The sequence below is a fragment of the Chrysemys picta genome, chromosome 19 (genome assembly GCF_011386835.1).
Source record: "Chrysemys picta bellii isolate R12L10 chromosome 19, ASM1138683v2, whole genome shotgun sequence".
Classification (NCBI taxonomy): Eukaryota; Metazoa; Chordata; order Testudines; family Emydidae; genus Chrysemys; species Chrysemys picta.
In genome coordinates, this window is record NC_088809.1 from 21856779 (window position 1) to 22139319 (window position 282541).

The 282541-nt window shown below is 52.7% G+C and overlaps 8 protein-coding genes and 1 long non-coding RNA gene across 13 annotated transcripts; 6 read left to right on the forward strand and 3 right to left on the reverse strand.

Annotated features, from left to right (window-relative positions):
* The first annotated feature begins 1044 nt into the window (after positions 1-1044).
* On the forward strand, positions 1045-2668 carry LOC135976640 (protein FAM170B-like). Its single transcript, XM_065573508.1, has 2 exons — positions 1045-1114; positions 1866-2668. The coding sequence occupies exons 1-2, from the start codon at positions 1045-1047 to the stop codon at positions 2666-2668; spliced, it is 873 nt and encodes a 290-aa protein (XP_065429580.1).
* A 32857-nt stretch (positions 2669-35525) lies between these two features.
* Positions 35526-37151, forward strand: LOC135976641 (protein FAM170B-like). The gene is made up of 2 exons (XM_065573509.1): positions 35526-35595; positions 36349-37151. The coding sequence occupies exons 1-2, from the start codon at positions 35526-35528 to the stop codon at positions 37149-37151; spliced, it is 873 nt and encodes a 290-aa protein (XP_065429581.1).
* A 19134-nt stretch (positions 37152-56285) lies between these two features.
* On the reverse strand, positions 56286-66987 carry LOC135976568 (uncharacterized protein C2orf72 homolog). 3 transcript variants are annotated; one of them, XM_065573057.1, is made up of 3 exons: positions 64429-66977; positions 60212-60347; positions 56286-58827 (listed from the first exon to the last, which is right to left on the reverse strand). In XM_065573057.1, exons 1-2 carry the CDS (start codon positions 65012-65014, stop codon positions 60244-60246), a joined length of 690 nt encoding a protein of 229 aa, XP_065429129.1. In that variant the 5' UTR covers positions 65015-66977; the 3' UTR covers positions 56286-58827; positions 60212-60243. The 3 variants fall into 3 exon arrangements, with proteins under 3 accessions (XP_065429129.1, XP_065429128.1, XP_065429130.1); XM_065573056.1 differs by having other exon boundaries at positions 60212-60350; positions 64429-66969; XM_065573058.1 differs by lacking the exon at positions 56286-58827 and having other exon boundaries at positions 60220-60350; positions 64469-66987.
* Positions 66988-67401: 414 nt separating this feature from the next.
* On the forward strand, positions 67402-84597 carry LOC101939361 (uncharacterized protein C2orf72 homolog). 3 transcript variants are annotated; one of them, XM_065573055.1, is made up of 3 exons: positions 67402-68040; positions 81690-81831; positions 83745-84597. In XM_065573055.1, exons 1-2 carry the CDS (start codon positions 67486-67488, stop codon positions 81780-81782), a joined length of 648 nt encoding a protein of 215 aa, XP_065429127.1. In that variant the 5' UTR covers positions 67402-67485; the 3' UTR covers positions 81783-81831; positions 83745-84597. The 3 variants fall into 3 exon arrangements, with proteins under 3 accessions (XP_065429127.1, XP_065429125.1, XP_023967009.1); XM_065573053.1 differs by having other exon boundaries at positions 67403-68080; positions 81693-81831; XM_024111241.3 differs by having other exon boundaries at positions 67405-68080.
* Positions 84598-96407: 11810 nt separating this feature from the next.
* BAZ1B (bromodomain adjacent to zinc finger domain 1B) lies at positions 96408-180766 on the forward strand. The gene is made up of 19 exons (XM_005294327.5): positions 96408-96738; positions 110523-110639; positions 114964-115108; positions 116435-116633; positions 126344-126465; positions 127791-127988; positions 133259-134954; positions 141185-141323; positions 142161-142306; positions 152230-152341; positions 161058-161156; positions 161598-161775; positions 162704-162889; positions 168083-168230; positions 170119-170266; positions 172436-172554; positions 175579-175730; positions 177750-177853; positions 178497-180766. Exons 1-19 carry the CDS (start codon positions 96626-96628, stop codon positions 178861-178863), a joined length of 4488 nt encoding a protein of 1495 aa, XP_005294384.2. The 5' UTR covers positions 96408-96625; the 3' UTR covers positions 178864-180766.
* On the reverse strand, positions 106655-109111 carry LOC135976577 (uncharacterized). The gene is made up of 2 exons (XM_065573120.1): positions 108191-109111; positions 106655-107196 (listed from the first exon to the last, which is right to left on the reverse strand). Exons 1-2 carry the CDS (start codon positions 108765-108767, stop codon positions 106721-106723), a joined length of 1053 nt encoding a protein of 350 aa, XP_065429192.1. The 5' UTR covers positions 108768-109111; the 3' UTR covers positions 106655-106720.
* Positions 180767-196601: 15835 nt separating the features above from the next.
* On the forward strand, positions 196602-198398 carry LOC135976642 (mucin-1-like). Its single transcript, XM_065573510.1, has one exon. The coding sequence runs from the start codon at positions 196602-196604 to the stop codon at positions 198396-198398; it is 1797 nt and encodes a 598-aa protein (XP_065429582.1).
* Positions 198399-221343: 22945 nt separating this feature from the next.
* Positions 221344-223971, reverse strand: FZD9 (frizzled class receptor 9). Its single transcript, XM_008174700.4, has one exon. The coding sequence runs from the start codon at positions 223558-223560 to the stop codon at positions 221812-221814; it is 1749 nt and encodes a 582-aa protein (XP_008172922.1). The 5' UTR covers positions 223561-223971; the 3' UTR covers positions 221344-221811.
* Positions 223972-224825: 854 nt separating this feature from the next.
* LOC122174445 (uncharacterized) lies at positions 224826-232113 on the forward strand. The gene is made up of 3 exons (XR_006176239.2): positions 224826-224946; positions 229365-230126; positions 231745-232113. It is a non-coding gene; the product is annotated as an uncharacterized LOC122174445 (long non-coding RNA).
* The last annotated feature ends 50428 nt before the right edge of the window (positions 232114-282541 follow it).

A 282541-nucleotide genomic window follows, 5' to 3' on the forward strand; every position in this document is an offset into this window, starting at 1 on the left:
AGTTACGCGGCATTGGCTGGGGTTGGCATGAGTTAAGCCTTGAGAGGCTTTTGTTGATTTGGTGTCTCTTTAGGGGACAGCTATATCCTGGTGGGGCCTCAGAGACCTCCAGGGGGAGGAAGAAAAGCAGCCAGGAGCCACCATTAGACACTCCTGACCGGGGTACACTTGCCCCCCATCTCTTCCTCCCCACATGGAGCCTGCAGCTCTATTTGTGGGGTCAGGGTGGGGTGAATGGCGGCACAGCAAGGAGGCCTGCCTGGGGCACGTGGGCAGCGGGGTGTGGTGTTTTGGAGGATTAAAACGGGCTGGGGAAGGCATCTCAAAGGAGCTCTGTGCTGGGGCCGGGCTGTGTACGGTGTGCTGGGTCAGACTCGCTGTCTATTTCTGTTTGTCTGTTTAGACTGGCAGCCCTTCTGGTGTGGGCAGCACCCAGCAATGGCCCTGGTCCCGACTGGGCCTCTTGGCGCTACCGTAACCCAAATCAACAGGAATATGAATGGTCCTGCTCGTCAGTCTGTGCCAGCACAAAGCCAGAGGCTATGGCTCCACCCTCCCTGATCGGACCCCGGATGGGCCCGCCCGGGCCTTGTGCAGCATAGACCCAGCTGAGTGGTTTGGCTGGGACCTCATGAACTCGGCCCTCCCTGGACGGGACACAAGGAGGGTCGGCTGGACCCGAGAGCAGCTCGCACAGAACTGAGCAGTGTCATCCCAGCTGGCAATGACCTCACCCAGCTCAGAACTTCTGAGCCGTTTGGATCCAAACAGCCTGATGCCGTTGGGACCAGAACATTCCAGGACGATTTAAACCACAACCGTCTGGTGCCCCTTGGATCAAACCCTTGGCTCAGGTCAATCGTGATCCTGTCTCTGCTGCCTGCACTGTGAGATCCGGGGATTTAGCTGAGAATTGGACCAGAACCGCCATCCCTTCCCCAGCAGAGACCCAGACCTTCTGGCTGGTGCTGGGACAGAGAATCCAGGAGGTTTCGAGGACTGTGACAGGCACCAGCCTTGGCCCGAGTCCCCAGAGCCAGGACCATGGCGCACAGCCAGGGGCTTCCTGCTGACGCCCCAGAGACGAATCCTGGAGCTGCCCAGGAGGGGTCAGGTGAGCAGGACGTTCCCTGGGCCCACAGGACACTCGCGGGAGAGGCTGGCAGGGGTCCTAGGTCAAGGATGAACTCGAATTCTCTCTCTGCCTGGCTCAGGGAGGTCTCAGAGGGGGAGGGGGAGAGAAACAGAGACTCCACCAGGGCACAGTGGGGGAAACAGACTCCAAGTGGGGAGAGACAGAGCCCTCTAAATGGTTAAATGGAAAAGAGGAAGGGGGAGACACAGACACCCACCCCCCCAGGGGTGAAGGAGACACCAGGAAGAGGAGATATCTGGGGGCACAAAATGGCTCTTCCATGTAGAGACGCCAGTGCAGAGTCCTGGGCCCTTGGGGTAACGAGCCTAAGCCAGGGGCCTTGGAGATGGGCACAGCCAGGTCTCAGGCTGCTCCTGGTAACCATGCCAGGGTCATAGATGTCAGGGCTGGGGCAGACCAATGGGGCAGAGTGTCCATTTCCCCCCCAGAGCCAGGGCAGCATCGGCACCGACAAGACGTTGTCTAGGGCTCTGTCCAACCTAGTTGCCAGTGTGTCAAGCGAGGGGGCTCTGGCCCTTCCCTGGGCACAGCGTGTCAGATCCCTGACTGGTCGCTCCCCTGATATTCGTATTCACAGAGTTCCCTTCCCCACCCCTTCCCCCTGCCCATGGGGGGCACCTTTGGGCCTGGGACAAAGGGCTGGGAGCCGGAGGGGGATGCGCCGCTGGGGGCGATGGCCGCAGGAGTTGGGCTTTCATTCTGCTTTCAGAGTCGCAGAGATCAGGGGAGTCGCCCCCTCGTCAGGGGGTCTCTGCTGGGAGCCCCGTTCCTGGGGAAACGGCGGAGGAGAGGGTCTCTACCTCTGCAGGCCCCAGGGACCCAAGCCAGAAGACCTCCACGGCCACATCTGTCACCAGCCACTCCTCCGCCCGCGGTGTGCAGCCTCCGGCCTCCAACCGCCTATGTGCGCAGCCTCCAGATCCACCCGGCGCCGGCATGAAGAGAAAGCGCTCGGCACGTGTCAGAGAGGCTGAGGGTGAGGGAGAAGAAAAGACCCTTTTTTACATGCAGGTCAGGGTCGTGAACGGCGTCTCGGTGGCCTGGGAGACAGGGGCCGGCTTTGAAGCCATTAGGAAGCGCCCCCGCATTTTTAAGGCCAATTACATCGGAGGAGAAAGTTTTGCTGGCTCGGACCGGAGCAGCTCCCACACCAGGTCCGACCTGGGGGACGTGGACCCCGAGGCGGGGGACGTGGACCCCGAGGCAGAGAGCGACGCTGGGGGACCAGCAGAGGAGGCTCCGCAGCAGCCGATGGGAGCGCCCCCTGAGTGGCTCCTCACCCCCGAGCAGGGCCTGCGCTGCCTGGCCTGCTGCCGAGTCTTCCCCAGCCTGGAGGCCCTGACCCAGCATGTGAAGCAGGGGCTGCGCGAAGGCTTCAGCTGCCGCGTCTACTACCGGGTGCTGGGGCAGCTCAGGGCGGGAGAGCCGCCCCGGAAGAGACGGCGACGTGGGGCCCGGGAGTGCAGCAAGTGTGGGGGAGAGATACGGCGCCCACGCAAGGCTGCCAGATAGGCCTGGCAAGGACACGCCGGGGGAGCCCAGCTGCTGGCTGAGTCCAGAGACGACTCTGCCAGCGGGTTCGGGCACACGCCAGTCGCTGCACCCGGCTAGGAAGCCCTGCGCGCTGCCAGCTTGCCAGCCAGACCCGATCTCCACGTGAGGCCAGGACAACGAGCTCTGGGACTCGCCGTGATACGCCCGGGCCCCTGCTTGGGAACTGCCAGCGCTACGAGCATCAGGGCTGAGAACTGGCAGCTCCAGCAGTGCCAAGCCAACAGCATCCCAGCCCAGCGCGCCAGATCCACACCAGGCTCCCCCCCGGGGCCAACAGGCCGAACCGGAGCTGCCAGGCTCCCTCCCCTCCCCCAGCCCGGCCGGAGGAGCAACCTGCAGCTCCCGCAGCAAGGCCCTGCCGGATGCCAGCAGAGCCCCAGACAGCAACGCCGAGCCCCACCCCTCCATAGGGCCGTGGCCGCACCCCACCCAGCCACCAGGGACGGGGAAAGAACTGATGACATCAGCCACCTTCTCCCTGCCGGGACCCAGCCTAAAGCCTTGGCCACCACCCAGAGGGCTGGAGGGTCGGTAGCAGAGCCACATCCTTAGAGACGCACACGGACTCCGGCCCATCGACGGGAGCCAGGTGGTGAGAAGTCGTCTCTCTGCAGCATCCCCAGAGACGGACGCACGGGGCGGTTACGACCAACAGCCCCTGAAGGCTGAGCCGTGGCCTCTGCCGCCACAGAGCAAGGAGCTGGGAGCGCGCCCCACCGGCACAGACATCAGCTAAGTGACTTACTGCAGGGTTCTCGTCGGGGGGGGGTGGGCCTAGGCTCCCGCAGCGACTCAGGGGCTTGAGAGCTAGGGCAGGTAGCTAAAGGGTCTGGGCAGGGGGCTGGAGGTCAGGAAGGCAGTTGGGGGCAAGGGCTGGGTGAGAAAAAGCGGGGGTGGGCGGGGGGCAAGGATGGGAGGAAGGGGGGGTGGGCGGGGGCCACACCTCGACCAGCCACAAGGGAGCTAAAGCTCTTACCTGCATCTTCACTAGGAGCAGGTTTAGCTGACCCACAGTAGATCCACCTGACCTAAACCCCAGCCCGTGTCTTAGTCCAGGCAAAGGGCCAGTGTCCTCCACAGCGCCTGGCCCAGCTCGGTCAGGTGCTAAATTGAGCGAGAGGGACATAAAAATCTGCTAGGCGGCTTTGACATGCTCAGGCTGGCGCTCAGATCCCAGCTGTAAAGCAGGGGAAACATTCTGTGCTCCCAAGTGCACCAAACGCCACAGCCGCCCGCCCGCCCTTCAGCTGAGGGGACGAAAGGCTTTCACCAACATTCATTAATGGAGCTTCACGCCCCTTGGCAGGAGTGGTAGCATCCAGAGCCTTGTGCTGCTGACCGGGAAACTGAGGCACAAAGAGGCAAAATGACTCAACCGAGATCACACAGTGACTCTGGGAATCTGACATTTCTTTGTGCCAGACAAAGGCAGAACCCCTTCCATGCAAAACAGCGACTAACCTGGGAAGGGAAGCAGCGTGTGTGACCATCAGAGCATCCCCGTTTAGTTTGGCTACTAAGGAGCACAGCCCTAAAGTCACCATATAACCCTCTGTTCATACGTTACATTCCATGCAGCGTCCATTCTTATCAAGGGCACGAAGCCCTGTCGGAGGCAGTGGGGGCTGCCCGGCAAACCCTGAAGCCGGTAGCGCTTTGGCAGCTGTTTCGTGTGGCTGGGAGGGAGGAGGGGGAATGCGGGGCGCTCAAGGGAGGGGGCGGAGTTGGGGGCGGGGACTTTGCGTTAGGGGCGGAGTTGGGGCAGGGCCGGGGCAGGGAAGGGGCAGAGTTGGGGCGGGGACTTTGGGGGAGGGGCGGAGTTGGGGCAGGGCCGGGGCAGGGAAGGGGCGGAGTTGGGGCGGGGACTTTGGGGGAGGGGCGGAGTTGGGGCAGGGCCGGGGCAGGGAAGGGGCGGAGTTGGGGCGGGGACTTTGGGGGAGGGGTGGAGTTTGTGCAAAGGGGACACTGACCTGCACTGTGAAGCGCTTAGCGATCTATGGAGGAAAAGTGCTATATCACAGCGAGGGATTAGTATTAATTCCTTTTCTCTTCCTCCCCGTTGTGAGCCCCAGCTACTGCCATGAAGACCCCTGTGTTCCAGAAAGAACGTCAACCAGATGCTTCCCGAGTGACCTACTCAGGGTGCCACTTGCCCCCATCCGGCCAGGAGGTAAATATCAGAGTGTGGCCGACCTACCGGGTTGACCAAAACAATCGCTTGCCCTTTATCCACAAACCTGATGATTCTCAGACCCAGTTTTTGGTCTCCACCAACCGTCCCGCTTGGTAGCAGAGTTTTAGTAGCAGAGGCTGTAGTGAGGACTCGCAGGGCTAAGATCATGCTAAAAACACTGTGGAACATTCATAGATCAACCTAAAGGAACAGAATGCATTGTGGGATATGTTGGCCTTGCCTATCTTTATCATGTGTGCAACTTCCTGGGGGATAGGGTGACCAGACAGCAAATGTGAAACATCGGGACTGTCCCTATAAACCTACGTAAGAAAAAGACCCCAAAATTGGGACTGTCCCTATAAAATCGGGACATCTGGTCACCCTACTGGGGGAGGAAGCGGGGGTTGTTTGCAAATTAGCAAATAACCAAACAACAATAGTCACTCCCCGAATTAACGAGGTTTGGCTAGACAGTGACTAAGGGGCAGCTGGCGCTAGGTGCCGCTGTTGGCTAATGGTGATATCTGTAGCAGTGAGACGTTTCTGTACTTCCACAGCGCTGGGCTAGCAGGGACTTGGCCCTGCAGGCAGCAGGCAGGTGCTTTGGCAGAGCTGGGGCAGGGAGGAGGGAGCAGAATTGGACTGGCAGGGGATACTCCAACCTCGGACAGCAGTGCATTGGCAGAGCGGGTGGGAGCTGTGCTGGAGTGGCTGGGAGCGTGGCAGGCCATGCTCATGGTGTATGGACCGGTCCGTGTGGGGGGACCACAGATTGCAATAGCACAAGATGTTGCAGGTCCGATTGAGATGTGTTGTCAGAGCTGGGGGAGGCAAGTGCCCACAGCAGCAGCCCCGCAGCATCGTGCCTGGGCCCAGGCAGCTCTGTCAGCCTGCTGCGTTCAAGAGACCCGATTTCACTCCAAAGAGGAGAGCATTTCCGGAACAAGCGCCTTCGTTCCCAGCCCGCTCACAGTAACTGCCCCGGCCGCATGGCTGCCTGCCATGAGCAGAGTCTGGGTGTGACGCTGCATTTCTTAAGGGAACCTGCCTCACAGCTCTCTCTCTGTTCACAGAGTGACACTCGCACAGGGGAAGGGCCCGGAAGGAAGTCTGCCTTGATACGGTTTGCGTCCCGGTTGCGGGGCAGACACAGCAGGAGCTGACCACATCCCCAGCTTAACACTCCCCATTCTTATAGCACCGCCGGGTCCTTTGTTAAGGTCAGACGTCGGCAGCCGAAAAGGAGCTTTACATCTTCTATCACCAGAATCTCATTCGAACAGGAAAACAACGAAAGGCAGAAGGCAAACTTTGAGCCCTCTTTGAATTCCTCCTGGTGCTTTGACGCAAAGCAGTCACACTGAAGGCAACAATTCTCCATTCTTCAGTAGGGGACCAATCCTGTGACGTGCTGAGGGCACTTAACGGCACTCAGGAACCTTTCAGGATCAGGCCCCATAATTCCATATGCCAGGATGTTATTATCCTGTAACATTTATACTGCATTGGTGCCTAGAGGCCAGCCAGGCCTGGGGCCAGTTGTGCTGGGGACTCCAACAGACAGAGCTAGTGTCTTCCTAGATGCAAACCACACATGCCCATGGGCTGAAATCAGAGCACATGGAAAAAGCTGACGTTAGCGTGGTATCAAAGCATCACTCCAACTAGTAGAGACATTGTCTACACCCAGTGGTCTCTGGTACCCATTTGTGATACGCTGCATGCACAAAAGGGAAGAAGGGAGGTTAGTTCTGTGGGACAGTGAAGAACAGAGGAGATATGTGGATTTTTTTCATGAATTGTCTATTTGATTGCAATCATGAAATCTGCCACATGGATGCAAGGAGTTAACTCAGTCCTAGGTGGCTTTGTTGTGCGGGGGCCCTCACAGTGTTTTTGTTTTGTTTTCTTGTTCGGCTGGGCAGCGCTCAAGGGTTTGGGTTTTTTTGTTTTTATGTTGTTGTTGTTGTTTCGGCCGGGCAGCGGGGGGGGGGGGGGCGGTTTCGGCGGCACGAAACTGGGGGGGGGTTGGGGCTTTGGGTGACCCGGCCCGGCCCAGTGCTCCGGAGGTTTGGGCGGCCTGGCCCGGCCCGGCGCCCCAGGGGTTTGGGCAGCCTGGCGCAACGGTAGGGGGCGGGGGTTTGGGCGGCCCGGCATGGTGCTCAGGGGCGGGCGGTGGTTTGGGCGGCGTGGCGCTGGGGGTGGGTGCGGGGGTTTGAGCGGCCTGGTGCAGCGCCTGAGGGGGGGGGGGGCGCAAGTTTTTGGGCGGCACGGCGCTGGGGGGGGGGGGAGCGGGGGTTTGGGCGGCCCGGCGCGGCGCTTGGGGTGGGGCACGGGGGTTTGGGCAACCCAGCGAGGTGCTTGGGGTGGGCAGGGGTTTGGGCGGCCCGGCGCAACGCTCGGGGGGGCGGGGGTTTGTGCGGCGAGCTGCTCGGGGGGGGCAGGGGTTGAGCGGCCCAGTGCAGCGGCTGGGGGGGGGGGGCACGGGGGTTTAGGCGGCCCGGCGCGGCGCTTGGGGTGGGGCACGGGGGTTTGGGCAACCCAGCGAGGTGCTTGGGGGGGGCAGGGGTTTGGGCGGCCCGGCGCAACGCTCGGGGGGAGCGGGGGTTTGTGTGGCGAGCTGCTCGGGTGGGGTGAGGGTTTGGGGGACCCGGCCCAGCGCTCGGGGGAGGGAGCGTGGGTTTCGGCGGCCTGGCGCTCGGGGGGGGCGGGGGTTTCTGCAGCCCGGCGCGGCACAGTGCTGGGGGGGGGTGTTACGGCAGGGCGGCGCTCTTCTTTTTTGCCTGGGGCAGCAAAAAAGTTCGAGCCGGCCCTGCTTGAAGCTCACAGAGAAGCAGGGCCTGCAGAGAAAGAGACTGTTAGTGGCCCCAGAAGAGCTGGGGTATGAGGGCTCAGTCGGGCCTACCTAATTCTGGAGGGAAATTGTCTACATGGTAAGTTAGAGCGCAGCAAGTTAGCGTACTCTAGATTCACACCCTGGCTTGCTGTGCACTAACTCTGCCTCTGGGTCTCCCCTCTCTTGGGAACCCCCATCCCTCTAATCCCCACCCTGCCTCACTCTGGGCTACTGCCAGTCACCGACTAGCCCCCGCGCCCTGGGGCGGGCTGCAGTGTCAGCCACTCATCATAGGCAAGGTCAGGTCTGGACCTGCTGCCACTCTCTGCAACCCAGTGCCTCTATGGGGCCTTGGATAGGGTTACCATACGTCCGGTTTTTCCCGGACATGTCCGGCTTTTTAGTAATAAAACCCCCGACCGGGGGGAATTTCCAAAAAGCCGAACGTGTCCGGGAAAAATACTCCCAGCTTTGCCGGCATCCCCGGCTTACCCTAGAGCAGGCTCCGGCGACTGCTGCTGCTCCCTGACTCCTCAGCTCTGTGCAGCTGAAGAGCGGAGTTGTCCGAGTGCTACCGGCTTCACGGTTTGCCGGGCAGCCCCCAGACCTCCAGACCCTGCCCCCGGCCGGGCGCTTCCCCTCCCGGACTCCGGCTGCGCTGGGGAAGTGCCCGGCCGGGGGCGCAGTGGGTCTGGAGGTCTGGGGGCGGCCCGGCAAACCGTGAAGCCAGTAGCGCTCGGGCAGCTGTTTCGTGTGGCTGGGAGGGAGGAGGGGGAATGCGGGGCGCTCAAGGGAGGGGGCGGAGTTGGGGCGGGGACTTTGCGGGAGGGGCGGAGTTGGGGCAGGGCTGGGGCAGGGAAGGGGCGGAGTTGGGGCGGGGACTTTGGGGGAGGGGTGGAGTTGGGAAGGGGAAGGAGCGGGGCCAGGGCCCCGTGGAGTATCCTCTTTTTTAAAACCTTAAGTATGGTAACCCTAGCCTTGGACAAGGCCCTGCAGCCTGGGGAGTTGTCAGCCTGGAGCTCCCCAGCCCCTCTGGCCTTTCCCCAGCACTGCCTCACTCTAGGCACCTCTAGCTAGGCCCCCCCCGGCCCGGCCCGGCCCGGCCCGGCCTCCCTGGAGGCAGAGAGAGTCTGTCTGCTCCTGGCCCACTGTCCTCTTATAAGGGCAGGCTGTCTCTGCTACGGTCCTGCATACGTTTTCTCATCCGAGCTCTGGCTTCTCTTGAGAGCCTGCTGCTCTCGGCAGGTGCCGCGTGAGATTATGACGCTAGCAGACCAGGTGCCAGCTCATGCCAAGGTCCCCCTGTCTCCGCTGAACACAGCCAAATACAGACTGGAAACAGTCTTGCTCCCCTGTGTATTAGTGTTGTTAAAACAGTTATTTGAATTATAAGAATGTGTTTAGCCTTTAGACTGCATTAAATGCATGTGAGTTGCTGCAGCTTTAATCTAATGTATAACATCTGTATCCTATATGGCAAGGTAGTATTTGAGCAGTTATATTGTAAGCCTCTGTAACTGTTTAAATCACTCGACTGGAGAGAGAGATTAACTCGTGTGATGGACGGATCTGCAACTGAAGGTGTTACATCCTGCTTAGCAAGAAAGACCCATGGACACCAGATGGACTATTGTGGAACATTAAAAAGGACAAAAGACTTTGTTGCTCTGCTCTTCCCCGCCCCACACCCAATGAAGATGAGTCATGCAATTGGATTCCTCACATCAGTTGAGGTTGCAGCTCAGAGCACATGAGAGGAGGGGGATAAAACCCCTAACAAGGAGGCGCTGATTATCTTTGTGCTGCTTGGAGTCTGGGGGCAAGGTTTGTTAGGCATAAGCAAGAGATCCCCAGTTGCTTAGTCTTAAAGGACATATAGAGCTTGCTTATTATAGACTTCTGTTACCTTTTGAAACTTAAGATTGTAACTCATTTGTGTGTGTATGTTTACCTGCTTTAACCTTGTAAATAACCCTCTAGTTTCCTTTTCCTATTAATAAATCCCTATATAGTTTATTATAGGATTGTCTACAAACCTTGTCTTTGGTATGAGATTTAAGGTACAATTGACCTGGGGTAAGTGACTGATCCTTTGGGACTGGGATTAGCCTGAATATTGCTGCGTCTGACGAAGTGGGTATTCACCCACGAAAGCTTATGCTCCAATACATCTGTTAGTCATAAAGGTACTACAGGACTCTCTGTTGCTTTATACGGAATATTGCTGTGATTCTTGGTGTAAGGGACCATCTATCGCAAGGGTAGCTCACCTGCGTGGCAAGACAGACTGGAGTACTCACGGGGACTGTCTGTGACTCCATGGTTAGGCTTTTTTAGCGCCTGAGGAGTTTGCACTTGATGATTGGTTGGTGAAATCTAAGTGGAGACCTCACAGCCAGTTTGGGGTTTGTGCCCTGGGGTTGGTACGCACGCTCTTGGGGCCCGGCAGGCAGCATGACAGAGATTAGCTGTAGGAGTAACAGTTGACAGAGGTGCTGAGACAGGTTTTCTAACCTTAGCAGTAGATGGGGCTGTGACCGCAGCATGGCTCAGCCCAGGCATTCCAGCACCACTAGTCAGCCTGGCTTCAAAACCATGAGATTTTTTTCCTAAAGTTACACCTGTCTCCCATCCCTGTACTGTTGGAGCATCCCCCAGTCTCTACAGTATTTACCCTCACAGCACCTCGTGCGGCAGTGCTGGTATCCCCATTGGACAGCTGGGGAGCTGAGGCTCAGAGAGACTAAGGCCCAGACGCTCAAAGGTGTTTAGACTCAATGGAAATTAGGTCCCACAGGGAGTCTGCGGCAGTGCAGGGGCCTGAAGCCGGTCTCCCTGTGTCCCAGGCTGGAGCGCTGACCTAGGCCCACCGCTGCTGTCTTTTATTTGCCTTCTGCTTTTTGAACCTCGAGGGGTCACGTTTCAAAGAAAAACGACAGCCGAGAGTCCCCTGGGATCACAGGAGTCTGGGTCCTGGGTCTTTAAGCAAAAACACCAAAATCATGAGCTGCCCGTGCTGTGACACTGGTTTTGTAAACGAATAGACCCTCTGGTGACGTCTTCAGTTGGATTCTCACCTAAGCTTTCCCCTGTTATGATCCCGCATCCCAGCGATTTTCTTACACTACGTCATTGCACGGCTGCCCCGGGGATCTTCTTTAAAGGGTTAAAAAAGCCATTGCCACTTTGAGCTGAACCGCCCCCTTCATTGCTTGGCTGCAGGGCTGTGCGCCACAAACCCTGCCGGTGCCCGTCCCGCTGCAGCCTTGTCTGCACTATTGCTACCGTAACCCACGGTCACATGGTGTCTCTGTCCCCCTTTAGTGGCCAGGCCATAGACAGCGGTTTGCGTCCCCTCCAGCGCTTGGGTTCACACAGCTGGGTCCTTTAACATGAGCAGCGGCCGATCCTGCTTTAAGATCCAGAGTCTCAAGTCCCTACCAATGGTGCCCCGTCCATTACATTGGCCCTGCTCTGATCTACCTCTCTCGGACGTCAGCTGCGGACGCTGTTTTAAGCGCCCGATCCATGATACCTACTCTGAGCAGGGACAGCTAACACGGTGTCTAAAAAAAGCCAGCAGCCCACCTACCCTCAAGCTCCCGCGGCCGCTATGACCCATGGGGCTGGCCCGGTGCTGGTGCTGGTGGGAAGTGTTTGCAAACTTTCCCTGGCTTAGACAGAGTTAAGGAAGTTCAGAAACCAGGATCCTGACATGAACGTAAATCCCGACCCATTGCGACTTAAACACACTCCTTGCAAAAACGTATTGGTGACTGGGGGAGCGGAAAAGCCCCCGACAGCTCGTGCCCTCACGGCTAACGGCTGCTGCATACGGACCACAAAGGCAGCAGGCCCGGAAAGAATTTGTACCACCAGTGTCAGAGGTCATTGCCTCTGGGAGGCAGCAATGCCAGCAGACGCGCTGTATTTACACAGGCAGTCACTAGAGGGCGCTGGCGCCATTGTATTGTTGCCTTGAACCTGTTGCCCAAAGCACCTTGCGCTTAGGCTGAGATTCATTTTTACCATTGCCACAGGCTGGGTCCTGCCATTTGGGCCCTGTGCTGCGTCGGGGCTGTGCGGGGCTGTGCGGGGCTGTGATGCCGGAAGCAAACCCCTCCCACACAGCCTGGCACGCAGCACGCTCCCTGCACCATCCAGTGCCCACAGTGCCCCTCTGCAGACCAGTGGGTACAGCCAGGACCCTGTCCCTGCCCCACACTGGGTGGGGGCCGTCTACTACGTCCATGTGCCCCTAGGGGAACAATCTGCTGCCCTAAGCCATTGTTCCTGGCAGCCTCCTCCTCTCCCACCCCCCCGGGGGCGGACCCCAATCCAGCCCCTAATTAGCAGCCATGAATCAGTCCCCTTTCTAGCAGACAACTCCACTGGTGCTCCCGGGGGGATCTGCGGCACACTGAGGTGATCACCTGAGCGGGCGACACCGTTCTCCCAGAGCTTGTCTGCAGGGGGAGATTCACTGGCATTATCATACCAGTATACTTATAGTGGATCAGGATGTGAACTGAACTAAACTTGAATTAAGGCCAATTTTATTCCAAATTAGAGTGTGAACATAGGGGATTAATCCAGTTTAACTAATCCAGTTTTAATTCACACCTTTACTGGATCCAGATTAATGTTTCTGTGTAGACGAGGCCCAAGATAGAAGCAAATGAGCTGCCAGGCTTCAAATACAGTAATAAGAGATCCTTAAAGTCCCTCCTGGAAAATCTAGCTTTGATTTAGAGTAAGATAATGGCAGAAATAATGCGTGGAGGCGTCAAGGAGGATGGGACCATGAGCAAACGACAGCGCTGGGGTTAGGTGAGACAGGCCGTGGTCACAGCTGAGGAGGCGAGAAGATTTCATCCAGTGACATGATTTTGAGGGCCCATCTTCAGACACATGCAAGAGGCCTTATTTTCAGTGCTTATTTTCACCCTCTGAAAATCGGGCCTCTTTAAACTGTGTCCAGTTGGGGCCCAAAAATCAAGGGACCCAATATCACTGGGCACTTTTAAAAGTCTTGGCTGGGAGTCTGAGCCAATCGTGCCCAGGTGCTAAGAGGTGGCACAGCAGGCTGATGGGACTCAGAGGTGGCATCGCGGGAACCTCTGAACCGCGGGGAAGTGCCGCATGGTGTCTTGCTCTCCCTCTCAGATACCACTGGCAACATTAGCCATCCCGAGCGAGTTCATAGTGTTCTACAGGGATGTGTATTGTACAGCGTTGGGGCCCATCTCTGTCACCTCCGCTAGTGACATAGGGCAGGGGATAAACGGCAGGACACCACAGCAGCAGCGGGGGCCAAGCTGGGAGGGGTGGGTAGCCCCAGGGAGGAGAGAGAGCGGAAGGAGAGCTGGAGCCATGGGCAGAGAACTGAGATCCCGCCTCAGACAGTGAGGGAACGCAGGGCGCGCTCTCAGGAGTTGCCCTGTCTCTCGAGGGATATCCACGCCTTGGCAGTTGTAGATCTACCTTCTGTGAAAGCAGGTGAGCCCATGGGTGCCAGGGAGAGCCCAGACGCAAGAGGTGGGAGAGGAGAGCGCTGGTGGAGGGGGTGGGGGGGTTGCATTGCAATAAACCACCAGGGAATGACAAGCTCACAGACCTGTAGGTAGCAGAGCCAGGGACCGGGACAGCGAAGGGTCCTCACTTGCGGGGACGGGAGAGTCTGGCTCTCGGGGTGAGTGTGGTGGGTCCTGGCCTCCTGCCTCTGGGAGATGCACCGGAGCCGCCCCTGGTTCCACGCGCAGCCTGGCTGGTTGCTGATCTCCCTGGGGCGGGGAGCTGGCGGGATGCTGGAATCAGAGGCAGATGGGTGACCGTCACCGCCCGGCAGCCCCCTGCAGAACCCCAGGAAAGCCAGCAGTGCCCGGCCCTAGGGCAGGAGAGGCCAGTGGGCAGCTAGTGACCCTGTGCTGGAGGAGCTGAGCTGGCCAGTGGCGGCAATGCTGCGGAGAGGCAGGGATGGGGCTCTCAGAGTCTGCTGCTCTGCTGGTCAGTCTCTCCAGGGGAGCAGAGCCGTGGACTCGTGGCAGGGGCGTAGCCAGGTTCTAGGAGCAGGGGGAGCGAACACACACAAAACGGCGCCACCCGCTGCCAAATGCTTCAAGATGCTCAGAGAGAAGCATACGTACAAAGTACTATCAGGAAGGACCCGTGTCATGTCCTTGTAAGTGCCCCCTGCAGGCCACCCGCTAACATTGCTGTGAGGGGCATTCCAGCCCATGAGCGCTTTATCCCTGGGATAAAGAACAGAATCCAGCCGCTGCTCCAATCTCGGGGTCCCTGGGCCCACCCTTAGGGCACAGACTTCGGTGCATGTTGGAAGCTGCTATCCAGCTACCTAGTCCCTCTGGTTGCATCCCTGACCCCTCTGAGTTCCTGATATTTAAACACACCTCTCTCCCAGAACTCCAAAAAGTGTGATGCGTCAGTTTTAGCATTGAACCCCTCAGGGGCATGCAGTAGTGGTGAAGAGCGAGACACTTTCCTGAGACTCTAACACATTAATGCACTTTTATACTTCATCACGTAGAGCACAGGAGAGCGCAGATCATACAAAACAATCAACACTAAACTCATGTTCCTCACCGCTCCAGGGCATTCTCTGGGCTGGGGTCCAAGTCCCTCGGGTTGTCTGCAGGCCTTGGACTCAGGAACGTGGGTAACAGTAACTGGTTGCTCCCAAAGGTGCTGAAGACACAATGGAAGAGAAAATCCTTTGGCCTGGATTGAAATTATTCTGACTGAAAGTGAAAATAGGTCCAGAGTCCTCTTCCTAGCAGCAGAAAATGTAGCGATTGATAGAGGTTCAGGTCAGAAAGGACCATTATGTGCATCTAGTCGCCCCTCCTGTATAACTCAGGGCCTAGAATGTCACCAAGTGGTTCCTTCAGCCAACCATAGCATGGGACTGAGCCAGAGCACGTCTTTTGGAACGACATCCACATGCAGGAGAGCCAGCTGGCTACCAGAAAATCTCTCTTCTGCAGTGACGTGGGGTTAAGGGACATGGCGGAAAAGACATGGAGGCTGTGACTAAACTTAGAGCAGGGTGGGAAACAGAGACGCAGTTGGGACCTGTCTACACTACAGGGCTGTCGTGCGTTTGTAATCTGCTGACCCCCACATCTTGTTCAGAGCCTATGGACAACACAGCTCCTAAAGGTACGTTTGTTCTGTGCTTATCCCCTATGTACCAGCAGGGCTGGACGGCATTTCTCACTGTGATGTGGGGAGCAGGTACTAAGGGTCTGAAGAAGCTCTCAAGGACTAATTTTTTAAAATAATTGTTATCAATGACTTGGGAGAAAACATACAATCACTGCGGATAAGATTGGGGGGTGACAAAATACAGGCAGAGTGGTAATTCCTGATGGGGAGAGGGCAGTGATACAGAGCGATCTGGCTCATTCGGCCAGCTGGACCCATTCAAAGAAAACAAGTTTGAGCAGAGCCCAATGCAAGGTCCTATACGTAGCCACAAGGCACGCCGGCCACACCTCCAGAATGGGTACGTGGATCCAGGAAAGCAGTGACTCTGAAAAGGATTTAGGGGCCAGAGTGGAGAAGCCACTCAACATGAGCTCCCAGTGTGATGCTGTGGTGAACAGGGCTAAAGCCATCATTAGACGTAGGAGCAGAGCCGTGAGTAGGATAGGGAGGTGACAAAGAAGCAGTGAGACTGCTATTGGAATACTGCCTCCAGTGTTGGTGTCCTCCTTTGAAAAAGATGGTCCTAGAAATTGGAGCTGGGGCAGCAAAGAGCCACCAAATGTTCTGAGAGCTGGAGAAAAATGCCTTCTAGTGAGCTATTGAAAGAGCTCAACCTGTTTAGCTTATCAAAAGAAGATTGAAAGGGACTTCACTGAAGTGTTGAAGTGCCTTAATGGAGAGAAAATATTGGGTATTAAAGGGCTCTCTAGTCTAGCAGAGAAAGTCAGAACGAGACCCAATGGCTGGAAGGTGAAAAGAGACAAATTCCTATGACAAATAAGGCACAAATACTCAACAGCGAGGATGATTGACCACAGGAAGAAGCTACCAAGGAAAGTGGTGGATTCTCCATCTCTTGATGTCATTAATCAAGACTAGATGCCTTTCCGGAATGTGTTTGCCCCAAAAGTAGCTATTGTGGTAGACAGGAGGCCTGTGATATGCAGGGGGTCAGATTAGATGCTCTAACTGTCTCTTCTGGCCATAAAGTCTACTCATTTCTGAGAAACCGAGTGTAGCATTGGGAGCAGCTTGTGATGTTTTACGGTCTAGCCGGCTTGCTTCCTAGAATGAACACTCATTGAGTGGGGTGATCCACAGGGAGTAGCTCAAACCTCCAAAGTGTCTGGCCTGTGGCAGGACATTAGCACTGCAGGGGAGGGGTGGGTGTGGCAGTGACATCACAAAGGCTTTTTGCAGGACCTCAGCCTATTGGCCAAAGGTGCAGGGGAGGTGGTGACCTCACAGAGGGATGCTGACATCAGCCAGGCAGGACAGGGGCGCAGGGCCAGGGAAACCTCAGAGACCCCTGTGGCTTTGCTTCAGCAAGTCTCCTTCTCGAGGTCTCTCTTTGAGGTCTGAGAGAGTATTTGGGCTCATGTATGTGAGCACCAGGAGGAACCTCTTTTGAGTTTTCTCCTTTCTTTTTCCTGATTTCACTAGAAAACTGACGTCCCTGTTTAGAAGGTAAGAGCCTCCGAGAGGTTTGGAACCTGTTCAGTCTGCTGCATCTGGCGCCAGCTGAATTTTAGGCATGGAAAACACTAGCTTAAGGTGGTCAAATTTTATTCCCCACCTGGGATTTTGTCCCTTAGAATCTCTGAGGACATTAAGGTTTGTCCTTTTTCTTTTACCTTTTCCTCCATCCCTCCCTCCTTTCTTTTCATCTCTTACTTCTTTCGTCCTTTCCCCGTTCCCCTCCCACCACCAGGAGGGGGGTGTGTGTGTTGTGGGGGGTGCTCTACAACTCCCATTGTGGGAGGTCCACCGAAAAATGTGGGGCTGAAATAGTGCTCAGACAGTGATCCCCAGCGATGACCTGGGCCATCCTTTGGGCTCTCTTGTGAGAACCCTCATCCTCCCGCCCCTCGGTCTCTACCCTGATTGGCTGAGCAGGGGGTTATTGACAGTGAGGAGACTCAGGTCCCTGCTGTTTTCTTTTAAGACCAAGTAAATAGTCATAACCAGTCATATGTTCGACAAATTTTACTGCTTCTCTGCAGTTCATTATTTTCTCTACCATTCCAGTTCTCCTAAAATACTTGCTGAATAATTACTATGAACTCTTGCTGGTCTGGAACTCACTTGAGAGCACTTTATTCAGGTCATTCAATGTCTGAAATTCAAGATCCGATGGTTAGTTTGAAAATCAGGGCTCTTGGGTCCTATTCCCAACTCTGCCACGGACTGGCTGTGTGACCTAAGACAAGTCAATTCTCCTTTCTCAGCCTTAGCTTCTCCCTCTTTCAAGTAGGGATAACAATCCGCCCCTACCTACCTCCCGGCGGGTGGAGGATGGGGATCTATTGGAGAGTGTCACTAGGAGCAGTGCATAAGATGAGGTGTCCTATCATGTTTACGCAGATCAGATATGACATAATAGAATGGCTGAAATAGTCTATTTTATTTGTATTTTATTATGTTGCAATTGTTAAGAGCAGCAACTACTTAGCTCAGACTGAAACATCTCATCTAATTTTTGAGATCTGAGTGTCTCCTCTTTGTGTAGCTCAAACCTCCAAAGTGTCTGCCCTGTGGCAGAACATTAGCACTGCAGGGGAGGAGTGGGTGTGGCAGTGACATCACAAAGGCCTTTTTCAGGACCTCAGCCTATTGGTCAAAGGTGCTGGGGAGGTGGTGACCTCACAGAGAGATGCTGACATCAGCCAGGCAGCACAGGGGCGCAGGGCAAGGGAAACCTCAGAGTTCCCTGTACCTTTGCTTCAGCAAGTCTCCTTCTCGAGGTCTCTCTTTGAGGACTGAGAGAGTATTTAGGTTCACGTACATGAGCGCCAGGAGGAACCTCTTTTGAGTTTTCTCTTTTCTTTTTCCTGATTTTACTAGAAAACAGACGTCCCTGTTTAGAAGGTAAGACATTAGGGTTTGTCCTTTTTGTTGTGCTGGCTGTGTGGGGCCCTGGCTGTGTAATCTCCTCACTGGGAAGTGTCAGTGTGGCCCGAATCTCACACGCTCCTTTGTCTCTTTTGGGTCTCACAGGAGCTCATTGAGGAGCTGCCTGATAACTCTCCACCCGGCGCCGTCCTCGCTAACTCCCTGATTGCTGTGGGCAACCTCAGGTACCGAGACCCTCCGGCCCGGTTCCCCTAACCCCAGCGCTGCTCAGGCCCAGGGCGGGGAGTCACTGCCCCTCCCACTCCCAGGTCACCGCCCAAGGGTGGCTCCTCTGGCAGAGGTGCGGGGAAGGGTCACTCTCTCCTGGCTGGGCTGTTCTTTTCACTCCAGTAACATTGCAACGGCTTTGGGAGAGGCTCACTCCCAGGATCAGATACAGGAGGGGCAGCAGGGTGCAGGGAACAGGGGCTATTCCTGCCCTGCCACTGTCTGTCTGAGAAACCTTGGCCTTGTCATTCCCTGGCTCGGTGCCTCAGTTTCCATTCTTGCCAGCCTGTGCCCATTTCGCTGCAGTTTCACCTGCGTGTTGGTGCCAGTCCCATCCCCGCACTGCACAGTCTAATACCGGATCCTCTCTCTTGCCAGCACCATGACGCCTGCCCTGGAGCCAGAGCTGGAGACCCACCTCCTCCGAGCTGCCCTGCACGCCGTCTTCACCCTGGGCATGGAGAAGGACACCACCCAAGTGCAGGTAGATCATGCTGAAGTCATGGATTGAAGAGCCAGCTGTCATCCTGCCATGAATCCTTGCTAATTGCCTGCAGTGGGATGTGAATGAGAGAGGCCAGGATATGTGTTTGGGGTCTCACCAGTGCTTCCCAGAGACCCCACTTCCCATCCTGTGGCAGATGTAGCCCCAGTTTCCCTAACTCTGACCCATGGCTCTCCCTTGCTTTCAGGATCTGCCTAGTGTCTTGCCAGACCTCCTGGACGCCATGCTGGGGAACCTGCTGGCAGAGTCCCCAGACACCGACAGGCTCCAGTACATCTTGAAGGTGAGCCCGATGAGAGGGGTGGGGGCAATTTTACCTTCACTCTTAGATCCATTTTCCAGTCTGTCCTCCTAGCCGGGCCCCCAGTGGGCATCCTTGGTCAGGGCAGTCAGTGCAATGCCTCCTTTCCCCACAGCACATTAACTACTGGATCGTGTCCAGGGTGCCGCGAGAGAGAGCCAGGGCCGTTAAGAGCAGCACGGCCCTGCTCAGATCCACCATCACCCTCCCTGAGTTTGACGTAAGTGACCTCTGACCCCAGCTTCCTGACTCCAGGGGTAGGTGGGCTGGCTCCGACGGGCTGTAGGATCTGCTGCTGCAGGGGCTGTGGGTTAGGAGTGTTCCTCTTGGGGAGGCAGAGTCAGAGCAGAGAGTGAGCCTGGCTTGAGTCAAGTTCTTCTTGTCCTAGTTAAGTGGTGACTCTGGACTTTTAAGGGGACTGTGCTCCAGGTTCATGCCTCCCTGTCATCCTGGAGCAGCTGGGGAAGCAAGTCCTCATGGAGGGCCCTGCCCACAGCCCTGTGCTCCAGGCTTCCTTGGGGGCAGAGGAAATTAAGGGTCTGGCTCTAGCTCCTATCCTCTAGCATCTCCTGCAGAGGGGCTGAGGGGAAGGAGAGTCCTGGCCCGGGGGGGACTGGGAGCTGACAGGAAAATGCTGATGGAGTCCCCTCTCTCTCTCCCGTCCATTAGAACTCAGCGGAATTCCCCAGGATGGGTCACCACATGGCACAGCTGGCTCTGTCCGTCAGTGACCCAGCCAAGGACATCAGCCGGCAGGCCAGGGAGGGGGTTTACCGGCTCTACCAGCTGCTGCTGCACCAGAGGGGTAAGGAACCCAGCTGGGAAATGGCACCCGCTAGAAGAGTGAGACTGGGACCCCAGCCAATTTCTCTCAGACTGACCCCGGCTGGAGGATGAGTCTCTCTATCTCTTTCTGTGTTCCACACCACGCCCTGCAATTCTGTTGGGCCGGGCACGCAGCGAGGACTCTGCCCACTGTGCAGCCACCAATGGGATTGGAAGGACACAAGCCCTGCAACCAGAAGGACAAATGTGTGTGTGTCTCTCTCCCTGTCACCTACTCCCTCCTGGGGGAAACCCAGCAACTGATGGGGGAAAAGGTGAGCAGCTGCATCAGACTCAGGAGATTGGGGCGGGGCCCAGGCCTCATTCCCATCCTGTGGCCATTCGCTGGCCTGGCACAAGGAGCCTGGTGGGGAATGAAAGGGAGAGCAGGTGCTCCTGGGAAGGGAGATGAATTCACCTCCATGAACAGGAGCGAACCAGCTTGTCCCCGGAGCAGCTCCACCCAGCTCTTTAGCCAGGCTAATTAATGACAAGCTTTGCCTCATCCCAGACTTATGTTCTCAGGACACGGTGCTATCGCTCTTGGGAAAGGCAGGAGAGTCCCCCAAGTGCCCTCTGCGAGACTCTCCTGTCCCACAGGGTCGCACCCAATTCCTAGTGGTCTGGTGTCTGTGTCACCCGAGCTACCACCCAGAGTTGCTCCCATCACTGGCAGCCTGGGAGGCCAAGGACTGACGGGTGATGGCGTCTGACCAGGCAGGGCTGAGGCACATGGGCAGGGGATGCTTGTCCTGCTGCTGGCAAGGCTGGACCCGTTCTGGAGAGAACAGGAGGATTCAGTCAGCAGTAGGGTTACCATGTCTAATAAATAAAAAAAGAGGACCCTCCACGGGCCCTGGCCCCGCCCATTTCCCCCACCCTTAGACCCGCCCCAACTCCGCTCCTTCCCCGCCCTAACTCCGCCCCCTCCTCCCTCCCACTCCCAGCCATGGGGAAAGGGCTGCCCCAGCGCTACCGGCTTCACGGTTTGCCAGGCAGCCCCCAGACCCTGCGCCCCCGGCCGGCGCTTCCCCAGCGCAGTTGGAACCTTAAAGTCTGAGAGGGGAGGAGCGGAGCAGCTCAGCTGGAGCCGGGTACGAGAAGTGCCTGGCCCGTGGCTCGGGGTCCGGAGGCAGGGGGGGCTGCCCGAAGCCAGTAGCGCTGGCTCGGGCAGCTCGGCTCTTAAAGTCTGAGAGGGGAGGAGCGGAGCAGAGCAGCCGCGGGAGGGGAAGTGCCCGGCCGGCATTTTCCCGGACATGTTTGGCTTTTCGGCAATTCCCCCCGGACCGGGGTTTGATTGCCGAAAAGCAGGACATGTCCGGGAAAAACCAGAAATATGGTAACCCTAGTCAGCAGGGGCTGCCGATCCGTCCCATTCACCAGGGCTGCCATCCTGCGGCTTCCGCATTAGTGGCTGGGGAAAGGGAAATGGGATGGGGGTGACTTGGGGAAAGGTCTCAACCTCCCCACATCCCACTTCACTGCTGCCAGAATCCCTCCTGCCCCCCCGCTACAGTCCCCTCCCTACCCAACCTGGGTGGGGCTGGAGGAGAGGGGTCTGAGAACTTGAGCTGTGGATTGGAGGTGGAACAGCTGTCAGGGGCACTGAGGGGGAAGTGGCAGGAGTTCCCCGTACAAGGAGGGGGGTTGCCACTGGAGGTCACTAGGAAGGACAACAAGACTCCATCCTGGGGGTCAGGAGGGGGAATCCATCCCTCAGAGGTGGGCAGGGGCTGGGTAGAAATGCTGCTGGTTCCAGGGGCCGTTAATCCCCCCGATTCCTCTGAGGCGTCTGAGTCTCAGACAAGTTCTCGTTCCTTGCAGCAGGAGGACGTCACGGCCAATGTGATGCGCCAGCTCCGTATCATGCGGCACTTGCGCCAGGTGCCCGAGGCGCTGCAGGGCCTGTGCCTCTGAGGCCACCAGCAACTCCCGCTCCCTGCTGCAGGTACTGCTCTGGCTCTCTGTAAATGGGGAGCTAGTGGAGGGGAAATGGAGCCCCCTGGCACTCACAGAAACCCTCTCCCCTCTCTGTGGAGCAGGGTCCTTTCCTCTGCCCCCAAATTCCTTCATCTGGGACAGGAGCTCTTTCCCTCACATCCATTCCCCTCCCCCCTTTCCTTGATCTACCCCCATCCCATTCCCCCTGCGCCCAGGCAGAGCTCTGCCTGCCCCATATGGTGCAGAAAGGCCTGTGATATGCAGGGGGTCAGATTAGATGCTCTAACTGTCTCTTCTGCCCATAAAGTCTACTCATTTCTGAGAAACCGAGTGTAGCATTGGGAGCAGCTTGTGATGTTTTACTGTCTAGCCGGCTTGCTTCCTAGAATGAACACTCATTGAGCGGGGTGATCCACAGGGAGTAGCTCAAACCTCCAAAGGGTCTGGCCTGCGGCAGGACATTAGCACTGCAGGGGAGGGGTGGGTGTGACAGTGACATCACAAAGGCCTTTTTCAGGACCTCAGCCTATTGGCCAAAGGTGCTGGGGAGGTGGTGACCTCACAGAGAGATGCTGACATCAGCCAGGCAGGACAGGGGCGCAGGGCCAGGGAAACCTCTGAGTCCCCTGTAGCTTTCCTTCAGCAAGTCTCCTTCTCGAGGTCTCTCTTTGAGGACTGAGAGAGTATTAGGGGTCACGTACGTGAGCGCCAGGAGGAACCTCTTTTGAGTTTTCTCCTTTCTTTTTCCTGATTTTACTAGAAAACAGAGGTCCCTGTTTAGAAGGTAAGAGCCTCCGAGAGGTTTGGAACCTGTTCAGTCTGATCCATCTGTTCCACAAGTTCTTCAGTCCAATCCACTTCCCTAACTAATTTCCTTAATTTTTTAAAGTTAGGCCTTTTGAAAAAAAAAACCCTAGTCACAGATCTATTTTTGTTTACCCTTCCATTTAGTTTAAACTGAATTAGCTCATGATCGCTCAAACCAAGGCTGTCCCCTACAACCATTTCTTCTAAGAGATTCTCACTACTCACCAAAACCAAATCGAAAATGGCATCCCCTCTTGTTGGTTCAGCAACTACTTGGTGAAGGAATCCATCAGCTATCACATCTAGGAAAATCTGAGCCCTATTATATTACTAGCACTTGTCCTCCAGTCTATATCTGGGAAGTTAAAGTCTCCCATGATCACACAATTCCCATTAGTATTTACTTCATTAAAAACATTGAAGAGGTCTCTATCCCTATCCAAATCAGACTCCTGTTCTAACAGACAGCAACCGCCCCCCCACACACACCCCGAAAGGCAGAGATAGACCGAAAATGCTATTCAAACTAAACCAGTTTGTTTCTTGAAATCATAACAAGTGGCAATGAAAATTCTTTGTCACAATATGTTAAATTGTCTCGTGGCACTCAAAGAGGAGACACTTAGATCTCAAAAATTAGATAAGATGCTTCAGTCTGAGCTAAGTAGTTGCTGCTCTTAACAATTGCAAAATAATACAATACAAATAAAATAAACTATTTCAGCCATTCTATTATGTCCTAATCTGATCTGAGTAAACATGATAGGACACCTCATCTTATGCACTGCTCCTAGTGACACTCTCCAATAGACCCAGCAGTCCTTATTTCCAGGCCCCTTCACTAACCACTGCCGCACACTCCCTCCCACAGCTGGCAATTACAACCAGGCCCTCATGTCCGGTCCCCCTGCTTTGAGAGGGAGTGTGCTCCGCTGGAGTGATTGGAGCAGGGAACTGGGAGTCAGGACTCCTGGGTTCCATTGCTGGTTTCCTATTGACCTGTGGGACTTGGGGTAAGTTGCTGCCCCCTCTGGGCTCTGTCCCCAGCAGTCAAATGGGGATTTCATACTTTCCCACTATTGGAAAGTGCTGGGAGAATCCCCCAGCAAAAGCTGCTCTGACAGTGCTAAGCAGCATCTGTTTGCTTGTGAGAATGTCCTATGGGACTGTGTCAAAAGCCTTATTAACACCAAGATAGATCACATCTACTGTTTACCCACCTCCACTAGGCCCGTAACCCTGCCAAAGAAGGAGCTAGGATTGGTCTGGAATGATTTGTTCTTGACAAGTCCATGCTCACTAGTCCTAAGAACCAAATTGTCCTGCAGGTGCTGACAAACTGATTGTTTAAAAAACAGAGGCTGCTCCGAATGCTACACTCGGTTTGAGCTACTCCCTGTGGATCACCCCGCTCAATGAGTGTTCATTCTAGGAAGCAAGCCGGCTAGAAAGTAAAACATCACAAGCTGCTCCCAATGCTACACTCGGTTTCTCAGAAATGAGTAGACTTTATGGGCAGAAGAGACAGTTAGAGCATCTAATCTGACCCCCTGCATATCACAGGCCTCCTGTCTACCACAATAGCTACCCAATATTTTCTCTCCATTAAGGCATTTCAACACTTCAATGAAGTCCCCTTCAATCTTCTTTTGATAAGCTAAACAGGTTGAGCTCTTTCAATAGTTCACTAGAAGGCATTTTTCTCAAGCCCTCAGAACATTTGGTGGCTCTAGGACCATCTTTTTCAAAGGAGGACACCAAGACTGGAGGCAGTATTCCAATAGCAGTCTCACTGCTGCTGTGTCACCTCCCTATCCTACTCACGGCTCTGCTCCTACGTCTAATGATGGCTTTAGTCCTGTTCACCACAGCATCACACTGGGAGCTCATGTTCAGTGGCTTCTCCACTCTGGCCCCTAAATCCTTTTCAGAGTCACTGCTTTCCTGGATACACGTCCCCATTCTGGAGGTGTGGCCGGCGTGCCTTGTGGCTACGTATAGGACCTTGCATTGGGCTCTGCTCAAACTTGTTTTCTTTGAATGGGTCCAGCTGGCCGAATGAGCCAGATCGCTCTGTATCACTGCCCTCTCCCCATCGGGAATTACCACTCTGCCTGTATTTTGTCACCCCCCAATCTTATCCACAGTGATTGTATGTTTTCTCCCAATTCATTGATAACAATTATTTTAAAAAATTAGTCCTTGAGAGCTTCTTCAGGCCCTTAGTACCCAGGACCTGCTCCCCACAGCACAGTGAGAAATGCCGTCCAGCCCTGCTGGTACATAGGGGATAAGCACAGAACAAACGTACCTTTAGGAGCTGTGTTGTCCATAGGCTCTGAACAACATGTGGGGGTCAGCAGATTACAAACGCACGACAGACCTGTAGTGTAGACAGGTCCCAACTGTGTCTCGGTTTCCCACCCTGTAAAATGGGGAGAAGAAACAAAACCTTGATTAGCTCCATTTGATAGCTGGGGAAACCGAGGCACCCAGCGGTGCAGATATTCGCTCATGGTCCCAAAGCCAGGAATAGAAAACAGCAGATCTGATAGCCAGGCCTGGGACCTAACCCTGGTTTTCCTGGCCTTGCTGCTCTAAGTTTAGTCACAGCCTCCATGTCTTTTCCGCCGTGTCCCTTAACCCCACGTCACTGCAGAAGAGAGATTTTCTGGTAGCCAGCTGGCTCTCCTGCATGTGGATGTCGTTCCAAAAGACGTGCTCTGGCTCAGTCCCATGCTATGGTTGGCTGAAGGAACCACTTGGTCACATTCTAGGCCCTGAGTTATACAGGACGGGCGACTAGATGCACATAATGGTCCTTTCTGACCTGAACCTCTATCAATCGCTACATTTTCTGCTGCCAGGAAGAGAACTCTGGACCTATTTTCTCTCATTCACTTTCAGTCGGAATAATTTCAATGCAGGCCAAAGGATTTCCTCTTCCATTGTGTCTTCAGCACCTTTGGGAGCAACCAGTTACTGTTACCCACAGGTTTCCAGTTTCAACCTGTCCCAGGGTGAGATGGCCAGGAAAGGGGTTGGAGCTCAACTGCACCTGGCCCAGGTGATGCAGCTCCCTAGGGTGAAGGGAATAAGTGTGGGGGTAACGTGACAAGACGCAGCCATGTGAACGAGACTACCTGATGCTCTCTTTATGCCCGAGGGGCCGGAGCCTCCTACTGGAAACACTCTCAGGAGTCCAGGTTCGAGGACGTCTCTGGGGAGCCTCTTCTTAGGAACAAAACCAGGGTGGCACGATGATGGAGGCGTCTCTCTCCCAGAGCTGGGAGCCAGGGACAGGGGAAGCTCTCAGCCAGGCTGTGCATCGAGGATCCCATTTCTCCCCCAAGAGACCCACACGCCCCAAGCAGTAAATGGCTCTTACCTCCATGAGAGAGCAGGGTCTCCCATCTAAGCCTCTCTGACACCCAGCATTGCTTGCTTGGATGGGACGAGGTGACCTGTCCCCACTGCTCCCTGACGGGGCTCAGCTGCAGGCTGTGCCCGTCTGGGAGGCTGTGCCAGATCCCAGGGCCTGGCAGACAGCTGGGAATGAGGCTCCGATTCATTTCACACCCAGAGACCCCATAGAAGGGCCAAGGGGAGAATAAAGGGCAGGAGGTGAAACTAGCCCTGAGCCTCTGTCCCACCCCCACCTCCTCAAAAGTGGAGCTTTCCGAGCTTCAGTGGGGCTAGGGGTGGGGCCCTGACACAACGGCCTTTCTGCACCATATGGGGCAGGCAGGGCTCTGCCTGGGCGCAGGGGGAATGGGATGGGGGTAGATCAAGGAAAGGGGGGAGGGGAATGGGTGTGAGGGAAAGAGCTCGTGTCCCAGATGAAGGAATTTGGGGGCAGAGGAAAGGACCCTGCTCCACAGAGAGGGGAGAGGGTTTCTGTGAGTGCCAGGGGGCTCCATTTCCCCTTCCACTAGCTCCCCATCTACAGAGAGCCAGAGCAGTACCTGCAGCAGGGAGCGGGAGCTGCTGGTGGCCTCAGAGGCACAGGCCCTGCAGCGCCTCGGGCACCTGGCGCAAGTGCCGCATGATACGGAGCTGGCGCATCACATTGGCCGTGACGTCCTCCTGCTGCAAGGGAACGAGAACCTGTCTGAGACTCAGACGCCTCCGAGGAATCAGGGGGGATTAATGGCCCCTGGAAACAGCAGCATTTCCACCCAGCCCCTGCCCACCTCTGAGGGATGGATTCCCCCTCCTGACCCCCAGTTTGGAGTCTTGTTGTCCTTTCTAGTGACCTCCAGTGGCAACCCCCCTCCTTGTACGGGGAGCTCCTGCCACGTCCCCCTCAGTGCCCCTGACAGCTGATCCACCTCCAATCCACAGCTCAAGTTCTCAGACCCCTCTCCTGCAGCCCCACCCAGGTTGGGTAGGGAGGGGACTGTAGCGGGGGGGGAGGAGGGATTCTGGCAGCAGTGAAGTGGGATGTGGGGAGGTTGAGACCTTTCCCCAAGTCACCCCAGCCACTAATGCTGAAGCCGCAGGATGGCAGCCCTGGTGAATGGGACGGATCGGCAGCCCCTGCTGACTGAATCCTCCTGTTCTCTCCAGCAGGGCCGGCTTTAGGAAGGGCGGGGCCCAATTCGAACATTTTTGGCGGGGCCCCGGCAGGGATGACTAACAAAAAAAATAATGTAAAAAAAAGCCTTTCATTTCTTCCATGTATTATTTACTTTCCATAACTATATAAATAATAAAATTATATATTATGTACATTGCATCATATATGCTGTTGATTGGTTATTAATGAGCTCCGTTTCACGTGTGTGGGTCCCCGCCACTCCCTGGGGGTGTCCTGATTTTATAGGGACAGTCCCGATTTTGGGGTCTTTTTCTTATAGGATCCTAATATCCCCCACCCCCTGTCCCGATTTTTCACACTTGCTGTCTGGTCACCCTAGTGGTGTGCACATGTGTGGGTCCCAGCTGCTCCCTGGCCCCTTCATTGAAGCAGGTGTGCAGGGTTACTGCCCTGGGAACTGCAGGGCACCAGTGGAAATGGGGCTGGCTGGAGGCAGGGCAGGGGCTCACTGGAGGTAGGGTCTGGCTGCAGGCAGGGCAAGGGGTGCGGGGCTGGCTGGAGACAGGGGTGTGTGGGGCTGGCTGGCTTTGGGCAGGGCCGCAGGGGGGTGCGGCAGGGGTTGCCTGGAGACAGGGCAGGGGGTGCGGCAGAGGCTGGCTGTGGGCAGGGGGTGCAGGGCTGGCTGCAGGCAGGGCAGGGGGGCGGGGCTGGTGCGTGCAGAACAGGGGGGGCGGGGCTGGAGGTAGGGCAGGGGTGCAGCAGGGGCTGGCTGCGGACAGGGGGTGCAGGGCTGGCTGGAGACGGGACTGGCTGCGGGCAGGGCAGGGGGTGCGGTGCTGGTGCGAGGACGGGGTGCAGCATAGGCAGCTGGAGCCCCGGTCCTTTAAATAGCCCCCGAGTCCCCCGCTAACCCAGGGCTCTGGGGGCTATTTAAAGGGCCCAGGGCTCCCCTGCTTCTACCGCCCCGGCCCTTTAAATAGCCGTGGGAGCCCTGGGGAAGCAGCGGGGCTCCAATGGCTATTTAAAGGGCCGGGGTGGTAGAGGCAGCGGGAGCCCCGGACTTTTTAAATAGCCCCCAGAGCCCCGCAGCCCTACCCCAGGGCTCCAGCAGTGGGGGTCTGGTGGCAATTTAAAGGGTCTGGGGCTCCGGCCCCTCCTGGGAGCCCTAGGTCCTTTAAATTGCCCCCTGGGGAAGCCGGGCCACCCTGGTACAGCGCACCGGCTCTTGCCGGTACACCGTACCGGGGCTTGGGCCCGGGGCCTGATTCAGGGGAATTGGTTGAATTGGCCTAAAGCCAGCCCTGGTGGGGGGATGGCCACGGAGCCACAGGGAGGGGAACCCTGAGGTGTGGGGGCTGGGTGGGTACTGGGAGTTCCTCCTGAAGGGACGGGGGTTGGCCAAGGTCACTCAGCCCCGGGGTGTGGGAGGAGGACTGGCCAGGGGCACTCAGAGCCCCAGGAAGTGGCGGGGGCTGAGGGGAGGGACTGGCCAGGGGCACTCAGAGCTCGGGGGGGCTGTCCGGGGGGGCACTCACAGCCCCAGGAGGTGGGTGGGGGAGGGGCACACAGGATTTCAGGAATTCCCTGGCAGTGAAGAGCTGCTGGCGGCAGGGAGGAGCCAGCCGTGACAATCCCCACTTGGGATCCCTGGCTGGGCTAGTGGCTATGGGGGCCCGTGGCCAAGCTGCAGCGGAAGGTGACCTGAAGGAAATGCCTCGGCCTCCGGCTAGGAAGGGCTTGGGCCAGACAATGACCCACCGCGCAGTGTCCCAGCTCCCTGCCCCACACCTGCGGGGCACGGCCCCTCCTCTGTAGGGAGGTTGGCATGTACCTTAGTGCTGCTTCCTCCATCCCCAAAGGCCTCTCCCAGCCAGTCTCTGGCAACCCCTGCCGTTCAATACGCACATTACCCTGCTGTGACATACCGGGGGGGGGGAACCCCTCGGGGATGGGGGGGCTGTCACACAGCTGGGCAATTTAAGCCGGCTGGGCCGGGGTGACTGTCTCCCTGGAGCTGGGGTCTCAGCCCAGGTGTCTCTTTGCCCTTAACCACAGTCGCCCCCGGGCGAGGTGGGAGCGCCCCACGTTGAGTTCCAGCCCCACATTCACACCCACAAGTGCTGGTGGGTTCCAATCCCAGCTGAACACGCCCACCCGGCCCTAGTGCGGAGCAGAAGGGCCCAGCGCTGCCCCACAGACCCTCTGGCTCTCCGAGCCCGCTCTTACCCATCACCGCAGCACGTCTGGCCCAGGCCGAACGCTGCTGCTCTGTGCAGAGAGGCTGGCACTTCTCGCTCCTGCCGTACGAGGGGCAGGTGCTGCTACCGACTGCTCCCCCTAACCCCGCCCTGCTGCGCTCTGGGGATGCTGCCCTGCTGTGGAGCTCTCAGGTGTCTTGAACTGGAATTTGTTTGGAGAAAAACTGCTAAGGAGCCTTATCAGCCCCGAGCAGAGAGTACCTGGGAGCCTGCCTGGGTCGGGCGGGTCTGGTACAGCCTCCCCCCAGATAAGGCTCTTCCCTGGACCTGCCACCCATTGGAATCTGGAACGATTCCCTCCGAGGTAACACCCGGGGCAGCCAGGGCAGGGCAGAACTTGGGGCTGGTAGTGCCTGGGCCAGGCCAAGGCCCTACCACTCAACCATTATTCCTGCCAATGTGTGACACGAACAGGCCAAATGGGTGACACACGCCTGCAAACAGCTGGGCTTTGGTGCTCCCCCTGCCGTAGCTGACGGGTTCTAACGGGCTGAAGGATGTTCTCTTGCTGGGTGCTTTAAATAAACAAAACTAGAGCTGCACATTCCAGCCCACAGAGGTGCCACTGCCCATCCCCTATGGCCTGCAGACCCCAGAAGTTGTGTTACAAGCCCTACGCAGTCAGGCCCCAGCGGGAGCCACGGGCTCCCAGCACCCTGCATGCTTTGGGCCAGGTCCCTACTGCAGATGCACCCTGCCACCGCCAGCTTCCCCGGGCCCCCGTTTCTCTGCCTGGCCCACAGCTGACCCCCACATGGTCAGGAAAAGCCATCAAGTGCCCCAGACACATTCAGGCTTCTTCTCACCAATGAGTCCCAGAGATGGGGCACCGGCTGATTCATCACCTGCCTGAGAGCAGGCAAACGTGTGAGATTTGTGTGTCCTGGTGACATTAAAGCTCACAGTGTAACGTGCCTCTGCTTGGCAACTCCCTCCCCTCTCGGTCAGAGATGGGTCGCCCTTCCCGGCCCTTTGCGAAGCCCCTCTATATGCGCAGCGTTCGGGGAGGGCTGAGGCAGGAGAGGGGGTGCTTGGCGGAGTCTATTTTGGGAGATTAGGGGTGGCAGAGTTGTGCTTTATTTGCAGTTTTCTTTCTTTCTTCCACTGCCTGGGGCCTGTAGCAGGGAAGGCAGTATCAGATACTAGGGTGGTGGGCACCCTGATCAAAGCCTGGACAGACAGACAGACAGATGGGCTGCAGTTCCGTATTTACCTGGGTTTGGTGTTGGAGTTGAAGGCCAGAGCGCCTAGAGTCTGGGATTGACGTCCTAGCCTGGCTCACGGTTGCAGTCCAGATAACCACAGCAGCCGGTCCTTGGACCGTTCATCTGAGCCTCTCCTGGCATTTGTGCAGAACTCCTCACCCCCAGGAGCCGCTGAGGCCAGGAACACCGCCAGGCTCAATAAGGGATCGGATATTTGTGTGCCCAGCCAGAACCTCCAGGGTTGGACGTGTTACTGCTGCACGTCCTGGAAGGGACATTGACCCTCCAGCTCCGGGGCGTTAGCTGGTCTCTGGCTAGGACCTCCCTGTACCTTCCTATGCAGCATCCGGCCGTTGTCAGACACCAGAAGGATCCCAGCTCAGCTGTGGTCTGGCGCTTCCCCTGCTCCTCCTGGGTCAGGGCATTACCCAGCACTAACTAAAGGGCCTGAGATGGGGCAGATCATCCCACATCTGTTCCTGTGGGGTTCTCACCCCTTCCGGTGCAGAAGGTCACCGGCCCAGGTGGACTTTGGGTCACAGCCAGGCTGGCAATTGCCACATCTCTACATGTGCTTTTCTGGGAAAACCCCTTTCCTTGTACGCTTGGGATGCGGTGCCCGATGGGGGAGGTGGCATGTGGGAGGGAAAGTAGCCTGGGCCCAGATGCTGCCAGGAGCTCAGGGTGGGCACTGGGGATCCCGTACTGCTGCCTGCAGTGACAGCCTGACCCCTAGTGGCTGCAGTTCATTGCTGCAGCGTGTGCTGAGAGTGGGAGACAGGCGCACCCAAAGCATGAGGCAGGAGAGGAGAGGAGTCGGGGAAGGGGCAGCCTTTCCCAGCTCTGGTTCTGCTGATCGCTGTGGCTATCATCCCAGCAGAGGACAAAGTGGCCAATTTAGTCCCTTTGGGACTTGGTTCATTGCTTACTGGTAAGGGACTTGCGTGAGTCTCACTGCTCCAGCCCAAATTTGAGCTTCTGTTTGCATTGCTCCTTTGTGTCTGTGGCATAATTCTATTCTTTCTTTGCTCTTGTGTTCTCATTAGCTCACGGGCTGAACTCTGGTGCTGTTGACGGGACCAGTATCATTTATCTGAAATATTTATCAGCTACTTCTCTCACTGTTGGAAATTGTCATTGGAATCAACAACACTGGAATTTGTTTTTTCTGTTCTGAAAATGAAACAAGTTATGTTTAAACAAATTTTAAAATATCCAAATATCAGTAAATCATTTCCCATAGTACAGCTGTTGGCTATGAAGTGGTTTTAAATTCAATGTTTAAGACGCAGGACATTTTAACACAGGACATATCAGTATGCAATATTTAAAGAGTGAAAGCTGCATATGGTCAATCATTTAATTTTGCCATAACAAGAAATAACAACTGTTTTGTTACCACAGATATACACAAAAATATAGACTGAATCTTGAATATGTTCCTTTTTTATTTTCCAGAATTTAGACCTTGGGTGCAGAATTGGTAGAATGAAAAGAGATGCAAAAAAATTATGTTAAGAGGAAACAGACACAGTTTAATGAAAGTTAATCATAAAAAGACCCTGCTTGCCCATGTCAAAGTTAGAATCAGGACTCCCAATTTTGTCAAGACCACTCTGTTTATTAGCACAGCGCTCTGCTAATACATTCAGATAATGTGAGCCCCCATGCAAGACCCAAACGGTCTTATTTATACAGATAAAAGGGTGTGAACTAAACAAAGGGACAGAGAGAGCAAAATTGTAAAATTTGTATGGGGCACAATATGCATATCCTGCTTCCTTATTAACTCTTATCGATCTAAGGCTAATGCTTCACCAATTGCCCTTACGTGGGGCAATTCATTAAGCAGTTAATGTCTGCTTTCCTGCCCCCTGGCTTGCAGCATTTCTCATTTCTACTTAAAGGTACATACAGCATTCTTTAATTCTATTTCTTTAATAGAATTCATTTCACTTTCACAATCCCTCCTTTTGGTCAAGTTTACGCAAAGACCAACAATTACTGGGTTCCACATATTAATCATTCTTTATCTCTTCGTTCATCAGTGATATTTAACATCATCATATTAGCACTCTAGTTTGGGGCCATCACCTGGGTGGCATACCTTACACAATTCTGGATGCAAACAGGAGATTCACTGAAAACATACAAAAATCATTAGGATTCCAAACAGGATAGTCAGGGCTCCCTGAAACAACCAGTTTCCTATGCCAGAGACATTGAACAGGTTACTTAGCCACTTCCATAAAGAACTCGGCTCTTCATGGGGAAGATATGCGATTTGTTCTAAGTGACTAGCGCGATCTATTACCTCATTGGTGTCATCAGGTATGAATCATAGAATCATAGAATATCAGGGTTGGAAGGGACCTCAGGAGGTCATCTAGTCCAACCCCCTGCTCAAAGCAGGACCAATTCCCAGCTAAATCATCCCAGCCAGGGCTTTGTCAAGCCTTACCTTAAAAACCTCTAAGGAAGGAGCAACAGAGGGTCCTGTGGCACCTTTGAGATTAACAGAAGTATTGGGAGCATAAGCTTTCGTGGGTAAGAACCTCACTTCTTCAGATGCAAGTAATGGAAATCTCCAGAGGCAGGTATAAATCAGTGTGGAGATAACGAGGTTAGTTCAATCAGGGAGGGTGAGGTGCTCTGCTAGCAGTTGAGGTGTGAACACCAAGGGAGGAGAAACTGCTTCTGTAGTTGGATAGCCATTCACAGGCTTTGTTTAATCCTGATCTGATGGTGTCAAATTTGCAAATGAACTGGAGCTCAGCAGTTTCTCTTTGGAGTCTGGTCCTGAAGTTTTTTTGCTGTAAGATGGCTACCTTTACATCTGCTATTGTGTGGCCAGGGAGGTTGAAGTGTTCTCCTACAGGTTTTTGGCGTACGTCAGCAGCAGATGCCAACACCTGACGGTATGCAATCAGTTCAGAGAGAACTAGGAGTTTTATGGATCTGTCAACATTTCTTCCACGCCTCGGATATGTACGTGAGCCCGAGACGACTACGGGACAAAGCTGCAGGCTGGACATGGGCGCTTTAGCATGATGCAGCCTGCAACGTATCAAGGAGCAGGTGACCAACTATCCGACCCTGAAATACTAGGATGTGAATGGAGAGACAGCCTGGCAGTGGGATGGGGCTGAAGGCTGAGAGTTTACACAAATCCCCTTTTGCCAGCAGCCGGCTCTCCTGCCAGCAGCTCCCACCCTGCCCCAGCTCAGGGCTCCTGTCCTGCAGCTTCTCTGTTTTCTTTCCAAATTTCCCAGGCTGCCCCACACCATTCGTTCAACCTCCCAGGGTCAGAGTTAATGCTGTGTGTTTGAGTGGCACTCCCCCAGCCAATCAGGTTTTTTCAGTGTAGCCTGGGGGCGGGAGCGCTCTCCCAGCTTCACACCAGAAAGTGTCTACACACCAGCTGGTGGCCCCCAAGGGCCTGCCCTACATGCGGCTGATACCGCGATGCCACAGCTCTTAGCCATCAGCTACGAGAAAGGGGCTGGGATGTGCATCACTGACTTCTTATCCAGAGCATTTATTCTGGCACTTTCCGCTCAGAACCACCTCCATTCCCTGCAGCCTGGCGGGGGGGGGGGGGGGGGGGGGAGGGAAGGAGAACAGCTGCACTGCACTGCACAGCTGGAAAGGCACCCCCTGGTGGGTGCCCGGGGCAAGGCCCCTCCAGCTAGAAGACCTGCTCTTCACCAGAGGAAGCTGGGTTGGGATCCCTCCCACAGCTCTGCCCCAGGGCCCTTGGCAGGTCTCTGACTTACAACAGGGCTGGATGGGAACTGCAAGGAGACAATCTCCCCAGAGGAAAAGATTCAGTGTTAACGTCCCAGAGACTGGGGAGACTTTGGTGCCTGTGTCGGCGATGGGGCCATCCATGGGCCAGAGTGCCCGGGGCTGGGGAGCTCAGGGACAGGGGGGCAGGTGTATCGGGCTGCGAGGACCCACTGGTGGACATCACACTTCTGAACAGGGGTTCGGGTCCCTTGGGACCGGAATTGGAGGTGGAGTTGGGTGCAGGTGGCACAGTTACGCGGCATTGGCTGGGGTTGGCATGAGTTACGCCTTGAGAGGCTTTTGTTGATTTGGTGTCTCTTTAGGGGACAGCTAGATCCTGGTGGGGCCTCAGAGGCCTCCGGGGGGAGGAAGAAAAGCAGCCAGGAGCCACCATTAGACACTCCTGACCAGGGTACGCTTGCCCCCATCTCTTCCTCCCCACATGGAGCCTGCAGCTCTATTTGTGGGGTCAGGGTGGGGTGAATGGCGGCACAGCAAGGAGGCCTGCCTGGGGCACGTGGGCAGCGGGGAGTGGTGGTTTGGAGGATTAAAATGGGCATCTCAAAGGAGCTCTGTGCTGGGGCCGGGCTGTGTATGGTGTGCTGGGTTCAGACTCGCTGTCTATTTCAGTTTGTCTGTTTAGACTGGCAGCCCTTCTGGTGTGGGCAGCACCCAGCAATGGCCCTGGTCCCGACTGGGCCTCTTGGCGCTACCGTAACCCAAATCAACAGGAATATGAATGGTCCTGCTCGTCAGTCTGTGCCAGCACAAAGCCAGAGGCTATGGCTCCACCCTCCCTGATCGGACCCCGGATGGGCCCGCCCGGGCCTTGTGCAGCATAGACCCAGGTGAGTGGTTTGGCTGGGACCTCATGAACTCGGCCCTCCCTGGACGGGACACGAGGAGGGTCGGCTGGACCCGAGAGCAGCTCGCACAGAACTGAGCAGTGTCATCCCAGCTGGCAATGACCTCACCCAGCTCAGAACTTCTGAGCCGTTTGGATCCAAACAGCCTGATGCCGTTGGGACCAGAACATTCCAGGACGATTTAAACCACAACCGTCTGGTGCCCCTTGGATCAAACCCTTGGCTCAGGTCAATCGTGATCCTGTCTCTGCTGCCTGCACTGTGAGATCTGGAGATTTAGCTGGAGAATTGGACCAGAACCGCCATCCCTTCCCCAGCAGAGACCCGGACCTTCTGGCTGGTGCTGAGACAGAGAATCCAGGAGGTTTCGAGGACTGTGACAGGCACCAGCCTTGGCCCGAGTCCCCAGAGCCAGGACCATGGCGCACAGCCAGGGGCTTCCTGCTGACGCCCCAGAGACGAATCCTGGAGCTGCCCAGGAGGGGTCAGGTGAGCAGGACGTTCCCTGGGCCCACAGGACACTCGGGGGAGAGGCTGGCAGGGGTCCTAGGTCAAGGATGAACTCTAATTCTCTCTCTGCCTGGCCCAGGGAGGTCTCAGAGGGGGAGGGGGAGAGAAAGAGACTCCACCAGGGCACAGTGGGGGAAACAGACTCCAAGTGGGGAGAGACAGAGCCCTCTAAATGGTTAAATGGAAAAGAGGAAGGGGGAGACACAGACACCCGCCCCCCCACCCCAGGGGTGAAGGAGACACCAGGAAGAGGAGATATCTGGGGGCACGAAATGGCTCTTCCATGTAGAGACGCCAGTGCAGAGTCCTGGGCCCTTGGGGTAACGAGCCTAAGCCAGGGGCCTTGGAGATGGGCACAGCCAGGTCTCGGGCTGCTCCTGGTAACCATGCCAGGGTCAGATGTCAGGGCTGGGGCAGACCAATGGGGCAGAGTGTCCATTCCCCCCCCAGAGCCAGGGCAGCATCGGCACCAACAAGACGTTGTCTAGGGCTCTGTCCAACCTAGTTGCCAGTGTGCCAAGCGAGGGGGCTCTGGCCCTTCCCTGGGCACAGCGTGTCAGATCCCTGACTGGTCGCTCCCCTGATATTCGTACTCAGGGAGTTCCCTTACCCACCCCTTTCCCTTACCCATGGGGGGCACCCTTTGGGCCTGGGACACAGGGCTGGGAGCCGGAGGGGGATGCGCCGCTGGGGGCGATGGCCGCAGGAGTTGGGCTTTCATTCTGCTTTCAGAGTCGCAGAGATCAGGGGAGTCGCCCCCTCGTCAGGGGGTCTCTGCTGGGAGCCCCGTTCCTGGGGAAACGGCGGAGGAGAGGGTCTCTGCCTCTGCAGGCCCCAGGGACCCAAGCCAGAAGACCTCCCCGGCCACATCCGTCACCAGCCACTCCTCCGCCCGCGGTGTGCAGCCTGCGGCCTCCAACTGCCTATGTGCGCAGCCTCCAGATCCACCCGGCGCCGGCATGAAGAGAAAGCGCTCGGCACGTGTCAGAGAGGCCAAGGGGGAGGGAGAAGAGAAGACCCTTTTTTACATGCAGGTCAGGGTCGTGAACGGCGTCTCGGTGGCCTGGGAGACAGGGGCCGGCTTTGAAGCCATTAGGAAGCGCCCCCGCATTTTTAAGGCCAATTACATCGGAGGAGAAAGTTTTGCTGGCTCGGACCGGAGCAGCTCCCACACCAGGTCCGACCTGGGGGACGTGGACCCCGAGGCGGGAGACGTGGACCCCGAGGCAGAGAGCGACGCTGGGGGACCAGCAGAGGAGGCTCCGCAGCAGCCGATGGGAGCGCCCCCTGAGTGGCTCCTCACCCCCGAGCAGGGCCTGCGCTGCCTGGCCTGCTGCCGAGTCTTCCCCAGCCTGGAGGCCCTGACCCAGCATGTCAAGCAGGGGCTGCGCGAAGGCTTCAGCTGCCGCGTCTACTACCGGGTGCTGGGGCAGCTCAGGGCGGGAGAGCCGCCCCGGAAGAGACGGCGACGTGGGGCCCGGGAGTGCAGCAAGTGTGGGGGAGAGATACGGCGCCCACGCAAGGCTGCCAGATAGGCCTGGCAAGGACACGCCGGGGGAGCCCAGCTGCTGGCTGAGACCGGAGACGACTCTGCCAGCGGGTCCGGGCACACATGCCAATCCCTGCCCCCGGCTAGGAAGCCCTGCCCGCTGCCGGCTTGCCAGCCGGACCCAATCTCCACGTGAGGCCAGGACAACGAGCTCTGGGACTCGCCGTGATACACCCGGGCCCCTGCTTGGGAAACGCCAGCGCTACGAGCATCAGGGCTGAGAACTGGCAGCTCCAGCAGTGCCAGGCCAACGGCATCCCAGCCCAGCGCGCCAGATCCACACCAGGCTCCCCCCCCGGGGCCAACAGGTCGAACCGGAGCTGCCAGGCTCCCTCCCCTCCCCCAGCCCGGCCGGAGGAGCAACCTGCAGCTCCCGCAGCAAGGCCCTGCCGGATGCCAGCAGAGCCCCAGACAGCAACGCCGAGCCCCACCCCTCCATAGTGCCGTGGCCGCACCCGACCCAGCCACCAGGGACGGGGAAAGAACTGACGACATCAGCCAGCCTTCTCCCTGCCGGGACCCAGCCTAAAGCCTTGGCCACCGCCCAGAGGGCTGGAGGGTCGGTAGCAGAGCCACATCCTTAGAGACACACACGGACTCCGGCCCATCGACGGGAGGCAGGTGATGAGAAGACGTCTCTCTGCAGCATCCCCAGAGACGGACGCACAGGGCGGCTACGACCAACAGCCCCTGAAGGCTGAGCCGTGGCCTCTGCCCCCACGGAGCAAGGAGCTGGGAGCGCGCCCCGCTGGCACAGACATCAGCTAAGTGACTTACTGCAGGGTTCTCGTCGGGGAGGGGGGGGGGCCTAGGCTCCGGCAGCGACTCAGGGGCTTGTGAGCTAGGGCAGGTAGCTAAAGGGTCTGGGCAGGGGGTGGAGGTTAGGAAGGCAGATGGGGACAAGGGCAGGGTGAGAAAAAGGGGGGTGTGGGCGGGGGCAAGGATGGGAGGAAGGGGGTGTGGGCGGGGGCCACACCTCGACCAGCCACAACGGAGCTAAAGCTCTTACCTGCATCTTCACTAGGAGCAGGTTTAGCTGACCCACAGTAGATCCACCTGACCTAAACCCCAGCCCGTGTCTTAGTCCAGGCAAAGGGCCGGTGTCCTCCTCAGCGCCTGGCCCAGCTCGGTCAGGTGCTAAATTGACAGCTCAGGCTGGCGCTCAGATCCCAGCTGTAAAGCAGGGGAAACATTCTGTGCTCCCAAGTGCACCAAACGCCACAGCCGCCCGCCCGCCCTTCAGCTGAGGGGACGAAAGGCTTTCACCAACATTCATTAATGAAGCTTCACGGCCCTTGGCAGGAGTGGTAGCATCCAGAGCCTTGTGCGGCTGACCGGGAAACTGAGGCACAAAGAGGCAAAATGACTCAACCGAGATCACACAGTGACTCTGGGAATCTGACATTTCTTTGTGCCAGACAAAGGCAGAACCCCTTCCATGCAAAACAGCAACTAACCTGGGAAGGGAAGCAGCGTGTGTGACCATCAGAGCATCCCCCGTTTAGTTTGGCTACTAAGGAGCACAGCCCTAAAGTCACCATATAACCCCCTGTTCATACGTTACATTCCATGCAGCGTCCATTCTTACCAAGGGCACGAAGCCCTGTCGGAGGCAGTGGGGGCTGCCCGGCAAACCCTGAAGCCGGTAGCGCTCGGGCAGCTGTTTTGTGTGGCTGGGAGGGAGGAGGGGGAATGCGGGGCGCTCAAGGGAGGGGGCGGAGTTGGGGCGGGGACTTTGGGGGAGGGGCGGGGTTGGAGCAGGGCCGGGGCAGGGCAGGGGAGGGGCGGAGTTGGGGCGGGGACTTTGGGGGAGGGGCGGGGTTGGAGCAGGGCCGGGGCGGGGCAGGGAAGGGGCGGAGTTGGGGCGGGGACTTTCGGGGAGGGGTGGAGTTTGTACAAAGGGGACACTGACCTGCACTGTGAAGCGCTTAGCGATCTATGGAGGAAAAGTGCTATATCACAGCGAGGGATTAGTATTAATTCCTTTTCTCTTCCTCCCCGTTGTGAGCCCCAGCTACTGCCATGAAGACCCCTGTGTTCCAGAAAGAACGTCAACCAGATGCTTCCCGAGTGACCTACTCAGGGTGCCACTTGCCCCCATCCGGCCAGGAGGTAAATATCAGAGTGTGGCCGACCTACCGGGTTGACCAAAACAATCGCTTGCCCTTTATCCACAAACCTGATGATTCTCAGACCCAGTTTTTGGTCTCCACCAACCGTCCCGCTTGGTAGCAGAGTTTTAGTAGCAGAGGCTGTAGTGAGGACTCGCAGGGCTAAGATCATGCTAAAAACACTGTGGAACATTCATATATCAACCTAAAGGAACAGAGTGCATTGTGGGATATGTTGGTCTTGCCTATCTTTATCATGTGTGCAACTTCCTGGGGGATAGGGTGACCAGACAGCAAATGTGAAACATCGGGACTGTCCCTATAAACCTACGTAAGAAAAAGGCCCAAAAATTGGGACTGTCCCTATAAAATCGGGACAACTGGTCACCCTACTGGGGGAGGGAGCGGGGGTTGTTTGCAAATTAGCAAATAACCAAACAACAATAGTCACTCCCCGAATTAACGAGGTTTGGCTAGACAGTCACTAAGGGGCACCTGGCGCTAGGTGCTGCTGTTGGCTAATGGTGATATCTGTAGCAGTGAGACCTTTCTGTACTTCCACAGGGCTGGGCTAGCAAGGACTTGGCCCTGCAGGCAGCAGGTAGGTGGTTTGGCAGAGATGGGGCAGGGAGGAGGGAGCAGAATTGGACTGGCAGGGGATACTCCAACCTCGGACAGCAGTGCATTGGCAGAGCGGGTGGGAGCTGTGCTGGAGTGGCTGGGAGCGTGGCAGGCCATGCTCATGGTGTATGGACCGGTCCGTGTGGGGGGACCACAGATTGCAATAGCACAAGATGTTGCAGGTCCGATTGAGATGTGTTGTCAGAGCTGGGGGAGGCAAGTGCCCACAGCAGCAGCCCCGCAGCATCGTGCCTGGGCCCAGGCAGCTCTGTCAGCCTCCTGCGTTCAAGAGACCCGATTTCACTCCAAAGAGGAGAGCATTTCCGGAACAAGCGCCTTCGTTCCCAGCCCGCTCACAGTAACTGCCCTGGCCGCATGGCTGCCTGCCATGAGCAGAGTCTGGGTGTGACGCTGCATTTCTTAAGGGAACCTGCCTCACAGCTCTCTCTCTGTTCACAGAGTGACACTCGCACAGGGGAAGGGCCCGGAAGGAAGTCTGCCTTGATACGGTTTGCGTCCAGGTTGCGGGGCAGACACAGCAGGAGCTGACCACATCCCCAGCTTCACACTCCCCATTCTTATAGCACCGCCGGGTCCTTTGTTAAGGTCAGACGTCGGCAGCCGAAAAGGAGCTTCACATCTTCTATCACCAGAATCTCATTCAAACAGGAAAACAACAAAAGGCAGAAGGCAAACTTTGAGCCCTCTTTGAATTCCTCCTGGTGGTTTGACGCAAAGCAGTCACACTGAAGGCAACAATTCTCCATTCTTCAGTAGGGGCCCAATCCTGTGACGTGCTGAGGGCACTTAACGGCACTCAGGAACCTTTCAGCACCAGGCCCCATAATTCCATATGCCAGGCTGTTATTATCCTGTAACATTTATACTGCATTGGTGCCTAGGGGCCAGCCAGGCCTGGGGCCAGTTGTGCTGGGGACTCCAACAGACAGAGCTAGTGTCTTCCTAGATGCAAACCACACATGCCCATGGGCTGAAATCAGAGCACATGGAAAAAGCTAACGTTAGCGTGATATCAAAGCATCACTCCAACTGGTAGAGACATTGTCTACACCCAGTGGTCTCTGGTACCCATTTGTGATACACTGCATGCACAGAAGGGAAAAAAGGGAGGTTAGTTCTGTGGGACAGTGAAGAACAGAGGAGATATGTGGATTTTTTTCATGAATTGTCTATTTGATTGCAATCATGAAATCTGCCACATGGATGCAAGGAGTTAACTCAGTCCTAGGTGGCTTTGTTGTGCGGGGGGTCCTCACAGTGTTTTTATTTTGTTTTCTTGTTCGGCTGGGCAGCGCTCGAGGGTTTGGGTTTTTTTGTTTTTATGTTGTTGTTGTTGTTGTTTCGGCCAGGCAGCGCGGGGGCGGGGGGCGGGGGGTTTCGGCGGCACGACACTGGGGGAGTTGGGTCTTTGGGTGGCCCGGCCCGGCCCAGTGCTCCGGAGGTTTGGGCGGCCTGGCCCGGCCCGGCGCTCCAGGGGTTTGGGCAGCCTGTCGCAACGGTAGGGGGCAGGGGTTTGGGCAGCCCAGCATGGCGCTCAGGGGCGGGCGGGGGTTTGAGCAGCTCGGTGCGGCGCCTGGGGGGGGCGCAATTGTTTGGGGAAACCAGCGAGGTGCCTGAGGGGGGCGGGGGTTTGGGTGGCCCGGTGCAACGCTCGGGGGGGCGGGAGTTTGTGCGGCGAGCTGCTCGGGGGGGGCGGGGGGGTTGAGTGGCCCGGTGTAGCGGCTGGGGGGGGGGGCCACGGGAGTTTGGGCGGCCCGGCGCGGCGCTGGGGGTGGGGCACGGGGGTTTGGGCAACCCAGCGAGCCGCTCGGGGGGGGGGGGGGGGCGGGGGTTTGGCCGGCCCGGCACAACGCTCGGAGGGGGCGGGGGTTTGAGCGGCCCGGTGCGGCGGCTGGGGGCGGGGGGCACGGGGGTTTGGGGGGCCCAGCACTCGGGGGGGGAGCGGGGGTTTCGGCGGCCTGGCGCTCGGGGGGGCGGGGGTTTCGGCGGCCCGGCACTCGGGGGGGGGGGGGGAGCGGGGGTTTCGGCGACCTGGCGCGGCGCAGTGCTGGGGGTGGGAGGGTGTTACGGCATGGTGGCGCTCTTCTTTTTTGCCTGGGGCGGCAAAAAAGTTCGAGCCGGCCCTGCCTGAAGCTCACAGAGAAGCAGGGCCTGCAGAGAAAGAGACTGTTAGTGGCCCCAGAAGAGCTGGGGTACGAGGGCTAAGTCGGGCCTACCTAATTCTGGAGGGAAATTGTCTACATGGTAAGTTAGTGCGCAGCAAGTTAGCGTGCTCTAGATTCACACCGGGCTTGCTGTGCACTAACTCGCCCTGTGGACAAGCCCTGAGAGAGGTGCAGCTCATCCCTGAACCGGGACAGGAACAAACCATCAACTTCCACCCTTTCAGTTTACGGACACTGGGCCAAAATTTTCCATTGCAAGATTTTTTCTGTTGAGAGAAAATGGCCTTTTTGTAGCAAAAAAATCCATTTTCACCTGCACTGTTTGGGGGGTGTAGCAATGTGGGACTCACCCCTGCGGCACCTCCTGCTGGTCATCTCAGGGAATTACCTCGACAGCCTCCGGAGCGCCCTCTGCAGGCCAGTGATCCGCCTTACCGCTGGCCCCGTGTCCCTCCCAGACCCCGGTGCCCTTTTATCTGGGGTGCTGCCCCCTGGCAATGCCCCCACACTCTGCCTCTGGGTCTCCCCTCTCTGGGGAACCCCCAACCCTCTAATCCCCACCTTGCCTCACTCTGGGCTACTGCCAGTCACCGACTAGCCCCCGCGCCCTGGGGCGGGCTGCAGTGTCAGCCACTCATCATAGGCAAGGTCAGGTCTGGACCTGCTGCCTCTCTCTGCCACCCAGTGCCTCTATGGGGCCTTGGATAGGGTTACCATACGTCCGGTTTTTCCCGGACATGTCCAGCGTTTTGGTAATCAAACCCCCGTCCGGGGGGAATTTCCAAAAAGCCGAACGTGTCCGGGAAAAATACTCCCAGCTTTGCCGGCATCCCTGGCTTACCTTAGAGCAGGCTCCGGCGACTGCTGCTGCTCCCTGACTCCTCAGCTCTGTGCAGCTGAAGAGCGGAGTTGTCCGAGTGCTACCGGCTTCACGGTTTGCCGGGCAGCCCCCAGACCTCCAGACCCTGCCCCCGGCCGGGCGCTTCCCCTCCCGGACTCCGGCTGCGCTGGGGAAGTGCCCGGCCGGGGGCGCAGTGGGTCTGGAGGTCTGGGGGCTGCCCGGCAAACCGTGAAGCCGGTAGCGCTCGGGCAGCTGTTTTGTGTGGCTGGGAGGGAGGAAGGGGAATGTGGGGCGCTCAAGGGAGGGGGCGGAGTTGGGGCGGGGACTTTGGGGGAGGGGTGGAGTTGGGGAGGGGAAGGAGCGGGGCCAGGGCCCCATGGAGTATCCTCTTTTTTAAAACATTAAGTATGGTAACCCTAGCCTTGGACAAGGCCCTGCAGCCTGGGGAGTTGTCAGCCTGGAGCTCCCCAGCCCCTCTGGCCTTTCCCCAGCCCTGCCTCACTCTAGGCACCTCTAGGTAGGCCCCCCCAGGCCCGGCCCGGCCCGGCCTCCCTGGAGGCAGAGAGAGTCTGCCTGCTCCTGGCCCACTGTCCTCTTATAAGGGCAGGCTGTCTCTGCTACACTCCTGCATTTCTCATCCGAGCTCTGGCTTCTCTTGAGAGCCTGCTGCTCTCGGCAGGTGCCGCGTGAGATTATGACGCTAGCAGACCAGGTGCCATCTCATTCCAAGGTCCCCCCTGTCTCCGCTGAGGACAGCCAAATACAGAGCTGGAAACAGTCTTGCTCCCCTGTGTATTAGTGTTGTTAAAACAGTTATTCGAATTATAAGAATGTGTTTAGCATTTAGACTGCATTAAATGCATGTGAGTTGCTGCAGCTTTAATCTAATGTGTAACATCTGTATCCTATATGGCAAGGTAGTATTTGAGCAGTTATATTGTAAGCCTCTGTAACTGTATAAATCACCTGACTGGAGAGAGAGATTAACTCGTGTGATGGACGGATCTGCAACTGAAGGTGTTACATCCTGCTTAGCAAGAAAGGCCCATGGACACCAGATGGACTATTGTGGACAAAGGACAAAAGACTTTGTTGCTCTGCTCTTCCGCCCCCCCACCCAATGAAGATGAGTCATGCAATTGGATTCCTCACATCAGTTGAGTTTGCAGCTCAGAGCACATGAGAGGAGGGGGATAAAACCCCTAACAAGGAGGCGCTGATTATCTTTGTGCTGCTTGGAGTCTGGGGGGGCAAGGTTTGTTAGGCATAAGCAAGAGATCCCCAGTTGCTTAGTCTTAAAGGACATATAGAGCTTGCTTATTATAGACTTCTCTTACCTTTTGAAACTTAAGATTGTAACTCATTTGTGTGTGTATGTTTACCTGCTTTAACCTTGTAAATAACCCTCTAGTTTCCTTTTCCTATTAATAAATCCCTATATAGTTTATTATAGGATTGTCTACAAACGTTGTCTTTGGTATGAGATTTAAGGTACAATTGACATGGGGTAAGTGACTGATCCTTTGGGACTGGGATTAGCCTGAATATTGCTGCGTCTGACGAAGTGAGTATTCACCCAGGAAAGCTTATGCTCCAATACATCTGTTAGTCTTAAAGGTACTACAGGACTCTCTGTTGCTTTTTATGGAATATTGCTGTGATTCTTGGTGTAAGGGACCATCTATCACAAGCGTGGCTCACCTGGGTGGCAAGACAGACTGGAGTACCCACGGGGACTGTCTGTGACTCCATGGTTAGGCTTTTTTAGCGCCTGAGGAGTTTGCACTTGATGATTGGTTGGTGAAATCTAAGTGGAGACCTCACAGCCAGTTTGGGGTTTGTGCCCTGGGGTTGGTACGCAGGCTCTTGGGGCCCGGCAGGCAGCATGACAGAGCTTAGCTGTAGGGGTAACAGTTTACAGAGGTGCTGAGACAGGTTTTCTAACCTTAGCAGTAGATGGGGCTGTGACCGCAGCATGGCTCAGCCCAGGCATTCGAGCACCACTAGTCAGCCTGGCTTCAAAACCATGAGATTTTTTTCCTAAAGTTACACCTGTCTCCCAATAGCAATCCACGTGAGGCTAACGCGGCTAAGCCACTGGGCCACTCTTCAACCTCAAAGATTTGAAAAGGACGTCCCGAAGCCTTGAAAACCGCCGCCGGGACTGGGTCGCGTTAACCAACGGCTGGCAAAAGGCCAGTGAGAGGAATCACGTGGAAGCTGGATTACATATGAATCAGCATGTCTGGCCAGGGCAGCGTGGCATGTTTAGAGATTAGCTACTGACTTTACCAACCCAATGGCACGTGGCTTTGAAAAGCCACAGGGGGACTAAAGTCCCAGAGCTTGTCTGCAGGGGGAGATTCACTGGCATTATCATACCAGTATACTTATAGTGGATCAGGATGTGAACTGAACTAAACTTGAATTAAGGGCAGTTTTATTCCAAATTAGAGTGTGAACATAGGGGATTAATCCAGTTTAACTAATCCAGTTTTAATTCACACCTTTACTGGATCCAGATTAATGTTCCTGTGTAGACGAGGCCCAAGATAGAACCAAATGAGCTGCCAGGCTTCAAATACAGTAATTAGAGATCCTTAAAGTCCCTCCTGGAAAATCTAGCTTTGATTTTGAGTAAGATAATGGCAGAAATAATGCGTGGAGGCATCAAGGATGATGGGATCATGAGCAAACGACAGCGCTGGGGTTAGGTGAGACAGGCCGTGGTCACAGCTGAGGAGGCGGTCAAGATTTCATACAGTGACGTGATTTTGAGGGCCCATCTTCAGACACATGCAAGAGGCCTTATTTTCAGTGCTTATTTTCACCCTCTGAAAATCGGGCCTCTTTAAACTGTGTCCAGTTGGGGCCCAAAAATCAAGGGACCCAAAATCGCTGGGCACTTTTAAAAGTCTTGGCTGGGAGTCTGAGCCAATCGTGCCCAGGGATTAAAAATGGCGCTGGTCCCTGTGCTAAGAGCTGCCACAGCAGGCTGATGGGACTCAGAGGTGGCATCGCGGGAACCTCTGAACCGCGGGGAAGTGCCGCATGGTGACTTGCTCTCTCTCTCAGATACCACTGGCAACATTAGCCATCCCGAGTGAGTTCATAGTGTTCTACAGGGATGTGTATTCTACAGCATTGGGGCCCATCTCTGTCACCTCCTCTAGTGACATAGGGCAGGGGATAAACGGCAGGACACCACAGCAGCAGCGGGGGCCAAGCTGGGAGGGGTGGGTAGCCCCAGGGAGGAGAGAGAGCGGAAGGAGAGCTGGAGCCATGGGCAGAGAACTGAGATCCCGCCTCAGACAGTGAGGGAACGCAGGGCGCGCTCTCAGGAGTTGCCCTGTCTCTCGAGGGATATCCACGCCTTGGCAGCTGTAGATCTACCTTCTGTGAAAGCAGGTGAGCCTGTGGGTGCCAGGGAGAGCCCAGACGCAAGAGGTGGGAGAGGAGAGCGCTGGCGGGCGGAGAGGGGGGTTGCATTGCAATAAACCACCAGGGAATGACTTGCTCCCAGACCTGTAGGTAGCAAAGCCAGGGACCGGGGATGGGAGAGTCTGGCTGTTGGGGTGAGTGTGGTGGGTCCTGGCCTCCTGCCTCTGGGAGATGCACCGGAGCCGCCCCTGGTTCCACGCACAGCCTGGCTGGTTGCTGGTCTCCCTGGGGCGGGGAGCTGGCGGGATGCTGGAATCAGAGGCAGATGGGTGACCGTCACCGCCCGGCAGCCCCCTGCACAGCCCCAGGAAAGCCCGCAGTGCCCGGCCCTAGGGCAGGAGAGGCCAGTGGGCAGCTAGTGACCCTGTTCTGGAGGAGCTGAGCTGGCCGGTGGCGGCAATGCTGCGGAGAGGCAGGGATGGGGCTCTCAGAGTCTGCTGCTCTGCTGGTCAGTCTCTCCAGGGGAGCAGAGCCGTGGACTGGGGACCTGGCTAGTAGGGGCGTAGCCAGGTTCTAGGAGCAGGGGGAGCGAACACACACAAAACGGTGCCACCCGCTGCCAAATGCTTCAAGATGCTCAGAGAGAAGCATACGTACAAAGTACTATCAGGAAGGACCCGTGTCATGTCCTTGTAAGTGCCCCCTGCTGGCCACCCGCTAACATTGCTGTGAGGGGCATTCCAGCCCATGAGCGCTTTATCCCTGGGATAAAGAACAGAATCCAGCCACTGCCCCAATCTCGGGATCCCTGGGCCCACACTTAGGGCACAGACTTTGGTGCACGTTGGAAGCTGCTATCCAGCTACCTAGTCCCTCTGGTTGCATCCCTGACCCCCCTGAGTTCCTGATATTTAAACACACCTCTCTCCCAGAACTCCAAACGGTGTGATGCGTCAGTTTTAGCATTGAACCCCTCGGGGGCATGCAGTAGTGGTGAAGAGTGAGACACTTTCCTGAGACTCTAACACATTAATGCACTTTTATACTTCATCACGTAGAGCACAGGAGAGCGCAGATCATACAGAACAATCAACACTAAACGCATGTTCCTCACCGCTCCAGGGCATTCTCTGGGCTGGGGTCCAAGTCCCTCGGGTTGTCTGCAGGCCTTGGGCTCAGGAACGTGGGCATGAGGCTGCTACATACTGAGGAGTGCTCCAGTCCTTTCAAAAAAAAAAAAAAAAAAGTACTGGAACATGCTCCAAGTCCACCGCTAAGTGATACTGGCAGCACCCAACTGCCATTGCAGCTCCTCCAGAAGGTGCTAGAATGGCGTTCCGGAGTGTTCCGGCACAATTCCAGCCCCGGTGCTGAGTGAGCTCTCTGGCTGGAGCCCCGTTACCGAGCTTCTGTACCCTGGCTCGTTCCTGCCCAGGGCTTTCTCCTCCTGTAGGACTCCTATTTGTTCTGCTCCTGGTACAGTTTTCCAGTGCTCCCAGTTACCCCCAGGCCTCCCCAGTCTCACGTTGGGGAATATGGAAGAATAAGCAGTTCAGTGTTACAGCCCCCTCCCTGCCCCTATTGGATCCCTTCCCAAATCCTCGCCCCATGCCCCGCCCCGACTCCGCCCGCTCCCTGCCCCATTGGACCCCGCCCCAAATCCTCGCCCTGGCCCCACCTCTTCCCCAGCATGCCCCGTTCCCCCCGCTCCCTCCCAGGCTTGTCGCGAATCAGCTGCTCCAGCGCTGGGAGCCAGGGGGAGAAGCAGAGCGCGGCAGCGCCCTCAGGGGAGGAGGCGGAGGGGAGCTAGGGGGCAGGGTGGGGGCTGGGGAGCTGGGCTGCCCGTGGGTGCTCCAGCCCTGGAGCGCCCAGGGAGTCGGCGCCTAAGGCACCACTTTGGGAGAATGTGCAGTGGGGGCGCGGCCGCTCCCTCTGCTCCCCCCTATCTACACTCCTGTGGCTAGCACTTCCTGGCCAACATTGGGTCAGTCATGCCCCCCACTTCTCCACAGGGGCAGGCACCTCTGTGTATGGGGTTCACCCCTCCCCTATGCAGCACTATCTTCACAAACCCCTTGAAAGGGGTGCTGAAGACAGGCTTCTGTGGAAGTGGGGGTGCTGGTGCCCCAGAGCCGGTGCCCGGGCGCAGAGCCCAATGCAGATGACCCCAGTGTCCCACAGGACCCCATGACCTGCTGGGACTGTCCCATGGAGGGCGCTAACCCCACCCCGACAGAGCAGGTCAGGAGTTGTTCCTCATGGGTGTGGTGCTGGGCTTTCTCCCAGCGGGGAGGGGGTGCTCTGGCCCAACGCCGCCCCCTCCCCATGGCAGGCATTTCTAACTGGACCCCTCAGGCGCGCAGCCGGACACACGTGTGACCAGCTCTGGGCACATGCCATCTCCAGGCTGGCCGACAGCAATCGGCAGAACAGCCAACGGGCCCCCTGGAAAGGGATGGCTGAGGTTTTTGGGCGGTGCTGCCGGCTGCGCTGCTGGGCATGCGCTTCCGGCTCGGCCACGGCGTCCACGTGCCCACCCGGCTGCCTTCGCCGCAGCCAGTACCACCCGGTGCGTGCCTGGGAGCCCGGCGGCTCACCCACGCCATTTAAAAGGGCCCAGGGCCATGGTCGGTGGGTATCAAAGGCAGGGGGAGGACGTACCTCCCCAACAGCCTTGCGTGGCCCTGCCCACACTCAATCCCCTTCCTGCTTCCTGGGCTGTGGTGCTGGGGGCTCTTCGCCCCGTGGCCGGGGCCCCAAGCTGGGGGGCTAAGAGGGACTGGCCTGTGCTGCGGGGATGGGGGTGGGGCGCGTCTCCTGCTCACCCTCCCTCCCGGCACTCCGGGGCTGCCGGCACTCAGGTGGCCTGGGAGTGTGTAACGGGGGGCTGGCTGCCACGCTAGGAGGGGGGGCGCACAGCTTCCCTCATGACACCCAGGGAACCCCCTGCTGGTGCCGTCCTGCAGCGGCGCGGAGATCCCCATTGTTATTGCACATACCCCTTGCTGGGACAGGTTGGCGTGAGGAGCTTTGCACCCAGCATTCAGAGCTGTGGGCAAAGTGCCACCGTGAGCAGCCAGCAGTGGGGAGTCCACAGAGGAGGGACAGGCTGAGGAGCTGGGGCCTTCTGAAGTCTGAGCAGTTCTTGGTGGAAGGCACACTGCAGGCAGAGGCTGTCCGGGCCTTGTGGGAAGCTGCATTCTGCGCTGAGCCCTGCACTTTGGGCAGGACACCGGGATGGGGAGAGTTAGAGAACAGCCCCCGGGATCAAATGCCTGGGCAGTAAAACCTCTCAGGAAAGGACAAGGCCGGGGGGTGGCCGGTCTGCAGCAGAGGGCCCAGGGGAATTGCAGCCATCTGCAGATCTGCAGGGAGGTCTTGTGAAAAGGACGGGGGCTGATCCTGCAGCAAGGATAATGGAGGTTAAATATCAGGAAAACCTGCAGGACTCCAGGAGCAGAGCAGGGCACTGGACAGGACAAGCACCTGGGGGAGGCTGCAGACTCCCCCCCTCCACCCCCCGGGGCCCAATCCCCATTGCCCTGTGCCATCACTGGCACTGAGCCGCTCGGGACAAGTGTGAAAGCCGGTGACTCACTGGGCTCAATCATTTGTTGTCAGATATCAGCTCTTGTTACAGATTATTAATGCAGACAAGAGCGGGGGGAAGTGGAAGAATAGGTGTACTGTCACTTTAAATCTATGGCAGGGAGCCAGGTCCAGCGGGCTGGGAAGGGTCAAAGAAGCGGAGAGAGACAGAGCAGCCGTGGGGTTAATCCTGCTCCCCCTCACTCTAATAAAGTCCCTTGTTCAGCATTGGAAGAAAGCGACACTTCTCCTTTGTCCCCTAGGGCATCTGGAACCCGCTGTGCCGACAGGAAGGGCCTGTCGCCAAACCAAGTGAGATGTGGGACGTCTCCGATCCCGGTGCGGAGATGAGAGCGTCATGTACGTAAGTCACTCAAATCCCACGGGAAGCTCCCCCGCGGCGACCATCAGTTTCAGAGCTCACGAGTGCTTTCCACGGCGGGGCTGGCTCTGCTCTCCCCTCTGTAGCATGGTCTGTTTGTACAATGCCTGACGGGGGGGGCCAGGCACCTGAGCCGCCCAGAGCAAAGTGCAGACAAACCCCGCCCCAAAGATGACATCAGAGACACACAAGCATGGGTGGCATGTGAACCTCCACTTCAGGGACACGCGAGCCCCAGCCCCACCCCTTCCGCCCGAGGCCCCGCTCCACCCGGCATCTTCCACCCCGCTCACCTTCCGGAGCCCTGTGGCCTGTCAAAGTCAGACTCGGGACTCACAATTTGTCAGAGCACTCTGTTTTATTAGCACAGCGCTCTGCTAATACATTCAGTTAATGTGAGCCCCCATGCATTTCTCATTTCTACTTAAAGGTACATACGGCATTCTTTAATTCTATTTCTTTAATAGAATTCATTTCATTTTCACACCCATGACCAGAACACCTACACCAGGGGTGGCCAACCTGTGGCTCCAGAAGCACATGCAGCTCTTCAGAAGTTAATATGCGGCTCCTTTTATAGGCACCGACTCCAGGGCTGTAGCTACAGGCGCCAACTTTCCAATGTGCCAGGGGGGTGCTCACTGCTCAACCCCTGGCTCTGCCACAGGCCCTGCCCCCACTCCACCCCTTCCCGCAGCCATCGCTCCTCCCCCTCCATCCCAGAGCCTCCTGCACGCCACAAAACAGTTGATCGGGAGGTGCAGGGAGGGTGCGGGAGACGATTCGTTGGGGCTGCTGGTGGGTGGAAGGCGCTGGAAGCCGGGGCGGGGGAGCTGATGTGGGGCTGCTGACGTATTACTGTGGCTCTTTGGCAATGTACATTGGTAAATTCTGGCTTCTCCTCAGGCTCAGGTTGGCCACCCCTGACTTAGACTCGATGGTTTGGCTCCTATCAATAGCCTCAGATATCCATGCAAATTGCAGTATAAAAAACAAATAGACCTGCGCTTCAGATACATCTGCTAGTTCATGATCAAAGTGTAAGTGTCTGCTTTGTTTGAAAGAGGCACTATGAAATGATAATTAGCCTTTTTAAAAGCCTGTTTATTCTGTTGCATATACAGCCTTTGGATGCTTGAAAATATCCCCCGTCTCTTTCGATGATGGCAAGCCGCATCTCACTAGCTTGTACAGAGCCAGCTGCAATGTGAAACTGGCCAGAGGGATCGATGCAGCAGGACATGGGCTGAGCCTAATTGAATTCCTTCTGTATGAAGGGCAGAAGGGATTTACATGTGGAAGGGGTTGCAGTGGAGAACAGACAATGATCAAGCATGAAATGTATGCAGAAAATACAGCCTACTAACCCTACGTGAAAAGGTCATCTGGCCCTCATCGGTGAATGAGTTTGATCCCCCTGCTTTAATGATGATGATGCAGATGGGTTATGGAAACAGTTCAGGTCAAATTCTGAAGGGCACAAGAGCAAACTATTCCACTGCGTAGGAAAGAGAGGAAGTCTGGCAAGAGAGCACAAGGAGATCTTCAATGATTTAAAGCTCAAAAAAGAGTCCTACAGAAAGGGGGAACTGGGTCAAATTATGAAGGATGAATATAAACAAACTACACAAGCATGTAGGGACAGAATTAGAAAGGCCCAGGCACAAGATGAGATGAAGCTAAGGATAACAAGACAACATTCTACACGTACATTAGAAGCAAGCGGAAGACTAAGGACAGGGTGGCCCATTACTCAATGAGCGGGAGAAACAGTAACAGAAAATACGGAAATGGCAGAGGTGCTAAATGACGTTTTTGTTTCAATTTTCACCAAAAAGTTTAGCAGCGATCAGACACCTAACAGTGAATACCAGTGAAAATGAGGTAGGATCTGAGGCTAAAAGAGGGAAAGAACAAGTTAAAAGTTACTTAGACAAGTTAGATGTCTTCAAGTCACCAGGGCCTGATGAAATGCATCCTAGAGTACTCAAGGAGCTGACTGAGGAGATATCTGAGCCATTAGCAATTATCTTTGAAAACTCACAGAAGATGGGAGAGATTCCAAGGGAATGGAAGAGGGCAAATATAGTGCCCATATATAAAAAGGGGAATAAGGACAACCTCGGGAATTACAGACCAATCAGTTTAACTTCAGTGCCCGGAAAGATAATGGAGCAAATAATCAATCAATTTGCAAACTCCTAGAAGATAATAAGGTGATAAGTAATCATCAGCATGGATTTGTCAAGAACAAATCATGTCAAACCAACCTAATAGCTTTCTGTGACAGGGTAACAAGCCTCCTGAATAAGGGGGAAGCGATAGGTGTGGTATATCTTGACTTTAGTAAGGCTTTTGTTACTGTCTTGCATGCCCTTCTCATAAATAAACTAGGGAAATACAACCTAGATGGAGCTACTATAATATGGGTGTAGAACCGGTTAGAAAACTGTTCCCAGAGAGTGGTTCACAGACAAGTTGGAAGGGAATATTGAGAGGGGTCCTGCAGGGACTGGTCCTGGGTCAGGTTCTGATCAATATCTTCAATGATTTGGATAATGGCATAGAAAGTGCACTTATAAAGTTTGCAGATGATACCATGCTGGGAGAGGTTGCAAGTGCTTTGGAGGACAGGACTAAAATTCAAAATGATCTGGGCAAACTGGAGAAATGGTCTGAAGTAAATAGGATGAAATCAATAAGGACAAATGCAAAGTACTCCACTGAGGAAGGACCAATCAGTTGCACACATACAAAATGGGAAATGACAGTCTAGGAAAGAGTACTGAGGAAAGGGATCTGGGGGTCATAGCGGATCAAGGCTAAATATGAGCCAACAGTGTAACACTGTGGCAAAAAAAGCAAACATCATTCTGGGCTATATTAGCAGGAGTGTTGTAAGCAAGACACGAGAAGTAATTTTTCCGCTCTACTCCACGCTGATTAGGCCTCAACTGGAATATTGTATCCAGTTCTGGGCATCACATTTCAGGAAAGATGTGGACAAACCTGAGAAAGTCCAGAGAAGAGCAACAAAAATGATTAAAGGTCTAGAAAACATGACCTAGGAGGGAAGATTGAAAGAAAATGGATTTGTTTAGCAGGGCCGGCTCCAGGCACCAGCCCACCAAGCTTGTGCTTGGGGCGGCACCTGGAGGGGGGCGGCGCGGCACGGTGCTCCGGCCGCCGGGGAGAGCGGAGCCCCGGCCAGGCTCTGGCCGCTGGGGAGAGCGGCCCGCGGCCAGGCTCTGCACCCTCCCCTGCCGCCCTCTGGGGGATGGGGGAGGGGGCGGCGGGAGGCTTTTTTGCCTGGGGCGGCAAAAAAGCCAGAGCCGTCCCTGTTGTTTAGTCTGGAGAAGAGAAGACTGAGCGGGGGACACGATAAATTTCAAGTACATAAAATGTTGTTACAAGGAGGAAGGAGAAAAATTGTTCTTCTTAACCTCTGAGGATAAAAGTAATGGTCTTAAATTACAGCAAGGGCAGTTTAGGTTGGATATCAGGAAAACTTCCTGTCAGGGTGGTTAAGCACTGGAATAAATTGCCTAGGGAGGTTGTGGGATCTCCATCATTGTCTAACCTGCTCTCAAAATCTCCAAACACCTGCCAGGGACGGTTTAGTTATTACTTAGTCCTGCCTTGACTGCAGGGGACTGGACTGGATGACCTCTCTAGATCCCTTCCAGTCCTACGATTCTATGACTAATAAATCCTACTCGGTTTTGAAAATGGGCAGCACTACAAATACAGGCTGCATTAGTCCCTGACGAGTGGACAAGTCTCTACCAGGGGTCTGTCTCAGTTGGACTCACTAGACAGAGCTCACCGTGTGAAGCAGGCGTGCTGAAGCCCCATGGCTCAGTCTAGGAGGCAGTGAGGCTGCAGGGCCTTCCCTGAAGGAAGAGTGAGATCCTTGGGAGTCTGGCCCACTGAAGGAGTTTCTCCAGGAGACTTCAAAAGCTGGGGGCATAGTACTGATCTTGTGGCTCCATGACAAGTACGTACACACAAGGGGACCAAATGCAAGTTGCACTGGCAATCTTAATTCTGGCCTTTCCTAACTTTTGAGTGCATGACTTTGTGACCTTAATGTGCTTTTAATGTAGTTTTTGATGGTGATTTCCTAGGTTTTTAAAAAAAGCAGTCTGAAAAAATAGAAATTCCACCATATGCCATCATACCAGCCCCCACATGGGTTATCAGCAGGGACCTCTAGATCCACTGCACAGACTTCTGCCACTTGAGATAACAGAGTAACTTGTAGCAGTAGTAGGCTGTCATCCTCTATGTGGACCAGCACTAGAGGGGGATGGGATTTTGGCAGTGGGTTTCACAGATACTGCTGACAGCAGAGGAATGGTGGGTTCCACTTCAGCCTCTGGATGAGTGTCCTTGTGCTAACAGACCCCTCAAGCTTGACCCCTTCTGCCCCATGCCTCCAACCTGTCCCTGGGCTAGCCCTGTCTCCTGCTCACCTCCTGTGTCTTCATTCCAGTTCCATTCTTCTCGCCTACACCATCCCAGTCTTCACTCCTTAGGCTTCTCATCCCAGTCCCAGTCTCCTTGCCCAGCCAGTTTTAGTCTCCCCATCCCTGGCTCCTTGTTCCCAGTCTTCTTTCCCTTTCACCCCCATTTCCACACCACACTGGCTTCCAATTCCAGGGTCCTGCCGGGGCGCCTCATCCAATCTCAGACTCCATCCTCCCTACCCCTTGTCCCAGTCTCTTTGCCCAGCCTCCCAAAACCCCTCCCCTACCACACAGTACCCCCCATTTCCCAGTTTCCTTGGACTGCCCGTCCCAGACGTCCCCTCCCGCAACTCCCAGTTGCAGTTTCTGTCCTTTTCCCATCCCCCAGAGGCTCCTTGTCCCAATCCACTCCCCGATACCCTCCCTAGATCCAGCTTTTGTCCCCTCTGCATTTAAGTACAGTGGCTTCCTTCTCCATGCCTGGGCCCGGCAGTCACCTGCTCTCAGTTCCAGTGTTTGCAGCAACCAGGAGCAGCAGCCATTGCAGGGTCCCTCCCCAAAGGCTCTTAAGCAAAGGAAGCTGCCATGGGATAAGAGGGAAGGTTCTCTCATGGATCGGTAACTGGTTAAAAGATAGGAAACAAAGGGTAGGAATAAATGGTCAGTTTTCAGAATGGAGAGAGGTAACTAGTGGTGTGCCCCAGGGGTCTGTACTGGGCCCAGTCCTCTTCAACACATTCAGAAATGATCTGGAAAAAGGGGTAAACAGTGAGGTGGCAACATTTGCAGATGATACAAAACTACTCAAGATAGTTAAGTCCCAGGCAGATTGCGAAGAGCTACAAAGGGATCTCTCAAAACTGGGTGACTGGGCAACAAAATGGCAGATGAAATTCAACGTTAAATGCACGTTGCAAAATATAATCCCAACTATACATACAAATGATGGGTCCTAAATTAGCTGTTACCCATCAAGAAAGGGATCTTGGAGTCACTTGCAGGACTCTGGAAGTGTAGAAAAATCCTTCTCACTGCCTGTATCATCCTGAACTGCGGACTGCTCATTCTCCAGCTTCAGGAGTCTTAAAAATGATCTCAATCATCAATGGGACAGACACAACTGAATAGTGTAGCTGTCCTTAATGTGCGTCAAGACCCCACCAGGGAACTAGATGTGAATAAGATTGCTGACTGCTTCATCCAGAAAGCTACAGTGAGACTATCAGGGTTCCTTTCCCACTCTAAACTCTGGGGTACAGATGTGGGGACCCACATGAAAGACCCCCTAAGCTTATTTTTACCAGCTTAGGTTAAAAACTTTTCCAAGGCACAAATTCCACCTTGCCTTGAACAGTACGCTGCCACCACCAAGTGATTTAGACAAAGAATCAGGGAAAGGACCACTTGGAGTCCTATTCCCTCAAGCCCTGCACCCCCTTCCCTGGGGAAGGCTTGAGAATAACATCCTCACCACTTGGTACAGGTGAACACAGACCCAAACCCTCGGCTCTTAAGAATAATGAAAAAAATCAATCGGGTTCTTAAAAGAAGAATTTTAATTAAAGAAAAGGTAAAAGAATCGCCTCTGTAAAATCAGGATGGTAAGTACTTTACAGAATAACAAAAGATTCAAAAACACAGAGGATTTCCCCTCTAGGCAAAACTTTAAAGTTACAAAAACAGGGATAAACCTCCCTCTTAGCACAGGGAAAATTCACAAGCTAAAACAAAAGATAACCTAACACATTTCTTTGCTATTACTTACTATTTCTGCAATATTAGATGCTTAGCTTAGATATGGCTTAGGGAGACGTATTTTCCCTGCCCTGGTTCCTTGTTGACTCCGGGAGACAATAACCTTCCCCCACAGATTTGAAAGTATCTTCTCCCCTTATTGATCCTTTTGGTCAGGTGCCACCCAGGTTATCTGAGCTTCTTAACCCTTTACAGGTAAAAGAGAAATGAACCCTTTACAGGGTAAAGAGAGATTTTATGCTACCCTTAGCTGTATGTTTATGACAGAGACATAATGTTATTAAACTGGGAAGTTAGTGAAGATAGCTTGTAGATGATTGCAATTATTTTAATATACTGTAATTCAAATTTTTGAATTGCTCCACTCCAGCTCCAGACAAAAACCTACTGGTCCGCGCTCCAGCTCTGGGCTCCGCTGCAAAGCCCTGTTCATAATGTAATTATGCCGTTCATAACAATTTAATCATTATTAAAATAGTAAAGGTCCCAATGACAGACACATTCAATAACTAGAATATGAAAGAAGTGTATAAAACTGCCCCAAACTGGCAGAGCGCTCCCTCCCCTCCCCCCCCAGACACACACACCTCTTCAAAAGTACCCACAGGCAAAAACAAAAGTCAGTGTCTATGTTGCATGCTATCCTCCTGTTAATACAACCCAAGATTGCATTTGCTTTTTTTGCTACCAGCACTGCACTGTTGTCTCATGTTGAGATGGCTGATGAAGGAATAACAGATGGAGGAGTCTGAACAGAGGTAGAAAGGTCAACTAGATAAAATAATATGATCTCAGAAGTGATGGACTGATGTTAATAAATGTTAAGACTCGTGTGTTATTTACCTGTACAATTCAACTGGACCTTTAAACATGAGCAGAAATCACACTTCATTTTTGCACTAACTACTCTTCACAGGAGAAAGCTGTCCTTCCGTCAGTGACGCATTCACACTAACCCCAGTCCTGAGCCACAGTGACAATACGATGATCACTTAGTGAACCAGTCTAGTTGATCTGCTCTGTTTTATGTTGAAGTCAGTAACGGCATTTATCAAGATTGGCTAGTGTGATCGGAGAAAACCAGGGGACTGAAAATTGACATTTAAAAAGTGAAAAATTGTGGAAAGATCAGAAGAATCTCAAACACGTTCCCATTTTTCCTAGAGCAGAGACATTTGTTCCGAGGAGTAAGACCTAAAATGTGACTGCTGCCTATTCACGTTTTAAAGTGTGATAAATATGCGCACAGGAGAGTTGATGACCACTGAATGTGACAAGTATCCCACAGGGCCTGGAGAGTCAGTCTGTCCCTCAAGCAGAAGTGGGTACATTTCTTGTTTAACTCTGTGGCAAAGGAGTCTTCCGGAGGGGTGTCCCCATTGACAGAACACATGGTGTAATTTACTGGGGTCTATTTCCCACTCGTGGTCTTCGAAGATGTGCCTGTTGAATGCATCTGCGGTCACATTCTGACCCCTGGGAGACAGGCTGCTGTGATGACAATCCGGTTGCATATGCACCAATTCCAAAGCTTGACAGCCTTGGCGCAGAAGGAGGGGGATCTTGCCCCTCCTTGGCGACTGCTGTAAAACATGCATGATGTATTGTCCATCATGATCTTTGTGTGTTCGCTCTGGGCAGTGGTAGGAAATGAAGACAGGCATCTCTGACCAATCTGAGTTCCAGGAGGTTGATGTGCAGCATCACCTCTTGTGATGTCCACTGGCCTTGGGTCATGTGAGTGTCTAGATGCATTCCCCACCATAACAGAGAGATGACCATCATTATGACGACCGTTGGGGAAGGATTTGCAAACAGAACTCCTGTGCACACACTGTGATGGTCTTTCCACCAGTTGAGGGATTGTTTTACAGAGGTAGGTAAGGAAAGAGGCATATTTAAACTGTGTCTGTTTGGTGAATAAACAGTTTTGAGCCACCCTTGAAGGCAGCGCATTCAAAGTCTTGTGTGTTCTGTGACGAAGGTGGTGGCTGCTATGTGCTAAAGTAATCTGCTCTGTTTTATGTTGAAGTCAATAACGGCATTTATCAAGATTGGCTAGTGTGATCGGAGAAAACCACGGGACTGAAAATTGACATTTAAAAAGTGAAAAATAGTGGAAATATCAGAAGAATCTCAAACATGTTCCCATTTTTCCTAGAGCAAAGACATTCGTTCCGAGGAGTAAGACCTAAAATGTGACTGCTGCCTATTCATGTTTTAAAGTGTGATAAATATTTTAATTTTAAATGTAAAGGTACGGACACAAATATTACATGATGATGTTTTTTATTTTGGATGGTAGTTAAGATCCAGATGGACAGCGGCCTGAAGAAAAAAGAAGGGGGGTGGGACACAAACATCAAGTTAGGAGACAGCAGCAGTGAGCTGTAGGTAACATGAATATATTAGTAACCATATGGTTATACACTCCCTACAGGACAGCGATTCAGACCACACCATTAAAGAAAAACACATCACATGTTTACAGAGGAGCAGCTGCCTAGTCACTAATGTTAATACTTATGTTTTGCTTGAAGGGAAAAAGCACTTCAGTACGTGTTTGATTTTGGTTATAACTGATTTACTCTCCACTCCATGGAAAACCCTCGCCGTAGCTTGAGCACCAGAGTCGTTTCTCTCTTGGCTTTGGTGAGCAGGGGTGAGTGTTTCCATCCAGCACAAACAATCCCCCCGTCCCAAACTTTGGACAGAGGCTGGAGAACGTCAGCCCAGCTCCAGCAATAGCGGTCGGGGCACCCGTTGGAGAGACAGCAGAGTGAACCCAAAACAAGGCTGCTTCTACAAGCCACAGATGTGAGGACTCGCGTGTTGGGCAATGACTATGTGGATTTAAGACCTTCCCTCCCTCGAAATCCGGTGACAAATTTTCTCTTGTAGCAAGAGACACTTGGCACTGCTAAAGGGCGCAAACTGCACCTCCATGAATCTCATGATTCACATGGGCTGCTCTAGCTTGGACCCACCGGCCAGGTGTGATTTGTAAGGTCTTTGGGGCAGGGACTGTCATGTACTGTATGTTTGTGCAGTGAAGAGCACAATGGGGCCCCGACCCAACTGGACTCTAGCCCTTAGAGCAATATAAATGGACATTTCACCAGCTGGGTATCGCATGGGCATGCTCCACCCTGGGCACCATCCCTGTGCAGGGCAGGGTGGGGGGTATTTGGTGTCTGGGTTGGCTATGCTATGCCGAGGGAATCCCGAGGGCCAGATTCAGCTTCTCTGTGCCACCTGGGTGGTGCAAAGAGGCTTGAACTAGGGCAGAAAAATCAGGCCCAAGGTACTTAGAACAGGAAGAGAGACATCCTCTATCTGATGGGAACAAAGTTTTACTGCGATTGCCCCACAGATGTGGTGAAGGGCTTGGTGATCCACAGATAAAAGGCACTGGCCACAGACCATGAACAGCACCTGCACTGGGGCAGTGTCCCTGTGACGCTAGCATATTGCCGTGTAAGAGTCACGGCCTTACAAGTGATGCTACAAATGTAATTGGTTATGGATGCCAAAGTCTAATGAACTGCTAAGCATATTTTACTTAGAATACAGCGTGAGTCACTTAACCAGCTTCCATCTGGCATACAGACTATGTTAGACAAATGGCTTTGCAAATGGGATACTGGTGTGGACAGATTCGTTTGCTGATGGCTAAATGTAACGTGGCAGAGTAGAGTCAAAGGACACCCACCTGTAGGCGGGAGCAGGCCCGATGGGACCGTCTCAGGTGCGAATGTTCATGTACTGGCTTCCGATAATACCAGCGCACACCACGCAGAGCGCCCCCAGGACTTTGAAGAGGGTGGCTCGTGAAACCCAAACAGCGTCTTCTGGCAAAGAAAATGTTATGAAAAATTGTAAAAAAAAAATTCTATACCTATATTTTTCAGTGTAGAAGAACAGGCCCCCCCTCAAGTCCACTGTACCTTTACAGTCAATTCCCATTCTCAAATATCATCAACAAACAGAACCACACAGACTGCCCCTCTAACTAATAGCCTGCCCAAAGTCACAGTCCCAGGAGCTCTCGGCTCCCCCATTCTCCTCGCGGCCTGGGGAAAGAGACGGGCTTGGCAACCTGTGGGGAAGGTTAACAAAGATCTGGTGCAGCAAAGGAGAAGCAAGCCCCAGAGTCAAGGGGCCCTCGCTGAGCATGCCCTGCCAGCCACCTCCCCGCATCGAAAGCCAGGGAACTCCTGCTGCAGCTTGGCTGTCGATAGCAATGCCACCGTGATCACATGAGGAAAGTCTCAGGTAACCGAGTCCAAAACCACTCCGAGCTTTAGAGTCGAAAACCCGCTCCTCGATCTGCAGGTGTAAAGCATCGAGCGGCCTGTTGAGACCCAGAGCTTCGTGTTCTATCCCCTTGTACGAAGCTCCACTCCAAACCATCTGGCAGCAATGTTAAGCACCAGTTTCCACATTTCCTTAGGAGGCAGCCCCACAAAGAGCCTGTTACAGCAGCCTAATGTAGAGCTCAAAAGGTACGGACAATGGCAGTGGTCTCTTCATCCAAAAGAAATGGTCACCTCATCTTGCCAGGCGTAGCTGGAAGAAACACTCTTAGCACAGCTACTCCCCGGGAATCCATTGGCAGCCAAAGCTCTAACCCGGCCTCTAAGTTATGACCCCACTTCACAAATGACAGACACACTCCCCCAATCAGCAGGGCTGACATAAGCCTCTCCACTTCCTCCTATTGCTTCCCCAACCCTTCAACAGAGCTTCAGGGGACCACAGTACTCCTCTGGCCCAATGGAGCTCTCTACAATAAGGGTAAAGCTCGCCTGAGCGGGAGACGGAGCTTTCTCAGGGGCTGGTCCGAGGCGGTGGAATTAACTTCTCCAGGAACTAAGGACTGTCCCAGCCCTCCCCACCTTCCGCTCACAGTACAAGGAGAATGGTTTTGGCTTTGCCTTCTCTAATGTCAACGTCTAGCCACACGGGTATATATTTAGTAAGACAAAAACTCCAAACTAAAGCCCACTACCGCACACCCTTCTCCCTCTCAGGGGATGAGAGAAGGGACATGTGATAGATGCATGTCATGTGGTTTAACGTGCAACTGGAAGGTGCTCAGATACTACTGTGATAAGTGACTAGCCCTCATCCCAAACCCCAACCTCCTGCACACACTGGGCCTTTTGTTCTACCGCTCCACTGGGATTCGAAGTTACATCCAATTTATCAACTGGTCAGCGCACCTTGCTATGAACACTTACGGTGTCAAACACAAGACAGCAGAAATGCTTCCCACTCTACGAGGCTTGGCATGATTAGTATTTGTACTGCGATAATACCTAGGGGCTAGAATTAAAGACCCAGGTCCCAGACCCAGAACAGAACGACAGGCCTGCACCAAGGAGTGAACCCTTTATAAACCCACGTGAACGCAAAGATGACACTGTAGAACGCCAGGCAGTTCGCTCGTGTCAATCAGCCACAAAACGTTAAAGCCAGCAACGTTTCCGTGGCTCAGGGCTCGTGGGGCAGCTCCTCCTCCTTGCTGCAGTCAGGCAGGTTATGAAGAGAGCAGCCTTCATTGGTACTATCAGCTCTGCCCCTTCCTGCCTCTGCAGCAGGAGGTCGCTGTCTGTACTGCACCGAACGCTCTCCTAGTCACAGGTAGGGTTGCCAACTTTCTAATTGCAGAAAACCAAACACCCTAGCCCTGCCCCCTGTCCCACTCCCCTTCTCCAAGGCCCCGCCCTGCTGACTCCATGCCCCCTCCCTCCATCACTCGCGGTTCCCAGCCAATGCTCGGGGCAGGGGCAGCGTGCAAAGCCCCCATGGTTCCCTCTCCACCAAGGAGCTGGACATGCTGGCCGCTTCCGGGAGCCTCACGGAGCTGGGCAGGAAGCCTGCCAGCTCTCCTGCGCTGCCAACCGGACATTTAACAGCCTGGTCAGCAGTGCTGACCAGAGCCACCAGGGTCCCTTTTTGACCAGGTGTTCCAATTGAAAATTGGACACGTGGCAACCCTATTCTCAGGTCCTTTCCTTGTGATCGGTTTGTGCAGCACTTTCATACCTACGAATACACACTAGGATCGAGGGCGATGGCCAACAGCATGGACCATGGGCGCACTGCTTGTGGACCCACAAAAGCCTCTGTTGCGGGTACTAGATCACTATCCTGCATCCCCAGTGCAGTGGCATCTGCCCCTTTCGGGCCTCGTGGTGATTTGGGGGGGCAGTCACAGCCCTTTAAGACCCCTCAGCCATGTCCTGACACAAGCTGGCAGAACAAGATCAGAGGTAACATTTTCAGCAACACCTGAGTAACTTAGGAATGTTAACACCACAATCTCATCACTGTCTGGCAATCAAACCAAACACTTCCGGAAGGATCGTGGACAAAGCGTGACAATAAAAGGGACAGTATTGAGTTAGGAGTTGTTGTTTATGGCAGTGGAGGAGGCGTAGGTGTTTTGCCCTATTTATTTCCCATCTTCATTAATGACCTAGGGAAAGGGGTAAACGCTCCGTTAATTAAACATGCAGAGCACATTAAACAGGGAGCTGGTGAAGCTGGGACCACCCAGTGGTGATATTCCTACACGAAGGACACAGCCTGAGTAAAATATTGCTCAGCCATATTCTCATGGGTCTGCGAGAGGCAAAGGAGGGTAAGGGAATAGCTTTTAATTGACCAACTTCTGCTAGGGAGCGAGAGAAGCTTTGAAACTTATACCGAGCCCTTCTTCAGGTCTGAGGAACAGAATCCTTATTCATCCTCTGAGTAGTCACTACATCAGGGTATGGGGCAGGAGTAGAGGCCAAGGACCTGCTTCCCCTCATGGGCCAATAGATACATGCAGGCCAGGGACCCTCTGGCCACATCCTTCTCCTCTTCCCATCACGCTCCCTCAGGGTTTGTCATCACTCGGTTCACACACTATAGGTAGCAATTGAACTAGGTAAAATGCTGAGCGTGGCAGTGGGCAGCACAGACAAGGCCACGTTGTGTTCAGCGGCTTGTCAGTTGGTGGGGCGTTAACCGAGCTCTTAGTGGAGTGCAGCCACGGCACGATGACAGGACACTGATTCTAGTCCCGCTGATCACAGCATCACCTCAGCTAACTCGGCGCATCAGACTCAAGCTGAAATCCGATTCGATTTCCCAATGAAAACCGGCCCTTGTTCCAGGAATCGCAGCATCCCAGAGATCCAGCCTGGCCGAGCTCTTGGCTGCTACACGCCGGGGAAAGAACCGAACAGCAGATCCTGCCAGGCAGCCCTGCTGAGAGACGACGGGGTGCTGCAGAGAGCAGTGCTGGGGCAGAAAGTCCAGTGGGATTTTCAGTTCCGTGTCCAGGTTCCACTGGCACAAGCCGCGAGCACGTCCCTCCGCCCGGGATCACACTCACTCTATGCGCTAAGGAAGAGAGGTCTTGGGGGAATCAGTGCTTTTTTTGAAGATGAAATTGGCTGCAGTGATAATACTCTGCCCTTCCCAGCCCCTTCCATCTAAGGGCCTCTCTACACTTCAGCGGCTCCAGGGACACAGCTACCACCCTGGAGCTGGGCCACGGCGGCACCATAGTGTAGATGCTTCCTACGTCCCCTAAGGGTTTGTTCCAGGGATGTAGATAATCCATCTCTCTAGGCTGTAGGTAGGGCCATGGGAAAACTCTTCCCTCCACCTAGCCCTGGCTACGCTGGGGCTTGGGCTGACCTGAGCACGGCTCAGGGCCTCTCACTTTTCTTAGCCCTGAGCAGTGCCCGGCTCTGCTGGTCTAGTCTCTATGTGCAGAGCGGCCTGAGAGCGCGTCCCAAAGGGGCCTAAGATCCGGGGCATTACCAGGGAGCCCCCCAGCCCCGGGCCCACCTCTGCGCCCCAGGCCAGGCCCAGCCCCAGGCAGCCCCCAGCGCCCCGGAGCCACAGCCCCGCCAGCTCCCGCCGCACCTGGCTCTTCCCGCACGGCCTCGCAAGCGGCTTTCTTCACCTCCAGGGCCCCCTCGGGCCGGCCGGGGCGGAACACGGCCGTGTGCACCTCGACCCGCGGCGCGGCGCCCGGCCCCGGCGGCTGGAAGACCTCGAGGAGCAGCTCCTCCAGGCGGCGGCGGGCCTCCGCCTCCTCCTCGGGCCGGGGCTGCACGATCACCCCCAGCAGGGCGGCGGGCGCGCCGCGGCTCTGCTCCCGCACGCCCCGCAGCACCTCCCGCAGCCGCTCGGCCCGGCCCCGCAGCGACGGGGCGCGGCACAGGAAGAAGATGAGCTGCCCGGCCGGGGGCGCGCTGGGCGGCGCGGGGCTGGGCGGCCGGCGGGCCACGGGCAGCACCTCGTGGGCGAAGGAGCTGAGCGCGGCCTGGGCGCGGTCCGGCTCCCACGTCTCCCCGGCCAGCAGCAGCACCTGCGTCCGCTGCACCACGGCCTGGAACTCCCCGTCCGGGCTCGCCCCGGGCTCGGCGGCGTCCGCCCGCCCCGACGGCTCCATGGCCGCCCGCCGCTGAGCTGGGCCCGCGGGGCCACGACCTGCGCCCCCGCCCATGTCACAATCCCACCCGGAGGGGCGCGCCCCCCGCCTGCAGGCTGGCTCCGGGCGCGCTGCCTCCTGCCATCCCTCCGGCGGGCGAGCCCCGGGCGGCCGGCTCCTGCGGTGCCTCCTGCCGGAAGGGTTGTTCCCCCCGTGCCCAGGGTAGAGTCTGCACCGCAGGTGGACTGGGGGCGCCCGAGAACAGGCGGATGCCCATTCGGAGGTGGGGACATGAAGGTGAGTGTGCAGGGATAGATGAAGCTAAGTTTGTGTCTCCTGGTTGATGAATGTGTGTCATGGTCTCTAGATAATTGCAGACACACGCACCTCTGTGTGTTGAATTGTAGAGCAGCAGCCCCCTTGGATGTAAGATGCACAAGACTTTTCTGGTGGCGTTTGGCCAGTTACCCGTTCAGAGGCTGTGGAGACTCTGAAGAAGGAATGTCTGGCGAAGTCCGGCAAAGGACACTTGGCTGGTCCTCTTCATAATTGAGATCCATGTCCCTCAAAGGAGTTACCAGATACCAAGAATGCGGTCCTAGAAGCCTACACACCTCAAAGATCTTTCTTACTGCTCCAGGTCTAAACCTGGCTTTCTCCATGGTTAGAGGGACAATGGTGTCCTCTGCCAACATTCTAGACTCATCACCAGGCCTCCGGCCAGGACACAGCACACAACTGGCCTCGCTGATGGACAACCTTATTCTGGCTACCGACAGCAAACCTACCTCTCAGCCTATTCTGCTAGACTCCACTGCAGGCATTGATACTGAGGGGGCCACACTCCCTACCACGCGACTCCGTGCTCTCTCCCATCCTAGCTAAGATCCACATAAGAGACTGGAGAGATTGTGACACGTATGTGAATGACAGATTGTGACACCTCTTCTCTGCTGATACAGTCTCCACCAATGCAGGCTATCCCAGTGCGGGGAAGAAAGCAGCTAATGGATAAAACACAGTGGCCAGCTCCATCTGGGAAAGGCAGCAGTGGTGCTGATAGAAAAGGGGAAACATTTTGAGGAAATTGGCAATGACTGAGGGCATCAGACCACAGATGGTAAAGGTGGTGCAAAACCTTGGGGTCTTGCTAGACTAAGGCCCCCCTACTCCTGGATATGCAGATTGCCATAGCAGTGGGGAACACATAATCTTCACCTGGCCGAGAGGCTTCACCCAATCCTTTCACAGGATGATTTAGCTCGGTGGTTCTCAACCAGAGGTCTGGGGACCCCCTGGGGGGGGACATGGGCAGGTTTCAGGGGGTCCACCAAGCATGGCTGGCATTAGATTTGCTAGGGTCCAGGGCAGAAAGCCAAAGCCCCAATGCACAGGACTGCAGCGCATGCCCTGAGCACCACCCAAGGTTGAAGCTGAAGTCTGAATAACTTAGCTTTGTGGTGGGCTCTGTGGCATGAGGCTTCGGGCAACTGCCCTGCTTGCTATCCCTTAACACTGGCCCTGGCTTTTATATGCAGAAAAACAGGTGTTGTGGTACAGCTGGGCCTGGAATTTTTATGGGCTGGGGAGGGCTGGGTAAGAACAAAGTTGAGAACCCTGATTTAGCTGCTCTTTTGTTGTGTGTTCACACAGCCCCTAGCACAGTGGGGCCTGCTCCTTGCCTAGGGCTCTTAGGCTCTATGGTAATACCAATAATATTGTAGCTCGCCTACCTGTACAACAAGGCTGCTGGTAGCATTAGCAATAAAGGTTGAGGTGAACACTTGGTTGGACTCCACTGACTCGCTGTTCATTTCAGAGCAGAGCTCAACTCCTGCTCCCGCTCCTAGTGAACTGGGACTTGACTAGGTCAGAGATCACCTCAGTCTTCACAACCCCCAGGACAGCTATGCTGCCCAAGGTCAGGCTTGGGGAACAAAGTATTCTCAGTGACAGGAGCTCATTATCCAAAGATCAGACTGAGCCCAAGCTAAGGTAGAAAGCTGCAGCACCTTTGTGGTAGTACCAGGGGGAGAGAGGAAAATCTCCCTTTCATTTGGGTTTTTGTCCACTTTAGTTTTGTGCAGCGCCTAGGCTCCACGTGCGACAGAAAACCTCCAGCGTGGAAAGTTTTCCTTTTTAACACATGTAATAATCTGGTCACGGCCCCTTGCCCAAATGTGCCTTCTCCGGGGAACCTGTCCGGTCCGGAGCGTAGGGGACAGGTGGGTTGGTGTTAAATCACACCTAGGGTAGGGAAGGGAAGATAGAAGGGGCTGCTCTAGTGATAGTCCCTTGCTGATGGGACGGGGAGGGACCTGTCCTATGTGGCTCCCTAGCAGCACGGACTGGCTAACTGGCCACGCCGCGGGCTCCAAAGGCAGGTGACTGGCCCAGGGGACTATGGCCTGGTCGCGGGGGGAAAGGGGGTGTGGGGGGGCTCTGTTCCAATGGGACTGTCTTCCGGACCCGGGGAAGGGAGGGACCCCAGGGGAAAGGTCTGAGCCCTTGGCAAGCGGCTGCGCCCCTCCGGGTGGGATTGTGACATGGGCGGGGGCGCAGGTCGTGGCCCCGCGGGCCCAGCTCAGCGGCGGGCGGCCATGGAGCCGCAGGAGCAGTCGGGGCGGGCGGACGCCGCCGAGCCCGGGGCGAGCCCGGACGGGGAGTTCCAGGCCGTGGTGCAGCGGACGCAGGTGCTGCTGCTGGCCGGGGAGACGTGGGAGCCGGACCGCGCCCAGGCCGCGCTCAGCTCCTTCGCCCACGAGGTGCTGCCCGTGGCCCGCCGGCCGCCCAGCCCCGCGCCGCCCAGCGCGCCCCCGGCCGGGCAGCTCATCTTCTTCCTGTGCCGCGCCCCGTCGCTGCGGGGCCGGGCCGAGCGGCTGCGGGAGGTGCTGCGGGGCGTGCGGGAGCAGAGCCGCGGCGCGCCCGCCGCCCTGCTGGGGGTGATCGTGCAGCCCCGGCCCGAGGAGGAGGCGGAGGCCCGCCGCCGCCTGGAGGAGCTGCTCCTCGAGGTCTTCCAGCCGCCGGGGCCGGGCGCCGCGCCGCGGGTCGAGGTGCACACGGCCGTGTTCCGCCCCGGCCGGCCCGAGGGGGCCCTGGAGGTGAAGAAAGCCGCTTGCGAGGCCGTGCGGGAAGAGCCAGGTGCGGCGGGAGCTCGGCGGGGCTGTGGCTCCGGGGCGCTGGGGGCTGCCTGGGGCTGGGCCTGGCCTGGGGCGCAGAGGTGGGCCCGGGGCTGGGGGGCTCCCTGGTAATGCCCCGAGCCCGGATCTTAGGCCCCTTTGGGACTCGCTCTCAGGCCGCTCTGCACATAGAGACTAGACCAGCAGAGCCGGGCGCTGCTCAGGGCTGCGAAAAGTGAGAGGCCCTGAGCCGTGCTCAGGTCAGCCCAAGCCCCAGCGTAGCCAGGGCTAGGTGGAGGGAAGAGTTCTCCCATGGACCTACCCACAGCCTAGAGAGATGGATTATCTACATCCCTGGAACAAACCCTTAGGGGACGTAGGAAGCATCTACACTATGGTGCCTCGGTGGCCCAGCTGCAGGGTGGTAGCTGTGTCCCTGGAGTCGCTGAAGTGTAGAGAGGCCCTTAGATGGAAGGTGCTGGGAAGGGCAGAGTATTATCACTGCAGCCAATGTCATCTTCAAAAAAAGCACTGATTCCCCCAAGACCTCTCTTCCTTAGCGCATAGAGTGAGTGTGATCCCGGGCGGAGGGACGTGCTCGAGGCTTGTGCCAGTGGAACCTGGACACGGAACTGAAAATCCCACTGGACTTTCTGCCCCAGCACTGCTCTCTGCAGCACCCCGTCGTCTCTCAGCAGGGCTGCCTGGCAGGATCTGCTGTTCGGTTCTTTCCCCGGCGTGTAGCAGCCAAGAGCTAGGCCAGGCTGAATCTCTGGGATGCTGCGATTCCTGGAACAAGGGCCGGTTTTCATTGGGAAATCGAATCGGATTTCAGCTTGAGTCTGATGCGCCGAGTTAGCTGAGGTGATGCTGTGATCAGCGGGACTAGAATCAGTGTCCTGTCATCGTGCCGTGGCTGCACTCCACTAAGAGCTCGGTTAACGCCCCACCAACTGACAAGCCTCTGAACACAACGTGGCCTTGTCTGTGCTGCCCACTGCCACGCTCAGCATTTTACCTAGTTCAATTGCTACCTATAGTGTGTGAACCGAGTGAAGCGTCCTAGCGATGACAAACCCTGAGGGAGCGTGATGGGAAGAGGAGAAGGATGTGGCCAGTGGGTCCCTGGCCTGCATGTATCTATTGGCCCATGAGGAGAAGCAGGTCCTTGGCCTCTACTCCTGCCCCATACCCTGATGTAGTGACTACTCAGGAGATGTGTTCTGGCTGCTGTGAACTGGGGTGTGAGGATTCTGTTCCTCGGACCCATGAGAATATGGCTGAGCAAAAGCCCGTTTACTCAAGCTGTGTCCTTTGTGTAGGAATATCACCATTGGGACGTAGTCCTGGCCTCACCAGCTCCCCATGTATTATGCTCTGCCCCTTTCCCCATGTCATTAATGAAGCAGTTAAACACCCAAGCCTCTGGCACCACCATAAACCCCAACTCCTAACTGAATACTGTCACTTTTATCATCACTCTTTGTTCATGGTCTTTCAGGCAGTGTTTGGTTTGATTTCAAGATAGTGAGGGCGAGTCTGAGATTGTGACAATAGACGTCACTCAGCTAGTAAGGTTGGAGCGAGGTCATAGGAATACTGTCAAAAGCTTGATTGCTAGGCTAGGGGCAAGCCTTGATTTTCCAGACTCCAAATATATATATTATTCCAAATTATTATGTAGTCCTGTGCCCGAAATTCACAGTGAAACTGAAATGTCTCTTTGCAGCCCCCTAATTGTATTGAGTTTTATTTCTAATTTTCCCACAAGACCTTTTATATTGGGGTTTACCACTATTGTGACCAACTCTCATTCTTACTGCGACTGGGGTAAGTCAGACATCCCAGATTTGGCTGTAGTTAATTTGCACACAGCTTAAAGGGGTGTCACAACTGGTAGGAAAAGCATGTTGGCACCAGAGGAATTTAGACTCCTTTGTTGACAGCATAGCTGTGAATCAGGGCCTTCTTCTGTCTAGTTGGCAGTGGCTTTTTAATCATATATGCTTTGTGGTACATATGCTTGCCAGTTGTTGGTGTATTTGTATTACAGCTGAGTGCTGAACCATCCACTGAATAGATGTATAATCCCTTACAATATAAAGGGCTGTGTCCCAGCTCTAGGCCATGGAGGGGGGCTGTGCCCCAGGGTGAGGTGAGGCAAGGTGGTGCATTGTGACATAGCAAGAAAGTGTAATTTGTGATTCCTTCAGTATTAGGCGAGCAGAGGGCAGGAGAGTTCATGTTAACAGGACATGGACAGTGCGGGGCAGGTGTCAGAGAAACCCCCTGCTGCTGCCACTGGCGAGCAGATCCTAAAGGATTTCCAGGTTCTGATAGAGAAGGTTGGGGGGAAGCCAGAGGTGCTGCTGGTTGGAGAGTCTCAGGAGGGAAAAGACACTCGGGCTCTGATGGCGGCTTTTGTCCAGGAATTGTTCCCGGATGCTTGCAAACCAGGGATTAGTCCAGCAATGGCTGTGACCCAGACACAGCCAGGGGCCAAGCCTGGTGCTAGCAACAGTCAATCCCAACTCATCTTCTTCCTGTGCCGAGCTTCCTCCCTGCGGGGCAAGCAGGCCGAGATCCAGAAGATCTTGAAGGAAGTGAAGAAGTTTAGCCGCAGAGCCCCAGCTGCCCTGGTGGGAGTCATCGTGCAGCCCAAGAAGGAAGAGGAGACAGAGGCCCGGAAGCTGATGGAGAACATGCTCCAGGGTGCCTTCCCTAGACAGCCGCGTAAACGGGACAAGCGGAGTAGGAAGCAGGGCCAGGCGCTGGAGCTGGAGGAGGTGCAGGTGGAGGTGGAAGTCTTCATTCCAGGCCGGCCACGGGGGAAACTGGCCATCATGAAAGCCGCCTGCCGAGCTTCTGAGGCCCTGCAGCAGCGCACATCTGCAGATGTGAAGCAGGATGGTACGGACGGATTGGGGGGAGAGGGAAGCCAGGGAGCACATGGGGGCAGTGGATGGAGGAGTGAAGTACAAAGTCTAGAAGTCAAAATAATAAGATGGGTGAACTAGAGTGCCTCGAGATAAAGGAGGATATTGATATAATAGGCATCACAGAAACCTGGTGGACTGAGGACGATCAATGGGACACAATCATTCCCGGGTACAAAATATATCGGAAGGACAGAACAGGGAGTGGGAGTGGCACAAATTTGTGAAAGAAAATGTAGAATCAAATGAAGTAAAAATCTTAAGTGAATCCACATGTTCTATAGAATCTCTATGGATAGTAATTTCATGCTCTGATAAGAATATAACATTAGGGGTCTATTATCGACCACCTGACCAGGACAGTGATAGTGATGATGAAATGCTAAGGGAAATTAGAGAGGCTACCCAAATAAAGAACTCAATAATAGTGGGGGATTTCAATTATCCTCATATTGACTGGGAACATGTCACCTCAGGATGAAATGCAGAGACAAAATTTCTCGATACACCTCTACCCCGATATAACACGACCCGATATAACATGATTTCGGATATAACGCGGTAAAGCAGTGTTCGGGGGGGCAGGGCTGTGCACTCCGGCGGATCAAAGCAAGTTCAATATAACGCCTTTTCACCTATAACGCGGTAAGATTTTTTGGCTCCCGAGGACAGCGTTGTATCGGAGTAGAGGTGTACTTTAAATGACTGCTTCTTGGAGCAGCTGGTACAGCAACCCACAAGGGGAGAGGCAACTCTCGATTTAGTCCTGAGTGGAGCGCAGGAGCTGGTCCAAGAGGTAACTATAACAGGACTGCTTGGAAATAGTGACCATAATATAATAACATTTAACATCCCTGTGGTGGGAAGAACATCTCAATAGCCCAACACTGTGGCATTTAATTTCAAAAATTTCAAAAAACTATGCAAAAATGAGGGGGTTAGTTAAACAGAAATTAAAAGGTACAGTGACTAAAGTGAAATCCCTGTGAGCTGCATTGACGCTTTTTAAAGACACCATAATAGAGGCCCAACTTCAATGTATACCCCAAATTAAGAAACACAGTAAAAGAACTAAAAAAGAGCCACTGTGGCTTAACAACCATGTAAAAGAAGCAGTGAGAGATAAAAAGGCATCTTTTAAAAAGTGGAAGTCAAATCCTAGTGAGGCAAATAGAAAGGAGCATAAACGCTGCCAAATTAAGTGCAAGAATGTAATAAGAAAAGCCAAAGAGGAGTTTGAAGAATGGCTAGCCAAAAACTCCAAAGGTAATAACAAAATGTTTTTTAAGTACATCAGAAGCAGGAAGCCTGCTAAACAACCAGTGGGGCCCCTGGATGATCGAGATACAAAAGGGGCGCTTAAAGACGATAAAGTCATTGCGGAGAAACTAAATGGATTCTTTGCTTCAGGCTTCACAGCTGAGGATGTTAGGGAGATTCCCAAACCTGAGCCAGCTTTTGTAGGTGACAAATCTGAGGAACTGTCACAGATTGAGGTGTCACTAGAGGAGGTTTTGGATTTAATTGATAAACTCAACATTAACAAGTCACCGGGACCAGATGGCATTCACCCAAGAGTTCTGAAAGAACTCAAATGTGAAATTGCGGAACTGTTAACTATGGTTTGTAACCTGTCCTTTAAATTGGCTTCTGTATCCAATGACTGGAAGATAGCTAATGTAACACCAATATTTAAAAAGGGCTCTAGAGGTGATCCCGGCAATTACAGACTGGTAAGTCTAACGTCAGTACCGGGCAAATTAGTTGAAACAATCGTAAAGAATAAAATTGTCAGACACATAGAAGAACATAAATTGTTGGGCAAAAGTCAACATGGTTTCTGTAAAGGGAAATCGTGTCCTACTAATCTATTAGAGTTCAACAAACATGTGAACAAGGGGGATCCAGTGGACATAGTGTACTTAGATTTCCAGAAAGCCTTTGACAAAGTCCCTCACCAAAGGGTCTTACGTAAATTAAGTTGTCATGGGATAAAAGGGAAGATCCTTTCATGGATTGAGAACTGGTTAAAAGACAGGGAACAAAGGGTAGGAATAAATGGTAAATTCTCAGAATAGAGAGGGGTAACTAGTGGTGTTCCACAAGGGTCAGTCCTAGGACCAATCCTATTCAACTTATTCATAAATGATATGGAGAAAGCGGTAAAAAGTGAGGTGGCGAAGTTTGCAGATGATACTAAGTTGCTAAAGGTAGTTAAGACCAAAGCAGACTGTGAAGAACTTAAAAAAGATCTCACAAAACTAATTGATTGGGCAACAAAATGGCAAATGAAATTTAATGTGGATAAATGTAAAGTAATGCACATTGGAAAAAACAACCCCAACTATACATACAATATGCTGGGGGCTAATTTAGCTACAACAAGTCAGGAAAAAGATCTTGGAGTCATCGTGGATAGTTCTCTGAAAATGTCCACGCAGTTTGCAGAGGCGGTCAAAAAAGCAAACAGGATGTTAGGAATCATTAAAAAGGGGATAGAGAATAGGACGGAGAATATATTATTGCCCTTATATAAATCGATGGTACGCCCTCATCTCGAATACTGCGTACAGATGTGGTCTCCTCATCTCAAAAAAGATATACTGGCACTAGAAAAGGTTCAGAAAAGGGCAACTAAAATGATTACGGGTTTGGAACGGGTCCCATATGAGGAGAGTTTAAAGAGGCTAGGACTTCTCAGCTTGGAAAAGAGGAGACTAAGGGGGGATATGATAGAGGTATATAAAATCATGAGTGATGTGGAGAAAGTGGATAAGGAAAGGTTATTTACTTATTCCCATAATACAAGAACTAGGGGTCATCAAATGAAATTAATAGGCAGCAGGTTTAAAACAAATAAAAGGAAGTTCTTCTTCACGCAGCACACAGTCAACTTGTGGAACTCCTTGCCTGAGGAGGTTGTGAAGGTTAGGACTATAACAGGGTTTAAAAGAGAACTGGATAAATTCATGGAGGTTAAGTCCATTAATGGCTATTAGCCAGGACGGGTAAGGAATGGTGTCCCTAGCCTCTGTTTGTCAGAGGGTGGTGATGGATGGCAGGAGAGAGATCACTTGATCATTACCTGTTAGGTTCACTCCCTCTGGGGGACCTGGCATTGGCCACTGTCAGTAGACAGGATACTGGGCTAGATGGACCTTTGGTCTGACCCAGTACAGCCTTTCTTATGTTATGAGGCTGAAAATGTGTCCTCATGGCTTGAAGAAAGCCCAGGGACTTCATCATGTTCTTTCTTCCCTCTTGGCTTTGCCCCCTCCCCCCCCCCCCCCCCCAGTCAGGTGAGCATTACCTCATCACAATCCCAAACTGACCAAAGGAAGGGGGGGTGACTCACTCGAGAGTCCAATAGACCCTTTTGTCGCTGCCTAGGCCAGTGTCCTTTGTTCCTGTGAGGCTGGGGGAGGGTGGGGGGGTTGTCCCATACATGCCTCAATGAGGTGTGAACTGCCCCTCTGCTTTTCCTGACTTGTTGTAGCTAAATTAGCCCCCATCATATTGTATGTATAGTTGGGGTTGTTTTTTCCAATGTGCATTACTTTACATTTATCCACATTAAATTTCATTTGCCATTTTGTTGCCCAATCACTTAGTTTTGTGAGATCTTTTTTAAGTTCTTCACAGTCTGCTTTGGACTTAACTATCTTTAGCAGTTTAGTATCATCTGCAAACTTTGCCACCTCGCTGTTTACCCCTTTCTCCAGATCATTTATGAATAAGTTGAATAGGATCGGTCCGAGGACTGACCCTTGGGGAACACCACTAGTTACCCCTCTCCATTCTGAGAATTTACCATTAATTCCTACCCTTTGTTCCCTGTCTTTTAACCAGTTCTCAATCCATGAAAGGACCTTCCCTTTTATCCCATGGCAGCTTAATTTACATAAGAGCCTTTGGTGAGGGACCTTGTCAAAGGCTTTCTGGAAATCTAAGTACACTATGTCCACTGGATCCCCCTTGTCCACATGTTTGTTGACCCCTTCAAAGAATTCTAATAGATTAGTAAGACACGATTTCCCTTTACAGAAACCATGTTGACTATTGCTCAACAGTTTATGTTTTTCTATGTGTCGGACAATTTTATTCTTAAGTATTGTTTCGACTAATTTGCCTGGTACAGACATTAGACTTACCGGTCTGTAATTTCCGGGATCACCTCTAGAGCCCTTTTTAAATATTGGCGTTACATTAGCTATCTTCCAGTCATTGGGTACAGAAGCCGATTTAAAGGACAGGTTACAAACCTTAGTTAACAGTTCCACAACTTCACATTTGAGTTCTTTCAGAACTCTTGGGTGAATGCCATCTGGTCCCGGTGACTTGTTAATCTTAAGTTTATCAATTAATTCCAAAATCTCCTCTCGTGACACTTCAATTCGTGACAGTTCCTCAGATTTGTCACCTACAAAAGCCAGCTCAGGTTTGGGAATCTCCCTAACATCCTCAGCCTTGAAGACTGAAGCAAAGAATCCATTTAGTTTCTCCGCAATGACTTTATCGTCTTTAAGCACTCCTTTTGTATCTCGATCATCAAGGGACCCCACTGGTTGTTTAGCAGGCTTCCTGCTTCTGATGTACTTAAAAAACATTTTGTTATTACCTTTGGAGTTTTTGGCTAGCCGTTCTTCAAACTCCTCTTTGGCTTTTCTTATTACATTCTTGCACTTAATTTGGCAGCGTTTATGCTCCTTTCTATTTGCCTCACTAGGATTTGACTTCCACTTTTTAAAGGAAGTCTTTTTATCTCTCACTGCTTCTTTTACATGGTTGTTAAGCCACGGTGGCTCTTTTTTAGTTCTTTTACTGTGTTTCTTAATTTGGGGTATACATTGAAGTTGGGCCTCTATTATGGTGTCTTTAAAAAGTGCCCATGCAGCTTGCAGGGATTTCACTTAATCACTTATCAGGGGGTAGCCGTGTTAGTCTGTATCTACAAAAACAACAAGGAGTCTGGTGGCACCTTAAAGACTAACAGATTTATTTGGGCATAAGCTTTCGTGAGTAAAAACCTCACTTCTTCGGATGCATTCTGTTTAACTAACCCCCTCATTTTTGCATAGTTCCCCCTTTTGAAATTAAATGCCACAGTGTTGGGCTGTTGAGATGTTCTTCCCGCCACAGGGATGTTGAACACTATTGTATTATGGTCACTATTTCCAAGCGGTCCTGCTATAGTTACCTCTTGGACCAGCTCCTGCGCTCCACTCAGGACTAAATCTAGAGTTGCCTCTCCCCTTGTGGGTTCCCGTGCCAGCTGCTCCATGAAGCAGTCATTTAAAGTATTGAGAAATTTTATCTCTGCATTTCGTCCTGAAGTGAAATGTTCCCAGTCAATATGGGGATAATTGAAATCCCCCACTATTATTGAGTTCTTAATTTTGATAGCCTCTCTAATTTCCCTTAGCATTTCATCATCACTATCACCGTCCTGGTCAGGTGGTCGAGAATAGATCCCTAATGTTATATTCTTATTAGAGCATGAAATTTCTATCCATAGAGATTGTATGGAACACATGGATTTGCTTAAGATTTTTACTTCATTTGATTGTACATTTTCTTTCACATATAGTGCCACTCCTCCCCCCTCCACTCCCCGCACGACCTGTTCTGTCCTTCCGATATATTTTGTACCCGGGAATGATTGTGTCCCATTGATTGCTCTCAGTCCACCAGGTTTCTGTGATGTCTATTATATCAATATCCTCCTTTATCACAAGGCACTCTAGTTCACCCATCTTATTATTTAGACTTCTAGCATTTGTGTACAAGCACTTTAAAAACTTGTCACTGTTTATTTGTCTGCCCTTTTCTGATGTATCAGATTCTTTATGTGAATGTTTATCATCTGATCTGGCCCCTACTTTATCCTCCTCCATCCTCTGCTCCTGACTATAACCTGGAGATTTTCTATCATTAGACTCTCCCCTAAGAGAAGTCTCTGTCCGAGCCACATGTTCCTCTGCAGCAGTCGGCTTTCCCCCATCTCCTAGTTTAAAAACTGCTCTACAACCTTTTTAATGTTTAGTGCCAGCAGTCTGGCTCCACTTTGGTTTAGGTGGAGCCCATCTCTCCTGTATAGGCTCCCCCCATTCCAGAAGTTTCCCCAGTTCCTAATGAATGTAAACCCCTCCTCTCTACACCATCGTCTCATCCACACATTGAGACTCTGAAGCTCTTCCTGCCTACCTGGCCCTGCGCGTGAGAACCCTGCCTGAGGAGCAGTTTGAGGGGTGGGCTGACTGACAGAGCTGTCCGGGGTTTGGATGGGAGATGGCGTGTTGCGCTCAGAAGGCCTGGAAACACAAGCAACCTGATTGGACATGCCAGAGCAAACTGGAGCTGGTTTGTAGCAGGACCTTCTGAGGCCGCTTCCGGGCTGCAGGACCACCTTCGCTCTGCCCTCCCTTTTTTAGAACTTGTCTGTGGTGAGGTATTGGAGGGGCATTGAAGACACATTGGGGGAAGTTCCCTTGGACTCGTGCGCCCAGGCCTGGTGGGTTGAGGGTAACAGTTGCAGATTTTACACACTGACTTTGAATTTGTGAGGAGGTCAGCGTGCTGGATGGAGCCCACGCTGGCAAAGTACGAGGCTGAGTGACTCCTCCCCAACGACCTGCTTAGCTAGCCTGCCTTTGGATTGTGGGATGAAAAAGGTTCCTTCAGCCCACAAAGTGCATTCTACCCACTCAGAACATTTTGTGGCTTCTTTGAGGTTTGCGCCAGTTGAGATCCAGCACTACAGCTGGATTGTCTGATCTTACCAGGATGTGTTGACCTTGTATTTGAGGGGACCTTTGGCTTGATGGCTTCAGAGAGGCTGTCCACAGACAATCACATTGCTTGAGCTGTAGCTTGTGCATAGGAATCCCCAGTGATTCCTTAGTGATATTAAGCCATCCGGGGATAACTCTTCAGCATGTTCTTTCTGCCTTATGCATTTGGATGCCTGGAGGAGGGGACAGCTCCACTTCTGGATGGTTGGGAGAGCTTCAAGTTTCTAATAGGAACCGCTGCAGGGAAACAGCCACTACCACCATCACCATCGCCTTCCGAAGGCTGGAGAGCCATAACCAGATCGGGTAAAAAAGGATGGAGCTGTAGGATGGCAGGGATATGTAAACAGGCCTCTTTTAAATTTGTCCAGGATGAAAGGTCACCCAGACTGCTCGCTGCTAGACATGCTACCAGATTCTGAGCTCTGCATCAGCACATGTCCAATACACTGAATTAGCTAAAGAAGTTGGCGTTTTAGGTCTAGTGCTGAATGCACCCCGCTGGCTACATGGCCCCTGAGAATTCTCTTGAATATGTTCCTGTATGCAGCCGCTGCCCTGGCACATGGCCTATGGCCTTTACTGCAGCTGAGAAAGCTGCTTCTCAACATTGGGAGAAAGGGAAGAAAATATTAGTTTGGGAGAAGGAGGAGGAGCAAGAGTCCGTGAGACAGTTGAGTAACCCATTTGCCCTGTGTCATGGCTGCCCACTTTTGCTGAAAAAGGAAACTCTTGGTCCTCTGAGTGCCCTGCTTAGAATTGGGAGAGGCTGGTTCAGAAGTGGAAAACGTGGGAGACAGGGATGTTTCTGTCAGACTGATGGGCCTGAGGAAGGAAACGAATGAGGAATCTCTCTCTGTGTGGCTTGTGCTTTCAGGGAGATTAGCAGATGGAGGAGGGAAGGTCAGGGGCTGGACCTGAAAAGTTTTTGAGAACAACTCCTGTCGTTAATCTGAGGTAACATTTTCAAAAGTATCCGTGACTCAGGAGCCCAAGTCCAATTTTCAGCAATGATTTAGGTGCTAGGAGCCTAATGCTCCTAGGACAACGTTCACTGCAGTACAGACAGCCACCTCCTGCTGCAGAGACAGGAAGGAAACTGACTGGAGGCAGGCAGGGGCGGAGCTGATAGTACCAATGAAGGCTGCTCTCTTCATAACCTGCCTGACTGCAGCAAGGAGGAGGAGCTGCCCCACAAGCCCTGAGCCACGGAAACGTTGCTGGCTTTAACGTTTTGTGGCGACTGACACGAGCGAACTGCCTGGCGTTCTACAGTGTCATCTTTGCGTTCACGTGGGTTTATAAAGGGTTCACTCCTTGGGGCAGGCCTGTCGTTCTGTTCTGGGTCTGGCAGCTACCAGCCCAGTGGGACCTGGGTCTTTAATTCTAGCCCCTAGGTGTTATCGCAGTACAAATAACTAACAATGCCAAGCCTCGTAGAGTGGGAAGCATTTCTGCTGTCTTGTGTTTGACACCGTAAGTGTTCATAGCAAGATGTGCTGACCAGTTGATAAATTGGATGTAACTTCGAATCCCAGTGGAGCCATAGAACAAAAGTGTGCAGAAGATTGGGGTTTAGGATGAGGGCTAGTCACTTATCACAGTAGTATCTGAGCACCTTCCAGTTGCACATTAAACCACATGACATGCATCTATCACATGTCCATTCTCTCATCCCCTGAGAGGGAGAAGGGTGTGCGGTAGTGGGCTTTAGTTTGGAGTTTTTGTCTTACTAAATATATACCCGTGTGGCTAGACGTTGACATTAGAGAAGGCAAAGCCAAAACCATTCTCCTTGTACTGTGAGCGGAAGGTGGGGAGGGCTGGGACAGTCCTTAGTTCCTGGAGAAGTTAATTCCGCCGCCTCGGACCAGCCCCTGAGAAAGCTCCGTCTCCCGCTCAGGCGAGCTTTACCCTTATTGTAGAGAGCTCCATTGGGCCAGAGGAGTACTGTGGTCCCCTGAAGCTCTGTTGAAGGGTTGGGGAAGCAATAGGAGGAAGTGGAGAGGCTTATGTCAGCCCTGCTGATTGGGGGGAGTGTGTCTGTCATTTGTGAAGTGGGGTCATAACTTAGAGGCCGGGTTAGAGCTTTGGCTGCCAATGGATTCCCGGGGAGTAGCTGTGCTAAGAGTGTTTCTTCCAGCTACGCCTGGCAAGATGAGGGTGACCATTTCTTTTGGATGAAGGGAACTTGCTACTTGCATCTGCACCTTTGTGTCCTCTGCACTAGGCTGCTGTAACGTGGTCTTCTTGGGGCTATCGCCTAAGAAAACCTGGAAAGTGAAACTGGTGCTGAATTTGGCTGCCTGAATTTTTGGTGGAGCTTCATATCAGGAGTCCTGGCTCTACACTGGGTGTTTTATTCTTTACTTGTGGAGTTTGGGGAGTTGGTTTTAAACTATAACGCTCTAGGGCAGTAGTTCTCAAACGTTTGTACTGGTGACCCCTTTCACATAGCAAGCCTCTGAGTGCGACCCCCTCCCCCCACGGTATAAATTTAAAAACACTTTTTTATATATTTAACACCATTATAAATGCTGGATGCAAAGCGGGGTTTGGGGTGGAGGCTGACAGCTCGCGACCCCCCCATGTAATAACCTCGCGACCCCCTCAGGGGTCCCAACCCCCACTATGAGAACCTCTGCTCTAGGGCCTGGCTCCACAAAGGACTTAAGCACCTAGAAAATCACAGGAATACAGAGATCCACAGAGTCTGAATTAGGCACCTAGCCTCCCTATGCAGTGAGTGGGGAGGGTTAGACACCTATGACTGGGCTCCCCAAAAGCTGGCACACTCTGCAGGGACCGGCACAAGCTAGCTAGTGGGAGAGCCTGAGGAGAGGGTGTGTTCTAAGCCCTCTCAGGGAGCACCTAGAGTCCAGGCTGTAGGGAACTACCTATCTCTGCTTGTGATCCACCACTGGGAACCCCTCTCTGGAGTCAGGCGACTCAAGGACACAAGTTGTTTCATGTGAGAATTAATTACTCCCCTGCCTGACTCCACACACAATGGCCAGAGAAGGAGGAAGCAGGGGGGATACTGCCCTTCTCACCTTTAGCCCAGTGGTAAGAGCACACACCTGGGACATGGGAGACCTGGGTTCAGTTCCCCCCGTGCTTGATGTGGAGAAAAGATTTGAACAAGTGTCTCCCACCTCTCAGGGGATGCGCTAACTACTGGGCTTTGGGATATTCTGATGTGGGGCTCCCTGAATCTCTCTTGTTGAAGCCTCTTCCTCTGGCCAGCTTTCGAGTGGGACATGATCCAGTAAGTGGTCTCTGAGTATGCCTGCCGGATTGGGCCCCACAGGTGAGTTAGGTGCTCATACGCCTGTCTTCTGCCAGGTTGGAGGTTGCTGTGGGGAATCAGGTGGGAGATAGGTACCTGGACACCCAAAGGGAGACAGAAGTGTTCATGCCCGGAGCCAGGAATTTAGGTTCCTAGGGAACTAGTACAGAGGAAATGTAGGCACTGAGGCACGTCCTCACTACGGGGTGGGGTGGGGGGTCAATTTAAGATATGCAAATTCAGCTACGCGAATAGCATAGCTGAATTCGACGTATCCGAGCCGACTTACCCCACTCTGAGGACAGCAGCAAATCGACCTCTGCAGCTCCCCCGTCGACAGCGCTTACTCCTACCTGCGCTGGTGGAGTACAAACGTCAATTCGGGGATTGATTGTTGCATCCCGACGAGACGCAATAATTCGATCCCTGAGAGATCGATTTCTACCCGCCGATTCAGGCGGGTAGTGTAGACATAACCTGAGTGATTTTAGACACCTATGGGGTTAGGCGGCAACCGAGTGGGGGTTTTGTGGATTGCCGTGGCACCTAAAACTGGAACTTAGGCTCCTAAATATATAACCTTTTTACAGTTTTTCATAACATTTTCTTTGCCAGAAGATGCTGTTTGGGTTTCACGAGCCACCCTCTTCAAAGTCCTGGGGGCGCTCTGTGTGGCGTGCGCTGGTATTATCGGAAGCCAGTACATGAACATTCGCACCTGAGACTGGTTCCCATCAGGCCTGCTCCCTGCCTACAGGTGGGTGTCCTTTGACTCTACTCTGCCAAGTTACATTTAGCCATTAGCAAAAGAATCTGTCCACAGCGATGTCCCATTAGCAAACCTATTTGTCTGACATAGTCTGTACGCCAGATGGAAGCTGGTTAAGTGACTCACGCTGTATTCTAAGTACACCTCTACCCGATATAACGTGACCCGATATAACACGAATTCGGATATAACGCCGTAAAGCAGCGCTCCAGGGGGATGGGGCTGCGCACTCTGGCGGATCAAAGCAAGTTTGATATAACGCGGTTTCACCTATAACGCGGTAAGATTTTTTGGCTCCCGAGGACAGCGTTCTATCGAGGTAGGGGTGTAAAATGTGCTTAGCAGTTCATTAGACTTTGGCATCCTTAACTAATTACATTTGTAGCATCACTCATAGGCGCCGACTTTTTGGTTCCCAGGGGGTGCTTCTCCACCCCTTCCCACAAGCCCCCACCTCCGCCTTGGCTCTTCCCGCCACTGCCTCCTCCGCCCCGCCTTTTCCTGCTCCCTCTGCCCCAGAGCTTCCTGCACGCCATGGAACAGCTGATCGCAGTGGGTGGGAGGCACTGGAAGAGAGGGGGAGGAGCTGATCAATGGTGCTGCCAGCTGGGTGGGAGGCGCGGAGGGGGAGGGGGAGGCGGGGCTGCCAGTGCATGCTCAGCACCCACTATTTTTTTTCCGTGGGTGCTCCAGTCCTGGAGCACCCACAGAGTCGGCGCCTATGGCATCGCTCATAAGGCAGGGGCTCTTACACGGCAATATGCTAACGTCACAGGGTCTCTGCCCCAGTTCAGGGCCCGCTCATGGCGATAATATTTTATATGGTCTCTGCCCCGTGCCTTTTATCTGTGGATCTCCAAACCCTTCAGGAGGCGCTCTAAGTAAAACTTTGTTCCAGTCAGATAGAGGATGTCCCTTCTTCCTGTTCTAAGTACCTTGGGCCTGATTTTTCTGACCCGGTTCAAGTCCCTTTGCACCACCCAGGTGGCACAGAGGAGCTGAATCTGGCTCTGAGGATTCCCCCAGCATAGCATAGTCAACTCAGACACCAAATACTCCCCACTCTGCCCTGGTGTAGGGGTGGTGCCCAGGGTGGAGCATGTCCATGCTACACTGATTCACAGCAGGCTCAAGGTATATCGGGACCCTATATTGCTATAGCGCCTAGAGGCCAACCAGGTCAGGACCTTGACGTGCTGGGTGCTGTGTAAACCTAGTAAATGACAGCCCCTGTCCCAAAGAGCTTGCATTGCACGTAGCCAACTGGTCTAAAATAGAGTAGCACCTAAGCTGCTCTTGCTCGTGCTGATAGGCTGGGGCAGGTATCATGGGATTCACGGAGACTGTTTGGTCCCTCCTTCACTTATCCCAAGGGTTATCTATGTTCTGAGGGTTGGAGTGTCTTAAATCTGCATCATCGCCCCTCTCACACTATATCCCCCACAGTTACGGCTTACATTAGCCGCCATCTTTTGTGCTCCCTCTGTTGCATCTACTACAGAAGCTATTCCTGGAGCTGGGCTGAAATTCTCCAGGATTCTCTACAAAGTTTTGGGGAGCGGGAAGATGCAAACATTCACCCCTGCTTCCCAAAGCCAAGAGAGCAACAACTTTTATACTCACGCTACTGAGTTATCCATACAATGGAGAGGAAACCAATTATAACCAAATAAAACTTACCAAAGTGTGTTTTCTCTCTAAGCAAAACATAAGTATTAACATTAGTCACTAGGCAGCTAACTTGCCTGTATATCTGTGGTTTGTTTTTCATTAATAGTGTAATCTACAGAGGTGTTAATCAGGCCATGAACAACCATATGTTGTAGCATTCTATGCATATTACCTAGAACACACTGCTACTATCTCCTAACCTGACGTATGTGTTTTCATTTTTTTTCCAGATCCTCTGTCCACCTGGATCTCACCTGTCATCCAAAATAAAAAACATCAGCACCCGTTACTGTTTTGTGTTTGTGTTAATACAGAACTCCAAAATTACAGTTGTTGCAACAAGCTTCTGTTATAAAGTCCTATGTTAATCCACCAAGAATTTTGGCTTAGAAAATTGATTTGGTGTGAAAGTTACCAGATTTGCTCTGAAGGCAAAGGAAAAAATTTCTGCAAAGTTTGAAGAAAATGAATCAAACAGTTTGAGTTACAGATCATTTAAAAAAATACCCCATGTGAAAGTTGGCATGTCTAACATTTTCGTTGGGTCCCTCTAGCTCACAAAAATATTTGTTTGTTATCCTTCAAATTTTCATAGAGTTAAATTTCCTGGAAAACTCATGCCTTGGCTCTATTTGGAGAAAATAGATTGTAATTAAGCAAACTTTATTAATGTTTTTTGTTGGGAGCCAATTCTGTTCCCATTGCTAAGTGTGTGATGCATGGGGTTTTAGTTCTGTTTTGATTTTTTTTTGGTTATTGACCAGATACTATAGGTGTGTGTGTGTGAGTATCTTGATTTCCATTGGTGGGGTACAATTTAGAAAGGACATAAGGGTCCTTCTAGATCTGAGAACTAAGCATAGCTTTCTTTTACTTCAAGTTTGGACTGAGTTTGGAGCTTCAAGATCAGGGTTCTGGACCCACCTTCTGCACCCTGTGTGATTTGTAACTGTAAGGATTGCCCCAGGGTTGGGCAAACTTTTTGGCCCGAGGGCCACATCTGGGTATGGAAATTTGTATGGTGGGCCATGAATGCTCATGAAATTGGGGGTGTGGGCTCTGGAGTGGGGCCAGAAATGAGAATTTCAGGGTGTGGGAGGGGGCTGAGGCAGGGGGCTGGGGGAGGGCTCCGGCTGGGGGTGCGGGCTCTGGGGTGGGGTTGGGGATGAGGAGTTGGGGGTGCAGTTTGCTCCGAGCTGGGACAGAGGGGTTTGGAGGGTGGGAGGGGGATCAGGGCTGGGGCAGGGGGGTTGGGGCGCACGAGGGGGCCAGGGGTGCAGGCTCCGGGCAGCACCTACCTCAAGCAGCTCCCAGAAGCAGCGGCCTATCCCCCCTCTGGCTCCTCCACCCCTGCAGCTCCCATTGGACACGGCTCCCATGTGGAACTCCCTGGCTGCCCCTACGTGTAGGAGCTGGAGGGGGGACATGCCGCTGCTTCTGGGAGCCGCGCGGAGCGGGGCAAGACCCGGATCCCGCTCCCCGGCAGGAATTTGAGGGCCGGATTAAAACGTCTGGAGAGCTGGATGCGGCCCCCAGGCCGTAGTTTGCCCACCTGTGATATAGCCTCTTCAACGCATTAGAAAGCTGACTTTGATCCCCTTTGTTAGACAAGAAAGAAGGGGGTTAAAAAGACAAACCGTCTTGTTTTCACATTTTTGGACGGAATGTCAGTGACAATAGAATATTGTCTGATGTTTTTGAGTAAACTGAGTAAGGGCTTTTTGAGATTTAAATCATTCAAAGTGCCTCCTTTTCGTAATGTGTGGAGCGTGTTTGTTGTTTCTGTGTGTGATCATGCTGGGCCAAGAGAGGGATAGTGTACCACGAGTGTGAAACATACGTAGATCTTGACGGGCTGAAGCAAGAGGCAGTTTTCAATGATAGGAATAGTAAAATGTTTACAAAATTGCCATTATTTGAAAACTAGACATTAGTCTCTGTCAGTGAAGCCAAGGAGAAAAAACTTGGTGAGGGAGAATTTTCACTGTCAACCTCTGAACTAGCCCAGGTTACTCCTCAAAAGTGAGATGATTATGGGGAAATTCTGGCCCTTTTGAGAGCAATAGAGATTTTGCCCTTGACTACAGAGGGGCCAGGACTGCACCCTAGGACAACTCTCCCTTCCTTTCTCGCCAAAGTGCCTCCTTCACCTGGGGCAATACGTACTGGGGTAACTGGGGAAAAGAACAGGAGTACTTGTGGCACCTTAGAGACTAACAAATTTATTAGAGCATAAGCTTTCGTGGACTACAGCCCACTTCTTCGGATGCATACAGAGTGGAATAAATATTGGGAAAATATTTATAAATACTGGGGAAAAGAAAATATAGATGCCCTGGAAAAGGTCACATAAGAAATTTTGGATAAGGCTGGGGACAGAATCCTGCTACAGATTTAAGGCTAGAAAGGAACATTCTGATCATCAAACAGGCCTTGTGCATAGTACAGGCCAGAGACTTTCACCCAATATTCCTACAGCAGGTGAATAACTTGCTAGGAGACCTATCTTGTATCCACTACACCGGGGTTCTCAAACTGGGGGGTGGGACCCCTAAGGGAGTTGTGAGGATATTACATGGGGGATCGTAAACTTTCAGCCTCCACCCCAAACCCTGCTTTGCCTCCAGCATTTATAATGGTGTTAAATATATTAAAAAGTGTTTTTAATTTATATGGGGGGTCGCACTCAGAGGCTTGCTCTGTGAAAGGGGTCACCAGAACAAAAGTTTGAGAACCACTGCAGTACACCACACTGCCTGTCACTGTATCAAATCCATGCACTTAGGTCAACGGTCAATTTCAGCTAATAAATCCTCGCCACCCTTTTAAGAGGATTTGAGAACTACATGTAATAAAGCAATAGAAATGCAAAGCATGAAAACACAGGTTCAGTAGCTTAACAGGAATGTGGCCTAGGGCGTTAGACACTAGCTGTGGAACCAGGAGAGCAAAGTTCTAGTCTCGGTCTGATGCTTAATCTGCTAAAATGTATGGTTTGTGTTCGGAGTGGTGAAGGCCAGCTGTACGGTGCATGCGGGGATCACTTAGCTACATTTGTGTAGCTTGTCAGCTGTGTTTTGAATGAGGCAGGGTTCTGCAGGAGCCAAAATGAGCTTAGCCGGCACCACCCACCTCTTTAATTCAATAATTTGGTGACACAGCCCATTAATTTAACCCTTTAAAAGCTTCCTTCATTTACTTTACAAAATATGAGAAAATTGTGTGTGCTTACATAGGCAGTGTAGGATTTGTTACCCAGACCTAAAACGTATGATCTAAGATCTAAAACTGAGGCCTGGTCTACACTACGGGTTTAGGTCGACTTTAGCAGCGTTAAACCGAATTAAGCCTGGACACGTCCACATAACGAAGCCCTTTCTTTCGACTTAAAGGGTCCTTTAAACCGGTTTCTTTACACCACCTCTGACGAGGGGATTAGCGATAAAACCGGTCTTTGCGGGTCGGAATTGGGGTAGTGTGGACGGAATTCGACGTTATTGGCCTCCGGGAGCTATCCCACAGTGCTTCATTGTGACCGCTCTGGACAGCACTCTCAACTCAGATGCACTGACCAGGTAGACAGGAAAAGACCCGCGAAGGTTTGAATTTCATTTCCTGTTTGCCCAGCGTGGAGAGCACAGGTGACCCCGCAGAGCTCATCAGCACAGGTAACCGTGATGGAGTCCTCCCAGGATCGCAAAAGAGCTCCAGCATGGACCGAACGGGAGGTACGAGATCTGCTCGCCATATGGGGAGATGAAGCAGTGATAGCTGAACTCCGTAGCAGTAAAAGAAATGGAAAAGTATTAGAAAAGATCTCCAAGGCCATGAAGGACCGAGGCCATAACAGGGACACACAGCAGTGCCGCGTGAAAATTAAGGAGCTACGGCAAGCTTACCACAAAGCCAGAGAAGCAAACGGAAGGTCCGGGGCAGAGCCGCAAACTTGCCGCTACTACGCGGAGCTGCATGCGATCCTAGGGGGTGCAGCCACCACTACCCCAACCGTGTGCTATGACTCTCTCACTGGAGAAACACACAGGGAAGACGGTTCGGGGAACGAGGAAGATGACGATGGAGGTACTGTAGGTAGCTCACAGCAGCAAGGAAGCGGAGAAACCGGTTTCCCCAACAGCCAGGATATGTTTGTGACCCTGGACCTGGAACCAGTAACCCCCGAACTCACCCAAGACCCTCAGGGCACACAGGAGACCTCTGGTGAGTGTAACTTTGTAACTATTTGTAAACATTACAAAAAAAAAGCAAGCGTGTTTAATGATTACTTTGTCCTGGCAATCGCGGCCAGTACATCTACTGGAAAAGTCTGTTAACGTGTATGGGGATGGAGCGGAAATCCTCCAGGGACATCTCCAGAAAGCTCTCCTGGTTGAAATGGGGTGATTTTATTAAGGGGACATTCAGAGGCGCCCGTTCCTGCTCTTCTGACCAGAAATGTTCCCCGCTGTTAACCACGCGGTGGGGGGAGGGGTGAAGTGATCATCCCAGAGAATCGTGTGTGTGTGTGGGGGGGGGGTGGTTTACTTGTGTTTGTGCCGCATGTTAACCGGGAAACCGCAGCCCCTCCTTTTACATTGAAACCCCATTTTAAATGGACAACCCAATTCATCCTTGATATGGGAAATGCGCTGCTGTTTGCAACCTTTCCCGCATGTTAAGAAGGTTAAAAAAGCCAAAACACTGTGGCCTACGATGGCTGCCTGCAAGCCGAAATATGCGACCTTGTAATGAAAGAGTGTACCCATTGTTCTCTAAAATGTGTCTTTTTTAACCACCTCTCCCTTCTCCTCCGCCAGCTGCAAATGTTTCTCCTTCGCAGAGGCTCGTGAACATTAGAAAGAGAAAACTTAGGACGAGGGACGAGATGTTCACGGAGCTGCAGATGTCCGCCCAGGCTGATAGAGCACAGCAGAATGCGTGGAGGCAGTCAATGACGGAGATGAGAAAAGCCCAATATGAACGAGAGGAGAGGTGGCGGGCTGAATCGCGGGAAGAACAGAGCAAGTGGCGGGCTGAAGACGATAGGTGGCGTCAGCTTGCAGACAGACGGCAAGAGGCAATGCTCCGTCTGCTGGAGCATCAAACTGATATGCTCGAGCGTATGGTTGAGTTGCAGGAAAGGCAGCAGGAGCAGAGACCGCCGCTACAGCCCCTGTGTAACCAACAGCCCTCCTCCCCAAGTTCCATAGCCTCCTCACCCAGACGCCCAAGAACACGGTGGGGGGGCCTCTGTCCACCCAGTCACTCCACCCCAGATGATCGCCCAAGCATCAGAAGGCTGGCCTTCAATAAGAGTTAAAGTTTTAAAATGCAGTGTGTCCTTTTCCATCCCTCCTCCCCCACCCATCCCAGGCTACCTTGGCAATTATCCCCCTACCTCTGTAAGGAACTAATAAAGAATGCATGAATGTTAAAAAAAAAATGACTTTATTGCCTCTGCAAGCGGGAGGGGAGGGTGGGGTGGGGTGGTTGGTTTACAGGGAAGTAGAGTGAACCGGGTCGGGGGGGGGTTTGGAGGGTTCATCAAGGAGAAACAAACAGAAGTTTCACACAGTAGCCTGGCCAGTCACAAAACTCGTTTTCAAAGCTTCTCTGATGCGCACCGCGCCCTGCTGTGCTCCTCTAACCGCCCTGGTGTCTGGCTGCGCGTAATCAGCAGCCAGGCGAGTTGCCTCAACCTCCCACCCCGCCATAAAGGTCTCCCCCTTACTCTCACAGATATTGTGGAGCGCACAGCAAGTAGCAATAACAATGGGGATATTCTTTTCGCTGAGGTCTGAGCGAGTCAGTAAGCTGCGCCAGCGCGCTTTTAAACGTCCAAATGCACATTCCACCACCATTCGGCACTTGCTCAGCCTGTAGTTGAACAGGTCCTGACTCCTGTCCAGGCTGCCTGTGTACGGCTTCATGAGCCATGGCATTAAGGGGTAGGCTGGGTCCCCAAGGATCACGATAGGCATTTCAACATCCCCAATGGTCACTTTCTGGTCCGGGAAGAAAGTCCCTTCCTCCAGCTTTCGAAACAGAGCAGAGTTCCTGAAGACGCGAGCATCATGTACCTTTCCCGGCCATCCCACGTTGATGTTGGTGAAACGTCCCTTGTGATCCACCAGGGCTTGCAGCAGCATTGAAAAGTACCCCTTGCGGTTTACGTAGTCGGTGGCTTGGTGCTCCGGTGACAAGATAGGGATATGGGTTCCGTCTATGGCCCCGCCACAGTTTGGGAATCCCATTTCAGCAAAACCATCCACTATTGACTGCACGTTGCCCAGAGTCACTACCCTTGCTATCACCAGGTCTTTCATTGCCCTGGCAAATTGGATCACAGCAGCCCCCACCATAGATTTGCCCACTCCAAATTGATTCCCGACTGACCGGTAGCTGTCTGGCGTTGCAAGCTTCCACAGGGCTATCGCCACTCGCTTCTCAACTGTGAGGGCTGCTCTCATCTTGGTATCCTGGCGTTTCAGGGCAGGGGACAGCAAGTCACAAAGTTCCATGAAAGTGCCCTTACGCATGCGAAAGTTTCGCAGCCACTGGGAATCTTCCCATACCTGCAGCACGATGCGGTCCCACCAGTCTGTGCTTGTTTCCCGGGCCCAGAATCGGCGTTCCACGGCATCAACCTGCCCCAGTGACACCATGATTTCCACATTGCTGGTGCCTGTGCCTTGTGAGAGGTCTATGTCCATGTCAATTTCCTCATCACTCTCGTCGCCGCGCTGCAATCGCCTCCTCGCCTGGTCCGGGTTTCGCCTTGGCATGTCCTGGCTCTGCATATACTCCAGGACAATGCGCGTGGTGTTCATAGTGCTCATAATTGCCGCGGTGATCTGAGCGGGCTCCATGATCCCAGTGCTAGCTATGGCGCCTGGTCAGAAAAAAGGCGCGAAAGTAGTATCTGATGGACCAGGAGAAGGAGGGAGGGCGGGAGGGAGGGAGGGCCGAGTGACGACATGGCGTACAGGTACAGGAACAGGGAGAAACACAAACAACTGTCACACAGAATGGTCCCCCCAAAGATTAAAATGAAAACCCTGGGCTTAGCAGGCCATTGATTTCACGGAGGAAGGGGAAGCATATGAATACAGAACAAATCTATTTTTTACATCTTAAGGTGGCAGCCGACGGTGCAGCATGAGTGACAGCCATACCAGTATGACGATGACGGTTACCAATCATAAAATACCATCATCTGCCAAAAGGCAAGGGGCTGCTGCTGTGTAGCAATGCAGCCCCACGTCTGCCAGCCCCACGTCCGCCAGCACCCAGCATCGCCCTCGGCCTCTTCTGGGTGCTTAGCAGACAATACTGGGCAATTGGCAGAAAATAGTATATTACGACTGGTAGCCATCATCATCGAAACAGTAGCATGTCTGCCCAGGTGGCCATGATTGACAGCCATACCAGTACGACGATGATGGGTACCAGTCATAATATACCATCGCCTGGCAAGGGGCTGGTGCAATGCAGCCCTACGGCTGCCAGCCCCATGGCTATCACTCATGCTACACCGTCTACCGCCAAAAGGCAGTTAGCAGCTGCTGCTGTGTAGCAATGCAGTCCCACGTCTGCCAGCACCCAGAGGACATATGGTGACGGTGAGCTCAGCTGAGCTGAGCGGGCTCCATGCTTGCCGTGATATGTTGTCTGCACAGGTAACCCAGGTAAAAAGGCGCGAATCTATTGTCTGCGTTGCTGTGACGAGGGGGGAGGGGCCTGACGACATGTACCCAGAACCGCCCGCGACACTGTTTTGCATCATCCGGGCATTGGGATCTCAACCCAGAATTCAAAGAAAAGGCGCGAACCGCTTCTCGGCTCTCTGAGCTGTGGCGCAAACGTAGTATCTGACGGACTAGGGGAAGGAGGGAGGGGGGCCGAGTGACGACATGGCGTACAGGCACAGGGAATTAAAATCAAGAACGGTGGCTGTGCATCAGGGAGAAACACAAACAACTGTCACACAGAATGTTCCCCCCAAAGATTAAACTGAAAACCCTGGGCTTAGCAGGCCGTTGATTTGACGGAGGGAGGGGGAAGCAAATGAATACAGAGCAAATCTATTTTTTACATCTTAAGACGACGGTGCAGCGTGACTGATAGCCCTCGGCATCTTTCTGGGTGCTTGGCAGCAAATACGGGGCGGCGTATGACGATGGTCTTCAGGCCTATTGCACAATCGGCTGCTCGGGGAAGAATCTGCTAACGTGCGATGACCCGACTTGTAATAGGACGGCTAATAGTCGTAATACACCATTTACTGCCAAAAGGCAAGCCCCACGGCTGCCAGCACCCAGATCGCCGATGAAGGCTACCAGTCTACTGCACCGTCTACCGCCAAAAGGCAGTTAGCAGCTGCTGCTGTGTAGCAATGCAGTCCCACGTCTGCCGACACCCAGAGGACATATGGTGACGGTGAGCTGAGCTGAGCGGGCTCCATGTTGTCTGCACAGGTAACCCAGGTAACCCAGGTAAAAAGGCGCGAATCTATTGTCTGCCGTTGCTGTGACGGGGGAGGGAGGGGCCTGACGACATGTACCCAGAACCGCCCGCGACACTGTTTTGCATCATCCGGGCATTGGGATCTCAACCCAGAATTCAAAGGGGCGGCGGAGACTGCGGGAACTGTGGGATAGCTGTGGGATAGCTACCCATAGTGCAATGCTCTGGAAGTCGACGCTAGCCTTGTACTGTGGACGCGGTCCGCCGACTAGAGCACCTAGAGCATTTTATTGTGTGGACACACACAATCGGCTGTATACAACCGATTTCAATAAAACCGGCTTCTATAAATTCGAACTAATTTCGTAGTGTAGACGTACCCTAAGACTTTGTAATTAAATTAGGCCAGAATTTGATCCCCTTCTTAGCCTTAGTGTCTTACTCTATATGAAATCCTTTGGGTATGAATGAGTCTCCTCTGGAGTAAGGTGCTACTCAGAGCATGTAGGGCTTCATGGTCTACCCCATAGTGGTTTTCTTCAGTGGTAGAGCTCAAGGTTATTATGCCTGTTTTCCTGCTGGCCTGACTACAGAGATTTGAAACGGCATAAGATACACCTCTGCCCCGATAGAACGCTGTCCTCGGGAGCCAAAAAATCTCACCGTGTTATAGGTGAAACCGCGTTATATCGAACTTGCTTTGATCCGCCGGAGTGCGCAGCCCTGCTTTACCGCATTATATCCAAATTCGTGTTATATCAGGCCGCGTTCTATCGGGGTAGAGGTGTACTGTGGGCTAGTGGATAAGATGTGGGTCGACCACCTTAAAGGTCAGGGCGGTCACAAACTGTACCTCAAATCTCCTCTGTAGCTTTCAGCAAGTCATTAAAATGTTGGTTTTCTTACTATCCCAACTGATAAATGCCCATTCCTTTGAGACGAGGGCTGTGCTGGCAGGGCACGGAGGAAGAAGTCATTTTGCCACATCTTAGCATTTAATTTCACTTTTGAAACGTAACCCTGGCTGATCTTTGCAGATTAACAAAAATATTCTCTCATCACTTGTGTCCCCTGCGCATCAGTTCCATTGACAGAGACTCCTATTTAGTATTCAAATAATAGCAATTTCTTAAACATGTTTATTCTTCTTGCCTTTAAAAATTGCCTTTGTCTTGAACCATATTCAGAATCTGCCTGTGTTTTAGATGTAATGGCACACTATGATTTTATAGGGCACAGTGAGGGAGACAGAAATATTTGATACTTTGATACTACATGATTTAGGAGCACAAGTCCCATTGACTTTCATTAGTTGTGCTCCTAAGTCACTTGGGCACTATTGAAAATTTCATCCAAAAATACTAGTGTACATTTTAGTTGTAAACTCTTAAGGGCAGGGACTTTCAGACTGTGGTCTGTATAAGGCACAGCGCAATGGGGCCCCGATCTCATGAGGCCTTTAGACTTTACTGTAACCACTAATTAATAACACTTTTATCAGATTTTTCAGAATTTTTTTGAGTGAGAGACTTAACTCCTCCTGCTTCCACATGTTGAGGGTATTCTTTTTAGGGGTGCCAGGATAGGTCAAAATTGGTCTGATAACGGGATAGGGGTTGCAATGTAAATAATAAAATAACACACAACTGCAGAGTCAGAACCCTGTTGTTCTAGCTCCAACCACTTAAGAGCATAAGAACAGCCATACAGGGCAGACCAAAGGTCCATCTAACCCAGTGTCCTGTCTTCCGAGAGTGGCCAATGCCAGGTGCCCCAGACGGAATGAACGGAACAGGCAATCATCAAGTGATCCATCCCCTGTTGCCCATTCCCAACTTCTGGCAAACAGAGGCTAGGCCTAGGGATATCATCCCTGCCAATCCTGGTTAATAACCATTGATGGACCTATCCTCCATGAATTTATCTAGTTCTTTTTTGAACCCTGTTATAGTCTTGGCCTTCATAACATCCTGTGGCAAAGAGTTCCACAGGTTAACTGTGCTGTGTGTGTGTGAAGAAATACTTCCTTATGTTTGTTTTAAACCTGCTGCCTATTAATTTCATTTGGTGGCCTCTAGTTCTTGTGTTATGAGAAGGAGTAAATAACACTTCCTTATTTACTTTCTCCACACTAATCATGATTTTATAGACCTCTATCACATCCCCCCTTAGTCATCTCTTTTCAAGCTGAAAAGTCCCAGTCTTATTAATCTCTCCTCATATGGAAACTGTTCCATACCGCTAATAATTTTTGTTGCCCTTTTCTGAACCTTTTCCAATTCTAATTGAGCTAAAGGAAGATCTCTTTAGCTGTTGCCTATAGGAATATCCTTACGTTCAATCTAATCTGTGACTAGCCAATAAAGGGCAACAGGATCCCAAATATACAGTGCCCAATCTTGTAATCATATAAACCAATGGCAAAAAAAGCTTCAGCTAATACCAGCAAAAGCAAGATTGAGATGAAAATTATCCACAACAAAAATCATTAATAACTTTGGTTAATTACAACCTATTTTAATCAAATTTAGTAACTGAACAAGTTCAAAAGGTGATTTAACAATACGGACAATTTGAAGGGCCAAAAACCAACCCATTTCTGAGCTAGAGGGAGACGAGCATTAATCCAGTTATATTTAAAACAATGGAATGGTTTAAGTGACTAATTGTTTTCAAAACTTGCAGAAACATTTTCCTTTGCCTTCAGAGTAAGGCTATGTCTACACTAGCACTTTTGTCCGTCAGGAGTGTGAAAAAAGCACCCCTCATAGCATGACCAAATGTCCCCATTTTATAGAGAGAGTCCCGATTTTTGGGTCTTTTTCTTATATAGGTTCCTATTACCCCCCACTCCCTGTCCTGATTTTTCACGTTTGCTGTCTGGTCATCCTAGCCCCTCAGAGTGACATAAGTTTCACTGACAAAAGCACCGGTGTGGACAGTGGTATGTTGGTGAGAGATGCTTTCCTGACGACATAGCTACCATGGCACAGAGCAGCTACGTGGGAGACAGTTACAGCAGCGCAGCTGAGCTGCTGTAAGGTCTGTAGTGTAGACATAGCCTAAATGTGGCAATTTTCAAGCCAAATCCAATTTCCAAACAAAAGGAGCCTAGGATCACAACAAAAATGACAAGATCATGGAAGGGAAGAAGCCCAGGTGAAGTGCTTGCTGGTTGTGGGAAGTGCAGTTCGTCCATGGTGAAGAGATCTGCCTATTGTTTGGCTCAGTTTTTCCTATGTTGGAATCGATTTTTTTTTTAAATACAATGTTGCTACATATCCTAGACTATCAGGGTTGAAAGGGGCCTTAGGAGGTTATCTAGTCCAACCCCCTGCTCAAAGCAGGACTAATCCCCAGACAGATTTTTGCCCTAGATTCCCTAACTGGTCCCCTCAAGGCTTGAACTCATAACCCTGGGTTTAGCAGAACCAATGCTCAAACCACTGCACTATCCCTCTGGCAATAACAGTACCCCCATTTTGCAGAGGATGAAACAACAGCAGAGAAAGGGGCAATTGACTCACCTGAGGGCACCCAGCAGGCCAGGGACTAGAACCCAGATCTTTATGTCTCCATCCAGTGCACTTAGCCCCCCTTGACCAAGAACCAGAGAAGTCTACATTTATGAGTCCGGCACCAAGAGTTTGGTTTAAAAACCATGAATTGAAAGATAGATAAATAAACACACCTTGCTTTTTTGTTTTGTGTTTTTTTTTATTTGCCTTTGGCTTCTGCACAGTGTGGGGTCCCGCTCTCGGGCTTCTCTCTGCAAGAGCGTCTCATGGAATCACCTGACTCCAGGCGCTGGTGCCTGGAGAAAACCAGCAGGAGACTGGCAGTCTCAGGCCAGTGCCTGGGGTGGGCAAGGCGTGCAGCTTGGGCACCATGGCTGGGCGTGGGGGCCCAGCAGAGCCAGGGCCGCGGGTGCCCGACTCAGTGGGGGGCCATCCTGGCTCAGCCCCCCCAGGGCCAAGGAGCTGCCGGGCTGGGACCAGCACCGCCGGGGGCGGGGCCTGGTGCGGGGGGGCGGGGCTAGCCGGCTGCGCTGCGCAGGGGGCTGGCGAAGGCGAGGCGGTCCCGGGGAGGGGGGGTCAGGCCCCCTAGAGCCAGCAGCGCCCTCTACAGCCTCGGCGCATCTCAGCCCCCCGGGCCAGGCGCTACCCCTTTAAGGGGGGGAGGGGGCGGGTTCCGTTTGTGGAGACAAAGCCGGGCGCGCGGCCTCTCCGTGGTACCCGGATGGATATGAAGGGGACGCGCTCCCATTGGCCGGCGAGGGAAGGAGGCGGGGCTAGTAACGGGGCCACAAAATGGAGTCTCGCTCCCTCCGCTTATATAACGTGACCTTTCACCCTACGCGCTCTGCAGCCTAAATTGTCCGCTAAGTGGGCGGGGCTAGCCGAGTAGACAGGCGCGCCACATGGCCACTAGAATGTGCCTGTCCCAGAGGGCGACCAATCGGGCGGTGCCGTAGGCGGGAAGGGCCGGCCTGGCGGTAATAGCAGGTTAGGGTGCGCGCGCAGCGCTTCTGCCGGCCGCTCGCTCGGGAGGGGGGAGGGGAATCTCCCGCCATTTTTCAATCCTCCCGCCCGGGTCCTACCGCTGCCGGGAGCCGCCAGGCCCAGCCGGGGCCACTTCGCTTCCCGTGATGGCGCCGCTACTGGGCCGCAAGCCCTTCCCGCTGGCCAAGCCGCTGCCGCCGGGGGAGGCGGGCGAGAGGTTCATCGTCCCTCACACGCAGGAGGCCTTCCGCACCCGCGAGTATCCGCCCGGCCCGTGGGGCCTGAGGGACGGGGCCGGTGCGGGGCCTGAGGGAGGGGCGGTTCCGAGGGGACCGTGGCCGTGCCGGCTCCGTCCGGCTGCCGGCCCCTTCCGCTGGCCCCGGTACCGGGCGGGGTGGGACCGAGCGGCCGCTGCCCGGGCTGGGCGTAGGGCTGCTGGCGCTGGCCCGCGGCTGCCAGGCGCTCCCGGTTGGGCCGGGGCAGGAGCGGGCGCCAAAGCGCCCCGGGTGCCGGCCGCTGCCCCGCGTGGCTCCGCGCCCCTCTGGGGGAGGGGCAGCGCCCGGGCCCGCGGCTGCGTCGGGGCCCCCTTGGCTCGCTGAGCCGGTGACAGCGCTCCGAGGCCTGGCGCTGTCACTCCCCGTGGAGCCCGCGGCCGGCGAGAGCTGCTGGTGGGGAAACATGGGCCGGGGGGGCCCGGGAGGTGGGGGGGCTCCCGGCCGGCATTGGCCGCCTCGCAGGTTACTGCTGTCCAGCTCCTGCCCCGGCCGTGCAGCCTCGCACCGAAAGTAAACTAGTCCGTTCCCGGTTGGGTTCTAGCCGATTTCTGGTCCCCGATGCTGCGTGATTGGTGTGGCAGATGCTTTGCACGAGAGTTTAACTCCTAACTTACACGTCCGATGAGAAACCCCAAACGTTTGTTAGTTTGTCACTTCTTCCGAGTTCCACCGAAGCGGCTTTATAACTCCATCTTTCCTAGATTATTGACTGTGTGGCTTCCTGGGCAAGACATAGGGCTTCAGGCTCCAAAATCTGATGGAGTGACTGAATACTTAAATTCATATGCGTAGTCTAGTAGTAAATGCTGATGGTTTGCGAAAACGTGCTTGTGTCTCAGGATATTCTTGTAAAATTCAGTTCTCGTCTTATGATTTTTAATTTTGTAAAATAAAGGGAATTGGGGGGGGGGGAGAAAGAACCCAAGTGTAAGGGTTAGTTTGATAAAGGATAGTTTAAGAATCTCTGACATACATGCTTGCTGCTTAAACACTTGAAAGGGTGAATATGTTAAGAAAACTAGTCTTGCTAAAGCTTAGGCCCGAGAACATTGCACATTGTTTTGTAGCCTACATTGTAGGAACTTGTGACTATAACTCTTTTTGAGGACAGATAGCTATTAGATTTAACCCATTTTAATTCTTCTTGAGTATTGGCCCTCCCTTGCATATAAGGGCAGGTCTACACTTAAAATGCTGCTGTGGCACTTAAGTGAAGATACTCCTACATTGAGGGGAGAGCTTCTCCCATCAGTGTAGTTTAATCCATGTCTGTGAGAAGCAGTAGCTAGGTTGATGAGAGAAGATCTCCCGCTGACATAGCATTGTCTACACCGGGAGCAAGATGGATATAACTACAGAGGTGTAGATTTTTCACATCCCTGAGTGATGTGGACTTGGCCTAAGTGTTTGTAGGATCAGAGCCAGAGTAGAAGGTTAGTGGCCCCTGCTTGACAAACTTATACCCCAACTTAAGCCGTGGCAAAATAGTTTGTGTAACAAGAGAATGAGGCAGACAAGAACACCTAAGCCAGGAGTGTATACAGGTATAAAGGTTTGAGTGTCTTAGTATAAATATTAATGAGATAAATATCAGAAGCTCCAAGTGACCATATATGTAATAGTTGTCAATAGGCCTCAGTTTACTCTAGGCATTGGAGCAGAATTGGGAAGGGATTTAAAGGACCAACTTATGCAAGAAATACATTTGCTAAATAAGTGGTGGTGTGGAAAACATAGCTGTTTTGGGGAAAAATTAAGAAACAGGCAACGGAAGTTGCTTGTCTGCAGTGGATTCTTTTCTCTCTATATATACAATTTGAAAGCCCTCTGGGATTCTCCTGTATGAAAGGTAGGTTATAAGTTCGTGGTATTGTAGCATAATAATCAGTGTTCATCGCTTCTTGGAGGGATGAAGTGGGTTGTAGGCAAATTAAATACAATCATAGGAGATGGACCAGTAATTCTGTGCAGAGGACTTAATGTCTACGTAGATAGGTGTGTGGGTGGGTTTTTTTTTTTTTTTTTTTTTTTTTTAATGGGCTGTAACTCTGCAAACTACTGGCCCTGGAGTACAACAAGTGGGATGGAAACCGCAAGGAGAACTTAGATTGTGGAGGAAATGTATAAATGTCTATAATGTGCGAGAGATCTTGGCAGCCTGTGAGACAAAGGGTCTCCAGAACTTATAAAGACTCTTGCATTAGAAAATGTTCTGTTACTGCACTAGGAAGTGCAACCAGGTAATGCCCATAGGAAGGATTATGTAGCCCAGGGGTAGGCAACCTATGGCACACGTGCCAAAGGCGGCACGCGAGCTAATTTTCAGTGGCACTCAGGCTGCCCGGATCCTGGCCACCGGTCCAGGGGCTCTGCATTTTAATTTAATTTTAAATGAAGCTTCTTAAACATTTTAAAAACCTTATTTACCTTACATACAAGAATAGTTTAGTTATATATTATAGACTTATAGAGAGAGAGAGCTTCTAAAAACGTTAAAGTGTATTACTGGCATGCGAAACCTTAAATCAGTGAATAAATGAAGACTCGGCACACCGCTTCTGAAAGATTGCTGACCCCTGATGTAGCCTTTGAGAAGGAAGTGTAAGTCTGAGATTCAGACAGGTATTACTAATGCATTCAATACAATGAAATGGTGTTGGGGTGCCTTAATTCACTGTGAATGTTCATTTTAAATCATTTAAGTCTGAATAAACCTACAGTTCATGTGACTGACATCTTAGATGTTGTGGGATATGAAATATTGAAAGGAGCTTAGAAAAGCAGCAAGATTGGGGCTTGGAGGCTTTAATGACTATTACAATTTCAATATACAGCAGGGTGGATTGACTTTAATTTCTGGTTTTAATCATGTTTTAAATCAGTAAGCAGTAAACCTTGAGTTAAACCGTTTGATTTTAATTTTTAGGCATTTGTACTTATTTATTTTCCTAAAAAAAGTTGCTTTTTATTAGTTGGTTACTATTAAAACATGTCGATTTGCAACTAAATATAGTCTTTACACTAAATTTGGTCCTTCCTTTTTTGCAAGGAGGATATACTAAATTGATGCACATTTATTTAAGCAGTTCTATAACATAAGGTACATTTATTCAGATTCTTAATTTTTACATTTTTTATATTAGAAAATGGTGAATAATGTATTTTACTAGATTAATTTTTTACTTGTGGTTTATATCAAACTCTATTTGGTTGGGAATTCCAAAGCAATTAAAAGTACTGAAAAACAAAAAACCTACCTTAAATGTGCTGGATACATAAGAAAAATTTTACTCAAAACATGTTTTCTGTTTGAAACTGATTCTTTAAGAAAAGAAAGTATTATCTGCAGTTAGTGAATTAAACTTACTGTTTCTTGTCAGCATGCCCTTCAGATTTTAGAACTAGTAGATCTCACTCTCTTACACCTAGTTTTCATTCATAGTTTGGAAGTGTGCATTTTCAGTGTACTATTGTTTTTTAAGAACTAATCATTTAATTGAACTAGCTGAATAAACTGCAGTGATGAAAATATTCTCTGCTCCTGCAGAACCAGCTACTGCTGTCAAAAGTTGGTTTAGTACTTCAACAAACTTTGGTTCCAGGTGCTTAGCCAGTGGCCTTCACCAGTTCAGTGGTTTGACTTTCATTAAGTTGTTGGAAGTAAACGTACACTACTACTTGTTTGTTTAATTTAAATTATTTTAACAGATTATAATACATTTATGCTTTAACACTGGTTGTCATAATTTGAAATTTTAAATAGGTTTAATTTTAAAAATAAGCCTCTATTAAATTTTAAATAAAAAATCTGATTTAAATGCAATCATTTTTAATTATATTTTTATGCACCTTGATATGTATGTGTTAGTTAATTAGTAAGGGGATGTGAGGTATATGTCTTCAAATGGTTGAAGGGTGTAATTGCCAAGGAAAAAGAGGAATTGTTTACTGTCAAGAGAGGCGAGGGGAGTCGCCGGGTGAAGAGTCTCTGGGTTTTCATCCTAAAGTTGCTTTCAAGGCAATCAGGCTCCAAGACATTTAGACCTTCTCTTCCCTAGGAAAAAAGGTGTGTAAGGGCATGTCTTCACTGGCAACATTAAAACGTTGCCACAACAGTGCTTTAATGTGGCTGCGAGAAAGTTGCAGCGCTGTAAAGTGGCAGTGTAGACAAGGCCTTAGTTAAGAACAAAGGTGTCAGTTAAGAACCCACCGTTTTCCCTAGCGAAGACAACCTTCAACACTTTCCTCTGTGTTGTGTAGGTTCTTGTACTGAATCCATCAATACGATGTAAAGTGGAATCTGGTGGCACCTGAAAGACTAACAGATTTATTTGGGCATAAGCTTTCAGTGGTAAAAACCCACTTCTTCATGTAAGAAGTGTTTTTTTGTTTTGTTGTTTTTTTTACCCACAAAAGCTTATGCCCAAATAAATCTGTTAGGCTTTAAGGTGCCACCGGACTCCTCATTGTTTTTGTGGATACAGACTAAGGCTAGGTCTACACTACCCGCCTGAATCGGCGGGTAGAAATTGACCTCTCGGGGATCGATTTGGGACGCGACAATCGATCCCCGAATCGACGCTCTTACTCCGCCAGCGGAGGTGGGAGTAAGCGCCGTCGACGGGAAGCCGCAGAGGTCGATTTTGCCGCCGTCCCTACAGCGGGGTAAGTCGGCTGCGATACGTCGAATTCAGCTACACTATTCGCGTAGCTGAATTTGCATATCTTAAATCGACCCCCCCCCCAGAGTGTAGATGTAGCCTAACACAGCTACCCCTCTGATGGAAAGTGAAATTATTTGGATTTTGTCTAAGGGTTAACTGTAGGCCATACTTACTAAAATACGGAAGTTACTTTCCCGCAGAGAGCCTTATGAAGGGTGGCAAACAGTGGTGAGCTCAACTTCCATATGGGCAGGGACACAGGAAGTATCTAGAGAGCAGAGTGGGTGGAGGGATGGACTGGTCAGTGGAGCTTGAATACTTATTTGGGCTTTGGGCTTATTTGCAGCTGTGCATGGCTGCCCTCCACCACCAAATCCCCTTAAAGCCTTCTTAGAGGAAAAACGCCTTGCCGAGTCCACTGCATGCTAGATGAAACCTTAGGCTTCTGGTCTGTGACTTGGGGAATGAGCCTTGTTAATTGTGTGACTCTGGAGAGAGGTGGGATGAATCACTTGGCAAAGCCAGAAATACTCTTCTGCACAGGTTGGCTAATGGGTCTACCCAGAATCAGGTAACATTTACTTTACATCACATCTCACTTGGCTTTATGCAGCATACACATGGGAAGGGAGCAGTCTGCAATACGTTTTCCTAATTCAGGAATCTGATATCCTGTCAAAAAGACAAACTTTGCCTTGTGTGGCCCAAGTGTCTCTTTCCCAGTGTGTAGGGTGGCTAGCTTGTGACTTCTTTAGAGATGTATTTCATTTACACTGATTGGTTTGGAAGAATGCAACTGGTATGCACTGTGCAAAATGCACAGTTTGAGACTCTTCTACTTAATTGACCTGAGAGTGAGGGAAGGAATGCTGAAATCGAAAGTGGCCTGTCCTTAAGCAGTGTAATTTGTTTGAAAGCAGTGTTGTTTTCCCCCCAAAATAAAGTTTGCTGCTCTTATTTGTCTCCTTTTGTTTAGTATGTGTTCTAAGGCAATGAGCTGGGTCTGAAAGAGTTCAGTATCTCCTACTTTGGAGTAGCGCAGAAAATGGTAGAGCCGGAGGTTTCACAAAAGGGAAATGCTTTGCAGATGGGCGAAGGACAGACTTTCAGATCTTTGCATGTGGGTGTCCAGAAAGTTAAAATATGGTTGGAAAATACTGTTTTGGTGCTGCCTATAATACTATCGCGTCATACTGAAGAGACTTAGTCATATGAACTTTGTCACCCTTGTGGCAAATTATTTTTAAAGCCAAGACCTAAAATGAAAAAGCATGTTTGATATTAAACACTGTAGTTACGACAAATGTGACAGTGTCATCAGGCTAAGAATCAGTTTGTTATAAGTACATTAACCATGTTTATGATCAGTGATTGCTTTCTCGGTGGTTAATGCAAATGGAAGTAATTCAAAGATGATTCTCAAACTGTTGCCTAGTGGATACTACTTGTAGGGATATTAATGGCTTCCCAGCAATGACAAAGCTGTTTTAATCAGTCTTGTATGTGTTAGATTCTTTGTTTTAGCACAACTTAGTCTTCCAGGTTTTAACACCTGAGTACTCTTTAGTGTCTTACCTAAATGTGAGAGATTGTCCTTTGCCAAAGTGGTATTCATCTGTTAAATTGAACTTGCATGTTATCCATAGATATTTTTGCAAGTCTATCAGTAGCTGATCTGGAATTTTTTGTATTAATGCATCTTCAAGGCTCATGGAAATTGCAACCACCAACTCTGTGCTGTTGTTGGAGAAGCTATTTGGTTATAACAGCGAGACAGTTCTGAATCTGATCTGTCAGGTGTCTTGAAATTAGAAAGATTGGATCTCTTTCCCATTTGAATGGAAAGAACTAAATAGAACTTGCACACCTGAGTGGTTTAACATATAGTAATCTCTGTAATAGCATCATCCTGTTTTTCTGGGTTCAGTCCCTGAATCACAAAATACTATCTAGTCTGTATGCTTCCTAGCACTGTTTTGTAGGAGCTGGGAGACACAAAAAGCAGGGTAGCATTTGTGAACATGAACCTGGAATACTAGTTAAAGAATGTGGCCAGAGGTCAGCATTGATGGGCGCTGACCAGCTGTAGTCGGAGTTGAGTTGCATTTGGGTGACAGAGCTGGACTGGAATGGGGAGGCACCCTCTGGATTGTAGACTGGTGAGTTGTTATACCTGCTGGCTTTAAAATTATACTCTAAAAGCATAGAATTTTTATACACTGGGATTATGCTTCGTCCATGAATGCAAGGAAAAAAATGTGTACAGAAAACCTGGAGGTGTGGGAAATAGTGTTAGAAATGTGTTAGTCCCAGCTAAGACAAGGCATTTATGTGCTCTCTTTCGGACTGGCCACAGAAGGAGCTGAGTCTGTCTTCAGGGACAGAACAAAGGCCCAGCATGTTGTGTGGCAGCAAAGCAGACCCTTAACTATCTTCCCCAGCCACAGATGTAGCTCACAGTCTACCAATTTTGCAAACATTTATTAACTTTGACACATCAAAGATATGTCTTCTGTTACCGTTTGTTAAACATTATGTTAAATATTTAACAAATAAGTGCACCCTCTCCTACTGTTTTCTCTGGCAATTATATGTGCTAGTGTAACTGAACACTTGGTGTTCAAATATTGTCTGTATTTGGTTAGTGTGGGTGGTGTGTTTATGGGGTGGAGGATGACTCCCAAAAGACAGTTGGGACAACTGTTGCTTGCATGTTTGGGATTCTGTCTACACTGAGAGCCGGGATTGTCAGTGCCTCTCAAGAGAAATGATTTAGGCACTTTTCGTTCTTGCTAAAAAGTTGTAGGTAGGGCTTTAGTTCAGTGGCTGCAGTTTGTCAAGTTTATTGCTGAAATGGTTGGTAGTGGCTGTAAATACAAGTAGGAATCTTAGGCCTTGTCTACACTACGAGAGTAGTTCGATTTTACTTGCATCGAATTTTTGTAATCGATATTGCAAAGTCGAACGTGTGTGTCCACACTAAGGACAGTAATTCGACTTTGTGCGTCCACACTAACGGTGATAGCGTCGACATTCGAAGCGGTGCACTGTGGTCAGCTATCCCACAGTTCCCGCAGTCCCCTCTGCCCATTGGAATTCTGGGTGTAGCCGGCAATGCCTTCTGGGTAACAAAATGAGTCGAGGGTGCTTTTGGGAAACTGTCGTCATCCGTCCATCACTCCCGCCCTCCCTCCCTGAAAGCGCCGGCGGGAAAACAGTTCGCGCGCTTTTCCAGTCATTGACAGCGCGGACGCCACTGTACTCCGAGCATGGAGCCCGCTGCGACCATCGCTGCAGTTGTGGCCGCTCTCAACGTTTCGCAGCTTATCATAAAGGTTTCCCTGAGGCAGATGCAGAAAAGTCAGGCGAGGAGGCTACGGCACCGCGGTGATGTCCTGAAGTCTGAGAGTAGCACAGACCTGTCAGAAAGCAGGCGACCCAGCGCCGAGGACATCACAGTGGCAATGGGTCATGTTGATGCCGTGGAACGGCGATTCTGGGCACGGGAGACAAGCACTGAGTGGTGGGACCGCATAGTGCTGCAGGTCTGGGATGAATCCCAGTGGCTGCGAAACTTTCGCATGCGGAAGGGAACTTTCCTGGAACTTTGTGAGTTGCTGTCCCCTGCCCTGAAGCGCAGTGACACCCGGTTGCGAGCTGCACTGAGTGTACAGAAGCGAGTGGCCATAGCCCTGTGGAAGCTTGCAACGCCAGACAGCTACCGGTCAGTCGCGAACCAGTTTGGGGTGGGCAAATCTACCGTGGGGGTTGTTGTGATGCAAGTAGCGAAGGCAATCGTTGATGTACTGCTGCCAAAGGTAGTGACCCTGGGAAACGTGGAGGCGATCATAGATGGCTTCGCAGCGATGGGATTCCCAAACTGCGGTGGGGCCATAGATGGAACTCACATCCCTATCCTGGCACCGGACCACCAGGCCACCCAGTACATTAACCGAAAGGGATACTTTTCCATGGTGCTGCAAGCACTGGTGGACCACAGGGGACGTTTTACCAACATCTACGTGGGATGGCCGGGCAAGGTTCATGACGCTCGTGTTTTCAGGAACTCTGGTCTGTTTAGACGGCTGCAACAAGGTATTTACTTCCCGGACCGCAAAATAACTGTTGGGGATGTGGAGATGCCTATAGTCATCCTCGGGGACCCAGCCTACCCGCTAATGCCCTGGCTCATGAAGCCCTATACTGGCGCCCTGGACACTGAAAAAGAACTCTTCAACTACCGGCTGAGCAAGTGCAGAATGGTGGTGGAGTGTGCTTTTGGCCGTCTCAAGGGGAGATGGAGAAGCTTACTGACTCGCTGTGATCTCAGCGAAACCAATATCCCCATTGTTATAGCAGCTTGCTGTGTGCTCCACAATCTCTGTGAGAGCAAGGGGGAGACCTTTATGGCGGGGTGGGAGGTTGAGGAAAATAGCCTGGCTGGTGATTACTCACAGCCAGACAGCCGGGCGATTAGAAGAGACCAGCGGGAAGCGCTGTGCATCCGGGAGGCTTTGAAAGCAAAGTTCCTGAGTGAGCAGGGTAACCTGTGATTTTATAGTTTGTGTACTGAGAAGCTAAACCTGCCCCCGTTTCTTTACCCAGGTAATGTTGACTATCCTATCCAGTTACATACCCCCTTCACCCCCCCTCCAACACACGTGTCGAAATAAAAATAGTTCTACTTTGTTAAAGCACACCGTTTTCTTTAATACTGTTTTCGCGGGAATTTTTTAAAACTGGGACGCAGACTGTGGTGCGGGGCGGGTCTAGTGTTGTGATGCGAATGCAGCTTCTAAACTCAAGGATTGACAGGCTCCGCTGCGGTGGGATGCTTGTTTCAACGGAGCCTGTCACCCCTCCTGATCGGGACTGTGTGTATGGGAGGTCTATTTGACTTTGTGGCAGGGGGAGGACGGTTACAGATCCCATGCTGTGTGGCTCTGTGATCCTCTCTAAGGACCGGCGCTTAAGATCTGTAACTGCCCTCCCCCGCCACAAAGTCACAGAGCAACCCACCCCCCCCAACATTACATCAAAACAACCTCCCAGACTAACCGGGGCAACTAGTCACTGCATCACTGCACTGTGTATGTGCCCTGCTGCTGTGCCTGCCCCCGACTATGTACCCTGCCAAAGGAGACTGTCCTGTCCAATTTCCAACCCCCTTTCCCCTCCTCCTCCAAAAGAACATGATTGAAACAGTAGTTAACAGAAACGAATTTTTTATTATCAACTACACATGGCATTGGGAGGTGAAACTTGGACGTGGGCTTGTGTCAGGCGGGAAGGAAAGAACTTTTCAAATTTTGGGAAATGAGAGCCTTCTGCTACTAGAGCTCTCTGCAGGGGTGGAGTGAGAGTTAGCAGGGACTCTGCCGCCTCTCCTTCTTTGCACTTTGGGTGAGGTGGGTATGGGACTTGGTGGCGGGGGAGGGCGGTTAGAGATGGACTGCAGCGGGGCTCTGTCCTCCTGCCTCCGTTCCTGCAGAACATCCACAAGGCGCCGGAGTGTGTCCGTTTGCTCCCTCAGTAGTCCAAGCAGCGTTAGAGTCGCCTGCTGGTCTTCCTGACGCCACCTCTCCTCCCGATCCATGTTGGCTTGGTGCATTCGGGTCAAGTTCTCCCGCCACTGGGTCTGCTGTGCTGCCTGGGCTTGGGAAGAGGCCATAAGCTCAGAGAACATGTCCTCCCGTGTCCTCTTCTTCCTACGCCTAATCCGCGCTAGCCTCTGGGAGTGTGATTCCAGGCTAGGTTGTGAGACAGTCGCAGACGGGGCTGTGGAAATGGGAAAAAGGGAGTGAATTCCTCTGAAAGATAAATGTAGTTGTGAACAAAGAACATAGTCTTTCTCTGTGAACAAGACCATGCACAGCACCTTTCACATGCGCACTCAGCACAAGGTCGAATTCTCGGCCTTCGCATTCAGTGCCTGGGGTCTTGCACAGCACATTTGAGAAGCGGGGCAGCACAACGGAATTTCTGTTGCAGGCAGACATGGTAAGCCGTACACTTGTGGCAGTTTAAAACTTTTATATTACCACTGGCCTCATTTCACATTTAAATCAATGTCAGTCCCTGCTGCCAGCAATCCGGCAAGCGGGAACTCTGCCCCTGTCCCACCCCCTCGCGGCTGTCCCCGGGAATGATCCCTTTCGGCTGCCCCTCTCCCGCCTCCACCGCGTGGCTGCAAACCAGCGGTGACAGTTCTGTAAAGGAACGGGAAAGCAGTCCCAACACTAACATTCCCCTACCTAATTAAAAGCAGGTCACCATGGCCGACATCACCCTGATGAGGATCTCCGAGAGCGACAAAGAGAGAATGCTCCGGGAAAGCCTCCAAAGACCAGGGCCGTATGCCGCCCTGCTGTGCAGAGCAATGATCCCCGAGTACCTGATAATCTCGTGGCGCGGCAACGTGTCGTACTTCGGAGGACCCAATAAGGCCGCTCTCCCCAAGAACCTCATGCAACGGCTTTCAAGTTACCTCCAGGAGAGCTTCATCGAGATGTCCCAGGAGGATTACTGCTCTATCCCCGCACATATAGACCGCATTTTACTGTAGCTGCAGTAGCAGGGAATACACAGTAGAGCGGCTTGTGCAGGACAATCACTGAAAACCGGACATTGCTAGATTTCTTTTCAAAACTTGCACTGCCCCTTACTAAACCGTTAAGCGCCTAGGGCACACTAATCATGAACAACCCATTCTTTTAATTGTTAATATTCCTGTTTTGTTAAAAATAAATGTTTAGATGTTTACAACACTTACTGGCTGATCCTTCACCAGATTCTGTGTCCGGGGTAATGGCTGGGGACGCTTCGTAGGGGATCTCTGTAAGGGTGATGAAGAGATCCTGGCTGTCGGGGAAATCAGCGTTGTGAGAGCTGCCAACTGCCTCGCCCTCCTCATCTCCTTCCTCATCTTCCCCGTCCCCTAACATGTCTGAGGAACCGGCCGTGGACAGTATCCCATCCTCAGAGTCCACGGTCACTGGTGGGGTAGTGGTGGCGGCAGCACCGAGGATGGAATGCAGTGCCTCGTAGAAACGGGATGTCTGGGGATGGGATCCGGAGCGTCCGTTTGCCTCTTTGGTCTTCTGGTAGCCTTGTCTCAGCTCCTTGATTTTCACGCGGCACTGCGTTGCATCCCGGCTGTATCCTCTCTCTGCCATGTCTTTAGAGATCTTCTCGTAGATCTTTGCATTCCTTCTTTTGGATCGCAGCTCGGAAAGCACGGACTCATCGCCCCACACAGCGATGAGATCCAAGACTTCACGATCAGTCCATGCTGGGGCTCTCTTTCTATTCCCAGACTGCATGGCCATCACTGCTGGAGAGCTCTGCATCGTTGCCAGTGCTGCTGTGCTCGCCACGATGTCCAGACAGGAAATGAGATTCAAACTGGCCAGACAGGAAAAGGAATTCAAATTCAAATTTTCCCGGGGCTTTTCCTGTGTGGCTGGTCAGAGCATCCGAGCTCGCACTGCTGTCCAGAGCGTCAACAGAGTGGTGCACTGTGGGATAGCTCCCGGAGCTATTAGCGTCGATTTCCATCCACACCTAGCCTAATTCGACATGGCCATGTCGAATTTAGCGCTACTCCCCTCGTCGGGGAGGAGTACAGAAGTCGAATTAAAGAGACCTCTATGTCGAACTAAATAGCATCGCAGTGTGGACGGGTGCAGGGTTAATTCGATTTAACGGCGCTAACTTCGACATAAACGCCTAGTGTAGACCAGGCCTCAGTTTCACAATTAGCTCTCTCTGCCTAATATCTCTAGAGAGCGGGTTAAAATAACATCTTCGACAACCTGTGTACTTGATGCAGTATCAAGAAAAAACTTCTGTCAGGGTTCACTGCAAAAAATAATCTGTGAAGGATATCTCCTGTAAGTGAAAGCAAAGATCAAGTTCTGGAACTTGAAAGTTAGTGATTCCATCTAACATACTAAACGGGTATTTAAAATGAAAACCAGGGCACAGTGAATGCTTCTGTACACTTAATACTGGTGCAAAGATTGGGAATGCCAGAAGCTTTTTTTTTTTTAAACAGGTTTTTTTATCATCAACACACCCTTCTGGGGGAGGGGACTGTCTAATGCTTTGGCTAGTGGCAACCTTCTCTAAAGATGACCTATTCCCAGTTTAGTCTCTTGCATGACATTGGTTGCTGTGGATACAAATACAATACCTACTTGCCACATGCATCATATCATTTGTGGCTCAGTTTTCTCCAGCTGGAATAGTGTGAAGGGGACCCACAAAGACTGGGATTAATAGTTATGTCTTTCCTTCTTAACCAGACTCTGTGGGAAAATGTAATGCTAGTATGAGTAGCCCAAGGCTTAGTTTAACTGAGACACACTAACTGTAGTTACCATAATATCCTAGAAGTAATTTCCAGCACTGAATAGCACTGCCTTCCACGGGAGCATAAGAGTGAGAGATGCTTCACAGGAAGGGTTGTAAACTACTCGGTTAGCCAAACTGTGTTTATTCCTCTGTCACTACAGTGATACATAGTTATTGTAAGTGTGCTTTACCTTCCATGCTTGTTGTGTTATTGCAACTCTGTTTCCAAGGTAAAGACGCTTTTCCTTGCCTCTCCTCTGCTTTTTGCCCCCTTAATTCCCAGTGTTTAATGACCAAAAAAACCTGCAATTTGAGGCTGGTGTTGATATATGAAGAAGCTAATATTAAAGTTCAGCTGAACGGAAAGGAACCAATTATACTAACTTAACAAATTGCTTGTTTTGGGAATTCAAGGAACTTGCCATGCAGTAATTTAATCTCTAATAAACTGTCTTTAATTCTGGAATTTACAAGTACAGGATGGAGTGAGAACCTCGTCTATATTGATTTCCTTTTAATCACATTGTTGCGCATTAGTGCAGATGCTCTTTATGCTATTTTTCAAACACAAGCACTCCAGTTTTAAGTTAAATTTAGAATAGTGTGTACATACAGAAGCTAAGGTTTGGCTCTGCAGAACTGCAGCATAATATTGTCTCCTAGTCTAGTCCAATGGAAAGGGCTATTTAGTACTTTGGTTTTGCTGTCTGCTCCCTGAATCCTGTTTTCCTGAGCTGCTGCTCCTACAGAGAGTACGAGGCACGGCTAGAGAGATACAACGAACGAATATGGACGTGCAAAAGCACAGGAAGCAGCCAGCTGACGCACAAAGAAGCTTGGGAGGAGGAGCAGGAAGTTGCTGAGCTGTAAGTAACCGTGCAGAAGTTGGTATGCATCTCTCTTTAGGGTTTGGGGGCAGGAGAGCTGCCTTTAGAATGCTAGGTGGCTGCTAGTTACACAGTTGTGACGAGTTCCTTAGTACTTTGTAAAATTAAAGAAATTTGCCTCCAAATTTGACATACTCACTAATGCAGCTTAATCTGTAATGTTCTTTTCACAAAATAACTCGGAGTACAACATTTGGCATATATGTCAAAACTACCTGTATCTTTCTGTAATTTCTCCTGTTCCACTCATTGCTGAAGGAGAGAAAAAACAAAAGCACCTAAGTAGTGTGACTTTTACTGGTTTCCACATAATGATGGTGTGCATACCAGCTAACTCCGCGGCAGCAGTTGTTGTTTTTTCCAGATCTGTGCGGGTATCAACCAGTAAACTGGTGCCATTAAATTCAGTAGTATTTTGGAATAAGGTGTTAGTGATCTGCTCCACTTGAAACAAACTGCAAAAAAGCAAAATTGCAAGGATAGTTTTGCCAAGCTCTCTCTTTTCCCTACCAGTTGGCCTACCCCCTTTTGTCAGTCTCACAGAGTGGCCAGAACTTTGGTTTATATCCAATGTAAAACTTGCCATGATGAAGGAACCTTTCTAAGGGCAAGTCCTTGATTGAACTAATTAGGTATCTTCTTCCTTAATTGCTGTACCCAATGAAAGTAAGGGAGTTGAACACCTAACAAAGGACATTTCTTTCTCAGTTTTACATACTGGCAACTTTGGCTTTGTCTCTTTCACTCTATAAAGATGAACTGTTACCACCTATTTAGTGTGTGTTTATAGATTAAATCTGTCTTGGATATTGCTTCTGCTGTGTTTACTGGAGAGGGAATTCATCATTTTGATTGGAATAAGAGGTGATAGTCCATGTCCTAGAGAGGAATTGCCTGCAACATTTTTCTTGTCCAATTAAATTGCTCCCTTTAAAAACTACTTCCCAACTGTGCAAGGTGCCAGAAGCCTTAGACAGAGATATAGTTGTCTTTGATCTCTCCCCAGCTAATGCTCTTCAGTATGAGGGAAATCTATGTTGCTGGTTCTGTAATTGCATAATCTTGAAGTAGCTGAGTCAGTGGATCGCTTGCCTAGCTTTGCTGTCTTACTCTGATGCAGTGATACAGGATTAGCTAACTGCTCCTGTTTTTCTGAAAGTTTTCAGTTACATAAATGAGAGAATGTCGTAATTCAGGTTAGATACAGATTTTTATATTTGTCTTAAACCAAATAGACGTTCAGTAAAATGTCCCTTAGAGACCAGTCTCCCTGTTGAATGAGAATTATAATAAAAATTATATGCAGCTGCAGATTTAAAACTTAAAGCATTGATCTGAATGTACAAGTTTAGTCAGTCTTCGTCATGAGGAATCCACTGATTAGTAATCCTAGAATAACTACAAATGAGGACTCGGTCAGCAAGAGCTACCTGAAATCTAAGAAACAAGATAACTTTTGATAGGGTGAAGTGGAGTTTTTCTATCACTAAACAAACTTGAATTTGGTGCTTTCATTCAAATTTTTTTTTTTAGGGAATGTATGGTGAGAATTCAAACTGACAAACCTGCTCTGATTTAGGAAGTGACCAGGCAAGCTTTCCTCCATCCTTCTAATTCAGTGGTTCTCAAACTTTTTTTGTACTGGTGATCCCTTTTACACCGCAAGCCTCTGAATGCCCCCCCTTATAAATTAAAAACACTTGTTTATATTTAACACTTTTAAACTGATATTTTATGTTTGTTAATATCACTTTTCACAGCAGACTTACTAGTGCAGACTTCACAGCAGACTTGCTAGCTAGATGGGCGGCACATACTCGCGACCCCCACATAATAACCTTGTGACCCCCTGAGGGATTGTGACCTCCAGTTTGAGAACCCCTGTTCTAATTAATCATCCTTCACACAACTACATCAGTGGAACACATATTTGCATAGACTAAAATACTGCACAATAATTTATTTAAGTAAGCCCTACTTACTGCATTATAAGACATATAAAAATATTTTAACAGTATAAACTTAATATGGGAGAAAATGCCAAACTTCAATTGGGATTGCAATACTCCTGAAGGGAAAACTCATCTTAAAATTAAAAGGTGAAAAGTAGGCCTGTCAATTAATCACAGTTAACTCACACGATTAACTAAAAAGATTAATCGCAATGAATTAACAATTAATTGTTAAACAATAGAACTGTTAAACAATAGAAATACCAGTTGAAATTTATTAAATTTTTTGGATGTTTTTTCTACATTTTCAAATATATTGATTTCTATTACAACACAGAATACAGAGTGTACAGTGCTCAATTTATATTATTTTTATTACCAATATTTGAACTGTAAAAATGATAAACAAAAGAAATAGTATTTTTCAATTAACCTCATACAAGTATTGTAGTGCAATCCCTTTATCCTGAAAGTGTAACTTACAAATGCAGATATTTTTGTTACATAACTGCTCTCAGAAACAAAACAATGTAAAACTTTAGAGCCTACAAGTCCACTCAGTCCTATTTCTTGTTCACCCAGTTGCTAAGACAAACAAGTTTGTTTACATTTACAGGAGATGCTGCTGCCTGCTTTTTATTTACAATCTCATCTGAAAGTGAGAACAGGCATTCACATGGCACTTTTGTAGCCGCCGTTGCAAGGTATTTACGTGCCAGATATGCTAAACATTCGTATGCCCCTTCATGTTTTGGCCACCATTCCAGAGGACATGCTTCCATGCTGATGATGCTCGTTAGAAAGTAATGCGTTAATACAATTTGTGACTGAACTTCTTGGGGGAGAACTGTATGTCTTCGGCCCTGTTTTACCCGCATTCTGCCATATATTTCATGTTATAGCAGTCTGGGATGATGACCCAGCACATGTTTGTTTTAAGAACACTTTCACTGCAGATTTGACAAAACACAAAGAAGATACCAATGTGAGATTTCTAAAAATAGCTACAGCACTCGACCCAAGGTTTAAGAATCAGAAGTGCCTTCCAAAATCTGAGAGCGGTGAGGTGTGGAGCATGCTTTCAGAAGTCTTAAAAGAGCAACACTCAGATGCGGAAATTATAGAACCCAAACCACCAAAAAAGAAAATCAACCTTCTGCTGGTGGCATCTGATCAGATGATGAAAATGAACATGCATCAGTTTGCACTGCTTTGTATCGTTATCTAGCAGAACACATCAGCATGGACGCATATCCTATGGAATGGCGGTTGAAGATGGAGGGACATATGAATCTTTAGTGCATCTGGCACGTAAATATCTTGCGACGCCGGCTACAACAGTGCCATGCAAACGTTTCTTCTCACTTTTAAGTGACATTGTAAACAAGAAGTGGGCAGCATTATCTCCTGTAAATTATAACCAAACTTGTTTGTCTGAGCGATTGGCTGGACAAGAAGTAGGACTGAGTGGACATGTAGGCTCTAAAGTTTTACCTTTTTATTTTTCAATAGTTATTTTTTACACTTAATTCTACATTTGTAAGTTCAATTTTCATGATAGAGATTGCACTACAGTACTTGTCTGAGGTGAATTGAAAAATACTATTTTGTTTTTTACAGTGCAAATATTTTGTAATCAAAAATAAAGCAAGCACTATACACTTTGTATTCTGTGTTGTAATTGAAATCAATATATTTGAAAATGTAGAAAACATCCAAAAATAATTAAATAAATGGTATTCCATTATTTAATAATGTGATTAATCGCGATTAATTTTTTTAAATCGCTTGACAGCCCTAGTGAAAAGATAATTGAGTGTTCATGTGTCTCATAACTGAGTTACATAAATCAAATTATACACCTCTCCTGGATAGAATACAAAATAACCTGAAGAAAGATTGGTTCCTCTAGGCACTACCGCAGTAGAAATGTTTAAGAATAAAAAATATGGGACTTATTTTTCTGGATAGGTATTCTATTAAAAAAATCTTTTGCCATGTTTTTGGGTCAGTAACACAGGCAGGGTTTGTTTAGTGTGTAGGCAACACTTCATAGGGAGATGGCAATCGCCAGAAAGATAAGCACTGCCGGCATGGCCCTGTTGCACAGATGTGCTTTGTATTTCTTGTGGGTACAGGAGTGAATTTATATTGGTGACCGTATGAACATTTATTTTTTCTTGTGATAAATCCCACTCTGACCGCTTGCATTATTATTTATTCTAATGTGGTGTCACCTTGAAAGTGTTTGTTTAACTGTCAAAATGCTCTCAGTGGCATGAACTGGCAGAACATGTTGCATTTCATATTTTGTTAGCTGGATGATGTAAACTTTTCACATCCTTGTTCAGTTTGAAGGAGGAATTTCCCACCTGGTATGAGAAACTGGTACTGGAAATGGTCCACCACAATACAATCTCCTTGGAGAAGCTTGTAGATGCAGCCTGGCTAGAGATCATGACCAAATATGCAGTGGACGAAGAGTGTGACTTTGAGGTGAGGCTCTAGTTTCAAATACTTGCCATGCTTCTGCTTAATGCCGCTATCCTCAGAGAGGTAAGAGGAGGTCACAAACATTTTCCCCTCCAGTCTTCATGACTGTCTAAACTTGGTGCAGAATGGTAGGACTCTCACCTCTTGGTGGAATTCCCTTGATAATGCCTATTGCCAAAGCAATAGTGTGGAAACCTGTTTCTTAAGCAGAGGCTAACATGGTATTGTCAGAAGATGGGAGTGGCTTGGGCAAAGGAGACTTGTCATCTCTAGCAGAAGAAGAGGTTCACATCTAACTGCTCTTCTGCTACACACACACACACACCATGTTCCCAATAGGAATAGCAGAGTGTAACTGACACCGCTTGCACTAGTTCAGCGGTGGGCAAACTTTTTTGCCCGAGGGCCACATCTGGGTATGGAAATTGTATGGTCGGCCATGAATGCTCACAAAATTGGGGGTTAGGTTTCGGATGGGGTGAGGGCTCCGGCTGGGGATGAGGAGTTGGGGGTCCAGGAGGGTGCTCCAGGCTGGGACTGAGGGGTTTGGAGGGCGGGAGAGGGATCAGGTCTGGGGCAGGGATGCAGACTCCAGGCAGCGCTTATCTCAAGCAGCTCTCAGAAGCAGCGGTATGTCCCCCTACCGGCCCCCTGACTGCCCCTACGCGTAGAAGTCGGAGATGGGACATGCCACTGCTTCTGGGCACGCTCCCTAGATGGAGCACCGGAGTGAGGCAAGCTTGAGGGCCGGATTAAAACGTCTGAAGTGCGATAGTTTGCCCACCACTGCACTAGTTTGATTCTCCTACTTCTTGGAAAGGTCTACTGTAGTGGCAGATGCCAATTAAAAAAAAAAAAAAAAAAAGGTGGGCTGGGGGGACTGAGTGGAAACTCAGGTTTGTCAAAAAGGAAGGGGAAGATTCAATCCTGGTCCTGTGACAGTATATATTTTGGACTGAGTTGTGTTCTGTTTCCTAAGCTGGGACCATTGAGATGACACACACAGCCCCTTGCAACACATCTGGAAGATTGAGGAAGTAGCAATAGTGGACTTTAGAAAAGCTTGTGTGCGGTTTTTCCTTCCATTGGAGTAATAAGCAGGACTTCTAAATAGGGCAGGTAATGGGGAGATCTTGTAAGTCTGTGACAGAGGAAACTATAGGAGTGTCTCACTGAGGTCAAAGATTAAAAATTGTTCTCTCTTAAACCATAGTGTATATGTGACTCTTATTTTGTTTCACTTTCCTTCCTTCCCTTCACGTGTTAAAAAGCAGATCAGCTCATATTTCCTGCCTAGTTACTGTTTTTTTAATGCATTTTTCTGCTCAGGTTGGAAAAGAGAAAATGCTGCCAGTAAAAATTGTGAAAGTACATCCACTGGAGAAGGTGGATGAGGAGGCTGCTGAGAAGAAATCTGATGGAACATGTGATTCCCCATCCAGTGACAAAGAGAACTCCAGTCAGGTAGCCCAGGACAACCAAAAGGAGTCAGTGCTGAAGGAGGATGACAGCAGAAGAGAGATTATGAGTGAGTAACAAGACAGCCTATTTAAGGGTTTGTGGTCTGGGGGCACAAACCCAAATGTTCTCAGGCCTGGGTTATGAAATACTGTACATGCTCTCTGAAGAGTACCGTGTGGATCTTCTCACTCAATGTTACACGATACACCACAATTCTGAGCTAGTGGTGTAGTTGTAGTGGAATTAAAAAGCACTGCAAGTCTGCAGCTACATGTAGTCCATTACTTTGTCTTACAGAAATCAAAATGTGATTAGATTTGCCTTTGTCCAATATAGTCATATGAAACTTTCTTCAGTAGGCTTATTAATTACAGCATGTGTGCAGCTTCTTTGGGACCTTTATCAAAGCTAAGAAAAATTGCGCATGTGTATCACTGGTGGAGATGCGCTAGTGGTGTTGATAGAAGCTGTAGTGTAGCCAGAGCTCGGGTCGTCTTCAGTATGTTTAACTTTACTCTGAGTGAAGTTAATCTCAGATAAGGGTAGAGACAACTGCCATGATAGGCTGTAGCTTCCAAAATTGCTGCCACTGGTTGACAGCTGACAGTTGTCAGTCTAGAGGCAGTGTTATTTATTAATCCCAGGCACATGGAGGCATACTCCTCTCACTTAAATGACCTACACCAAGAATGTTGACCATCCAATGTTCTGTGCACACTGCAGCTGAAATAGTGTCACTGAAATATTGGCTAAGCTTCGCTTAGTTGATGCTGTGGACAGGACCTAGTTGTTGCTGTCACCTTGTTGGTGTTTAGAGGGAATCATTGAGAAACCTTCCCACTCTGTTGTGGGAACGCTTCAAGACTCTTCCTGTATTTCAACCTCCTGCTGGTACCAGACACTTCTCTTCTCATGAAGATGTATCTCATCCTCTCTGGGTTTCCTGCTGGAGCATAACTGATTGCACTGGTACTTGTCACGTTGCTGTATTTAGGGTCACTTTCTACATAGTGACCAGCAGACAACAAAATGCAGCTAAAACAGAGCATTGTCAACAAAAACAGTGATCAGCAGAACTAGGTAATGGTTTGCACTTCTGAAAGGTCAGTAGTATTTAACAAGGAAGAAAATACCCTCTGAGAACAACTGGGGTGATGCATTCTTGGTGATAGGGCTGGGAATTAGGCACTAGCTAACATCTAGTGTGGTAGAATTGCTGAGAGTTAGATTTAAATTTCTGTCAACCACATCTTGAATTTAGAAGGCGTAGCTTGACACATGAGGTTCAAAAGAATGGCTGATATGAGCAGGAGGCAACTCAAAAGCAAGGAAAACCAAAGCTGAGCTTTATGCTCTAGTGCAGGGGTCTCAAACTCAAATGACCACGATGGCCGCATGAGGACTAGTGCATTGGCCCAAGGGCTGCATCACTGACACCCACCCCTTGCTGCCCCCGGCCCCGCCCCCACTCCACCCCTTCCATGAGGCCCTGCCTCTTCCCACCTCTTCCCTGCCCCCATTCCAACCCCTTCCCCGAAGTCCGCACCCCAACTCTGCCCCCTCCCTGCCCCCAGGGAGTGCAGGAGGGGTGTGGTGGGGGCTCAGGGCAGGGAGTTGGGTGCAGGAGGGGTGAGGGATGTGGTAGGGGGCTCCGGACGGGGGTTGGGGGTACAGGAGGGCTGTGGGCTCTGGCCTGGCACCACTTACCTACAGCGGCACTGGGGTGGCAGTGCCATGCACCGTGGCCAGGGCAGGCTGCCTGCCTGCCCTGGCCCTGCTCCGCTCCACTCCAGGAAGCAGCCGGAGTCCCTGGGGAGGGAAGCAGGAAACAGCGCCATGTGCTGCTCTTGCTGCTCCTCCAGGTACCCCCCGAAAGCTCCCATTGGCTGCGGTTCCGTGTTCCTGGCCAATGGGAGCTGTGGGGGGGCGGTGCCTGGAAGCAAGAGCAGGGAGCCCTCTACTTCCTCCCCCCCCGCACCTCCACCCCACCCCCCCCGGCCTGGGGCTGCAGGGACATAGTTCCAGCCGCTTCAGGGAGTGGCGCGGGGCTCGTGGTGCCACGGGGTAGGCAGAGGGGCCGGGGAGCTGTTTGAGACCCCTGCTCTAGTGTTAACTTTTGTTGTGATTTCCCATCCCCACTTCCCTTCACAGCCCAATCATAAAATCAACCGACCCTTGACTCTAAACGTTGTGGCTCTCTACTTTGAGTCAATATTTAGTGTTTTCTCACCTCCCCAATACGCCTTAGGAGCCAATTCTTCCTTTCAGACTTGGAGCTGATTGGAAAACCAAAATCAACTTTGTGGAAAAATCTGTTACTATTTTACAAGGTTGGACATAAAACAATTTAAAAATTGTTTTTCTTCCTCTTTCTCTCTCCCTCCACCCCTCTTTCCCATTGAACACAACAAAATGAATGTCCAAGGCTTTTTCCATGTCTTCATTTTTGCCTTTTGCTCTTTTATAACTCTTCAAAACTTCCTCAAGTTTGGAAAAGTTAGTGTCAAAAGGAAGAAATGGAACTCTAACACTACCCTCTCTAACTCTTAAGAACTTAAACTTTTTGCTTGTGGTTTTGAAAAGGCCATGTGAATGAGAACTTTCAACCATCTCTGACCAGGGTAAATATCAAAGCTTATGTTTAAGGACACTTTACAAGAATCAGTAAAGTGCTTGTTACACCTGAGGGGGATGAGCATAGTCCCCATTTTACACACGAGGAAACTACAAGTAGAGATGAAGTGGCTTACGCACAGTGACACAGCAAATCACTGGCAGAACTGTAACTGGAACCAGATTTCCCAACTTCCGGTCCCTAGCTTCTATGGATTCTCACCCAATGCAGATAAGGAGCTTTTGCACTGCAGGTATATTTGAGCTGTGGACTATGTACATGTTAGTAATATTTGTAATTGTCCATACTATCTGAGAAAATGTTAGCAAGTGGAGAAACATTCTGGCCTTAAACTCTCTAAGGCTGTGTCTACACTATAAGTAGTGTGTGATTCCTCTACTCTGTACACCTACTCGTGGTAGCTTGATGAAAGCTAGCGTGCATCTAAATAGCAGTAATAGTAGTAGTGAAGGCATGGCTGAGCGGTGCCAAATACAAACCCACTTGAAACTGGTGGGTATGTACTCGGCATGGCTTGCCATGCCTTTGCTGCTACTACTGCTGTTTATATTCCTTAGCTCCATGAGATCTAGCGCAAGTATGTGTACATGGGCAGGGGAATCACACCCCTAGCTCATAACACAGACATAGCCAATCAATTTATAAAACAAATTGGTGCATTAGTAATGCTTAGAATGGGGCTAAAGCACAGTAATTTAGTTAGCAAGGAAGGAAGAAACAGCAAATGCTTGTCATTGGGCAGTAATTGGCAAGAAATTGTGGAATATATTTGTTTTATTCATAGTGTAGTGTTTGCCAAAATTTCATTAAACAAAATATTACACGAGCACAGAAACCCTAAATCAATTAACTTCTGAATGGGGCTGTTCGAGGAACACAGCCTAGCCCTCTGTGCTTCTGACATAACCACAAAGCCATGTTGAAGAGTTAAGACTCCTGAGTTTTATTCTGGTTCTGCCACTGACTGACTTTGGTAAAGTGACTGGTCTAATCTCTGTTTAAAGTTACCCACTTGTAAAATAAGGATGGTGCATACTGTAAATAGGAAATTTAACATTGATAATTTCAAAGCACTTTACAAAGGTGTTGAGTATATAATTCCATGCTAAATAATCGCTTAATAGAAACGGTAAGAGTACACCATTAAACTCCCAATATTAAGCATGTGCATACAACTTTAACTCTGCTCTCTTGTGTGAATGCACAATACTTTTTTAATTGCACGGCCGATACATTGTATGAGAAATAGTAACAATGCAATTTTTCTACAATTTTAGATATAGCATCACATGGGTAATACTTAGCTGAGTTCAAGTTCTTGAAAATAAATATGAAATGCTTACTGTACTTATATAACACACTACAAATGTAGTAATGAAAACATCTGGTGTATGTATGCGAACTTCAGTTAATGGCATATACACAAGGGGACAGAGTAAACCGTAGCATTTTCTTGGCACTCATCCTCCCCCCCCTTTTTTTTTTTTTTTTTTTTTTTTTTTTTTTTTTTTGGTAAAAGGTATAAATAAAGCAGCTTCAGCTCTTGGGTTTGAATCCCTGCTGCCTTGCAGAGGTTCATGTATAGTGCATGTTGATTCTATGACCTGGATATATCTAATCTGCAGTAGGCATCCCCTGTCCTACAGACACTAGGACAGAGGTGGGCAAACTTTTTGGCCCGAGGGCCACATCTGGGTATGGAAATTGTATGGCGGGCCATGAATGCTCATGAAATTGGGAGTTCAGGGGTGAGGGCTCTGGCTGGGAGTGTGGGCTCTGGGGTTGGGACCAAAATGAGGAGTTTGGGTGCAGGGGAGGAAGGGTGAGGGCTGGGATGCAGGCTCTGGGGTGGGGCTGGGGATGAGGGGTTGGGGGTTCAGGAGGTTTCTCCAGGCTGAGACAGAGGGGTTCGGAGGACAGGAGGGGGAATCAAGGCTGGGGCACGGGAGGGGGTCGGGCGCAGGCTCCAGCGGTGTTTACCTCAAGCAACTCCTAGAAGCAGCGGCATGTTTTCCCTCTGGCTCCCCCCAGCCAATGGGAGCTGTGTGGGCAGCGCACTGAACTCCCTGGCTGCCCCTACATGTAGGAGCCAGAGGGGGGACATGCTGCTGCTTCTGGGAGCTGCGCGGAGTGGGAAAAGCCCTGGGCCCTGCTCCCCGGCAGGAGCTCAATGGCCGGATTAAAACATCTGGAGGGCTGGATGCGGCCCCCGAGCCGTAGTTTGCCCACCCCTGCACTAGGGCTTGGGAAGAAGCCCCTCCTTTTGTATCTCATACGAGTAGTGCAGCTGGAAAGGACTCCTAAGGTGCACAAACCAGGCTTGCATTCCTGCATGCCTTTGTAGGTTCACCAGCATGGAATGGGAATAAGCAGGCTGGGCAGCTGAAATAGTCAGGTTAGGAGACTTCAGGGAGCTGGGAAGCCATAAATTTAAATCTGCTAATGTTGAAAAACTAATTTCATTAGCATTTAAGCTGTTTTACGATTTTTGTGTACATGTGCACAAGTCTGGGGGGGTACTCGTCACAAGTTTAGTGAAAAGAATGTACTGTATAGTCCTAATGCAGTTAAATCAAAAGCAACTTTCTCTGGAGCAAGGCTGAGTATTGCTCCTCAAAGGCTATTTCCACTTGTTTAAAAATGAATGAAGCTTCTTAGAAAGTGAGCCAAAAAATCTGAACAGAGGCAAAGTATTAAACTTCAATGTGAAAAGTGTTTTTCTGAGACTCTCTCTGAGCCCCTGGAAACAGTTATATCACCTGAACTATAGCAGTCCCAAAACATTTGGTGAACAAAAGGAGACCACTTCATTTGGATGCTTTAAGATGTTAACACCGTTTGGTTAACCCAGGTCTGGGCTGAAGAATAACTTGTACCTGTAGAAGACTTTTAAAATCAGATTGTAATTCCTAAAAATGTGGTCGCATTTTCAACTCTAACCTTTATTCTATGTAGTCAATATATGCACAGCCAAAAATGTGTCTTAGCCTTCAGACACTGAGTTCTGATCGTTCAGTTCTCCTCTTCATTTTCTAAGACCCAGATCCTCCAAGCTATTTAGGCTCCCAACTTCCCCTGATATCAATGGGAGTTAGCTGCCTAAATACCTATGGAGGATCTGGGATGAGATGTTTTGCACACAACTTCCATTGTGCTCTCGAGCATTAAAAACACAACATGGTAATGTCCCTTGTGTGACTCTAGTCAGTAATCCTGTTAAAATGTTAACACATATTTGTAGAACAAAATGCATAAGACCGACTTGTGCATCCTGAGCAGCCGCAAGTTGCCTCTCTTGTTATCTGATCTTGACAAGAAGAGTGTAGCCTCTTCTCTCAGGCCTCGGCTGCTGTGTCCTGGGCCTTTCACTTCAAGACCAAGCTCGTGTAATGTGCTTGTACATGGGACCGCCTTTTAGACTCTGGAAACTAAGCTTGTGCAGAATGTGGCTGCCCATTTATGAAATGGTACTTCATGCAGCGAGCACATTATACCTGTGCTCTGTAATCTAATCAACAATGCCTCCTTATTAATCTTGGAGGAGTGTAAAGTGTTGGCTGCTTAACTTGTAAAGCCGTAATGCTTTAGGCCCTGGCTGTTGGAGACTGATTCTCTCACCGCGCAATAGTGCTGTAGGTAGAATCAGCTGAAATATTTGAACTTTGTCCCCTGGTTTAAAAGGAGAGATTTTCCCTCTTGTATAATAATTTTTTCTGTGAGGGTGATATGCCTTCCCAGGGTGTGTGAGGCACCTTGCTACCACCTGCCCTTAGCATGAGAGTCTTATCTATATCTGCCAGGCTCTGCGGTCCCTCTGCAGCAAGCGGTAAGTACACACCAACCCCCAAGCCCTTCAAGTGTGTCTCTGGAGTGCCCAGCCCCTGTTCTGCTCAGCATTCACAGATTCACTACTCCCAAAGGAATAGTACACACCAGCTTACTAGTTTTAACTTAGGATCACCACTCCGCTTAACAAACAGCACTTGATAATAAACTTATTCTTTTTTTCACTATAAATATACATAAGAATGGAGATTCAAATAATAGGAAAGTAAGAATAGTGGAAACAAATGCTTACATATAAACCAAAATCCATAACATGCTTTCTAGAGCCTAAACTTAACTCACAGGACATTCCCCTAGCTTTGACCAATTCTTTTCCCGGCATTTTTAACCATGGATGGCTGAGATCCCTTTTCATAAGATCATGTCGTCTTGCAGTTTCTTTGCAGGTTGAAGGATGCCAGTGTTGTCTCACTGCACCCCCAGATTACCAGACCTTTGATCTCCACCTGAAAACTGTCCATCTGTCCCCCCCATCTTCCTGTGCTGTTTACCTTATTCCTATTGATTTCCTTCTGAAGTCTCCGCAAGCCCTTCATTAGCACTTGACTCAGTATGCTAGTACAGTGGTTCTCATCCAGTGGTATGAATACCCCTGGGGGTACGCAGAGGGTCTCTGTGGGTACATCAACTCATCTAGATATTGCTTAGTTTTACAACAGGCTACATAAAAAGCACTAGCGAAGTCAGTACAAACTAAATTTCATATAGACAATGACTTTATGCTGCTCAATATACTATACACTGAAATGCAAGTACAATATTGATATTCAGTTGATTTATTTTAGAATTGTATGGTAAAAATGAGTGGGTAAGCCATTTTTCAGTAATAGTATGGGTGTGACACTTTTGTATTTTTGTCTGATTTTTGTAAGCGAGTAGTTTTTAAGTGAGGTGAAACCTGGGGGTACGCAAGACAAATCAGACTCCTACAAGAGGTACAGTAGTCTGGAAAGGTTGAGAGCCACTGTGCTAGTAGACTTTTGTTGTGAGACACACGCAATATGCAATGGTCCAGCAGGAGGATAAGTGTCTCCCATTTCCTGTCTGGAGAAGTTTGTCTCAAGGCACCTGTGAGTAACCTGCCTTAACCTCAAGGCCTAGAGAACATAATTTTCAACATATCTACATGACGCTTCACACATGTTCCGTACATGCATCTCACAGTGCTTGATGACCAATGTGACACATGCTTTCATTAGAGACCTCACGTGACATTATTTTGGTGAACCCAGGATCTGTGTACCGCTGTGCCTTCTGCCAGTCGGCATCAGGTTACCAAGAAATCCTCAGTTTAGGTATCAAGTATCAGAGGGGTAGCCGTGTTAGTCTGAATCTGTAAAAAGCAACAGAGGGTCCTGTGGCACCTTTGAGACTAACAGAAGTACTGGGAGCATAAGCTTTCGTGGGTAACTACAGAAACAGTTTTCTCCTCCCTTGGTGTTCACAACCTCACCCTCCCTGATTGAACTAACCTCGTTAACTCCACACTGATATATACCTGCCTCTGGAGATTTCCATTACTTGCATCTGAAGAAGTGAGGTTCTTACCCACGAAAGCTTATGCTCCCAGTACTTCTGTTAGTCTCAAAGGTGCCACAGGACCCTCTTGTTTCAGTTTAGGTACTTGTTCCTCATTGACATTGTCTACCAGATCTCAGCTGCCTTCGGAGCAGACTGCAATGCCATCTTTTTTTCCCCTTTGCATCCAGATTGTAAGTGGAGTGAGGGATAAAGCTGGTTAGATGTGGCAATGTTATGATTTTGTTGACCCTATGATGTTTGGATAGTCTGTTGCTAGGGATTTATCTTTAATTGTTAGTGTCTAGAGGTGCTAAGTTTGTAAAACCATAATGTTTACAAATAGACATAATGGTGTATAGAAGTCTGTTTCTAGCCTAGGTCTAGAACAGGGATGGCCACCCTGAGTCTGAGAAGGAGCCAGATTTACCAATGTACATTGCTAAAGAGCCACAGTAATACATCAGCAGCCCCCTCTCTCCCTCCCCCCCCCCCCCCCCCGCCACCTCAGCACCTCCTGCCGATCAGCGCCTCCTCGTGCCTCCTGCCTGCCGTGATCAGCTGTTTCACAGTGTACAGGAGGCTCTGGGATGGAGTGGGGAGAAAGCAAGGGTGCAGCAGGGGAAGGGGCATGGGCTTTGGGGTAAGGGTGGAGGGAGGTTGGGCCTGGGGTTGAGCAGTGGAAAGTTGGCACCTGTAGCACAGCCCTGGAGTCAAGCACCTATGCAAGGAGCCACATATTAACTTCTGAAGAGCCGCATGCGGCTCCGGAGCCACAGGTTGGCCACCCCTGGTGTAGAATTTGCCTGAGTACACAAACATGACTTTTAATTCATAGCAATGAGTGTAAAAATAAAACTTGGGGATGGTCTTCCAAGCAAGTTCTTTTTGAATAAAAAAATTTTTTTTTTAAGGAAAGACAAACTTCTGGCTGTTTTCTGGCCAAGAAATACACATCTGTTCATTCTAGTAGTTGTCATTATTCCTTTGAACAACTTAACAATTGTAATGTGGGTAATTTTGATAGACTGAACATCTTGTGTTGAAGAGAGCTGACCCACTCTCCTGATAACATTTTTTTCTCAGAAACTTACTTAAATGGCTTAATGAAAATGTGAGTGAGAATTCTAAGACCATTAAAGTTAGCTTATTCTGTACCATTAGTTTGTAGCAAGTCTCCGTGGTGGTATTATTTCCAGATATAAGTGATCTGATCAAATTCACCACTTTAATTGGTTGTTAAAAGTAAGCATGAATGGCACACCGAAAACACAACTGAGAAATGAATACTTAAAACTTCAGTCTTGCCCTTTTGTGTTTAGTACTGCAGCTCTTTTGGGATGTGATGGTCTACTTTACCAAGGCCACTGCATTTGCTAGGTACTGCTGGGAGGGATAAAGTGAATGGCGCATCTAAGTATCACTTTCACAACTAGAGCTTTTGGCAGTAACACTGACCAATTTTATTTATTGGTGACCAGCTCAAAGGGTCTGAGCAGTGTATGAGGACTAGATCACTATAAAACCCTCCTCTCTGTGTGTAGATGGTTATAGGCAAAACCACTGTGAAGATGGGCTCAGTGGTGGTCCCTCATGCATGTTAAGGTTGTCCTAGGTGCTTTACTGAGGGAACTTTAAAGACTGGGGGGCATTAAAGGAACATGTGACAAGTCTAAGCATGATCTGTTAATGGTATGACTATAGTCTTTTTAAAATTCTATAGCCCCTAGTCGGTCTGTCTCAGCAGTTCATCAATAACTGTCTTCTGGTTAATCAGGGTGACCGGGCACGCAGGTCCCCTCGGAAACTTCCTACTTCTCTGAAGAAGGAAGAGAAGAAGTGGGTGCCACCTAAGTTCCTGCCACACAAATATGATGTCAAGTTGCAAAATGAAGATAAGGTGAGTTGCCTGTACGAATCTTCTACTACACAGTGTGACGGAAAAGGATGAAATAAATAACCCCTATGCGCCATCAAGCAGCAGTGAAGATACCTTTAACCACATGCAGTATTGTATAGAAATGTTGTCTGAAGCCTTGGTGAGTAAGCTGGCTGTTAACTGGCTAATCCCTGATCTGTCTGCCAACTGGTTGATGAAACCTGGTCGGTGATATACAATTTTTTTATTAAAGCTAATGTAAAAAAATATATATAATACACAGGTAAGAAAAGCATGTCTGTACATGTGGGGCATAGTGCTTAGATTGTCCACAAATACAAAGTTTGTTTTAAAAGTCATAAGATACATATAGTACATAATCAGCAATAACCTAAATTTAGGTGAATAAATTTAACAATACCATTAGCATCCAAATATTCAGGTACATCAGTGATAAAAAGTTGTACAGATTTGTTTGTGTAAAGCGGAATATATCCAATGAGTGAAGATTGTCTGTCAGTAATTGAGAATTCAGGGTGGGTTGTTCATTTAGAATATACTTTCCTAATGGATTGTATTTCAGTTACTTTCCCAATTGTGCTTCTCATCAGCACTCTAGCTCATCCCTCCTGGTATTGCTTGTAGAAGTGACCAAGAGTAACTGCTTATATTGTAACTGCATCTGAAGAAGTGGGTCTTTACCCGTGAAAGCTTATGCCCAAATAAATCTGTTAGTCTTTAAGGTGCCACCGGACTCCTGTTGTTTTTGTAGATACGGACTAACACGGCTATCCCTCTGATGCTTATATTTAATCAGTGATATTTTGAGAGTGACATCATAGCTATTACACTTCAGGAAGCACTGTGGTTTGTAGCACTGCTGCATACTTTCTATCAGCTGTTCACTAGGTGATGTAATCCTGATAGGAAGGCAGCAATGACTTCAAACTAATGATTACAGCTTGCAGAGTAACTCCCCTGGTCTCAAAAAGGTTTTGATAAACTAGTCTCTTTTCTTTAACCAAATATTAGTGATTGGGCATTGTCGCCAAAACAAAGTAGTAGACTTTGGCAAGGAATCCGCAATGTAAGTTAACATTTCAAATACTTCGGTGACAGTTTTTAGCTAATTGAACATCCCACCAACTTCTCTCAACTCTCAGTGCTACAGGTGCAATAGTTCTAATCTGAGGTTGCAGTAGGTGGTGGTCACACAAGAAAGGGGTGGATGCCTCTGGCTAAGAGGTGATGTAGTGTACCATACCTGTGCTCTTGTGATGTGTGTTGTTTGAGAGAATATATAAAAATTGAATGTTACTAATCTGGTTTGATGTGATGTTTCAAAGATCATCAGCAACGTGCCAGCAGATAGCTTAATCCGTACAGAGCGACCACCCAACAAAGAAATCCTGAGGTATTTCATCCGCCATAATGCACTACGGGCTGGCACAGGCGAGAATTCTCCATGGGTGGTAGAAGATGAATTAGTGAAGAAGTACTCTCTTCCCAGTAAATTTAGTGACTTTCTGCTAGACCCACATAAGGTAAGAACGCTCATTTAAAAATCTGCTTGCAGGGTAGGGCTGGGGGTGTGGAAGAGACACTGGCCAAGATTTTCAAGTGAATAATAATTTTTTTGGAGGCTCCAAACTTGAGACATCTTGTAGGGGCTTAGTTTTCAAACTGAAAGCCCTGCACTTTCTGAAAATGAGCTCCATTAAGGCAACTGTAGATGAGCACCTAAAAATAGTCATCTTTTTGAAAAGACTGGCTGGAGTGGGTTTAGTTGGGCTACGGGAGGTCTTAACCCCTCTTAAGGAGTGGAACTAGGTGAGAAGCCTGTAGTCCTGGGGTCATCAGGTAGAATTAACTTCAAACGAAGTCTATTGTAAATTGCGTTTCTCCTTGCCAATCAGTGGCAATTATATAAGGAGCCCTCACTCTTGGACAAGAAGAAAAATAAGTTTAGTTGGACACAATATTGTCAGCAACAGATCAATGCAATAAATGTTGCTTTTTTCTAGGTGGTCACTCTCGACAATTTTTTTTTCTTCAATCCCCCTAGCCATCCAGAAAACATACTTGTTTGTGAAACACTGAAGTGTAGAAAATTTGGGTAAAGGAGACCTACAAATACTATTGTAAGGCAATGTGTTTATTCAATTAACTTATTTCATGTAGAGGTTTTTGCCCTGACACAAGACACTGAAAATCTAGTGGCACAATTACTATGATTGCATTTTCTTTGCCTTAGACAAGCAATGTAAATCCCGACTGTTGAAGCTAACTTGAGATGTCAGGAGTTTACTATATAGGAGAAAACGATAACCTTTGTCCAATAGTGTGAATTACTGAATCATTTATCTGGTTATCGTAGTTTAGAGATTGTAGTTGAGATATTAAATATTTTGGTTTTATAAATAAATAAATTTAAATAAATTGAGATATCCCATCTCCTAGAACTGGAAGGGACCTTGAAAGGTCATCAAGTCCAGCCCCCTGCCTTCACTAGCAGGACCAATTACTGTTTTTGCCCCAGATCCTTAAGTGGCCCCCTCAAGGATTGAACTCACAACCCTGGGTTTAGCAGGCCAATGCTCAAACCACTGAGCTATCTTTCCCCCCCCCCCCCCCCCAAAACAGTTTTGTAACTGTTTCCATAGTCCCTGCAGAATTAATACTTAACTTTCATATAGTGTGCTGGATTCACAGATCTTAAAATACTTTACAAAGGAAGGCCAGGATTACCCCCTTTTATAAGTGGGAAATTGCAGTTTAGAGGTGAAGTGATTTGCCCGAGTGCATTAGCATGTCAGTGGCAGAGCTGAAAATAGGACTTAAATCTCCCAGTCATGTGCCCTACTTTTGGACCATACTGCCACTAGAATAGATAGATAATCTATTCTATTATCGTGTTATCCTAGATCGGGGTAGGCAACCTATGGCATGCGTGCCAAAGGCGGCACACGAGCTGATTTTCAGTGGCACTCACACTGCCTGGGTCCTGGCCGCCTGTCCAGGGGGCTCTGCATTTTAATGTAATTTTAAATGAAGCTTCTTAAACGTTTTAAAAACTTTATTTACTTTACATACAACAATAGTTTAGTTCTATATTATAGACTTACAAAAAGAGACCTTCTAAAAACCTTAAAATGTATTACTGGCACGCAAAACCTTAAATTAGAGTGAATAACTGAACACTCGGCACCCCACTTCTGAAAGGTTGCCGACCCCTGTCCTAGATGCAGGCTTGCCATCCCTTAACTGAGGGAGCTACTTTGGGCAACCCTGTGGCAATTATCACATATACTGAATATTCCACATAGCAGTGATAAAAGGGGCTTTCAGTATTGAGGTTAAACAAGACTCATCCTTCACCCCCAAAAAGGCTAACTATTGCACCATTGTCTCAATATACACCATATTGAAACCCTGCTGGAGCACGGAATCTGCCCTTGGGAGGTGTGCATGTTGGGAAAGTCCTGTTTTTTTTCCTTTATGGAAGAATTCTAGCATGGTTCAAACTTAGTAAAACTGCACCCTAGAACAAAAAAGGATTTCCTTACAACTTTCTACCTGCCCTAGTAGGATGGCCCCGTGCTCTAGCAGGAATATTTAGGCTCACATAGAAGTCTGGTGTATTTAAAGGAAAGATTAATATAAAATCATCAATATGCAGACTGCCTCTTAATTTGCTGTAGTATTTGGGGCATTCAGTTACTAAAAATACATAATTAAAAAGTATTTGCTGACCACCCTTAAATGCTTTGAGTATTCAAAGCACCGAAGGAGGCATGCTATCAATGTAAAGAATTTTATTGTATTTGCACTTGCAGTGACTTCTCTACCCTGCTGCAAGTCTTTGGTAAATAGTGCATTAGCTGTCCCTAGAACAAGAGCACTGTTTTTATGAAACTCTTAGCCCTGGTCAGCTTGAGATGGTATTTGAGCCTGAGACACCAGTGTTGTGCCTGTACCCTGTCAATGGAGGGCCTATAGTACATTCTTGTTAACAAGTGTAGCAAAAAACTTGCAAATCTATTGTAATCAGTTTTACTTTTGGGGGGAGGAAGCTGCTGTTACTTTCATACCATTCCCTGCCACTTCTAGCTAATTTCCTATTAGGAAACAGTAAAACTGAATCTGTGGGAGAAGCTGAAAATTGTCTTATATTTCACTGTAAATATTTAGGGAGTCCTGACCTTAATCAGGTCCATCTGTTGACATGTTAGAGAATTTTTGTCATAACAGCCAATTTCTGGTTTCTTAGAACTTTTATTGGCAAATTCTAAAGAGAAGTGGGGTAGCATACTGTCTGGAGAGCTGGCGAGTGAAGACAGGACATAGGAGCTAAAGTTAAATATCGAGAGCTTGACAGGAAAAAAAATTGTCAACATTTGACTGCTCTTACTTCTCAGAAATTTCCCCAATATAGATTTGTTCTTTTCTTGTAAAGAAATACCTAAACCATATGATGATTTGACGGACAACTTGTTGCCAAATGTAACTACTTAACTGATTTTTTTTTTTCTTTTTTATCTATAGTTATGCAAGTACAAAAGAGCCTGCAGGGACAATGTTCTCCTCTGGCTTGACAGTTATATCAAAGTATGGAATAGAAACTTTTTTGATCACTGGTCTTGGACCAGTGCTTGGGGAAAGTTTACTAATCCTAAGAGCATCTGCACGGATACTGCCAAAGTAGAGTTAACCCTGATAGGTTATGAAAGACTGGACTTTCTACTGTGGGTTGTTATAGTAGTTTGTAATCTTGTAAAACATCTTAATAGTCCCAGAGAATGTAAAGTCAACATTTTCACCTATGCTGTTTCCCTCTCTGAAGTCTGCAGCGTAAACATACCTTCAGTAAAACACCTGTGACTGGCCCACGTCAACTGACTCGAGCAGGGTCTGCAGGGCTATAAAATTGCAGTGTAGCTGTTTGGACTGTGGCTGGAGCCTTGGTTCTGGGACCCTCCCCTCTGGCAGGGTCCTGGAGCCTGGGCTACAGCTAGAGCCCAAACGTATACACTGCAATTTTATAGTCCTGCAGACCTAGGCCTGCAAGTCTGAATTGGCTGATATAGGCTGGCCGTGGGTGCTCTTTTCAGTGTAGGCATCCACATGACACTCAGGGTATACCGTAGCCATTTCCTATGTTCAAGAGGCAGAATGTAACTGACTTAAGGGAGAAGTAAAAGCAAATGACTGTTCCCCCTGTAGCTTCTCTTAAGTGGAAACAAGAGCTGCTTATGTCAGCTGAATGGCACTAAAGTGCCTTCATTGCCCTGTGGGGTAGAAAGAATAACACTGTAAGGGCCTGGGAATTAATGTAGTAGTTAAGGTTACTTCAGAACTTTCATAATCACAACTCTGAGAATCTTTAGGGAGGAAGTTTTCCATGCTTGGCCTTAGCCCAGAGGTAAATTCAAACAGTTTTAAAATCTGAAATTGGTTTGTCCTCCAACAATCTAGGATTAGTTCCTCAATTCTGCCAAAATAACTTTGAGTTGTCAGCATGTTCAACTGGCACACATGCTGCAGTAATATCGAACATAAATGGTTATGAGGGTTATCACTAATATCATGCTGAAAACAACTTTCTCTGTAGGTGGTCTCCTGCAATGTTTATATGCTGTCTTCAGTGGAGCTCTCTGCAATAAGGACCCGAAGGGCATTAAAAGAAAACTAAACTTTCATTAAATGGTTAATCTTAATGTAGTAGTAAACATTCAGAAGTCAGGAAATAAGAATGCTAGCATTGCTATGGGAAACGTAACTTGATTACGATGGGCACATGTTTACTATATCTGTTCTGAAATATGTACCTTATTATAGCAATTATTAGAATGTTGCACATCCTGTATCTTTTGTTATGCTTGACATGACAGAATTTTTTACTAAAACCTTAACTTTTTCACTCTCTGACTTCTGATAGTTGCAGTAATATTTATAACATGAAGGTTATAAATATTATTGCAGGTCTTCTGTGTTATTTTTGAGTTCTTGAAATTAACCCATCCGGTGCTCATGATGCACGTATGTCACCTGAATCTCAGAAATGCTGAGCACCCAAATACCATTGAAATCAATAGGAGCTGGAGGTGATCACAGCACCTTAAAAATTAGGCCGCTAAACTACCACTGTGTAGTCCTTTATTGGACCAACTTCCGTTGGTGAAAGAGACAAATGAACTTTCACCAACAGAAGTTGGTCCAAGAAAAAGGCTTTGTCACCGCCTTGTCTCTCTAATATCCTGGGATCAACACAGCTACAGAAATGCTACAAACAATTGTGTAGTCCTATTGATTAGGTAACAGTCCTGAACAATAGAACTGCATTGACAAATGGATTGCTCCAAAGGCTAAAAACCCTCCAAATCGACCCCCATATCCTCAGGAAAGCCTTCAGAGCAGGCCTCCGAAACGGAGTCCTCTTTTTACCATACAAACTTGCAAGCAAACAAATGCATAAATCTGTGAAAACTAGAAAGCTTTTTCATGTAATGCAGTTGGAAGTAACTTTAAAACATCATTGTAGCAAACAAACTTAACAAACAAATTTGAAAGCTGAATGTTAAATCCTCCTAAGATGGGCTGTTAACTTCATAACCTGAGGAACTCTCTCTAGCAAATTGAAAGCCATTGCAGTGGTCTGTGTCCCTCAGTATGCTGTGTACTGAACTTACCTGTGAAACTGAACAGGGAACTTAACTAAACTTACCTGTTAAAAACCATTATCAGGGAAAGGTTCTTCAGACATTGCCCCTGCTTAGGTTGGTTTTATATTAATATTTCTCTTCTTAAATTCTAGTACATGACTCTCAACCCTTCAACCAAAAGGAAGAGCTCTGGATCACCTGACAGAAAGCCCTCCAAGAAGTCCAAAACTGATGGATCTTCACTGGGCCAGCCACTGAGTCCTACGCTGTGGTGTCATGTGCATTTGAAGAAATCTATTATTGGCTCCCCACTAAAAGTGAAGAACTCTAAGAACCCAAAATCCTCCAAAGAGGAGTTGGAGGAGGTGATGAAAATAGTGTCTCCAGGCAAACTTGGTGCTGACTTCCACATTCCTAAAAGGAGCCGACTAGGGAAGGGCAGCGATAAATCCTTAGACAAGAAACTGAAAGGCAAAAGGGTCCTGAATGGGCAGAAGTCCCCTGGGAAATCAAAATCACCCAGGAAAGGTCTGAAGAATCCCAAGATGAAACTGAAACAAATGACACTACTGGACATGGCCAAAGGCACCCCTAAGGTATCTAGAACTCCTAAGAACTCAGCAGGGACTCCCAGGTCCTCCAGCAAACCCCAGAAGCATCTTCCTCCTGCTGCGCTCCACCTCATTGCCTATTACAAGGAAAACAAAGACCGGGAGGATAAAAAAAGTGCCCTTTCCTGCATCATCTCCAAAACAGCCCGGCTACTCTCCAATGAGGACCGGGCCCGCCTGCCTGAAGAGTTGCGTGGGATAGTACAGAAACGCTATGAACTCTTAGAGCACAAAAAGAAATGGGCCTCCATGACCGAGGAACAGCGCAAGGAGTATCTGAAGAAGAAACGGGAGAAGCTGAAGGAGAAACTAAAGGAGAGAGCGAAAGAGCGGAAGGAAAAGGAGATGCAGGAAAAACTGGAAAAGCAGAAGAGGTATGAGGACCAAGATCTTAAAGGAAAGAATTTGCCTGCTTTTAAACTAGTGGATACTCCAGAAGGACTTCCCAATACTCTCTTTGGGGATGTGGCCATGGTGGTGGAGTTCCTGAGCTGTTACTCAGGCTTACTGATGCCAGACGCTCAGTATCCCATTACAGCAGTCTCCTTGATGGAGGCTCTGTGTGCAGAGAAAGGGGGCTTTCTCTACTTGAACCGGGTGCTGGTCATTCTTCTGCAGACCCTGCTGCAGGATGAAATTGCTGAAGACTATGCTGAGTTGGGAATGAAACTCTCGGAAATTCCCCTTACCTTGCATTCTGTTTCTGAGCTTGTCCGCCTGTGTCTACGAAAGTCAGATGTGCAGGAGGAAAGTGAAGTTTCTGATAATGTAGATGAGAGCAAGGATTCAGCTACCTTTGAAGATAATGAGGTGCAAGATGAGTTTTTGGAGAAGCTGGAGACATCAGAGTTCTTTGAGCTGACCTCTGAGGAGAAGCTACAGATAGTCGCAGCACTCTGCCACCGAATCCTAATGACTTACTCTGTGCAGGACCATGTGGAAGCAAAGCAGCAGATGTCAGCTGAGCTTTGGAAGGAACGGCTAGCTGTGCTGAAGGAAGAGAATGACAAGAAAAGAGCAGAAAAGCAGAAACGGAAAGAAATGGAGGCTAAAAACAAAGAGAATGGGAAAGATGAGAATGGGGTGGGAAGGAATGACAAGAAAAAAATAGAGATGGCAAAAACAGAGCAACAGATGGAAATAGAGGCTGAAGATATGATCAGTGCTGTGAAAAGCAGGAGACTTCTTGCCATTCAAGCCAAGAAAGAGAAGGAGCAACAGGAAAGGCAAATGAGAGGTACAATACTAGAATACTGGAGTGTATGTGTGGGAGCGGGGGAATGGGTTACAAAGTAAATGTAGATAATTCAGTTCTCCATTTCCAATAGTATTACCTGCCCATGAGGGATTTTATGGCTGGTGTCGATTAAGGCCTCTAGTTCTGTTGATGTGAGGCATTGTGCAGCCTGCAGGATTTTCAAAGCCACAGCTATGTGGTGCTTTATTACTCCATTAGCTCAAAATTTGGTGTGCTATGTATCAGATCCTCTTCTTTCAGTTTTGCCTTTTCAGAAATCCCTCACAAAGTACCTTTCTAGTTCTCACACATGGGGAGGGTTGGAAAACAGCAAGTCTAGATGGAGTACAGGTGACTGGCGGTGCTACAGCCACGCCGCCCGGCTAGAGCCAGCCATGCACTGTGCAACACAGAACACCAGGTCAGGCCGGGCTCTGCAGCTCCACTACCCCAGGAGCTTGCAGCACCACTGCCCAGAGCATTGCGCCCATGGCACAGTGAGCTGAGGCTGCGGGGGAGGGAGGATAACAGGGGAGGGGCTGGGGACTAGCCTCCTGGGCTGGGCAGAACGGTCCTGCGGGCCAGATGTGGCCCGTGGGCAGTAGTTTGCCCACCTCTGCTCTATAGGCTCCATTGTAGATGATGAATAAGGGGAATAGAGTTTGAGGAATTCAGAAGGCCAGGTAGAGAAGCCTGGAAGGGTCACCTTCCTTGGGGCCACCTGGCCCAGGCCACCCCATACCTGGATCATAGAAGGAAATGAGAGCGCAGCTGTTAGTTTTTATTCTAGTATTTATTTCCTTTTGTTTTATGGCGGAAGTAACAGCAGCTGAACACAGATGAAAAGAATAAAAATAAGCTCCTGTTGCCTCAAGCACTGATTTCCAAAGGTGTCAGTGATTGTAGTAATAAACCCTAGATCCCCAGAATTAATCCGGGTGTGGAGGCAGCTGTGGACCCTGTTTCATGCAACTTTCCAGGTCTGAGGAACCTCTGCCCCTCATGCCACTGAGTGGTTCCTCATGTGGGACAAGAACCAGATGAATCAGAAAATGGAACAAATTAATCAAAAATGGGAAATAGTGTAAATATACCATAGACACCATGCATCTGCTCCAGGGAGCTGTGCTAGGGTGGCCAGATCTCCGGGGGATCTGACCAGACCTGATTTCTGCAGGTGGGGGAGGTGCTGGGTCATCACCTGTGCCAGCCTTTACTTAGCTGGGGTCGCCTCCTATCTGCGACGGGTGGCTGCAGCTCCCAGCCCTGACTCTGTAGGCAAGTCCCTCCTGACCAGGGGAGAGGGGAAAAAACGAGGGCGGGGGGAGGGGAAGATTCCCGCACTCCTGCTGGTGTGTCCGTTTTTTTTAAATATTACAAAGTTGGCAACCCTAAGCTGCGCAGGGCATTGTAGGATCGGTGCAGGGAGAGCACCCAAAATAGGATTGTCAGTGTGAAAACATGGCACTTTTGCAACTTTCTCTAGTTCAGTCACAACTGTGTAATTGTTTAGTAGAGATGTAGCTAGGGAAACGCAGCATTGGGTTTCAAGTGGAAATTTCCTTCACCACCATAAAGGCTAGAGTTTGGAGAGTTTGTTTTAAATGAAACTGAGATTCAGCAGCAAATCAAACAGCCTGTTAAGGCCTTGTCCATATCTGTTGTCATCCCTTGAAATTCTATGCTGTCCCCGTAGGAGACCCCTTCTGGTCCTATGGCTTCTGCTGCTACCTCTGTACTAATGCCAAGCCTGCTGCTCCGCTCCCCATTCTTCAACAACCACTCTGATGTAATCTTTTGGTTGTCTCACCACTCTCTGAAACTCCATCTCTTAGTAACTGAACTCAACTTTCCTCATAAGTAGCCGCCTCCTGCATCAGCCTTGACAACTCCACTGTCCTTGCTGTCTACTTGCCTTGCAACCTCTCACCTTTGTAAAGTGCTCTATTCTGCGTCCCGCTTTTTGTTAGTCCTGTTGCTGCTGATTTATCCCTAAAATCTGTAGTAATAAAAAAACAAACGGGGGTGGATTCTGTCACCCCTGTTTTAGCCACGGTTGTCAGTTTTAGGGTCAACATCTATAATCCGAGGAGAGGGAATGAAATCTTGTGCCCCATGAGGCTCCTATTCCTTGCTGACTGGTTCAAATCATAGAATATCAGGGTTGGAAGGGACCTCAGGAGGTCATCTAGTCCAACCCCCTGCTCAGAGCAGGACCAATCCCCAGTTAGATTTTTGCCCCAAATCTCTAAATGGCCCCCTCAAGGATTGAACTCACAACCCTGGGTTTAGCAGGCCAATGCTCAAACCACTGAGCTATCCCTCCCCTCCCTTTAATCCTAAATCCTACTTTATGAGGAAGCTGTCAACCAGGAGCCCTCTTTATGCTATGTGGCTTCAAACAGGGAAGAAAACCCGTTCGTTTTGTGGATGTTGAGTTTAAAGTAAAAGCTGTCTTCTAATGTGACTGTTTTTGGTAAGAACAAGTGTTTCTGTTGCTTGGTATATCTCTGTTTTTGAGTAGGAACACTCCTCTTCCCCCCTCCCCCCATGTAAAATTTCGTGTTCATTATTAGCTCTTAATCTGAAAACCCAGTTATTAAACTGAGTAGTGTGTGAGTTATTTGAGCATGAAAAGGTATCTTGGATAACGATGCACTTCAGATGGAAAAAACTCAGTTTAAAAGGAAGCAGGAATGTGGCACATGAATGGAAGTCAAGAGATCCAAGTTCTCTTCTTACTTTGCCACAGGCAGTAATCTTAGGCAAATCACTTACGGACTCTGTTTCTCAATCATTAAAATGGGAATAATATATTCCCTACCTCATAACTGTGTTGAGCTTTATTCTTTATCATTTGTAAAGTGCTCAGGTATAGTGACGGATGCCATAGATGTTACCTACAAATGACTTTGCTCTTTTGCATTCTAATTTAAATGGCCCAGCTGGGCACTGGAAGTAACATTTTGCAGAGAATAGGGAAATTAAGTATTATTCTACAACTTGCATTGCTGTGTTGTGATTTGGAGGGAGTTACCAACAGGACAAAATCCTTGCAATCTGATCCGACTTCTTCTTTAAAAATGAGTTTCTATGCTTTGAGGAAAGCGACAGAAATCTTGAAGACCTCAAAGTGCAGAAACTGCTCTTCCCAGCATATAGGACTTTCCCTGTCCTTTCTAATCAGTCAGACATAGGAATTGACAGGACTTGAAAAACTTCCCAGGCATGTACTGGCCAGAGGGCAGAACCTACCAATCATACCTTGATATGGAGAATGAGTTGGGTGCCCACCAATGAGCTTCCTGGGCAATACTTTAGTGAGAAGTCCAGCACCCACCAGGGCTGCTGGGATTCTTGGGGACAGCACCCCTGTATGGGCTCCATCTGTTTATTAACATCTGACTGATAGGCACCTCATAAACTTGCTGCCTTTCCTGTCTTCATCTGACTACTAGAAGGGAGAGAGCGTCATCTCCCCACAAATCTGTTTCTCCCCCTTGCCCCACAGAGTATTCTGGCAGCAGCAATGAGAGAGTCTTCCTTCAAAATATGCCTTTCTCAGCTTTCCCAAACAGCAAAAGGTGAAATTGATGTCTCATTTTGGTGTCACTAAAGCCCATATGGTTCTGGGTAGCAGCAGTGAAACTGATCAGAATTGTAGGTTGCACTGTGTTGGTTGGGAAAGCTCTGAGCAGGGACAGAGGCACTGGAGCTGTCTGCAGGCTCAGGAACAAATTGCATTCATTGTATGTTCAGGTGCCATTTGGAGGTTTTCTTTGCAATCATAAGGGCTGGAAATGTAATTTTCTGAGAACTTAAATTCAGTAGAAATTGATGGTGGGGTTCTGTCACTAGCCATGACAAACTTCTCGCTTGTCAATGGTGAATGGAGTTTTCAAGCCATGATAGTGGTCAAACCAAATTAGTACTCCTAATCTGGTATCATATCAGCAGTTAAGATGCCAAAAGTAGTGCTTAAGAAGTACTATGCTGACTCAGTACAAAGCTTGTAGTAAACCTTGTTCAAGTAACTAGTGAGCTCTCGAGGGTATGATGGTAAATGGGATGGAGTGGGGAAGAGGATATGCTGTTAAGAAATTAGCAAGTGTCAAAGCTGACAACCTTTCTAGCCCAGGTGCAAGCCTCCCCAGTGAAGGTTCCCACATTTGAAACTGGAAACCTACTGGCATGCAGTGGAAACCAGAACCAACAAATAGCTTATTAGGGTTTTAATCGCTCTCTTTAAAAGGCCTTCTTGAGAACTGGCCCTGTGAGAAGGTTCTCTGAGTGTGCACTGTTCTTGTAGTCCTCGGCTAGCTGTTGGCTATTCTGTATATCTGTCTGCAGCACAAATGTAAGTTGTAGATCTTTTAAGTCCTACTCTCCACTGCCTGTAAAAAGGCTGTGGTGAAGTTCTGGCAGCTATACAAGCAGTAAGTGTACAGAGAATGAGGCTTCAGTCCTAGGTTTCAAAAGAAGGCATAGTAGGGTGACCGGATAGCAAGTGTGAAAAATCGGGACGGGCTGGGGGGGTAATAAGCGCCTATATAAGAAAAAGCCCCAAATATCAGGACTGTCCCTATAAAAGCAGGACATCTGGTCACCCTAAGGCATAGGGAAAGAGGACTGTAGCCTGCATAGAGTGGTGTGAGGAGCACTTCCAGCTGTTAGCAATATATGGGGAAGGTGCCTCCTGTGTGTTTGGAGGAGGGCTATTGCCCATCTCCCATTGTGATCCGAATTCCCCAGGTTGGCTTCAGTTGGTTCCAATTTTCTCAAGGATTTGAGCTCTTGCATTTAAGTTCTGAATCTACTTACTTAGATTTTTGGTCATGGATTGTAATATAACTTTGTCTTTGGGGTCTGGATTTCAGCTTAACTTTAGACAGATTCATTTTTGTTCCCTTTTTCTCAATACATCTCTTACATAGTGAGGTGGGCTTGTTCATCAGAGGCAGGTAAAAATGCAGGAGACATCTGTAAAGTACCCTGAGCCCAAAAGAAAAGCTTAAAGCCCTCTGACCTCCCTTCTTTGCCTTCTTGGCAGAAGTTGGTTATTTATCCTGATCATGAGATGAAATGTCTAAGTAAAGCTCTTGGGTATGTTTACACTGCAATGGGAGATGATTGCAGCTAGGGTAGGCATACCTATGCTAGCCTTAGTGTAGCTAGTATTTCTTACAAAGCTGTGAAGACACAGCAGCATGGACTAGCAATAGGAGTATGTACTCCTGGTTCTGGGTGGGCTTGTGCAGCAACACAGGCTTCAGTGTCGGCTGTATCTTCACTGCTCTTTTTGGCTGTACTAGCTAGATTAAAGATAGCATAGGTATGTCTGCCTGAGGTGCAATCGCCCTTCCAATTGCCATGTAGACATACCATCCATCTGCAGGAATCCTGCCACCTTTCACCATTTCATTCTGTTTGTGGACTTCCCGGGGGATGTAGGAGCTACTAGAATGCCAAGATTTTTGTCCTGACAGATGAGCTAAGCTTGCTGTTTTTGAACTCTTCTCCTGGCATGGCAGAATATCTGGGTTGGTATGAGTTACTAGAGCATGTGCTTGTCCCTCCTGTAGCCAGAGCAGAACAGCTGCGCTTGGAAACCTATGTGGCTAAGTGGGGCGTGCCTTCCAGTCTACAATTGTCCATTTGGTAGGAAGGCTTCAGAAAAGGTCCTTTATGGTGAGGACCTGAGTTGAAGCAGCTAGTCAAATGAAGTGAAGATGATGCATAAGGCCATGCTGAGGAACAGGAGAACAGAAAATAAAATACCAGTAATATTAAAGTCCTTCTCTTTGCCTCAGGCCAGCTCACCCTCCTGTTCTGGTTTTGTTCTGCATTCTTTCTCAAACTGAAATTAGCAGCAATTGAGCTTGAGGTTTGGGATTCTTTCAGATGCTGGATCCTTGAGCAGTTGTGTGGTCAGAATTGGGAGAAATTCTAGGGGGGTTTCACAGGGGGGAAAGGGGAGCAGGGTCAGTAGTAACTAGTGCATACTAGCTAAAGTTCACAAGCTATTCTGCAATTACTCCCCATGTGGACATTCCCGTTGCGCACTGAATGCCTTTGTGTGCATTAGCGTAATTTACTTTGGAAATGCATTAACAGAATTTACCAGTAAATTAATCTTCTTTCTTCACCTAGCTAATCAGCAAAATAGAAAATAGCCTATTGCAATATGTGGTGACTCTGATTACAGTAGTTTTCTTTTAATGTGTCTGCAGTAAAACTGGAGAAAGAAGCAGAGGAGGAGAGAATCCGGAAGCATAAAGCTGCAGCTGAAAAGGCATTCCAAGATGGGATTGCCAAAGCTAAGTTGGTGATGCGCAGAACGCCAATAGGAACTGACCGTAACCACAACAGGTAGAAGACCTAACCTTTAAAGCTTCCCTGTGCTATCTGTATCCCTTTAACTGCTAATGGTCCTGTTAGGTGATCACCTCCTTTCTGTTGGAATAGAATGTTATAAATGAATATTTAATGTATGAGATCTTTTGTACCAGTATGCAATGCATTACTGTGCATCGAGAACTTCGGGGCGGCCTACTGTAAAGCTAAAATAGAGATGAGACCATCTCCAAACTGCTGTAGTCTGGGGGACCTGCATCTCTGCGGGAGGGATGCATGACACTCAGTCTAACCCAGTATTTCTCAGTCTATTCAGGCTGGCACCCTTTATTCTAAATCAAAAACTTTTGTGACGACCCCTTGCCTCACACTTACAATAAACTAAGAGTAAAAAATGTCAGTGATAACCCTATGTAATTGATTTGTTTTGAGAGGCTGACAGGAAGTACTTCACCTTGAAAAGTAAGAGTGTGCAGGGGAATGAGGGAGCAAGAGTTTTCTTTGCTTTAGATTGTAATGCAATTTCAATTGCATAGTCTCCTGATTAGCTTTGTGGCTCGAGCCAGTAGTTGAAACAGTTGGCTAACATTATCAAACTGCTGGCAATAGTAGTTACCATTATTATCCTTCTTTCATTCAGACTTGGTGTATGGTAGACTCCTTAGAAAGAACTGAAGGATAGTTGTTTCATCTTGCTCATGCTGCACTTCTGCTGAAGATATAGATGCATGCACATATTTTAAATGCCTGCGGACTTGTGTTCTCTCCTCTCGTGTGTGAATGTATATGTATTTTTTCTGTGCAACCCTTGTCCTCCTGTGGTTCCTACAGTAATGTCTATGCTCTTTACAGATATTGGCTGTTTTCAGATGAGGTTCCTGGCTTGTTCGTTGAGAAGGGCTGGGTACATGACAGCATAGACTACAGATTCATCCCTCGCCGCCAGAAGAAGGAGGAGGTGGTGGATGATGATGATGATGATGACTACTACCCAATGGGTAAGATCAGCCAACTTCTCTTGCATATCATCTTTTGTCACTAATGGATCCTCTTTGTTACTAGCTGGGGTCGAGGTGGATCGGCAAATGGATGACCATGTAACAGATCAGTAAAGGTGCTGCTCTTCAAGAGTGTCAGTGTGGATCCCACTGTAGATGTGCATGAGTCTTGTGCCTGAGATCGGAGTCTTTTGAATAGAATTGTCAAGGGTTGTGCTTGTACCTCGTGTTCCTTATTATCCCATCTGAGGGGGAGCCATGATCTGTCTTCAGTTCCCTCTTAACTCTTGTGGCAGTCAGGTGGAACCTGGCATGTGTCCAACCCACTAATTCTTGGCTTTGGTTAAATTTTCTCCAACTCGTAATAAAACTTTCAGCACTTTTCTGATCCACTGACGTCAGACTGAGAATGATATTGACTAATCTTGACTGAAATAGTCATGGTCAGACACTCCCCTGCCCAGGGCTTCTGAACATGCTGGATTCAAAACCTTCAGGCTTCAAGCCCTGTCCATCCTGCAATGCACTGAATCTATTGAAAAAATAGATGTGGGGGAGTGAGGGAGCAAGAGTCCCAAATACTGAGCAGATGTTTGGTGTGCCTTTAATTTGCCACAAGAACACACAAGTTGTGAGATGTGTGGTTGAAGCTTCATTTTCTGGAGCAATTTATGAACAGCTCTTCGGATTCTGAGAAGAACTCCAAGTTCTTAGTAGCAGACAGGGACCCCAAAGACCAGTACAGAGAAGATGGCACGGAAAAAGACTCTACTCCTCACCAAAGTAGACTCAACCAGCTCTGTAAACTCAACCAGCACCACAGACACGATCAGCATCTCTGGTACCAAAGTGCAGCTCTTAGAGGGACTGCTGTGAACGTACAAGCAGACACACTAGGAGGAGCTCAGTGTCTTCCCACAAGGATGGACCCCCTAAAGCCTCAGGATAAAACCACAAAGCCCCTCATGCGTTTAGGACTAGTGATAAGAAGGAACCTGTGGCACAGCCTCTCCTCCGGCAACAACTCTAGCTCTGGTGACGCATCCCTTGGTGGCAACACCTACAACTGAAGAGGTTTCTGGAAGCTCCAGGACTGTCATAGGAGCTGATGCATGCCCTAGTGACAAGAACTCCATGTATCTCAGAACCACCCTTAGATGATGTCGATTCCTGCTCTCCATCAAATGTGTTCTCACTGCCTTCAAGCAGAGAATCCTCTACTTGGAGATCTGTGGTCAATACCACAAAGGCATGTCATCTCTCTCTACAGGTCTCAACTGCTGACTCGTGAAGAATGGCACTGGACTAGCCAGTATCAAATAAGTCAACTGTGCCCTTATGTCCTATCACCATGGTCCTATTGGACTTCTGTGGTCCGCCATCACACACCTCTATAAGCCTGTCTCCACCGTATTTGAGGAAGAGATCGCTCTTGCCACCAGCATGTCTGGTCAGACTGCCTATGCTAGACTACAAGGAAGACCGAACTGGGGGCAGAGCAACAACAAGGTCCTGTGTCATCACCAAAAGACATCTCCTCTTCATCACCTGGTGAAGTGATATCGTCAGCATCAATACTGGAACCCGATTACTTCAAGTAATTCCAAGAGCTCCTATGAGAATTACTTAGATCCTGGAGAAACAGACGCTGATCATATTGAAAAAATATAAGTTGATATTTTGACAACTTTCAGTCCAGCCACAGTCGCTGTCCTCATAAATGACCAGGCTAAGGCCCTGTGGCAGATGCCTGACACAATAACACACACTGTAAAATGGGTAGAGAAGCAGTACCCAGTCCCTCAGACAGGGTTTGAATACTTCTTTGCCTGCCCTAGCCAGGGCTCCTTATCTGTCTCAAAAGTACAGGAAAAATCTACAGCAAAATGTAGTGCCCCTAAAGACAAGGACTCCAAAAAGGCTCTACCTACTTACTCCTGCTTTTCTGCAACTGCAAGAGGCAAATTACTTTTTGAGCTGGGATAGAGTGACGCCCTTTCTCTTGAAACTCCCGTGTGACAACAGGAAGGCACCCAGGGAAGTAAAAAAGGTAGGCCAGTTGGTGGCAATTGACACTTCCAACACTATGGTCAGATCTATGGCCATGGCCATGGCAGTGACAATGCACAGAACATCCTGACTCCAAGTATTGGGCATCCCTCAAGAGGTACAGGGTATGATTGGGGACCAGCCCTTTGAAAGCATGGAATTTAAGGAGCAAACAGACAGCTCTTCACACTCTTTTGAAGACTCAAAGGCTCCCTGGGTAGTGTCACCCAAGCTTCATACTGTAAGCCGTACCATCCTCAATCCCAGTTAAGACAACAAGCACCATGCTGTCATTCCAAGCAACCACCTGAGTGCCATGCCAATAAAAAGCTAAAGTATGACGGGGTCACCAGACTCCTCCTTCCTTGGCAATGTATCTCGCTCCTATGGCATATCAGCAAATTTGACAGGATTGTCAGGAGCCTCACCAGATCCAGTTTAGAGAGCATGACTTTCAGAAGCCATCTCACCCCATTCCACCAGGGGTGATCTGCCATAACATTGTACAAATAGGTGCTAGAGGCCATTGCCCCAGCTTCCCCAGCCATCTTCAGGGACCCCTCTCATGAGAGCCTGCTACCGGCAGAAGTGGCCTTGCTGAATCGTCTTGGAGGCTGAGGAGCTGCCACCAGATTTCTTGGGAACGGGCTTCTGCTCCCAGTATTTCCTTATCCTGAAGAAAAAAAGGGGTCTTTGCTCTGTCCTAGACCTGAGAAGACTCAACAAAAACATATGCCATTTCAGGATGACAATTCTTGCCTCTGTCATTCCATATGTTTATGCTCAAGGCTGGTTCATGGCTCTCTACTTGCGTGATACATCTGCATACTTCTATATAGCTCTCTGTCTGGGCCATGGGAAGTACCCAAGATTCCGAGTGGGACCCAACCATTACCAATCCAGGGTATTTGCCCTTGGTACTCTCCACAACACAGTGTTCACAAAATCCCTGGCAGAGGTGGCAGAACTCTTAGGGAGCAAGGGAATCCATGTCTACCTATTGGCTGATCAGGGATAGGTCACAGCAGGAAATGTTGACCGCTCTGGAGTACATATTTTCCCTGCTGTCCCAATTAGAACTCCTTGTGAACTACAAGAAATAGCCTGTAACAGCCATGCAGATGATAGTTGATCAGATTGTCCATGAACTCTCTCAGGGAGAGCTTACATGTCGGGGGTATGTCTACAGTGCAATTAAACACCCGTAGCTGGCCCATATCAGCTGACTCAGGCTGCAGGGCTGTGAAACTGTGGTGTATGTATTCAGGCTTGGGCTAGAGCCCAGACTATGGGATCTTCTCCCTCGTGGTCCCACAGCCCAGGCTCTAGCCCTAGCCCAAGCCAGAACACTTCCACAGCTGTTTTTTATAGCCCTACATCCAGAGCCCTGGAAGCCTGACTCAGCTGATGTGGGCCTGCTATGGGTGTTTAATTGCAGTGTCATCATCGGCAATGATCCCTCGATTCGAGGATGATCTCTACCACGGATTTACATAAGGGTCCTGAGATGTCTCGGGAGTCCAATCCTGGAACCACAGATCTGCCCGCAGTAGGTACAGACATTTCCTCGCAGGCCAGCTACTGCGGGGAGAAAGTTATTTTTCCTTCCTTCTCTCTTTTCAGCTTTGAGGGCAAGGCGCTTCTCCTCAGAGCGGGCCACGGCCTGATGGAGGATGTAGCCCCATTGGGGTCGGTTGTGGCTTGCTCCTCCCAGCTTGTGATGTCCACCTCAGTTTTCTTGAGAGACGCTTTCATTGTGTCTTTGCAGCATTTCCTCTGACCACCACAGGATCTCTGACCATGGGTGAGCTGAGAGTAGAGGACTTGTTCTGGGAGAAGAGAGTCTGGCATCTGTACACAATATCCAGCCCAGCGGAGTTGGTGCATTAGGATCATTGCTTCAGTGCTGGTGACATTGGCCTCACGGAGGATGCTGGCGTTAATGCAGCGATCTTCCCACTGGACGTGAAGGATCTTCCGGAGGCATCGTTGGTGGTACCTCTCCAGACTTTTGAGGTGCAGTTGATAAGGCATCCATAAAGGAGTATAGAGAGAACCTTTACCTTATAGACCTGAATCGTGGTGTCCTGCGGTAGGTCACTGTCTGTTGGAGCAATTTCCTAAAGGAAGCACTTGCGCACTGGATTTGTTGATTTTTCTGCGTTTTGAGAAAGTTGGCTACCGAGGTAGCAAAAGTGCTCGACTGTCTCCAAAGTCTGACCTTTGTGCGCGAGGATGGCACAGCCATCAGCATATGGAAAATCAGTAAGGGACGCCCTAAGGACACACTTCAGAGACCAGGTCTGGGGCGGCTAGGCATCCAAGCATCACCTGATCAAGAGTCACGGTCCCTCCCGAAATCCTATAAAAACTTGGCAGCTGGACCTGGAGAACATTTTGAAAGGAGGTTCCCTTCTTGACCCCCTTCCCTACGATGACTCATAGCAGATGCTTCAGGGACAGATTGGGGTGCCCATCTGAACGATCTCTAGATGTAAGGAACCTGGTCCCAGTGCGATTTGATGCTGCATATCAATGTCCGGGTACTCAGGGCCATCTGGCTAGCTTGTGTGGTGTTCCTGCACTGCAGATCCCTGCAGCCCATACAGATCTCTGTAAACAAGCAAGGATGTACCCTCTTATCTCCTGTCTGCCAGGAAGCCATCAAACTGTGGACCCGGTGGTATCCCCATGGGATAACCCCATTGACTCTGCACATTGTAGAAGCCAGCAACAACTTGGCTTCTTACACATACATGCAGGCACTTGAGTGGGCACTGCAGATGTCCATCATAAAGCCAATATTTCACCAGTTGAGGGCTCTCATGATAGACCCATTCGCCAGACAGGACAGCACCAAGTGCCCAAACTTCTGCTCCAGAGTGCAGGAGCATGGGCTGTTCACCAGATGCCTTCCTGCTCCAGTGGACTCCAGGCCTCCTATACAGCTTCCCCCAATTACCCTGGTCCCCAGGCTATCATCTGGTGGGACAAGGCCATGCTGATCCTAAATAGCTCTTTATTGGTAGAGGCAATTTTGGCTGTCAACCTTTTTCGCACTTCTATTCTGCCTCTTATCTGTCTCTGTCTCCCTGGATGTGAGATCCCAGCTCCACTGCCAGATATTGCAAGGACTGCAGGTCTGGGTGCACCTGACTGCTTGGTTGTTGGCTGGCTGAGCATGACAGACTTCTCAACAGGTTCAAGAAATCCTCCTACAGAGCAGGAAGCCGTCTACTAGGAAGACCTCCTTTTCCAAATGGAAACAGTTGTCCATATGGGCAATCCAGTATAATCTGGACCCAACTGAGGCTCCAGTACCAAAGAGCCTCCACATGCTGCATTTGAAACAAAGTCGATTGGCATTTAATTCTATGCAAGTCCACTGTGCAGTAGTAAGGATATGTCCTATTCCAATACCTCACCCACCTTGTGTCTCTAATATCCTGGGACTGGCATAGCTACAGCAACACTGCATGTACACTTCAGTACCGTCCTACTTGCTCTTCTCACATCAGACAGTACTGAGACTCCTCACAGGCTTCCTGCGTACTTATCCGTTTGTCAGAAACGTGACTCTTTTGTGGCATCTCAACATTGTTCTCCTGAAACTTATGGAACCTCCATTTGAGTCACTATCAGACTGTTAGGTACATCACCTTCCATCACCTTCCCATTAAGGTGGACTACTTGTTGCCATCACTTCAGCATGGATCAGTGAGTTCCATACCCTCATGGCTGGTCCTCCGTACAAAGCCTTTCACAGGAACAAGGTGATTTTAAGACTGCATCTTAAGCTAATCCTTAAGGTGGTCTCAAGTGTTTAATCTAAATCAGTTAATCAATCTACCAGTCTTCTTCCCAGAGCCACATTCAACATGCAGAGAGAAGAAGCTATATACTCTGGGTGTTTTTTGGAGCCTTGCTCTATATTATCTTAGCAGGACCAAACCTTTGATGTGTTCTCTTCATCTTTGTGGCTATAATGACCCATTGAAAGGTCCAACCATCTCATCACAGAGAATCTTAAGTGGATCATGGAGTGTATCTCCACCTGTAATCAGTGAGCCTCTTCCCTCCAACTGTCGTCAAACGCTGCCTGTGCTCTCATGGAATATCTTCAGTCTGCTTTAGAAACATGCCAGTCTCTGAGATTTGCAAAAATAGCAACTGAAGTCCGTAACCCACTGACTTGTTACACATTTCATTCTTGACGTGGCCGGTTGGTCTGATGCCATGGTTGAGAGGGTAGTACTGCGATCTTTGTCTAATGCTGTAGGCATGCCTTATTCCCACCATTTAGATCGTTCTTTTTGCCAGCAACCTACAGTGGGATTCCCATTGATGTATACTCAAAGACTGATTGGTTATCCTACAATTCAACATTTCAAAGAACCAGTTAGTGTGGATCCCACAACCTGGCTTCCAGCCACTCTTTTCAGAGTCCTCCGCAGCACGGGCGTTGAATTGCAAGGGAACTGAAAGAGGGCCACAGTCACCCTTGCCTCGTACAGGAGTATGAGGCGGTACAGGGCATATGCGGTGCATGTGCACGTACAGTGAGATCCACACTGACTACAGCATATCTCTCAGAACCACATAGACAGTGTGGTAAGAGCCCTGCTACATAAAAGCGCTCCAACAGAAAAGAAACAAGATAAAGGTGGGCTGCAACTGCCGGGATTCTAAATGAAACCAGAAATGAGGGGGTTGGGCCTTGTAGCTATAGAGCCTTTCCTGCGACTGCCCTAACTGAAGAGAACCTCGGGCTACTACTTCACGTCTCCATACACAACTGCCTATACCAAGGGTGGCCAAACTTACTGACCCTCCAAGCCGCGTACGGTAATCTTCAGAAGTTCGAGAGCCGGGCGCGCCTGTTGGGGCTCAGGGCTTCAGCCCCACTCTTGCTGAAGCTCTGAGCCCTGCCAGGCATTCCCCCCCCCCCCCCACAGGGATGAAGCCCCAAAAACCCCCTCCTGCTGGGCAGAAGCCCGAGATCAACCACCCTGCCACAGGGCACAAGCCCAGAGCTCCGCCCACCAAGTCTTTTTTGGGGGGGCGGGAGGGGACGGACACCTCCGCAAGCTGCACTTTAACTGTAAGAGAGTCACATGTGGCTTGCGAGCCGCGGTTTGGCCACCCCTGGCCTATACACCTCTTGGCTCCTTTTGATAGCTTAAACGTAAGTATCTGGGATTCCTTAAAATAGCCACAGTTGGACTGGCCATTGCCTAGTGGCAGCCACTGTGCGGAGGTGGCTACTTCAGGGGGTCTGGTTCCCTGATGCGAAGCTGCAGAGATTGCTGCCATTTGCCTTCAGGCTAATCGGAGATGGGAGGGCAGAACTGAAATGAAGGTGCTTCCATTTTATTGGGAGTCAAGTATCCTCTGCCAACTTCAACTGAATTTCAGTCATTCAGCACTTCCTTGTTTATGGGTTGGTAGATGCGGGTTTGCTATAGAAGTGGCTTATTCCTCTAACAGCAGTGCTTGGCCAGAGGGGCAGTTGTGCAGAGCAGTTCTGTCAGTTTCCTCTAGTCCTCCACAAATGAGTAGCTATTCCATGGATTCTTCCCTCCCTTAAATGTTCACTCTTCATTTCCCTGGGAAACTACTAGAATGCATGTGTTGCATCTTCAAGAAGGCCCTAAACTAATTGGATGGTTTGCTGCTCTTAAAGATTACATGTAACACCTAAAATCTGATGTAGAGAATTTGTGCCTGACACTGCTCTCTAACACCTTGTCTAACAAGCGACATGAAATCCACTTGAAGTGGTTTTTCTTACAACAAAATAGCTCTGGTATATCTACACTGCAGTAAAATACCCGTGGCCTAGCCATGGCTGGCCAAGGTCAGCTGACTTGGGCACTTGGGGCTCGAGGCGTGGGGCTAAAATACGTGTTGTACACACTCAGCTGGAGCCCGGGCCCTGAAACCCTGCAAGAGGGGTGGGTCTCAGAGCCCAGGCTCCAGCCTGAGCCTGGAAGTCCGCATAGCAGTTTTTAGCCCTGCAGCCCCAAGTCAATTGACCTGGGCTCAGACTCCATGTTGCAGGTTATTACAGTGAGGTGTCCTTTCAGGTATGTCTACATAGCAGTGTAAACCTAATCTCCCCCTTGTGTCCCCACACCAGTTGTTAACCTAGGGCTCAAACCTAGGGTCCCAGGACCCTGCAGGGCTGGAGGGTCCAAGCCCGTGTTAAGCTGGAACATAGGGTCCAACCCCTATTGCTTTCCTGTGTGCACGTGGCCCCAGCTTGTCTCGGGTCTCAGAAGTCTTCTACATGTATCCCAGAGTTCTTTGGGGCAACTTCCTGAGTCCTCTCTCTGTGAACAATCTGTGGAGCAGTCTATTGCACTCTATTGGAGTGGAAGCCACACATCCTTTTGCAAAACTGTAGCAGCTCAGATGAGCATTAACCCATTGTCTGCTGAACACTGGTCTGCAAGCGCACTCCCAGGGAGCCTGCAGGGTTTGCAATGGAGACCCATCAGAAGAAGCTTTTTGCAAAGAGAACTGCTTTCAGCTTATAAGAGCACAGCTGGATTTTGGTGCATGCTGCCCAGGCACCCCTGCACACACAGCCCCAGGGAGGGAGGAGGGGGGCGGCAGAGAGTGCAGCAGGGACAAAGTGGCTGCCCTGCAGGAAGGGGGAGCAGCAAAGCTCTCAGCACAGCCGGGGGAGGGAGGGATGATCCCCAACACTCTGGCCACTTCCCCTCCCTGCAGGGCAGCCGCTTGGTCTTCGCTCCGTTCTCTTGTGCCCCTGTCCTTCCTGGGGCTGCGTGTGTCTAGGAGCCTGGGCAGGTGCACAGTGAGGGCAGTGAGTGGGAGCCAGCCCCAAAACTTCCCTACAGCCTCCCGGGTTCCCTTATCCCTACCTCCCTGGGTGCGGTGGAGACAGGGCTAAGGAAACCCCATGGGGTGCTGGAGCACACTGCACCCAAGCCTGGGGGAAGCCCTTCACCTTTCTGCAACTGGCAGCAGCCAGGCGGGTTCCCTGACATGGGTCAGCTGACTTGAGTCCCACTAGGCTTACATTGCTGCGTAGACATACCCTAAGATACCTCTTTACACCAAAGTGTAGCTCCTCCTTTTTTGGCATACATCCCAATGTGAACAGCACAAATGCTGAGACTTTCTATTGTGAATTCACGACGATAGGAAGAGAGCATTCCCTGAGACACTTGAGGGTTGGGAAGGGAGGGAAATGGCATTAATGGCTTGGCTTATATAGTATCAGAGGGGTAGCTGTGTTTTGTTTTATTTTTGTTTTATAAATGTCATCTATAAAGCATGTAGGCAAGGAATCTTTGTGTGACTGATGGAATTGGTGAATATATTTTCATAGCATGCACATACATACAGACTTGAAATAAATAAAAGGTCGGTGAATGTTTATGCCCATATATCTAATAATTTCAAAGGAATTATATACTGGAGTTCAGTTGGAAAGGAAAGACTCTGAGATTTGTACATTGTATTTGTGCTTCCAAGCACTAGATGGAGTATCTGGTCAATATATACTGAGAAAAGAGCCTTTTGTAAAATTGTAATAGATGTTATTTCTAATGTCCCTTTCTTGTACTGGGCCTTAATGCCATAGTGATACCTTTGTAAATACCAGGATAGTAACTGACTGAAGCATATTCACTGTTGATTTAGTTTCTTTATGGAAAACAAATTATATGTCTCCCTGGCCAAATACGTGAAGGGGCTTACTGAGCAATTTTGCCTCCTTTGCTGTCTCACTACCCCAGCAGCAGTCTGATATAACCATTTTAACTAGTCAGTATAGCTTTGTGAAGTAAAAGGTTGAGATGCGACCATTAATGAGTGCATTGTAATTTTGTGTGAATCTTTTACAGATAAGCGAAAGAACATGGCTGCAGGTGGCAGAGTGAACACTCATCACAGATCCGTGCATGTTACAGACATTCCGATAGAGACCACTGTACCCAAACAGGGACAGAACTTATGGTAATCTGCTTTCTCATGGCTGCACTTCTATGCTCATAAACAGACCATTGGGTTCAGTAAAATTTGCTGGACTATTTAGTGTGGTCCCAGAAATGAGGTGTCTCAACTTCATAAGAGACATGGGGTTCTGAACCACCTTGGTGTTTTATAAAGACCAGTATCTAGTATAAAAGGGGGCTGTAGATCATTTCCAGTGGAAACAATTGAAGTGTGGAAAGCTAAATGAACATCTTTAAGGAGTCAAGTATCAGAGGGGTAGCCGTGTTAGTCTGAATCTGTAAAAAGCAACAGAGGGTCCTGTGGCACCTTTAAGACTAACAGAAGTATTGGAGCATAAGCTTTCGTGAGTGAATGCCCACTTCATCAGACACAAGTAATGGAAATTTCCAGAGGCAGGTATAAATCAATATGGAGATAACGAGGTTAGTTCAGTCAGGGAGGGTGAGGTGCTCTGCTAGCAGTTGAGGTGTGAACACCAAGGGAGGAGAAACTGCTTCTGTAGTTGGATAGCCATTCACAGGCTTTGTTTAATCCTGATCTGATGGTGTCAAATTTGCAAATGAACTGGAGCTCAGCAGTTTCTCTTTGGAGTCTGGTCCTGAAGTTTTTTTGCTGTTTTGCTACCTTTACATCTGCTATTGTGTGGCCAGGGAGGTTGAAGTGTTCTCCTACAGGTTTTTGTATATTGCCATTCCTGATATCTGACTTGTGTCCATTTATCCTCTTGCATAGTGATTGTCCAGTCTGGCCAATGTACATAGCAGAGGGGCATTGCTGGCACATGATGGTATATATAACATTGGTGGACGTGCAGGTGAATGAGCCGGTGATGATGTAGCTGATCTGGTTAGGTCCTGTGATGGTGTTGCTGGTGTAGCTATGTGGGCAGAGTTGGCATCAAAGTTTTGTTGCATGGGTTGGTTCCTGAGTTAGAGTTGTTATGGTGCGGTGCGTGGTTGCTGGTGAGAATATGCTTAAGGTTGGCGGGTTGTCTGTGGGCGAGGACTGGCCTGCCTCCCAAGGTCTGTGAAAGTGGGGGATCATTGTCTAGGATGGGTTGTAGATAACTGATGATGCGTTGGAGAGGTTTAAGCTGAGGACTGTAGGTGATGGCCAGTGGAGTTCTGTTGGTTTCTTTTTTGGGCCTGTCTTATAGCAGGAGGCTTCTGGGTATACGTCTGGCTTTGTTGGTTTTGTTTCTTTATTTCCTTGTGTGGGTATCGTAGTTTTGAGAATGCTTGGTGAAGATCTTGTAGGTGTTGGTCTCTGTCTGAGGGGTTGGAGCAGATGCGGTTGTACCTCAGCGCTTGGCTGTAGACGATGGATCGTGTGGTGTGTCCGGGGTGGAAGCTGGAGGCATGAAGGTAGGCGTAGCGGTCGGTGGGGTTTTCGGTATAGGGTGGTGGTAACGTGGCCATCGCTTATTTGTACTGTGGTGTCTAGCAGATGTAAAGGTAGCCATCTTACAGCAAAAAAACTTCAGGACCAGACTCCAAAGAGAAACTGCTGAGCTCCAGTTCATTTGCAAATTTGACACCATCAGATCAGGATTAAACAAAGCCTGTGAATGGCTATCCAACTACAGAAGCAGTTTCTCCTCCCTTGGTGTTCACACCTCAACTGCTAGCAGAGCACCTCACCCTCCCTGATTGAACTAACCTCGTTATCTCCATACTGATTTATACCTGCCTCTGGAGATTTCCATTACTTGCATCTGATGAAGTGGGTATTCACCCACGAAAGCTTATGCTCCAATACTTCTGTTAGTCTTAAAGGTGCCACAGGACCCTCTGATCTTTAAGGAGGTGACCATTCCATTTTGTTTCACACACTGTGTATTGTGGTTCTGTAGTGAAGTTAGACACAATAGGAGTATCCAGTAATATTTTTGTTTGAACAAATGCTTTTTATTCTTAATGTATGATGGTCCCTTTGTAATAACCATCTAATTACAGCTATTGCTTTTTCAATTGTCCTGTTCAGTTGCTGAATTAGTTTGGTAGCCTCCCAATCCTATACTTTGGAAGTGTAACATGCGCTACTGGTTATTGTGGGTAATAAAGACAGATGAGCCAAGAGATAGTAAGACTTTGAATTGCTGCTGCTAGAATAGGGTGATTTTTAAATCAGTAGATTAAAAAAAGCCAGACTTGAATAGGTTTTCTTATTTTAATTTTCTGAGATTCTCATTCTTTGGTACAACAGCCAAAACACTTATTTATTCTGGTCCACTAAGAACATGTCTGTCTACCTACAATACTAATCCTGTCTTTAATACCATGCACATGACCTTGTTTGAGAAGTGACCTTGCTTAAATTATAATAGCCTGTGTGGCTCCCACTTGCGGTACATGAGAAATTGGAATCTTTTGACCAACAGTAACCTTTGGGGCCATGCTTGTGCCCTGCATTTCCTTGTGCTCATCACCCTCCTGCAGTGAAGGCACATAGAGCAGAGTGGCCCCAATTGCCTGTTAGTTCCCTGTTGGTGCTGGTGGCGTTGAGATAGAACATTGTGGTCTCTACCTCCCACCCACTGGCACCCTTTAATTGAAACACTTCATAAACATTAATTACTATTAACTAGTTTAGTTGCTTAGTTTATGGACACTTTCCTGTTGGAAGTCCCTTTATTTTTTTTATATTTTCTTTCCTTCTTCTGATGATTACTACTCATCACCAAGGTGCTATTCCACCAAATGGCTGAGGCTAACCCTGTGGATGCAAGCTGTGCCTGTCATGTGACAGGCTTATTCCATCAACTGATGGGTACCCTTGGCCATTGCTCTGTAGGCTGGTCTTCTCCATCAGAACTGACAGTTTCAAAGTAATTGATGGCTAAAGTTCTACCTACTGGCGCAATCCATGAGGAGAGCATCCGATTCAGAAAGATGCTCCTCCAGTTCCATAAAGGGACTCGCCTTCCAGAGATCCCACTTCTTCAGCACCCCTATTAGTAGGGACTCTACCTAGAGGGCTGCCATCACCAGTACAGAGAGGATCTCAGCTGACTTAATCCTCCAAACAGAGCTTGGTGCCAAAGCCTGGTATTGTTTGCTCACATTGAGGTAAGGCAGATCTGAGCTGCTCTTGAAGGGCAACTCAAGCTACTAGTCTCCTTCCCCAGAATGGGTGAGGTGAAAGAAATGGGGAATTATGGACCTCCTGTCTCCTCTGAATCATGAGCACAGAGGCCTGATTGCCCTGGAGAGTTTAGTGAAAGGCTGATTATTTGTCTCAACTGGCTGCAAGTGGAACTAAATCCATACAGACATCGAAGCCCAGTACCAGTGCCCCACTCTCCCTACCAGTCCTGTTACCATACAGAAATCCTTAACAGTACTTGCAAATCTGTTACAAATTAATGACATTGAGCCCCTGGCACTGTCCTCTGTACTAATGCCACCAACACCAGGAAGAATTATACCCTCAGTACTGGTATTCAATGCAGTGCAGAAGAATAGTCAACATCACCTCTAGAACAGACATACTCCTCCTCCTCTTCACTCTCAAACTTCCTCCAGAATCAAGCAGAGACCCTTTCCAGACATCCATCCCCCTCTTCCCCTCCCCAAGGATTCCCTGAGTTGAGCAACTCTCAGATCATCCTCTCAATCACCAACAGTCTTTAGGGCTGCCCAGAGATCTCCAGCAAAACATCCTTACATCTCTTGTCAGACATCACTTTGAGCCATAGCACTGTCTCAGTCTTATCCATTTGGCTTTACACCCTAGTCTTATTGGGCATTCTGGTCCCACTTCTGTAGGAGATGCTCCTGTCCCTCTTGCTTCTACAAATGGCCTGGGGTCCACTGCACCAACTAGGTCCATGACTAGCCCACTCAGTGCAGTAGACCTCAAAAAGGGAACGAGAGACTGTGAGGAAAGAGGCAGAGGCTCAGGAGGAAGATTGGAAGGAAGTGACTCCAAGATCACAAGAGACTCCTCTCAACCCTTTCTCCCCCACTTCCCCACCCGAGGAGATGGTGACACTGAGACTGCTCCAATTCCACCTCCTAGAAGGACCTGTTGTTGTCAGGAGTTGCTATGAAGGGCAGCAGACAATCTGGACATTGAATTATTTGTAATATGTTTTCTCTATTCTGACCTCCCAGGTATATTGGCAAAGCTCATACATGGAGTCCTAGGTTTAAAACAAACAGGAAGTATTTCTTCACACAACTCAGTCAAACTGGAACTCTTTGCCAGAGGATGTTGTGAAGGCCAAGGCTATAACAGGGTTCAAAAAAGACCTAGATAAATTCATCGAGGATAGGTCCATCAATGGCTATTAGCCGCGATGGGCAGGGATGGTGTTCCTAGCCTCTATTTGCCAGAAGCTGGGAATAGGCAACAGGGGATGGATCACTTGATTGCCTGTTCTGTTCATTCCCTCTGGGGCACCTGGCATTAGCCACTGTCGGAAGACAGGATACGGGGCTAGATGGATCTTTGTTCTGACCCAGTGTGGCTGTTCTTATGTTCTAAGATTAGACTTGTTTAAAATTGGCATTTGAATTTACAGCCATTTATCCCAAGGGTTAGATTCACTAAGTTACAGCCAATTAAGTAAACTGAAAAATCAGTCTGATGTGCTGGAAAGGATTGGTATGTTATGCATTGCATAGCACAGCAATTTCAGCTTCTGTCCTGCATAGTCTACAGCCTAGTTTATGGCATAGCCACTGGTGCTCACAAACTCATTACTGCAAGGTTTACTCCCTCTACAAGTGCAGAGATTGCCATTCATGGGCAGCTGGTAGTAATTACAGAAGCTCCTGCAGAGCTTTGAAAACTCATGCAATCAGTGGAGGTCCTGGATGATTGGAAGAAGGCGAATGTAGTGCCCATCTTTTAAAAGGGAAGAAGGAGAATCCAGGGAACTACAGCCTCACCTCAGTCCCTCGAAAAATTATGGAGCAGGTCTTCAAGGAATCCATTTTGAAGCACTTGGAGGAGAGGATGGTGATCAGGAACAGTCAACATGGATTCACCAAGGGCAAGTCATGCCTGACCAACCAGTGGATTCTATGATGAGATCACTGGCTCTGTGTGGATATGGGGAAAGAGGTGGACATAATATATCTTGATTTTAGCAAAGCTTTTGTTATGGTCTCCCACAGTATTCTTGCCAGCAAGTTAAAGTATGGATTGGATGAATGGACTAAAGGTGGCTAGAAAGCTGGCTAGATTGTCGGGCTCAACAGGTGGTGATCAACAGCTGAATGTCTAATTGGCAGCCGGTATCAAGCGGAGTGCTCCAGGGGTCTGTCCTGGGGCTGGTTTTGTTCAATATCTTCATTAATGATCTGGACGATGGGATGGATTGCACCCTCAGCAAGTTCGCAGATGACCTTAAGCTTGGGGGAGAGGTAGATATGCTGGAGGGTAGGAATAGGGTCCAGAGTGACCTAGACAAATTGGAGGATTGGGCCAAAAGAAATTTGAGGTTCAACAAGGACAAGTGCAGAGTCCTGCACTTGGAACAGAAGAATCCTATGCACCACTTCAGGCTGGGGACCGACTGGCTAAGCGGCAGTTCTGCAGAAAAGAACCTGAGGATTACGGTGGATGAGAAGCTGGATATGAGTCAACAGTGTGTCCTTGTTGCCAAGAAGGCTAACAGCATATTGGGCTGCATTAGTAGGAGCATTGCCAGCAGATCGAGGGAAGTGATTATTCCCATCTATTTGGCACTGGTGAGGCCACATCTGGAGTATTGCTTCCAGTTTTGGGGCCCCACTACAAAAGGGATGTGAACAAATTGGAGAGAGTCCAGCGGAGGGCAACGAAAATGATTAGGAGTCTGGGGCACATGACTTAAGCCCAGTTCCCTCAGCCTCTCCTCTTATTTAGCCTGCAGAAGGGGGGGGGGGGGGGGAGGGAAGGGATTTGATAGCAGCCTTCAACTACCTGAAGGGGATGGAGCTTGGCTGTTCTCAGTGGTGGCAGATGACAGAACAAGGAGCAATGGTCTCAAGTTGCAGCGGGGGAGGTCTAGGTTGGATATTAGGGGAAACTATTTCACTAGGAGGGTGGTGAAGCACTGGAATGGGTTATCTAGGGAGGTGCTGGAATCTCCATCCTTAGGCTTTTAAGCCCAGCTTGACAAAGCCGTGGCTGGGATGATTTAGTTGGGATTGGTCCTGCTTTGAGCAGGGGGTTGGACTAGATGATTTCCTGAGGTCTCTTCCAACCCTGATATTCTGTGAAAGCTCCCATACCTCATGTGCATAACGGAACTGTGCTCCATAAGGGCTCCCTGAACAGAGGATCTCATAGCAGGGCTGGCAGATCTGCAGTAGTATGAATCTGACAGTCCAGCCCCCCTGCAGAGGTTGTGTGCGGGGACTATTGGAGCATTGTGAAATTACAATTTTAAAATAGTTTAATTGACTGATCTTTAGTGCCAGGCATTAGATTTCAACTACATGTAAACTGTTCTCAGTAGCCAAATGTTTTTTGTTACCCAGTATTTTTTAGGGTGCCATGGAACCCCTTGTTCAGTTCACTTCAAATTTGATAGGAAAGTTCTACCTCCGCTCCAGCAAGCTCCAGACTTAATTTACTGACATTAAGGCAGATACTCCTTTATTTGTGTAGTGGGGAGGGAGTGCCAACTTTGGGTTTAAATTGGAAATATAGTTATGCATCTTGGACTATGGAATGGCTAGTACCGCTCCATAACCGTTCTAATCAGCCAAACTGAATATTCCCCACTTGTTTCCCCTTATGTTGTGTGTAAATGTAAGAGATACAGGTGGACCACTAGAAAGAGACTGTTACAGATCCTCTTGGCATAAGACAGTATTTGCTGCGGGAGGGCGGGGTTGTTTTTAAAATTTTTTTTTTTTGTATTTTTAAAAGAATAATAAAACTTGTTGAATATAAAATCCACGGGGGAAAAAATAAGTGTTTGAAAATTCGAGCCTGCTGGTTTTAGTGGTTTGACTCATTCTAGCAATACAGCTACAGAATAAGTTAGTCCAATAAAACAAATGTGACTTACTGAGACAAAAATGAGAACTAAAGAGAGGACTGGCTTTGTATCTTCGTTTAAGATGTTTTGTCTGTGTGGATTCCACTTATGGTGTGCATGAGATGCGAATCTTTTGACCACGCTGTCTGCTGGGCCCATGCCTGTGCCCTGCATGTCCTCATGCTTCCCCCACCAAAACCCAAGGGTATAAAGGACTGAGTAGCCCCAACTGCCTCTCAGTTCTCTCACTACTCCAGACTCCTAGCAGAGATGTTCTATGAAGGAGCAGGGACTTATGCAAACAAAACATGAAAGAATTAGTTACTGTAAGGTACTGAGTCTCTGTGCAGATACCACTTACGGTGACTAGCTAGTGGTTCCCATATTGAACAGGAAGGGTCTAAGGAGTCCTAACTACACCTACAATGATGTGACAATGATTCGAGAAAATGCTGTGGTTTGGACATGTTGTAAGAGTGTCTAAAAACTGCATTCCTGGAGAAGCTCCTGACGGGATACCACCTCATGGAATATGGAAAAGAAGAGGACAACGAACTACATAAGAAAACTATTGAGAAAGATGCCGCAGTCTTGGAAATTGACTAGAATGGAGCAAAAAATGTGTCACTAGACGGACAGCAGTGGAAATACTAGGTTGCCTCATGTGTCACAAGGCATGGGAGCATGTAAAGCAAGCTACGCTACACCTAGCTAGCTAAGAATTGTCCAACAGCTCTCTGGAATTTGGCATCAGATCTAGACTCCACATCCAATGTGTAATGTTTGGTATTATTAAATCATGTGTATTACAGAAGCGCCTAAGGACCAACCGTGCTATGGTAAAGGCATGGGCTGAGCTCCAAGTGGCTGGCCTGCAGAGGTCTGATATATGAATATTTCTCAGGCATGCTGTGGTGGTTGCCTGGGTCCTGATGCCTGAGGGAAGGGGCATATATGCTAGTTGGTAACAAGCTGTGAGTAATCCATTTGCATAGTCTCTGGGGACAGATGACCTGACCTGTTACTGCCTTCCCCAAGGTCACAAACAACCAAAGTTATTTCCCAAATGGCTCTGTCCTGTTTAATAAATAAAGGAGGGTTTAGGAACATCTCAAGTATGCAGCTTGGATTCTCCCAGGTTAGAGTAGGGTTTGGGGAAGAAGACAGGGAGGTTGATTTGTTTAGTTTAAGTGAAAAAAAATCACACCCCTCTAGTAAGAGACTTAGGGTGAGGTCTCAGCACTACCTGTGTTTAGGGGACTGTCATTAGTGCTGAATCTCACTAACACCTTGCTGAGGAGGTAACCACATTTTCATTGCTTGGAGAGCAAGATGAGGGGGACAGCACTTGGGTGAGGGTTAAGAGAGGGAGTTCCCTAAGGTTTATTCTACATTCAAAGGCAGGGGAGGGGAGTCAGGGTAGATACGTATGAACAGAAACCTGCTGCCTTAAAAATATACGTTTATTTTTAATTAAATAAAACTACCCCCCCACCCGTCTTCTGTTTTTTCTCCACCCTAGACTTAGCCGCATCTTAGACATAGCAAATGGGGGCAACTTTAGGCCTCTGTACCACCATAATACAACTGGAATGATTTGTCACTTTGCCTGGTGGGGATTGGGCATAACTCACAAATACCTGCAAGGCAGGGAGCGGGACTGACCATCTCAGAGGAGGCTTTTATCCTCCCTGTTAAGGCAGCAGAGCTGGTGTCAATGCTTGTTATGTCTTTCAGGTTTCTCTGTGATAGTCAGAAGGAGCTGGATGAGCTGCTGGATTGCCTGCACCCCCAGGGAATAAGAGAGAGCCAGCTGAAGGAGCGGCTGCAGAAAAGGTGAGGCCACTGTTCTCTACTGTGCATACACCTTGCCCATTGCAAGGTGCGTTCTGCTCAGGGTAAACCATCCTGGTACCAGCATGGGTGCACAAAGCAAAGCTAGGATCATGTGCGTATAAAGGAAGGGGGCGGGAAGAGGGGCTGCTTTTCTTTTCAGGAACATATTATGAGTTCTCCATCAGCAAAAGTCTGAGCCACCAAGACACCGTGTCAGCTCTTAAACTGCTGCGGTCACAGCTGGAAATAAGGGCACTGCTCCTCAGCGGCAGGGCTACAGCATGCTGTTGAAAATTGATAGTTCTGTACAGTTGTAGCTGATGAAGTGTGCAGATTAAATTTGGGCTTCTGCTGTTCCCTCCAGCATACTCCAGCCATTACTGACTACGTGCTGTGGAGTAGCCTGCATCTGTTCAAAAGGTGGTCTCTTGATTTTTCCAGGTATCAGGACCTCACGCATTCCATCCACTTAGCTCGGAAACAAAACCTGGGCCTGAAGTCTTGTGATGGCAATCAGGAGCTGCTCAACTTCCTCCGTAGCGATCTTATTGAGGTGGCAACTCGGCTACAGAAAGGAGGGCTGGGATATGTTGATGAGACGTCGGAGTTTGAAGCCAGGGTAAGGGAACACAGGAATTAAACTTATGCCCCTGTAGTAGCTCTGAAGGTGAAAAACTAGGACAAAGTTCTGGCACACCAGGGCTTGTAACCATTATGGGCTCCTGCTCTTAAGTATTCCCTTGAGCAAATAGCTCTAGAAATTCAGTTGTGACTTTCCCTTTTGTGTACTGCATTTCCATAGTGGTATCGCCAAATGCATCACCAACCTCTAGATAAGAACTGGTAGCTCGTTTCTCGGCATAAGTGCCACCTTAAATTTGAGGCTGGAGATCCAGTAAAACTGTTAAATCAACTAATTTCCCACAACTTTGGATGGCTTTTTAGAGGGGAGTCTTTTAGGGGAGTTCTCAGCAGTGGTTTTAACTTTTCTATCCGTACTGGCAGGTTTTTGTGGTGAAATGTTACTGCAGGATGGCCAAAACAATTGAAAACTGCTCCAAGCCCTCAGGATGACCCTGAACTGGCAGTTTTCAATTCTTTTGGCCTTCCTGTAGCGACATTTCACCACATCTGCCAGTACTGATAGAGAAGCTAAGTCAGCTGCTGAGAGCTCCTCTGAAAGTCCGTAGCCAACTTTTAAAAATATTCACTTCCTTGCCCCTCTTGCCTCTGAATGCTCTGGAGTACTTTTGGTCAAGGAACCTAGGCTGCTGACGTACCTAAATGGATGAGCTACTTGAAGTCTACTCTGGTGCTTAATTACCATGGTGAGAGGCATTTAAAAATATGGGTTCTATTTTTATAGATTGCTTGTGTTGTCAGTGTTATCCAGGAAGACCACCACCTTGAGTTGGGAATCTACAACCTGTTTGGTGGCAACAGAAATATGCTGTATCACTGGTCTACACTTGCAGGACTAGCCTATTCGGGATGGTGGTTAGGGTAGGTTGTCCTATTATTACATGGTTTTGTGGTGTTCCCAACAGGTATGCTCGCTGGAGAGCCTAAAGGATTTTGGGGAATGTGTGATTGCTCTCCAGGCCAGTGTCATTAAGAAGTTCCTACAAGGTTTCATGGCCCCTAAGCAGAAGAGAAGGAAACATCAAGGAGAGGATTCTGTTGCCAAGGTGGAGGAGGTAGATGAAGAGAAGAAAATGGCAGAAGAAGCCAAGGTATTATTGGTTACTGTAGGATCCATTTCTTCTTTTAAATAGCTCTTCTTTGGGCTTACTCCATCTAGTATGAAGCCCAGTGCCTCCTCTTATCCTGCCCCGTTTCAGGTTCTGTGTGCAATCAAATCAGTATTGTGGGGTGGGTGACTTGCCTCATACGTTCTAAAATGGGTGCTGTCACAATAAAAATCATGTTTAGAATCCATAGTTTATTCCCTCCCTAAAAAGCATTAAACTGGTTAGTGCATTTAGCTTTCTGGTTCCCATGCCTCTACTACACTGCTGGTAGGGGTCCTAGGTTCCCTGCTCTGTGGGTGGATCTTCAAATAAGAGAACTTCTCAGGGAGTGTTTTTAGAAAACTTTAATGAAAATGTTACATCCATTTGGAAAGGGCTAGTAGAGCAGATGCCAAGTGTTCTCAATCCCCTCTCCTATAGAGAGGGACCTGTGGGGTGCTGAAGTTTCCTGGGGAGTGGGGGTGCAGTAGGATAGGTGCTATGCAAGGGGACAAGGGCAGAGGTATCTGATAGGTTGGGAGATCCAGAGTTTGCCAAATTGAGGGTTCCATGCAGTTTGACTGGCCAGCCAGGGAGATGAGCTCATCTGCCTGCAACAGAGAAGCTACATTAGCAGAAGTGAAGAGGTGTTCTTAAGATGCAGGAGGCCAAGAAGACCTGGAAAGAAGCTGCAGCGCCAGCGTGCGCGCTCTCTCTCTCTCTCTCCCCCCCCCCCCGCCCCAGGCAGTGTGGTGGGAGCACTGCAACCATCTAGTCCAGGCCTGCACAACTCGTAAAGCGGCGAGGGCCATATTACTCCAAAGAAAACAGCTGAGGGCCGAACCCCCCCAGCGCTACCCCCCCCGAAACACAACACCCTCCACAGTGCCGCCCGCCCCGCGGAAACAACCCCCAGCGCTGCCCAGCCCCCCCGAAACTCTCCCCCTCAGCGCCACCTGCCCTGCGGAAACAAACCCTCCTTCCCCAGTACCGCTGGGGAAAGGGGGGAGGGATAGCTCAGTGGTTTGAGCATTGGCCTGCTAAACCCAGGGTTGTGAGCTCAATCCTTGAGGGGACCACTTAGGGATCTGGGACAAAAATCAGACCTTGGTCCTGCTAGTGAAGGCAGGGGGCTGGACTCAATGACCTTTCAAGGTCCCTTCCAGTTCTAGGAGATAGGATATCTCCATTAATTTAAAAAACAGCAGTATTGAACCTTTGTAATATGTTATAGTGGGCTCCTAAGGTAGTATAATTAAGGTAAAAGAAAAATGTCTTTTTGCTAGAAGTAGAATAAGATCTTCCCCCCTACTCATCCCCCGCCACTGCCCACTTGCCTCCTTGGCCCCCCTCCCTCACCCGCCGCTTACCTACTCACCCCACACGGGCCGCACAGTGAGCCCACACGGGCCGCATGTTGTGCAGGCCTGATCTAATCAAAGGAGCTTGTCTGGTGTCTAAAAAGGTCCACCCTGGTGCAGATGTGGAACAGAGGAGCACTGTGTAGTTTCAGTACACTGCATTATGTGGGGATATGTTTCCTATGACTGATTTCTTTCAAGAGCACTCCATGTTGGCCAAGTCTGCTCCCACTGAAGTTACAGAGGCTTCCAGCACTACGAAAGAGCAGGAGCCTCTTGGTGCTTCCTATGATGCATTCATTTCTGCATGTTTTGAGCTCTTATCAACATTGCTGAGCCGCTGTTAGAAGGGAGATGAGAGCCTTTGTCTGTTACGCTGTGACCTTCAGAGAGGTTGCGGAGTTGGCTCAGAGCCAGTGGGAATTGATGCATCCCTCAGTTTTTGTTGTTTCCTATAGAAAAGTCCAATTAATTAGTTCTTGATGAATCCTCCAGCCTTTTCCGCAACAGAGTGACTCGCACAAAGGGAAGGTCTAGTTATCCTAGAAAACAAACTCTAGAGTGAATAGATCTCTGGTGATCCAGATCCTTTCTATTCTAATCTTCCCATATTAACAGGAACATTTACAAGAATAAGCTATTCTTTCACACCTATAGAACTGCATCCATACTAGAGGTAGTACCGATTTAAGAACGTTAATTTGTGAATGGATATAGTTCTAGCCGTACAAAAACAGTAGATAAGCCTTTAGCTCCTTCCATACTAGTACTAGAGCTGAACCAGGTTTCAAAACGGTGGCTGTTTGTCTATGCATCTACCCCAAACTCAGCCATTTTTGACAATGGGTGTCCAGCCACTGTAGCAGAGGTCGGATTGCTCTTGCCACCTCTTCTAGCACTGTCAAACAGTACCCCTGTTACCATGAACCAGGGTTATGGAGCTCAGCACTCCTCTTAGCAAAGCCAGGTGTCTAGCATGCTTTGCTCCAATCGGTGTTGAACTTGATTGACCCGGTCCACACCAGAGCTGGGAATAGAGAAATTTGACACCCATTGTCAAAACTGACTTCTTTTCCTAATATAGCTGAATTTCCTTCAGTGTTATTGAGACTGCTTAGAACATTCAGATTCACTCTGTAAATAAAAAGCTGGAGTGGTGGTATTCTAAACACACTTTGGGAATGCATGCCCAGCAGAGTTCAGGTGTGGTTCTCTAACTCTTCTAGCACCACCCAATTTGTCTAGTGTGACTCCTGTTCATATTATCCAGTTGAGCTTAAAGGTGACACTAGATTTCAGCACTACCAGAGCATGGCAGTCTAAATCACTCCCTGGAGTCGCAGATCTCTTACCAGTAATTCTTAACTCTTACTGTCATGCCTGTGTCTTGGCAGTAGATTGATAGGACAGCCAGTTAAGTACCAGTTACATCTGGCTATGCTGGTGGGAGTTTCCTGGACATACCTGGCATTATCTGGTATGTTTAGCACTAAAGTGACTGTTGCAGCTTTGAAATGTAAATGAATGTTACAATTGTAGCTTGCCTTCCCTCTAAGACTGGCTCCTGCGTGGACCTGAACTTAAATACTGAGTACATTGACTGACCTAAGGCAGTATGTGAAAACCAGCCTTGGTTTCCATGCAAATGGCCCTGACTAGCAGATGTACCCCAGACTGTACATTAGGGAGAGCACACAGAATTAGCCATGTGCCTTCTGCCGACAGTACAGGGTCACAACTGTCTGACCAGAATGAGAGGGATGGGCAGATCACTAGCCCTTCTCCTGGTCAATGGTATTTGCGTGGGAGCAGGCAGCAGGCCAGTTCTTGCTTTTTAGCCATCGGTTTGGATGCATTAGTCACTAAGGGTATGTGTACACTGCAGTTAGACACCCGGGGCTGGCCCATGCCAGCGGACTCAGGCTTGCGGGGCCTGAGCTGTGGGACTGTTTAATTGCAGCGTAGACATTTGGAACCAGGCTGCCTGAGCTTTGGATCCTCCCACCTTGCAGGATCCTAGATCCCTGGCTCCATCCTGAGCCCAAATGTCTACACCACAATTAAACAGCCCTGCGAGCCCGACTCAGCTGACGTGGGCCAATCGCAGGTTTGTAATTGCAGTGTAGACATACCCTCAATGCAGCCAGGATTTTTAAGTGAAGCTCAGCAACAAACAATTAAATCTCATTTATTCAGATGGGAACTTTTTCATTCTCCGGTTGCCAGACAATAGGCTTTCTAGCCTGCTCTTTGTCCTGCTCCCGGCAGGCTTTTCCTGCCACGCCCTTTTTGTTCTTGATATTTTCCTCTGTTTGTTCATTTGTTGCAGTGGCAGAATTCTGTCTCCTCTAGCTAGGAGGATGCAAGTAACTTCACTGACTCTCATGCTATGCCTGACAGGTTAAGGTGCAACAATAAACAGAGTTCCCCTGGAGACTGGTAATGCTGAAATGCCCCAGCCTCATAGAGCTTGGGAAACAGTGTTAAAGATCTGGTAAATTCCACAGACTTGGGTAGAAAAATCTGAGCAGAATCTGCCAACAGCTTTTGCAAATGTATCTTGGCCCAGTGATCCAGGATGTTAACTGCAAAAGCCATGGAACAGTTATTTGGAAAATCAATTACACAATATGTGAAGCACCTCAACAATGTTCTGCAAAAAATGGTGGGATGCCCTGAAATCTCCACAACTTTCTGTGCCGTTTTCCACTGACCCTGGCAGTGTCTCCTGCTCTAGGTACCACACCAGCAAGCGACTGTGAGGATATTAGGGTGTTAAAACAATTTTGTGTGGTTTTTTTCCAAGCATCCAATATATACTGCACTTCCTTGAAGTCAGTGGGAGGGGAATGTGCAACTCTGCAAAAATCCTGGGTTTTGTTTGGCTCCCAAATTGCTGTCAGCTGCAGAGCTTAGTTTTCTCACATTTGACACTTTACTGTTTGTTTTTTCATTTTTCTAGGGTAGAGGAACATTTACTTGAGTCCTATTATGTCCCTGTCAGGACTAGGACTCATCGTTGTAAAGCAGAGGATTAGCCTTTTAGTTGAACATGCAGAGGCTGTGGATTGCTTCTCTGTTCTAGTGCATTTCCGACTTACTGCACCTTTGTTTTTAAACCTCTGGTGCTGAAATGTAGATTTCACGGGTGGCTGACTGTGTGCAGACTCCAGCAGTCATGCTGGTGCAAATCCCAGGTTTTAATACTATAGTCTAATTTGCAGCTAATGGGAGGACCTCAAATGTGCTGAAGTTATCGCAGCTCAGTGAAAATAACTGTTCTTGTATTTGGGGCCCAGAATGCTTTGCCTGTCAAAACTGACTGTGGCTGATGTCACTGTCACCCACCTGTCAACTGAACAGCTTTGAGGGCAAACTGTTTAATGGATCTTGCTGACAGACATGAATGCTCTTCAAGTGTCCACTGGAGGGCAGCACAGACTGTTCTCAGCAGTCATGACCTGAAAAATGCCTGCCAGCTGCCTTTTAACTTTCATCCTACTTTTAATGGGGCTAAAATTCCGCTGTTTATTTTCTTTGACTGACAAGTATTTGGGTTAGACTTTCAAAAGTAAAGAATGTAGCGCAGTTTGTGTAGGTGGTTTCAGGCTGGTCATGAAGCACAAAAGGACTGTAGTGTTATGAACAAGATGTCTGGCCCAGTGAGGCTGATTAGAGGGTAAGCCTCAAATAGGACTGTGAGGCTGTGTAGAAGGTAGAAAATACAATAGCTGAATTATGGCTGACAAGGGCACCAACTAAGAGATGTAAAAAGTCTTCAAGTTATAATGACCTGTGTTCCTGTGCTTTGGTATAAACTTAGTTCTGTCTGCAGGTTGCTTCAGCGGTGGAGAAGTGGAAGACAGCAATCCGGGAGGCCCAGACCTTCTCCCGCATGCATGTGCTGCTTGGGATGCTGGATGCCTGCATCAAATGGGATATGTCTGCAGAGAATGCCAGATGCAAAGTGTGTCGCAAGAAAGGTATGGATTTCAGCCCCAAGCTTGCTTAACAGTGGGGAACGCTGGTGCCTGTCAGTGCCCTGTCCGGGCAGCACGCTCCTGGAGTGACTCTCCACATCCTGCTCTTGGCTGTGCTTTTGTTCTGAATATCAGGATTCACTCATTCAGTAGCAGAAACACAAATGTCAGGAGCCCTAAGACCGAAAGTCAAATTAAATGTCTTTATATTAAACTTACAGAACACTGCAGAACTGTGATTTCCATAGCCTCTCCTGCACGCCAAGATGTTATCATTGGTTCTTTCTGCAGTACCCCGGGTTCTTCTTAGCCTTGCACATCATCAGAGGGCTGTTCCCTGTGTCTCTGTGTTTATGAAAGTACTGTGTCCTAAATATTGGATCACCTGGATACAAGTCCCTATCGTATGAAAGTGCCTCTTCAAAATAACAAACTCTTCTGGGAACAGTCATGTCTTCATTTCATATCCAGAGTGCATGCCATCCTACACAAACCCAGGGCTTACTCTGAGTTCAGCATTTCTGACAGAAATAACTCTCACAAGTGTTTGTGGTTAAATGAAACTGTCATATTTCTAAGCCCCCTGCACTGTAACTTGGCTCTGTGATGATAGGTGAAGCTGCTGCATGCTACGAGCTATTTATATATGCCCTCTGTTAGTGCTCTTCCACTTGGTCAAAGTAGACTGCCTGAAAACAATTCTTGTCTTGTCTGTATTCATATCACACACTTTCAGGCTTGAATTTTCTAGGAGCCTTGTGAGTTGAGCCCTTCTCTTGGTTGCTCTGCTACAAAAGGAGCTAATACAACACCCCACAATTGAAGGAGGGAGAACAAGGTGGGATTAGGCTGAGTGAGGCTATCCACCATCAACCTATGCTCAGCTCTAGGGAGCGGTTGATGGGGGTGGAAGAGAAGGAGCTGGAAGAGAGCAACTCGTGGCTGTTGCTCTTCATGTGAGGGTAGGCAGAGAGATGAGGCCTTGTGTCCTGAACTACTACTACTTTGGCAAGTGGAGGAGGAAACTGGCCTGGGCCAGAGGAGTCCCCCTCTATGCAAGACGTGTGAAGGTATGCAAAGGGGAGCTACGTAAATTGGGGGTTATGGGGGAGGGAGTGTAGAGAGAGTCAGCAGCAGTCACCCTGCCATGTTCTCTGAATGGGAGGTGTGCACAGGCAGCAGCCATCTCTCTCCCCTTAGAGAAGAGCCTGGTAGCACATAGCACCTCACTGTAACTGTCTTGTTTTGCATTTGTGCGCTGAAAGGTGCTGAGCTCTCTTGAAATGCTCATGGGAGGTGGGGGCAGCAGAGGTTCTGTTTCCACACAGACTTTCTCTCCTAGTTTGCCAGAGGCTCGTGCTAGTCCCCTTTGCACTTTCAGGCTAGCCTTTGGGAGCTAAGCATCAGTAGAAAGAGGAAGCTGGGAGGACTGAGTGAGATGTCCTCTTGAACAGCTACAGTGCGTCCCCTCTGTGGGCGATCTGAAGCATTGCAAAAACGGTTTTGTCCATTGCCAGCAGAGGGTGCTCTAGTTGAGTCGAAGGCACCCACCTAGGTCCAACTGGCTTGATTTGACAGAACTAGAATTTCAGGTGTAGGGAGGAGAGTCCTGTTGTGAAGTTCTCTAAGCACCTGGCTCAAAATAGGTTTTCGCTCAAGTTAGTGAGGAGCACAGAGGTAGCATTGCTACTGGGGCAATTGCGCTGTGCTGCTCAAAGCCAGATCCAGCAGGGCTGGGAAACTTGCATAGACTTTAAAAGGCTGCAATACTGTTTGAGGAGTTTTTATGGTCCTCCACCTCTGTCCCTTCTCCATTGTAATGGTAGCTGCTTCTGCTCAGGGTAAGCAGAGCTGTGCTACTGAACTTCATGCAGGTTCTCTCTTCTTCTAGGTGAGGATGACAAGCTGATCCTGTGTGATGAATGTAACAAAGCCTTCCACCTGTTTTGTCTGAGACCAGCACTCTACGAGATACCAGATGGCGAGTGGCAGTGCCCAGCTTGCCAGCCCTCTACCGCCAGGCGCAGCTCCCGGGGGAGGTGAGATCCTCCTTTCTCTTCATGCTTTCACTGGGGGGGGAATTCTAATCAGGCTCTGAGAACTAAGGAGTCTTTCACAAAGAGACAAAAGCGTTAGTCCTTAATCAGTAACTGCTTTTAGAGGAGGGAAATGCCTAGATTACCTGATGGCACTTGAACAATAGCAGAGCAATCTTTTCAGGCTGCTCTTACATTAGAGCACCTGTGTGGTGGTGACCCGTGACATTTTGAGGGGATTAAATAAATAACTCCACTGTAGCAGTGGAAAAAAGTCTCTGCAGTAATAAAGGGCTGCTATTAGTGCTGAAACTCACTTGGTGCTTCGGCTCATTTGAGCAGCAAGTCTGGCTGCTTGCTCATAGGAACACGCTTCCTTAGCACTGCAGTCCTTGCTGACGTCCAGCTGAGGTGAGCTCTCAGAAGTGGCCTGAACTGACTGCTTTTCCTGTCCATCCAAAAGAGAGAGCCGTTGAGCCCATCGTCTGCTACTCAGCAGAGAACAATGTTGAGCATAACTGTTTGTTTAGACCATGATCGCCAGTGGTACCTTATCACTCACCTTTGAACTCTAAAGACTTGATACCTACCCTCTCTCCTCTTTTAATCATGACTGTCTGTGGTTTGCATTTTCACTTATGCCAGAGGGATGAGGCTACCAACTACCACCTGAAGAATAGGTACCTAGCCAGCCTCCCCTCCAGAGCAGTGATACAAAGTATATTAGACTGTCATATGCAGGTGGTATATGGGCCTAACAGTATTAATTACTCTCTGGGCACTGTTTAAAAGGAGTTTATCAGGCTTGTCCTGAAATGGCAAGGCTTTAACACAGCTGTTCTAGCCTGAGATCACAGTTGCTTTGATGTGTCAGAGTCATCTGCAAGCTGCTTTGCTCCTGGATGTGAGCCATCAGGTGGAGTAACACCTGTCTTATCTATTTACTACTTTATTCTTCCCAGCTGGAATAGAAGGGGAGAGAATGTTGGCCTTGGAACACCTTCCAGCTCTTAGTGTTGCATGAACTTAGTCTTTTTCCATTTAATTAATGGATGGAGACTTTACTCATGCAAGGCAGAAAATTCAAAGTTGTAGCTCCACAGCAAGCACACCTCTGCCTCTTTCTGCGTATGCATATTGTTCTCTATTCCTGGTTTTTGTTGTTGTTTCGGATTAGATGTATGCAAAGGGTCAGACTCACTGTGCGAACCAGAACTTTGCATTTTATGACATCTGTGCATGTGCACCCTCAGTGCTTTGCTCAGTAAAGGTGGGAATGTAGCTGTGATGTCTGCCTGATTGTTAGCACATTAAATCAGCTCCGCTCCACAGAGGGCATGAAAAGTGGCACTGCAGTGAGATAGAGTAGGGAAGGAGACACTCTTCTCTCCCTGTCTCCTCCCAAAAACTTTTTAAGCAGCCCTTTAATGGGAGAAGAAAGAAGGCGGCCAGGAGATCTGACAATCTGTCTGCTGGCTGCCTTCTTTCTTCTCTGCTCCACTACTACTTGCAGTCTCATGTTACTACTCATGTTCAAACAAACTTAGTATGGATTTTGGAGGGAGAAGACTCGAGGAAGGACTGGCTGACCAAATGTGTGGAGAGTCTGGTAAGGCCACCTTGGCTGCATTGCACTTGGACAGTGTAAGCTGGTAGTGACTGAATGTTTCAGATGCTCCCCATGCATTGTACTTCCTGGGCAAGAGGACTGCATATGGTCAATGTGGTATCCTGACATTCTTCCTCAAACCCCAAAGCACTTGTCCTTATTGAGGAATAACTACACTGCAAACAGTGTTAAATGTAGTTATCGGTAACATGGCGCTCAGATGTGTGGGACAACAGCAGAGCGGTTTCTCTCTGCACATATATTCAGCTGTTGAAAGTTTTTAGCATTTGGGCTGAAATCTGTCAGCCCCAAAGTGATAGCCTGGAAAGTAGCAAGAGACTGGAAGTGCCCCCTCAGCCATAACTATAACATGATATCCTGCTGAAAACGAACCGATTGCTACAGTGTGAAGCAATATGAAGCGACTGTTTGTTTTAGATTGAGGTGGTCAGCAAGTCTGTGTGTCTGAACAAACATGCAGTGGAACTCCCAGGGTCAAGGCTAGCCAGGCTCTGCTAGTTTATTCAGAGCGTCTGACCTCTAGCTAATTATCTTGCCTTTAGAAACTATACCGAAGATTCTGCTGAAGAGGAGGCTGAAGAGGGTGAGGAAGGCACAGATGAGGAAGATGCTGAGGAGGATGAAGAAGAGGAAGAAGATTATGAGGTTGCTGGACTGAAATGTAAGTCTTTAGCTACAAGTTATTGTGTGGGCTCAGCTGTATCTGTTCCGTCTTTGTCATGTATCCTGTCTGAGGCTGTGTCCTATCTGCGGAAGAGGTTGGGTTCTCACATGGGTGTGTAAGGAAGCTCTTTTCAGAGAAGGCTGCAGACATGTGATGTACTTGTGGAGAACTGGGAATCGACTGCCTTCGGGCCTCTTGCTACTTCAGGATTGAGACTCTCCTTGCAGCAATTTAAATACTACGTCAACTCAAAGGCGGGGGAGCATGCTCACATTCCAGTGTGCTGATCCACGCTTCTTGATACGCAGCTGATGCCATTAGAAACTGCTGCTAAGCTGTCAGCATGGGCCTGCAGCAGCGAAGAGTTAGCAAGCAGCATGATTGATTATTTAATAGCCTTTTTACTCTTCAGCATTTGCTGTCCCTGGGAAGTGGAATGCTGTCTCTTTTCCTCCACCACCCCAAAACTTAACTTTTAGTTTTGCATTTAAAAAAAATATCTTGTTTGGGATTGGTGGTGGGGAGTATAATTCTAGCCTGTCACCATGAGGTTCCCTTGGTATGCTATTAAAATTCACCTTCACTTATCACTTCCTGTAGAACAGCCAGTGTCTACTGTCCAGACTGTAGTATGAGTATGTAGTATGGGATGATTTAGCTGGGAATTGGTCCTGCTTTGAGCAGGGGGTTGGACTAGATGACCTCTTGAGGTCCCTTCCAACTCTGATATTCTATGATTCTATGAGTCAGGCCCTCTCCAAACTGAACAAACATTGACAGGGAGTTTCTAACAGGGCTGTAGTAACTGTCCTCAGAGATTGAGCTTTCTCAGGCAGCTGAGTGAAATAAAGTCACAGGGTTCAAAATGTATGCAGTGTCGTTGTAGCCGTGGGTCCCAGGATAATAGAGACAAGGTGGGTGAGGTAATGTTTTCTATTGGACCAACTTTTGTTCATGAGAGAGACAAGCTTTCAAGGACCTGAAGAAGGGTTTTGTTTAAGCTCAAAAGCTTCTCTCTCACCAACAGAAGTTGGTCCAGTAAAAGATTACTTCACCCACCAGGGTTCAGAATGGCATTCCAGACTAAATGAAACAAATGCTTCTCCACCCCAAATCCAACAGTTTCTTTCCTGCCATGCTCCACCTCCTTCCTTTTGTTTTTGGGACGTTGATGCTGCCCCACTGGAGTAGATCAGGAAGCATGAACTGGAAAGTTCCCTGAAATGCACGTGTACACCATTTGCTTTCAGCTGAAATGTCATTGACATGAAAGTTGTAGCTTCAGACCAAATTCTTCAGCTAAAGCTGGTGATGGAATTCAGTGACTGAGACCCAGGGGATTTGTATACGTTCTCCCAACGGTCTCCAGCTGGGGAGTGTTTTGTACTACTGAGCTCCAGCTGGCTGGTTCAGGCCTTACACATTTTTCCATTTTGTTTAATTTGTGGGGTGTTCCTTGATCTTCTGATATAGGTTGCTCTTTGTTCTTTGGAGTATCCATGTCCACACTTGGAGTATGTTCAGCCCTTGATGCATTCCAGTTCCAGGACCAAAGCCAGGGTTTTCAGACAATAGCAAAAGAGGGTTACTGTCACTAAAAATAAAGCATTAAACTCAACCCCCAGCTTTACGGGGCATTAGCATGGAAAGGTCATGGTGGAAAACTTTTGTTTTAGTGGAGAAGTCCCAGTTAATCCTTGTGTAGCGTTTATCCTGAGGATAGAATATAGAATGTTGGATTGTCAGACATTTAACACATGCTGCGAACTTGACACACAAGCAGGAGCGACAGTATACAGACATCCCACTGCCCTGACACACGCTGCTCCTGCAGGGGGTCTGACAAGATGATTTATTGGACAGGGCTGGATTAGAGGCCACAAGTGAAGGACTGCTGCATGTTGGACATGGCTTTCGTATGCATTTATGACCAGGTGGAAGGCGCTTGTTCGGGAAGAAAGACCAACATACACCCAATGCACAGGGGTCTCAGGAGAAATTTAAGACAGGAGACAGTTCGTCACCACGCTTGCATTCCCTCCATTTAAAATGGTGACAGGCAGGCTGACAAATGGACAAAATCATTTATCTGGAACATAATGTAGCAGCCCCAATGTTTGGAATAAAATTCCATTGTTTACCAATTCCAGCATGTGGAGCAGCTCCCTGCCAGAGTAACTCGACACCCACTGTGAACACAGTTAGCTTTTCAGGGGGACTTAGCAACTGGCTTATCCCATTGTGTGGGCCACTTGTAAATGCCTGTAAAGGCACCCATTCAGCCATCCGCACTCTGGCAGGGAGCAAGCGGACAACAGGAAACCAAGGGATTCCCACACATTTCTGGTCTGAACAGTAAAGGAAGGTGTAAGTTATCTCCAAGGCTTAACTCACTCCCCCCCACCCTCCTTGGAGGGCTTGGAGGTATCAGGATTTTAGCACTAAGACATTTCTGCTTCAACACTGCCACAGCTGAACCTTGCTCAGAAATCCAAATCTCCTTCCAACTAGAGGCTTGCTGGCTGTGTGTGTGTGTCTGGTCACCCATGAGTAGGAGTAATGTCCTTGCCAACCACCAGTGTCCTTTCTGGAAAGGGGGCATTTGCTTCACCTGGAGAAGACATATGATTGCTTGGCTTACTCAATGGATGCAGAAGTGAGTAAAGTCTGGTGAGAAGCAGCACCTGTCCAGCCAACTGAGACAGCAGTATGACCGTACCTGCTTTGGTATAACTGGGCAGAGATGGTGCAACTCTCCATTTTAACCCTGTATGTGGCCACTACTCAGGGCACCGAATTCTTCTTTGAATGGTTGCTGTTATATGCGACTGTCTCTGCAGAGATGAGATTTTTTGCTATTGTCTGTGATGGAGACAATCTCAGTCAGCTTCTTAACATTAGGAGCAGAAGCCAAGAGGCTGAAGGGCTCTTGTCCATTGTCATCCTCTCTCCTTGGTTTGAGGCGCTCTCAGATTTCTCTCCAAAAGTGAACCTGTTCCTAAAACTGTCTGATTGTTTCAGTGAGACCCAGAAAGGCACCCAAGGGCAAGCAGAGCACAATGATGTACCCTTCCAGGCAAGGCAGGCACCAAGGGAAGAAACAGTCGCTGCATGCCGCCAGAGGACCCCGGCAGCGGGCCACACCTGTCAACGGAGCAGACATTGATGAGCTGGTAAGAGCCAAATTGCCCCCAGGAGATTGCTCACTTCTTGAGTTATAAACTCAACAGGTGTCACTTCCTTCCCCTCCCCTTCTCAGAGAAATGCCCTGAATTGTATTGTGAAATCCACACGGGGCTGAGGTCCGTCTAACAAAGGCCATGTATCCTTAAGGGCCCAGCGCAAACGGAGCACAGATATGCCAGGCATCCTTCCCCAGCCGCTTTCACACATTGTCCCCCTTGATTAGCAGGCGGCCTGCAGCTTGTTAAAGGGTTTTAAATAGTATCCATATGTCTGTGCAGAGAGGTGGGGGAAGAGGGGAGTCCGGGATGGTGATAGAATGCCAGCAATGTCGGACCCTCACTCCCCGGGCTTGGCCATTTTCTGACAGTTGTTGTCCGGACGGTCACTCCCCAACCTTCAGGACATAATTTAGCTGGTTTAGGTTTCACTTGACATTTAATGAATAAAACCTTGTGTGTTTGAATAGAGCCAATCCTGTGGGTGCGCTGGGAAGGGCGGAGCTGGGGGTTCTGTGCTGACTGTCGTGGGGCTGTAGCCATTAGGGTTACGTGGGGATATTGGCCTTCTAACACCATGGTGCAGTGTCGCAGGCGCTTCCCACAGATCTGCTGTACATCTAGTGACCAGTGTTAACAGTGCTGTTGTGGCCTGTCATAGGAGCTCCTCCCAAAGTGCCCATCAACAGCCTTTGCTTCTTGGGCTGGAGGGCCAGGCTTGGGGTTCAGGCTCCTGCTGCATTAGGGTCCCTGGGGTGGGGTAAAAGAACGGCTAGTGGTTCTGTAGCTGCCTTGTGCTAACCTATACAGGAGACCCCTTTCCTGCTGCCCATTGCTTGCTCGCATGCTCTCCAAATCGGGGGAGGTGCACCAGAGCCAGCTAGAGGTTCCTTTTGAGTGAGGAATGGTCTCATCGAAACAGGGTCGGCTGCTGGGAATTGTGGACCTCGGTAAAATATTGGGTGTCTTGGTAAAATAATGTCTGTCTGTCTCTCTAACCCTCTAGGCTGAGGAGACAGGTCCTGTTAGCTCCCTGCCCCTCTTCCCAGCCCAAATCTGATTTGTTGACAATTGTAGCCTAGGCCCAGGATGTTACTGCAGTTCCCTCCATATCAACGTATCTGTATGCCGTGACCCCTTCAGAGCTGAGAGGGATGCCAGTACAGTAGTGGCTGACCTGCTACAAATCCCTAGACAAATGGCTGACCTTGTGCACTGCTCGTTTCTCGAGTACAGCAAAGCTTGGGGCCATCAGCTGCTGTTTGGGATTTAAAATGGCATGGTAGCCTCTGCCGCAGGCCTGTTAACATGGCACCGCAACTGCTTTCTTCCTCTCCTTTGCCTGTCATATGCTGTCTACCCAGGGGGTAAGGAGGGGAGGGATTTGCACGCTCCATTTGTTGTCATTTATTCTTTGGCCACTTGCTTTGAACCTCTTTGAAAAAGCTTCCTGCCCCTGGAAAAAGGACAGGACTGCCTGTAAACTATTCCTGTCAGAGCTTTTGGACAGGGTTCCCATTTTGTAACTCAAGCTGCCATGGCATTTCTTGGCTGCTAGCATCAAAGCTCCCGCAGCCGAGCAGTTTGCTTCTCGATTATTGCAGAGAGGATGGTGGGGTTTGAACACCTTAAGCTTTAGTTTTTACAGCAGTATCACGTCTCCCCTACCCACTGATACACCTGCTTGTGATAGGATTGAAAAGGAAAATTCTACTCCTATTTTCCTCCGCTTGGGGCTTGTCCATGCAGTGAGCAAACTAGGGTCTGAGCGAATGCTCAGCACACTAGCCTGCCACACACGAAGTTACCGTGATGACCCTGCTGGTGTGCATTAGGGAACTTTTAGTGCATGGTAGCAGGGTACACACAGCGACTTAGTGCGCTGTATAGTCACACCCTGACTTGCTGCTCACCAAGCCTCAATGTGGGCAAGTCCTTAGGAACTGTTTTGGCTACAGTTAAATCCTATGCCGGTTCCCCTCCTTTTAATGGCTTGCTCCACTTCGTTAGGTGCTTCAAACGAAGAAGACTTCACGTCGCCAGAACCTGGAGTTGCAGAAGTGTGAGGAAATCCTCAATAAGCTCATCAAGTACCGCTTCAGCTGGCCCTTCAGGTGAGGCACTTAGGGCTTCCTTCCCCTGCAAACTGTCCTTGGAACTCTGCACACGCAGTGGGAGTGGCTACGCCTCAGGGCTGCACAAAGCCATGGTTGCAGGCTGCTGCTGGCCCGGAGGCCTGGCTGTGTTAGAAGCAGAATAAGTACAGAGAAAAAGAAGTGGGTCTGTCTGTTACACTAGGAACCCCTGTGCTCCGTGTCTCTGGAGACTAGTTTCTATGGAGGGAACCAAGATTGACTTCTATAGCTAGGGCGTGACATGCTCCCATTCCCTTCTCTGCACAGTACCGAGCATTGGGCCACCCAAAACCACTCAGTGTTCCTTCCAGAGGAAGCATGTTGTAGTGCATATAGTCATCTCCAGAGTTCAAATTCAGCTCTGCTACCAGTTCCCTTCTATGAAGGGCAAGGCACGTTAACTGCCTGAGTTTCTCCGTCTGTAAGCTCCCACCTCTCGGGGTGCTGGGTATTGGTTGATTTGTGAGGGCTCTAGGCACCAAGGTTTATTGTGGTGTTGCTGGGAGCTGCAGGTCCGTGTCAGTGGATATGGACGGTTTCTGTGAGTGTCCTGCTAGTATCTAGGTAATGCCAGTGTCTGACACTAATTCTTCTCCTGTCTTTATGACTCCTTCCTCGGCAGGGAGCCAGTGACCACAGAGGAAGCTGAAGATTACTTTGAGGTCATCAGCAACCCCATGGACTTCCAGACTATGCAGAGCAAGTGCTCATGTGGCAGCTATCGCTCTGTGCTAGAGTTCCTCTCTGACATCAAACAGGTGTTCTCCAACGCTGAGCACTACAATCAGAATGGGAGCCACGTACTGTCCTGCCTGGAGAAGACAGAACAGTGTTTGATTGACATGCTGCACAAACACTTGCCTGGCCATACGTACTCCCGCAGAAAACGCAAGAAGCCCTCTGCCAGGCGCCAGGGACTAGAGGAGCAGGAAGGGGACAGTGAGTCAGAGGCCACTGAACATTCCAGGGGGCGAAAGAGAAAGAAATGAGGGGCAGGGAGACTGGAGGGAGACAGAGTTGGAGCAGGCCTTCTGGTGCTGCTGGGCAGCAGGCTTGGCTGTCTGAAGGGATTTAGGAAGCAGCAGACACTTCTTTATTAATCCAGCCTTTCCCGTGACCAGTTCTAGTTTGTAATTTCTCTGTATCTTCCTGAAGTATTTGGCCATCCATCAAGTGAGCAGAGGTGACTTACTGCTTCCAGCAAAATATATAAAGCTCTTCTGGGATTGTCCTGCTAGAAGAAGGTGGGAGGGCAAGCGGAAGAACTGGCCTAAGCCTCATTGGACAGGGGAGTGTGAAGTCTCCTCCAGTTTGGAGTGCGATCTGCTTTCTCGGAATGGAGCTGTTTCCTTCCCCTTTAGCTGAGCAGCCAACACTGGAGCGCTGTGGGACCTCCTGCCATCTGCTGCCTGTGATGTGAAACCAGCCCTCATCTAGCATGGGGAAGGATCATGTTCCATCACAGAAGGATGGAGTGTGATCAGGCCAATGGCCGTTAGTTCTTGTATGTGTATATTTATATGGTGTTAATTTTGAGCCCCCAGTGAAGGGACACGTCGAGTGAGCAAAGCACTTACATTTATGGAGGTATGGCTTTCACCAGCATCATAATACAAATGGCTTTGAGGTGCTCTTGTTTCTCTCCTCTGTTTCTTCTGGGGAGCGGTCTCCTGAGGTTGTGCTCTGAGGAGCTTGTCCTTTCTTCTGACTGCAGCGCTCCACTTGGACATGGCAAAGAATAGACGGTTGGTTCCCCTGCTCACCTTTAACAGCACATAATCATGTAGCCCTTCAAGTGGATGAACCAAATGCCAGAGGCATATCAGAGACATGGCATTCCCCCACATCCCGTAGAAAACCCCGGGAGGGGAAGCAGCAGAAACTTGTTCTGTGTAACTTTTTAAATTAATTTTCTAGTTTAAGTCACTTGTTTCTAGCAGTGAGCTTGTATAAAGAACACCTTGTAAGATACCTTTGTCTTGCTTTGGCACATGTACAGTACAGTTTATATGAAAATGTGTTTGCTTTATATTTTTCCCTCTAAAACTCTTGTTTTCCTCTCAGTAGTTGGAGTTCAGCTGGGAGATTTGTTTGGGGAGGGAGGGGAGGAGTCTCACTGACCCTTTTCTAGATTTACTCTCTACTTTTATAGTAATACCTCCACTAACTCAGCCTCTCTTCCCCCCCCCCCCAACCCACCTGCCACGCCCTGTAACGCGCAGAAGGGCAAACTCTGACGTACACAGCAGTTGACTAGTGGGAAAGAGGTTGTGCTGGGGAGAGAGACATTGCTCTGCCATGCGTCCCCAACAGCTTGTGCCACTTGAGTTATTGATTTCTGTTTAAGCAAAACTTTTTTTGCCTCTCCCTCCTTATGACATATTTTGGTCTAACAAAATCAGGGTTTGAACATCTTATTATGTCTTTAAATTGGAACAAAATAGCTGTGTGGCTATTCTGTACTGATCATTAAATTTAAAAAAACCTGGTGCAACTCCTATGATTTGAGAATAAAAAGGTTAATGAAGATGGCAGCCCAATGTTGTGTACTTGTTTTTGTTTTTTAAACCAAGCACTTGGTTCACGCCTGGACTGTCAGTCACTGTTGTGAGCCTATAGCAGAATTCCAGCCTCCTTTTCTCCTCCCCCCAGCCCCGCCATCCTATTCCACAGAACTAGCACTGACACTTGTGTTTGACACCCCCTTGAAAGCGTTGTTTTGTCTTGTTAATACTGACCATTTTGTGCAGCTCCTACCCAGTGAAACCTTTGGAACTGTACATTATTTAAAAAAAAAAATTGTCATTTGGGGGGAGGGGGGTTCTGCTAAGGGCTGTACTTGTAATAAATTGGAAATTTAAAAATAAACATTATGTACTTGTGTTTGTAAAACTGCTTGTAGAGAGTCCTTTCCTGCTGCCTGTCCAAGCAAAGCTGAGTCGTGCTCGCTGCAGGGCTCTCCCCCATCACAGCCCATTTCTGAACGGCTGGCATCTTGAGAAATGGGGCTACTTTCACAGAGCAACTACCAGTATTCCATGAATGAGTTGGGGAAGAGGGAGAGACTGGATAAGTGGAACTAATATGTAGGAAGAAATAGACCTCACGTGCAACTGTTCAAGGTCTGTACAAGAGTCGGATACTCTCACTTTCAGAACTTACAATAGTGCAGTCGCTTTTTGCTGGGGGTGTGGAGCAGCCCAGAAGTTGAGAAGGCTCCCACGAGGCTACTTTGCAGGCATCTAGAACTCTAAAGAAAACTGCCTTTTAGGCTAGAGAGGAAGGGATGCCCCAGTCATTAAGGTACTGTTGTGAGACTAGAGTTATAGAGTGCAGGGCCAGAAGGGACCATTGGGATCATCTAGTCTGACCTCTAGAGCACAGGCCGTGGAACTTCCCAAAATAATTCCTGGAGCTGAACTTTTAGGGAAAAACCCAGTCTTGATTTTAAAACCTGAGAGTGATGGAGATTCAGGTAAATTGTTCCAGTGGTTAATTACCTTGACTGTTAATTTATACCTTATTTCCAGTCTGAATTTGTCTAGCTTCCGCTTCCAGCCATTGGACTTGTAACTGGGTCTTGGGCAAGTCACTCTGGTCCTCAATCCCCATCAGTGAAATAGGGATAATAGCACTTCCCCGCTTCTGAGTAGATGACAAAACAAGGAGCAATGGTCTCAAGTTGCAGTGGGGGAGGTTTAGGTTGGATATTAGGAAACACTACTTCACTAGGAGGGTGGTAAAACACTGGAATGGGTTACCTAGGGAGGTGGTGGAATCTCCATCCTTAAAAGTTTTTAAGGCCTGGCTTGACAAAGCCCTGGCTGGGATGATTTAGTTGGTGTTGGTCCTGCTTTGAGCAGGGGGTTGGACTAGATGATCTCCTGAGGGCTCTTCCAACCTTAATCTTCTATGATACATGAAAGAATGTGAGTTGCTCAGATACTCTCATGTCTGTACAAGTGCAATAGGCTGCAACTCTTTGCGTCCCCACCCCCAAAGTGAACTTTCGGGGACTTTGCAGTATCATTTGTTCGAAGTACCAGCCAAAACTTCCTCGCTAGTTTCTACACTGGCAAGTCCTCATGTAGAGACAGACCAGGCTAAAGGTGTTTTGCCAGTACAGCTTATTTTACTTGGGAACAGGTATAAGCTATTCCTGTATAAACTTTTTTTATGGATAGTATAAGCTGCATCTGTACTTGGAAGATATGCTGGCGTAGCTACACTTGCAAATCTTTCCTAGCAAAAGCTAGGGTTTTTCCTGATGCCTTCTTGTATTTAAAGGCAAAACGCTACATAAAGGCAAACCTAGTTTTTGTAGCAACTGTGCCTTGGAACTTACAATGACCTGCATTGAGACCAAACACGACATCTTTACAAGGAGTCTGAGTTGCACTGCTGGGAAGGAACTGAATTTCCTGGCTTGCTGTAGTTTAAAATCTCAAAGTGAGGGGGGCTCTGGCTGTGTGCTGTGTGGTGGGGGCCTGCCTAGCTGTTCCAGTAGATCTCTGGTGGAATGGGGAGGTGTGAATGCTTTCTCCAGCAGAGATGCTGGACTCATCTGAGGTTCCTCTGGAACCTACTTTTTAGCCCCTGGAAAGAACAGTAGAACCTGAGTGCATTAAAATGTGTGACTCCAACTGGTCTCTCTCCAACCTTTTAGCAGAGACCTCAGTGTAGGACCTGCTCTGAAATTTAAGACTTTTATGGCTTATCTTTGCTAATGTCCTCTAGTGTCTACACACCCACCCACTAGAACTCAAAAGAACAGAAGAGTATGTGTTGTGATATATATGCCTCTCTGCACGGAACACACTTGCTAGTTGCAGTGCAGGTTGGGGTGTGGGGGTGGGCTCTGGCGTGGGGGATGGGTTTGGGGTGCAGGAGGGGGTTCTGGGCTAGGGTTTGGGATGGGGGGGTGTGGGGTCCCGGCAGTGCTTAGGCACATGGGCAGCCAGGGTGGCTCCACGTGCTGTCCTTGCACCTGCATGTGCCGCCCCCGCAGCTCCCATTGGTCACAGTTCCCAGCCAATGGGAGCTGCAGAACCAGCACTCGGGTGGGGGCAGTGCACAGAGCCTTCCTGGCCGCCCATACACCTAGAGGCCACAAGGACCTGGTGGCCGCACGGAGCCAGGGCCGGCAGGGAGCCTGTCTTAGCCCTGGCCCTCCCACTGCGCTGCCGACCAGACTTTTAACGGCCCAGTTATCAGTGCTGACCGGCGCTGCTAGGTCCCTTTTTGATTGGGCGTTCCAGCCAAAAACTGGCCGCCTTGGCAACCCGGCTGAGCCCAAATGTCTACATTGCAATTTCATAGCCCTGGAGCTGAAGTCAGCTGATCCAGCCCAGACGCAGGTGTTTTATTGCAGTGTAGAGACGCCCTCGGGCTTCACCAGGAGCTCTAATGAGCTGCAAATCAAAAAGGATTCTGCCAAAAACTGGAAACATGGATGCATTGCTAAGGCGAAGTACCAAAGAACCTGATTTCCTGCTTTCAGAGTGTTACTGGCCTAGTGGATAAGACAGAAGCTGTAGATGTGATATCTTGATTTTAGTAAGACTTTTGACAGCCCCCTGTGAGTTTTCTCACAGCAACTATGGAAAGGTAGGTGGGTGGGCAACTTTTAAGACCGTACTCCAAGAGTAGTTATCAAGGGCTCACTGTCAAGCTGGGGGTGGGTGGAGTTCAATGTTTTCATTAATGACTTGGCCTTGGGAAGTAATTGCCCTGCTATGCTCAGTGCTGGGGACTGTGTCCAGTTCCGGGTGCTGCACTTTAGGAAAGATGTGGGTAAACTGGAGAGAGTCCAGAGGAGAGCAACAAAAATGATCCGCGCTTTAGAAAACTTGCCCTACGAAAACTAGGCAGGTTAAGTCTTGAAGGGGATTTGATTGCAGTCTTCAAATAGATGAAGGGCTGTTACAGTGGTCAGTGATCAGTTCTCCATGTCCACTGAAGGTAGGACAAGACCTCATGGGCTTAATCTGCAGCAAGGGAGACCTGGGAACTGCCCTATGCAAGTGCTTCACTCACTTTCCTCTTGTGGGAACAGAAGGTGGGGCTTCCGAGGCCAGAACTAGTACAACTGTGGGCATGGATCTCTGCGTGCAAGGTGCCACTTGTAGAGGTAGGGATTTCAGCCACTGGGTCTTCTGCCTAAGTCAAGCTTGGTTTCTCTTTTCCCTTTCCCATGAATTGATTGTCAGAAGTTTGGAATAAATTGACTGATGGGGAAGGAAGGTGTGAGCAAGAGGGACAGACAGTTTGGATAGTTTGAAAGCTTTCTGGAAGGTCTAATTCACAGCAGCTCCTCCTCCTCTTCCCCACCCACACCTGCTTCTGGTAAATAGTTCATGCTGCTGCTTCTGAAAAATGTTACCCCTTCCTCATCTCTCCTTGCCCCCATCTGGCAGCCATGGTCTAAACTCTCCAGTGCTGTACTATCCCTGGGGAAATGCCTGCTTGGCTCCTGGGTTAGCAGAAAGGATGTGCACAAAAGCGAGCTGTGTGAACTCGCATGAAAGGGGAGAGAAGCCATGCTAGGGCCTGTGGTGTTCACCCGTTTCTTGAAGGATGCTGAGGCAAGGGCAAGTAACTCACCGTTGTGGAGGCGGGGTGGTGAGCACCACGGTCCCCCCAAGCTGTGGAGGAGAGGCCCCGAATAGTGAAGAGGGAAGGCGGTTGGACGGCGTATACACGCTGGAGTGGATTTCTGGCGCTGGACCAGCTTTGTTGTCTGTAATCACTAGTGCGTGGGAGGGGAACGAGGCCCCTCTAGGAATGTGACATTGTTGCACTTACAGGAGTCACCTGGAAGCCCAACGTGCACAGTCAGCGTCCGCACCAGAGCAGGAGCCGTCAATTGGCCGTAGTGCATGCTCCGAAAGGGCCCAGAGGGAGAGTCAAACAGGGGGGCTGGAACTAGGGGTGCTGGGGCTAAAGCAGCATCCCCTGGCTTGAAGTGGTTTCCATCATATGCAGGATTTATAGTTTGGGTCAATGGCTCTCAGCTCCCCGGCAAGGGGACCCGATGGGTGAGAGTAAAGGGGAACGGTGCGGGAGGGCTGGCTGTGGGGCGTGGTCCCAGCAGGGGGCGCTATAGGGAACGGTGCGGGAGGGCTGGCTGTGGGGCGTGGTCCCAGCAGGGGGCGCTATAGGGAACGGTGCGGGAGGGCTGGCTGTGGGGCGTGGTCCCAGCAGGGGGCGCTATAGGGACCGGTGCGGGAGGGCTGGCTGTGGGGCGTGGTCCCAGCAGGGGGCGCTATAGGGACCGGTGCGGGAGGGCTGGCTGTGGGGCGTGGTCCCAGCAGGGGGCGCTATGGGGAACGGTGCGGGAGGGCTGGCTGTGGGGCGTGGTCCCAGCAGGGGGCGCTATGGGGACCGGTGCGGGAGGGCTGGCTGTGGGGCGTGGTCCCAGCAGGGGGCGCTATAGGGACCGGTGCGGGAGGGCTGGCTGTGGGGCGTGGTCCCAGCAGGGGGCGCTATAGGGACCGGTGCGGGAGGGCTGGCTGTGGGGCGTGGTCCCAGCAGGGGGCGCTATAGGGAATGGTGTGGGAGGGCTGGCTGTGGGGCCTGGTCCCAGCAGGGGGCGCTATAGGGAATGGTGTGGGAGGACTGGCTGTGGGGCGTGGTCCCAGCAGGGGGCGCTATAGAGAACGGTGGAGGAGGGCTGGCTGTGGCGGGCGCTATAGGGAGCAGTGCGGGAGGGCTGGCTGAGGGGGACGCTGGAGGGAACGTGATGCAGCAGTTACCACAGCTGGACCCTGCTGCCATAGGTGGTGGGGGTGCAGGGGGTGGGGTACGTGCTCTCGCACCCCCTGGCTTGAAGTGGTTTCTGTCACCCACAGGGTGTGGGTCACCCTGTGTGGGTCAGGGGCTCTCAGCACCCCCGCCCCATCCACATTGCTCCAGCGCCGGGCCGCTGAGGCCCCTCCAGTGCTCCATAGCTGCAGTTGAAGTGGGTCAGTCCCTGTGGTGCCCGAGCCTGGGCCCCAGGAGCGCTGTCCTCTCACGGCCTCAGGGCGACTGCTCTGAGCTCGGGTCCCCCTCTCCCGAATCGTTCATTGCCTAGAGCAGGGGTAGGCAACCTACGGCACGCGAGCTGATTTTCAGTGGCACTCACACTGCCCGGGTCCTGGCCAGCGGTCCGGGGGGCTCTGCATTTTAATTTAATTTTAAATGAAGCTTATTTACTTTACATACAACAATAGTTTAGTTCTATATTACAGAGAGAGACCTTCTAAAACCGTTAACAGGTATGACTGGCGCGAAACCTTAAATCAGAGTGAATAAATGAAGCCTCAGCGCACCACTTCTGACAGGTTGCCGACCCCTGGGCTAGAGCGACACTGGGGTGACCTCCCGCCTTGGCTAAGGAGCCAGCGCGCCCCTGCTCCGGGGGGATTGGCAGCGGGCGCCCGGGGGGGCACGTGGTTGATAAGGAGGTGCTGCTCCCAGCTGGCCCGAGGTGTTAGAATGACAAGCAGCCTCGGCTGGAGCTGGCAGCGCCGCGCTCTCTGCCCCTCACGCCCCAGCCCGCGGGACCCGCTTATCTCGGGATACTTGAGGTGAGGAGTTACTTCGTTAGTGCAGCTGCTCGTCAAGGGCAGGCTGCCCCGTCCCGCCAGCCCAGGGGTTTGCCTGGCAGGGACCCAGCTGCTCCCGTCCAGGGAGCTGCTCTGAGCCCTGAGGGGCTCCCAGCTCAGGCTATACCTGGCCTGGGCTGGGCGGTAAATAGGACCCTCCTCGCCTCCCAGACCTGTGGGCTCTCCAAGGCGCAGGCCCGGCTCTGGGACACGCTGCAGTTGGGTGCCAGCTCTGGGGAACCCAGTTTGAAGTGCAGGCGGACTCCTAATAGGGCTGTGGGGGTCAGACTCTGTTTCCTCTCTCCACCCTGCACCCCCAGCCTCCATGGCACAGCAGGTCCATCCCCCTGCTGCTGTGGGTGACATCTGCCTTCCCTTCCTCTGTGTGGAGCCTGAGCCAGCGGCCCAGCTCTCTGGGCTCAGCTGCCGGCTGCCTGGCCTCGCGCTGGTGGGGGCTAGTGGAGCCCCCTCAGCGCAGTGGGGACAGCCCTGATGTGATCTGGTTGCTCCTGCTTGCTTGGCTCTCCTGCTCCTGTTTAGTTCCCACGTTGGGTGCACCACTGAGTCCTTAGCCCCATGGCAATGAAGGCGAGGTGGAGATGCCCCATCCTGGCTGGGTGGGGGCAGCTGGGACACAGGAAACGGGGGAGGGGGTCCCAGCTGGCAGAGCTCCGGTGTGGACAGATGCGCTGGAGCCGGGCTGCAGCCTTGGCAGCTTCCCAACAGCACGACCCTGGTCACGCCCAGCCCCGAAGCAGCCGGACCTCGATCCTGGCTGGAAGCAGCCTGCACGGGGGGCAGGGGGCTGCTCTGAACCCGGCCTGAGCCGACACTGGCGGGAAGCTGCTCTCAGCCCAGTTCCCCCTTCACCCGCAGGCCTGCCAGTCGCTCCTAGTACTTGGCCATGTCTCAGGGCCGGGCCTGTCGCCTGGACTGCTCCTTCCCTGGGGCGAGGCTGTCACTGCGGCATCTTCCTCAGCTGGGAGGGAGGCCCTGCCATGGGGAGCTGTGGTGGGGAGGCCCTGCCATGGGGAGCTGGGAGGGAGGCTGTGCCATGGGGAGCTGAGGGAGGGGGGTCGGGGCTGTGCCATGGGGAGCTGTGGGGGGGAGGGTGGCCCTGTCCTGGGGAGCTGGGGGGGGGGGGGTGGCTCTGCTATGGGGAGCTGGGGGGGGAGGGTGGCCCTGTCCCAGCGAGCTGTGGCTCTGCTATGGGGAGCTGGGGGGGGAGGGTGGCCCTGTCCCAGCGAGCTGTGGCTCTGCTATGGGGAGCTGGGGAGGGGAGGGTGGCCCTGTCCCGGGGAGCTGTGTGGGGGGGAGGGTGGCTCTGCCCCAGCGAGCTGTGGGGGGGTGGCTCTGCTATGGGGAGCTGTGGGGGTGTCTGGGCCACGGAAGGATTTGGCTGTCAGCAGTGACAAGGTTTTGCTTTCCCAGCCTGTCTGCGTTGGTCAGGGAGGTCTGAGAAGATCAGTGGTGTTGAAGGACGGGGAGTTTGCAGGGGAGGGGTCAGAGAAGCCCCCATGTTCTCCATCCTCGAGCTGGGCTGGGGGCTGTGACAGCAGCTTTCCTGGCCAAAGGCTGGGCACTGCCCCGCAGACGGGGTGGACAGCACCTGGGGGCTACAATCTCCCGGCTCCCTGCCCAGCCAGGGCAGCCCCCCAGGGGCCATGATCTCCCAGCTCCTCAGCTCTGCCCTTGGACCCGGGGCGGATCACCTCGCACTCTGGCTGCCCGCACCTCGGCTTCGCCGGCACTCTGCGGAGGGCAGGCCCTGGCAAGCCAGCCATGAATGTGTTCCATGAATGGCTGGTGGGGAAGGGTCGAGCCTCTCTCTGGATCACAGCAGGCGCCATGCGCGTGGGGGCTCTGGAAGAGGGTGGCACTGACACCTCAGCCCTGCGCCGCTGCTCCGAAATCGAAACGTCTGAACCAGGGGAAATTCTGCCATTGGGGAATTGGGTCGTTCTGAACCAGACTGAAACGCCGATGTTTCCTGCAGAACAAAATTTCTATTCAGGACCCTAGAAACGCCGTCCTGTGACACTGTGGAGTTGTCTCATTTCAATAAGATCCAAACGCTTTGCAGTGATGTCAAAAGATCATAGAAAATACTAAATTCTATCATCTCTCATCAGGCTTTGACGTTGAGCACACAAACCAAGAAAAAATATTTCCCTCGATAGCAACTCAAATTTACAGGTAGGCAAAGTAAAAAAAAAAATCTGTTTGAGAACTTAGTGGCGTTTTATTTAAACTCGTTATTGGGTGTATTTTGACATGCGATGGTGACAATTTGTGTTTTAAGGGTTACAGAGCTTTACCTTTGAATCTCAACATCTGTCATTAAATAATTATTGTGTGACCCCCCCCATTGCCCAATCTCCCCCCCCCCCCCGGCATAATTTTCTGTACCTGTGAACATTTCATTCTATAAAAATAAAAAATGCTTTAAAATCAATATTATCCATTGAAATTATGAAAAAATAAAAATCTAATTCTGTCCACCCTAAATAGAGTATTACCAGTAATAGTGAACTAGACAGGTCTAAATGAAATGAAACAATAAAGTAGAAATGAAAGGGTTTTATCCGCTTTGTTGAACCAAACCATGGAAGTTGAGACGTTTTGCTGTCAAAGATTTTGCTGAAATTGACACAAACCCGTTGGATTTCCAAAGCCCACCTTTTCGCAGCAGACCCAGCTGCATTGGAAGTGTTCTGCCCATCTCTGCTCCCTGTTATCAGTGGGATGGTGCTGAGGGGCTCCAGTCACAGAGAGGGACCCATGCTGCAAGGCCCTGTCCAAGCAGAATGGCGCTAAAGTGCTTTCCAAGGCGTAGGCTCCTCATTCCCTTTGTAGCTGGGCTCTCAGGTGCAGAGGGGAAGGGACTGCCCCCAGTCACATGCTGCGAGAGGCAGAGCAGGGAGCAGGCCCCACCTCTGCTCTTCCCACTAGGCCATGCTGCTCCTGGCCTGGACACTAGCCCATTGGTTCTCAACCTTTTGGGGCTCAGGCCCCATTTGTAAATCTTGGGGGCCTGCTGTGACCCAGCTGATTACCCATGTCCTAGCCATGCTATGTCCCCGTGTCCCTCTGTCAGACACACTGAACATGCTCTGTGCTGAATAAGTGTCTGTCCGCTCCTGTGACTCCTATCCCTCAGGGCTGGCTGCGCTCACCGCCCTGCGCCGGGCATTGGGGTCTCCAGCACCCCGAGGGCAGGCGCCCAGTTCCCCTACCCTCCATGTGACCGTGTGGCACACGCCAGTGACCCAATATTGGGTTGTGACCCACAGGTTGAGGAGTGCCCCCTGAGTGCCAGGGCTACCCCAGTACATGCTGGGGCAGGACACTGCAAGCCAGGTCACTGCCCCATGCCCTGAGGGAAGTTTCAGCACTGGGGTGTGGGGCCTTGGTCCCAGCTCCTCTCTGTACCGGGGGCTGCGGCCTGACCCACCCAATGGGGAGCGCTCCCTCGGGCTGCCCGCACGCTCCTGCCCTGCAGAGAGGCAGGGGCGCCATTCGGTGCCATAACAGACTCTGCTCCGATCAGCGATAAGAGCAGGGGAGGGTGGGAGTGTCTGAGCCGAGCCCCCCGAAGGGCCCAGCCACTGACCCCCTGATTTCACTCCACTCTGCAGCAGCAGGTGTAATGTGGCTTGGGCCCACTGCAGATTGTCCCTCTTCTGCCCAGCTGGCACCGGTCACACAAGGGCCGGCATTCGGCTCTGCCACGCGCTGGCGGGGCCCAGGGGAGCTGGGCACAGGCTGCAGTGCGGGTGGGATGAGGCAGGGCATCCACCGGTGCGAGGGGCATGGGGCTCTGACTCCCAAATGGCAGTGCCCCCTGCCCCAGGCACCAGCAGGGGCTCTTTGGTGTCTTTTGGCATCACCTGGAGGTGCCTACATTCCCCGCCGGGTCACCAGCGCTCCTCACCATCCCCTCGGCATTACCAGGGTCGGGCGCCCACGGGGGACTGGTGGGAGCAGTGCTGAAGCCTGCCCAGTTTATCACACCCAGCTCCAGACAGGATGTCTTTCCGGACCTTCTGTTCAGCACTAAGCGCTGTGATCCCAGCCTCGCCCAGCAGGGGACGCTATGGGTCGTGGTGCGGGTGACACAGCACAGGCTAATTCCCTGAGTTAGCTCCCCACGCGCCAGCCCCAAGGCAGTGCCCCCTGCTGGGCCCGTCGCTGCTCATGTGGCAGCAAGAGGAACCGGAGTCCAGGAGAGTGACATGAATCACGGCCCCCTGCCCTGCCCTGCCACAGCTGCCTCCCCGATCCCCTACCTGCCTCCTTTCCCCTCCCCTACTTCCTGTGCCCCATCACCCCCCTTCTATAGCCCTCCCCCCACCCCCATCACGTCCCACACCCACATACCACACCCCATCTCCTCCCGCGGCCCGTTCCCCCCATCACCCCTGCCCGTGTCCCACAACCCATTTCCTCCCACGGCCCGTTCCCCCCCCATCACCCCCGCCTGCGTCCCACACCCCAACTCCTCCCGCAGCCCGTTCCCCCCCATCACCCCCGCCCGCGTCCCACACCCCATCTCCTCCCGCGGCCCGTTCCCCCCCGCCATCACCCCCGCCCGCGTCCCACACCCCATCTCCTCCCGCGGCCCGTTCCCCCCCATCACCCCCGCCCGCGTCCCACACCCCATCTCCTCCCGCGGCCCGTTCCCCCCCATCACCCCCGCCCGCGTCCCACACCCCAACTGCTCCCGCAGCCCGTTCCCCCCCATCACCCCCGCCCGCGTCCCACACCCCATCTCCTCCCGCGGCCCGTTCCCCCCCCCCATCACCCCCGCCCGCGTCCCACACCCCATCTCCTCCCGTGGCCCGTTCCCCCCCATCACCCCCGCCCGCGTCCCACACCCCATCTCCTCCCATGCCCCGTTCCCCTCCCCATCATCCCCGGCCCGTGTCCCACACCTCATCTCCTCCTGCAGCCCGTTCCCCCCATCACCCCCGCCCACGTCCCACACTCCATCTCCTCCCGCGGCCCGTTCCCCCCTCTCATCATCCCCCGCCCGTGTCCCACACCCCATCTCCTCCTGCGGCCTGTCCTCCCCATCACCCCCACCCATGTCCCACACCCCATCTTCTCCTGCGGCCTGTCCCCCCCATCACCCCCACCCACGTCCCACACCCCATCTCCTCCCATGGCCCATTCTCCCCCATCTCCTCCACCCGCGTCCCACACCCCATCTCCTCCCGCGGCCCGTTCCCCCCCATCACCCCCGCCCACGTCCCACACTCCATCTCTTCCCGCGGCCCGTTCCCCCCCCCATCATTCCCCACCCGCGTCCCACACTCCATCTCCTCCCGCGGCCCGTTCCCCCCCCCATTGCCCCCCGCCCGCACCCCACACCCCATCTCCTCCCGCGGCCTGTTCTCCCCTCATCATCCCGCGCCCGCGTCCCACACCCCATCTCCTCCCGCGGCCCGTTCCCCCCATCACCCCTGCCCGCGTCCCACACCCCATCTCCTCCCGCGGCCCGTTCCCCCCCATCACCCCCGCCCGCGTCCCACACCCCATCTCCTCCCGCGGCCCGTTCCCCCCCATCACCCCCGCCCGCGTCCCACACCCCATCTCCTCCCGCGGCCCGTTCCCCCCCATCACCCCCGCCCGCGTCCCACACCCCAACTCCTCCCGCAGCCCGTTCCCCCCCATCACCCCCGCCCGCGTCCCACACCCCATCTCCTCCCGCGGCCCGTTCCCCCCCGCCATCACCCCCGCCCGCGTCCCACACCCCATCTCCTCCCGCGGCCCGTTCCCCCCCCATCACCCCCGCCCGCGTCCCACACCCCATCTCCTCCCGCGGCCCGTTCCCCCCCCCATCACCCCCGCCCGCGTCCCACACCCCATCTCCTCCCGTGGCCCGTTCCCCCCCATCACCCCCGCCCGCGTCCCACACCCCATCTCCTCCCGTGCCCCGTTCCCCTCCCCATCATCCCCGGCCCGTGTCCCACACCTCATCTCCTCCTGCAGCCCGTTCCCCCCATCACCCCCGCCCACGTCCCACACTCCATCTCCTCCCGCGGCCCGTTCCCCCCTCTCATCATCCCCCGCCCGTGTCCCACACCCCATCTCCTCCTGCGGCCTGTCCTCCTCATCACCCCCACCCATGTCCCACACCCCATCTTCTCCTGCGGCCTGTCCCCCCCATCACCCCCACCCACGTCCCACACCCCATCTCCTCCCATGGCCCATTCTCCCCCATCTCCTCCACCCGCGTCCCACACCCCATCTCCTCCCGCGGCCCGTTCCCCCCCATCACCCCCGCCCACGTCCCACACTCCATCTCTTCCCGCGGCCCGTTCCCCCCCCCATCATTCCCCACCCGCGTCCCACACTCCATCTCCTCCCGCGGCCCGTTCCCCCCCCCATTGCCCCCCGCCCGCACCCCACACCCCATCTCCTCCTGCGGCTTGTCCCCCCCATTGCCCCCCGCCCGCACCCCACACCCCATCTCCTCCTGCAGCCCGTTCCCCCCCCATCATCCCCCGCCCGTGTCCCACAACCCATTTCCTCCCACGGCCCGTTCCCCCCTCATCATTCCCCGCCCGCGTCCCACACCCCATCTCCTGCGGCCTATCACCCCCGTCCGTGTCCCACACCCCATCTCCTCCTGCAGCCCGTTCCCCCCCATCATCCCACGCCCGTGTCCCACACCCCATCTCCTCCCGCGGCCTGTCCCCCCACATCATTCCCGCCCGCGTCCCACACCCCATCTCCTCCCGCGGCCTGTCCCCCCACATCATTCCCCGCCCGCGTCCCACACCCCATCTCCTCCCGCGGCCTGTCCCCCCACATCATTCCCCGCCCGCATCCCACACCCCATCTCCTGCGGCCTATCACCCCCGTCCGTGTCCCACACCCCATCTCCTCCTGCAGCCCGTTCCCCCCCATCATCCCACGCCCGTGTCCCACAACCCATTTCCTCCCACGGCCCGTTCCCCCCTCATCATCCCCCGTCCGCGTCCCACACCCCATCTCCTCCCGCGGCCTGTCCCCCCACATCATTCCCCGCCCGCGTCCCACACCCCATCTCCTGCGGCCTATCACCCCCGTCCGCGTCCCACACCCCATCTCCTCCTGCAGCCCGTTCCCCCCCATCATCCCCCGCCCGTGTCCCACAACCCATTTCCTCCCACGGCCCGTTCCCCCCACATCATTCCCCGCCCGCGTCCCACACCCCATCTCCTCCTGCGGCCTGTCCCCCTCATCATCTCCCGCCTGCATCCCACGGTCCCCGTGTCCCCAGCTCCGCCTCGTCCCTACCCCCGTCCCTGCCTCCCCAGCTCTGCCCGGTCCCCGTGTCCCCAGCTCCGCCTCGTCCCTACGTCCCTCTCCCCGTCCCTGCCTCCCCAGCTCTGCCCGGTCCCCGTGTCCCCAGCTCCGCCTCGTCCCTACGTCCCTCTCCCCGTCCCTGCGTCCCCAGCTCTGCCCGGTCCCCGTGTCCCCAGCTCCATATCCAGCCCTGCACCATCCCCATGCCCCTCTCATCCCTACATCCCAATCCCCGTGCCTGTGTCCCCGTCCCCAGCTCTGCCCTGTCCCCGTCCCTGGCTCCGTGCTGTCCTGGGCACGTTTCCATGTGGGCCCAGCCTGGCGCCTTTGGGAGGCAGCCGTGAGGGGCGGAGGCGTCACGGGCCCAGCGCGGTGCTGAAATCTCCTAAAAAGGCGGCAGAGCCAGAGGGGCAAGCGCAGTGCAGGGGCTGGGGGGCAGGGAACCCGGTCCTAGAGGCATTGCCCAAAACAGCCATGGCCGGAATCCCATTGGAGCAGCCAAGCTGCCTATTAATGAGTTATAAATATGGCTTCGGGCGGATGCCATCAATGCCCCCGCCCCACAGCACTGTCCTCTGGGGTGACCTTCTCTCTGGCCCAGCACAAACCCTGGCCTCTGGGTGACCTGCCCCCCATGTCCCCCAGAGCAGCCCCCGAGCCACGCTCTCTGGACGACCTTCCCGGGGTCTGAACTTTGGATTCTTTCCCCAGAGCCAATATTGACTCTCGCTGCCCAGGGGTCGGAGCTGCCGCTTTCATCTTCCCCAAACAAACAGCCGAGCACAACAGCTGCTGGGAATCCCATCCAGGGAGCCAGCCTGGGCCGCCTCCCGCTGAGCCCCACCTGAGCAGGGCCAGGCTGGCAGCATGCTGGGGGGCCCTGCCTCCCCTCCCCTCCCCTGAGCAGCAGGGCGGGGTGGGGAGTGCCCCTCTCGCTGCTGAGCCCCCAGGAAGAGCAGGCCCTGGGCTAGACCCAGCCCCCGGAGGACCAGGCACCAGCCGGAGGCAATGCCACTTGCCAGTGACAAGCGCTAGCCAGAGAACTCCTTGGCCCCCCTCCGTGTTTTCCACCTGGCCTCTCAGGCGTCCCCAGCCAGAGGAGGCGAGGGACGTGACCCAGCCCCAGCGGAGGAGGCGTCCCGGCCCCGGCTCCCTGCCTGCCGCTGGGTGCTGGCCTCGCTGGGAGCCTCCCGGGGGTTGGCTGCAGTTCTTCACCCTGGGCCTGCGAACCTCTGCAAAGCCAGCGAGCCCCCAGCAAACACCGCGCAGCCTGGCGGGCAGGAGCCGGCTGAGAGCTTCCCAGGGAGACAGCCCTCCCCAGGGGGCTTCAGCCCAGTGTGACCCCCAGAGCGGCAGCACCGTGGCACCAGCCAGCCAGGTTCGAGCCCCTGCTCTGAACCCAGGGCTGCCCTCACCAGGGGCTCGCACACGAGAAGCTCTGGGTTTCGGGTCCCCATGCAGCAGCCCCGGCCTGGGCACCTAATGCCAGGAGATGGGTCACAGCTGAGACTCCGGCGCCAGGGCGCCTAGCGACCCAGGTCAATGGGAGTTAGGTGCCCAAATATCCTGGAGGGGACGGGGCTTGGCCCCGCCCATTTTCTCTGTGTTGCCCTCCTGGGCTGTGCTGCCTGCTAGCTCCCTTCCCCACACGCTGTGGGGAGCCTGAGCTGCAGGGCATCTCCGCCCCTTGGTGGAGCTGGGTCTCCTCGGGCCCAGGCCAGTGCGCCAACCACTGGCCCAGCCGGCCTCAGGGACCCTGGCACCCCTGCCACAATCCAAACTGCCCCCTCCCGGGCCGCAATGCTCCATGTTGTAAATGCAAAGCCACAACCTGCCACCAGCCCGGCCACGTCCCCTCCTCCAGCGTCGCTGAGCCGCATGCCCGGGGTGACGGAGCGTCACGGCATGACGGACGTGTGGCTCCTGGGCCAGCACGATCGGGTGCCAGCTGTACCCAGGGCAGCGCACGGAGCTCGGCGAGCGCCCCCCCCCGCCTCCCCCCAGGCTGGTGGCTGTGCCGCACGGCCTTGCCTGGGGATGGGGACGGGACGCTGGGTGGGGGCGGTGCAGCAGGGCTGGGAGGCTGACGCCAGCTGGAGGAATTACCTTGGCCGTGGCCTTCACATGCTGCTGCCTCTGGGCCTCTCGGCGGGGGAGACGGCTGCCTGGGGAGGAGGAGTGGGCTAGGTGGGGAGCGTTTGGAGCCCTGGGCCCCACTGGAGGGGGGAGGCTGGGGGAGACAGGCAGGAGTGGGGCCCCAATGCACTGAGCCCACGAGCTGCAAGCTCCCGCCCCCCCTCCCCTCCCCAGCTGTGGCTAACACCTAACACTGCTATTTGGGTGGGGAGGGGGGTCTGTTCCTGACCTCGAGGCAACCGGCTCATGCTGTAGCCGGATCCCCTGGGCATGCCAGCTGCGTGAGCACCGGGGGCACCAGCCACTGGGCATGGCAGAGGGCACAGCCGTGGGAGGCGGGCAAGGAGGAGCTCAGCAGGCAGCAGCCCCGGTGGGGGCAGAGCCGGACTGCAGGACCCAGCTGGGGGCAGGGCTGGGGATGGAGCCCGAGGGGCGTGGATCGCTCTGGCACTCAGAGCAGATCTCCGGTGAGAGCTGGGCCGGGGCTGCAATCCGGGCCCAGCGCTTGGCTAAGCGGGTGCCGTCTGCTGCCAGTTCTGCCCTCACCCAGCAGCTGGCCAGAGAGCCCCACGCCCCACTGGTGAGCGCCAGGGGTTCCTCCCGCAGCCAGGAGCTGCTGCCGCTGCAGGGCCAGCAGGAGCCGCACGGGGGCTGGTGGGGGGAGGGGACGGGCGCACACTTGTGGGGAGAGCACAGACGGGCCATTCATGAGCACAGCAGATGTTTTCTGTAGGAAGGTCGTTAAACCAGGACATTGCTCCTATTGCAGAACCCACCCGCCGCCCGGCCCGGGCACCGGCCCCAGAACCCACCCGCAGCCCGGCCCGGGCACCGGCCCCAGAACCCACCCGCCGTCCGGCCCGGGCACCGGCCCCAGAACCCACCCGCAGCCCGGCCTGGGCACCGGCCCCAGAACCCACCCCCTGCCCGCCCTGGGCACCAGCCCCAGAACCCACCCGCCGCCCGGCCTGGGCACCGGCCCCAGAACCCACCCGCCGCCCGGCCCGGGCACCGGCCCCAGAACCCACCGCCTGCCCGCCCTGGGCACCGGCCCCAGAACCCACCCGCAGCCCGGCCCGGGCACCAACACCAGAACCCACCCGCAACCCGGCCTGGGCACCGGCCCCAGAACCCACCCGCCGCCCGGCCCGGGCACCGGCCCCAGAACCCACCCCCTGCCCGCCCTGGGCACCGGCCCCAGAACCCACCCGCTGCCCGGCCCGGGCACCGGCCCCAGAACCCACCCGCTGCCCGGCCCGGACACCGGCCCCAGAACCCACCCCCTGCCCGCCCTGGGCACCGGCCCCAGAACCCACCCGCCGCCCGGCCTGGGCACCGGCCCCAGAACCCACCCGCAGCCCGGCCTGGGCACCAACACCAGAACCCACCCGCAACCCGGCCTGGGCACCGGCCCCAGAACCCGCCCCCTGCCCGCCCTGGGCACCGGCCTCAGAACCCGCCCGCCGCCCGGCCTGGGCACCAACACCAGAACCCACCCGCCGCCCGGCCCGGGCACCGGCCCCAGAACCCACCCGCCGCCCGGCCCGGGCACCGGCCCCAGAACCCACCCGCTGCCCGGCCCGGGCACCGGCCCCAGAACCCACCCGCCGCCCGGCCTGGGCACCGGCCCCAGAACCCACCCGCCGCCCGGCCCGGGCACCAGCCCCAGAACCCACCCCCTGCCCGCCCTGGGCACCGGCCCCAGAACCCACCCGCCGCCCGGCCCGGGCACCGGCCCCAGAACCCACCCGCAGCCCGGCCTGGGCACCAACACCAGAACCCACCCGCAACCCGGCCTGGGCACCGGCCCCAGAACCCGCCCCCTGCCCGCCCTGGGCACCGGCCTCAGAACCCGCCCGCCGCCCGGCCTGGGCACCAACACCAGAACCCACCCGCCGCCCGGCCTGGGCACCGGCCCCAGAACCCACCCGCCGCCCGGCCCGGGCACCGGCCCCAGAACCCACCCGCTGCCCGGCCCGGGCACCGGCCCCAGAACCCACCCCCTGCCCGCCCTGGGCACCGGCCCCAGAACCCACCCACCGCCCGGCCTGGGCACCGGCCCCAGAACCCACCCGCAGCCCGGCCTGGGCACCAACACCAGAACCCACCCGCAACCCGGCCTGGGCACCGGCCCCAGAACCCACCCGCAGCCCGGCCTGGGCACCAACACCAGAACCCACCCGCAACCCGGCCTGGGCACCGGCCCCAGAACCTGCCCCCTGCCCGCCCTGGGCACCGGCCTCAGAACCCGCCCGCCGCCCGGCCTGGGCACCAACACCAGAACCCACCCGCTGCCCGGCCTGGGCACCGGCCCCAGAACCCACCCGCTGCCCGGCCTGGGCACCGGCCCCAGAACCCACCCGCTGCCCGGCCTGGGCACCGGCCCCAGAACCCGCCCGCCGCCCGGCCTGGGCACCGGCCCCAGAACCCACCGGCCACCCAGTCTGGGCACCGGCCCCAGAACCCGCCCCCTGCCTGGCCTGGGCACCAGCCCTGCAGGGTAGGGAAGGCTGGGCTCTACCCCTCACCTGACAGCCAGTGGCCCCCTGCAGTGAGCCAGCTGAGGGTGAACACTGCTGTGGTTCTGATACAAGGAGCTGGGGGTTGGGGAGTTACCTGGCCTCCTCCGGGACCCTCTGCACACTGACCTCCCCACTCCTCCTGCCCAGAGCTGGGTGCGGGGCTCAGCGCCACTGCCTGGGCTTCTGCCGTCAGAGTGCGACTCCCACCCCCAGCGCCGGGAGCAGCCTTGGAGATGCAGCCAGCGAGCCCCCTCCTCACTCCCTTTCATCGCCTGCAGCAACGTCCTGCTGGGGGCGGGACGCCCCCCCCCCGGCCGCGGGGGGCTCTGGCGGGAAAGGCTACAGCACTTAGCACAGTGCTGAATGGCAGCGATGAAATGCCCTGCCCCTGCCGACCAGGATCGCTCCAGAGCCCCCGGGGTGGTTATTACAGCAGCTCCTGGAGGGCCCAGCTGAGATCTGGGACACGTGCTGGGTGCTTGACATGTACAGCGCGAGAGACGGCCCCTGCCCCAAGGACCTCACAGTCTACATAGACCAGACAGGGTGGAAAGGGAAACTGAGGCACGGAGAGGGGCAATGACTTGCCAAGGCCTCACAGCAGTTTAGTGATAGAGCCAGGAATAGAACTCAGGCTCCCCCTGACTCCCGAGCCTGCGCTTTAGCCCCGCATGCCCTGTCATATGGATCTGCTAATCGGGACATTTCCAGGATATTCCACTTCACCCCATAATTCCTAGTTATGTGACCTTGGAGCCCCCCCCAAAAAATGATCCATTCTCCTGCACAGAGTGTTGACCTTCCAGGTACCTGTCACTTGCCGGCCACTCATTGGTATTTAGCTCGTTATCTTTCACTCGTTGAATTTCTCCAGACCCTCAAGCATGAAGGCTGCTCTTCTCTGTGTTTCTTTCTGTTTTCCAGCATCTATGGCATATAGAGAGGCTGGACCCCAGCTCTCAGCTGCTTGCTGAAGACAACGGCGTATTTCCTTCTGGGAAGACTAGCCGCATGATTCCAGACTGACATTGTCTTAAACAGAAAACATTTACTAAAGAAAATGGCTACAAACCATAGACGCAAACACAGCTTGAGTTCCAGCACTGTCTCCCTTGTTTACCAGGGATCACAAGCGGTCAGGAATGGCTGAATACTATACTGCAGGGAAACATATTACAGCCCCCCGCTTTGGAGTTTGAACTAACTCAAGGCAACCTCAGGGACTAGCCTGCTCTGCTTGGGGGGTAACAGTCACAGCTGCCTCACAATCCTTGCATGGGGGGCTTTCACAGCTGGATCAGATGCTGCAGAAATGGGACTCCTCTGTGCTGGACGTGGGCACTGGAATGACAGGCTCCCGTGCTCTAATATTTCTCTAATACCCAAACATGGCTCCACCACCACAGCACCAGCCTCACTTGTTGCCTGTTACAGGCTCAGCGTGTGAACGCCCAGCACTGCGTCTCTCGGAGGAAGGAACCTCGGATGTCTGATTTCTCTTGGCAGGCTGGTGGTGGAACCTATCAGCACTGCTCATTTCCCGTCCTGTCTCTCCACCTCACACGACGCTGAGCATCTCCCGGCGGGAGCTGTCCTGGCTTTGTCCAGGTGACCTTCCGATTCCTCTGCCTGCCTCCCCAGCGCACAGAACCTGGCTATGCAGGACACAAATGTGTGTCCGAGGGGGCCCTCTTCTTTGGCTCCCGAGCATCAGTGGAGCGTGGCTGAATGCAGTGGCCGCCTTTGGCTAGGAACGCTGAGACTGGGCGGAGGGGACCTTTGGCCAGCTGCACAGGTCCACCCACACTGGGCCTGAGACAAGGGAAACGGAGTCCTTAGACAGCCTTGTCCTAGCAGCTGTGGACCGTCGTGTGTAGCTGGTTCATGTGGGACTAACAGATTCTCTAGCTGGGAACATGCGGTGACTACGCTAGTTTGTGTCCCAGTGCGGCTCTCTGCACCTATCCAACTCACACAGAGCAGCACCTGGACCTGCCAGGGCAAGGGCGTTGGCTGGCATCAGAGGCTCTGTCCTTGTCATTGGCTTGTGAGGCGGATTCAGAGCTTCCTAGCGTTTAGGGCCAGAAGGGACCATTCCAGTAGCTAGCCTGGCCTCCTGCAGAGCACGTCGCCCACAGCTACCCCCAGAGTGAGCGCAATAACTTGCATTTAGCCGACGTATCTTCCTGAAATGCCTCCCGCCCTGCACTGCACACACCAGGCCCTGGAGACCCTGCCTTTCCCAGGGGTGACGACGCAGTTTCTGATTGGAATTTGCCTGGCTTCAGCGCCTGGCCGTGGGGTTTGTTCTGCTTTTCTCCACTAGGTTTCAGGGATTCGTGGATCCCAAGGCTAGAAGGGATCATCTAGTCCAACCTCCTGCATGACCCAGGCCAGAGCCCTGTCCTGAACTAGAGCAGATCTCTTAGCAAATCCCCCAGCCTTGTGAGGCTGGCAGTGCACGCTCGGAGTCCCCACTCTCAGGGGTTGTTCCTGGCCTCCATGTCCTCCTTCTGCTCCTCCCCTGCACTCGCTAACACCCCTCATGCACCCTCGTCGAATGCTCCTCCCTCAGGTCTGACGTATTACCCTAGTGCTGTGGGGTAACGGGCCCTGAACTCTGCGCACGGCACACTGCCATGCCCATCCCTGACACCCTCCAGGCTCAGCCGGAGCTCCCTGCTGCAGCTTGGCTGATGGCCGTTTGTCATGGGAGACAGGCCCCTACAGCTCCGCCCCAGGCCTTGTTGTGACGGGATCCCCCCAGGGTGCAGCCTGTGGGGTCGCTGCGCCCCCTTAACTGTCTCCAGCCTGGGCTGTCTCTCACAATGCCTTGCTAGTGACCAGCAGCAGCCAGGGCCGTGCTTGGGGAGGCCAAGGGGAAGGGACGGCACGTCAGGCTCTTCGGTGGCAATTCGGCGGAGGGTCCCTGTCCCTCTCGGAGGGAAGGACCTGCCGCCGAATTGCCGCCGAAGAAGAAAGCAGCGCAGTGGAGCTGCCGCCAATCGCCATCAAGGCTTTTTTTTAAAAAAAATTTTCCCCACCGCTTGGGGCGGCAAAAACCCTGGAGCCGGCCCTGGCAGCAAGCGCCTCCAGGCGCTGTGATCACTCAGCACAACAGCATGTGGAGCCCCACACCCAGCCAGATTGCATGAATGCTCCCAGAGCCACTCATGAATCACACAGAGAAAGGCACCAGCCAAATCCCCCCAGCTCCGAGCACTGTACCCAGGAATATACTGTCTTGCACTGCTCAAGATGGGCCATGCACATTTATTAATTGGTTCCCCACTTCAGCAATGGAAAGTGGACAGACACCAGCCTTTGCAAACCTGAGCAGATTTGCCCCACACTTCATACAAACTCACTGGTAAAGATCAACAATTAAACAAATGTATCGACTATAAGAACATGGAGAGGAAAGGCAAGAATGCGAGAAGAATGGCGGATGTGTTGTGATCGGCGCAGTCTTTACGACAGCTGAAGATGATGGATCCAGGTGATTGACTATAAAAGGTAGATTTTAAGTGATATTAAGTGATAGGCAAAAAGTCAGAGTTAGTTACCAAAAGAAATAAAATCTAAGCACCCAGTCTAAACCCTCAACCCATTAGACTGGACAGCAACTAGATGAAGCAGGGGACTGGACTCGATGACCTCTCGAGGTCCCTTCCAGTCCTATAATCTATGAATCTATGAATCTATGAAGCAGTTTTTCTCACCCCACTGGATACTGCAGTCCTTAATATACAGGCTTGTTCCTTAAACCTGGGCCAATCCCCTGTGTCAGAGTCTTGTCTTCTTCTCAGTGTCCTGGTTGCTTGCAGTAGAGGTGGGGGCAGGAGAAGGGCCCAGTATGTATCCACTCTGCCTGTTTTATACCCTCAGTCCATGTGCTTGGGGAGCACACGTCCAGGCATGTCTGGGGGCATTGCTGAGTCTCTCCAGGCAAGGTTGAGCAATTCCCCTGGTGTGGCCTCATGCAGGTGAGTCATTGCATTGTAGCTCCCTTGCTGGACAACGGCTGTTCATGGATTGTTTCACACCCCACCCGGGCATTGGTTACTTTCCTTGCTGTTGCCTCTGGGGAGCTAATATCCGGCTGAGTCCCCAACTTACAGCGTGTTTTAGTGACCACCACACAACACAATTCTCATAACTTCATATGCATTAATGATACACATCTCTGGATAGAGAAATGACTGTCAGCGGCTCATGTCCTTTCTCCTGATACCTTACAAGGCACGTTTGATACGTAAGATCACGATGATATGCAAATGAGGACTATGGGGGTTACAGTACACGCCCCCAAGGTATAGAATGTCACACTCCTTCCCTTCCGCCCTGCGTGCCAGGCCCCCTGCTGCTGCAGGGCTACAACGGAACAGCTGGGGAACCTGCGGCCCCCCCGCCACACGCACATTAAACCCCTGCAGCCAGGCTGGGCCTGCCAAAGCTGCCTAAGGGATCTGGACACTGAGCTCCTGCTAGTTCCTAGTGAGAACGGGGCATCTAAACTCCTTGGGTGGCCCCTGGTCTTACTGTGCCCCCCCTTTCACGGAGCAGCAGAAGGGGAACGGATGGGCCAGTGTTCAGGCGCTTGCCGTTCAGTTCCCTGCACTGCCATGCGTGGCCTTGGGCCAGTCAGCCAGTCTCTGTGCCTCAGTTCTCCGGTTGTACACTGGGGTGACAGCCCTGCCGTGCCCTGCCTTAGCGGGGTGGTGGTGGTGGAGGATAACAACCGTGAAGAGTGTGAGGCCCTCAGGTCCTGTGGTGATGGGGGAGATAGATAGATAGATAGATAGATAGATAGATAGATAGATAGATAGATGGGGTGGACGGGGATGGATAGATAAATAACGGGGGTGGACGGGGATGGATAGATAAATAGCGGGGGTGGACGGGGATGGATAGATAGAGGGGGTGGACGGGGATGGATAGATAAATAGCGGGGGTGGACGGGGATGGATAGCTCGACAGATCTATGGCTGGGTGTGACTGGGGATGGACAGATCTCTCTGGGCTCCTCAGGAGGACATTGGTCGGATTCAGTTCAGGCTGATAACAGGGACCCTTGGGTGACAGCTGCATTTGCTCAGGGGTCGTTTTGAACCCAACTGCATTGTGAGGACGTTGCTGTCCCCTTCTGCCCTTCCCTGCTCTCCGGCTCTGCGGTGCGGTTCCTCTGTGACCTGGCCGGGGGGGGGGCTGTTCATCCAGAAACTGGTGCCAAGTGGCTGCAAAGGGGCCCTGCTGCCCCCCTCAGGAATTGTCCCCCCCCATGCATCGCCGAGCCCCCCGCCCAGCACAGAACCCTCCACCCAGCACAGAGTCCCCCCCACCCAGCGCAGAGCCCCCCTACCCAGCATAGAGCCCAGCACCGAGCCCCCCCGCCCAGCGCAGAGCCCCCCTACCCAGCACAGAGCCCAGCACCGAGCCCCCCCTGCCCAGCGCAGAGCCCCCCTGCCCAGCACCGAGCCCCCGCTGCCCAGCGCAGAGCCCCCCTGCCCAGCACCGAGCCCCCGCTGCCCAGCGCAGAGCCCCCCTGCCCAGCATACAGCCAGTGCGGTGCTGCCTGCACTGAGGCCCTGTGCAGGGAGCGCTCTCGGGGACAAGGGAAGGGGATGACCTGGGCCAGTCCTGCCCCCCAGAGATTCCCCTTGGCCAGAAGCCTCAAGGGGCTCTAGCAGCAGGAGCACAAGTTCGGGCAGCCCCCGAGCTGCCCCCTGCCCCAGCAGCTGTAGGACTCAGGTGTGCGGGGGAGCCTGGCCAGGGATGGGGGTCCCATCCTGTCCCACTGGGCTCAGCCCTGCTCCTGGGCACCAGCCACTCACACCCACTGCCCGGGCTCTGCAGGCTGCCTTGGGCTGAGCCTGGGGTCATTGCCAGTGTGGGTCCATAGACCCAGAGACAGGCCAGGGCGGGGACAGGGTACGGCTGGCCCCACAGGGACTCAGCTGAGTGCTTCCCTGCAGGCTGGGTCCTGACTCGCCTCTTGTCGGCATCTTGGGAGCAGGTTTCCGGGGGCTGTGGGCTCCGGGCCCGAGAGCTGCTGTGGGATGCGCAGCGGGCTGGGGGCGGGGGCAGCCTGGTGGGAGATGAGGCTGCATAAGGAGGGAGATGCAGAGCCTTGAATTGGAGGAGGTAGGGGGGAGCCAGTGGGGACACTCGGAGATGGGAGCGTAGCCAGAATGGGGCGCTGGTTCTTCTTGTAATTTTGCACAACTCTTTGGTGTCTTCTTGTGTGTCCGGTACTGCCAGTCCTTCATGCCATGCTCATGATCAGGCAGAAGGCGACTTCTTTCAGAACACAAAATTCTATTCAATGAGGAAAAAGAACTCCCAACTGTAGCTGTTGTGCCTGGGAGTAGCAAGAGATGAATTCCTACTTCTTTCATCCCAGGAAACAGAGCACGTAGATCGGGTCGAACCACTAGTGATGATAAAGAAGAAGAAGTTGAAGTCAAATCTTCATTCATTCATTCATCGTATGATATTCCACTCTGTTCAAATTTCTCTATTCTGTCCTGATCACATTGCTGGTAGTGCCTCACTCTACTCAACTGTAGGTGTTTTCTAAGACAGGCATCTGTAAAAGCTACGTGGAGGTTGAGTAGAATCCAGAAATCACTACTGGGGGGAGGGATCGCTCAGTAAGGGGGGTGGGATAGCTCAGTGGTTTGAGCATTGGCCTGCTAAACCCAGGGCTGTGAGCTCAATCCTTGAGGGGGCCATTTAGGGAACTGGGGTAAAAATCTGTCTGGGGATTAGTTCTGCTTTGAGCAGGAGGTTGGACTAGATGATCTCCTGAGGTCCCTTCCAACCCTGAGATTCTATAACTAAATTTGTAAGAATCAAGTCTGTGTACTTCACCTTTTCAGCTGGCTTAACAAGCACTTCTTGTCCTCTTCACTTAAGGATTCAATATAAGTACCTTCATTAGTCAACTTCTGGACTGAAGTCTTGCTTCTTCCAGTACGTTTTCAATGGATAGATCTCTGATTGATCCAAGTGTAGCTTTTATTGCTGAACAAAGATCTACTACTGTTGTAGCAGATGCCTGGATGACATTGTTTAATGACCCAAGTGGTTTCAACAGTAGACTTACAAGACAGAGAATGGTGATTCTGAACTTAGTAACAAAAGTAATCCACCAGCCTCACTACTTAGATCCACCCCATCTCAGTAGATACTTTCCAAAGCCAATAATAATGGTTGCAGTAATTTTAAGACAACAGCCAAGAATTGCTCATGAGAAGGCCAGTGGGTTTTCCCAGGTTGGACTCATCTGAATTTCAGTCCTAGTGTATTTTCTATTTGTTTCCAAGGCATTCAGTCCTTTTGGACTCTTCCTGGAAAAAAAGAGTATAACTAAGACATTAAATGTATGGCTTTTTAAATGTCTTTTGAAGAGTCTGCAGCTCGTACTAGCGCTAGTTGGAGTAGATGGCCTCTGCAGTGTGTATAGGAGAGATTAGAGTTACACTTTTCTCTGAGCAAAGCTTGTGCTCCACCATGTCTTCCAGAGAAGTTTGCAGCTCCATCAAATGCACAAGCAGCCATCTGTTTGGGGTCCAATTGACAAGCATTTAACTCTTCTAAGATGTCACAGATGCAGCTGATGTGTCTTCTATAACCTGACCATCTAGAATGCATCTACTGGCCTACCACTGACATCAAGATAACATATGCAATGGCTTAATACTTGACACCCATTTGTATCAGTGCATTCATCAGCGATGTATGCACATGTTCTGAATGCCGTGAGAGTTCACTTTTTCAACTGCTGAGTCTTTCACTGTTGCAACACGTGTTCTACCAGTCAGTCCAACTTCAGGATTAATGAGTGACAATGCACTTAACATTGGCCTCCAGTTTGTAGTGTGTGGTGTCTCTTGCTTAATAGAAAGTATGATTCAATGGCCATATTCGTTTGTATAAACTGTGTTGTGTCTCCAGCATTCTTGACAGCCTCATTAAGTTCTTCTAAAATTGGCTTTGACAGTGACTGGCTTATAAGGCTTTCTGTATGTTGATGCAGTTCAGAGGCTTGGTGTTTTGCAGCCTTTTCATATAGGTTGTCAGTATTGGCCTAGCTGATCAGTATGGCAAACGAAGCTCCTCCACTTTTACTATATAAATCCATGGTATGCTCATATCTTGAATACTACGTGCAGTTCTGATCACCCCATCTCTAAAAAGATATGTTGGAATTGGAAAAGGTACAGAGAAGGACAACAAAAATGATTAGGGGTATGGAACAGATTCCATATGAGGACAGATTAAAAAGACTGGGACTTTTCAGCGTGGAAAAGAGACGACTAAGACTAAGGGATATGATAGAGGCTTATAAAATCATGACTGGTGTGGAGAAATTGAATAAGGAAGTGTTATTTACCCCTTCACTTAACACAAGAACCAGGGGTCACCCAATGAAATTAATAGGAACAGGTTTAAAACAAACAAAAGGAAGTATTTCTTCACACAATGCACAGTCACCAGTGGAACTTTTTGCCAGGGATGTTGTGAAGGCCAAGACTATGAAAAGGTACAAAAAAGAACTAGATAAGTTCCTGGAGGATAGGTCCATCAATGGCTATTAGCCAGCAGGGGCAGGGATGCAACCCCATGCTCTGAGTGTCCCTAGCCTCTGTTTGCCAGAAGCTGGGAGTAGACGACAGGGGATGGATCACTCCATGGTTCCCTGTTCTGTTCATTCCCTCTGAAGCACTTGGAATAGCCACTGTCAGAAGACAGGACACTGGGGTAGATGGACCATTGGTCTGACCCAATATGGCCATTCTTACATAAAAATTAATTATAATAATAAAAAAGTGTAGTACAGACACTCCCCAAGATAATGACCTCTTGAGATAGCGATGATGTGAGATAATGACCTTGGCACATAATGCATTTTAAAAATCTTGGCCTACTAGGAAATGTATTTATATAAGTTTCTCAGTCACAAATCTAACATTCTGGAGTGAAGTCACTAAAACATAGTCCAATGCTCTGGCCACTGTTGTTTGTCGTGCCATCGTTCACTCTACTGCTCCATCCCCAATGGCCCTGCACCGTCACCTTCTGCTGCCACCTGCCACTGTGACCTCTGTGAGTCGGTCTCTTGAGGTTCCACCAGCTCTCAGTGATTTCAGCTCGCAGTGGGGGAACCTCACAGCGAGTGCAGGCTGGGCCGTCTCTTCCATGGAAACACTGTCCCGCAGCAGGTCTAAGCACTTAGACCTGATTAGCAGCGATTTCAGCTCTAGTGGTCACTTAACAAACCAAAAAACTCTCTATGGAGCCTACCTTCAAGTCACTGCTATGGATACCCGCATGGTCCCACACTATGCCAACATTTTTATGGCTGACTTAGAACAACGCTTTCTTAGCTCTCGTCCCCTAACGCCCCTACTCTACTTGCGTTACATTGATGACATCTTCATCATCTGGACCCATGGAAAAGAAGCCCTTGAGGAATTCCACCATGATTTTAACAATTTCCATCCCACCATCAACCTCAGCCTAGACCAATCCACACAAGCGGTCCATTTCCTGGACACTACTGTGCTAATAAGCGATGGTCACATAAATACCACCCTATACCGGAAACCTACTGACCGCTACACTTACCTACATGCCTCCAGCTTCCATCCAGGACACACCACACGATCCATTGTCTACAGCCAAGCTCTAAGATAGAACCGCATTTGCTCCAATCCCTGAGACAGAGACAAGCACCTACAAGATCTCTATCAAACATTCTTAAAACTACAATACCCACCTGCTGAAGTGAAAAAAACAGATTGACAGAGCGAGACGAGTACCCAGAAGTCACCTCCTACAAGACAGGCCCAACAAAGAAAATAACAGAACACCACTAGCTGTCACCTTCAGCCCCCAACTAAAACCTCTCCAGCGCATCATCAAAGATCTACAACCTATCCTGAAAGATGATCCCTCACTCTCACAGATCTTGGGAGACAGACCTGTCCTCGCTTACAGAAAACCCCCCAACCTAAAGCAAATACTCACCAGCAACCACACATCACTGAACAAAAACACTGACCCAGGAACCTATCCTTGTAACAAAGCCCAATGCCAACTCTGTCCACATATCTATTCAAGTGACACCATCATAGGACCTAATCACATCAGCCACACCATCAGGGGCTCATTCACCAGCACATCCACTAATGTGATATATGCCATCATGTGCCAGCAATGCCCCTCTGGCATGTACATTGGCCAAACCGGACAGTCTCTACGCAAAATAATTAATGGACACAAATCTGACATCAGGAATCATAATACTCAAAAACCAGTGGGAGAACACTTTAACCTGTCTGGTCATTCAATGTCAGACCTGCGGGTGGCTATATTACAACAGAAAAACTTCAAAAACAGACTCCAACGAGAGACTGCTGAGCTGGAATTGATATGCAAACTAGATACAATTAACTCAGGATTGAATAAGGACTGGGAATGGCTGAGCCATTACAAACATTGAATCTATCTCCCCTTGTAAGTACTCTCACACTTCTTATCAACCTGTCTGTACTGGGCTAGCTTGATTATCACTTCAAAAGTTTTTTTCTCTTACTTAATTGGCCTCTCAGAGTTGGTAAGACAACTCCCACCTGTTCATGCTCTCTGTATGTGTGTATATATATCTCCTCAATATATGTTCCATTCTATGCATCTGAAGAAGTGGGCTGTAGCCCACGAAAGCTTATGCTCTAATAAATTTCTTAGTCTCTAAGGTGCCACAAGGACTCCTGTTCTTTCTATGGAGCCTAATCAGTTCTCTCGAAACAGGAGAGGGGGACAGGTCAAATAGTGCCTGTGACTCTTAGGCAGAGACCACACCACCAAGCAAAACATCTGTGCACCCCCCCCCCCCCCGCCGCCCTCTCTTCACTGGGATCTGCCATCCAAACCCCTGCCTTAGCGAGTGCAGTTCAGTTGAGGGAGACCAGCGCTTAAGTTGTAATGAAAGCGGTGCTGGGGCTCAAGCAAGTTTGTTACTTTCATAACGGATGTGGCAAGCCCAGAGGTCCCGGAGCTGTGAACTGCCGAGCTTAGATGTGCCGGGGCTCAGCCCTGGGAAAAATGAAGCACTGAGGGAGACCCCTTCATCCAGGCAGGCTAAGCACAGTTCTGCTGCCCTTTACTCAGACAATAGGGAGAACAACATTATCCCCATAAGGTGATTTGTAGCCCAACACCTGATCACTGGGGCAGCGCGGCTCTGGCTGCTGGATACCTAGGCAGAGGAGGAGGCTTTTGGGGATTTCCCCCTGGACGGGGATTTGAAGCCCAAAAAGCCGGACATGTCTGGGAAATGTTTCAATTTCAATTCAAATTTCCAGACGACAACTAAATTGGCAACACTGCATGTAACTGGGAGGGAGTGTTGGGGAAATTCAGGGGAGGTGTACAACCTCCCCCCTTCCCCCCCCTGTGGGGGTCTAGGGAAATCCCTGCCCCCTGCTGAGCGACAGACCCCCCCCTCCACCTGAGGGGAGGGCCCAATGGGGGGGGGTTCCATACTGCATGGGGGGAGGGTTCTCAGTGGTGGCAGATGACAGAACAAGGAGTAATGGTCTCAAGTTGCAGTGGGGGAGGTCTAGGTTGGATATTAGGAAAAACTTTTTCACTAGGAGGGTGGTGAAGCACTGGAATGGGTTCCCTAGGGAGGTGGTGGAATCTCCTTCCTTAGAGGTTTTTAAGGCCCGGCTTGACAAAGCCCTGGCTGGGATGATTAGTTGGGAATTGGTCCTGCTTGGAGCAGGGGGTTGGACTAGATACCTCCTGAGGTCCCTTCCAACCATGGTACTCTATGATTCTATTCTATGATCCAGGGCCCACGAACACAGGCTCTCAGGTCTCCCAGTGCCGGCCACTCGTGCTGGAAGAAGGAGCCCAGGTGGAGTAGCCAGCACCTTCCACTAAGGCCAACTGCAGTGGATGCAAATTAGTTCATTTGGTGATTTGCATAAGGCCCTGTCTGCTGCCCAGTGCAATGCAGGGCAGGTCGGTGGAAGGCTCAGGCCACGGCCAGATTGCAGGAACTCTCTGGGGGGTCACTAATCGCGGGCAGTTGGGCCCTGACTGTTCCCTGGAGGTGCCCAGCCTGTGCACTGCTATGCCGAGAACGGAGGCAGACAGGGTGCCGCAGGCAGGGCCCACAGCCGCACACGCACCAGGCCAGCACACAGCAACATGAAACGGCTCGTCCCTCGCCGAGACGCGCTCTCGCAGCCCAGGGAAACGGAGCCGGGGATGGTATTTCTCAACAGATTTGCACCGCAGGGCAGAAATTGCTAGGAAGGTTCACCTGTGAATAGAAACACGCACGCTGAGACTTCCCCTCCCGCCGAGACATATACACACTAGTACACCCTGCCATGCACGCACACACCTCCCCCCCACATCTGTACACCCGGAGCTGCACTCACCCTGAGAGACAGACACACACATGCACACCCACACACCCCTACCTGAATCTACCCTGACAGACCCACAAACACACAAGCTTACACTCCCCGCAAGCCAGACACACACTACGCCTGCCAAGATACACCCCTGCAGTTGACACAAAACCACACAGCTACACACACACGTACAAATGCACACAAACCCATGCAGCACTGCACGCGCACACACACACACCCCCATGCAGCACTGCACGCGCGCGCACACACACACACACACCCCCAAGCAGCGAGCTGGGTTCAAAGCAGAGCCCCTAGCACCGTCGTGGCGCTGGGCTGGATGAATGTTCCCAATGAAGCTCTCCCAGGAGCGCGGTTCCCCACTTGGGCCTGAAGGCGCCAGCTCCCGGAGAAGGGGGAGGCAGATGTTTTATCACATTGCTCTCTCAACTTCTCCTGAAGACAAGGAGCCCCCAAAGGGGTGGGGGGGGGGCGGATTAAAGGCGCTCACAACATCAATCACGCCAGATTGAATCGAGTGCGCAAAGCAGCCTCCACGCTCAGATCTGTGGGGCCGGGGCTGCGGCATCAGGCGAGCAGCAGAGATGTTTAACCCTTTGACTGCTGCAGCTGCCAAAGCAGCTTCCATGGGGTCTTGACCACCCACGAGAATCAGGCCTCTGCCAAGCATCAGCCTCGAACCCCCCCACCCCACACATACAGCCCTGAGCAGCACCCAACATAACAGTTGTCCCCCTGCGGAGCCAGCAAAATCAGCATCACATAGCTCCGGGCCCCCCTAGGGTCCCTCTGGGGGGCTCTGGGCACAGGCCCTGGTCCTGCGGGGGCCCCGATCTCTCATGCTGATGGAGGCTGAGCATGGATCCCAGCGCTCTGGACCGTGGGGCTCTGGTAGCTGCAGTGTGTGGGGGACTGGAGAGGCCAGGGCCGGTTCACTTTGGCCCCTGGGGGCTGGGAGTGGTGACCCTTTGCAAAGCCCCCCCTGCAAGCCCACTCCCGCGAGTGGGCCCTTACACGCAGAGAGGTGCTAGCTGCTGGAGTCCCAGCGAGACAGCTTGTCTGCACTGAGGTTCTCGTGTCTGGTCTCCTCAAAGACGGGCCCTCGCCCGGCTCGCTCAGCAGGCCGGCTTTCCCCAGGGCCTGCGGCAAGGCCGCGTTGCTGAGCGAGAGGCAGAGACTCCAGCCCCTCGGCTACGTCCCATGAGGCCCGAGGCAGTAACTAGCATCACTGGAGGGTGGGCGGAGTGGGCCAGGCAAAGGGTGGCAGAGTGTCTGGCCTCGCTGCGCTGATCCGTGTTCTGAGGGGAACTCGCAGTCCTGGAGCACAGGGCTGCAATTCCCAGCAAAGGCAGGGGGGCTGCTTTATCTGACTCCCTCCTTGGGGTGGTTTTCCTGCATCCTGCTGAGCATGTCAGTGACACGCGTGTCGCTCCCCAGATGGAGGCTCCCCATGTTAATCTGCCAGCGAGACCCATTTCCGTAACCATGGAGCTCGAGCAAGGCTCCTGCACGGCCATGCCTGACTCCCCTGAGCACGGCCCCGGCTGCCCTCGGCAGTGCTGCCCCTACCCCCAGCGGGATCTGGTTCTGGTGTGGCAGTGCGGGTGATGCTGGCGGCGTGAAACTGGAGCCGTTTCAAACCCTGAGTGAAAAGGAGTTTTATTTACTGCCCCCCGAAGCCGCCCCCCGCCCACTGCCTGGGCTTTAACAACAGCGTTTCCCTGTGATGGGAGCCACTTCTCTCTTCTTGCTGGGGAGAGCGCGACCGTGATGCAGCAAAGCTGCTCAGCGAACCAGGCCCAGCAGAGCGGAGCGCTCCCCCTCGACCTCCACCAGCCCGAGGAATCGCAGCCGGCTGCAGCGTTCAGACACATTCACCGCGGCCAGCTCCGGGCCTGCATGGCCCCCGTTACCGTGGTGTCTGACCCCAAGACTCTTGCTGAGGATGTGTCTGCACCGAAACCCTGCGCCAATTTGCCCTTAAATTGGTTTTTAACCCTGCGTAAGTAAATCAGTGGCAACCCGTGCGGACACTCACCTTTCAGTTGGAGAGTGGCGTGTTTTGGGTTAGCTTCAATAGACTCAAGCTAAACCCCCCTAACTTGCTCTTAAAGCAAACGAAGAGCGTCCACACGGGGGTGGCACTGGTTTAACAAAAGTCGTTTAAATTCACAGTGTGTGTTAAACTGGGGTGACCTCCTCCTCTCCCCAAGAGCTCTCCCCAGCATCCGTGCAGGAGGGCGAAGTGCTGAGCGTGGGGGCTGGACCAGCCATGTGTGCAGAGTGGGAGTGCTTCACTGCGCCCATGTAGGAACTGCCAAGGCCGGCCGTACCTTGCCTTTACGTGGGAGCAGCGTATGGGTGCGTTGAAAGACATGGCAAAAAGCTCATCCATCCAGATCCCTCCACGGCTCTCCGCAATGCAGAATCTACCAGCCTCCCGAGAGCCTTCCCCAGGTCCGGGAGCCACAACCCCACGGGGAGCCGGTGGGTGCGGACGAAGGCTGCAGGATCACCGTAGCAGCAGTCAGGTGGAGATCTCTCTGTGGCAGAAGCACCGAGTCCCCCATTCCTGCTCAGGATGGGCGAGAGGGACCCCAGCCCTCACAGGCGACAGACTGCAGGGACGGGGCACTTGGACCTGGCTGTGGGCTCCTGCAGGTCAGCTGCAAAGAGATGGAGAAGGCGAGGCACATGTCTGGCTACCTTGCACTCAGCATCGCGATACGCGAGTGTGTACCCGGATCTGACAGGCCTCATTGCAAACTGACTCTCCCAGCCAGGCGGGTCTGGGATAAGCTGATGAAGGCAACCGGCTTGTCTGAATGGCTAGGGAGTTGCCACAGCACCTCTCTATTGCGGCAATAAAAGTTCCTCATTAGCTCAGAAAACAGCCTGTCTAGCAGCTGGTATTGGCCGCGTGCCTCTTCCTGGAGCGGGCAGAGCGAAGGCTGCCCAGGATGTCACAGCAACCCTGCTCCTTGGGGAGACCCACGCTTGCCAGGTGTTGCTGGAGGTGCCCGGAGAGTTGGTCTTGGTGGAGTTTAACTGGCACTAGCCAGAAGAGGAATGCCCGGTGCTTTCCAGCCCCTGCGCTCTGATCCTGCTCCCTGGGGGAGGGCTGAGGATTGTGCCTTTGAAATCCAGTGGCGGCAGCTCAGATTCCCAAGTGGAGAACCCAGCTGCGGAGGACAGGGGTAGGTGCCCCGCAAGGGTGATGCAGGAGCATCTGGAGAGCGTGGGCAGCCGCCAGGCCTCCTTCCAAGCTGGCGTGAGGGGCGGGCTAGAGTGGGCTCTGTTGTCGGCTAACACAGCACGCTTAGAAGATGCCAGAGACAGCCCTGCCCTGGAGTGGCCTGCAGCTCCCAGCAGGGCACCACCACCTCTCTGCTGACAGGCTCTCTAGATTCTGCGGGGATCCAGATCTGTTCAAAGCCCCAGCTGCTCCAGGGCATCCCAGGCTGTTATTGCTCATCCCTGGGTGGCTGAAAGCCCTTGGCTCTCAGAAGATGGACTTTGACCACCAGGGGACATAACTTAGCCCAAGCCCCAGCTCATGGTATCCTTCACCTGCGCCCCACCCTGCCATTCTGCAGGTGCCTCTCCCTGGCCCACCCCTTTCCGACACACAGCCTGCATCATTCCTCGTTCAGGATCCTGACACAAGGAAGAAAGGAGAGCAGCAGAATACGGACCCTGGACTTCAGAAAAGCAGACTTTGACTCCCTCAGGGAACTGATGGGCAGGATCCCCTGGGAGAATAACATGAGGGGGAAAGGAGTCCAGGAGAGCTGGCTGTATTTTAAAGAATCCTTATTGAGGTTGCAGGAACAAACCATCCCGATGCGTAGAAAGAATAGCAAATATGGCAGGCGACCAGCTTGGCTTAACAGTGAAATCCTTGCTGATCTTAAACGCAAAAAAGAAGCTTACAAGAAGTGGAAGATTGGACAAATGACCAGGGAGGAGTATAAAAATATTGTTCAGGCGTGCAGGAGTGAAATCAGGAAGGCCAAATCACACTTGGAGTTGCAGTTAGCAAGAGATGTTAAGAGTAACAAGAAGGGTTTCTTCAGGTATGTTAGCAACAAGAAGAAAGTCAAGGAAAGTGAGGGCCCCTTACTGAATGAGGGAGGCAACCTAGTGACCGAGGATGTGGAAAAAAGCTAATGTACTCAGTGATTTTTTTGCCTCTGTCTTCACGAACAAGGTCAGCTCCCAGACTGCTGCACTGGGCAGCACAGTATGGGGAGAAGGTGACCAACCCTCTGTGGAGAAAGAAGTGGTTCTGGACTATTTAGAAAAACTGGACGAGCACAAGTCCATGGGGCCGGATGCGCTGCATCCGACGGTGCTAAAGGAGTTGGCGGATGAGATTGCAGAGCCATTGGCCATTATCTTTGAAAACACATGGCGATCGGGGGAGGTCCCAGATGACTGGAAAAAGGCTAATGTAGTGCCCATCTTTAAAAAAGGGAAGAACGACGATCCGGGGAACTACAGGCCAGTCAGCCTCACCCCAATCCCTGGAAAAATCCTGGAGCAGGTCCTCAAGGAATCAATTCTGAAACACTTAGAGGAGAGGAAAGTGATCAGGAACAGTCAGCATGGATTCACCAAGGGGAAGTCATGCCTGACTAACCTAATTGCCTTCTATGAGGAGATAACTGACTCTGTGGATGAGGGGAAAGCAGTGGATGTGTTATTCCTTGACTTTAGCAAAACTTTTGATACGATCTCCCACAGTATTCTTGCCAGCAAGTTAAAGAAGTATGGGCTGGATGAATGGACTGTAAGGTGGATAGAAAGCTGGCTAGATCGTCGGGCTCAACGGGCAGTGATCAATGGCTCCATGTCTAGTTGGCAGCCGGTTTCAAGTGGAGTGCCCCAAGGATCAGTCCTGGGGCCGGTTTTGTTCAATATCTTCATTAATGATCTGGAGGATGGCGTGGACTGCACTCTCAGCAAGTTTGCAGATGACACTAAACTGGGAGGAGTGGTAGATACGCTGGAGGGTAGGGATCGGATACAGAGGGACCTAGACAAATTAGAGGATTGGGCCAAAAGAAACCTGATGAGGTTCAACAAGGACAAGTGCAGAGTCCTGCACTTAGGACGGAAGAATCCAATGCACTGCTACAGACTAGGGACCGAGTGGCTAGGTAGCAGTTCTGCAGAAAAGGACCTAGGGGTCACAGTGGACGAGAAGCTGGATATGAGTCAACAGTGTGCTCTTGTTGCCAAGAAGGCTAACGGCATTTTGGGCTGTATAAGTAGGGGCATTGCCAGCAGATCGAGGGATGTGATCGTTCCCCTTTATTCAACATTGGTGAGGCCTCATCTGGAGTACTGTGTCCAGTTTTGGGCCCCACACTACAAGAAGGATGTGGAAAAATTGGAAAGAGTCCAACAGAGGGCAACAAAAATGATTAGGGGGCTGGAGCACATGACTTATGAGGAGAGGCTGAGGGAACTGGGATTGTTTAGTCTGCAGAAGAGAAGAATGAGGGGGGATTTGATAGCTGCTTTCAACTACCTGAAAGGGGGTTCCAAAGAGGATGGAGCTCGGCTGTTCTCAGTGGTGGCAGATGACAGAACAAGGAATAATGGTCTCAAGTTGCAGTGGGGGAGATTTAGGCTGGATATTAGGGAAAAAAATTTCACTAGGAGGGTGGTGAAGCACTGGAATGGGTTCCCTAGGGAGGTGGTGGAATCTCCTTCCTTAGAGGTTTTTAAGGTCAGGCTTGACAAAGCCCTGGCTGGGATGATTTAGTTGGGGTTGGTCCTGCTTTGAGCAGGGGGTTGGACTAGATACCTCCTGAGGTCCCTTCCAATCCTGATATTCTATGATTCTATGATTCGTATTACCCATGCCCCTCCAGCATGCCTCACGCCCCTCCATCATCCCCATCCCCCGCCATCGTCCCCCATCCTTCCATCCCCCTCCATCATCCCCATCCCCATCAACCCCCTCCCTCCCATCCCCCTCCATCATCCCCCACGTTCCCCATCCATCATCCCCCATCCTCCCATTCCCCCTCCGTCATCCCCCATGTTTCCCACGCCCACATTCCCTTGCGGGAAGGAATGAGATTCTGCAGGGCTGAGGCAGGAACCCCTTGGCCAAGCCAGACAGCCGGGGACTGGCCCCAGCAGAGCGCCCGCTGGGCATGCCAGGACCATGCTGCTGTCGCGAGTCAGCCGGCCCTGCAGACCAGCATGTCCCCAGCTCAGGGCTCACCAGGACACAGTGGGTGAAAGGCTCAGTGCTCATGCAGCGGGAGCCAGACCCTGTTTCTCCAGGTCCCATTTGTCAGGGTTGGGATGGCCATGAGAGGCAGCCAAGCAATGGCGGGGGTGTGTGTGTCAAGACTGGTAGCAGGCCCTTCTCCTTTGTGCCAGGAGTCCGCCCTTTGCCTGCATGGCCTGCTGCAGGCAACCTGACCCGTGTAACACGAACCGGCCTGTCTGCAGCCTCCCAGCCTTCACCATGGCGACCATGGGTCCAGCATGCAGCAGCTACGTGGGCTGCGATGCAGTGCTGCAGGCGAGGCTACGCAGTGAACCCAGCACCCAGTACAGCCACCTCCCCCTTGCTGTCTCTCACCTGGGCCCTCCTGCCTTATCCCTCCTCCTCCAGTTCAGAGCAGGAGAAACCTTCCCCTTCTCAGGGCCCGAAGTGAGGGCCGGGGCCCAGGGGCCTGACAGAGCACGAGGCAGGGTGGCTCTGGCGTCTTTTAGCCCTCGCATTTGCAGCTCCATTCAGCCTTGGATTAGGCTGGCTTCTCAGGGCACTGCCCCACAGTGGCTGGGGCTGGCCAGGGTCCCCCAGCAGCTCCTGCCTTTGGGGCACCTATGGAGGGGTCCAAGTGAATCCCCCTTGGGGGCGCAGCTCTCCTCGCTGTGACAGGGGGTGGATCGGACCTCCTGTGCAATGCCATGGGGTTAGTGGGGTTGCCCAGAGGTGGGCAGAGAGGGCCCCTCACAGCAGTGCTGGCACCGAGCAGAGGGCACCCCCTGCAGCGAGCGTGTTAACGAGCCGAGCGCTGGGCTAGGGCCTGTGCAGTGCAGTGAACCATACCTGGGAGATAAACAGTGTCATGATTGCTTGTTCCCGTGCTCCCTGGGCCTTAACCAGCTGCGGGTACATTAGCACCAGCTGCTGGGGGAGCCCTTCACCCCGCCTGCCCCAGGCCGGCCCTGCCCCAGGCCCCTTTCCTGCCAGTGAGGGCGTGGGTAGCGCCTTGCCCATGGCAGGATGTCCTGCAGCTGCTCTTTGTAGCAGGGCTGAGATCCCGTGGGCGGGGAGGAGCCCAGTGCAGCAGGGGGTGGAGGGGAAGCTCTCCAGGTGAGCGTGGGGGAGATCGCAGGAGCTGGTGGATGTTCAGGGGCCGACTCCAGGCCAGCTTCCCCCCTCCCCGCTCTCCCCCGCAGCGCGAGGTGGCGTGGGGCACCCACAGAGCTGGCTTCTCCACCGCCAGAGCTCTCGGCATTCTGCCCCCTGCCCCCCCCGCACAGGGGGCCAAGGGGGAGAGGTGGCAGGTGGAAATGCCAACTGGTTGCACTGACCTGTGCACGGAGATCCCAAAGCCAGGGGCTGCAGGCACAGAATCTGCTCCAGGTCCTTCTCCTCTGCAGGGCAGCTGCTGGCAGGAGTGCCTGGGAGCACGGTCCTCCTCCCCTCACCCCAGGGGCCGGTCTGAGCCAGCCCCGCAGGCCCTAAGGCAGCTCCCAGTAGCTGGGGCTCTTCACTCAAGCCAGGCAGGGCCCGCTCACGCCCTGAAACAGGCCCCACCTCCACACATAGCTCCCTGCCCATTGGTGCATCCCCCAGGCCTTGCTACCCACCTACCCCTGCCCAGGGCTGTGCGACTCCCAGCTGACAGCACCTGCACCACGAGGCCCTACTCAGGGGCTGGCTGGCCGCCCTGCAGCCTCGAGAACGGGACTGTGACCCCAGCAGCCTCGGGCCTATTTCCCAAGGGCCCTGCTCTGCGGCAAAGCTGACGTGACAGGAGGCAGGTGCCGCAGGACCAGTTCCTCCCGCCAGCTCTGCGGCAGCCTCCCGCCCCGTGGCACGTCTCCTACCCCCGCAGCCAGCTCTGGGCAACCTGCACAGCAGAGCCCGGGTCCTTTCTGGCTTCTTCATAAAGGGACCTGGGAGCTTTGTTCTGAATCCCAGGCCTCTGCCCACCTCCGCCAGCCAGGTCGGTCTGGTCCTGCTGGAGGGCTGCCTGCAGTACCTCTCCCCCCCGTGAGCTTTAGACTCTGTGCCCAAGAGGCCCCCCCACCTGCCCACATTTTAATGCTCTTGGCTCTCCGCTGGCCATGCTGCGCCCGCTCTCCAGTCGCCGCAGAGCCCTGCGGGGAAACCGCCCGCTGGGACAAACCCTCGCAGCCTCTGTTCTGCCCCAGGCAGAGGAAAAGAGCCCGGGCTCCCGGCATGTTTAACTCTGGAGTCACCGGAGCACGGGGCACCGCTGAGCCCTTAGACCGCTCCAACCTGGGGCCAGGGCAGGAATAACGGCACCTTTTGCGCCCCGTGGCCCAGTCTGAGAGCAACTCAAATTCCTTCCTGGAACCAACGTGATGGCCTCAGCGTAGGGCCCGATCCTGCTTCCACGGCGTCACGGGGAGTCCTGCACACCAGGGGCAGATGATCCAGCCCTTTAACGAGCATGGCCCCGCTAGCAAGCGACCTGGTGCCAGGACTGTGGTTCAGCCCCAGGCCCAGCCCCACGCTAACACACACAGGCAGGCCCAGTGACCCATAGCGTCAGGACACAGGCAGCCAGCACAGGTGCACACACCAAGACACGATAATGCGTGCGCGTGCACCCACGGGGACACGGTCACGTGCACCCAGCTACGTACACAGTGCTACATGCGTGAGTCAACCGCACGCCAAAGGCACAGAGGTGCACCCGGACCCACGCAGCGTTTGGGCAGCAAATTCCTCACTTCTCCCCACGCCCCATGGCTAGCTCCCCGCTCCCCCTTCCCGCAGGAAGCTCATTCCACCAGCTGGGCGCTGAGTTTCTCTCCGGACAATGGGGAAGCCGAGATGGGACTTGTAACCAGATCAGAGGATAAATTAAGCCGCACAAGTTTCCATTCTCTGCACCTCAAAGCCAAGCTGAGCCCCTCCCCCCTCGGCCTGGAGCCCACCTCCCCACTCAGACCCCAACGTTCTCCAGTCGGGCTAGGGACACCCCTCCATACTCCCCATCCAGTCAGCCCCCAAATGCCCATGTCCCCTTTCCCTCTCCCCCTCACACAACCCCCACCCCTTTCCCAGGCACTGAATACCCCCTGTTCAGCCCCAGAGCTTCCCTATGGAGCTAAATTCCCCTCCCCATGCTGGCCCGGGGCGTGCACTCAGGACTTTTCCGGGGGGAAAGCAGACAGACGTGTTTCCCCTCCGCTGTCCAAGGCCTGGGGCTCCCCCCGCGTGGTTATTCGCCTGGCATTGAGCTCCGGCGGTGCGAGGTACCAGCACAAATCACCTATGGGGAGCCGAGTGGAAAACATTATTCACGAGCCTGACATTCGGCATGAAAACCGGTCTCCTGCGGCGGGAGGGGGGGGCGGGCGGAGCAGGGAGCCAAAACTAGCACTGGGGAGCCATACAGCTACCCCGGCCAAGGGGAGGGGGAAGGGAGCGTCCCTGGGGCGGGTGAGTAACCCAGTCTCCAGCTCCAGGAGGAGTGAATCGCCCGGCAAAACAAACAGTCCTGGAGTCAGACTGGCCCCAGGTCACCCCCCCACACACACACGCCTCCCAAATCGGACCCGTTTACAAAACAGCCGCCTACTGCTCATTGGCTGCCAGCTGCATCTCCTCCCCGGGGAACACATGCCTCCTTTCCCCCAGGGGAGCTGGCCGGGCAGTAGCAATGGCAAAGCAGAGGACCAGGGTGGGGGGAGCTGTGGTCCATGCAGGAAGGGAGCCTGGGGCTTTCCTCTGAGCAAGTATAACAGACAGCTGGTGTGTAAGCCACACGGCCAGCCTCCCAGGAGAGCTGTGCGAGGACACTCTGGGGCTCGGGCTGGCCAGGGCAAAGGGTGCAAGGACTGAGCGGTGTGGGGAGCCCAGAACTAACTAGGAGGCGGGTGGGCTGCAGGTCAGAGCAGCAGTGGAGCTGTGGGGGGCTCAGGTGTGGGACAGAAGGGGAGCTGCAGTGTAGGGTCAGGCTGTGCGTGCCCACACTCACCCGCACCACTGTCCCCTCTGGCACAAGCGACGCTCCCCTCTGCAGCTCACCACCCCCTGCCACTCGTCCAGGGGACAGAGCTGAGGGCGGCCCGGCCCATCGTCCTGACCCCCGCACCCCTAGAGTCCCTCTGCTAACTACCAGCCCCACTTCTAGCGCTCGGCTAGCACAGCCCAGCCCCCGATCTCTTCACCAGCCCGGTACCATTCGGGTCACCCCCCAGCCCTCAACCCCCCCAAACAGCGCAAGGCTCAGTTGAAGTAACACATCAGGGTTTATTGTTTCCATTCCTTGCAGCTAATGATTAAAAAAAGTTCTAAAATAAATTACAGAATTAAATAACCTCAGGTTGGATTATTCCCCCCCACCCCCAAACCAAGGGTTAAACCAGTCACTGGGTTTGGCAATAGCAACAAAACAAAAACACTCTAGGAAAAGCAGCTACCGGTTTAGCAGGTATCCCGGGCCAAAACCCTCTGCCAGGGAGCTCCCTTCGGGTCCCTCGGCTCTAGTACCCACATGCCAGGGTGCATTTGCCCCCTCACAGTCCAACCTCCTCTTTTCCCCTCTCCGCCGTTCAGCTCTGAGTGAGCTCCGTGCTGTTGGCCTGCCCTGTCCCCCCAAACAGCTGGGCATGCACTCAGCAGGTCCCTTCTCTTCCCTCCTAGTCCCTTACCCGTGAGATTCTCTGTGCTGCGTCCGCAGTCAAAGGGAGACCCCCTTCTAGACGTGCGTGGGATGGTCCAGGTAAGGGTCTGTTTTGGTCATGTGTAACGTGACCGTAGGGGCTTTGTAATGGCAATGCGCCCCAGTGCAAGTGACCCCGCTGCAAGGCTTCCCCCTAGTCCTCATGCCCAGTTTTCTGTTGCACAGGCTCTGCCAGGTCTGGAGCGTCTTGGAGCTCCACACCCACACACCACTGGTGATGCCCACCACCAGCGACATGAAAATCTTTAGCATAAAGACAGCCACGGTGGGTACCGAGGCTTCCAAAGAGCAGTGGGTGCTGCGCCTGCCGGGGAAGGCCATGCAGCCGTGCTCCAACGCCCTGAGGTTCCAGTAATCCATATTGAGCCGCTCGTAGAAGTAGCAGACGATGACGCAGGTGGCCGGGACGGTGTAGAGGATGGAGAAGACCCCAATCTTCACCATCAGCTTCTCCAGCTTCTCTGTGTTGGTGCCTCCCGTCTTCATGATCTTCCGGATGTGGAAGAGGGCGACGAAGCCCGTGAGGATGAAGGAGGTGCCGATCACCAGGTAGCAAGAGAGCGGGATGAGCACGAACCCCGTCAAGGCACCGACGTCCATGCTTCCCACGTAACAGAGCCCGGTGAGCTCATCTCCTGCCACCTTTCGCATGGTGAGGATGACAATGGTCTTCATGGCTGGGATGCCCCACGCGGCCATGTGGAAGTAGCTGCTGTGGGCTTCGATGGCCTCGTGTCCCCATTTCTTCCCAGCTGCCAGGAACCAGGTCAAGGTCAGGATGACCCACCAGAGCGAACTGGCCATGCCGAAGTAGTAGAGGATGAGAAAGACGATGGTGCAGCCGGTGCTTTCTAGCCCCTCCTGAATGATGTACAGCTCCCCGTTCTCCCGGTCACAGGCTATGTTCTCAGCCCCAGCCACTGAGCGAATGATGAAGGCCACCGAGTAGACGTTGTAGCACATGGAGAGGAAGATGATGGGTCTCTCCGGGTATTGGAACCGGTGTGGGTCTAGCAGGAAGGTGAGCACCGTAAAAGCCGTGGAGACAAAACACAGCGTTGACCAAACTGCCATCCATATGAAGGCAAAATCTTTGTCCTCCCGGGACCAGTACACATCCACCCCAGGGGAGCATTTGGGGGCACAGGAGAGGCTCTTCTCCACGTACTGGAACTTCTCGGGGTTTTCACATGACCCCAAGCTGTTCGGCCCCCTGCCCTCTCCAGTCCCCGAGGGCCTGGGGCGCGGCGCCACTGGGAGCATGCCCTGTCCCTTCGGAGCGTCCCCAGGGGTGGCGTTCTCGGGTGCCTCCATGCACAAGGCATTGGGATCATTCTTGGTAGGCAGCTTGCTGCAGTCTAGGGACTCCGGCCAGCCAAAGTTGAACTGCTCCATGATAGGGGCGCACTTGTGCCGGGCCTGCTCACACATGGGCTTGCAGGCCGGGATGCTGGTGCTCACCTGGTCCGTGCACATGGGGGCGTAGAGGGAGCAGAGGAAGAAGCGCAGGTGGACATGGCAGCCGTACTCCACCAGGGGGGCAAACTCGTGCAGCTTGATGGCCGCCTCCCGCTGGTTCTCGTGCCCCATGTAGTTGGGCATGCGGGTCATGTTGTAACCGATGCCCTGGCACATGGGGATCTCGATGGGCTGGCATCTGGCCTCGCGGCCCCGCTCGATGTCGTACGAGCCGATCTCCAAGGTGGAGGCCACCACCAGCTGGCACAGGAAGGACACGATGATTTTCAGGCGCAGGGCTGCCATGGCCGGCTCCTGGCACGTCCCGGGCACCCCGCTACCGCCAGGGCTGGGTGCTGCCAGGGCGCTACAGAAACGCCCCCATCTTGCCCCAGGCACGGAGAGCACCAGCCAGGCAACCCCCTGGGCGCGCCGCCTCGCTAGCCCCGGGCTGGGCAGCGCCCCCCGGCCAGCCCCATGGCAGGGGCCGGCTCGCTCGCCGCTCCGCAGCCGGCTCCCTCCCGCGGCACCGGGCACCGGGCACCGGGCACCGAGCCCCGGCCGGCGGCTCAGAGCGGCGCCGAGGGGCTGCTCCCCCCGCGGGGCGCCCGGCCGCGCCGGGGCTCCATGCGCCGGGCACAGGCGGACGCGCCGGGTCCGGGGATCTCGGAGCCGCCGCCGCCGCCGCCGCCGCCGCTCCTGCCTCCGCGGCCGCTGAGCCGCCGCCAGCCCCCGGAGCCGGCTACACCCCCGGGAGGGCGGGCCCGGCCGCCGGGACCTCCCCCAGGGCGGGGGCGGCTTAAAGGCGCAGGGGCTGCGGCGCTGCCCGCCCGGGGGGGCCCCGCGCCCCGGCTGCGCCTCTGCGCTCCGGCGGGGGTGCGGCTGGGGACGGGCGGCGAGGAGCGAGAGCCCGATCGGCCGGGGGCAGCACCGGAGACACCCCCCTGGCCACGCCTTACACCGTCCCCCGGGCCCCCTTTGCCCCTCCGGGCCCCCCTTACACCCGCCCCTGCACCCCCTTATACCCCTCCTGGCCCACCTGGCACCCCCTTAAGCCCCCTTGGCCCCCCTTACACCCACCCCCTGGCCCCCCTTACACCTCCCTGCACCTCCCCTTACACCCAGCTCCGGTCCCCCTTATACCCCACCTGGTCTCCCCCTTACACCCCCTCCTGCCCCCTGCACCCCCTTAAACCTCCTTGGCCCCCCTTACACCCACCCCTGTCCCCCTTACATCCTGCACCCCCTTACACCCCTCCTGTCCCCCGTAACCCCCCTGCACCTCCCCTTACACCCAGCCCCTGTACCCCCTTACACCCCTCATGGTCTCCCACTTACACCCACCCCTGCACCCCCTTACACCCCTCCTGCCCCCTGCACCTCCTTAAACCTCCTTGGCCCCCCTTACACCACCCCCTGGCCCCCCTGACCCCTCTGAACCTCCCCTTACATCCAGCCCCTGCACCCCCTTAAACCCCTCCTGGCCCCCCTGCACCCTTTACACCCCTCCTGGCCCCCCTTAACCCCCCCTGCACCTCCCCTTACACCCAGCCCCTTGCACCCCCTTACACCCCTCCTGGCCCCCCTTGCACCCTCTGCCCCCCTTAACCCCCCTGCACCTTCCCTTACACCCACCCCTGCCCTATCTATAACCTGGTAACAGCTGAGGGCTACCCAGAGGGGCATCACCTGGTGAGTGAAAGGGACCCACCTCTGAACCCCATCCCCAGCCATGGTGCTGGCAGTGATTTCCAGGGGGCCCTGGCTGAGATGATGGAAAATCCCGTGCTCAAAAAGCAGGCCCTGTCCCCTGGTAAACAGGGCGGGGTGGGGGCAGGGGACATGTTTAATTCATTAGGGAATGTTTGTGAAGTGCTTTGAAGATGAAGCGCGCGGGATGATTATGTATGTGGCACACGCGGCCAAGAGAGAGGTGCTGGGATTCCATTCTCCAGAGCGTGCAATAACCGGGCAGTCTGTCGTTAAAAGTGCCCCGTTCTCCTCTTCGCACATGTTCCTGCGCTTCCCCCCGGGGCCGCTGGGATTGACGGGAACGGGGGAACGGTCCTGGGCACCCAACCACGTCTCTCTGCTCCCAGGGTCTCTGAGAGACCTGCGGGGGACGTCCAGCCACTGCCCCAGCAGAGCCGTCTCCCCGGGGGGGAGGAACTTTTGAGCTGTTCAATCTGTGTTGCAGTTCAGCGCTGGTGGGTGAAAGGCGCTGGGCTGAGAGCTGGGGACCAAAGTCCCGTTGATATGAACAGCAGCAGGAGAGCTTCCTACTTGCACACCCAGCAGGGCTCTCCCCGGTGCGTGGGTGAAGGTTGGCCCCGCTGGAGAGCAGGGGATCAGTAACCCCACCCCCAGAGTGCTGTCCCCGCAGGGCCAGGGCACCAGCTGGCAGCCCCACACAGTGACTCAGCTGGGGACGGGCCCTAGATTCAGCTGGCCATTGTCATGGGTTGCAGGGCAGTCCGTCTCCCACCTTGCTTTGGCCCCATTAGGGTTGTATTTGGCACAAGGGGAGAAATGCCAGAGGCTCCGTGGAGTCCAGTAGGGACTTGGCTATTGCTAATCGATTTTATGTACTACGGGGATGGGCGGCCAGAGAAAACCGAGAGAGAGAGAGAGACGGTATTTGGTGAGGCTTTAATTGCCGTTCGTTATTGGTAATTATCGTGGTGAGTGGGAGAGGGTGCTTTATAAACGACGTTATTTTGGGGCAGTTGGAATGATCAGGTGTACTGGACACAAATCTGGGAGCTGGGAACGCCTGGCTTCTAAGCCCAGTCTCACGCTGACTCGCTGGCTTCCTGACGTGCACGCTCAGCTTAAAGCATTGAAACCAACCCACCGATTTCCAGGGGGCAACTCAGATACTTAGAGCCGAGCCGACGCTTCCGGGGCCGTGAGCTGTCACCAGCTGAGCACCTAAAGGCCGAAGCTCCATAATTTGGGGCCCCTCTTGAAAGCGAAGGTTTTAGCCTCGCCAGGTCTCGGTTTCCCCATCTGTGACTTGGGGATAATGGGCCTCTGGCTCAGATGGCGGTGAGCGTGTTCGTACAGCACGTCACAGCTGCAAAGTGCCAGCGTTTCATTTGCCTCTAGGCTTGGCAGTTCATAGCCCCGGCGCCTCTTTCAGTACAAATTAAGCACTGGAAAGTGCTACATCAGCAGCGGCACTAATTAGTATGATTAGCGCCTCTTGATCAAAGCTGAGAACTGGAAAATTCACTTATCTCAGCAGCAAAAGCCGGCGAGTGTTAAGTGACTCTCCAAAATATGTGCAGGCCACACCCAAGCAGCCCAGCACAGAGCACCATTGTGCGTGTGAAGGCCGCTCCTCTTTCCTTTCCCTTCATTTCTTCCCTTGTCCCCCGAGGGAGAAGAGATTTTGATGACAGGGCAACTGACAGTTTAATTAAAGACAGCACTTTACACGCAGGTAGCGTATTTGTGAACCAAGTGGGAGAGCAGCAGAGAAAGCCGCAGTGGGAGCTGGCAGGAGAGCGGGTGAATTTCCAGGGGGTCAGGTTAACAAAAACTGCTCCTGTCTTTCCAGAGAGGTGCCCGCTGCTCCGGGCACTGCCCCCTCAGGATGTGGAGGGGGCGGGCTCCGGTACTGCAGAGGAAGGCAGTTGGAGAGATACCCCAAGCCCATTAGGGGAGAGGAGCAGACAGACAGATGGATGGGGAAGGGGAAGGGTCATTTCTGTGTCCAGACTTTTAGCAGAGCCTTGACCTAGCTGCCTTGTGCCTGCAATGAATTGCTGGTGAAACTGGCAGGACACAGACACCTCCCTGCCCGTTTGTATCCACAGACCAAGTGGGGGGGGGGGCAGCTAGGTGGCAGCAGCTACTCCCCATGGGCGGTGGGTCTCATAGGCCAGGGCAGGCTAAGCACCCCAAGGCCCTGCCCTCTCTCAGCTCCAGCCAGGGGCCCTGAACTTGGGCCGGCTGCTGGCCAGGGTGGCCCAGAGCAGCACTGGGGAGAGGGGGGGCTAGCACTCAGGGCTCCAGCGCGCAGGGGGACGAGGCCTCGGGTGGAAGGGGCAGGTGGCAGGCTAACCTCCCCGAAGGGGGGGTTCACCCATCGCCCAAACTTCTGCCCCAGAATGTGGTAATCACAGGAAGCCGGGCTCACAAAGGCAAGGGTGAGAGAGGGCTCCCCAAACATCAGCTGCACATTTGGCACAAACCCTCGTTAGCACATACAGCCTCATTAGCACAGGTGGAGAACCCCATCTGTGCATGTGCAAAGAGGACAGTGCATGTTGGCCCAGTGCAAGCCCAGCAGTGCTAGGAGAGGACACAGGGCCTGAAAATGCACCCCTCCCTTTCCGGTTTCCCAGCCCCGTTGCATTGCAAAGACGCAAAATCTCTTCTCCCTGAGGACTGAAAAGCCGGGTGCGGACGCGGAGGGCCTGGCTCCCTTGGTGCTGCCATCCAGTAGCAGCGCCCCCGGGGCACGGAGCTTCCGCAGCAGGAACAAGTTGGAGCGAGGCTTGGAAATGAGCGTTTATCTCCAATGAGGAGCACGAGGCCGCAAGATAGAGACAGCTGCAGCTGGCTCCAGTGGCAGAGGGAAACAACCTCCGGCTCAGCCCCCTGGAGCAGGCTGGGGGCTTGGAGGAGGGTGCGACAGCTGTCTGTGCAGGGGGCTGCCGATCGGGCTGGGATGGGGTTTACGGCCAGAGCTGAGTCTCTCCCTTGGCATCCACCCGCTCGCTGACATCGCCAAGCGGCTGGCATCAAAGGGAGCGAACCCTGCTGGCTTTCCTCTGCCTCGCAAGCAGGGGCATGAGATGCCACCTGCTTCCCATGTGCCACCTAGCTGCAGGTCGCCCCACACCATGCCCACTGCCAAAGCACGGAGACAAACCAGCCCCCTCCCTTGGCAGACTGTCCAGCAGGACAGGGACCCTCACAGGCTCTGGTTATGGCACCAACACAAGGGGAAAGAGAGATGCAGCTTGTCCCTGCTGTTCCCACTTCAGGGCTACTGCTTGGCCCGGACACTCCTGTGCCAGGTACCTCCCTGGCCTGGTATTAGGAGCTCACACGTGATCTGATCTCTAGGTGGGTCTCCCCCCACTGGCTCCCCAGAAGTCATCATCAAAGCTGAGCGAAATCTTTCGGCTGACATTTCTTTTTGGTGGAGGATGCAGATTCGGTGACCCCGCAAGGTTTGGTGAATTCACGTGGGTTTTGCCAACTTGTTAATTTAAGAAACAAACAAACAAAAAATTCCAAAACATTCAAAAAATTTATTTTGGGGGGGGCGGGGGTCCAATTTCAAAAGCATTGTATGTAAAAGCACTCAACATTGAACTGAAATGTTTTATTTGAAATGAATTTCTTTTCCAATTTTTCGATTGGCCACAAAATTCAAAACATTTAGTTTTTGGTTTGATGTAAAACTGCCCCCCGCCCCGGTTTTATGGAATGGCCCACAGGCTGAAATATCCGTCATTCGCTCAGCTCTAGTTGCCCTGTCACCTCCATCCTAAGTCACCTCTAAACACAGAAACAGCAGCGGAGTGTCACGTAAATGGACATTGTGCAAATTACACTCCTGACTCTATGTTCCCAACCCACATGGGAGCAATAACAGGCCCTTCCAGCAGCCTCTGGTGGGTGCTCCCCCCATCCCCTTGAGCCCCAGTTACATGTCCACACACATCCCAAACTCCAGGCACACATACAACTGAGAAAGAAGACCACAGTGTTTTTTTTTAAACTGGCTTAGAGGGGAAGTGAAAGCAACTATTTTTTAAAAGCATGTGTAACAAATGGATGAGAGAGAAAGATGATAGCAATGAATATAAATAAGAAGCTAGGAATAATAGAAAATTGATAAGGGAAGCAAAAGGACACAAGGAAGCAAAAGGACACATCTATGATCAGCAAAGTTAAGGACAATAAGAAGGAGTCTTTAAAAGTGTATTAGGAGCAAAATGAATCCTAACAATGGTACTGGTCTATTACTAAATGGAAAGGACAAAATAGGCAGCAGCATTCAATAAATATTCTGTTCTGTATTTGGAAAAAAAAGTCAGATGCTGTATTCATATCATATGATATTGATGAAATATTTTCCATCCCAACAGTAACTAAGGAGGATGTTAAATCAGCAGGTCTGAGTAACTTGCATCCAAGAGCTTTAAAACAGCTGGCCGAGGAGCTCTCTGGACCATTAATTTTGATTTTCAATAACTCTTGGAACACTGGGGAAGTTCCAGAGGACTGGAAGAAAATCAATGTTGTGCCAATACTTTCAAAGGGTGAACGGGATGACCCAGATAATTATGGGCTGTCGGCCTGACAGCGATCCTGGACAGACTAATGGAACAGCTGACACAGGACTTGATCAATAGAGAGATAGAAGAGGATAATATAATTCATGTCAATCCGAGTATATTTATGGAAAATAGAGCTTGTCAAATTGTCTCGATAACTTTTCTTGGTGAGATTACTGGTAACGTTTGGCTGGTAAAAGGAGCAAGTTGATGGAATACCAGAAACATCTATGAGGTGTTGGGCTTGGTACCACGTGGCATTTTGATTAACCGTGTTTATTACGGTAGCGCCTAAGGACCTACCACGGACGGGCCCATTGAGTGAGACAAGACACAAACACAGAGCAGCAGATGGTCCCTGCCTCGAACAGCTGACAATCAAAAGAGACAAGACAGACAAAGGGAGGGAGAATCTTCGAATCATAGAACTGCAGGGCTGGAAGGGGCCTCGAGATGTTGTCCAGCGCCCTGCGCTGAGGCAGGACCAAGTAAACCTGACATCTGGTTGTGCAGCCTGTTCTTGGAAACCGCCAGTGACAGGGATTCCACAACCTCCCCTGGACGCCAATTCCTGTACGTAACTGTCCCGATAGAAAGTTTTTCCTAAGATGGAATCGAAATCTCCCCGGCTGCAGATTAAGCCCATTGTTCTTGTGCTCCCTTCAGTGGACATGGAGAACAAGCGATGCCCATTTCCTTACAACAGCTGTTATCAGCACAGGTGCCGCCGTTCCAAAGTGCCGGGGGAGCTCGACCCAGGCCCCGCCCCAACTCTACCCCTTCCCCCAAGGCTCCTCCCCCACCCCGCCTCTTCCTGCCCCCGCACCGTCCCTGTCCTACCTCTTCCCACCCAGTTCCGCCCCCTCCCCCGTGTGCGTGCTGCATCTCCGCTCCTCCCCACTCCCCCCCAGAGCCTCCTGAATGCCACAAAACAGCTGATTGTGGTGGGCGGGAGGGGTGGGGAAGGAGGAGGAGGAGGCGCTGATTGGCAGGGCCTGCTGGTGGGCGGGAGGCACTGGGGGGAGTGGGGGGGAGCTGATAGGGGGGCTGCTAGTGGGTGCCATTCTTTTCCCGTGGGTGCTCCAGCCCCAAAACACCTATGGAGTCGGCGCCTATGGTTATCGGGCTTCTTTTTTCATGACTAAACATGCCCCGGTTTTTTAACCTTAGGTCAGATTCTCTAAATGTTTTATAATTATTATTACTCTATTTGGGACTCTCTCCAATTTGTTCAGATTGTTCTTAATTGTGACGTCCGAAACTGGACCCAGAACTCCAGCTGAGCAGAGCAGGACAATTATCTCTTGTGTCGTCCATACAGCACTCTTGTTCATACACCCCTGAACGAGATGAGACTTTTTTGCAAGTACATCACATTGTTGGCACATGCTCAGTCCGTGATCCACTCTAACTCTCGGACCCTTTTCAGGAGCACTGCCACCTAGCCAGTTATTCCCCAGTTGGGAGTTGTACATTTGATTTTCCCTTCCTAAATGTAGCCCTTTGCACTTGTCTTTACTGAATTTCATCTTGCTGATTTCAGATCCATTCTCCTATTTGTCAAAATCATTTTGATTTCTGATCCTGTCCCCCCAAAGTGCTTGCAACCCCTCCCAACATGGGGTCAGCCGCAAATTATCTCGCAGCCTCTCCAGCCATTATCCACGTGGTTGGTGAGAAGGGATAGAACGCAACACCAGAGGGCGCAGTGTGATGGCAGCCAATAACACGCTGTTTATTTCCATGATTTTTGGGGGGTGGGCTCAGTTAGGAGGTGTTCAGGGACGTGCCTGCCTTGTAGCACCTCTTGCTGGCCGAGTGTGGCTTTGCGGCGTCCTGTGTCAGTCCCCTTCTCTCGGGACTCCTAACGCCATCCCTGCCTGGCCCCAACCCCTCTCCCTTTAATTTGTTAACTGTTTAAATTACATACTTTTAACTGTTTAACCTTCTAAACAGATATTTACATCCCTAAGTTCAAAGTAACCCTCACAGTCCCCAGGCAAAGTCCATCACAACAGCCCCAGCTCAACTCTGGCATTTTCAGCCAGTGCTGGAGCGGTTAGAATATCAGGGTTGGAAGGGACATTAGTCCAACCCCCTGCATCTAGTCCAACCGGCTGCAGAAACAGCAGAGACCGAACTCGCCTCGGAGCTTGCTGAGTTTCTTTCTCCCTGTTTGTTCGGATTACAGGGATTTCCAGGATACGAACCAATGCAAACGCTATTACAAGCCCAGGGCAGGAGCGTGGATCCGCGCCTGGTGGGTTGCACGCGGAATTCGGAATGGAGACTGGGAAGCACAAACAGTGAACCATGCATTTAAAAAGTGAAGTTTTACTAGAATTTGCACATTCTAGCTAAGATGTGCCAGGGTGTTAAAAATAAGACCCTGATATTGTCTTCTCTGTTAGTAAACCTCCCTGTACCTCACCAAGGGGGTACCAAGCCCCCTGTAAACAGTGAACTGTCTGGGGGGGATGGAGAAATTGAAATGTGGTCCATTTACAAATGTAGGCTAAATGTCGTCCATGGGTGGCAAATCATTAGTCTGAATCACGGCTGGGAGTTGGAAGTGTGTGGGGTGGGGTGGGGGAGGAAACGGCTGGGGAGTTCTTTGCGAGTCTGTATCAGCGTGCGTGCTTGCAGCCAATCAGAGAAGGCTGCATCGGTAGCTACGGGGAAACGCTAACGCAGCATCCTGTCAATTGCCCCGTGGTGCCGAGAGCTGCCCACTTTTCCCAGATAGGCAGTCCCATTTCAGAGAGGGCCGGATTTTCCAGGGCCTTCTCTGTAGCTGACCAGCCCACTCCACTTGTGGATGTGCTGTTCAGTCACCATACGTGTGAACACTTCGGTGGCATACGTGGCTGGCTTGCCACGGACTTAAATCTCTCTTTGCCAGTCAGGAACCACCAGACTCGCTGTGTCCTCCAAAACATGGACTCCCTGCGATGCTAGAGAAGGCTGACGCAGCACAATGCAGCCCCCCGCCCCCCAAACCCAAGGTGGCCTGCCATTTTTAAACAAAATTGTGATGTTTAACTGGCCGTTCTCTGTGCACCGTGATTAACCCGCCTGGGTCCACGGAGCCTCTGGGATCTGAAGCGTCCCTCTAGCGATACAGTTAAGTTCAGTTTTACAGAATATCATTTTTTATCCTTGAGATTCCACATGGATTTTTCCTGGGCTCCCATTCACCGAGCCAATAACACTAGGTTTTGTGTCTGCTGGCAGACACCTCTGCCTCGGCGGCTGGCTCACGCTCCAGCAGAAACTGGGTCGCCAAACCGTCCCAGCCCGGGATGAACTGATGGGGGACTCTCTGAGCAGGGCCAAGAAGCAGGTGCAATCCAAAGAAGGGAAGGATTCCCGGCAAGTGGAGGCTGCAGAGCGGGAGGACAGAGCAGCCGTGCAGGAGCCAACGCTCGCGGCCACTGGAACAGGAACGTCGGTTGAGGGAGGACGACAGCGCAGTTGCTTTGGCTAATGAGCCGGCTCCTGCAGTCCCCCCCCCCCCCCCCCAGTGCCCTGCGCTGCAGACCAGTGAGACTTTGGACAATTCCATGGTTGGGTGGCCCATGTAGCCAGTTTTGGGCCCCACACTACAAGAAGGATGTGGAAAAATTGGAAAGAGTCCAGCGGAGGGCAACAAAAATGATTAGGGGTCTGGAGCACATGACTTATGAGGAGAGGCTGAGGGAACTGGGATTGTTTAGTCTGCAGAAGAGAAGAATGAGGGGGGACTTGATAGCAGCCTTCAACTACCTGAAGGGGGGTTCCAAAGAGGATGGAGCTCGGCTGTTCTCAGTGGTGGCAGATGACAGAACAAGGAGCAATGGTCTCAAGTTGCAGTGGTGGAGGTCCAGGTTGGATATCAGGAAAAACTATTTCACTAGGAGGGTGGTGAAACACTGGAATGCGTTACCTAGGGAGGTGGTGGAGTCTCCTTCCTTGGAGGTTTTTAAGGCCCGGCTTGACAAAGCCCTGGCTGGGATGATTTAGCTGGGAATTGGTCCTGCTTTGAGCAGGGGGTTGGACTAGATGACCTCTTGAGGTCCCTTCCAACTCTGATATTCTATGATTCTATGATTCTATGACATAGCAGCAGCAGGACGGGGCAAATCTACCCCCTGCCTACTTCCACCCCCACACTGACCCCTTCCCCCAGCATGCATCCACCCAATCCAGGCCCCTTCCCGCTTCCAGTCCACCACCCCCTGCAGGCCTCCGTGCCCGGACAGCAGCACTAAGTGGGTGCTAAATGCACAGGAAAGGGGAAGGAGAACATGCCAGGGGACACGCACCGTTTGCGGTTGTTGGGCACTGTTTGCACGGTGCAATGTTTGGTTTACGCCCTTTGTTTTATTACTGGCTGTGGTGTTAGTTTATTACTGTTGTTTCGGTGCTGTAATGGCAGCTGGCCTGCCTGACGATGCTCTAAGTGTGTTCTGTTTGTAATACCCAAACCTTGATCCCAAACGTTTATTGCCAGCCCTCCCCGCACATCTTATCATGTGGGTTTTGAATAATTAAGATAAACACATAGCGATGCACAATGGGCAAGTTGTATCCAAATGCAATTTCTCAATACATCCGTGTACATCAATCCATAATGTAAATGCAGAGTGCCCCACGCAGCCCAGTACACGAACAGTCTTCCGTCAGCGGCCAGTGCTTGATGCTTCAGAGGGAATGAGCAGAACAGGGCAATTATCAAGTGATCCATCCCCTGTCATCCAGTCCCAGCTTCTAGCAGTCAGGAGCTTGGGGCACCCAGAGCATGGGGTTGCATCCTTGGCCCATCTTGGCTAATAGCCATTGATAGACCTATCCTCCATGAATGTTTCTATTTCCTTTCTGAACCCAGTTATACTTTTGGCCTTCACAACATCCCCTGGCAAGGAGTTCCACAGGTTGACTCTGTGTTGTGTGAAGAATTACTTCCTTGTGTTTGTTTTAAACTTGCTGCCTATTCATTTCATTCCTGGTTCGTGTGTGATGTGAGGGGGTAAATAACACTTCCTTATTCACTTTCTCCAAATCACTAATGATTTTACAGAACTCTGTCAGATCCCCCCTTGGTCAGCAGTCTTTTTAATTTCTCCTCATACAGAAGCTGTTCTACACTCCTAATCATTTTTGTTGCCCTTCTTTGTACTTTTTCCAATTCCAATATATCTTTTTTGAGATGGGGCGACCAGAACTGAACGCAGTATTCAAGGTGTGGGCGTACCATGGATTTATATAGGGGCATAATGATATTTTTGATTTTATTATCTATCCCTTTCTTAAGGATTCCCAACATTCTGTTCGCTTTTTTGATTGCTGCTGCACATTGAGTGGATGTTTTCAGAGAACTACCCACAATGACTCCAAGATCTCTCTCCTGAGTGGTAACAGCTCACTTAGACCCAACATTTTCTATGTGTAGTTGGGAGGGACAGGCACGGCATTTCCCAGACCAACACTGACACACCGCCTTGGACATATCTGTACACACACATAGCCACACGGGCACTCACACAAATACATACAAAAGCACACACACACACCCCCAACACACACTGCCGATACAAGTTTTCTATGCACCCTAGGGAAGGGAAGCTCTCAGGCTTGGGAAGAAGGGGAAGATTCTCTCTTGGTCTGCATGTGTAGTTACAGGCACTAACCCAGAGCCAGTGTCATCTGCCCCTTCGCTCCCGCCGCTGCGTGTGAGGACAGGTGCCGGGCCTGACACAAGCCCGGGACATGTGGGAACAGCAGGCCCTGATCCCTGTCACACGGAGTGAGGGAGAGACATTGTCATTACTGAAATCCTCTAAGTGTGGGCTCAAGTGGGAAAATGTCCCAGGGGGCTCTGGCCATGTGCCCGGCACGGTGTGCATAGCAACGTGTGTAGGTTAACGCACACATGTGCATGTGCATTAGTGTGGGGGCGTACTAGTGCATTTTATTGTGTGTGAACATGCATATGGTTGTGCAGTATTAGTGAGCGGATGTGCGGGTGAGAACGCATTATGAGTGTGTTTTCGCTCGTGGGGCGTGGATGTGCACAATGTAGTTCCGGAGCCGTCCCTGTACAGTACAAACGACCGGTTATTTATTTAGTATTGACATAACCGACTCCTGTGATACTGGCAGATCCAGTGCCAGCTCTTGCCAAAGTCCCCCGGTCTCAACAGCCCACTGGGTGAGATACGGCTGGCATCAGCCTGGCTCCCTGTGTGGGACCGTGGTTATAACAGGCATTAGCGTGATAGGAATGAGGTTAGTGTTCAGTCTTTAGTGAATGCTGGGGAGCTACTGCCTCATTACTCTCACTTACAACATCTGTATCCCACAGTGTAAAGTAATATCTGAGCAGTTATATCGTGGCCTCTGTAACTGCACGAATCACCCAGCCCGATCTCCAACAAAGTGTTACGTCCTGCCCCCCAGGAAAGGTCCATTACACCAGATGGACTATTGTGGGATGTTAATGAGAACCAAAGACATTGGTTGTTCTGCCCTCCCCACCCCCATGCAGATGAGTCATGCAAGTGCATTCCTTCCATCCGCTGATTTTGCAGCTCAGAGCACATGGTATAAAGGGAATGTGACGAACTGGGACTGTTCTTACTGTGGTCTTTGAATGCTGACAGGGGAGTGTGTCTGGGACGGTCTGCATTGGGGGATGGGAGACTGACCGACAGACAATACCTGAGCATGTAACATGAGAACCCAGGAAGGGGTTAAAGGCCAGGTGACACCTTTGCCCGGGAAACTGAACAAAGGCTGGAGGGAGAGTTCAGAGCTGGCTGGTGACATGGCTGGGAGGCAGACGGGGCTCTGACCTCCCAAGGGGGCTGTGGGGCCCTGGGACCCCAAGATGGACCTAACTGAGGGGGTCCTGTTTTCTGTGCCTGCAAGATGCGTCTTGGACTGTATTCCTGTCGTCTAAATAAACCTTCTACTTTACTGGCTGGCTGAGAGTCATGGTGAATCACAGGAAGCCGGGGGTGCAGGGCCCTGAGTCCCCCCACACTCCGTGACAGGGGGTAAAAAAACAAACAGAAGGAACTGATTATCTCTTGCTTCTTGGATTCTGGGGAGCAAGGCATAAGCGAGAGATCCCCAGCTGTTTAGCCCGGGTTAGCCCTAAAGGACAGATAGTACCTGCTTATTATAGAAGCTTCTATTCTCTTTTGAAATGTAAGATTGTAAGTCATGTGCGTGTATGTTGACCTGCTTTAAGATTATAAATCACTCTCATTTCCTGTTCCTATTAATCAATCTGTATATAGATTATTGTAGGATTGGCTACAAGCGTTGTCTTTGGTGTGAGATCTAAGGTGCAATTGACCTGGGGTAAGTGACTGATCCTTTGGGCCTGGGATTAACCTGAATATTGCTGGGAACTGTCTGTGACTCCATAGTTACGCTGTTATCATTCCTGAAGAGTTTGCGCTGGATCATTTGTTGGTGAAATCTAAGTATAGAACTCACAGGCAATGGGGTTTGTGCCCAGGTTCTGCCCTGGGGTTGGTACGCACGCTCTTGGGTTACTGCAGGCAGCATTACAAGTCATCATTGCTGCTACTCTTCGCTCATGTACAGAGGTTGGAGCCATCTATCAGTTAAACATAACTCATTTGGTGGCATAAAGAAATTCCAGCATGGCCGCTTCTCTCTTACAATGTTATAACAACAGATAAGTAGCCAGGGTGGAATTTCCTTCTATCACAGTGTGGAATATTTGTGTGGTTCTATGGCTAGTAGAAATGAAGGCTAGGAGACAGCAATAGAGTCTGTTACATAGGTATAGAGGGGGAGGGATAGCTCAGTGGTTTGAGCATTGGTTTGCTAACCCCAGGGTTGTGAGCTTAATCCTTGAGGGGGGTCACTTAGGGATCTGGGGCAAAAATCAGTACTTGGTCCTGCTAGTGAAGGCAGGGGGCTGGACTCAATGACCTTTCAGGGTCCCTTCCAGTTCTATAGGATAGGTGTACCACCAGGCCTTTGTATTGTCTGCCTGGGTATGTCTACAATGTACCCCATGGCTCAAGCCCTAACCCCTGTTCTGGCTACACACAAATGTCTCAGGCTCAAACCCAGGGTCCTAGGACTACATCAGGGTGGAGGGCCCAAGTCCAACCGGGGCCCAGGGTTCAAGCCCTATCATGGTGCAGTGTAGACACAGCCACGCCAGATTTGGGTCCTGGGAGTCTGCCAACACTATCCCACTGGCTTGTTCTTTGTTCTCTCGATCCCACGAGTCACCAGTCGACTCCCAGGAAACGGCACAATCTGCTGTGGTCAAGCACAGCTCGGCGTTCAACCCAGCCATTTTGTTTTGGCTGCTGAGCTGCAGACACAGTGACCCGTCTCCTGCGCTTGCGGTGGCCACCGACCGGAAGAAACCCTTTGCCAAGCGCGCTGCTTCCTGCTCGCGGGAGCATGGCCAGATATTGGTGTGAGGCGAGCAAGACATTCAGTTTTCGGGGGAGTACCAGGAATGACCATGCCGACCAGCCGCCCGCGAAGAAGCTAACAGCACTGGACATTTTCCAGACCGGTGACCAGTGCAGGGACCGGATTAAGTGGCTTAGGATTGACAACTGCAAAGCCAGGGTCCAGAACCGGGCCCCTGGGAACTCACCGTCATCCTGCCCCTTTTATAATGACCTCAGCGGGGTAGCACAGAGCCAGCCGTGGTGCACAACTGGTGATCTGGGTAGGCATCCGGCTGACCCTAGAACCTCGCATGGGAACGGATGGGAGCCAGCAGCCGGCACCGGATGAGGCCACTGAAGTGACTGGTGATGAAACTGGTCCCCGTGGAGGCTTTGCGGCAGGAGCAGTTGCAGCACATCCTGGGGCCGTACTGAAAGGAGCTTTTCCATGCCCCCGGCAGAGCAGCCGGCCACACGACCAGCAGCAGAATCAGAAGAGGTTCCGGGGCCAGCTGCTCAGGTGGCCCCGGGTACAGCCACACCAGCCGCTGCTCGGGCGGCTCCCGGCACTGGTCCCAGGGTGGCCGGAGCAACAATGGTCTGTGGCCCCGGTAGTGGTTGCCGGGCGGCCAGCTGGAGAAGCCGTGGTCCGTGGCCCCTGGCAGCTGGTGCCGCTGGCCCCAGGCACTCCCGGCCCTGGGTGCCCTACCCAGCAGCGCCTCCTGGGATATCCCTCCCAGAAGCAGCCCCCCCGGATGTCCTCTTCCATGGCCATTGACTGCTACAGTCCATCATACCTAGACAGCTGGCCACACTCCAGGAGAAGCTGGGTCACCGTATCATCATGGACCGGCCCAAGAGGAAGTGTGGTAGACATTACGGACAGGGCAACAAGAAGTGCAATCCAAAAGAGAGAGGGATTCACGGCAAGAGGCGAGGCAAATGGAAAGGCTCCGGCTGGCTGCACAGGGGGAGGACAGGAGCAGAAACTTGCTGGAAAAGGCACGGTGGTTATGAAAATACAGCACAGCACAGAGAACTACTGGAGTGGCTCCTTTCACTAATGGCCACCAGGCTGCACCCGCCCCATGGCCTGAGTCGCCCTGGTACGATGGGCGGCAGACCAGGAGCAGTTTGGACAAAGCTACGTCTGGGCAGGCCAGGCCATCAGGCCTGTCAGTGGATGGACAGGCTGTGCAGTACCCCGCCCCCCTGGGCACCTCCAGGTTGTGTTAAAGGGCTTGCTAGCACCAGCGTTTTGACATGCTAACAGCAGCCTGTCCTTAAAGGCAGCCTCCTGATTGGCGGCAAACCCTTCCATTGTGCTCTTTTCCAGGGCAGGTCATGTTGCTGTTCAGAAATCAGCCTCCCCGAGGGCCTGCAGAACCCTGGAGTAATTCTCTGTGCGGTCTGTGCCCTTGAGGAGGGCAAACTGTGGGCACATGGATTCCACCAATGGCCCCAGCACACTTTGGAAGCCCCGTTCTCTCACAGTCAGCGGTTAGTTCAGGAATATCATTTATGCCCACCACCTTGGGGAGAACCGCACGCCGGATTGCCTCAGAAACCTCCACCCCACTTTACCCACAGTCGACTTTCCAACCCCAAACTGGTTGGCAATGGACCTGTAGCAGCTTCCAGAGGGTTACAGCCGCCCACTGTGGCATGTTTTGTGGGGGTGGAGGTGTCACGGAGTCCCCGGGCGATGCTCTGGAACTGCTCCCCACAAAGCCAGTCAGGACTTTGGGGAGCCTCCTCTCCCTCAGAGCAGACTGTCTTCAGGGCAAGAAGCTCACACGGCTTCACCTCCTGGGTCTCTCCTTGGATCATTCAGCATATGCCCCTCCGTGCGCTTCCCACAGTGAGTCCGCCCAGGCGGGGTCCTGGGGAAGCCACAGGGTCCTGCACGCACCCCCACTTCGCAGTGAGACGTGACTCTCAGCCAGCCAGTAAAACAGAGGTTTATTAGACGACAGAAACATGGTCTAAAACAGAGCTTGTAGGTACAGAGAACGGGACCCCTCAGCCGGGTCCATTCTGGGGCCCAGCGAGCCAGACAACCCCATCTGCACTCACTTCCCATCCCCAGCCAGCTCCAAACTGAAACCCCCTCCAGCCCGTCCTCCTCTGGCCTTTGTCTCTTTCCCGGCCAGGAAGTCACCTGATCTCTTTGTTCACCTTTAGCTATCCCCTTGCAGGGGGGAAGGGCCCCACCCATTTGTTGCCAGGATACAGAGTGTCGGCCATTTATGCACACTGGAGACTTAAGAAATGCATCGGGGAAACTGAGGCACCGACACAGTATTCAGAGGAAACATTAAGAACAGTCCCACTTCGTCACAGGAGGATCAGGGCAAGCTGCTCACAAAACTCCAAATAGAGCTTTCTTCGTGCAAAAGTTCTGGACCCACTGCCGGTCCCCCCAGGTCTGCTTGATGATGTGAACCCCCAAGTCTGTGCTCGTAGCCCTTCTCCAGAAGCACTGGTCTACACAGGGGACACCAGTGGCTGTCCTGAGTATCATGAGCTGCATCAGCCAGTTGGAATCTGCCATATCTGTATCATCGTCCTCCCCTTCCTCCTGCTCCATCACTAGCTCTGTCAGGGGCCATCCATGGGTCAGCAAAAGCAGCCGGAATCTCCACCAGTGTCTCACGGAACCTCTGCCCGTTTCCTGAAACAAGAACGAAAGCGCAAGCGAGAGAAATTCGTCAAACGGCGACTCCACCCTGTTTCTGGCTTTGGTTGCTGGAGCGTGCAGCCCAAAATGATGGCTTGGCTGCTCACAATCCCGGTGATGAGTCGGGGTGGACGGTCAAGTTTTCCACACTGCACCACGAACAAAGGGCTAGAGATGCCGCGTTTCAGGAGGGCGCAAGGAAGTCTGGGATCTGGTTGGTTGGACTTGGGTCTGCGTGCTGTAGTGTGGATGCTGGAGCCCTGGGTTGGGGCTTGTGGTCAAAAATTCTCCACCTGGGGTGAGGAATCAGTGTAGATGCTCAAGCCCTGGTTCCTCTAAACCTGGGCTTCCAGTGCAGTGTGGACGTTCTGGGGGAATGTGCAGAAAGGACCTGTTTACACACGCACACGCAGAGTGCTCCGGGGGGACAGGAATTCAGCAGGGGATTCAAGTTCAGTTTGGGGCGAACTACAGTATAAGCTTCCATTAAATTGTGAGCAACGTCTCCTGCTTGATTGTTTGTTAAACTAATTCACACCGAGCTAATTGCATGCCAGATCAGAGAGGAAATCCTACAGCCGTGCCCTGTGCTCACTGCTATAAATCATCATCCCTTCTAGGGAACATCAGTCACATTTCCTTACATGAAATGCAGTGGACGTGTTGTTAGATGTCCATGGGGAGCCCGATATTTTCTTAGGCCCCGATCCTGTGACTCCGGCAAGGCAACATGGCCTAGTGGACGGACAGATCTTTGGACAGGGACCCACAAGACCTGGGCTCTGTTCCTGGCTTTGCCACTGACTTGCTGGGTGACCTTGGGCCTCAGCTCTCCTTCCACTCTGTGTCTGTCTTCTCTGGGCGCGCTGGAGGCAGGGACTGGCTCTCCCGCTGGGCGCATATACAGGGATCGCTACCCGCTCCTGTCGTGCACATAGTGGTAATGCAGCTGGACTCATGCCGGTGAGTGAGAGAGGGATCCCGGGGGGCTGCCACGGCTTGGGAGGGCAGCGTGGTGGGAGCTGTGGCTTGGGATTCAAAGGGGGAGACAGGTGGTTCAATCAGCGCCAGCTGCAAAAAGGAGCTACAAGGAGAAGGCTCTTGTACTCTGTGTGCAGGGAAGCACCCAAAACGGACCAGAGTTGAGTACCAACCCCAGGGCAGAACCTGCGCACAAACCCCATTGCCTGTGAGTTCTATACTTAGATTTCACCAACAAATGATCAAGCGCAAACTCTTCAGGCATTATAACAGTGTAACTATGGAGTCACAGACAGTCCCCTCCGATCTGTCTCGCCACCCAGGTGAGCTGCCTCACTGAGAGACAGTCCCTTACACCGAGGATCACAGCAATAGTCAGGTTTCAGAGTAGCAGCCGTGTTAGTCTGTATCCGCAACAAGAACAGGAGTCCTTGTGGCACCTTAGAGACTAACACATTGATTTGGGCAGAAGCTTTCGTGGGCTACAGCCCACTTCATCGGCTGCATGGAGTGGAACATACAGTAGGCAGAGATATACACAGAGAACATGAAACAATGGGTGTTGCCATACACACTATAACAAGAGCGATCAGTTAAGGTGAGCTGCGTGCACACAAACTCACAGCCATGCCCTCACGTGCCGCTTTCCACGGGGCCTGCGCCAGGCAGAGATGAAGGGATGGGCCTGCAGAACCGCCTCTGGCCAGCCCTGCACCCGCGGCCCCTCCTGCACCTGCTCACACCTGCACCCTCGCCCAGGCATGTGTAAGGGCACTGTTGCCCCCTTACTAACACTCAGTGGGCTGTTTTGGTTGGCTGCTCCCAGCACTAAAAGGGGAGGGGTCGATGGGAAATCAGGACCCTGAGACGGACAGTCCCCAGGAACAATGGGGAGAGGCCAATGCTCCAGGTCAGCCTGATTGACAGGGCGGGCAGCTAATCAGGGAGTCAGGAGGCCAGGGGGGTCCCATCCCCCATGTGAACTGGAATGGCCTGAGTCAGACTGAGTGGGGCCGAGCTAAGGAGAGAGCAGGGGCCCGAGCTGAGCTGGGAGCAGAACCGGTAGGGTTACCATACGTCCGGATTTTCCCGGACATGTCCGGCTTTTGGGGGCTCAAATCCCCGTCCGGGGGGAAATCCCCAAAAGCCGGGCATGTCCGGGAAAATCGGGAGGGAGGGAGGGCTCGGCTGGGGCCTCTTTGGCTGGGGTCCGCAGTGCGGGGCCGGGGCCGGTGCGGGGCCAGGGTCGGGGGCATGGTGCCGGTCCGGGAGCCAGGCCAGGCGCGCGGTGCCGGGCCGGGGTCCAGGGGCGCAGTGCCGGGCCGGGCTGGGCGCGGTGCCGGGCGAGGAGCTGGGGGCGCGGGGCCGGGGGCGCGGGGCCGGGAGCCGGTCCGGGGTCGCGGAGCCGGGGTCGCCAGGCCGGGCCGGGGTCGCAGGGCCGGGAGCCGGGGGGGCCGCCGGGCCGCCGGGGGGTGCGCCGGGCCGCCGGTGGCCGGCAGTGCTGGGCGGGCCGGGGGTGGTCGGCCGGGGCCGGCACCCCACTGCCTGAGCCGACCCAGGCTGGAGCCGCCGGGGGGCCAGCCTGGGCCGCGCCTCCTCCCTCCACACCTCCCTTACCTGCTTCAGGCTTCCCGCGAATCAAATGTTCGCGGGAAGCAGGGGAGGGGGTGGAGACTTTGGGGCGGGGGCGGAGTTGGGGCGGGGCTGGGGGCGGGGACGGGGCCCCGTGGAGTGTCCTCCATTTGGAGGCACAAAATATGGTAACCCTAAGAACCGGGCCAGATCCAGAGGGGCCAGAGCTGCAGCCCAGGGAGAGCAGATCCGGTGCTGGGAGCAGAGCTGCAGCCACAGAGCCAGGTGTGGTGAGCAAGTGGGGCCAGCCTAGGGGGGACCTTGGGCAAAGGGCCCAGCACAGAAAGACACGCCCAGCCAAGGGCCCTTGCAGGCCAGACCGGGAGGGGGACCTTAACCTGATGGGGGGCTGATGCTGGGAAGAAGGGTCCTACCACTCAAAGCGTGGATGTGTGTGGCCACCACCATTGCAAGTGTCCAACCCGCAGCATCCCTGCAGCACAGCCAGGGCCTGAGAAGGAGCCTGGGACCTACAAGGAACAGACTGTGACCTGCCCTGACGTTCCAGAGACACTGGTTGTGATGTTCCCGGCCACAGAGCGGGGTGATGTGTTTTCCTTTAACCTTTCCCATTTTTCCTTATTCTTTTCTTTAGATTAATTGTTAATTAAACAACTTGTATTTGCTTTAAATTGTATGAAATGATCCGTGGGTCAGGGAGGTGCCCAGTGCAGAGAGAGTACCCCGGAGTGGGGACACCCTAGCCCCTGTCCTAGGTGACCACCGCAGGGTTGGGGGTTGAGCCCCCCAGGAATCCTGGGCCCAGCCTTGTTAGGGTTACGAGGACTCTGCCAGACAGGAGAGTGGAAGGGGAGTCCTCAAGGGCAGGGAGGCCTCTGGGTGAAGGAAGTGGGAGCGAGGACTCGGATCCTTTCGCTAGCCCACCTCACCGGGGTAGTGCAGAAGCCAGGAAAGTTCCCCACAATAGCGGGACCATTCCCCCGCTTACACATGCACACCCCTATAGGTGGGTGCACACACGCGTGCAAACACACTCTGATGCACACCCTTTCCTCCCCAGAGACCTGCCCCACCCCCACTCCTCACAGGCACTCACTATCACAGGGGAGCACTGCACTGCCAAGCCCCGATGGGTGGGGGGTGGGGGGAGATGGCAGCAGCGAGCAGGGCTGTGGGGAGACAGCGAGGCCTGGTGGGAGGGGAGCCAGCTCCTGGAGAGCTCTCCACACACGTGTAGGGCCTGGGCCCATGGCAACCAGCTCCGTGCAGCGAGGGAGAGCCCTAGAGATGGGGAGGGGGGGGCGCTGCCTTTCTCAGTCATGCAAATCTGGGGGGAAGGAGCGATGAGCCTTTCCCATTCTGTGGGGTGGGGGGGCGTCTCCATAGAGAGCAGCGGGGAGGCCTGGCCAGCCCGTGCAGCCCCCACCCGGCCCCTCTTTGTGGTGCTGGCCCTGCCTTTACAATGGAGGAACAATAGCCAGCCTCACGAGGAGCTTCTTCCCCCACCGAAGGGGCTGGGGTGGGCAGGGAGCAGGGGAAGGGGGAGCGGGGATGGGGGTGGGGTGGGCAGGGAGCAGGGGAAGGGGGAGCCGGGGCAGATGCTAGCAATGGTTGGATGGTGTGTAGCTCGGAGGAGATTCCCTCTCATTCCCCTGAGCAGTCGTCCAAACCAGGTCTGGTCCCCCCCCCGTTGGCTGATGTCGGCCAGGCACAGACACCAGTTACGGGGCTACCCAAGGGCCCTCTCTGCCCGGTGTCAGGGGCAGCGAAAGGGCTGGAGGCAGCAAGGGGAAGGGCACACTGGGGCTGGGCGTGCCACAGGGTGTCCCAGGGCAGCGAGGGGAAAGTCCTGTACCCAGCTCTGGGGAGCCAGCGCTGATTTGCCTCTGGGCACCTGGGTCCCTGCACCATGGGGGGCCGGGCCTGTCTGTGGGGAGACCCCACCTGGGAACCCGGAGCCCAGGCCTGGGCACCCCTTGGCAGAACAGGGAGCCCTGAGAGGCGGGGAGGGGGCGGCTCCTGGAGAGCCTTGCAGCGTGGCCAGGCCATGGGCCAGGCCATGGCGGGGGGGAGAGGGGGGTTGCAGGGTGCAGGCAGGAGCAGTGGGATAAAATCAAAAGGAAAAACGCAGGCTCAGGACCCACAGAGGAGAGGCAGCACGGCCTAGCAGATGGAGCCCTCGGGTTAAACCCAGGAGACCCGGCTCCCGTTCTTAGTGCTGCCAGGACCAGCGGGGGCAAGTCCCGTCCCCTCTCTGGGCCTGGCTGGGCGGTGCAGGCTGGCAGCTCGCTGGCTGTGGGATCGGCTGCCCCAGGGAGTTACCTGAGCCGAGTATTCAGGGTTTTCCCACCCGACGGAGGACGTGGCAGGGCTCCAGCAGCTGGCTCCAGGGCAGGGAGGTGCGGCACATTTACCCCTCCACTCTCTAAGTGAAGACCCTCAGCAATGCGACATGCCCACGCCATGCCACCCACTGCTGGAACGCAGCCACCTCTGGGGTGGAACGCAACCACTGTGTGCCAGTGCACAGCAACCCTAGGGAGCAGCTTAGGACAGGAGAGAAGATGAATGAAAGAGCAGGGCGGGTCCAGGAGGGCAGAACGGAGTGACCGGAGCTGGAGTTAGACCAGAGCCACAAGGCTCCCACCACAGCTCCCGTGCACAGCGCAGTGAGACTGCCCGCTGTGTGCTGGCCCAAGAGAGGGCAGGCTCACAAGAGCAACCCCCTTCCAACCCAGCACCCCCCTTCCAACCCAGCACCTCCCTTTTCCCCAGCACCCCCTTCCAACCCAGCACCCCCTTCCAACCCAGCACCCCCCTTTTCCCCAGCACCCCCTTCCTACCCAGCACCCCCTTTTCCCCAGCACCCCCTTCCTACCCAGCACCCCCTTTTCCCCAGCAGTCTCCCATCCAAGCACTGACCCAGCCCTGCCCTGCTCAGTACAGGAGCCAGGAGAAGAGACTCCCGCAGGCTCATGGCTGGCAGGCTGGAGGCCCCTGACAACCCAGGCCTGGTGACTCCCCTTTCCCCTCGCCCCGCCCAGAGGATATTTCAGAGCCTGACCTTCCCACACGGCTCAGGAACGCAGGTCCGTGGATACGCTGTGTTCGGGATTCATGTTCTTCTGGCCCCTTGGCGGCTCATAAAAGGACTAGAAACAACACCGGCGAGTGGCTGGCACAGTGCGGGCGGGCACTGTGCCCAGGGAACCCGCCGCAATGCTCCGCCAATCCATCGCGTGCACCAGCCGCAGCATGCCCTGCTATGCCAGCCTTTGGTCCACACACCCACCCGCGATCCCAGCACGGAGCTCTCCGGGCTACACACACACACAGTGCCCCTCAGTCCCAGCGCCAGCCCCCTGCTACGCCAGCCCACGCTGCTCTGCCAAGGCCAGTCCCCCCTCCTGGGCTGTACGTAGCTATTTGAAATGGGCGCCACTAGTGACACCTTTCCAGGCAGGTGAACCCAGGAGCTGGTTATTGTCCCTTCTCAGGCACTGGGTGCCCCCCCCCAAAACTGGCACCTTCTCACCTGGCCATGTGCTAGCTCATCGAATGGCTCTGCCACCCCAGGATGCCCTTCTGCATTGAGTGTGCCCCAGGTGGGGAGGGGCTGCTGGGCCCCCTGTCTGGGGGCGAGGGGGGCACACGAGACATCCTGCAGCTTCCTGGGCCGTGAAGAGAGATGGCTCTGTCCTGGGGGCAGGTGATCTCCCGGGTGTCTGGGCGGGACTAGCGTGCTCAGAGGCTGCTCTAGCTCTAGGCCTGCTGGGCAGCTGCCGAGGGTGGCAGATTGCTGGGCAGCTGCTCCTAGGGCCGTAGATTTGGCCTGGCTGCCATCATGGTGGAAGTGTGGCTAGGCCAAGTTTGAGTGGCGCTACGAACCCCACGCGCCAGCTCGCAACACCACTCGCTCAAATTCGGCCCAGCCGCCCCTCCACCGTGGGTTTGGGTGGCTCGTGAGGCCCCAACGACACGTGATCCATGCAGTGTTGCCAGCTCTTATGATTTTGTCGTGCGTCTCAGGCTCATGGTTGTTTTCCTTAAAGCCCCAGCTCCTGGAGTCAGGTGGAGCTGGGATGATTTCAGCCTCGTTCTTAAAGAAAAGGTAAGTGGCTGTGGAGAAAGTTTCAAGATGTGACCCCAGTGCACCCTAACGGCTCAAAAGGCAGATGGGAAATAAAAAGAACCCACAGCTAGTCTTTGTACAGAATCTCATGGCTTTTGGGGAGCCTGATGCAGGAGTTTTGAATGTTTGGGGCTGGCGATTCTGGCCATGCTGCATTCCAGGTGCTGGATGGTGAGAATGGCACAAGACGCTCAGCCCCCTCCCCAGACCTGCTGCCCGCCTCCCCCGCCAGCCCTGGGAGAGACATCCCAGCCCCATTACCTGGGGCTCTGGGACGACACGTCCCCCCAGAAGCCTAAACCCAGCCCTTAACCCTGCTGCGATCTCTGGTCCAGCGGGGCCTATGAACCCGCGCTGCCCCAGGAAGTTTGCCCTGGGGTGTGTCCCTGCCTGTCCTGGTGCCCGTTCCTTGGGGGGGGGGTAGTGCCTGAGTCGCTGGGGTCTGCTTTGGCCAGCTTATCCCCGGGGGGAGGGGGAGGCAGGACACATTTTCCATGCCCCTCTTTGGCAGTGAACAATAGGGCCTGACCCCAGGGGCTAATCCCTCTGATCTGTGCTACTGATCGCAGGGTCTCCGGCAACCATGGAAACCGAAGCCTGCGCAAGAGGGAGGCTGGGCCCTGGAGAGAGATCCCTGCGCCCCAGCCCTGATCCCCAGCACCCCCTAACAGCCCTCGGGACCGGCCCGCCCAGCCTGCCAATGGAGAGGGGCTCGGCCCCGCTCCGGCTCCTGCCCAGCGTGGAAAGCCAGCCCAACCCTCCACCCTCCCTAAAGGAAAGCAGACGTAGGCCTGACCGCAGCCAATGCCCCCCGTTGGGGCTCCGGCCTGGGACTTCTCCTCAGAGCCTGGGCCTGATGCTGAGGCCACACATCCCCTGCGGGAGGGCTCATCCCAGGGGGAGGCAGCGCCAGAGACACCCCAGCAAAGGCAAAAGCTGGAACAGGCTGCAGCCTGGTTAGGCGCCCTGGCAACCCCCGAGCGACACCCCCAGCCGGCATCCCACGATTCCTGCAGAGGGGAGAAGGGAATGACTCATGCTGCTGGAGCCCCAGGGCTCACGTGGGACTCGGCTGATATGAGGTCCTGGGGGGGGAGAAGGAACCTCCCTGGGAACTGCCCAACTTTTCCTGTTTAGCCTCCAGCTACAGCTTTGCTTTAACCGAGTGCTTGGCTCTGGAGTCAGGGGATCTGGGCAGAAGCGCAGCTCCTGGAGTCAGGGGATCTGGGCAGAAGCGCAGCTCCTGGAGTCAGGGGATCTGGGCAGAAGCGCAGCTTTGGGTTGCTTTTAAAAAATCAGTTGCTAGCCGGAGTGGGGGAGGAGTAAAGCATGAAAACTTGGCTCTAGGGCACCCCGTGGATGCTGAAAAAACATGGCCCAGGGACACCCTGATGGCTCCAAAAGCAGAAGGCAAAGGCACAGCCCCGGCACTGATTGGTTTAAAAATCAGGAGACTTTTAAAAAAATAATCTCATGATTTTGTGAGGCCTGACTCGCAGCCTGGGTATATCTGAGGTTGGCAAAACCAGCCAAGCACTTTCCTCTGCCCCCCCGCCTCGCATGCTGAGATCTGCGTCCGGCAGGCGCAATGTCAGAGCTGGGGGTGGCATTAACCCCGGGGTGCTCAGTGAGGACTCGCAAGTTGGACCCAAAGACTGCGGCGCCATCAGGGTCTCTTTTGTAAACATTGGCTGCTCTTGCCTTGGACTGTGCCTCAGTTTCCCCAGCTGCAACACAGCGATTGAGACTTGCCCACCTGGGGCATGGGCATCGCTGTACGTGGCTGAAGAGTGCTAGGGAAATGCCCGGCATTGCATACAAATGGTGCCTGGCCTGCCTGGCACTGACCAGCATATGCTGGTCCTCAAGCCGCCGGGCTCTAGTTCTTGGGAGGGGCGAGGTGCACTGGACATTATGGAGCTATTGCTGGGGGATCTTTGGGGCTGTAGGGAGCAGAGTGGTGCAGCTGTGTCATATGAGTCCTGGACACATCAGGGCAGAGCCCTTGGAGGTAGCTATGTCCTCCCTGCATACAGGCGAGGCCCCTGGGGGTAGCTAGGTCCCTCCCCCTGCATACGGGCAGGGCCCCTCGAGGTAGCTATGTCCTCCCTGCATATGGGCGGGGCCCCTGGGGGTAGCTAGGTCCCTCCCCCTGCATACGGGCGAGGCCCCTGGGGGTAGCTAGGTCCCTCCCCCTGCATACGGGCGGGGCCCCTGGGGGGATCTAGCCCCTCGCCCGCAGTTCACCATGAGTCGGGGTTGTTGAAGCAGCCAGTGGGTGAGCAGGGGGCACGAGGCTCCCGCCTGGGGCATGGGGACACCCTCGTGCCTTTGGTCAGCCTGGCCGGGGAGCAGATGCCCCCGCAGAGGCAGTTTGCAGTGAGGTGCTGGGCAGTAACCCAGATACACCCCCACTCCCGTGTCCCCCCCCAGTCTGCGGCAGAAGCTCGGGGCTGTGGTCAGAGCTGGGGGAGGGGGGCGTCACCTGAGAACCCCCCAGCACTCCAATCCCTTTCGCACCCCCCCAGCTCCTGTCAGCCGGGGGGGGGGGGGGCTGCTCTGAAAGATGCTTTTGTCCTGGCTGAGCCGCGGCTCCTGTTTCATTGACGTTGGAACCTCCTGCTTGTTTATACAGCCCAGCTCCACAAAGGGAAAATTCAGCAGGAAAAGCCCCCAAGAGCCTTGCAAACGTGGGGCAACGTGAACAGGGCAGCATCTCCTGCCGCACCACGGGACACACCCCATCCCCCCCCAGCGCCCGGGACAGACACAGCAACAGCCACGTGGGCCTGACAGCACAGAGCCTCACCCCATGCAAAGCCACAAGCCTAGCCACCTTGACAGCCCCCCCGAGCGGGGCTGGGCCTGGGGTAGCCGGGAGTTCCCCTGCTGCCGCTGCACCTGCCCCGCTCCCCACAGTGCCCCCTGCTGGGACGGGCTGGGCCTGGGATAGCCGGGAGTTCCCCCTGCTGCCGCAGCACCTGCCCCGCTCCCCACAGTGCCCCCTGCTGGGCCAGGCTGGGCCTGGGATAGCCGGGAGCTCCCCCTGCTGCCGCAGCACCTGCCCCGCTCCCCACAGTGCCCCCTGCTGGGCCAGGCTGGGGCTGGAGTAGCCGGGAGCTCCCCCTGCAGTCACTGCCCCTGCCCCGCTCCCCACAGTGCCCCCTGCTGGGCCAGGCTGGGCCTGGGATAGCCGGGAGTTCCTCCCGCAGTCACTGCCGCTGCCCCTGCCCCGCTCCCCACAGTGCCCCCTGCTGGGAGAGGCCAGAGCTGGCGTAGCCAGGAGCTCTCCCCTCTGCCGCCCCACAGGACGGGTGCCACGGCAGCGACTCTCCCTTGCAGGAAGCTCTAACCCCGCCTGGTGCTGATGGGGCGCAGGGCGCTCCGGCCTGGCCAGGGAAGAGTTAACAGCCCAGAGGAGGGAGGGGGAAACTAAAAAATCAGTCTTTTAATTTAATTTTGCTTTAATATGTAAAACTGTTGCTCTTGGCAGGACGTGCCCGGGCCCGGCCAAGAGCAATACGTGGATTTTCAAAGTCAAGGGGCTCTTTTTAGCACCGAGGCTCTGCTGTCAATCACCTCCTCCCCCCGCGGGAGGGTGGCTGACACCTCTGCCTGGCCCTGCTTCACACACCCGCGCCCCCGGGGGCCCAGGGGGCTGCCCTGGGCTGCCCGCCGCGGCTCCCAGCCCTCTCGTCACACTCCAAGGGGTCATTTTCTATGGGCTCATTTAAACTGGCACGAGACAACCAGACGCCACCACCTGCTGGCCACGACGCAGGAGCTTCCTCCAGGGACCTCCGCGGGGCTGCGTCCAGCCCTGTGCAGAATGACGTCTGGCGAAGTCCCTGCTGCCTTCTCGTGGGCCCGAATGAAACTACCGGCTGTCGCCGTGCGCCACCGGGCCTCGGACATGCAGGCTTGGGAGCAGGGCAGGCACAGCCGGTGTTACCAGTACCGCCTTCCCCAGCCAGCTCCCCAGAGCTGGGCGACAACATTCCTCCAGAGGCCAGAAACGACCAGCCCTCACGGGAGCATCCCGCAGCGCCAGCCGACCCTGTTCTGCCACGGCACAGTGCTCAAGCTGCAGTCTGAAACTCAGGGTGGGGGTGGGAGAGGCACCACAGGATGCTGGTTAATGCACAGGTCAACACTCCCCAGCTCCGACACAGACAGGCTGTGTGCCCTTGGCCAAGTCCTTGCTCCTTCTTTTTCTGTGGGTGCGGGGGTTCTGGGGATCAGTGAGGTAACTAATACTCCCCTGCTGGCTGGTCGTGCCACCCATGTGTGTACAGCACTTTGAGTTCCCTGTATAATTATCCATCTTGTGGTGGTGCCCAGTGCCTGCCTCCTCCCCTGGGGTGGAGACCAGCTCCCCTCCAGTTGGCGCTGGAGCCATGACTGCCCGCTCTGAGCGGCGTAGCTGGGATGGATGTCTGTGCGGGAGGCTGCCGTAGCCCAAGCATTGCCCGTTCGGCTCCCCGTCCTGTCGTCCTGCAGTGGGGTGTTTGTGAGCAGGGCTGGGAGAAGGCGCAGGCGCAGAGAGGGAGGTACTAGCAGAGGCCTCTGCCACCTGGTCTTTAGCAGTCCTGTAAGGTGTGGGAGGAGATATTTAGGGAGGAAGCTACAGCTCCCTCTGGAGAGCAGCATGACCCCCACAAAGCCAGCTCAGTGCATAGTCCTCTGGCCCCTTCGACATTCACAGAATTCAAACCTAATGACTGGGTGCCCATCTGTGCCTTTCCTTCCCAAGCCTCCCTGGTACCATGACATCAGGGTTGTCCTGGGCCATAAGCGCCGCCCCACCAACCCCCTTGATACCCACAGCACCAGCCTAGTCCTGCTTGAACTCTTTGTTGGACAGGGTCAGGTCTCCATGGGCAATTCACAGGCCTGGGTCTGTCAGCTGACCTAGCATCACTGGCACAGCACCATCATGTGGTGAGCTCCGTCATCGGCCATGGACATCAGGTGGTCTCTGCCACCTCTCCTGGCATCACCTACATCCTGCAGCCTTTCTAAGGGGGCGTTGTTCACTGCCTGGCTGCTGCCCACGGGCCTGAACACGACCAGGAAGTGCTGAACCGCAGCAGCACCGGCCTATGCAATGGCTGCCGACGCCCCCGGGCTGCTCACGCCGGCAGCTCAGCCTCTGTCTGCGAGGGTAGGTGTGCGAAGTGGCTGCGCAGTGGCAGGGGAGTGGGCGCAGAGCTACGAAGGCAGATGCTCACACAGAAGTCGCTCTCTCAAGCAGATCTGGAAGCCTTGCAGAGAAAACAAGCACACCAGGTAGCGAAACAAAGCCGATTTATGGCTCTGGAAGCGTCCCCAGGCTGGGAATCCAATCTCAACAGCTGGAATAAAGAAATCATAGACGCCGTGCAGAAATCCTGCCCAGGAAGCGTCCCGGCCGAAGGAGCCAGACTAAAGCTGTATCTCAGGAGGCTGGAGACTGTGGTGCCTGGCAATCCCTTTGCGCCTCATTTCCTTTCTTCCCGTCAACAGAGCTCACAAACCTGTGCGGGAGCCTTGGAACAGAAGGAGAACGCCGATGGGGAAGGGCAAGGGTTTGAAAAACACCCAGCCTGATGCTGGAGGGTGGGAAGTGGCCATCAGCCCAGAGCAGCGTGAGAGGAGGCCGTACTAGACAAGGAGGGCAGGGAGATAGGAAGGACCTGAGCAGACTACAGAAGTTTGCAAGGCTGGGGTAGTTTTCTGTCACGATGCCCGCACCACTCCAGAGGCCGCTAAGTGAAGTGAGCTGTCCTGGGCTAAGAGAGAAGGTCCTCTCCTGGCTCAGTAACCGGTTAACAGACAGGAGACAAAGGGTGGGGAACAATGGTCAGTTTTGTAGTCTATAGGCACAGGGTCTAAATTTGCTGTACCCTATCAAGAAAGAGATCCTGGAGCCATTGTGTGAAAACAGCCACTCCATGTGCAGCGGCAGTCAAAAAATCGAACAGAATGTTGGGAATCATTCGGAAAGGGATAGATAATAAGACAGAAAATTTAATAATGTCACTATATAAATCCATGGTACGTCCACTCCTTGAATACTGTGTGCCGTTCTGGTTGTCCCATCTCAAAAAAATATACTAGAACTGAAAAAAAGTACAGAGAAGGGCAACAGAAATGATTAGGGGCATGGAACAAGTTCCATATGAGGAGAGATGAAAAAGACTGGGACTGTTCAGCTTAGAAAAGGGATGGCTAAGGGGGATATGACAGACGTCTATACAATCACAACTGGTGTGGAGAAAGTGAACAGGGAAGTGTTATTTACCCCTTCACATCACACAAAAACAAGGGGTCACCCAAGGCAATTAACAGGCAGCAGGTTTAAAACAAACAAAAGGAAGTATTTCTTCACACAACACACAGTCAACCTGTGGAACTCCTTGTTAGGGGATGTTGTGAAGGCCAAAAGTATAACTGGGTTAAAAAAAGAATTAGATGAGTTCCTGGTGGACAGGTTCATCAATGGCTATTGGCCAAGATGATCGGGGATGCAACTCCAGGTGTCCCAAAACCTCCAACTACCAGAAGCTGGGACTGGATGATAGGGATGGATCACTTGAAATTACTGTTCTGTTTGTTCCCTCTAAGCATCTGACACTGGCCACTGTCAGAGACAGGATACTGGGCTAGATGGACCATTGGTCTGATCCGCTATGGCCGTTCTCATGGTGTCTCCTAGCCCGTAGGTTCTGTGTCTCAGCTTCAGAGAGTTGAGGCCTGTGTTTGGTGTTGGGATGGAGAGGGACAGAGGCTCCTGCCACGCAGTCACTACAGCCCCCAGGGGCCATCTCAGCCGGCAGTGATCATGGGAAGCTGTCGGAGCCCCTGGCATCTCATAGTATGGGGGGAGTTGGTCTGGGGCCTCCATTCCACCTCCCAGAAATATCAGCCTGTTACAGCTCCAGGCCGGCCCAGTCATGCCCATGCGAGGGGGCCAGACCCCCCCGAGCGAAGCCCCAAGGAAGGCAAAGGAACCGATTAAAATTGATCCAGGAAGAGAATTTTCCCATCCTCAAGAATATCACCGGAATAGCTCGAACGAAGGGACTCCTGGCTCGGGTTTCAAAGGGATCAGCCAGCGTCAGCGCTGGTGCTGGAGCCAGGGGTCAGATGGGCTGGGGAAGCTGAAGGCTTGTGTCAGTACCCCCCGGGAGGGGAGTTCCCCTGAGCTGTGAAAGGTCAGAGCAGCGCGACTGGGCCGTGAACCCGACGCTCGGCCTGCAGAGCAAACCCTGAGCCAGGAGTCCTGCCTGGGGGACCGGCTGCCCCGTCCCCCCGTGTGGCCCAGGCAGGGACTAGGCCCTTTTAGCCTCTCGGTTTTCATGCCCAGATCCACCTCCCCCAAGTACCTGGTGGTATCATTCCCGAGTGGCCCGTCCTGGCTGCACAGAGGGGCCATGGCCTGGGCACAGCAGGGTCCCTTGGGCCATGCGGAGGGAGGGGCGATGGCCTGGGCACAGCAGGGTCCCTTGGGCCATGCGGAGGGATGGGCGGTTGGCACTTGGGGGAATTCCCTGCTAGTTTAACTGTGGCCCCTTAGCTGAGGCAGGAGCTGAGGGGAGGGGCAGGCAGGGCAAAGGATGTGGCTTGTGCCAAGGGACCCATAAAATATCCCGTTTCCTTCAGTTTCATCTCAGCGGGTGATGGGATGACTCATGCCAGGGATAGCACTGCCTTTCCTGCCATGACTGCTACAGCTCACACACAACCCCCCCCTCACAGCCGGCACCCAGCTCACCCCCCAGCCAGTCACACCGGGACACCGGGCACCCAGCTCACACACACACCCCCGAGCCAGTGGCACCGGGACACCGGGCACCCAGCTCACACACACACCCCCGAGCCAGTGGCACCGGGACACCGGGCACCCAGCTCACTCCCCCCCCCACAGCCAGCTGTGCCAGGGAAGGTTTTGGGCCCTCGCCAGCCTGTGTCCAGGGACCAGCCATACCCTCTCTAGTCTTCTGCCCATTAAGCCTCCTTTGTAGGGGTCTCACTGAGGCAGGTGCCTGCCATAGACTGTTCCTGTCTTCCCACGGCTTTGCTGAGGGCATTAGGGATGAGGACGTGTTTGTGTATTTGTGGGGTCTGCCCACTCAGCCCATCCCCCGACACGTACACACACACACACACACACTGCAGGGGAGGGGCCAGACCGAGTGAATTTGCACTGAGCAGGCTACCCAGGTCCATCCATTTCCATCCATTGCTTTGCAGATGGACCAAGGGCAGCAGGACCACGGCGGGGCTCCACAGCCCCCTGGATTTCAGTGGGGCTCCAGGCCAAGGAGGGCACATGCCTCAGCCTGAGACGCGGCTTGGCACCGGGCACACTCAACGCGAGGGAAGCTGGCCTGGTGCCATGGCGAAGGCTGAAGGGGGGGGGGGGGGAGCTGCCAGACCCTGCTGAGATTCGAGGGGAGGGCAGGGGCGAGCGGGGGAGGGGCGCTCCGCTGACCCATCCTCAACCCCAGGACAGCGGGCAGAGCAAACGGGAAGGCCAAAAAGAACAAAGCGCTTCACTCCTGAGCCAGGCACTGCGACGGCAGGGCAATTAGCACAATCCCCGGCGAGAGGGGGAATTAACAGCCACGCTAATTATAAACTGAAGCTGTGGCTATTTTTACGCCAGCAGCCGAGGTTAAGCTCACTGGCATTTCCTCTGCTGGCCTGGCTGACTGTGTGTCACCCGGCTGGGCACTCGTGCCCGGAAGGGCTGCGTTTGGATGCCATTCCAGCGTGGCCAGCACACAGTCCCTCTCTGCAGCCAGGGAGGGCAGGGACCGGCTCTGCTTCCCAAGCGGGGGGGCCGTGCCGGCAGCACAAGGTGTGAACGGGCTCTGGTTAGAGGGGTGGGCAGCTGTCTCCTGCCAGGGGATGGGCCCACAGGGACGTTCCCGGAGCCCGTCGGGCCCACCCATTCTCTTCGAAGCCAGCGGGCATGTTTCCCCGGGCTTGACACATCCCACTGCACTGTCAGCCCCAGGGATTCCAGCAGGAGATGGGCCACCAGCGGGGGGCCTCTGCCGGGAGCTGGCTCGGGCCCTGGACGGATCCGGGCCCAGTGGGAGCTCGGTGCCCACGTCCCTTTGAGGACCCGGACCATACAGCCTATTTTCGCTGCTGCTGCTGCTGTGATTTTCCATGTGCTTGTAGCACTGGCCGGTGTGAATGCTGGGAAAGGTGGGGGTGAGCCCATCAGAGGAAGGGCCCCTGAGATGAGGGAGCGGCCACAGAGCAAGGTGTGGAGGGCAACAAATGAAAGAACCGGGATGGGTATGAGGTCATGGGTCCAAGGCAAGGGAACCGGATAGGGACCCTGAGCAGAGAGCCCCGACAGCGCCCATGGTTCCGCTAGGGTTGCCAATTTTCTAATCACACAAAACCGAACACCCCTGCCCCACCCCTTCCACGAGGCCCCGCCCCTGCTTGCTCCATCCCCCTCCCTATGTTGCTCGCTGTCCCCACCCTCACTCACTTTCACCAGGCTGGGGCAGGGGGTTGGGGGTGCGGGGGGGGGTGAGGGCTCTGGCTGGGGGTGCAGGCTCTGGGGTGGGGTCAGGGATAAGGGGTTTGGGGTGCAGGAGGGGGCTCTGGGCTGGGGCAGGGGGTGGGTGCGGGGTCCCGGCGGCACTTACCGTGGCTCCCAGGAAGCATCCGCCAGGTCCTTGCGGCTCCTAGGTGCATGGGCGGCAGGGAGGCTCCGTGCACTGCCCTTGCGCCTGCAGGTGCCGCCCCCGCAGCTCCCATTGGTTGCAGTTCCCAGCCAATGGGAGCTGTGGAGCCAGCCCTCGGCACGCGAGCAGCACAGGGAGCCTCCCTGGCCACCCATGCACCTAGGAGCCGCAAGGATCCGGCGGATGCTTCTGGGATCCGCGCGGAGCTGGGGCAGGCATGGAGCCTGCCTTAGCCATGGGCCCCCATTGCGCCGCTGACCAGACCCGCCAGGGTCCCTTTTCGACTGGGCATTCCACTGGAAAACCGGACGCCTGGCAACCCTAAGTTCCGGCAGGAGTCCAGGGAGCCAGCGAACCCCGTCCAGAGGAACGGTGCCCGGATGCGAGCAGACAAGGGACTGGGAAAAGGTCCCACAGTGACAGGGACACACACACACACCCCCCACCATCTCCACAACTCTGTGGGGCCTTGGAGGGGACCCTGAAGGTACAGTGTGGGGCTGAGGCAGCGCCATCTCCTGCCCCACAGGGCTCCGCTAGGGCTGAGGGGGATTCACTCTCCGGGGCTCGGTCAGTTCTTGGCCCCCAGGGAGGAGGCCGGGGAGAGCCAGTTCCTGTGGTGAGGACACCTGCCAGCTGAGAAAGCCTATACCCCCCCCCTTCCCACAATTCATTGCATGCAGGCCCCCAAGCAAACATCAGATGGTGACAGGCCCCCGCCACTCCCACGCCAGGCTGGGACTGGAGCCAGGAGGGGGACCAGACATCCCGATACAGTATTATCAGGACCATCCCCATAGTAGGGGCTTTGTCTTATACAGGGCCCTGTTCCCTCACCCCCAAACACACACACACCCTGTCCCGATCTCTCACACTTGCTATCTGGTCACCCTCGGAGCCAGTCACCTAGAATCATAGAATCATAGAATATCAGAGTTGGAAGGGACCTCAAGAGGTCATCTAGTCCAACCCCCTGCTCAAAGCAGGACCAATTCCCAGCTAAATCATCCCAGCCAGGGCTTTGTCAAGCCGGGCCTTAAAAACCTCCAAGGAAGGAGACTCCACCACCTCCCTAGGTAACGCATTCCAGTGTTTCACCACCCTCCTAGTGAAATAGTTTTTCCTGATATCCAACCTGGACCTCCCCCACTGCAACTTGAGACCATTACTCCTTGTTCTGTCATCTGCCACCACTGAGAACAGCCGAGCTCCATCCTCTTTGGAACCCCCCTTCAGGTAGTTGAAGGCTGCTATCAAATCCCCCCTCATTCTTCTCTTCTGGAGACTAAACAATCCCAGTTCCCTCAGCCTCTCCTCATAAGTCATATGCTCCAGACCCCTAGACCTAACTGTCAAGGTGTGGCAGACTGGCCTCCAATTCTGCAGCACCCCCTCGTGGCTGGGCATGGCACGATGGCTGCACTGCGGGCTGGCGCCGGGCGGACACTGAGCTAGCGTGGGTATAATCAGCGGCGTAGCACGGACAGCGGCAGCAGAGGCCATGCCGGGCATGTATCCACCTGTTCCAGGCTCAGCCCTGCCTTCCCCTTTCGACTGTCCATACGCAGGGTTCCCCTCCCTCCAGGGGCGTCCCTGTCACCCTCAGCTTCCCAGGTGCCGTCCTTCTCCCGCAGGCTTCCTACTGGCGCTCAGCTCATGGCTGCAAAGTTCTTCCTTGCTCTTATTTCAGAGCGCTGCCCCTCAGGGCTTCTCCCAGCATCTCCCCTCCACGGGGCTGCTGCAGGAGCTGGTCCCTCCCTGCAGCTCCTCTCCGTTGTCCCCCAAACTTCAGTCCAAGTGCCCCTTGGGCTTTATTGTCACCGCCTCTTGGGCTCCACTGCCTCCGGCCCCCTCCCGGCTCAGGATAACCCACCTCTGGCCCCGGCTTCATTTACCAGCCTCCCTCCCAGCTCAGACCCTTCTGGTTCTGGCTTCAGGCCTCCCAGGCTCCTCTCAGCTTTTAGCCCAAGAGAGGAAACGTCCAGTTCCCTCCCACTTGGGCCCCCTCCCTGGCCTTCTCCCACTGTCCTGCTCTCCTTCTGCTATGAAGACCCAGCTCCTCCCCACTGTTCTCGGGGTGCCCAGGCCTGCGAGTCACCTTGTTACCCCGGGCTTCTAGGGATTCTTGTCACGGGCTGGGTGTCAGCTCGCTACCACCACCGCCTTTCAGTCACTCAAACCCTCTCCTCTGGGCTGGGCCAGCCAGGGCTTTGCCTTGCAGGATAACAAGAGATGCACCCCAGTCCCCGAGTTCCCCTGTGCTATCCAGCCCCTGACACTGGCTCTCACAGAAATCCCAGCGCTCCTGCCCCTCAGGAGCAGTGTGCCCCGGTGTACCCTAAACCGCTGCTCCTGTAATACCCACGGCACTTGGAAGGGAACTCAAGAAGGTAAATTTAAGAAAGAACAGAGATTCCACTAGGAATAAGAGAGAGGGTGGAAACAAATGGTTACAACACAAAACAAAATCACAAAACACGAACTAGGGCCTACACATGAATAGTTATTTTTCCTATCTACCAAAGCAGGTTCTGCCCCCCACCGCACCTACCAAGTTCAGTCTGTTGCAGAGCTGGCTGGCTTCACAGGAACCAGGATCCAAACTTTTATGAAAAACATCCCTGCTCCCCAAGATGTTTTCTCAGTGATGGGACACAGAGGGCCTCTCCCCACGCGGTGGTATACTGAAATAATCTTTAGTCTCTGTTCATAGACCGGGGGATTCCCTGCCTGTCTGTTCTACGTTTCCTTTTTTACCGCCAAGTGATTTCAATGTTTTGCAATTATCTCTGATGGATTTCCATGGATAGTCTTGGGATGGAGCAAGGCTGGACAACTGAGCCTTGCCTTACATCACTTGCTAACCCAGGAGGGGTGACAACTCCCTCCTGTTGGAACGGGCCATCACCGAGACATCTTCTCCCCTGGTAACTGACTTTTACTCTAAGACCACAAAGCAGACTGTCACTATAGTTACATTATGCCTTAATACATTACCCGTACATACAACTCACAATGATTATGAGTCTTGATAAGTTATACCCTGTCTGTAGATACCTTACATGATACCCCTTATGGATAAATACCCTGCAAGACATATTTGGTGTCGTGAATTTGTCAGGTCTGAGGTGAGAGTTCTTTGCGAAGAACTGCAGACCCTTTGCCAAGAGGTCTCTGTGTCACAATCAACAATTATGCCTTTAACCCTCCAGGTGCCACCCACTGTCCTCATTAGGCCCAGACTCCAGTTAACCCATGGTTAACCAGTGATGGGTTTATACATCCTATCACCTGTACATACCCCACTAGCCACGCTCTGAGTCAGCAAGCACGCCAGAGATGGAATTTCTGTCCTCCGTCTAAAGAGAGGGATGGGTCCCACCAAGTGACAGATGGTGTCCTTTTGTTGGAGGAGCACATAGGAAGCCCAGGAGTGACTCAATATGGAGAGGGATTTCCCCACCTCTTTCTAGTGCCCATCCCCATAGTAGGAAGGAACAATGTGAAGAAGCCAAGGAATGAATTCCCACCTCCCCGGCAGAGAAGAGCATGCAGATGTTTTTCCCAGGTCTGGGTTGAGGTCATGGCTCATATCTGAGTGGACAGGACTGAGCTCCCGCTGTCTGCACTGGACACAACCTGCAGAGGCACAGGGCCTCAGATGGGACCCATCCCTCTCTGCTGAGAGTTTGTGTTAAGAGGTCTCCTTTTGTGGGTGTGTGGTTTTGGTAATTCTAGCAGCTGGATATTAGAGAAAGATCAACATGAGTCATTCCCCTGTCCACATCTCTGTGTGCCGGGGGTCCCCCAGAACTTGGACCCTGAGAATATAGCTTAGGCAACGCTGCACATTGGAAAGTTTTGCTCCTAGGGAAAAGGAAACAAACCCAGAGCAAAGCCTGAACTTTAACCTAAAATCTCCCCACGCGCGTGCTGCTGGCTTCACTTCTCCAGCCACACGGGCCCTGGCTGGCTCCTCGGGGCTTTCCCTCCTTGGAGAATGTGGTATTTTCCCCTGCTGGTTGACCGCCTTGCATTTTCAGCTGCGCCACCTGAAAGGCCGATTGTGCAGCTTGGCCAGGAAACGGCCCGGCAGGAGCTTTGGCTGGGAGTTGTGTCTTTTCCAGTCCAAATGGAAGAGAATGGGGCCTCTGTGCAGTGCTGCCCACACCAGCCGCGGGGCTCCAAATCCAGGGGAAAAGTGCTCGCAGCCTCCAAGGAGGGAGAGAGAGGGAGTGAAGCTTGGTGCTTGGTGGCCTGAGATGATCGTCATCACCTTCACGAGCATTACTGGACGGTCCCCTCACAGCTTGCAGGGGGAAAGGACATAGGATCATAGAAAGGTTGGGCTGCAAGGGCCCTCGAGACATCAGCCAGTCCAGCCCCTGCGCTGAGGCACGACCAAGTGAATCTAGAGCGCCCCTGACAGGTGTTTGTCCAACCTCCAGTGACGGGGATTCCACGACCTCCCTTGGACGCCTGTTCCAGAGTTTAACCACCCTGAGAGTTAGAAACATTTTCCTAATATCGAACCTAAGTCTCCCTTGCCACAGATTTGGCCCATTGCTTCTTGTCCTGTTTTCAGTGGACATGGAGAACAACTGATCACTCTCCTCTTCATAGCAGCCCTTCACATATTTGAAGAATGTATCAGGTCCCCCCTCAGTCTCCTTTTCTCCAGACTAAACATGCCCAGTTTTCTAACCTTTCCTCATGTCAGGTTTTCTAAATCTTTGAGCATTAGTGTTGCTCTCCTCTGGACTCTTTCCAATTTGTCCACATCTTTCCTAAAACGCGGGGCCCAGAACTGGACACAGCGCTCCAGCGCGTCTTCACCCGTGCTGAGTACAACAGGACAATGAGCGCCCATGTCTTACATACAACACTCCTCTTCATACACCCAGCATGAGCGTAGCCTTTTCCACACCTGTATCACGTTAACTCGTCTTCAATTTGTGATCCACTCCACCCTCCAGCAGTGCTACCAGCTATTCCCCAGTTTGCAGTTGGGCATTTGATTTTTCCTCCCCACTGTAGCACTTTGCACTTGATTGAATTTCATCTTGTGGATTTCAGACTAGTTCTCTCATTTGTCACAGTCACCCTGAACGCCAAGGCGCGTGCCAAGGGGCACGTTGAACAGCTGTGGCATGTCACACCGAGGATACCAGGCATCTCAGAAACTGCTCTCGCCATGTTCTTTCCTTCGCGTGCTAATTCTGTTTTACAGGGTGGCACAGTCGGGGTCCTGGGGTGGATCGGTCCAACCAGGCTCCGTCTCCTGCCTCTGCCAGGTGTGGTGTCTGATGTGGCAGAAGACGGCAAAAGGCCCTGGCAATGCACCTGGCTGATTGAGCACCTGGGGTAAAGATCAGCCCAGGTGCAGGAGCGCTGATTAGCCTGATGTTGGCGTTTGCAGCTCCAAGTGTTATGATGATTACTAGGGGAGGGATGGCCCAGTGGCTTGGGCGCTAGTCCAGGACTCTGGAGACCTGGGGACAATTCACTGCTCTGCTGTAGACTCCCCCACGACCTCAGACAAGTTATGAAGGGCCTGATCCTCAATTGTTTTAGGCTCCTAACTTTCGCTGACGTTTGAGGCTCTGGCCCTTCGTCTCTCAGTGCCTTTACTCCCCACCTGTCCCATGGAGATAACAGCCCGGCCTACCTCGCAGGGCGGTGAGGTGCTCAGATGCTCCGATCATGGGATCCATATAAGTGCCATAGAGAGATGATACAGTAGTTGGATAATTATGCCTCTCTTAAAATCCATCTGCCTCCTGGGCTCTCTGCAGACACTGGCTGGCTACGCCCCGTGGGCAACCGGCATTACTAGAGTCTGTGACCAAGTGGGACTGTTCTTAATGTTTCCTCTGAATACTGTAGGGGTGCCTCAGTTTCCCCTATGCATTTCTTAAGTCTCTAGGTGGTGGGATAAGGGGGTGTAATTGTTGCAGAGCAAGGGGCCCACACTCTGTCTCCTGGCAACTAATGGCCTGGGCCTTTCCCCCCTGTAAGGTGATAGCTAAAGGTGTTGGAGAACAAAGGAATCAGGTGACCTCCTGGCCTGGGAAAGAGACAAAGCAGAGGAGGAGGGGCTGGACGGGGTTTGGAGTTTGGAGCTAGCTGGGGACTGGAAGGGAGGGCAGACGAGTGTCTGGCTCACTGCCCCCCAAAATGGACCCAGCTGAGGGGTCCTGTTCTCTGTACCTACAAGCTCTGTTTTAGACCGTGTTCCTGTCATCTAATAAAGCTCTGTTTTACTGGCTGGCTGAGAGTCACGTCTGACTGCGAAGTGGGGGTGCAGGACCCTGTGGCTTCCCCAGGACCCCGCCTGGGCGGACTCGCTGTGGGAAGTGCACGGAGGGGCATATGCTGAATGCTCCAAGGTCAGACCCAGAAGGTGAAGCCGTGGGAGCTTCTTGCCCTGAAGACAGTCTGCTCCCAGAGAGGAGACTTCCCCAGAGTCCTGCCTGGCTTCGTAGGGAGCAGTTCCCGAGCATCGCCCGGGGACTCCATGACAGAGTCACTCAGCCTTTTTAGCATTAAACATTGATTTATTTTTGGCCAGAAAATGGCCTTACACCAAACACATGTCCTGAGCGGTTCTCGTGTGTATGTCCTTCGTGATCAACCCGCCTGCCCTTCGCAGTGGGTGACCCCTTGGTCTGCTCCAACAGGAGAGGGTACTGGTCAGTCTCATGGTGCCCCTCCTCAGGGCCGGCTCTAGCGTTTTTGCCGCCCCAAGCAGCAAAAAAATAAAAACATCAAAAATAAATAAGTAAAAAAAAGCCGCGATGGCAATCGGCAGCAGCTCTACCACCGCTTCATTCTATGGCGGCAATTCAGCCGCAGGTCCTTCGCTCCGAGAGGGAGTGATGGCCCCACCGCTGAATTGCCGCCGAACGGCTGGACGTGCCGCCCCCCTCTTCATTGGCCGCCCCAGGCATCTGCTTGCTATGCTGGAGCCTGGAGCCGGCCCTGCCCCTCCTTAAACCCTCCAGCTCCTCTCGCCAGAGCTAAATAAGCCTAGTTTTTGCAGCCTTGCAGGGTGTTTACTTGCAGAGCGTTCAAGAAACAATCCTCAGACACTGTCCCCTTATGCGCCAGGGCGCGTCAGCGTTCGGGGGTGGAGATCAGACCGATGGAAAAGGAAGCTAGAGTCAGTTTTGGCCTCACAGGAGGAAGCCGTGGGGAAGGATCAGCCCTGAGCACCAGTCACGTCAGCCTAAATTACAGGAAAACCAAGAACATCCTCAAAGCCAGGAGCACAATGAAGACGCTCGTCAGCCCTCCTAAGGTCCCGTGCAGTCGTTAATTCTGTCAGCCCCCCAGCCCGCTGCGCACGCCAAGGGACGGATAGCCTTCAGCGAGCGGGGCACGGGCAGGGGTCCGGCTGAGCTGAGAGCGCCAGCGGCTGCACGCTGTGGGCCTGGGCAGCGTGGCGCTGGAAACCTGACGCCTCCCCTGGTGGGATGGGAAAGCTGCAAACGTCTGTCGTTTCTGCAGAGGTGATGGCAGCAACCCCCCTGCTCGGTCGGTGTAACCATCTTCAACACACGGAGCCTGTCTGGCCATTGGAGACAGGCCGGCCTGACGGGGGTGGGGGTCCCCGGCACTGAGCGCCCCTGAGGACTAGCACCTTGGTGGACAGAAGGTGAGCCGGATGGGATCCCACAACGCAGGGGCACTGGGCCTGGCCAGGCAGGAGGCGCAGCCCGAGCCGCACACCCCAGAGCGGCTCAGGCTGGAAGAGCTCCTGCCTGTGCCAGGCTTGCAGCAGTGTGTCTGAGCCACCCCCTGAGGCCAGGGCTTGTAGAGCGCTGGGAGGCCAAGCGCTGTCAGTGCCCCCAGCACTGGGCCCTCCAGTTCAACCCAGCCCCGCCTGGGAGTGCGGGTGGGGCTGATCAGGGATGCACACCCCAGCCCTCCTCTCCCAGAGGCCCCACACACTGGCCTGCAGCGCTCCAGGCCGGAGCCCCAGCCAGGCTGAGGGGCCAAGATCTGACCACACAGCATCCTTGGTGCAGGCTGGTCCCAAGGATCTGCCCCCTCCCAGTCCAGCTCCCGGCCTGGTCTGCCTCCCCTCCCAGCCGGCTGCCTGCAGCTCCCCGGGGCCCAGTCGCCTGGGACACGCGTGCAGCCCTCAGCCGGCTGATGCACCCAAGCAGGAGGCAGCAGGGCCCAGCCCCGCAGAGGTATTTAGGCACCTAACTCTCATTGGACTCAATGGGAGTCAGGTGCCTAAGTACCCGTGAGGCTCCGGGCCCTGGTTCCTGACCCCGCGGGACCGTCGTGAGTTGCCCTCGGTGCAGCCAGACCGAGCACTCGACCCGCTGCCATTACCACCAGTGGCAAAGCTCCCTTGATTGTCAGTGAGACCAGGATCGGGCCCACGCTGCAGCATGGCACGTGGCACCTCTGATCGGTCCCCAGGATTGGGGGTGCTGAGCAAACCTCCCCTGCACTGCCCCACCCCACCCACCCCGGAGGGCGCCCATGAGCAGGAGACAGCCCCCAGCTCATTCCCTGCCAGCCCCCGGCAGCCAGCCGCTGGGACCTGCTCTCAGGCCCTAGGACCCGGCGAGACGCGGCCGCCCAGCACAGGGCTCCGTGAGCTGTGCTGTAAGGGAGCAGGCCCAGAGGAAGCATGGCCCAGTGGTCAGAGCACTAGCCTCTGGCTTGGGAGGGCTGGGTTAAGCCCTGTGTGACTTTGGGCAAGTCACCTGTCCTCTGTGTGCCCCCAGCGGCCACCACTGCAGAGCCCACGCTGCTGAGGATGGAGGCCTGGACTCAGGCAGCTCGTTAGCCAGGGTTACCATTCGTCCGGATTCCCCGGACGTGTCCGGCTTTTCGAGCTAAAAATAAGGTCCGGGGGGAATTTGTAAATGTCTGGACTCCCCCCCCCCCATGCAGAGTGCGCGGGGCTAACGGGGCAGCCGGCCAGATGGTGCCACTTACATGGGGCTCCGACAGCCAGAGAGAGCCCCTCCTCCACTTCCCCCCCCAGCAGAAATCACTCCCTCCCTGCCTCCCTGCATCGCAGATCGGCTCCGGCAGTCTGGAGCTCCTCCCCCGCTCCTCCTCCCCTGCTGCCCAGCGTGCCGGGGTGAGCGGCTCCGGCCGTTCCTGAGCACGTTCACAGAGACGTTAGGTGAAGGCCAACAACAAGGGGGCCAGCGGGTCGGAGAAGGGGCAGGGAGGTTTTGGATGGGGCAGTCAAGAGACAGGGGGGGGTCGGGAGTTCGGGGGGGGTGGATAAGGTTTTGGGCAGTCAGGGTACATGTAGGGGGTAGGGTCCTGGGGCAGTTGGGGGGGTCTTAGGAGGGGGCAGTTAGGGGACAAGGAACAGGGAGGCTTAGGTAGGGGGTGGGGTTCTGGAGGGCAGTTAGGAGCAGGGGTCCCAGGAGGGGGCAGTCAGGGGACAAGGAGTGTGGGGGGGTGGGAGTTCGGGGGAGGGGATGTCAGGGGGCAGGGAGCAGAGGGGTTTAGATGGGTCGGGAGTTCTGGGGGGGGGGCTGTCACGGGGTGGAGAGTGGTTGGATGGGGCGTGGGAGTCCCAGGGGTCTGTCTGGGGGTGGGGGTGTGGATAAGGGTTGGGGCAGTCAGGGTACAGGTAGGTGGTAGGGTCCTAGGGGGCCAGTTAGGATGTGGGGAGGGTCTCAGGAGGGGGGAGTCAGGGGACAAGAGGCAGGGAGGCTTAGGTAGGGGGTGGAGTCCTGGGGGGCAGTTAGGAGCAGGGGTCCCAGGAGGGGGCAGTCAGGGGACAAGGAGCGGGGGGAGGGTTGGGAGTTCTGAGGGGGGGAGTGGGAGGGGCAGGGGCGGGGCTAGGGCAGGATGGGGGCGGGGGCAGGGCAGGACGGGGGCGGGGCTAGGTTGGGGCTCCTCCCGTCCTCTTTTTTGCTTGCTGAAATATGGTAACCCTACCGTTAGCACATCCTCTGCTAAGACAGGGCTCGGCGCTGCACCGCCCCTGCCGTGGGGGAGCAGCGTTACCGAAGAGCTCCCTCCCGCCCAGATGCGCCGGGCTGCGCGATCCCCTCCCGCAGGACATTCCAGGGCTTAGCCTGAAGGCTACATCCAGGGCTGGCTGCGAGGCTCTGCACGGCCTGGACCTGAGTCTGCTGCTCCCTGGGCGCCTGCCGCTTCTGGCAGTGGACAGCCTGGGGGGCGAAGTACCGCAGGATGCGCTGCCCACAGAGGCCCTGACCGGCCGGGCTCCCAGGGGCCCTGCCTGGCCCAGGCGCACGGCATAAGCCTGCAGGGACGCCAGGAAGTTGCTTGTGCAGCTAGGTGGATCCCCAGCTGGTTGCTACGACAGACCCTGCTCCTCAGCCTTGCTTCTGACCCTTGGCGCTGGCTCTACCCACGAGCCCTGCCCATCCATGCGCCGGCTGTGGCGGATGGGCGTGCTGTGACCAATCAGAATAAGACGTTTCCCTCTCTAATTTCGACGCCTCTGAATGATCAGATCCAGCTGCAGCCCTTAAACTTCCTAGCCCCCGGCTTGCCAAGAATAAGGCAGGGTGGGCATGGTGGATTTAACCCTTATTGGCAGTGTGGAATTGAGAAGAATGGCCACTCCCGCGAGTCAGGACACCTCTGGCTTCTAAAGGAGATCTCGGGACACGCAAGCAGCTGTTTGACTGTTTATCAGGGTTCAGAGCAGGGGTTTGGAGCCTGGCATGTCGCTCCTTCCCGGTGCAGGGAATTCCCCTATGGACTTACTAGGCCGACACCCTGGGACTCTCTTTCTAGCTGGGGTGGTTGCTTAATCAGGGCCTGAGCATGCAGCATCACGGCTAAGCTTTCACAAGCACCGAAGTCAGGAAATTCAGGGTTATGGCAAAGCCGCCGCGGTGCACAGACTGGGCACGTCTTGGGGCGCTGCTCGTTCCTGGAGGACAGCATGTATCCCAGGGCATGACCCTGCCACCCCTTCCTCTGGGAGCTCCTGTGGGCGCTGGGGAGTCTGCGTGCCATAGGAGGGCTTCCTGCCTTGGCACTGCCGCGTCCCAGGAGTGAGCCAAAGGGGCGCCCAGGGGACTGGGCTGCTGGAGCCATTTGGCTGCGTCCTGTGCTCAGAGATATTAGACACTTAGCACTGGAAAGCTCTGAGCGCAGAGGGCGGCTGGCGGGGGGGCTGGAGAGAACGGGGGGGGGCTGGGAGCTGGGAGCCCCTGGCGGGGGGGCTGGGAGTGCTGGGCATGGTGCTTCCCTCCAGTCCGGCTCCCTTCCCCAGCCAGCCCTGCAGTATTTTTAGCTCTGGGAGGCTCAAGGGCCCAGCTGATAACACTGCGGGGCGGCACCACGACAGGCTCCTTACAGCCTCCATGGCGGCCTTGGCATGCGCGTCACCCCGGAGCTGAAGGGGACATGGAAGGAGCTTTCCTATTTCATCAAAGGGCTCCCCCGTGTCCCAGGGACCCGCCCCCAGGCACTCACACCCCTCTGTGTCCCAGGGACCCGCCCCCCCAGACGCTCACACCGCCCTGTGTCCTAGGGGCCCGCCCCCCTGGGCGCTCACATCCCCCTGTGTCCCAGGGACCTGCCCCCCCGGGCGCTCACCCCCCTTTGTCCCAGGCCCTCCCCCAGGCACTCACACACCCCTGTGTCCCAGGGACCCATACCCCCGGGCGCTCACACCCCCCGTGTCCCAGGGACACTCATCCCCGGGCGCTCACACCCCCCTCCCTGTGTCCCAGGGACCCGCCCCCCTGGGCACTCACACCCCGCTGTGTCCCAGGGACCCGCGCCACGGGCTCTCACACCCCCCTGTGTCCCAGGGACATGCTCCCCTGGGGCATTTACACCCCTCTGTGTCCCAGGGACCTGCAGTCCTGGGCACTCACACATCCTCTGTCTGCCAGGGACCCGTGCTAACCTAGAGCCCTGGGCACCTACACCCCCTGAACCTCAGGGCTCCACACTCTGCGCTCGCTCACACCCAGGGGTGGGTGTTGCTGTGCCATCCCTGGGGCAATGGGGCGCATGATGCAGTCATCTACCAGCAGCAGAGACCCCTCCCCAACCGCTCCAACTTCCATCCAGGGTGAACAAATGGGGCTGCTCCATCCCTGGCCTTTGGCTTGTCCCCACCCAGCCCCCGGGGAGTGACTCGGGGCTGTGAAATTGCAGGCAGCGTGGGGGCATGTGCAGGGTGGAATGAGCCGTGGGGTCTGGCTGCTCCTCACTGGGCCTCACGTCCGCCACGAGCCCATTTGGGTTCTTGCAAACAGCAACATCACTCAGCCGGGACCCCAGCCTCTGCCTCCTAGCACCCGGCACCGCTGGCTGGAGCCACGTGCTCGGCCCACCGCTCCTGCCCAGGGGTCTGCAAGCAGTAACCAGGCACAGCGGGCTTTGCGCCGCAGCTGCGGTGAACGGCCTAGCCAGATGCAGCCAGCCCTGGGCTTGGAGGCGCAATCAGGGAAGCCGCTGGAGTTTCCAGGGCCGCAGCCCAGGGTGGTGGCAGAGCTGGCCGGGAACAGAGGGTTCCTGCCTGCTGACAGCCCAGTTTGTATCTTTACTCTGGGAGCCAGAGAGACCCACCAGCTCTGGCTGTGCCCAGCGCCCTCAGCAAAGACTCCAGCCGCGTCCTGTCACACAGCCGCCCCGTCGGCATGTGCCCGGCCCAAACTTCCTGGCTAAGGGAAAGATTCTGGCCCTTTTGGTTTCAACCTTCCTCCTGAGCCCAGGCCATGCTGTCTGGCTGAGCCAGCCAATAGCATGAATGGCCCTCCCATTCACCTCGGCGGGGTGTTCACCCTGAACCCTAATGATGCCAGTTTAAGTGGCAGCCTTGTTACTGGTTTCAGCAGACCCCCTTCAGCTACTCAGGGATTGTGGCCGGAGCCTGAGTATAGCCTTCCCCTATCCCCACCCCCGTCCATGCGTACCAGATCCAGCCTGCCACGCAGTGTAACTGGCACATGTGTGACAGCCCTGAGGCCACCCCTAGGCGTGGCTGCTACGCCACTCCTCACCTGGCATGTGAGTTCCTGGCATTGGGACAATCTGGCCCCTGCCCGCCACCTTCCCTCACACCTCACCCCCACCCTGCCAGCCCATCCATCCTCAGGAGCCTAACGAAGTGCTGAAGAAGGTCAGCTCATTAGCGGCGGGTTCCGTGGTGCCAGCCTCCTCCATCCCACAGCCGGGTGACGTCTGCGTGCCCCATCCCCGCAGCCTGGGGGCTGCCTCTCCCCGCCCCCGGCACAGAAGCCCTTTCATTCCCTGCCCTGCTGCCTGTCGCCCGCTGTGTTTTGCTTGGACGGAGAAGCTGGACCGGTGCTGGGCTGCCCTCCCCTTCCTGGCCCCCCTCCCCGCTCCTGCTGCTGACACACGCTCCAGCTCTCGCCCCGCTGTGGTGCACCAGGCCCTGGTGCGTGCACAGATTGCTCTTTCTTTGCCTGCTTCCCCCCCCCCCCCCCCCAGCCCCCAGCCTGGCCCAGCTCGCGGGCCCAGGGCTGGCAGGCCGGCCTGCTGCACAATGCGCCTCCTTGTTCGCCCCGTCGCAGGGCCGGCTTTCGGGGAATGGCAGGGAATCGCCTCCATTTCCTGCTGGAGTTTTATTACATTCTCCATAGAAATAAATAAATACCATAAAAGAAAGCCCAGGCCAGCTCGGAGTCTCTGGGACGGATGCTGGAGCCGAGCCTCCCGCAGCAGCATCGAACCTCGACTCACACTGAGGGGCCTCCCGGCCCAGGCGCCTCCTGGGGAACCCACCATCTTCATGGCAGTGGGGCACTGGGCATGCCAACGCCTGGCCCTGCCTGTGGGTCCTAGACCCCACACCACACCCTGCTCCTGAGTGCCGGCTCCAGCCCCTTGCCCCAGCCTCTGAGCGCAGGAGCCACCCAGATCCATGCAAATCCATCGCCACATTCATCCACCTAGAGGGCATGATCCACCCCAAGCCATCCCCTCCTGCCCCAGGGTGTAGGATCCACCTCTAGTCCCAGCCCCAGCCTGAATACAGGATCCTTCCTCACCCCTATCCCTCTACCCCAGGGCGTAGGAGCCACCCCTACCGCACTCACACCCCCTCCAGGGGAAGCAGAATCCACCCCGCACCCTCCTGACCCAGAGCGCGGGATCCCCTGCCCCCAGGAAGTGGCAAGGCCCCAGCATCCCCCACCGGCCATTTATGGCTGGGATTGCCGGGGGGGGGGGAGCCACGGGCGTGACACACAGTGCTGCGTCCAGTCCCTTGGTGAGCCTGGAGACCCCCAGCCCTGTGCTCAGGGTGGGACATCTGGACGCCCAGCACCGTGGGCAGGGGCTGCAGGCAAAGCATTCTACCCGCTAGTGCCCAGCTTGGCGTGTGTGCCCGGGTCTCGGCGTGCCCTGGGAAGCGGCCGCGGGCAGGCACCACTGTGCTGTGGCTCCAACACTGCTTCTCCTGCAGGCCTGGAGCCATCCCCCAGCTCAGTGTCCCCCGGCCCTGGAGAGCCGGCGCCGTCCTGCAGAGCGGCAGGCAGGCGCTGGGGCCACTGGCCAAAGGCCACCGAAGGCCACGGGAGTCTCTCCCCTGATGTCAGTGGGGTTTGGATCACTGAGCTGAACGGAGCAGGGGGCAGGGAGCGGCGTGGGGGGATCCCCCAGGAGAGAGACGGGGGGAGCAGCATCGAGGGCCCCACGGCAGCGGCGCTGGCTGAGATTGGTGCTCTGAATCCTGCAAGGACTCACCCCAGCCGGGCCAGGAGAGCGAGGGTGGTGCGGAGAAGTCGCTCCGAGAGGGGAGCGTGGGTGCTGTGGGCACGGAGAGACGCTGGGTCCCCAGAGGAGCGCTCTGCCAGCTGGGGATGCCCTGGCATAGCTGGATGGTCCGTGCACACCAGGCTGGTGTGGCCAAAGCACGGGGCTGGCACCGCACGGGCCAGCTCTGAGCAGAGACCGTTGGCACTTGACAGGCTGCAGCTCTCAGCAGAGCTGCGCCAGCCACCTACAAACCGCCCAAAAAAATAAAGAAAAAAAATCAGGCTCCCACCGAATCAAACCCGTTGATTTTCCAGTGAAACGAACAAAGCGAAGATTTTCGTTTCATTTGAAGTTTTTAACAATAAAACGGAGTGAAATTCTGCAACGAAGCCTCTGGCTGAAAGGCAAGGTCGAAATGGCTCATTTCAGAAACACCAAAACCAACCCTGCCTCTCCGGAAGGGGCGGGGCTTCCGGTCACTCCAGAGGGTGGGACCATGGCTTGGGGGGCGGGGTTGCAGAGAGGTCCCACGGCATGGTGTGCCTGGGTTGCGCTGCTCGCCCCCGCCTGTTTTGCTTAATGACACACAGACCCGCAAGCACCTGGAGCCGAATCCCTACAGCCAGGGAAGCCAGGGCCAGAAACGCCATCCAAGACCTAGGCTGGCTAAAAGGCCCACATGCAACATGCAAACCCTGGCCTGCCTGTGGGACTGAGACCTGCTGAGCGCCCAGGCTCATGGGCATAGGGTGGCCGGGCCATTCTGGATTCAGGTGATGGGAAATGCCCCCACAGCCTGGGCTAGCTCCTGCCTGCAGCCCAGACTTCCCTTTGCTCAGCAGCGTCTTGCTGTGTCCTCCGCAGCTGTCAACCATCCTGGTATGGAAACGTGAGGCCTTTCCCCACGGCTCCTTGCCTCCTATGTTAACCCAGCTAGCACAGGTGCCATGGTCTAGAAGATGCTCCAGGGGGTTATTTACGGGATGCATTGAACAATGCACATCAGCTTCAGTAATATCATCCCTTAACAAGGGCAGCGCGGCCTGGGAGCACGGTCCACAGCTCTGCTTCCCATCCAGTGGCAGTCGGTTTCTCGCCGAGCGATCCGTTGAGTGTTTGCTCTTCCTGCCAGGGTGTGCCATCATTATAGGGGCCCAAGGAAGGATGGGCCAGCGACAGCCAGCTACATCAGTCACTACTGACATAGCCAACTGGGGTGCGGGGTGGATACGTTACCATGGGCTCTGGGGCCCACGGATTCACAAGCATCACTCATTTTTGTGAGCCTCAAGTAACTGCCCAGACACCACGGGGGTCATTGGACATTGAACCTGGGAGCTGCCGCACCAGAAGGACAGGCCTCTCCCACGCGCGCTACAGAAGAACGCCTGTAACACTGGTGGACTCAGCAGGTTGTCAGAGCTGCTGTGACCAGCCACGAGAGGGAGACATGGGCACACGCAGAAGGCCAGTGGATTACATGCTCCCCCATTAGACAAGCTCGTCCCAAGGGTCCAAGGTCTACAGTAGTTCAAGTGCTACCTGCAATCAGATGGCACCGTCCTGGCCAAGCTCCACGCACACACATTGCCCCACGGAAGAGCCTGCAGTGCTGTCAGTCCACTATGAGGCCACATGCCCAGGAAACTAAGCAGTGAGGCTCGGCACTCTCTTGTGACTCCACCCTCAGATACCTGCTCACCCCAGCCTGTTTGCTTTCTCAGCACCTAGCCTGTGGCCAAGCAAATTCACAGGTGCTAAAACATGCTTGGACGCTGGGCTGGCTAGATGGAACTCAGCTGGCCTGCCTGCCGTGACTTTACTCCTGCAGTGACCTGCCATTTTGACAAGATGACCCATGACAGAGTCACTTTCACAAACACAGGCTGGAGATGGGCAGCTGGAGTCTCAGTTTTAAACAGTAGAAAGGCAGGCAGGAGCCCAGGGCTACGTTCCACCATCCACATTCCAGCCTCTTCCCATTCTAAGCTCAGCCTCTGACCTTTGGGTCTGGGGTCAGACATGCTGGTTCCATCATAGAAAGGTCCCGTGGCATCTCCGCGTAGGCTTTGAGCCATGTGCACTTCGTTGTTGATTCAGATCAAGCCAGATCTCCAGAGGCCTCAACAACATGATCCCTCAAGTTCTCCGAATCCTCTGACGGCTTTTGGAAGTTTAGTGCCTCTCTCGAAGGCCCTGTTTTCTGTGCACAAGGCCTGCTGTGCTTTGATCAAAGTGCTCCTTGTGCTCACAGCAAATTGCAACATACCTGTGGTAGCTGGCTGCAAATGTCGTTCCAGGAGTTCTACCAAGCATCACCAGGAAGCCGGGGCATCAAGCCTCCAGCCGTGCAGCCGATGGGGGCTTGGGAAGCTCGAGCACTGTGGTAGCTTTTCCTTCTCTCTCGGCGAGGTCTAAGGTTTATGGTTAGTGCGTCCAACACCAGCAGCGCGGGCCCAGTCCTCTCATCTCTTCCATTCCATTTTCAGGGTCTAAGCAAGTGGCTGAGCCATTCTTGTCAGACTTTTCTCTCCATTCTCAGATGGGCTCTTCAGCGACTTTGAGTCAGAATACGCTGCTCTCTGCTTTTCAGGCGTGGGGTCAGTACCATTGCATAGGAACCTGTTTTTCCCGCCTGGCAGGTCGTAGCCTTTATTGGGTCATTTCTTGTGTTTGTCCACACACCTTGCATGAAATGCCAACGCTGGGTCTTCTCTCTCTTCCTTTCATCTTTTCCTCTGTTTCTTCTGCAGCATCTAGTAATGGGCCTGTGAGCTTAAATCTGTCTGGAGGAGCATATCCTAGAGTAACGTGCTTCAGTTCTTTCTATAAATTCCTTATCTGGTGCTACGCAGAAGGTGACATTGCAACTTCCTTTTTAAGCTGAAGTGGTTGCCTTGGGTTTGTTTTGCTGGCATAAACAGCAGTTAATCTTTGCCATTTTTGGGGTGTGGAGGTCAGGGACAGCTCCTGATTGAAGCTGATGCCGGAGGAGCCTAGAACAAGGACATAAATGATCACAGCAGCTTTGTTTTGATGGGGACAATGACAAGGAGGGCATGTCAACACTATAAAATTAAATTTGCTTAATTCATTTACGTTGGCCACCACAGTAATTCCATCCCTCGTGGGTGTCTACATTTCGCGTCCTCACCAGCAGCGCTCGTATCGATTGTACTGGCAGCATGGGGCATTGTGGGATGGCTTCTGAAAACCAGTAACGGTCGACATACGCAATGCAGTGTCTACACTGACACTGTGTTAACCTAACTACATCAACCTGGACTCTACACCGCGCATGGAGGTGGAGTTATTAAGTCCACATAGCAGGGCAGTTACATCAGTGGGACAGAAATTTTAGTGTAGACACTTCCATAGTTAGGTCGATGTGAGCTGCCTTGCATCAATCGAACTCCCTAGTATAGACACCAGACCTGAGAAAGCATTCCTCAGCGTTCTTCTTTCCCACGTCACTAGACAGTGTTTCAGGCAGCGGCACATTGGATCCTGAAGAATTTGAAGCACTCGATTTTCTACCTCTTTTGAGATGAGCATGAATCTTCTCTGTCTTGCTGGCCACCAACTCCTGATGTTTGTATTCTCCTTTCAAAGTATTATGGTTTCATGACTTCAGTCCCTCGTTTCTTATCGCTTTCTGCAAGTTTAGGGGAGCTGAGTCCGATCAGCTCATACAATGATGTCTGGTAACCTCTGATCCCTGGTTACTGTATTGATCAACACCTTTCACCGCTCCAAAGAGAAATCATAGAAGAGGTTGGAAGGGACCTCAGGAGGTATCTTGTCCTACCCCCTGCTCAAAGCAGGGCCAATCCCCAGACAGATTTTTGCCCCAAATCCTTAAATGGCCCCCTCCAGGATTGAGCTCACAACCCTGGGTTTAGCAGGCCAATGCTCAAACCACTGAGCTACCCCTTCTCCCTTCATCCCCTCCCATGATATCCTTACCCCACTGAAATCAACAGCAAAATTCCCACTGACTCCAGTGGAGCTAGGATTTTATCCTTAGTGAAGACTTAAAAACAAGATGACCAGCCAGTTTTACACCAAACCAGATTATCAGTCTGCCCAGCCACTTCCTAGAAGCTTCTAGATTTTATTAATCCAACCCCCCTTCAACAAGTCACAGCTCCACCAACTCCCCTCTCCTCAACACCCAGTCAGCACTGATCCCACTCACAAGCCACGCCCCTCTCTCCAGTGGCTCCACCCATTCCTCTAGGCTTCTAGAGAGTTCTATAATGTTCTTAGAGCTTCCTAACAGGCGTACCGGGAACCTGTTTTCATTACATCCTGTTAGCACTTTAGAATGGTTAAAAGCTTTTGTGCATGATGACATTGGACCTTGATGTTTCCAGCATAAAGACATTCAAATATGGTAAATTTCATGGACACACTTCAAAGTGTCACAGCAATTAAAAAAAATAATCAACCCTCCTTTTCTTTCTTGTTCCCCGGGGAAAAAAAAGTCTTTTCACAAATTTAGCCATTGTGTCGTTAGGGACATCCCCACACACTCTGCAGGCCGTACCAAGCGCTCAAACGGAGGCAAACTTGGAGTGGAAACCCTCAGGTATGTTGAACCAAAATATTATTTACCGTTCACTTACTAATCCTGTTCTCCTGTAGAAAAAACAATATTTATTTAGCAGAACTCAGCAGTTTTGGGTTCTGCCGCTGCTACCTAAATATAGCTCATGAAAAATAAATCGCCTTCTGCAGGCAGGCGGGGGTGGACCCCCCTCCAATTCGTCTCTGCACCCATCCCGCTCTGCAGACTACAGCAGGAGAGAGGCGGGTGGCACTCCTGAGCTGGGAGCAATTGTTACATATCAGAAAGGGAGAACTAGCAGAACTGTAATAAAATAATCATTGTTCTGAATAAAATGAACAGTGAAAACTCAGATCTTTGGAAGGCGACAGTAATTGCATCCAGACGGCCCAGCTGGTGCCAGACGAGCGCTTTTCGCTGCTCTCTCACAATGGCCTTCCAAAAAGCACAGCTCTCCAATGTTTGCAGAGCAAAGGGCTGTGGCCCGTGAACCGTTTCCACTCCCCCCTGGGGGCAGGACCTGGGTCTTTGTTTTGCACTTGCCATGCAGAGGCTGAGTGTTTGTTGGCAGCAGGGGGGCCGGACTCTGCCCTTTGGGGACGGGGTGAGCCATTGTTTATTCTGGAAGAGAAAGCACAAACCCAGGGATGGGACAGGTGACAGGGACCTGCTGGGAGGGCATGAGCACATGCTTGCTCTGTGTGTGTGTGTGTGTGGGGGGGGGTCTCCTGGAAGGTCACTCGGGGTAGGACAGCGGGGGGCTGGCTGGGCGGCACAGACAGTGGCAGTTAAGGAGTCTGCGGCATTTCTGTCTTTGAGCCTTTCGTTGCTGGGCTGCCCTGCCCTGCCCGGTGATCTCTGCCAGGTTCCAAGGACTCGGATACAACAGCAGCACAACTGGTGCTGATCCATTACCGCTCCCCTCCGGTGCTGAGACATGCGCATTGTACAAGATGGGGAGGGCGCCTCGCGTACAAGCTGTAAACTGACAGATCCCTTACTGGCTCCCTCCTCTCATGGGACGGTAGAGCTGGCACTTCCAGACGCTTGGCACAGGGGACTGGCAAGGAAGCCAAGAGGCAACACACTCGGATCTGCTATGAAGGAAATACCGTTTACACAACGTCCCGTCGGTCTGTGGAACTCACTGCCACAAGGTCTCACTGCCACCACCAGCACATCAGGATTCCAAAACAAGGCCCAGAGCTTTTATATGGCCACTGAGGCCCTCTAGAGATACATGAAACAGGATACAAATGGCAGGGATGGAAACCCTCCGACTTCAGACATAAACCAGCCTCTGACTGAGTGGTCTGAGAAGAAACTTCCTCCATGGGCGGATTATTCCGCCCTGCAGGGGTTGTTGCACCTTCCTCTGCGTTGGTTCTGGCCACTGTGGACCAGATGGGCCCTGCTCTGATCCAGTCTGGCCAGGCCTAAGTCCCCTTCCTTTGGGGCCCTCACTATCTCCCCCCATCTCCCCCGGGCTCTTTGCCCTTCTGTTAAACCCAACTCCACAGCCCTCCCCAGGCCACGCCGCGCTGGGACTGAGCAGAGCCGGGCAGTGACATGAGCAGCCGTCTCCCACAGGGGCTGCAGGAATGGAGAGCACTGGGCTGGGATCTCTTCGGGGGACAGTCTGAGGCCCTGTCTGTGCCCTCGTTTCCGAGGACGCTGGGGCAGGGCTCTCTGTCGTTGGGGAGAGGCCCCGCCCGTCAGCAGGCCAGGTTCCAGGAGACCGGGCTCAGCTGAGCCTGACTGTCGGGAAGGGGCAGAGGGGGCTGAGTTCTGCTCTTCAGGGAAGGTTATCAGCAGCCCACGCCTGCAGTGAGGGCGGGTGGCTGGGATGCGCAGCCACCCTGAGCGGAGCCCAGGCTCCCACGCCGAGGGATAGAGCTTTTCCGGCTACGCAGCCCCCTGCCTCACTGCATCTCCAGCCAGCCCACCTGCAGCTCATCACCGAGAGGGAGTGGGGGCTGGGGGTTGGAGCAGGGCACACCGCGCCCGGACTCCTGGGTTCTGCTCTTCCCCTCCCTGGGGTCTCAGCCCGTAAATGGGGATCACAGTGCAGGGGGGTGTAGGACTCAGTCAATGGAGCTGCCCAGGTGAGAGGAGACCTAGAAGGGTATCAAGACTAGTGGGCCAACCCAGCCTTGGGGGAACTCCCTGATGTCCATGCATTACCCCAGGGATGTGCTGGGCCCAGTGAACACGTGGGTATTTTGTGCTGCGGGCGCTTCGTGGCCAGGGCTGTGAGCTCCCCGAGCTGGTGCAGAGCCCACTGCCTGCCGGGCACAGGGTGGGAAGGAAGATTCTGGGGGATCTGTCCCAGGGACCATATTGGCAGCTGCAGGTGGAAAGGGACTCCAGGAGTCGAGGGCGTGATGGGAATCGGGGTGACGGTCTCTGGAGGTCAGACTAGGGTCAGAAAGGTCCTTCCTGGCCCTAAAGTCCAGGGGTGGCACCCTTCAAAAGGGTGTGCACTGCCCAGACTCGGTCCCCCTGTGATGCGGGAAGCTCAGGTCCACTCTAGGCCTATGGATCACCTGCGAGTGTTCTGCAGTTGTCATGTTCAGAGTAACAGCTGCACACGTGTGTTATGTAACTCTCACATGGTTGGGATGGACCCCAGGACAACAAAAGCCATTAATCACAGCTGAGTTTCGACCACAGCACCAGCTACACCCCTTGGGAGAGAGTGGTCACTTGATACCCATTAAAAAACAACGTATCCAGAGGAAATACCTCGACTCTCAATACAGTAGGTAGAAACCTGTTTATGGGATGGGGAGAAGGGGAAACTCCCATCCAGGGATGAGACACACAGGATGACTTCACCAGCAAACTCCCTCATGGAGTCTGCCCATCACCGTTTGCATCCATGAGCTCGGAGGCGGGAACAGGCAGAGGGCAGGGGGTTCGGATAAAAGCTGCCTAGTGGGAAACTGGGTTCTTTTTACCCAACTGGATCCTAAGAAGTAAGGACTTTGTTTGCCAGGCAAAGGGCCCCCAGCTGCCCCAACTGAGATGTGCCTCAGAAGCTGAACCTACCAGACTTTGTTACTTTGAACAGAAGTTTTGTAAGATAATAACCTACACGTGTCTGTGTCTTTAGCATGCTTAGCACTGTGCAAATATCTCTTGCTTCCTTTCCATTTAATTAATAAAGCCTAAATCAGTTTATTACAGTATCAGACTGAGCGTTGCCTTAGAATCATAGAATATCAGGGTTGGAAGAGACCTCAGGAGGTATCTAGTCCAACCCCCTGCTCAAAGCAGGACCAATCTCCAACTAAATCATCCCAGCCAGGGCTTTGTCAAGCCGAACCATAAAAACCTCTAAGGATGGAGATTCCACCACCTCCGTAGGTAACCCATTCCAGTGCTTCACCACCCTCTTACTGAAATAGTTTTTCCTAATATCCAACCTAGACCTCCCCCACTGCAACTTGAGACCATTGCTCCTTGTTCTGTCATCTGCCACCACTGAGAACAGCCGAGCTCCATCCTCTTTGGAACCCCCCTTCAGGTAGTTGAAGGCTGCTATCAAATCCCCCCTCACTCTTCTCTTCTGCAGACTAAATAAGCCCAGTTCCCTCAGCCTCTCCTCATAAGTCATATGCTCCAGCCCCCTAATCATTTTCATTACCCTCCACTGGACTCTCTCCAATTTGTCCACATCCCTTCTGTAGTGGGGGACCCAAAACTGGACTCAATACTCCAGGTGTGGCCTCACCAATGCTGAATAGAGGGGGATAATCACTTCCCTCGATCTGCTGGCAATGCTCCTACTAATTCAGCCCAATATGCCGTTGGCCTTCTTGTCAACAAGGGCACACTGCTGACTCAAATCCAGCTTCTCATCTACTGTAATCCCCAGGTCCTTCTCTGCAGAACTGCTGCTTAGCCAGTCGGTCCCCAGCCTGCAGCAGTGCCTGGGAGTCTTCCGTTCTAAGTGCAGGACTCCTTGTTGGATAAAGGAGGGAGATCTAAGGAGGAACTAACTGTGGTGTGTGTCTGGGCCCTTGGGAACAGAGGAACTTGGGTTTTCTGTGATATTACAGTGAAAAGGGCCGAATATCACAGGGATCTGCTTACGTGCTATCAGAGGGATTGGGTTTCCCAGGGGACTGTTTAAATTCTATACTAAGGCTGGCAAAAGCCTAGGGCGCTCATGAGCTGTGTGGTTAGCTGGTGTGTCTAAGGAGCTAGTCACAGCTGGCACTGGGCTACCCTCCCTGCCATTGAACAGTCTGCCCTGAAGTGGAACTCACTGTCTTGGCTGTGACAGAGGCATTACTCTGGGAGTTGCCCCTTGCTTGTTTTTCTGTTTATTTCTGGACTCTAAACTGTTTTATCTTACAGGTGCCAAACATGCACCCACAATGAGAACAGTGATACAAAGCGATAACCCTGACTAGGTCATTGCATGGGGTATCGAATGGGCAGAGTGACACCCTGTCAGAAGGGAACCATCATTACACCAGCCAGGACAAGGTCCCTCTAGGGACCTTCTTCAACTGAACAATCATTCTGTCGGTACTCACTAACAAGCCACCGCCCGTCGATGTTGTTAATAATATTTAACAAACATGTTAAAGGTGAAGGGATCTTTGCTGTCATTTGCAAAAATGGCAACCAACTATCTGAGTATGTCTTTGCCCTCTATTTTGCCGTGTACATAATTGTAGTAATTTCCCCCTAACACTGATCCCGTCTACAACAGAACCTTTCCTCCAGCTAGGAGAATTTTCCCCTCTTCCAGTAAGAAGCTACCAACAGTCTAGCATCAACTACCAGATGAGAGATTAATTTTTCAGTTCTTTGAGTGAGACCATTTCTGCTGGGAAGACACAGGAGGAGCATTTGGTGATAAATATCCAACCACTGGTAATTGTGACCGGGATCCTAGTGGGGGCCAGCTGTGGTCACTCAATTAGGGTGAACTGCAAAGAATGGGGCAGACAATCCCCCCAAAGCTGGTGGATATTCCGATACTTAGATTCACCAAACCAGCACAAACAGCTTCTTTATTACCTTACTGGTTCCTCAGAAGTCCAAACAACACAGTTCCCTTAAAGATATCCAGCCTCAGGTCTCCATCAAGATACCCACATCAAATATGATGAAAATTTCTGTAAATCTTATTTCATCATATAAAAGAAAAGGTTCTACCAATCCCAAAGGTTCGGACACATTTCCTCCCAGGTTACTGAATATTCCAGATCTTACCCAAATACACGCTACTGCCAATTCTTATTAACTAACCTAAAATTTATTAAAAAGAAAAGAGAGTGTGGTTAAAAGATCAATATACACACAGACATGAGTTCAGTTCTTAAGATTCAGATTCAGAGCAGAGATGGTGAGCTTTGTAGTTGCAAAGAGTTCTTTCAGAAATAGTTCATAGGTTATAATCCAATGTCCAAATCTCATATTCAGGGCGGACCAGCATAACTGGGACCTGTCTTGCGACTCAAACTTCCCCTGATGAAGCCTAAGCAGATCTGAGATAACAGACTCAGGATCCAAGTATCTTTTATCCAATTTCATGTCCTTTTTGGCAAGTTGAAGTTCAAAAGGTAATTGGCATGACTTTGAAGGAGGTCCATCAAACTGGTACTTAGCTATAGATTTAACATAAGGCAATTTGCTTGTTCCTCCACCATTCACAGATTAGTTGCTATACATGTCAAAAAGAAATGAATACAGAGATTTCCCATGTTTACATGTTTACAAATGATAGGATGTTCTTTTGACCTCTGAATTCTCAGAATACAGCATAGACAGGGACTGTTGATTACCTCGCTGACCCTACTCATACATATGTAAATACACAAACATTATTGCTCCACATGTCTTTTGAGGGTTATTTATTTTGCAAGATGTTTAACCCTTTCTGGCCACGCATCACAGAAATCAATATCCAAAATTAGTAATAATGGGCTACAAATGGCATCCCAATACTCTTAAATAGTCCGACACATCCACCCTGAAATCACCTTTCCCCCACACAGTTTCTGCAATATCTGTCCCCACCCCATTTGCATAGTGGTAGCCTTACTGCAGTAATGTAGAACTGAAACCTTATTTTAAAGAAATTTTCTTTTATCACACTGCAAATCCGGGCTACTGATCAAAAACAGTATATAAGAGCTTGGTATTATTATCTTCTTGTTCCTCTGGCATAATTTGCCCA

What these genes read in the sequence shown, in the direction of transcription:
- LOC135976640 (XM_065573508.1), top strand. Translation starts at nt 1,045, where the DNA reads ATGGCGCACAGCCAGGGGCTTCCTGCTGACGCCCCAGAGACGAATCCT. An exon ending in AGCTGCCCAGGAGGGGTCAG is followed by an intron (nt 1,115 to 1,865) that starts GTGAGCAGGACG and finishes TTCTGCTTTCAG; the next exon opens with AGTCGCAGAGATCAGGGGAG.
- LOC135976641 (XM_065573509.1), top strand. Translation starts at nt 35,526, where the DNA reads ATGGCGCACAGCCAGGGGCTTCCTGCTGACGCCCCAGAGACGAATCCT. An exon ending in AGCTGCCCAGGAGGGGTCAG is followed by an intron (nt 35,596 to 36,348) that starts GTGAGCAGGACG and finishes TTCTGCTTTCAG; the next exon opens with AGTCGCAGAGATCAGGGGAG.
- LOC135976568 (XM_065573056.1), bottom strand. Translation starts at nt 65,014, where the DNA reads ATGGGCGGGGGCGCAGGTCGTGGCCCCGCGGGCCCAGCTCAGCGGCGG. An exon ending in GGCCGTGCGGGAAGAGCCAG is followed by an intron (nt 60,351 to 64,428) that starts GTGCGGCGGGAG and finishes TTTCTTTGCCAG; the next exon opens with AAGACGCTGTTTGGGTTTCA.
- LOC101939361 (XM_024111241.3), top strand. Translation starts at nt 67,486, where the DNA reads ATGGGCGGGGGCGCAGGTCGTGGCCCCGCGGGCCCAGCTCAGCGGCGG. An exon ending in GGCCGTGCGGGAAGAGCCAG is followed by an intron (nt 68,081 to 81,689) that starts GTGCGGCGGGAG and finishes TTTCTTTGCCAG; the next exon opens with AAGATGCTGTTTGGGTTTCA.
- BAZ1B (XM_005294327.5), top strand. Translation starts at nt 96,626, where the DNA reads ATGGCGCCGCTACTGGGCCGCAAGCCCTTCCCGCTGGCCAAGCCGCTG. An exon ending in TTCTGCTAGACCCACATAAG is followed by an intron (nt 127,989 to 133,258) that starts GTAAGAACGCTC and finishes CTTAAATTCTAG; the next exon opens with TACATGACTCTCAACCCTTC. An exon ending in AAATGGCAGAAGAAGCCAAG is followed by an intron (nt 162,890 to 168,082) that starts GTATTATTGGTT and finishes TTCTGTCTGCAG; the next exon opens with GTTGCTTCAGCGGTGGAGAA.
- LOC135976577 (XM_065573120.1), bottom strand. Translation starts at nt 108,767, where the DNA reads ATGCAGAGCTCTCCAGCAGTGATGGCCATGCAGTCTGGGAATAGAAAG. An exon ending in ATCTGGTGAAGGATCAGCCA is followed by an intron (nt 107,197 to 108,190) that starts GTAAGTGTTGTA and finishes CCATTTCCACAG; the next exon opens with CCCCGTCTGCGACTGTCTCA.
- LOC135976642 (XM_065573510.1), top strand. Translation starts at nt 196,602, where the DNA reads ATGAGCACAGCAGATGTTTTCTGTAGGAAGGTCGTTAAACCAGGACAT.
- FZD9 (XM_008174700.4), bottom strand. Translation starts at nt 223,560, where the DNA reads ATGGCAGCCCTGCGCCTGAAAATCATCGTGTCCTTCCTGTGCCAGCTG.